Source organism: Poromitra crassiceps (assembly GCF_964638095.1).
Source record: "Poromitra crassiceps genome assembly, chromosome: 14".
Lineage (NCBI taxonomy): Eukaryota > Metazoa > Chordata > Actinopteri > Beryciformes > Melamphaidae > Poromitra > Poromitra crassiceps.
In genome coordinates, this window is record NC_139633.1 from 29,129,367 (window position 1) to 29,417,724 (window position 288,358).

The 288,358-nt window shown below is 44.3% G+C and overlaps 4 protein-coding genes, 1 long non-coding RNA gene and 1 pseudogene across 8 annotated transcripts in view; 4 read left to right on the forward strand and 2 right to left on the reverse strand.

The window, feature by feature from the left end:
* Positions 1-268: 268 nt before the first annotated feature.
* On the reverse strand, positions 269-13,377 carry LOC310789121 (E3 SUMO-protein ligase EGR2-like; annotated as a pseudogene). Its single transcript has 6 exons — positions 13,340-13,377; positions 6,932-7,117; positions 6,441-6,492; positions 6,089-6,332; positions 1,400-1,692; positions 269-509 (listed from the first exon to the last, which is right to left on the reverse strand). The product of its transcript is annotated as an E3 SUMO-protein ligase EGR2-like (transcript).
* A 10,844-nt stretch (positions 13,378-24,221) lies between these two features.
* Positions 24,222-48,045, forward strand: kif11 (kinesin family member 11). The gene is made up of 27 exons (XM_083650464.1): positions 24,222-24,354; positions 24,606-24,692; positions 25,543-25,654; positions 26,134-26,231; positions 26,673-26,751; positions 27,345-27,530; positions 27,629-27,753; positions 27,881-27,971; positions 28,648-28,793; positions 29,944-30,040; positions 32,390-32,485; positions 32,641-32,729; positions 33,459-33,546; positions 35,296-35,369; positions 35,877-35,991; positions 36,378-36,449; positions 36,848-36,983; positions 37,593-37,765; positions 39,111-39,236; positions 39,792-39,947; positions 40,890-41,029; positions 41,879-42,039; positions 42,438-42,556; positions 45,082-45,304; positions 45,776-45,936; positions 47,566-47,667; positions 47,943-48,045. Exons 2-27 carry the CDS (start codon positions 24,622-24,624, stop codon positions 47,997-47,999), a joined length of 3,093 nt encoding a protein of 1,030 aa, XP_083506590.1. The 5' UTR covers positions 24,222-24,354; positions 24,606-24,621; the 3' UTR covers positions 48,000-48,045.
* A 7,672-nt stretch (positions 48,046-55,717) lies between these two features.
* LOC310789303 lies at positions 55,718-59,279 on the reverse strand. 2 transcript variants are annotated; one of them, XR_014553327.1, is made up of 4 exons: positions 59,032-59,279; positions 58,504-58,594; positions 58,197-58,288; positions 55,718-58,046 (listed from the first exon to the last, which is right to left on the reverse strand). It is a non-coding gene; the product is annotated as an uncharacterized lncRNA (long non-coding RNA). The 2 variants fall into 2 exon arrangements; XR_014553328.1 differs by having other exon boundaries at positions 58,475-58,594.
* A 38,592-nt stretch (positions 59,280-97,871) lies between these two features.
* On the forward strand, positions 97,872-223,972 carry LOC310789122 (protein NLRC3-like; the record flags this gene model as incomplete). The annotated part of the gene is made up of 8 exons (XM_083650716.1): positions 97,872-97,909; positions 98,569-98,647; positions 102,489-102,717; positions 103,107-104,904; positions 104,999-105,172; positions 217,389-217,562; positions 223,577-223,750; positions 223,906-223,972. The coding sequence occupies 8 exons, from the start codon at positions 97,872-97,874 to the stop codon at positions 223,970-223,972; spliced, it is 2,733 nt and encodes a 910-aa protein (XP_083506842.1).
* On the forward strand, positions 196,113-203,864 carry LOC310789517 (uncharacterized protein; the record flags this gene model as incomplete). The annotated part of the gene is made up of 6 exons (XM_083651154.1): positions 196,113-196,204; positions 196,608-196,724; positions 197,257-197,373; positions 197,507-197,623; positions 200,592-200,708; positions 203,465-203,864. Exons 1-6 carry the CDS (start codon positions 196,137-196,139, stop codon positions 203,862-203,864), a joined length of 936 nt encoding a protein of 311 aa, XP_083507280.1. The 5' UTR covers positions 196,113-196,136.
* A 33,168-nt stretch (positions 223,973-257,140) lies between the features above and the next one.
* slc22a15 (solute carrier family 22 member 15) overlaps positions 257,141-288,358 on the forward strand; it is a 31,498-nt gene continuing 280 nt past the window's right edge. The window contains exons 1-13 of one of the 2 annotated variants that reach the window (XR_014553336.1): positions 257,141-257,265; positions 259,864-260,007; positions 261,455-261,587; positions 263,647-263,811; positions 270,783-270,912; positions 271,560-271,620; positions 273,727-273,893; positions 277,942-278,082; positions 279,305-279,390; positions 283,595-283,703; positions 285,681-285,753; positions 287,024-287,168; positions 288,347-288,358. The exon at positions 288,347-288,358 is cut by the window's right edge and continues 280 nt beyond it. Coding sequence is in view for 1 of the 2 variants with exons in the window: in XM_083651082.1 (XP_083507208.1) it covers positions 257,182-257,265; positions 259,864-260,007; positions 261,455-261,587; positions 263,647-263,811; positions 270,783-270,912; positions 271,560-271,620; positions 273,727-273,893; positions 277,942-278,082; positions 279,305-279,390; positions 283,595-283,703; positions 285,681-285,753; positions 287,010-287,168; positions 288,347-288,358 (1,464 nt within the window). In the remaining variant the exon portion in view is untranslated. Of the gene's footprint in view, positions 257,266-259,863; positions 260,008-261,454; positions 261,588-263,646; positions 263,812-270,782; positions 270,913-271,559; positions 271,621-273,726; positions 273,894-277,941; positions 278,083-279,304; positions 279,391-283,594; positions 283,704-285,680; positions 285,754-287,009; positions 287,169-288,346 lie in introns of both variants that reach the window. The other variant, XM_083651082.1, reaches the window with a different exon arrangement.

Below are 288,358 nucleotides of genomic sequence, written 5' to 3' on the forward strand. Positions count from 1 at the left end.
GGACGGAGATCGATCCATAGGGGGACAATTACAGATGACCACACAGTTTACGGGGGAACTCTGGTCCTGAATGCCTTTTAGATTGCTGGCTTCAAAATAGATTTCCGGAGATTTCTTTGCTTTTATCTTTACTACACTGGTTAGGAGGACTTCTCCTTGTGTCTGAGGTGGACCTTCACGCGTCTCCTCCTCTGCAACGCTGGTTAGGAGGACTCCTTCTCCTTCTGTCTGAGGTGGATTCCACGCACCTCCTCCTCTACAACGCCGGTTAGGAGGACTTCTTCTCCTTCTGTCTGAGGTGGATCTTCATGTGTCTCCTCCTCTCGTCGCTGCGGGCGAACCTGCGGCCGCACTGCTCGCAGCAGAAGGGCTTCTCGCCGGTGTGCGTGCGGATGTGGGTGGTGAGGTGGTCGCTGCGGCTGAAGCTCCTCAGGCAGATGCGGCACTGGAAGGGCTTGTGCCCCGTGTGGATGCGCAGGTGCCGGCTCAGCTCGTCCGACCGAGAGAACCTGCGGCAAAGTATTTGTACTTAAGTGCTGTAGTTGAGTATAGCGTTTTCAAATATATTATAGACAAATAACTTTTAATCTCTCTCCCCTCCCCCTCCCTCTTTCTCTCCCTAATATAATATTGTTCAATCCTGTTTATTAGCTAGACTTAGCTAGACATGTATTCTCTGTGAAGCCCTCTGAGACATGCTTGTGAATTAGGGCTATACAAATAAACTTGACTTGACGTTTTAACACGCATTTCTACTCCTTACATCTTCAAAACAGGCTTGTTACTTTTGATTTAATGCACGACAGACAAAAACGATGTAACGTTTGTCTCTCTCGTATCGCGCTCTCCCAGCTTTCACAGTACTACCGCTCTCTCTCTTCATGCACGGTTCTAGCTCGCTTGACCGCCTCTCTTTTCCTCTCTCTCTCTCTCTCTCTCTCTCTCTCTCTCTCTCTCTCTCTCTCTCTCTCTCTCTCTCTCTCTCTCTAGTGTAGTGTGTCACATCACATCAACAATGTAGCCTGAGGGAGAAGGAGTAGATGTCATTTTAAGGATTTTAAAGAGCTAATTGAACATTTTTGTGGAAAAACCATATCACACAAATTAGTAATTTAAGTAGAGTTGTATACATCTTAAAACATGTTTGGTAGAGATCTTTTAAGTTTAGTCTTCAAATTATATCAATATGATATGAGGTTCAGTTAGCTTGGCATAGAAACAGCTGGTAGAAATACTTTTTTTAAACTTTTATACTTTTGAGTACATTTCAGAGCCTGTAGCCTTATTTTGTTTTTACTTTTACCAGAGTAAATAAGTTGAATCAGTATTTATCTTTTTTCCACACAAATAACTAACTCCTGCTTAAGTAAAGAATGTGTGTGCTTTTCCCATCTCTGACCTGCGGTCGCAGCTCTCGGCCGGGCAGGGGTACGGCCTCTGGTGCACGGGCGTCTTGCTGGGTCGGTTGGGGTACTTGCGGGGCCTCAGGATGGGTCTGAGCGCCAGGTTCTGGTGGCCGGTGGCGAAAGCCGCGGCCATGGGGCCGTCGGCGGCCGGCGAAGGTGCGCCCAGCGTAAAGTTTCTGATGGTGTTGAGCGGCGTGAGCGGAGGCGGCACGCGGAGAGAGTCCAGCGGGTGCGGCAGAGATTTCCTCTCTGAGAAAGTAGCCACCTGGATGTCTCTCTGGCAGCTCTGCGGGTAGAAGCAGGGTAGTAACGAGTTACAACAAGTAACGCACATGAGGAAAAAGAAGCAGGGTATAACGAGTTACAACAAGTAACGCACATGAGGAAAAAGAAGCAGGGTATAACGAGTTACAACAAGTAACGCACATGAGGAAAAAGAAGCAGGGTATAACGAGTTACAACAAGTAACGCACATGAGGAAAAAGAAGCAGGGTAGTAACGAGTTACAACAAGTAACGCACATGAGGAAAAAGAAGCAGGGTAGTAACGAGTTACAACAAGTAACGCACATGAGGAAAAAGAAGCAGGGTAATAACGAGTTACAACAAGTAACGCACATGAGGAAAAAGAAGCAGGGTAGTAACGAGTTACAACAATTAACGCACATGAGGAAAAAGAAGCAGGGCAGTAACGAGTTACAGCAAGTAAAGCACATGAGGAAAAAGAAGCAGGGCAGTAACGAGTTACAACAAGTAACGCACATGAGGAAAAAGAAGCAGGGTAGTAACGAGTTACAACAAGTAACACACACGAGGAAAGCAGGGTAGTAACGAGTTACAACAAGTAACACACATGAGGAAAAAGAAGCAGGGTAGTAACGAGTTACAACAAGTAACACACACGAGGAAAGCAGGGTAGTAACGAGTTACAACAAGTAACGCACATGAGGAAAAAGAAGCAGGGTAGTAACGAGTTACAACAAGTAACACACATGAGGAAAAAGAAGCAGGGTAGTAACGAGTTACAACAAGTAACGCACATGAGGAAAAAGAAGCAGGGTAGTAACGAGTTACAACAAGTAACGCACATGAGGAAAAAGAAGCAGGGTAGTAACGAGTTACAACAAGTAACACACACGAGGAAAGCAGGGTAGTAACGAGTTACAACAAGTAACGCACATGAGGAAAAAGAAGCAGGGCAGTAACGAGTTACAGCAAGTAAAGCACACGAGGAAAAAGAAGCAGGGTAGTAACGAGTTGCAACAAGTAACACACATGAGGAAAAAGAAGCAGGGTATAACGAGTTACAACAAGTAACGCACATGAGGAAAAAGAAGCAGGGTAGTAACGAGTTGCAACAAGTAACACACATGAGGAAAAAGAAGCAGGGTATAACGAGTTGCAACAAGTAACACACACGAGGAAAAAGAAGCAGGGTATAACGAGTTGCAACAAGTAACGCACACGAGGAAAAAGAAGCAGGGTATAACGAGTTGCAACAAGTAACGCACATGAGGAAAAAGAAGCAGGGTATAACGAGTTGCAACAAGTAACGCACATGAGGAAAAAGAAGCAGGGTAGTAACGAGTTGCAACAAGTAACACACATGAGGAAAAAGAAGCAGGGTAGTAACGAGTTGCAACAAGTAACACACACGAGGAAAAAGAAGCAGGGTATAACGAGTTGCAACAAGTAACGCACACGAGGAAAAAGAAGCAGGGTATAACGAGTTGCAACAAGTAACGCACATGAGGAAAAAGAAGCAGGGTATAACGAGTTGCAACAAGTAACGCACATGAGGAAAAAGAAGCAGGGTAGTAACGAGTTGCAACAAGTAACACACATGAGGAAAAAGAAGCAGGGTATAACGAGTTGCAACAAGTAACGCACATGAGGAAAAAGAAGCAGGGTATAACGAGTTGCAACAAGTAACGCACATGAGGAAAAAGAAGCAGGGTAGTAACGAGTTGCAACAAGTAACACACATGAGGAAAAAGAAGCAGGGTATAACGAGTTACAACAAGTAACGCACATGAGGAAAAAGAAGCAGGGTATAACGAGTTGCAACAAGTAACACACATGAGGAAAAAGAAGCAGGGTATAACGAGTTACAACAAGTAACGCACACGAGGAAAAAGAAGCAGGGTATAACGAGTTGCAACAAGTAACACACATGAGGAAAAAGAAGCAGGGTATAACGAGTTGCAACAAGTAACGCACATGAGGAAAAAGAAGCAGGGTATAACGAGTTGCAACAAGTAACGCACATGAGGAAAAAGAAGCAGGGTATAACGAGTTGCAACAAGTAACGCACATGAGGAAAAAGAAGCAGGGTAGTCACGAGTTACAACAAGTAACACACATGAGGAAAAAGAAGCAGGGTATAACGAGTTACAACAAGTAACACACATGAGGAAAAAGAAGCAGGGTATAACGAGTTGCAACAAGTAACACACACGAGGAAAAAGAAGCAGGGTATAACGAGTTGCAACAAGTAACTCACATGAGGAAAAAGAAGCAGGGTATAACGAGTTGCAACAAGTAACGCACACGAGGAAAAAGAAGCAGGGTAACGAGTTGCAACAAGTAACGCACATGAGGAAAAAGAAGCAGGGTATAAGGAGTTGCAACAAGTAACGCACATGAGGAAAAAGAAGCAGGGTAGTAACGAGTTGCAACAAGTAACACACATGAGGAAAAAGAAGCAGGGTATAACGAGTTGCAACAAGTAACGCACATGAGGAAAAAGAAGCAGGGTAGTAACGAGTTGCAACAAGTAACGCACATGAGGAAAAAGAAGCAGGGTATAACGAGTTGCAACAAGTAACGCACATGAGGAAAAAGAAGCAGGGTATAACGAGTTACAACAAGTAACGCACGTGAGGAAAAAGAAGCAGGGTAGTAACGAGTTGCAACAAGTAACGCACATGAGGAAAAAGAAGCAGGGTTTAACGAGTTGCAACAAGTAACGCACATGAGGAAAAAGAAGCAGGGTATAACGAGTTACAACAAGTAACGCACGTGAGGAAAAAGAAGCAGGGTAGTAACGAGTTGCAACAAGTAACGCACATGAGGAAAAAGAAGCAGGGTATAACGAGTTGCAACAAGTAACGCACACGAGGAAAAAGAAGCAGGGTAACGAGTTGCAACAAGTAACGCACATGAGGAAAAAGAAGCAGGGTATAAGGAGTTGCAACAAGTAACGCACATGAGGAAAAAGAAGCAGGGTAGTAACGAGTTGCAACAAGTAACACACATGAGGAAAAAGAAGCAGGGTATAACGAGTTACAACAAGTAACACATACATTTGTTCTCTCTAGGACAGACATGGAGAAAGAGAAGGGTAGGTGAGGAAGAGAGGGGCAGAGAGGGAGAGAGAGACAGTGGGAGACTTGTATCTCACTTGTAGGCTATCCTTATCTTACATAATAGAGAGTGGGTAACTTGTATCTATCTCACTTGTAGGCTATCCTTATCTTACATAATAGAGAGTGGGTAACTTGTATCTATCTCACTTGTAGGCTATCCGTCATACCCACTGATGATGTCATATCCACTGATGATGAACAATCCATCAACTGAGCATACACACGCCACCGACTGATGATGTCATCATTCATGTCAATTAACCCTTTATTACAGCTTTAATTTAGCCCTATTTAGCCCTATCTATCTGTTGTATGCAAATATCTTATTGGCAAGTACATTTACCTCTAATCTTCGCAGTATTCTCATCATCATACTAAAGTTTGTCAGGTTGGCTCATAGATCCATGGGTTGGCTACATTCTCCAATAGATCAGAAGCATCAGCTGCTCTTTTCAAAAACACTCCAAATACTCCCCCTACATGATATCAACACTCCACCTTTGTCTATACATGTTTTACAGTATTCCCCTGTCTCTCTCCATGCACCATGTAGGGCAGGCAGGCCATACTTCCAGCAGATTGTAAACATACATACACATAAGACAAGACATTCAGACCACCTTCACCCCCACATACTGTCACACTACAAAGAACCTTTTTGTTGTTGTTGGAAGCTGCATCTGGGCCCTGGGCTGCAAGTTGAATATCACTGGTCTAGAGCAGAGGTTCTCAAATGTTTTTCAGCCAAGGACCCCTTACAAGATAGAAAATATACTGGGGACCCCCTCATTCTGATTTGTGATTTTGGGCTAAGCTTAATTGTTTCCACGGTAACGTGCTTGACTTTTAAATTGATAGGTTTGTTAGATTAGAATGTAATCCATGAACGATTTTAGATTTAAAGCATACAATATTTTCGTTGAACTATGAAGCTTTTGCAAAAAATATATTTTATTTTTTATTTTCCTGAAAACTTTTTGCGGACCCCCTGGCAAAGTGCCACGGACCCCTGGGGGTCCCCGGACCCCCATTTGAGAACCACTGGTCTAAAGAGTCTCAACCCTAGAAATGAGCACGGTGTGCGGAATTTCTAATTTGTTTGATATTAATCCTACCTGCTATACTTCATTCTTTTTGCACTGGCCTGCGCACACCCTAAGAATATTCAAATGGAAAGTCACTTGTACTTTGAATAATCTATCAACCAAGTACTTTTAAACTTTTACTTTCACAAATGGCAAATTTCACTTGTATACTTGAATATTTGTAAGGCTACTTTTACTTGAGTATAGATTTGGAGTACTCGAGTACCCACCACTGGGTAGAAGCCGCCATACTCGGGCATGATGGAGAGCAGAGCGCCTGGGTCGACGCTGGCTTTGGGCAGTGCTGAGCTGTAGGACGGGGGCGGGGCCGGGTTGTAGGCCTGCAGGTAGGCCGGGTCCTGGTGGTACATGTCCCCGCTGCAAGAGTAGGCCGGGCCCGCGTGAGGGCCCACGTACATGTGGCTGAGATCCGACTGGCCGTGCGCCATGGTGCCGCCCTCCACGTCTCTAGACCTGCAACCATTCGTCCATTAAGCCCATCGCACTCCAGTCAAACATTCTACAACAAACACATCAGACAAACACAGAGGTGTGTGGTGTGCCGGGGCTGTCTGTCCTGACTTCTTGTTTTGGAGATGTTTGGTCAGACTCCACATGTTCAATCCTTGTTTTCCTGTGTTAGCCCATGGCACACCAATCAAACATTCTACAACAAACACAGACAAACACAGATGCATGTTTTGGTGTACTGTCCATAGCCGTCTGTCCATGTTTGGAGATGTTTGGTCAGATTCCACATGTTCAATCCGGTTTGTCTGTGTTTGTTTAGCCCATGGCACACCAATCAAATATTATCCAACAAATGCCAATGCTTGCTTTAGTTGTCAACTATTAAATTAATCGCCAACCATTATGATAACCGATAAATTTTTAACAAACAATTGATGATTGAGGACATCATCTCGCTTTGGGAATCACTCACCGACATTTCTCGCCATTTTCTGACATTTTAGAGCAACCAGCTAATCGATTAAGATTCGAGAGAAAATAATCGACAGATTCAACGACAATGAAAATAATCGTTAGCGAGCCTACTGTACTTGCAGCTCTACCTCCTCCTGCGTAAATATCGGGCGATGCTGGCGGCGATCCCTGAGCGGAGACGTCCGCGCTGGCCCACGTTAATAACGTCCCTGGGACTCCACGGTCCTCCCGCGCCTCTGGAATCCACCGAGAAGCGGCCGGTAAACGCCGCGGGATGCGTGCGCCACTCTTCTCCTCCAACAGAAGCTCTCCTTCTGTCAAAAAAAAAAAAAAAAAAGTACAATATTTGCCTCTGGAGATATAGTGGAGTAGAAATATAAAGTAGCAGAAAATAGAAATACTCAAGTAGTACATAAAGTACGTCGGTATTGAAGGTAAACAAGGTGAACCCTACCCACACGCCCTTACTGGGTGGGGCGTGTGCATGAAATAAGGCCTGTGACTGTGGTTAACAACAGTTTATGAGACAGCGACGTTTCTGTTCAGCAGGATAATCTTCACAAACGTGGACCACTTTTATTACTTTTGAAGCCTAAATGCGTCACTTTCGTCAACCACAGGCCTTCTTATTTCATGCATTGAACCGAAATCCCCATACAAAAGTCCCATTGGCTGTTACACGTACGAGCTGGAAGTGCTACTTTAGACTCATTCCAGTAGTGCTCTACTGAGCTACATTAATACCGTGACATTATTCAACTTCATGCCCGGGCAGACACGTGTGTTCCACCTATACATGTGCATTCTCATGTTCAATAACTCGTGTGCATTCTCATGTTCAATAACTCGTGTGCATTCTCATGTTCAATAACTCCACACTCGGACTCAGGTAATGGGACTCTGACGTGGCCTCAGAATCGAACACTGGAGACTTGAGACTCGACATGGAGTTGAGATACACAGTAGTGACTTGAATACAACACTGACTTGAACACTGCAATAATCCTCCTAATCTGATCTGTTAATGTGTCCATTACAACTTCATTACAATGAGAGAGAGGGAGCTCCACTCCCCTCTCTCTCTCTCTCTCTCTCTCCCTCCCTCTCTCTCTCTCTCTCTCTCTCTCTCTCTCTCTCTCTCTCTCTCTCTCTCTCTCTCTCTCGCTCTCTCTCTCTCTCTCTCTCTCTCTCTGAGCCTATTGAACGCCCACAGTTACAAAAATGTTGGTGTGTATTGTCGTTGTGTGGCGAGCCGCCCACCCAGTGGCAGATGGGGGTTTGGTGCATCCACACACTGCACTACACGCACCACACACACACACACACACACACACACACACACACACACACACACACACACACACACACACACACACACACACACACAGTTGAGCACACAGCCATGCACACACTTCAGCTATCTATCTATCTATCTATCTACATCTATAGCTATCTATCTATCTATCTATCTATCTATCTATCTATCTATCAAAAACACACTCTCCCTCTCTCTCTCTCTCACACACACACACACACACACACACACACACACACACACACACACACACACACACACACACATTCTTGCTCTGAATCTCTAAGCAAACACACAAACACAAACATCCTCCCACACACACGTGCACTCTCTCTCTCTCTCTCACTCACACACACACACACACACACACACACACACACACACACACACACACACACACACACACACACACACACACACACACACACAAACCAACAAAATCTCTCACTGTGAATCTCTCAAACACGCACACGCACGCACACGCACACACACACACACACACACACACACACACACACACACACACAAAATCTCACTGTGAATCTCTCAAACACACACACACACACACACACACAGAGAGAGCTCCGTGGGGACGGTGCCCTGCTCGCACCCTTCGCCCACGCTCGTACGGCCCTCGGGTCTTCGGGGGGGGGTTGGGTTTTGTGTTGTGTCTCTGGGTGTCAGCCGGGGGTCCGGCGGGCGCGGCCGAGCCCACCACGCCGATTAATCATCTGTCAGCCGCCCGTTTTGTTCCTACCATCTTTGTCTCGGTGCTGAGGCTGCTGCAGCCCGGGCCGGGCCGGGCCTGCTAGCCTGCTGCCTGCACCCCCCCCCCCCCCCTTCCAGCTCCCACTCTGCACCCTGGTGTCACCACTCCCCCCCCCCCAAAAAAAAACACCACAACATCCCAGCTGCCTCCTTTTCGCTTGTTTGTTTGCTGTTTTTCTTTTCTGCAGCTCGAGTTTGAAGTTCTGCGCGCTCGTCTGTCGTTCGGGCGAGTTTCGTGACCCCTGGAGCCCGCGTAAAAAGGAAAATCGCTTTTGTGACATCAGACACAACACAGGGGCGTCGACGTGCTAGCCGTCCTGTTCTTCTTTAGATATTAAAAACCCAAAGTTATTCAGTAATGTAAGAAATATGAAAGAGTACACCCCCCCTCCCCAAATAAAAAGGTACTCAGTGAGCAGGTATGAAAAGGTAAAAGGCTTTTATAATAGTGGATTCGTAATCATAACTGCAGCCAACGCATGCATGTCAACCAAAAACTGGTCTATGCTCATCGCACTGTTATAGACGGTTTTCACTGAATTGTGTTGCTAGGCAACCGTTTGAAACCTAGCTTATTTCCTGTCAGCTATTGTATTAGCATCACACTGCAACAGGAAGTAAGCTAGCGGCAATTTAGAATGTTTATGTTGTCAAGTTAAAACCGTCGCAACCGTTTTATAAAAGCAGTAAGTTATGAGTTATGAATAAGTTATTTTGTAGGTGTTATGGTATTTTATGCTTTTGTACCTGAATTGGATTATGTACATGCATGTGTATCAGATTTACATTGTAACTGTTTCATTGTGTTTTTGATTGTCCTTCTATCATCTAGGGACCCAGGGACTGCAGATGAAATGTAGCTTCCTAGCTAAGTCTGGGACAGTTTGTGATGTCTCTGTCAAATCAAATAATCAAATCAAATCAAATCAAAATAAAAAACCCAGTGAGGGTAGGTGAAGCTAACACAATAGATCCACTGTACTGTATGGTTCCCGACAACTCTTGTGTGAAGTATAACAAGCTACCTTTTTGTGGTCTCTGCTAGCATTACGGGTGGTTACATATGGCCCGAACAAACTGAATAACGTCACATAATGCAACACTGTTCGGATCCCACCTGCAATTACCGCTCATCACCGTAGGTGTTGCCAAAGAGAACGAAATGGAAATCTTCAACAATGAAAACTAACATTAAATAAAGTTTGACTAAGCTAAATTGTCAGATATGGCCATCTGCTCACCGCCCAGGCACTTACAATTATGTACTTAACTAACTTAACTTAACTTAACCTCACTAACTATCCTGTGACACCCCAAAAACCTACCATCTGCTCCAGAAAAAAAGTTATATTTAATGTTTGTTTATTAACTGGCCCCTGGCCTCGTGTCATTTTGCAAAAGTGGCCCCCGGGCAAAGCAAGTTGAGTATCCCTGGTTTACGCCCTCCTTCCACCCTGACCACAGCACTCTTACTGCCACACTATCAATATGACAGGTTGATCTACACATATCTAGAAACATGATATGCAAAGGATTTTTGGGCTCAGAAATGATATTCTACGTATCCATGGATTCCAGAAATGTACAATGTCGACATTTTATTCTGGCGGCCAGGCTGTTAAAAACAACACATTGTAATAACAAGAATAGACACGCATCAACAAGACAATTAGGCTTCCTCTATTTTGACTTTTGTAGCTACACACTGATCTCATACTACATTTTTCTTATAATGTTGAAATTGTCCGTCGAGTGTTTCAACTCCCATTTTCTCTGTACTTTATTATCTTTTTGTTCTATTTGTCTTTGCTGTATCCTTGTACTATTTGCTGCTGCAGCTTATTTCAGCATATGTGTTTTTGTTTGATATAAGCGATATGGAGGAACTTATATGGAGAAGATGATCGGGGGGTTGGAAGTTTGGATGTTCAAATCCATTATGAAACAAGAGTACGAAAAGAAACAGAAAGGCATTACTTCATGTTCTAGATGTATATTCTGGAAAGGTAGCATTTTGCCAACCAGGTGATCCATCATCCTCTGAATAAATACCATTAATCATCTTCATTTTGTGCTATCATTCATATTGAAAGAGCAGGTGTTTTGGATGGGGACTATTCATCTAGTTTATCTATTTTATATATATATATATATATATATATATATATATATATATATATATATATATATATATATATATATATATATATATATATATATATATAATTCCAGATTCAAGAATCATAGTTTAGGCTGGATTTTCTCAAAATCCAGGAGCCAGCCAGTGTGTAAAAGTGTTATTATTTTGTCAACGAAAGCCTTCAACTACCTATTGTCCTTTAAAAGAGAATGATGCTTCATTCTGATATAGGATTTTATTTATTTATTTATTTAATTATTATTATTATTATTATTATTATTATTATTATTATTATTATTATTATTATTATTATTATTATTATTATTATTATTATATTATTATGATGCTGTCATTCATAATAAAACTGTAGGTTTTGTTCAAATTGTGAAAGGAAACAAACTCTTGTTGGTTTGGCCTTGCAGAGATGGCTGGGAGATTTGGTCTAAAAACAGATCCATATTTCATCCTATGGTTCCAGCATTCATGTAAATACAGGAGCTGTTTTTCCAGCCTCTCATTCTGGCAAAAACATGCTGATGGGGGTGTGTAAGTTTGTGGATGTGCGGTAGAAACCTCTGTCCCGGCCGTCAATATAGAACTGATTGCATATTCATGGGACATGTATTGACTGCTGAGTGTTGGATAATAGACACACATATCAATGATGGTCAAGTCACGATGAATGGTTTCAGCCAAATCTGTGCGACCCAGAATGTGTTGTCCGTTACTTACAGCTTGTCTTGGTAATTAGCTTTTGGAGACTTTCAAATGACTTTTGAGTTGTTTTTGACTAGAGTGGAACAAAGTCTTTTTATGTTTGGAGCTTAACATTTTTAACAAGATCCAATAAACTACAGCACACACTGGGGACATATTCAGACCCCAAAATGGTACAATAATGTATCTATTTATGATTGCAATTAAATAAGGTAATTCACTTTTGGAGACTCAAATCATTGCTTTTGAGTACAAAGACCAGAGTGGAAAGAAGTCTTTTTGTGTTTGGAGTAGTAGTTTTTAACAATATCCAATAAACTACTGCACACTAGGAACATATTCAGACCCCAGAATGGTAGGCTACAGAAATGTTATGATATATGTATTTAAGAATGGATAAAAAAAAATAAAGAATGTATGGCAGAACACCTCTATGTACCTTCTGTAGTTCATAATTATGGGCTAACTCACACAAAAATAAACAGAAAACATCCAATGGTGGGACTCCATAAATGAACAGAAACAAGGCAATGGTGATGAAACATGACAGAACTGCATGCAGTCAAGTTGCCTTCTTTCTTTATACTTTCCTACCATTCTATAATCAGCATTTTATCATTTAGAGCCACATTTGCTGTTCTAACCCTAACCCTTTTTCACAATTGCTGTGATTTGACAAATCCCAGTGTATTGATAACAATTGGACCGTTTGAAACATTGTCTTTGTATATATCACCACCAAAATTAACTATATAGTATTGTATAAATGACTGATTTGGTGAAGACTCGAATGTGAAGGCTAAACGAGGATACTAAAACCTTTGCAAATAACAGATACATTGGAATACATGATATTTTTCTATTATTTCCTTATATATGAGTCCAGTGAGTATTTATCTAACAATGTGGCAACACGAGGCTTGTGATGTTTTGAGGGTATATGTATATTCCCATTTTGCACAAACCCAAACTTTTCCACATATTTTACTCCACTTCACACACACAACCACATATTCGGTCTCATACAAAGTGATTTAGTCATAAACAGGAGGAGAAAGGATGACCTGCAGCCATTGAGCATAAGGTAAACAACAGATATGAACAAAAATCAAATTTAACTTCTGAAAAGTGTCAATTTATGAGGTTTTTCCCTTAGAATACTCTATCCTAATTTAACATCAGTTTGATACCATAGGCCTGCTTCATTAAATTAAAGTACTGTGAATTTACACCATAAAGATATACGGCCTAAAAAATGGCTTATTCTTTCCCCAAATAAGCTGAGTCATACCAACCAAACCATATCACCATATAACCATATCAAAGGAGACATTGTCTGCCACCAGAACATGACAAAAGCGTTCAAGTATTAGACTCACTTTCACCTGCAGTGAAGATCCTCCTCCTGTTTCAGGCTCCCAAGTCGATGCTTCAGCGGGCCTCCTCTCCCTCAAGAGCGACAGAGCGAGGGAGAGAGGGAGAGAGAGAGAGAGAGAGAGGGAGAGATGGAAAGATGGAGAGAGGTGGAGAGAAAGAGCGGAGAGGCTTCCTGAAGTGACCACCAGCCAAACGTTTGGCCGTCCGACCGAAACTTACCCGCTCTGGCCTTCTCGCTCGCCCCCGGAAAGGGTCATCGTCACCCGGGGTCCGAGTGGGCAGCCAGTGACAAAGAGAGAGAGAGAGAGAGAGAGAGAGAGAGAGAGAGAGAGAGAGAGAGAGAGAGAGAGAGAGAGAGTATATGCATGGGGGAAGACACAATACGATTGTTCCCACCTCACTTTGCTTCCACCCTTGCAGTTAAAATTGTTATGGTAATGAAGTGGACTTTTTTTGTGCCTCCCAGCAGATTGTAACAGAGAGACATTTCTTTGACTGGAAGTGGAGGTCTGGAGGTGTTTGGGTCACCCTGCCTCACCCCGGCTAGGGCGAGTAGACCCTTTTTCATATCGAGGCCCCCAATTTAGACCCTCATTCTGATGAGACGTTGTCTCTCAGACTCAAATCTGAGAATGTTTCTACTGTTAGATAGACTTAGTGCAGAATTCCATAGTCTCGCTTGGCAGAGCTGATCCTTCTATGGACCCATTTCACAGCAACCGTTTTTTGAGGTGGTAAAACAGGAAGTAAAGCAGCTGTAACTAATACCATTAATTATATGCTTCCATTCTGTTTAGGTGTTCCAGTGCCGGGTGCCCTCATCAATGCTAATGGTTACACCTGCGTTGCTTCCTGCTTTAACACCTCAAAGTGTTGCTATGAAATATGGGCCCATTGAGTCAGACCAAGAATTCCACGACTGTCCGTGTTTAGAGAGATAAGAGAGAAACTAGGATCAAAACCCTCACTCTTCCACATATGTGTTCCCTCAGCCCTATGTTCCCTCAGCCCTATGTTCCCTCATCCCTATGTGTTCCCTCATCCCTATGTGTTCCCTCAGCCCTATGTTCCCTCATCCCTATGTGTTCCCTCATCCCTATGTTCCCTCAGCCCTATGTTCCCTCAGCCCTATGTGTTCCCTCATCCCTATGTTCCCTCATCCCTATGTGTTCCCTCATCCCTATGTGTTCCCTCAGCCCTATGTTCCCTCATCCCTATGTGTTCCCTCATCCCTATGTTCCCTCAGCCCTATGTTCCCTCAGCCCTATGTGTTCCCTCAGCCCTATGTTCCCTCATCCCTATGTGTTCCCTCAGCCCTATGTTCCCTCATCCCTATGTGTTCCCTCATCCCTATGTTCCCTCATCCCTATGTTCCCTCATCCCTATGTGTTCCCTCATCCCTATGTGTTCCCTCAGCCCTATGTTCCCTCATCCCTATGTGTTCCCTCAGCCCTATGTTCCCTCATCCCTATGTGTTCCCTCAGCCCTATGTTCCCTCATCCCTATGTGTTCCCTCATCCCTATGTGTTCCCTCATCCCTATGTTCCCTCATCCCTATGTGTTCCCTCATCCCTATGTGTTCCCTCATCCCTATGTTCCCTCATCCCTATGTTCCCTCATCCCTATGTGTTCCCTCATCCCTATGTGTTCCCTCAGCCCTATGTGTTCCCTCATCCCTATGTGTTCCCTCATCCCTATGTGTTCCCTCATCCCTATGTGTTCCCTCAGCCCTATGTGTTCCCTCATCCCTATGTGTTCCCTCATCCCTATGTGTTCCCTCATCCCTATGTGTTCCCTCATCCCTATGTTCCCTCATCCCTATGTTCCCTCATCCCTATGTGTTCCCTCATCCCTATGTGTTCCCTCATCCCTATGTTCCCTCATCCCTATGTTCCCTCATCCCTATGTGTTCCCTCATCCCTATGTGTTCCCTCAGCCCTATGTGTTCCCTCATCCCTATGTGTTCCCTCAGCCCTATGTTCCCTCATCCCTATGTGTTCCCTCATCCCTATGTTCCCTCATCCCTATGTTCCCTCATCCCTATGTGTTCCCTCATCCCTATGTTCCCTCATCCCTATGTTCCCTCATCCCTATGTGTTCCCTCATCCCTATGTGTTCCCTCATCCCTATGTGTTCCCTCATCCCTATGTGTTCCCTCATCCCTATGTGTTCCCTCATCCCTATGTTCCCTCATCCCTATGTTCCCTCATCCCTATGTGTTCCCTCATCCCTATGTGTTCCCTCATCCCTATGTTCCCTCAGCCCTATGTTCCCTCATCCCTATGTGTTCCCTCATCCCTATGTTCCCTCAGCCCTATGTTCCCTCATCCCTATGTGTTCCCTCATCCCTATGTTCCCTCATCCCTATGTGTTCCCTCATCCCTATGTTCCCTCATCCCTATGTGTTCCCTCATCCCTATGTGTTCCCTCATCCCTATGTGTTCCCTCATCCCTATGTGTTCCCTCATCCCTATGTTCCCTCATCCCTATGTGTTCCCTCATCCCTATGTGTTCCCTCATCCCTATGTGTTCCCTCATCCCTATGTGTTCCCTCATCCCTATGTGTTCCCTCATCCCTATGTGTTCCCTCATCCCTATGTGTTCCCTCAGCCCTATGTGTTCCCTCATCCCATGTGTTCCCTCAGCCCTATGTGTTCCCTCAGCCCTATGTTCCCTCATCCCTATGTTCCCTCATCCCTATGTGTTCCCTCAGCCCTATGTTCCCTCATCCCTATGTTCCCTCATCCCTATGTGTTCCCTCAGCCCTATGTGTTCCCTCATCCCTATGTGTTCCCTCATCCCTATGTTCCCTCATCCCTATGTGTTCCCTCAGCCCTATGTGTTCCCTCAGCCCTATGTTCCCTCATCCCTACGTGTTCCCTCAGCCCTATGTGTTCCCTCAGCCCTATGTGTTCCCTCAGCCCTATGTTCCCTCATCCCTATGTTCCCTCATCCCTATGTTCCCTCATCCCTATGTGTTCCCTCATCCCTATGTTCCCTCATCCCTATGTGTTCCCTCATCCCTATGTGTTCCCTCAGTAATATGTGTTCCCTCATCCCTATGTGTTCCCTCAGCAATATGTGTTCCCTCATCCCTATGTGTTCCCTCAGCTCTATGTTCCCTCATCCCTATGTGTTCCCTCAGCCCTATGTGTTCCCTCAGCCCTATGTTCCCTCAGCCCTATGTTCCCTCAGCCCTATGTGTTCCCTCAGCCCTATGTTCCCTCATGCCATGTCAAAGGGCAGGCACTTTCGAAAAATACTTGGCAGGTGATTGAATGAACCATCTGCCGATCACGGGCTCGCTCTCGCTGGCGTCACACCAAAGCCCACCCGTAGCTGCCTCTGATTGGTGTGAACCCCTGGAGGTTCAGATTCAAACCTATAGATTGGAGCGTGGCAAGGATGGATGGATTTGTGGTGTGATCGTGATCTCATGATTTTGCGCGAATCCAGCTGCCTCCCTGTAAGGTTAGGCGAAGGCATGACCTGCCCTACTCTGCCTCTGATTGGGTTAGGTAGGACGTAGGGTAAGGCATGGGGAGTGATGGTTGGTTAGGTTTAGGCATGGGGAGTGATGGTTGGTTAGGTTTAGGCATGGGGAGTGATGATTGGTTAAGCTTAGTGTAAAATATCAGGGTAAGCCAATCAAGAGGCAGAGTATGTCTTCACCATCCTGGGAAAATAAATATCGTGTTAGGTAGGCTACTGATCAGAGGGAACATAGTGCTGAGGGAACATAGGACTGAGGGAATAGGTCTAAGGGAACATATAGGGTGCTACTAGCTGCTACTACGTTAGCTATGTGTGCTAATCAGATGTGTTAACAAGATGTGAACGAAAAAGCCCTGTATAACAGCTTAACGTTATGACATGACACGCCCAACACCACCTTGCCTCAAATAGGCAGATTGAGATAATCATTGAATGCTGCGTAGGGCATGTTCTGCCCACAAGTGCAGTGGGATCTATAATAACGCCTACACTACACTTAAAAGCCCTATCAAAACGATGAGAAAAAGAATGAAGATATGAAAATATAGCAAATAGAATAGAATACTGTAAATGTGTACAGTTTTATTTGTGTGCATCTTGTGTCTCTGTGTCCGTGTGTGTGTGTGTGTGTGTGTGTGTGTGTGTGTGTGTGTGTGTGAAAGGGATTGCCCGCAGCACATAAAGAGATGACCCCCCCCCCCCCCTCCCCCACCCCCCCGGGGGACTGAGTGGGTGGACGGTGCTCAGGAGATGGATGGCTGCTCTCCACTGGTCACTTCATAAACCTGACGTGTGTGTGTGTGTGTGTGTGTGTGTGTGTGTGTGTGTCTCACACACGCGCGCGCGCGCACACACACACACACCGGTATGTGCGTGTTTATGAATGCATAATTGTGTGTATGTGTATTTATGAGCATAATTAGGAGTGTATGTTTCCTTGTTCAAATGATTGTGTGTCGATGTGCATGTGTTTAAGTGTGCACATACAGTAGCATGTGTTTCTTTGTTATCAACTTTTTTTTTATTGTTTCGACATAACAAACACATAAACACAACAAAAACACAACAATTAACGCCTACCCCCCACCCCAGGCAGCAACCAATTCACATTACAATTGGCCTTAGTACTATTTCAGATCAGAAAGGAGAGAGATAAACAACTGATAAATTCAGGGGGGAAAAATAGTCTGTATCATTTTACGTGACAATACTATATACTACATTATAAAACGGCTATCTCAAATCAAGCAATCTGATTGGTTCACAGCCATTGTATAAATCCCGTAACCCACTCCAATAACCCATGGCCATGGGTTATGAGTTGCCATGGCAACTCTCTTACTAAAAGGCTTTGGTTACCCCAAATGACAATGTAGAAAAAACAAATGGCGGAGACAGCTGTCAGATCCTTGTGAATCGATCTTCGCTTATAACTTTACTAATACTTCGCAGAAAATTATGTTTTGTTCAAGAAGGCTAATGTCTTCTTTGCAAAAAAAAGGCTGTTAACCCCGCATTTAACCCCGCATTTAACCCCGTAACGTTAGTTGGTGTCTGGCTTTCCAGAAAGCTCTCAGCTTCTCAGCAAGCGCTGAGAATGCAGCGCTGTGCTCGAGCTGCGTGTCGGGCTTTCCAGAAAGCTCTCAGCTTCTCAGCAAGCGCCAGGATTGGCCAATGTCAACTTCAGTCTCCAGAACGATCCAATCAAATCACCCGCACGTTCTTGCGGTCCCGCCTTACAGTAGTGTTTCAACTGACTCTACCAGAATGCCATGGCAGTCGGACTTATAGTATTACTATTATTATTATATTATCATACTTGGAAACCATTTTATAAAAGCAATATAGCACTCGAGCTGCATGTGTTGTGGCATATATCCCGCTGCTCAGCAGTTATCCCACTATCAGCGGGATATATTTGCCACAACACACTGGCTCTCATGCTATATTGCTTAAGTATACTGTACATATTTGTATTATGTATAGTGGATGTGTTCAAAAGTGTGTTCGGCCTCGCCCTGGCTGCTCCTTGATGGTATATATATATCTGCTTTAGGACGTTATCTAATTTTGATGTGTCCATTTAAGTTTTTGAATCCAAGAAATTGCAATTTGGTTGCAATTTGCAATGGTTTTTTGGAAGTACCATCCAAATTGTTCCACATTGTTAACCAGCAAATGTAATGCTCTGAACATCCAAGATCCCTGTTCCAGACCTGATGGGCTGGGTTCGCAGATGGAATTCAAGAGTAAATATAACCTTCATTTAACTGAACATCTTTCTAAAAACTGTTGATGTTGATGTGTGCACCGTTTCTTACACCATTGTTTCACCAAATTGTTCATTGGTTCTGCGTCATCTGGATTATTGCCAGTGTTGGGCAAGTTACTTTAAAAATGTAATATACTACATATTACTAGTTACTTTCATTTTAAAGTAATAAGTTACTTCACACAGTATTACTTTCTGTGTAGAGTAACTCATTACTTGGTACACTACTTTTGCATTACTTTTACCAAAACAGCAGCAGCAGAATGACATTGCTGCCCCGGAAACCATCCTGAAAAATTATTTCAACCGCCTTGAAGTCAATGTAAACAATCAAAAATTCTAAATGTTATTCTTTTCCTTTGTTATTGTCATCTATAGTGGTTATTTGCATAAAAACAAATAAGTTTGATTAGGAAATGATTGTATCTTTTTTAAATATGTGCTTAGATTTAATCAAATGTAACTAAATTTGTAACTTGAGTTACTTGAGAAAGTAACTGGTATAATATTACTGAAATCCTATATGTAAGTTATATTACTGAGTTACTGCTAAAAGTAATATATTACATGTAATATGTTACTTTTGTAATGAGTTACCCCCAACACTGATTATTGCCCTGTGGTATGGTAATCTGCTTTTAAAGGTCTACTCTTTTAGTGTGGCTATAGCCTCCGCCCCCTCAGTCCATACAGTACTTCTACTCTGCACCCTCAACCTGGAACCCAACAGCCTGGTAAACCAGCAGGTCACGTACCAGGCTAGCCTACTGAAGCTGTCCAGCTTGATTCCCCTATAGGACAGGGGTTTTCAAAGTCTGAGACTGTGAGCCTCCCCTCACACGATGACACTTGGACAAAGCCCCCCCTCCCTCCATCACGATTATGTTATTTGATAGCCTGACATTGCTGTCGACATGACTCACCATGTCTGCAAATACAGAAAAAAGGTCTGAAAGCGCACGTGTTTCTGATTGGGAAAAACAAAATCTCCCCCCAAACTGCTGCATCTCTGAACCATCTCTTCACAACCAAATCACACACTTAAGCTATTTATTCCTATGAGACCTCAATTTGTTTTGAGCCCCCCTGGGAAAACCCTTGACAGGCCATTTTAAACTAGGGGGTTAAACTTGGTGCTCACTTTATGACTCGTCTTTACCTTGTCCCCAAGTGTTGCTGTTGGACCAGGTCTCTCTTGAGAATGAGACTGCAGTTAAAATAAGTTCTAAATAATTTCTAGCGCAGGACAAATTCCTCAATACTTCCTTGGAGATCTCACTGTAACCAAAAGCCAACTCACATAATGTCATTGTATTCTGACACTTGGCAGAGACTTTTTACATCTTAATTCTAAGCTATAGAGTGGATAAAAACCAAAAGCCAACTTGTATATACACAGACATCTTTTATTAGTAAGATTTTTGAGAAGCTGTCTGAGGACTCGATGGAGTTCTCGATCAAAGTCTCCCTGCCGGAGATCTACGAGGAGCTGTTCAGCACAGAGGGTATCGGCGCGAACTGTTCTGTCTTTCAGCATGGCGTGGTGATGAAGGGTCTGGAGGTGGCGACTGTCCGCAATAAGGATGAGGTCTATCAGATGCTGGAAAGAGTAGCAGCCAAGAGGAAGACCGCCTCCACACTCATGAACCCTTACTCCCAAGTACCTGACGCAGCAGCCATTCATTCAGTGACTTGGGAAATACACTTGGAAAACAAAAAAAACAAAATAATCTGATGTAGAGGCGACTCTTTGTTTGTTAGCTTCAATTTTCGATAACTCTGGGTTTTTTTTGTGTTGTGCAGTCGCTCCCATTCAGTGTTCTCCATCACTATACACACACACGAAGGAGATCACTGTGGATGGAGAGGAGCTAGTGAAGATTGGAAACTCAACCTGGTAATAGTCGCTTTAGATAGATACTAGATATCTCAGTGTTAAACAGCTCCTCATGTCATTCAACTTTACAGCGTTAGCAGTTGAGCATCGGCATGTCAGTCTTTGTTTGCGTTCTACAGACCGCTTGCTGGTGCTGAACGAGGTGGCGGAGAGCTGGGCAGAGCTCTGGCCACTGGATGCGTGTGTGGGCGGAGCCATGGTCGCTGTGGAGTCCAACCGCTGTGGAGTCTTCTGTGGGCGGAGCCATAACCACTGTGGAGTTATGTGGGTGGAGCATGCAGCTGCTGGTGGACAGCCTGGCTCGCTGCTGAGGGACAGAGTTCAGCAGCAGGAGGCGCTGTGTCAGCAGAGCAAGGACAGCATGCTGCAGCTGCAGGTGAATGAAAGAAAGAAGATATTTTGGTCCACAAACCACAACTGTCCTTCCAAAAGTTATTCAAATAGGTTGAGATCAGGCTACTCTCTGGATCAGACGTGGGCAACTGGCGGCCCGCGGGCCACATGCGGCCCACGAGCGCCTCCTGTGTGGCCCGCACTGGACGCAACACGCAAGATACCCACTGAATATAAGTGTCCAAATGTTCATATCATTCTGGCCAATACTCCACTTCTGTTATAACATTTCAGTCTGGAATATCTTTCAATAATCTTTATGGATAAAAGGCTGAAAGTAATCTCATGTGTAAGAAATGACTGTTCTACATTGAAGTAAAAATGTAAATAATTAACTTGTTGGTTTTGGATTTATTTAGCTTCAAGAGTGCATTTGTGTGACCCTCAACACAGGCTTTGAGAATCCCGGGTCTCTTACTGATACTTATGTTTAAATTAACCCACTCATATTCTGGTTTATTTCAAGAAAAACATTTTGGCTAGTGGAAATTCTAATTAGCTGGTAACTTTATAAAATCTAGCAGCCATATTGGCAGGTGGTCAAAAAAGTTAACTTCAAGCCTTGCAGGGAGAGCAAGTGGTGACAGAAGTGAGTGAGAAAAGTTTCAAATATTGGTGTTTAAGACTGAATAATGACAACTGTTAATTTAAAATGAGTTATTCCTCTAAACCAGACTTCAAATGCCCCAAAATTTTTAGCACCGGTGCCGTTTGGCCCCCAGCCCTCAGCAAAATCTGGCCCTCGACATTTTTTTGTGGTCCTCTCATCAAAGTTCCTGGGTTAAGGCATGACAATATTTGTTCGGCCCCCGGCAACAATCTGGGTTTCTCATGTGGCCCCCCATGAAAAATAATTGCCCACCCCAGCTCTGGATGGTTTACCAGGCTTGCTCAGAGTGCACTACAAGCAACTAAAGCAAAGTGAACGCATACAGTGACAGAAGATGTTGGTGACGTACCTTCTTCCATTCCTCCTCCATGGCAGCAATCCTGTGCATTCCTTGGAGGGGAAAAAAAAAAAAAGGCAGCAAAACCCACAATTTCTTTGATGCTGTAAGATGAGGAACCTCAGTTTGGACAAACACCTTCTCTAAAGCTTTGATTGAGAAAGTTAATTCACCGAGTTCCCTGATGCTGCTTTGTTCAGCTGCAAAACAGCCGCCTCCTGCATTGGATTTATTCTGTTTATACTTGAATTATGCATTCATCAGGCACGTAGAAGTTGCCTTGACTAATGTGGAATCAATTAGTTGATTAATCAATTAGTTATCGGACAACACTCAATAATTTTGTTATTTATTTCTCAAGTAAATAAGTCTTAAACTAACATTGTATTTTTTGTTAATGTCCAGAATGGAATAGGCCTAGCGTTATACCAATATGAATATAATGACATCAATGTAACACATCAGCTACAGCTAACGCCAACCACTGCGTCGAACATCCTACACGTGTGCATATTAACAGGTAACATAGTTCAACGGTAGCGTAAACCAAACCTAATACAACAAAGGTACTTACTTCTGTCACAAAGGTGAAGGTCAGGATAGTAGCTGGTAGCTGGAGACCAGGCTATCCATATGAATCGCACTAGCTGTCAGCACTCTTCATATGGCCTCCATTGGGGCTGGTTAGCAGGCTAGCAGAATAGTGCCCTCACAAACTGAGGCTTTAAATACAACAGCAGGGATGATTGGCTCTGATCAGTCTGGATTGTTGGCAGGTGTGCATGTGAGGTGAGAGGTCACCAGGAAGTGGAGAATTGTGGGAGCTGAAGTCCAGGAAGTCACTTTCTACACTACAGCAAGTCTCCCCTGTAGTAGAATTAACACATCCCTGCTCTTATCGTGACGGCCCACTGGCTGGCAGATGCAGACAAACAATGCTTTTCAAAATGTGCACATTCAATGGGATTAGCACGATGATCTGAGCTAACATCAAACTAATGATCAAATCTACTGTCTGTAACTGGGCATTACAATGGACACAACTGTGCAATTCTCTGTAGTCAAGGGTAATGAAACAGTTGAGCATTTAGTGATGCACAAGGAAAACATGAATAGGCTGCTTCATATTGAACTTGCTCCTGAAACCTGGCACCTCTTATCCTTCACAAGTGCATCACATTGGATTGAAGGACTTCTCAGTGAAATTGTTACACTTTGCAAAGTGGGCCGGATTGGACCCTTTAGGTGTGTGTGCGTGTGTGTGTGTGTGTGTGTGTGTGTGTGTGTGTGTGTGTGCGTGTGCGTGTGTGTGTGTGTGTGTGTGTGTGTGTGCGCGTGTGTACTTTTAACCGTAGATTTACTGTGATTGTGGTGCACATATGCGCTCACCACAATGAGAGGGGGATAATGTATCTGGATGAGAGTTTGTGTTATTGCGTTTGAATGATTTTTTAAAATTGATATTATAATGTTAAAGCACATTCAACATTTTTATTCGAAAATATAGGCTAGTTAAAAACACTGGAATGCTCTGTAATAAGATGTTAGGCCATCCTTGTGAGTTGCTTTGTATGATCATACATGGAAATATTGCTAGCTGCTACTTACAATTGTATTCTAAATTTGATACAGTAGGCCTACAACTAATACAGAAAGCAGTCAAAAAACAATGTCGCCACCTAGTGTAAGAATTAAGAATTATGGACTTTCCGCCATGTTGTAGCCTATGGTGCATTCAAGTACTCTTCGGATTATTATCGTACTAGGCCTACTATTATTTTAGTAGGCTACAAGTCATTCTTCAGACGTTTGTGTGTTCACGTGCTTTGCTTGCGATATCAGAATGATCGAAATCAGAAAACCAAATCATCTCGCCATCATATTATATGACGACAGGTCGGCAACTCTTGTACCAACATTTTTGGCTGATTTCCGAGTTGTTGTTCCGACTTGAGCGGCCGTTCACGTGAATTTTCCAGAATTTCCCCTGTCTATCTCGTTTTTTTACGACAACTTCGAGAGCACATGAACGCAGCATGCCCCATGTTGTTACTCCCGTGATGCTTCACGCCTCCAGTTTAAAAAGCCTTCAGAGTTTGTTAATCGCAGACAGAACACAGCTGTGCTTTGGAACGACGCTGCCACTGCTTACTACTGATCTGTGTGTGGTTTAACCATAGCAAAAATAACTCGCAAAAAAGAAGCGAAAGCAAGGTGAAGCGTTATTTTGGTAAGTAGCTAAAAGTTGTTAACCATTTCTCTCGGATCAGAGCCGTGTATTATAACGCTAGTAGTCTCGGATTAGCCGCGACACGCAAATGGTTGTAAGGGAGAATCCATTTGCGTGTCGCGGCTAGTCTCGGATTATGAAAGATGATGTGGCTAGCTAGAGTTAGCTAAGAGATGCTATCGATAGCACCTTACCGCAAGGCTCAAGCTCAACACTGTTCCGTCTACTTGCTTACTTGTTTAACGCTACAGGAAGGCAACTTCAACGATGGCGTCGAACATCGTTAGCGCTAAACGAGACGAGAAGGGCAGCAACATCCAGGTCTACGTGAGATGCAGGTAATTTAACGTTAACATGGATGGTGAGAGAAACACACTGAACATGGCATGTTTGTTTGTTGTTGACCTGCTGGGGCTAGGTTTCCTGTATGCCGCTGACTGTCCACAGCTCCACACACACTGTCTGCACCGATCATAGATCCCCATCTGAAATAACACTTGGTGGTGGATTAAGAAACGTAGTGAAGTCCTCTGGTTTCTAGGTACTCACTGGGAACAGGAAACAAAGCCATGGAAAACGGATCATGTTAATAGCTCTAGCTGAAAGGCAACAGACCACACACTTGACATGTAAAGAGCCTTTATGGCCACTAAGCCCCTTTAAATTGATTTTAGATGACCGTGGACTTTGTGTATACAGCTCAAGAGTTTAGTATTTTCTCACTGGAGGTTTTCACTCTGGAGCTAACTTTAGTTAACCTGACGCTGCCAGATGGATGTAAGTTCGTTCACAAATTTGTGGAACAATGCCGCCCCCATCTGGCGGAGTCAGGCTAAACTTTAGTAGTAGGCCTATCTGTTTTCCAGTGTATGACCTTTAACTTGCACCAACTCCTGTGATTGCATTAATGTAAACTTGGGCTTATGACCACTGCTACAGACAGTTATTGTTTGATATTTGCTGCAGATTTAAATTACATACTGGGACATTAACACCAGCCATAATGCTGCTGCTACACCTTTTGGCTATGTTAAATATTAATTTACTCTCATACCTAGTACAATTTTGAAATCTGTCGACTTTTCGGGTTGCACAAGATGCTGTGAGCTGTGGACAAATGAGTTGGCTTCCTGACATCAGAAAATCAAACCAATCAGATTGAGTCTGTCTCCTGCGTCTTGTTTCCAGACCCTTTAACAGCACCGAGCGCAAGAGCCCCGCCATCATGGACTGCGACTCAAGAAGAGGGGAGGTGTCGGTAAAGGAGAAAACGACACAGAAGACGTACCAATTTGATATGGTAAGAGGACGCAGATCTGTCGCAGTCCCGGTTTAAAGGATACTAAGTTAACCTAAAAATGAAAATTCAGTCATCTACTCACCCCCATGCCGATGGAAGGACGGATCAATTTTTTTTCGAGTCCAGAAAACATTTGTGGTGTTTTAACACCATTGCAGACTTCTCCTAAACCAGTGGTTCTCAAAGTGGGGCCCGGGGCACCCCAAGAGGTCCTTGAGGGCGTTCTAGGGGATCCCCAGCAAAAAGGGGTTAATTATTTTCACTATAATTCCATCCATAAGTAACGACAGAATGTAGGACTGTTTTGGTCATGGGTTTCATACACTTTCTCTAATGAAACCACTAAAAGCAGAAATCTTAGCAGATTAAGGTGGGGGCGGGGGGGGGGTGGGCTGTAAGGTGTTTTGGAGATAAAAATGGCAAGACGTTAAACGAGAACTTGTTTGCTGTCCACTTTTCCTTCTGCACCGTGTCTCCAGGTCTTTGGTCCAGCAGCCAAGCAGATCGAGGTCTATAGGAGTGTCGTCTGCCCGATCCTGGATGAAGTCATCCTTGGCTACAACTGTACCATTTTTGCGTAAGCGGTCCAATTGCTGTCGGGGTCATGGTTCTAGTACAGGATGCGGTGCTTAAACTGCTGTCCTTCAGTAGCTTCATCACAATATAAAAATCATTCATTCTTCTGAACAGTATGGCGCCACTTATTGATTGTATTTTAGATAGGAATCTAGCTTGGTTCTGTTATTTAAATCATATTTTCTGTAGAGGAAACACTAACTCTTTGTTCTATGTGAGGTCTTTTTTATTGATGAATCACCCAACTAACATGTTTTTTTTTTTGTTTCTTTTGCTTGTGGTTCTTATTCAGTAATCAGTACAGGAATATTTTTTCGGTTTGTTTTCTGTGTTCAACGGAGCAATTAAAGCTCATTTCTTCTGTTGAATTCATTGTTGGTCCTTCTGCGTACGGGCGTTGGCTGAATGTCTTATGTAAACTAAACTGTGCCTTCTTCTCCAGCTATGGGCAGACTGGTACAGGGAAGACCTTCACCATGGAGGGCGAGAGGAGTCCGGATGAACAGTTTACCTGGGAAGAGGTACCTTCATACACAATCCATTTAAAATAAGTGTATATATTTATGTATATGATGATGTGTGTTTATTTAATTTTAGTCTTAAATGTGACAGGTGTCTTATTTTAACATCAATTAACCACTTGAATCTTTGTGTACTTGCCTTAACCCATTGATACCTGATGCAGCATTTGCGTGTATATCCCCCAGTTGTGTGTATCCCTTTAAGACCGCGTCATACGCGGTTCGCGGTCTTAAAGGGATACACACACAAATGCTGCATCAGGGATCATTGGGTTAAACCAAAAATACAACAACAAGGAAACTGTTATTTCACATGTAATTTGGAGCTTTGTTCCAATTCCACTACTTTAACTACATCATTTTTAACTAAATAATTTCAATCTGACGTTTGCTTACCTGATCTGAATCATGACAGGCCAAAATGATTTTCAAATTGTTTCTAGCTATTGAGAGTAGCTTAATTTTTAAGTGAAAACGTTGAATTAACTTTGAGATGCCCAAAATGCTACACACGGTCCTTAACTCTCCCATTAATCTCTACTAGGATTTCCCGCCTTTCTTTGTTCTTGCTCACTGGTGCTTTTGTGTGTCAGGACCCTCTGGCCGGCATCATTCCCCGAACCCTCCACCAGATTTTTGAGAAGCTGTCTGAGAACTCCATGGAGTTCTCGATCAAGGTCTCCCTGCTGGAGATCTACAACGAGGAGCTGTTCGACCTGCTCAGCACAGGCGAGGGCATCGGCGCGCGGCTGCAGCTGTTCGACGACCCGCGCAACAAGGTGACCGCCAACAAAGTGACCGCCAACAAAGTGTTGGAGGAGCAGGGGGGAAACTGCTGTCCTTACTGTTGTCTAGTCCTAACTGTTGTGTCTTTCAGCGCGCCGTGGTGGTCAAGGGTCTGGAGGAGGTGACTGTCCACAACAAGGATGAGGTCTACCAGCTCCTGGAAAGAGGAGCAGCCAAGAGGAAGACTGCATCCACACTCATGAATGCTTATTCCAGGTACCTGATGCAGCAGCCATTCATTCATTCATTTGGGAAATACACTTGGAAAACGTAGACAAAATAATCTGATGTAGAGGCGACTCTTTTGGTTTGTTCATAGTTTCACTTTTTTTGTGTTGTGCAGTCGCTCCCATTCAGTGTTCTCCATCACTATACACATGAAAGAGATCACTGTGGATGGAGAGGAGCTAGTGAAGATTGGAAAGCTCAACCTGGTAATAATCCCTTTCGATAAGTTTTCCAAATGTCTCTTGAACAATTAGTGCAGTAGTATTTAAAGCAACTACGAGCAAGCTTTTTGATTGTTATTAAGCAGTCTAAATGTAATATTAATGCCTCACATCGTACCTGTAATAGTAAATGAGACCAATGCCGAGTGAATGATTGATGATTATAGTCTTGTGTGCGGGCCGGGCAGATCGGGACGAACAAAATGGTTTGCGGCAGCCACAATTTTTTTTTTTTTTTTTTTTTTTAAATTAAAAACATTACTTCCAAACAAACTGTTAGAATATCACAAGAGATGTTCGAGAGTAGAAAGCCCCTTGAAGTAGCGAGGAAGGCTGTTTTGGGTCTGTTGCTACGGCCGTAAACCGTTTCGCTTTGCCTAGTGACGGTTTACAGCTGCCGAAAACCGTTTAGTTTCACTTCCGCATCTATCTGTGATGGAGAGAGACCATGAGAGACTCAAAACAACAAGATAGCACTTGCTGTTTCACTCTGCTTTGGTCTCATCTGCTGTTACAGGTAAGATGTGAGGCATCACTATTACATTTGGACTGTTTCATAACAAGCAAAAATCTTGCTCCTAGTTGCATTAAGTAGATGCATTTTTGAAAATATGAACCTACAACAGTTTGTTGAACTGAAGCAATGTAAACCTCCCTCCAGGTGGATCTTGCTGGCAGTGAGAACATCGGGCGTTCGGGTGCGGTGGACAAGCGTGCTCGAGAGGCGGGAAACATCAACCAATCCCTGCTGACGCTGGGCAGAGTGATCACCGCCCTCGTGGAGAAGAGGCCGCACATCCCCTACAGGTAGACTTCACTCCTCTTCTGTGCGCTTTTATGGCAGTTGGCATCCTTGATGTTCCATTACTGCCTCCTGGATTCATCCATCCACTGTTTCCCTACATTCTGTCCTTCTGGTCCTCAACTCGGGTCTCAGAGAGACCGTGGATCACCACAGTAAGTTAAGGCTGGCTCACACTGCAGGAGTTTTTTTTTTTATGATTTATACCCCGATTTATTGGTCGGTCCCGATGTTGGCGCAGATTATCTGGTAATGTGAGCGGTTTGCAGATCCAATCTTAACCCTCCAGATCTGCTCACAGCCTCATCGCCTCAGTCCCGATCATATCAAACATGTTTGATATTTAGGACTGAAAATCGGCGCGAATAAAGTGCGTCATCCTGCTGCGTGCGACTCCCGCACACGCCGTGACCAGTCAACAACAATGCCCAACCATTTCTTTGCCCAGACTCGCTTTTGCCCCAAACGCACAGAAAGCCTTAATTGACACGCCTCATTTGATGCCCGTCAATTATTATTACCGGTAATTAAAATAGTCCTACCTGTCTATCAGGCAGCGCTTTGGTCGCTGCTGGAACCTCATTTGACGGTCCAAAATCGAAACCGGTTCGGAGTACGGGCGTCAACGCAGTTTGTTTCTGTCCATTGCTCCAGGATAATCTTAATTATATCCATTAGTGTGTGGTGCTCCAGTATTTTCAAATCTTGTAGTGTGTGCGTGTTTGAGACTATAGAGCAGAAGATCTGTGACGATTCTCCTTATGCGTCTGACGCAGCCAGATTTAAAAATCGGCTAGGAATTTCAAACTCCTGTAGTCTGAGCCAACTTTAGTCGTTACGGTTGTGGTGTTTTGACATTTCTGGGCTTCTCCTGTCCTGCTGTAATTGTATTAGTTTGTCAGTAGATGTCTGATGAATGAAACGACAAGGAAAGACCATTTAGAATTGTTCCTGCTTCACATTCAGTCCGCCTCTCTACAGAGATGACATGACCAGTTAATGTTGTTGATTAATTCACACAGCAAGGTCTGATTATCACTGACAGGCTTTTTATGTTGTGTCAGTTGAATAGAGCATGCAGATTAAACCAAAAATAGTAAATGTCCCAATCATTCATACGATTGTGTGAATATTTAATGTGTGTGTTGCCCACAGAGAGTCCAAGCTGACCAGAATTCTGCAAGACTCTCTGGGCGGACGCACCAAAACGTCCATCATCGCTACCGTGTCCCCATCCTCCAGCAACATGGAGGTACGCTCTGTTTCTGTGTGAAGATGTGCTGCACAATACCTCCTTTTTCACATCGATTCGTTCATTGTTACTATGAAAAGTGATTTAAAAAAACTGACATAATTACAAGTGTGGTGTTGGTGGCCGTGTCAACGGGAAGCGTTTTTTCAGCTGCCCCGCCTTTCTGCAATTCATTCTCTATGGTACGGACTAGGGATGTTCATCAATTATCGAAAATCGATAATTGATCGTTAACTCATTGAGTGCCAGCCACTTTTGGAGAACGGACGCTCCCAGTGCCAGAGTTTCAGAGCGTTTTCAGTGATTTCTCGAGGCCCACAGAATATTGTGTGATATTACTCTGTAAACACTGAACACACACAAAGAACGATGAGACTCTATTCTATCATCTGCAAAAAAAAGTTTATTGATCCCATTTTCCGTTCTTTAGTTATGAGCCGGAGAAGATAGCTTGATTCATCCAAAAACAGTAATTTTTTCCTAGAAGCTGAGATAATTGGCCTTTTGTGAAATTAAACATTCAAGCACATCACTGACTCTGAAGCTAATCTTTTCTAATGTAGTCACACCTCAAAAATAATTTCCTTCAATAAAACAGTTTAGGCCAGGGAATTTTGTTTGGCAGAATAATATTTTTAGCTGCAACCATATATATATGGTTATTTTAGCTGGCCCCTGCGTGCGTTGCTGGTTGCAGCTTCTTGCTGCTGGTGGGCATCGGATATTCTGGCTTGCGTTTGCCAACCCTGTCCTGCTGCCTGGGTCTGTCTGGGTGTTGTGTGGCTGTGTGCTGCTCTCCCCCCCCCCCCCCCCCCCCGCCCCGCCTCGCCTCGCCTCAACTGCACACTCCTCCCTGTATGGGAGGTGGCTCTCTGCTGAGTTTGCTCTGACTGCACTGTGAAGGGTGCGCGGCGACATCCAGCTTTTTCCGCGTGTGTTTGTCACCGGCTACTACTGTATGCTTCCAGTTGAGAATAATAACGATGATCATGCGAATGGGCTGTCGCAGCAGTGGAGGACCTCAATTGTGGGAGCAGATTGGCTGCTGCCTGTTGCAGGCACATCTAACGTTAAAACGCTTCATGCATATCGATGCATACGGATGCGATGTGATTTCCGTTTCCTCAATGACTTATTCTCTGTTTTTCTCTGCCTTTCTGTTAACCTGGAGAGCACTGTCGCCACCTAAGGGTTCTGTAAAATAGGTTATAGACCTCCAATAGCTATAATATTTGTACAGGAGAGGCAGAAGGCTTTGATCGACGCCCCACCGTCAAAAAACGCAATTGACGAACATGTCCGTCCTTGGCACTCTACGTTACTAATTGAAATGACGAACATGTCCGTCCATGGCATTCAATGAGTTAAGGAATTGATCCGATCATGTGGAATTTTGATTTATTATTATTTATTTCCCGGACTAGGTTTGGGTGGAATTCGTTCCTCCTCGCCCCACTCCATTGCACAGCCGACTAACGTGAAGTGGAGCTTCATATAGTCTCTAGTTTTCTGGCTGGGCACGGGCCTTTGTGCCAACAAAACTGTTTTAAACATGGGGAATTCACACCGGCATGCGCCGGGGACACAAACACCCAGCGGTCTGCGGACCTCAGTGAGGCTCAGGCCTGTTGATTTGACTCTTGTGCTGTCAGCCGATTGCCTTACATCATGTAACCTGACATGTAACATGTTTGTTTACCTGGCCACAGCGCTAGTGTCTGATATTCTTACTACACAGCGGCATCGCCATTATAGCTGGCCGAGAACGCGCAACGTTATTACCAGACCAGAGTAAAAAAAAATATATATATATTATTATTACGCGATCGATAATCGATAATTGCTCGTTAATTTTCCCGATTTTCGATTATGGAAATTGTTCAAAATGAACATCCCTAGTACGGACGCTCTACAAACATTCCTCTTCCCAGCACCGCGCCTGGGATTGGAAGTGCTCTCGACAGCTAGTGTTTTTTTGGGGGGCGGAGCGCTCTGGGTGCCTCAAGCAGAAAAAAGTGAAACTTATCGGGGGAGAGCGCTGCTCGTCAATGTCACTTTTCTCCACGGCAACAATAAGCACTCCTCCGCGTGCACTGTGTCTGTGCGCGTTCGAAGGGCTCCCAAAGCACCCCCGACCTGAAGAAAAAAGACAAATATGCTTCCTGCCGACACGGCCCCTCGCAGCAGTGCAACTTATCACTGCTGGGATCAGTTGATTTGCACAGTGATGACCCCATCATTTTACATGTAGGTAATCGTGACGGATGGACTTTTCATGATTTTAGAAAATGGGACAAATTATGCAAGTTCATTGTTTTGTCGTTTTCTATGGCTGTGCTCTGTGTGTAGGAGAGTCTGAGCACCCTGGATTATGCCAGCCGTGCAAAGAACATCATGAATAAGCCTGAAGTCAACCAGAAGATGACAAAGAGGACACTGATCAAGGTACCTGCCAGCCACAGCATCTAGGCTGCCGTTTTAAAATACAGCTTGCATGTGACGGCCTCATTCAAATTGAGCTTCATTCAAATTGAGCTTCATCATCTTATATAGCATCTTCAAATAAATGCTGACTGTAATTCTTTGTTTTTCCTCCCAAGGAATACACGGAGGAGATTGAGCGTTTGAAGCGCGACCTCGCCGCAGCTCGCGACAAGAACGGAGTTTACCTGTCCGCTGACAATTATGAGTAGGTCACATGACGGGAACACAGACACGGGAAGAGTTGGGGAAATAGAGTACCGCAGGAATGAGTCGGGAAGACGTTGATGTTCGCACTTCCGGTTCCTTGGATTTTGATAAAACGCCGAAAATAAGTTCTGAGGTTAACAAAAGTTTACGTAATGGCGAAACTTCGAGTTCAGCAAGAGAATCTTCACGAACGAGGACAATGTTTGACTTTTAAAGCGTTTTCTGAAACATTTTAATGCTGAACACAAAGTTTGCCGTTTCATTAACTTTTGTTAACCACAGACCTTGCAGACATTTCACTAGAATTCCCATACAAAATCCCATTGACTTTTAGAAGAAGGAACCAGGAAGTACAGGGACTGGGTCAGCCTACAAAAATGCATCATCCAGGGGTTCGTACAAACTCTTGAAAGTTTGGAAAATGTTTGATTTTAACAAGTTATGTTTTCAAGGTTCGGAATATGCTTGAATTTGTAGTGGACCGGATTGACTGACACGGGCTGAGAAATGAAAAGGGCCATTTCTCTGTTCATCTCTGCCCCACTCTTGTGTCATGGGCAACCATCTGCTCTCAGCGCTCTGAAAGTGCATTTTTACTGTTGCAAAGCTGTAGGAACACTGCGCATCCCTGCTGTACTCTATGCAGTATAGGATGAGATGTTGACCCATCATGTGGTGTTGCTTGAAGCTGTTGTGTAGAAACATCAGAGCTGTGTTTGTTTGTCAGGAGCATGTCTGGTCAGATCACCTCCCAGGAGGAGCAGATATCTGAATTAAATGAGAAGATTGCTGCCATGGAGGAGGAACTGAATAAGGTAGGTACCCGACCCACCGTTTCTGTCAAGCACCATTTCAGAAGACGCATTCATTTATTTAAAGTTCATTGAGACTGGAACCAAAACATGAGACTCAAAAATGAGTGATGTTTGGCGTTATCACATTTAGTTAATGACTATTTTCCATAGGTAAATGTTGTATAAAAGCCATAATAATCTTGGAAATGTTTTTTATTTATCTTTCCTGGGGGGTGGCTGTGGCTCAGGAGGTGGAGCAGGTCGTCCACTAATCGCTTTGGATAAAAGAGGTCCGTGTTCAATCCCCGGGCTCCTATAGTCCGCATTAGGGATGTTCATTTTGAAAAATTTCCATAATCGAAAATCGGGGAAAATTAACGATCAATTATCGATTATCGATCATATTAATATATATATATATTTTTTTTTACAAAATGAATGCCTATGGCAGAAAATCTGAAAGACGTGTTCTCCTCAATGAACTCTTTATTTCAATGTGTCTCCTCTCCAACACTCTGCTGTCCCCGGTGCATGCCGGTGTGAATTCCCCATGTTTAAAACAGTTTTGTTGGCACAAAGGCCCGTGCCCAGCCAGAAAACTAGAGACTATATGAAGCTCCACCTCATGTTAGTCGGCTGTGCAATGGAGTGGGGCGAGGAGGAACGAATTCCACCCAAACCTAGTCTTGTTTTTTTTTGTTTTTTTTAAATAACAAAATCGATAAGAATTCCACATGATCGATTCCATTCCTTAACGATCAATTATTGATTTTCGATAACTGATGAACATCCCTAGTCCGCATGTCAAAGTGTCCATGGGCGAGATGCTGAACCTCAAATTGCTCCCGATGGCTGCACAGCACTCTGCGTGGTATATACCACTTGTCTAGTCCAGAGGTTCTCAGATGTTTTTCAGCCAAGGACCCCTTACAAGATAGAAAATATACCGGGGACCCCCTCATTCTGATTTGTGATTTTGGGCTAAGCTTAATTGTTTCCACGGTAACGTGCTTGACTTTTAATTTGATAGGTTTGTTATTAGAATGTAATCCATGAACCATTTTAGATTTAAAGCATAAACTATTTTCGTTGAACTATGAAGATTTTGCAAAAAAAAATATATATATATATTTTTTTATTACATTACATTTACATTACGTCATTTAGCAGATGCTTTTGTTTTGTCCAAAGCGACTTACAATATCACAATTTGTCAACAGTCCAGAAAACCACTATGCAACACAATCAATGACAGCCAAGATATTTTGATAGACTAGCACCATGTAGGAAGTAGTTTGAGAAGGAATAAGTAACATGTAGCATTTTCTTTAAAAAAAAAAAAAAAACTTTTTTTTTTAACTTGAAAACTTTTTGCGGACCCCCTGGCAAAGTGCCATGGACCCCTGGGGGTCCGCGGACCCCCATTTGAGAACCACTGTTCTAGTCTACCGACCACTCAAAAGGGCTTTACAACATGTGCCTACATTCACCCATGGGAGCTACAGTGTGCAGCCTTTATTTGTTTATTTCACTGCAGTTTCTATTAGGTCCAGCACCAACTGGTTGGGATGTGCGTATCTTTTTTCACTGTTAACATTCACCCATGCACACACACGCATTCATACCCCCATCGGGAGCAATTTGGGGTTCAGGATCTTGCCCAAGGAGGACACTTCGACAACTGGAGGAGCTGGGGGACCAGAGCCACCGCCAGCCGGCGTATGTCGCGCCTCCGTGATCATCGCTCTCGCACTCCTTGTTTCTCCCCAGGTGAATGGGCTGTTTGTGGACAGTACGAGCAGACTGGAGCAGTATGCTGTGGACCTGGATGAGAAGCAGCAGCAGTGAGTCATTTTGTATGCAGTGGACAAACATAAGGCAACACAGTCTGACGGTTGCAAACACACCAGCTCCCAAAGTGCCGCCATCAATTAGATTCGATTAGACCACTCAGCGAGCCGGCGCTGAGCAGTCTAATCTTTTAACAAGGGCACCGAAAGGAAACGGTGCGCTTCAGCGTCTGGTGTGTTTCCACCGTAATGGATAAACGCCTCTTGGCACCTGGTGATGAAACCAGGGATGCAAAATAGTCACCTTTTTTGATCCCAAACGGGAATGATTGGGGGGGGGGGGGGATGTTGCTAACTTTGGTTGATGATGAACAGTGTTTACTGTGTTTTTCAAAGCGCTGTAATGGCGGTAATATGGTTTTAAAGATAATGAAAATTTGAAACGGTACGGTTAACTGATTATCGTTTTATCCCCACTGGGTGGTTTTGTCTGCCCTGGTATCTCACCTTCTTCACTCCCATTACTTTTCATCCCTGGAAACTAAATGAGACTTGTTTCAGGCTGGAGGTGACAAACGGAAACCTGCAGAAGACCAAAGAGAAGCTGAGTCAGGAGGAGTTCATCTCTTCTGAGCTGAGCTCCGCCCAGGAAACGCTGTACAACACCGCTGGCCAGGTGGGACACCACTCCACTACTGGGGATCCTGAGACTTATCCCTGCTTATTATCTGCTTATCTCCGATATGATTTGACATGTGATATGGGGGGGGGCTCCAGGATTCAATACAACCAGGATGTGATAAAGAAAAGTTCAGTGACAACAAAGTGACTGTGCAGAAATGGCTAACTGTGCGTGATGTGTATTTCTGAGACGCAAATAATTTGTCTAGTTAAGGCATCGGCTGCTAGAATGTAAACGGTAATTTAAAACGGTCGCTACAAAGTGACCATGTTGTTCATTTGGATGAAAAGGGATAGTGGCGATCAAGTGTCTAATTTAGTTACTTTACTTACTACAGCAGAATACATTTGGTAATATGACCTTTATTTTTATTTTTCTAGCTGCTGAGCACTGTGGACGTCAGCACCAGAGACGTCTCAGGTCTTCATGATAAACTGGACAGGAAGAAACAGGTGACCCCTGCTTTCTTTTAGCCTGAAATGTTGATGTATATATGCATGTATATAGATATGTGTGTGTGTGTGTGTGTGTGTGTGTGTATATGTATATATACACACAATATGTGTGTATATAGGTGTATATATATATATATATATATATATATATATATATATATATATATATATATATATATATATATATATATATATATATATATATATATGGTATAGGTGCACTAGTGCCTGGGAATAAGGAAAACGCAACTCGGTCCTCATGCCATTTGACGATCAAGTCTTAAAACACTTTTGACTCTACAGGACATTGTGATTTCATGTTTGAGTGACTTTGGACAAATGTCTCATCAGTACTGGGAGAAAGTGTTTGAAGTGTCATTTAATGTAACCTTTAGCTGGAGCAGCAGAACGTGCACGTCAAACAGAGTTTTGCTGAGCAAATGGACGGCGCGTTCAGCTGCATGCAGCGCTCCATCCAGCAGCATGGAGCTAAGCAGAACAGCATGCTCAGCCACTACTCTGAGGCCATCGGTAAGACTACAAACATGTCTGCTAACAAAGCAGCTGGAAGGCGCTCATGTCATTCAACTTTAGTGTTTAAAAACTGGACCACTTGTGCAGTGGGCAGAGTCTGTAGCTGAAAGTTTGAAATATTTACAGACCAAAGAGGAGGAGATAAAGAAATTGTGAGATGCGTTCACAAACTTTCTTTGAAGGGTTTCTTTCCAAAATTATATATTGGGAAAACATTGATTGGTAAAAGTCAAAATAAAAAGATGTGAATGAATTCAATTAATCGTGAGGTTTTTCTTAGTGATAAGTGTCAAATTTTCTACGGAAACTACTTTCATTTCAAACTGCTATAAAATCTTTTATTCATAACCCCAAATTTTGACCAATACAATTCGAATTTTAGAAGCTCTTTTATTTTAGATTTTCTAAATCAAATTTGCTTTCTAAACATTTGATGCTGATCAGAATAGCAGCCACTTTGAAAGCAGAAAATGTTGATGGGACTGCCTTTTGTAGAGCCTGATCTTCGATTCCAGGAATGGAAATTTATTTCTTGGCTCTTATCTATGATTTGATCTTCCATCTAATTTCTTTGTTTTGCGCCCTCTTACTCTTTGCATTCCACAGGGGGAATGCTCGAGGTGAACGAGGTGGCACTGAGCGGAGCTCTGTCCACTGTGGAGACATGTGTGGGCGGACTCAAGCAGAAAGTGGCTGACAGTGTGGCTCGCTGCAGGGACAAAGTCCAGCAGCAGGAGGCGCTGTGTCAACAGACCAAGGACAGCATGCTGCAGCTGCTGGTGAGGAGCCGGCCATATTCTGGCAGCTTTTACAGATGAGGAGGCATCTCGTGCACTTGATTCCTAGGAATCGAGTTCCTAGGCTGCCTCGCCTGCCCTGCAGCTCACATACACAGCTCGGCGAGCCTAGGAATCGAGCGCGAGATGCCTAGTATACTGTGTATATATAATATATACCCCCAATAACAAGCCCACATCACCAAATGGAAATATTAGTCTAACCCTAGATGTATCAGGTTTTGACTCTAAAGTAGATAGTCTGCTCGTAAAGCCCGGAATGCACTGAACGCATTAATGGGCGCTCCTATAGCACACTACAGGTACAAGACACCAAATACCAACAGCACAGAACAAGCAGTGTGCTGTGAAATATGTTTGGGGGAGCATGAGACAGGTGGGACCACTTGAAAGCGGCTGCACAGAGAAACAGGCAAAGAGAGAGGGAGAGAGACAGCTTTGGTCGCTGCTGGGTCCTCATTTGAAACGCGTTGGGAGTCGGGGGCGGCCGTCAAGGCAGTGAGTTTGACGCGCCTCATAACATTTCTCGTGTGTGTTCGACCGTTTAAAACAACCAGGTGTGCGTCTTCAAAATGTGAGCGTCGGATGCTTAAGTGCTTTCGGGGCTTAACGGTCTGGATTCCCAACATGTACAGTACACTAGAGTGAAATAAGACCTTTTTAAAAGTTTTTCTGAAAATGAATGGATGTCCATGAAAATACTTGTATTAGTATTTTATATTAGAATGCAACCAAGTTCCTCTGTATGCTTCAGCTCCCAGTGATGGAGATTTTTAAGTTCAAAATGATTTTTACCGGGAATTATTGAATTGACAAGATTGAGTGAAAAGAAACAAACCCTTGTGTCTTAATTGGACCAATGTCATGTCTTACCCCAAAACATGCAAATTGGTAATGTTTAGGGGTGCACCGATCGATCGGCAAGCAATCTGTATCGGCCGATTTTGACCTCAACTATGCGATCGGCTGATTGCAGATATTTATTTACAAAATAAAAAATATATTTTTTAAATAAAATAAAAAGCCCTATCACTAATCAGGCTTTCCAACGATATAAAATACAATGTCAATTGGTATTATTAAAGGGGAGAAATAATCGACCGAAATAACGTTTCCAAACTTTTTTTGAGGAGTTTATATATCGGTGATCGGTCGATGATCGGTTGGGCAGATATTTCCCATAGGTGATCGGTGGCAAAAAAACGTGATCGGTGCACCCCTAGTAATGTTCATAGGAAGCATCTTGAATTCGATGTCCAAATGAGTTCAAAACAGTCAAACACTGACTGGCAGCCTGATTTAATTGATAATATTCGTGTGTGTGTAGGAGGAGCACAATCGGGACATGGGGGAGATTGTGGTGTCCCAGACTCTGATGGGTCTGTCTGCTGTGAAGGAGCTGAGCCAAACTCTGAGGGCCTCAGTGGAGAAGCAGCAAGCGCTCGTCCACCAGGTTGGTCCCTTCACTTTGACTTGACTCTGTCTTCCCCCCCCCCACGGCCCATCAAAGTCAACTCTGCTCAGCGATGAGAAACTTTGACACCTGTGTCCTCTCAGGCCACATCCTTCTCCTGTACTTACACATTGTCGTGATGTGTGTGTGTGGGGGGGGACAAGTCATCTCCTATAAATCCACTCCGCTCCTTCTCAAGCGCTGTCTTGACAAAAAGGAGTTGAAGTTGTGTGTAGAAAAAATGTACTGTACCACGAAACACGATTTCAGACGGCAGCCCGTCTTTATTGTCACACGAACACACTACAACACATGCATGCGGCCACAACACACACTCATGCTGACTGTGGCCGGTGAAATATGTCCTCTGCATTTGGCTTGTCCTTTCCTCCAGGGGGCAGGCCAGAGCAGTGGTCGCTATTTCTATTTACCAATGAATTTTCACATACGACTGCATAATTGGTTCTTGTATTGCATGCAACTGTTTTCCCAAATGGATAGGTAGTGTTTTTGAAAATGATGAAACGCTACTTAAAAAGTGTCCCCGTCGCTCAGGTGGAGGCGATGAAGGAGATGGGAGTGTTTTTCGGTCGCCTGGTTCATGACCTGGGGGGTCTGAGGAAGGCCTCCATCCACGGACTGGGCGCATTGCAGGCCGAACATGACCTCCTGGCGGGAAAGATCCGACAGTTCGAGGAGATGCAACAGGCGGTAAGAAACTGCCGACATGTCGAGTTGGAAGCCCTAATTAATGTCTTGGTGCATCTGTGTTACTTCCTGCCTGCTGCTGTGAGAAAAAGGCCTATTTGCAATTTGTTGATATTTCAACTGTTGAATGGGTCTCCTGCATGGACTTGCGCAGCTGAGCTTCTGGTTTATAGCTCACCTGATCCAGAGGATTTGATCTCTTACAGCCCCTGAATCACATGCACGATAGGGGGGGGGGGGGGGGGGGGGGGGGCGCGGTGGCGCAGTCGCCTCACAGCAAGAATGTCCTGGGTTCGATTCCTGCCTGGGGCGCTCAGGGTGTGTCCCCATTTCCTAGTACCTACTGCCCAGGTGGGCTCCTCAAAAGGGCCTTTCTGTGTGGAGTTTACATGTTCTCCCTGTGCTCCCCCGGGGTTTCCTCCAGATAGGACCCCCCCCCCCCCCCCCCCACTAAAAAAATATGCCAAAAGAAATCGCATGCTGCCTAATAATGCCGAGAATATGTACTCGTTAACAGTGAGTCAGAATGCATTGGGTAACTTTGCAACGAGACAGAATTCTGTGCGTTATGGAACACATTTGTACCAGCGGTCAATAACAATGCCTAGTATGCAACAAAAAACTGAAGACAAACGCCAAGTAACTTGAAATTGATTATTAGAATTATTTGTTGTTTATTCTTTTCTTTTATGGTTTATTTTAGACCTATGGTTATGCATATGTATGTTTTGATTTTGTATTGCTAAGCATGGCTTGTGCGTATGTGTGTTTTTGGTGATTGACGTCATGTTTTTTGTTGTTAAAAAAAAAAAAAAAAAAACACTATCATATTTCACCCCACCTAAATATGGTACAGTCCCTTACTGTCTTACTGTTCAGGATATGAAGGAGATGATGCAGTGTCTGTCTGCATATCGTATGGTCCCTTACTGTCTTACTGTTCAGGATATGAAGGAGATGATGCAGTGTCTGCAGAACCAGATGGAGCTGCTGGCCTTGAAATCCCAGAAGGGGACAGCTGACCTGCACTCATCCACCAAGGCCCTGCAGAAACCTCTACAGGCCATTGAGCACGACATCATCACGTAAGTCCAACACGACCCAGTCCCTCCAGCAGAATTAATGCAAATTCAACCAATCTCTGCAAAACAGTGCTTCCTCCAGGAGGGGGGGACGTGTGTCGCACAACGACACCTGCTGGAGAATTGCACGGACTTACTTTTCTATAACAGTATGTGCTTTGCAGCATTTGTTTCTCTATAAGAGTAATTTATTTAATGTAATGTATTTGTTTGTAGCATCTGTAACTTTGTGCTGCTTTTCATGGCCAGGTCTGCTAAAAACAAAATGTTATTTCATTTATACTTTCGCAACGTTACTCTCCTAGAACATTTGCATATATCCACACTACCATTCAAAAGGTTTGACACCATATTTTTCTTATATATTGTTTTACCATTTAGAATGTAGTTAAGACATCAAAACTATAAAATTACACAAATGGAATTGTGCTGTGACAGCAAATTAAAGCTAGCTTATATTCTTTAAAGTAGCTGCCCTGACTTCATGCAGCAGTGTCCAGGATTTAGCAGGGGCCACCGCTGATATATATATATATTCCCTCTATTATAGAGGAAACCCTGCAATATTTGCCGGCGCTCGCAATTTTTCAAAATTCACTTTGTGCCTGTGACTTTGGTGCCTGGACAAGTGAAAGATAATTTGACTTTTCCGAAGGGGCAAATGCCTCAAAAAGTTAATGTCGAGCCATGCAATAAGATGACCGATAAAGAATGCTTGCCTGAAATAAAACCCTAATGGCTTGATTCAAAATGATTGGTTGACGCTGTATTATTGCACTCCCTTGTTCCTCTGTGCAGTTGAAAGTGTAAAAATAACTGATACCAACTGTTGTTCCCCTGTCCCGCCGCCAGGCGGTGCAGCAGCTTGGAGCAGCCAGGCGCTGCCCAGGCTGAGCAACTCTGCTCCTCCCCGGCCTCCCTGGCCTCCTCTCTCCGTCTGAATGCTGAGCAGAGTCAGGACATGCTCACCCAGATCACACAACACAGCTCCACCCTCCACAGCTCCCTCTCTGGTGACTAATCACTACTCCACTACTGTTACTACACTGCCAATATTAATTTCTATGTACCTTTTCAAAAAGGGTAATGTTTTTCAAGGGAGTAAATGGACAATAAAATAAACAAACGGTAAAAAACTATTTGAGGAAATGTATGTGCAGATTTTGTTAATTCCAAAGTCCAGTTGCTCTGCTGGTGGCAACTGTCAGATCATGTCGGAGAAGCCCTGGTTTATCCATTCTGCATTTCCTACATGGTTAATTGGATGTGAGCGGGCTCCTTCCTGTCTGTCACTGATCTGAAAAGATGAAACAAAAATCTTTTTTTAAATTGAATGTAGCAGTTTGTACATGAACGGTTTACATTAAAGCTGCAGTGTTGCTAACTTGCCTGTCTGTGTTTGACCCTCCAGGTCTGGTGGAGCGGGACCTGCAGTGGAGCTCCAGGGCCAGGGAGCAGGCGGAGACTCGAGCCCAGCACCAGCTCACCTTGCTGGGAGAGAACTCCGCCGAGGCTCATGCCCTGCAGCAGGTAACCGGCTGGACCGGAGGAAGCTTACCGACATCTATTCTGTCTGTCCTCATTCTGTTTTTGGTTTGGCAGAAGTAAATTCCAACGCAAGTACGGAAAAGTATTAGAAATTAATTTGATCGTTTCCCGTTCTTGAATGAAAAAATGTGTTTCAGGTCCGACACACAATTCTAGCTTTTTACTATGTTGTTGTAGCCACTTTGAGTCCACAGTAGAATAATGTTCAGATAGAGGGATGCTCTTATTACCCAGCCGCTTGCATTATTTCAATTATCCACCAAAATCAAATCTAGTCAAGAACATACTGTAGATTGTGTCTGGAAAAAATGTCATTCTAAAATGGAAAGCGTGTAGGCGCCCTTCCTCACATCTCAGATATCTGTCGCTCTGAGCAACAATCTTCATCTATATGACCTAGTTAGTAGGGGCAAATGTCTATCCGCATAAATCCTATTGGACACCAGATAAAATCTTCAAAGCAAATCAAGATATGGAATGAGTATGACATCCTCCCCCAGCCCTGATTTCCCCCCCCAATTGTACTTGGCCATTTTCCCCCTGCCATCCCCTGGGGTGTGTAGTGTATAATACAGTACATGCTTTGAATTCCTTTAGTTTTAGCTATGCAGTGTTCTAAGCAGACTGGATGGCATGCAGCAGATGATAGAGTGCTCATCCATAAGAGACTGGACTTGGACTTGTGACCAAAATGTTGAGACTTGACTTGGACTTGCCCCTCAAAGACGTGAGATTTGACTTGGACTTCAGCTCAAAGTAGAGCCCGATACTGGATTTTTGGGGCCGATACCGATATTGGGGATTAAAAAATTCCAATACCGATATATCGGCCGTTATTCTTAGATTTTATATAATACACATTATAAAACGGCTCTCTCAAATCAAGCAATCTGATTGGTTCACAGCCATTGTATAATTCCAGTAACCGAGTTCAATAACCCATGGCCATGGGTTATTGGTTGCCATGGCAACTCTCTTACTAAGAGAGTAATAATAAGGCTTACCTCAAATGACAACGTAGAAAAAAAAAATGGCGGAGACAGCTGTCAGATCCTTGTGAATCGATCTTCGCTTATAACTTTACTAATACTTCGCAGAAAATGATGTTTTGTACAAGAATAGATGCGGGCTAATGTCTTCTTTGCAAAAGAAAGGCTGTTAACCCCGCATTTAACCCCGTAACGTTAGTTGGTGTCGGGCTTTGCAGAAAGCATTCAGCTTCTCAGCAAGCGCTGAGAATGCAACGCTGCGCTGAGCTGCCTGTCGGGGTTTCCAGAAAGCTCTCAGCTACTCAGCAAGCGCCAGGATTGGCCAATGTCAACTTCAGTCTCCAGAACGATCCAATCAAATCACCCGCATGTTCTTGCGGTCCCGCCTTACAGTAGTGTTTCAACTGACTCTATCAGAATGACATGCCAGTCGGAGTCGGACTTATAGTATTATTATTATTATTATATTATCATACTTGGAAACCGTTTTATAAAAGCAATATAGCACTCGAGCTGCGTGTGTTGTGGAATATATCCCCCTGATCAGCTGTTATCCCACGAGGCTGCATATATTTGGCACAACACACTGGCTCTCATGCTATATTGCTTAATTATATTACACACATTTTTTGCAATAGTCCCTCAAATACAAAACACGACAAAGATTTGACTTGAGATATGTAATGTGGGCACCATATTTTACAGTGTAACAAACTTTATTGTCCAAAATGACTGAAACTGTCAACTTCACTGGGAATTTAATAATTATAAATTACCAGACATACAAAAACACAAATTGAACAAATATATATAACTTTTGAGAAAAATAATAAAATATACACATGCTGTCTATAACTTTCAAAAATACTAATATCTGCTATATGGCAAACATATCGGCCGATACCGATATATCTGCTATTGGCCGACTGATATATCGGTCAGGCTCTAGCTCAAAGACTTGAAACTTGACTTGGACTTGCAAAAAATGACTTGTGAGTATCTCTGCCGTGAACTCACATCTGGAGTTCAAGCTTTGCACAGTAACTTCAGTCGGTGGAAGTACTTCCCAGACAACTCATTCAGCCAATCAGCGTCACCAAATCCAGTCCTTCAGCCAATCGGCATCAGGTCTAAATCCAAATACACTCAGAAGAACGCCGAAAACGTATTTTCCGGCGAGAAACTCCGCTTTTGCATACTCCTGTTTAATTGTTAGTATTGAGTCTATTTCTGCAATAACTGCTCTTATGGCTTTGTAAACTCGACGAACATTGATGTTACCGCTTGAGCCGGGGAGCCATGGAGGCAGCTGTTACTGTTCCTGATTGGCCGGTTACGATGTCAACTACAAGGCAGTTCCCTGGTTGGCCCGGACACTTGTATTTTCTGAAAACACCCGCCCCGGGCTGGAGGCTAGACGGAACCGCAGAGAAACGGCAAATGGAATGTGGAATGTGAGTTCCGGTTTTAACCAGGCTTCTGTGTGTAACCTCACCTCGGTGTGTGTTGTCCGTGCAGAGGTTTGAGCAGTGCTGCAGTACCTCACTGCAGGCAGCAGGGGAGCAGCTGTCCGGGGGGGAGAAGGAGGTGACCCAGGCTCTGCTGGCCCTGCAGCAACAGAGCGCTCTGGACCGGGACATCCTGGACCAGCAGGGGGCAGCGCTGCACAGTCAGGTGGAGAGCAGCAGCCGCACTGTTCACTGCTTCCTGCAGGAAGAGCTGCAGGAGGACACCCCCACTGGTAAAGTAGCTTTTCCTTTTTCCTCCTAGCAATTTGTATCTTCATAGGTTTTTGTGTGTACTGCTTCTTATAATGCTACATCTAAAGATTATTTTTGATTTGATGTTTTCCAATTAATCGTTTATGTTGGCCCATAAAATTTCAAAATAAAGGCAATTGTCCATCACAAGTCAATTCCAAAGTGAATCTTCAAATTTCTTCCTTAGTCTGACCAGCAGCCAAAAAAAAGTATTCATTCATGAGAAAGGAAAATAAGTAAATGTTGCCATTTTGTGAAGCTACCCAGCAAATGTTTGGTATTATCATCTCTAAATTCACCGTTCGAACGTTCTCAGTTTTTTGTTTTTGAATAATGAGTGAACTAAAGTGAGTTGAAGTGTGATCTGAACTTGTGCTAACCTGTGCTGCTCCTCTCCACCAGGTGACCTTGTGCTGTCCCAGTCACTAACCTGTGCTGCTCCTCTCCATCAGGTGCGACTCCTCAGAGGAAGCAGTTTGTGTTCCCCACACGCCTCCAGACCCCGCGGGGCCGAGAACAGCTGCTAGAGGACCTCGGGAGGAGGCAGGACGAGCTGCAGCCTCTGCAGCAAGAGGAGGAAGAGGAGGACAAGAACCTGTCCCACCCTGAACCTGTAGGTTTACTGGCTTCATCACTAAGTTTACAAACCCCTCACTGGCCATTTCTGCTCCAACTTGCTCTCTGTGCTTCCCTTTTGCAGAAGCCTTCATCCTGCTTCCATTTAGACTCCGTTCTCAGTCTCTAAATCAGTGGTTGTCAAACCTTTTCACGCCAAGGACCCCTAAACTGACACCAATTAGACCACGGAACCCCATTTATTAGGAATTTGTCCTTGGGTCATTTTCTGGGTTTTAAAAAGCTCTCTCCATGTTACAAAGTGATTCTCTGTCTCCACCAGTTTGTTTCACTACGGAGGTCAGTGTGGGGAGAGCGTTATTTCTGCTGATGTGTGTCCTTGGCAAAATGTAACGGGGTGTAGACATGGGTCGGTTTGAAAAATTTGAAACGGGTTTGATATTCCCCAAAAAAACTTATCAAACCGGTATATCGAATTTTACATTTTTTTTTTTGTGTACCCCATAAATGACTGTAATGGTGCAGTTGGTGGCGATAATGCACCTCTAAGCTGGTATGCCAACCAGCACTAACACTGAATTAAAATAAGCACAACCATTTAACTAACAACACAGTTTTTATTTCTCATAACTAGTCAGCTGAACTTTTCTTCAAACATCAACATAATAAACAAAATAAGACTTTTGCATTCTAGTGCAACTTGAGAAGAGGCTAATACGAAAAATAGTGCAATCAGAATGGATTGGCACATTTTTTTTATTACGTTTTTTGTTTTTTTCGGTTCACACGTGATCAAACCGTTTGGGCTCGTACACCGAACCGGTCAAACCGGAAATCGACACATGCCTAACAGGGTGGAGGTTTTGTTAGTGACTATACTTTCCGCTGTTCCAGCAACTATCTTGCATTTAGGAATCCCCAGATGATTGGTAGGCGGGGAGACCTCCACTTGTCTCAGTTTGGAGAGAGTGCAGTGTTATAATTGTAAACATGCTGTCTGTCAGTTTGGAGGGAGTGCAGTGTTATAATTGTAAACATGCTGTCTGTCAATTTGGAGAGAGTGCAGTGTTATAATTGTAAACATGCTGTCTGTCAGTTTGGAGAGAGTGCAGTGTTATAATTGTAAACATGCTGTCTGTCAATTTGGAGAGAGTGCAGTGTTATAATTGTAAACATGCTGTCTGTCAGTTTGGAGAGAGTGCAGTGTTATAATTGTAAACATGATGTCTGTCAGTTTGGAGAGAGTGCAGTGTTATAATTGTAAACATGCTGTCTGTCAGTTTGGAGAGAGTGCAGTGTTATAATTGTAAACATGCTGTCTGTCAGTTTGGAGAGAGTGCAGTGTTATAATTGTAAACATGCTGTCTGTCAGTTTGGATGGAGTGCAGTGTTATAATTGTAAACATGCTGTCTGTCAGTTTGGAGAGAGTGCAGTGTTATAATTGTAAACATGCTGTCTGTCAGTTTGGAGAGAGTGCAGTGTTATAATTGTAAACATGCTGTCTGTCAGTTTGGAGAGAGTGCAGTGTTATAATTGTAAACATGCTGTCTGTCAGTTTGGAGAGAGTGCAGTGTTATAATTGTAAACATGCTGTCTGTCAGTTTGGATGGAGTGCAGTGTTATAATTGTAAACATGCTGTCTGTCGTCGTGTCCATCTTGTGCAGGACTCTCTGGAGGAGGAGCCTGCTGATGACACTCTGGCCACAGAACACGTGGAGAACGAGCCCCTCATGATCAACGAGAACAGCAGGGTGCCGTTCTTCAAGGTGAGACAAACGGCAGAAGGTTCAGTTGAAAGTGGGAACTCCAGATTGATGTATCGACTGTGGAAGATGAGTTTTTACAGCGAGTAAAGGGAGGTTGAGAAGGAAGTCCGCTTTTCGGCGGGGAAGCACTCGCTGTATTTCAATGGCATAAAATGCCTTCAAAATCAGTTTAGAAGTTTTTATGACTGAATTGAGGCTTTCAGCTGTACATGTTTCTTGTGTCATGTAATAGCCTATAATTGTTGTCTTTTCCCCCCCTCTTTTCTTTTCCTCAGAAAAAGACAAACAAGAACAAGTCTGCCAAACTGCCGCTCCGACCACAGAACTACTAGTTTTAATTTTGTATTCTTTTATTCTTATTTTTTTATTCTCCCTTTTATGTAATTTTTTCTTTTAAAATCATTTTTAGGCTGTGTAATGTTGTCTTAAGTGTTTAATACTGTTTTAGCATGTTATATTTTTCTGTTATATTTTTAAATAAAATTCAAGACTTTCATGTACTCGTGTTTGTGGATTTTATCGATTCTTGTAGTGAATTAAGATCTAAATGGTTATGGAAACCTCTTTTAACCAATGAAATTCCAACTCTGATGTCAGAGTTAAGCTTTTGGATATTAAATGGATAGATGGATACTTTATTGATCACCTGGGGGAAATTCGGGTGTCCACACAGCTCATACAGTCTGATAAAAACATATAAAAACACAGATTAAAATGACGAGACACATTAGGAGAGAGGAATAAAGAATAATAATAAATGTGGCAGTGAGGGATTTTCAAGGAAATGTTGAGGGTTAACAGCCTGCCCTGTGCTAGAAATGTAATAACGTATTGCCTTGGCAACAAAGTGGATAGCAAGTTTCCTCTGCGCAGCTCTTACGGTGATGACGGTGACCATTGATACAGAATGGAAATTAACAGCTCTTACGGTGATGACGGTGACCATTGATACAGAATGGAAATTAACAGCCAAATGTGAAGAAAATAGCCAAGAGTCTTGGAAGTCATCTGACAATCTTGATGAAGAGGAGCAATCTTGTACATTCACATGTGGCTACAGGTTTACACACCCTGGTGCATTGAAAGTCAGATGTTTGACCTAGTTTGTCTGTGACCCTGCAATATGCTTTCCTGCAATTGGTTTTAGCTTTTATCTTTGTGTGTGTGAGATTGATGTGCATGCCTTTTGTACCTTCCTGCAATATGCTGACATCTTTAGATGGAGACAGATGGCTGATGTGGGTCGTCTGCTATCCTTGAATGGTGTGTGCATGTATCCAAGACTTTCTGTATTAACTGTAACTGAAATGAAAATTATGTGAGTACATTAAACTGATTGTCTAAATAGGTGAATTCAAATGTTCTATATCATACCAGGGTAGGAAATTAGCAGGGGCTCATGGCAAAATGCCCCTAAAAAAATCTAGAATGGCCCTTGGAACTGGGGTGACGGGCTTTTAAATGAGTTTAATACTTTCTGTATTTTAACAATATTCTGTATTTGCAAAGCATGACTTGAAAATGGCCAACTAGGCATCTGTACAACCCCCGCCCCTCCTCCTACTAGCGTTATTTACCTCAGTGACAGGCAGCACAAGCTAGCTGGCCAGCTAGTTCACTCATGTTTTTACCAAGTACATGAATAACATGCCAGACAATCAAAAGTGTTGTTGAGATAGAAAATGGGGATCTTTAACTGATTGTTTATGAACTTTTAGAAATAAGATATATGCTTGGATGAGAGTAATTGATTGGTCTGTCATGCTACATAGGTGCAACTAAAATATTTCCCAACATTTGATAAAATTGCCCTGGAAATTATCCAAAAATGCCCCCGAAATATATTTCACAGGGGCAAAAATAGCTCTTGTTTAAAAAAGTTAATTTCCTAGCCTGAACCATACACAAAATACATAAGGTGGGTTTAGTGGCACTAGTAGGAATATCGCATCATGAAACTGAAGTTCTTAAATTGTGGAGTAATAATTATTCCATTGTTCCATGTTTCATAGTTTACAAGAGCTATCAGCTGTTATAGTTTTAATGTTTATGCAAACAAAAAGTGCATAGCTGCTGCAAGTTTTGTGGATTTCAATATAACATTCAGTTATAAATCATATCAACATATCAGTGCTTTTGCATAGTGTTAAAGGCTGCATTACAGTAAAGCAGTGCTTCCCAAACTGGGGTGCACTGCGTACCCTAGGCCAGTGATACTCAACTTGCCGCCCGAGGGGCCAGATGCGGTCTGCGATAGGGTGTAGAGTGGCTCCCCGACCATTTTCTAATAATTTCACCTTCGTTTTCATTTTGAAAACTAACATGAAACCAAGTTTGACTGAGCTCCACCCAGGCACTTATGTACTTAACTAACTTAACCTAACTAACTATTCTGTGTGCACAACATTGTCAGACTAAACTCCAGAAAGCCTGGCACCTCAAAAACCTACAATCCGCTACAGAAAAATGTATATTGTTTGTTTATTAACTGGCCCCTGGCCTATCATTTCACAAAAGTGGCCCCCGGGTAAAGCAAGTTGAGTATCCCTGCCTAGGCACTAGGGCAGTAGTTCCCAACCTTAGGGTCACGGCCCCAAGTGGAGTCGCCTGGGATTCAAATATGGTCACCTGAAATTTACCCCCCAGCCCTTCTTTGTTAACACCACATACAATTTAAAACTAGCGAAAATGATTAGGGTCACTCATAAACAGCAATGTTTAGCATGACTAGAGGAAGAAGAAGGAGAGGGGGTTGTAGCCATTTCAGTGGGTCGGTACCACTAGGGGTGCTAATGGTCCGGAATGGTCTTAATGCATGGTGAGTGTTTCAGATGCACTGACCATGGTCCGAACCACTTAGTGTGTGGTCGGTCAGGTGGTCAGTGTGGCCTGTCACGTGGTCCGTCAGTGTTCCTTCTTGTCTTAATGCATGGTCAGTCAGCGTACAGACGCACTGACCATGATTCGGACTACTTAGTGTGTGGTCGGCCAGTGGGGTCTGTCACATGGTCCGTCAGTGTTCCTTCTCGTCTTAATGCATGGTCAGTGTCTCTCAGATGCTCTGACCATGGTCCGGACCACTCTGTGTGGTCGGTCAGGTGGTCAGTGTGGTTCTGTATTGTTCGGTATTGTATTCCTGTGAGTTTGCTGTCTGTCAGTGAGGAAATGACGTGTCTGACAGGCAGTGTTGGGAAAGTTACTGAAAATTGGTAATTAGTTACAGTTACTAGTTACTTCTCTCAAAAGGTAATTTAATTACTTTAAAGTTACCAGTTACTTCAAAGTAATTAGTTACTAGGGAAAGTAACTTTTGCGTTACTTTTAAAAGTCTGCTTCGATTGTTATTAATGCACACATTATGTTAGTGTTGCTGTGCCACAGTGTGGCATTGAACATTCGCTTATTGGGGAGGCTTATAGCCTATCAAGGTCCTTAGCCTCTGGGGCTCTGGCTGCAGCTCTCTCCCCGGACGAGGTCTGAGGATCAGAAACTGGGTAATCCTCTGAAGTTGTCCGTTATTTTCATGTCCTAAAGTAACTAGTAACTAGCCCAGTTACTATTTTAGTAACTGTAACTGAGTTACTGAATTTGAAAAAGTAATTAGTTAGATTACTAGTTACTGAAAAAGGTAGTTAAGTTACAGTAACTAGTTACTTAGCAACTAGTTACTCCCAACACTGCTGACAGGATATAGAGAGCCAAAGTGGAACGTCACTTCCTGCTTCAGCACTGTACCAGAGATTTTCAGGAAAGATCACATGACATTTCACTTGGACCAAAACGTAAAAAAAATGCGGATTTAAAGAAAATATTTTTTCGATGTTTTTTTTTAAAGTTTTGGTCCGAGTGAAATGTTCTATGGTCTCTCCTGATCCTATAGCTGAACCGTTTGGTTTGACCAAGTAAAAGTATTTTTATAAGCATTTTATGCAATGTCTATGGAAAAATAAATTGCAGAAGAAAATCTCTGGTACAGTGCTGAAGCAGGAAGTGATGTTCAGTCTGCCACTTTGCCTCTTGATCGGTTCTCAGCGTCAGATGAGCAGGAATTTCTGAGCAGGAATTTCTTACTTCCGGTCAGGATCTTTCAAAATAAAAACAATCATTCAAACTCGATCAAACACAAATGGAAGTGATATCACACAAATTGAATATACATACCCATGGAAAAGGTTATATTCATTTAGATCTATCCTATATCCTTTGGTATTGTAGTACTAAGTACTTCTATATTATTATATTAAGCTTGCTCCCATCAGAGCGCCATTCAGAGGGTCAATTTCAAAGCTATGTAAAAAATAAATAAAAATAAAAATGTAATATTTATTTGAAATGGGCCCATTTTAATGGCCTTCTAACCATAGCTTCTAACTGATGGGAGCCAGCGGCTGGAAAATCCCTGCTCAGTTGACAGTGTACAGAAATGTCCAAAACAATAAAATTTACACACATCAGGCTTCAAGAGCCGTTTCCTATGACAGATGGAATATGCAGCTGCATGTATGAGGCTTGAGTGTCCGACTCTAGCCGACCAACTCTGTTTACATTTTATAAACTGCGACAGTTCACACAACTTTAACAAGACATGCATATATTATACATCAAACTCTTGAGCTACCTCTCACTCAGAATGTCAAAATATAAGCGATGTGATCTAGGCCTATAGTTTTTGAGATATTTACGTTTGTTTGGCACAACTCAATGAACTCATACTATTAACTGCCATGGGGTTCCGCATTTCTGGGTGGCAAGTGACGTCACGCTGATTCGTCCTATACTATGAATCGACCATATAATTGTCATTTGATTTTTTTTACACTTGCCAAAATTTTGCTATTAGTGTAGAAAGCATTTCAAGAAATAACACACCGTCTCCTTTGTAGGTCTATTTTCATTCAAACATTAAACTAGAGGTTCATGTTAGTGTTCTTATGTTCATTATGTTGGACATAGTTCAATTTCTACTTCAATTCTTATCGTAAAAAAAAACGAACTTTATCATGCTTTTACTTTGAAGGCAAAATCACTAAACCGGAAGTGCAATTCCTGCTGGAGAAAAACAATCCTGTTTATTTGACGCTGGTCCCTCTCTCTCTCTCTCTCTCTCTCTCTCTCTCTCTCTCTCTCTCTCTCTCTCTCTCTCTCTCTCTCTCTCTCTCTCTCTCTCTCTCTCTCTCTCTCTCTCTCTCTCTCTCTCTCTCTCTCTCTCTCTCTCTCTCTCTCTCTCTCTCTCTCTCTCTCTCTCTCTCTCTCTCTCTCTCTCTCTCCTCTCTCTCTCTCTCTCTCTCTCTCTCTCTCTCTCTCTCTCTCTCTCCGCCCTCCGAGTTAATCATCATTTCCAGTGTTCGGTGTGGCGCAGATTATTTTCTCCAGCTAAAGGTAGGCTAACAGTACTTTACTGACACTTTTACTCTAACTTGACTCTTTGAGACTGTTAACATTGTTAAAACTGTTAGCCTATTTGCTTATTTAGACTAAAAAGAGTAGGCTAACTATCAGCTGCCAAAGTTTTCTCTGTGTAAAAAAAGATTCAAAACTAGACTTGTTCACCCTGAAGTTATGAGGTCGCACGGCCCTCACCGTTATATCAAATGAACACACAGTCTGTCTTCTCACTCTCTCTCTGTCTGTCTCTCTCTAAAAGATACACAAGAACAAATGTTGGTTTTACAATAAATCCTACTCTTGAGAAAAAAAGAAACACATTTTTTCCCCCTTTGTGGATGTATCAGAAACTCACATCTGATTATAGCATTACAGTGAACACAATTAGAACAGCTCAGTTTGAAGTGGCTGTTGATGGGTTAGCCTCAATGCGTTGAGACTATCATCTCTTGCTATAGTAAAATGGAAGAACTTCTTGTCACATGTCGCTCTTCAGTCAGAAACCTTTTTGATATTGCAGACTGTGACGTCAGACAGATTTTAGATGCACACTCATAGTCCCTTCTCACGGGGGGCATTTTGTGTCGAAAAGGCAGGGTAAACACAGGTGCAAGCAAAACACTAATGAGGGTTTCAAACTTCCACGATTGGAATTTGGAAACCCTCAGTGTTTTGCTTGCACCTGTGTTTATTCTGCCTTTTTGACACAAAATGGCCCCCGTGAAAAGGGTCTATTCTCACTCGGTCATTGAATTATAGAGTATATTATATACTATATAATATTTAAGCAATATAGCATAAGAGCCAGTGTGTTGTGGCATATAGACGGGTTTCTTGTATACAAACACGAGTGGATGCGCGCGCATCCCTGGGGTAAAAGCTCTTTGTAGTAGATTTCGCACTTTGTAGTAGACTATTCACGTAGATCGCACTGTTTGCAAGACGACTGCTTAATAAAAATTCAATTTCAGAGTTGGAAATGTGTGTTTGCCTTTCTTTTGCAAAAAATATGTATGGTTTGCTGACATAATTTCGCTACTTTGGCCGTTTTGTTGTTGAGCCGGTCCCTTTAATTGACATGGGCGTTCACCTTCGTTAACCTACTGACCCACTGCCACACAGCTAGCTAACGTAAACAAACATCTGACAGGTAGCTAGTAGCTAGCTAGTCCATGCCAGGGTGAGTAAAGATGCCTATCGATTATATTGTAAGCCTATGTAGCTCTGACCGCGCCGATTACCTGAATAAATTAGTACTAAGCAATGGTGAGAAATTACCAGATCCATATTCTATTCCGGACAATGAATGGATTTTAGATATGTCCAAGTGGCCCGCCATTATATGGCCAGATATCTACACATATCTCATAGAGAAGCCAAGTGTTTACACAAAAGAAAATCTGCGTGCATACAAATCCTTGGATGCCTATAATTACGTACTTTGTGGAAATGTACAAGAGGTCAAGTATCATGATACGGGTTCAGGGTTTTGCATTTTGAGGGCAGGTGTCCTACCTAGCCAAAGACAAGGCTTAAAAACAAAACCATACGATGCCTGGGTTTACGTGCATAAGGACCTTGGCTACATATTAACAGCAAACTGCACATGCATGGCAGGGTAAGTATCAAACAACAGATAATCTGAGATCATGATTTCACACACTTTTTTGGCTAATAACCTACCCATCGCTCCAGTCTCGCCTCTTGTTGCAGTCATGCTGCAGCCATCATGTGCCAGGTGGAACTGTCAGGGCGCAGACGCACCGAGGAGGAGGTTGCTTGCACATCCAAAGCAAATCAGTGGAAGGACATGTCCAGAAAGAAAGTAGAGCCACAAACCCTGAAGAACATCAACTTCAGCCGACCAAAACGACATCAGACAGAGTTGCCCCAATTACGCCACGCACCAACACCACAAAATGTACCAGGTAAATAAGAGCGAAACACTGGCTGCAGGTTATTAAGCCACGGGTGATGCGTAAATGCGCTGGTACTTGGTGAACTATTACGCACACCCTCATTCAGGTGTGTAGTGCTTACCTGGAGAACTTGGGGAGCGCACCTATTGGGAACAACTCCCCCCCCCACCACCAATTTTACTATTGTAAAAACAAACAAAAAGTGTGGGAGCTCCCCTGTGCTCCCACAGCACTACACCCCTGTCTGTACCCAATAGGCGAATCAATAGCCTACCTAATAATTTCACTAATTTCTCACAGCACTAAATTGAATATCTAATTTAACATAAATGATTTTGATAAGACTGTTACTGTAAAACGACCCCCTTTTATGCTATTGCTTACATACTTTCCCTGCTACACACAGCAATTACAACTGAAGATCTCCAGGCTCTGCAAAAGATATGTCCAAACGCTGCTCTGTTTACATCCATCAACACAGCTGCAGACTCTGAGACAGATACAGCATCAGAAACAGAAGATGAACTCCCCGAGCCCCTGACAGCTATGCATGACCCATCTGCTAGGGACCTGTCGTCAACTGACCTTAGCGAGAAGTGCAAAGCCAGCTATGACAAAATGAGAAGGCAATGCACAGCTAACAGACTGGAACATCTACAGGACGTCACTAAAGAGCAGGCACAGTGCACAACATGGAACATCCATCGAGTGGGACGTATAACGGGCAGTAGCTTTCACAGGGTTATTAAATGCAAGGAGTCCTCAGTTGAAAGTGTTGTTAAACAGATAATGCAGTATGAATCCACAGATCTCACTGTTCCAGCTGTCATGTGGGGAAGGCAAATGGAAGATACTGCACGGCAATCTTACCAAACAGAAATGAGTAAGATACACAAGGACTTGACTGTAAAAAAAGTGGGTCTAAGAGTGAAAGCAGATGAGCCATACCTGGCTGCTTCTCCTGATGGAGTATTCTCCTGTGCCTGCTGTGGAACAGGGCTGTTGGAGATTAAATGTCCATACAAGTACAAGGAGGGACTAGAGGGGTCAGAGTCTGATGCATCATTTTGCCTTGACAAAAACTATGATCTGCGACCTACTCACCAATATTACACACAGATTCAATTACAAATGTATGCTTGTCAAATGGACAAATGTGATTTCATGGTGTGGACCAAGACAAGCACCATCATTTGCCGGCTATGGAGAGATGAGTCCTTTCTCCAAGAAAATATTCCCAAGGCTGAGGTCTTCTTCATGGACCACCTCCTTCCAGAACTTATCTGTCGCCGCAAAGACCCCGACCTGGCTGAAGAGATCAAATGTCTCTCCTGCAAAAGGCCTAGCTTTGGGAAAATGATCAAGTGCCCAGACTGCTGCCAACACTTCCACTATCCATGTGTGAACATTACCAGATACTCCAAAAAATGGAAATGTGGATGCAAATAGATCCCAATAATGCATGGAGACAAGTGCAGTTGCAGACACTGGAGAAAAATATCAAAATTAACAAGCAAGAAAAAGTCTTAAAAATTCACCTCCAAACAGAAATGTTATTTCTCTTCATTTTGTATTAATTATTCACATGTGTTATAGATGAGAACATTTTACAACTGCATTTCTCTTTTAGTACATGTTGCTTTCATTAGTTTGCATTTAAAGCAGTGGTTCTCAATGTGGGGTCCAGGGGATTCTGGGGGTCCCCACTAATATTTTCATTACAAGTTAACACGATTAGAGAATGTTGAACAATGACTGTGATCATAGTTTCACTGTTATATCTCTACATAAAATACAGAGATTGCTGGGATTCTGGAGAAAATCAGAACTAACAAAACTATTCCCAGATTTTGGTCCATTGCCCTAATGTGGACAAAATTATTTTTTGAATCACAGTTAAAACATTGTCAGTTGATGCATAAAGAACTCCCAGCTAAGGAGAAAATAAATCAAATGTTAGAAGATGATCACTCTGAATTGCTGTCATATGAAAGTGTGTTGCAATATCAAAAATATCTGTTATGTGTCCCATATAAATGTTCTTTTAACACAGTTAACGCCGGGCTACCACAGTCCGCCTAATGTTGGTGAGACCAGCACATATGGTTACAATGTCATCTAGCATATCGACTTGGCTGATGGGTATCACAGTGTTCAGTATCTGAAAGGTTTTAAGCTGACCTATCACTCGTTCCACATGTATGCGGACTCTTGATAACTGCCGTGAAGTGTCAACACAGGAACCAGGCAACTGAGCCTTCCCCTTAGTGAAACTTGGGATTCTCAATGTTGCTCCTACACTGGCCAATTCCTCTCTAACAAGGAAACCTCTATCTGCAAGGATCTCATCCCCATGCTCAAGTTTCCCCAAAAAGCCAGAATGTAAAGTTATTAGCTTGTCAGATGCACGACCTCCCCACCCATCAGACAAAAATGATATGGCTCCTGCTGGTGTTATTCCAATCAGATACTTGATTGTGTTTTGGTGCTTGTAATTTGACCAGGTTTCAGCCCTTGCCTTTAAATTGTATGTTCTCTCTATAAAAAACTCAGTACAGTCTATAATACAACGACACTTCTTAAATTGAGGTTTAAAAGACTTGGGCATGTTTGCTCTCACTGCATCCTTATCAGGCCACGCGATCAAAGGCTTCAATGTTGAGGACAACAAGGGAATCCACTCTCTTAATATTTTTGATACAGTTGAGAATGGAAGTCCAAATCTGTAGGCAAGGTCTCTGTTGCTGAGTCCAAGTCGGACTTTCATTAGAACCAAAAGGAGGTGGTTCTCCCAGCTTAACCCACCCTTAAGCACAAGTTTGCTTTTTTTTACAATATCCAACAGCCACCTGAAAGCCTGCACTGACTGTAACCCAGTAAAAAAAAGTATTTTAGAGTTCATGTCTTTTATAGAATAAAACCCAAATTTGGACTGCTTAAGCTGCTGCTTCAGTTGTTTATTCTCGTCCTGTGTGGCCTCCAGTTCTCTTTTCACAGCATCATAATCATCACGGAGCTGCTTGTACTGCAGGTTGAGCTGGTCCATCTCTTTTTTGGGCACCATCTCGCCTTCATCTGCAACGCAAAAAAGGAGAACAATTACTTAACTCTTGTGTCACATCACGAGCCAGCTCCAAACATACACAGACATGCATGCAACGCACACACACATAGAACATCTGTTTCTTTATCACACTAACACTAAAATAGTCTGAATGCACATACCTTCAGAGGATTCAATAGGACCCGCCTCAGTTTCACCTGTGGGGCTGGTAACAGGGGCCGTAGTGTCATCGCGCCTTCTCTTTCTTTCATATCTATGACAACAGTCGAGTATGGTCAAGTTAACGTGCTAAAAAATTATCAACATATTAATTGATAACAATGCAATAACATAAAGAAGGACACACACATATATCTTATATTCTCAGATACTAAACAAGCTACATTACCAAGATAGGTTAGATTATATTATATTACAAATGATGACTGAATGGCCATACCGTAACTTTCTACATGACATGACACAGACCTTGCCAGCTTTCCTGTGGTGTTTCGGCGGGTGCTGTGTGAAAACACTGATGGAACAAAATCTGGACTCTCATAATCCATTGACGGTGCTCCTGATAAGAGAGAGTAAGCTGTAAGTTAGCTGCTAATTGTTTAACCAACATCAGTTTGACATTTTACAAACCAGGAACTGCAGCCATAACGTTAATGAGCACCAACCGGACAAAATCAATCATTAATGTCTATTCAGAGTTAAAGAAAGCTGTATAATACATTTAATGCACAACAACTTTAGTTGGACAGTTAGTCAAAGTTATGCTATGACTGACTAACATTAGTTATCCCATTTCAGGACAGTGTTGTCAGCTTACTGACAGGCAGCTACTGCACAACACAGCCGACACAGCTGGCAAAACAGACAGTGAAAACACAGCCCTGAAAGGGCCTATCATGAGCTATCACTGGTATGAATCATACAATGACAGCGTTAGCTAAGTTAGCTACTCATTATTTGTTGTTGTTAGCAAACATAAACATAACGTTAGCCTACCAGATATGAAGTGAGCACCGCACAGACTCTCGTCGCCTTTAGGACCAGTGGGACCCCAATCTTCCCTTTTAATGGCCTGGAGCCATAATTTCCTTCTGTTTTTTGCAAATGGATGAGATCCCCGCGGTATATTGTACATCTTCCATCCGTCTTTTTGACGGTTGGTACAGTTTACAGCGCCACAGCTCCTTGTCATGTCTGTCTCGGTCTGTCTGCCTCTGTGTTTTGACTGTGTGGAGCGGCTTCCTTCCTGCTTTCTTCCTACCCCGATCGTGCGCGCGCATCTACGTGATGACGTTGCACATGAACCCGTCTATATATATCCCGCTGATCAGCTGTTATCCCACGAGGCCGCAGGCCTCGTGGGATAACTGCTGAGCAGCGGGATATATGCCACAACACACGCTGCTCGAGTGCTATATTGCTTTTATAAAACGGTTTCCAAGTATGATAATATAATAATAATAATAATAATACTATAAGTCCGACTGGCATGGGATTCTGATAGAGTCAGTTGAAACACTACTGTAAGGCGGGACCTCTAGCAAGAAGATAGACGTGTGGGGACGTCTGGAGACTGAAGTTGACACTGGCCAATCCTGGCGCTTGCTGAGAAGCTGAGAGCTTTCTGCAAAGCCCGACACCAACTAACGTTACTAGGGGTGCACCGATCACGTTTTTTGCCACCGATCACCGATTGCCGATCACCTATGAGAAATATCTGCCCAACCGATCATCGACCGATCACCGATTACCGATTACCGATCACCGATATATATATATACGCCCTGGGGTGTCCGTAAAAACACGAGGCAGGAGACAGATGGGAGTTCAACCGTTTAGTTGTCAGTTCTCTTCAGTACAGTACAGCAGTATAGGCTCTTTACAGCATTATGACAGGAATAGTAGGATTGTGTGTGGTCTGGAAAAAGGAGGCAATAAAATATACAAACAGGTCAGTAACCAAGCTTGCTGTTATATAGGCCAATTATAGTGATAATTAACAACTAATAATATATAAATGATAATTAGGTAAACTGTAAGTCAGTTACTCTTAAACACCAGTCTTGAACCATGACTAAAGCCAAAGAGCTCCCACTCATAGAACCGGGGTTATGCACAATAACGTCATACATTGGGATCCGCATCGAACGAACATCAAAACGACCCGCCCATCGAGGCCGAGTTACAGTGTTATAATTAGCAGCACTATGAGTGCGATCTACATAATGGTGACAGGGTTACATGACGGGAGAAACAACAGAATCACAAGCTACACACGAGCTAAACTCCATCTGAGTAGTGGCATTAATTAGCGCAACAGACAATCAAACCGCAAGTGCACGCACGCCTAAACAAACGTTATTGCAATGATTGCAGGTAGATCGATCTAAAACCAAAAGGGAATGCAATACAGGAATATTAACATAATAATGACTTACTGGTTGGTCATATACGCACACATGGAAGAAAGGGATTAGAACATGTTCATCAACTGTCCAAAGAAAGGAAGAAAGTCCGTCTGAACGGAGCACACATCCACATACTCAGCCGCACACTTTCGCTTCCTTCAAAGTGCCCGCGGGAACATCAATGCTTGCGTGGAAATTGTCTGTGTGTGCGCGTGCACTACCCCGACTACCACAGTACCACCGTGTCAATCTGGGACTTTAATACACACGGACTTAACAGCATGCAAATGCCTCGGTAGGCGGGAGGACTGGAGGTAACTTCTCTCTGCTGAGTCTGCTCTAATCACCAGCTGATTTGTGTGATTCAAAGACGCAAGGAGTGTGTTGACAGTCTGGTGCGGTGTGTGCATGGAGGTGAGTACACTGACGAAAGCAAAGCGTGTGCTTTGCAACACAATGATATAAACGTTAGAGCACAATATGAAAGTTAAACGATAGACATTGAAGACATGAAAATGGGCTGCCTCATGTTTCTCATGTGCAGCATGATCGGCTATGCGATCGGCAACATTAAAGGAATATCAGAAACAGCAGATCACATATTTGAGGTCCAAATCGGCCGATACAGATTGCGTGCCGATCGATCGGTGCACCCCTAAACGTTACGTCTTATTTAGAAATGCGGGGTTAACAGCCTTTTTTTTGCAAAGAAGACATTAGCCTGCGTCTATTCTTGTACAAAACATAATTTTCTGCGAAGTATTAGTAAAGTTATAAGCGAAGATCGATTCACAAGGATCTGACAGCTGTCTCCGCCATTTTGTTTTTTCTACATTGTCATTTGAGGTAACCAAAGCCTTTTAGTAAGAGAGTTGCGCCATCATGCGTCATGGCTCTTCAAATAATAATCAATGGCCATGGGTTATGAGAGTGGTATACGGTATTTATACCATGGCTGTGAACCAATCAGATTGCTTGATTTGAGAGAGCCGTTTTATAAAATGATATAACATCTAAATTACTCCTCCATGCATTACATGTGTGCTGCTCTGCAGTTTATTCACTGTAGATGATGTGGTTAATGTCTCCATCTAGTGGACAGACGGTAGTACTCCATCATCTGAACTGTGGTGAGTCTGCCTCAGACCTGGTTTCAGGTAGACCATTATGATGTCACTAGACTAGACTAGACTAGACATGAAGTTATGAGGCCACACCCTCATATCAAATGAACACACCCAGAACTGACAGAGGAGAATAAGCAGCGTCTGTCTTCTCACTCTCTAAAGAAATATATTGGGGGCAACTTTTGTTTTGCCCTCACCGTCTAAAAATTGGGGGCTTTAACAACATTTTGGGGGCACTTTAAAAATAGTAATTAGTGCATAAAGTTGCTAAAGTGTAGTGAGAACAACAGCACTGTTTGTGTGTGTTCTTCATCGTTGTCTTCTGGCAACCAGCTTGCAGGTGCTGAGTGTCTTACAGATGGAAATTAATTGTATTGAATGAAAATACAATTATCAAAATATTGGGGGCAATTTTTGCCTCATGATCATGTTTTTTAGGGGAATGAATCTGAGATTTATTGGGGGCATTTTTGCCCTGTGTGTGTGTGTGTGTGTGTGTGTGTGTGTGTGTGTGTGTGTGTGTGTGTGTGTGTGTGTGTGTGTGTGTGTGGCCCCTGGCTAAATTCCTACACTGGCAAACACATAGATATATACATAGCTGGGAGAGAGCAGAATAGACAGGGTATACTGTCTGGGGCTGGGCGATATGGTTGAAATCAGTATCACGAATAGTCACAGGGGTCAGTTTAGAAACATAATGTATATCACAATATGGGTCATATAAGCGCAATTAAAATGTAGTACTCCAATTATCATATCATATATTATAATTACCTGGCGATATGATGCCACTGAATAGACGACAAACGATAGTACTGGATTATCGCCCTACGGCACAAAGCTGTCAGCTGTCAGCGAAGCAGCCGGGCCAAATGAGCAACAACTGGAGACATTCTGACTACTCTAACCTTAACCAGAACTAACTAGCACAGAAGAAATCTAACTAATCTACTGCCTAGTCTGCCCTGTCCTGACCTAATCTAGTCTAATCTTAGCCTGAACACTATACGATCATGGCTAATCTGCAGCCTAACCTAAACCACTCTGACCTACCCGGCACCCTCCACCCCAGTCCCTACTCCCACAACAACAAAGATATGAGAAGTGGAGCTCAGGCCGAGAAATACCCCACAACCCCATGGCCACAAGAAAACCTTTCCACATGTGAACTCATACACCCAGGATTGCCTCACCTTAAAGGAGAGGAGGAACCTTGTGAAGGCTGATGCAGCTTAGAGGCCAAACATAGACCCCAACTGGTGACCCTCCTCCAGGACAGGCTGAGATGCAATCGATGCTCGGCTAAACATTTTACATTTACAAATATGAAATTGTCACAAAAGAGAGTTGAGAAGGTAAATGAAGATAGTACAGTGGATAACCACAATAATTTTGCACTTCTTTTTTTAGAGAAGCATGACATTTCTCACATAGTTATTGAATACCATAATGCTTATTTTCAGATGTGGAGGGAAGGGAAGTAAGATTTGACCTCAAATCCAAGATAGCCGCTCATCCCATGGGTCTAATGTTCAAATGTGCTCATAACAGTTGTGCACTTTTTGAGAAAAGCATGACATTTCTCACATAGTGAGTGAATATCCTACCATAAGGTTTATTTTCAGATGTGGAGGGAAGTCAGATTTGACCTCAAATCCAAGATGGCTGCCAATCCCCCGAGTCTAATGACAAGACAATTCAAGACAACTTGGAACACTGGAAAAATGAGCTCTGACCTGTAAAAAATGACCTGTAAAAAATGAATTGAACGCTTGTCGATGTCGGAATTACAGGTCGGAAATTCGGGCATCATTTCAGAGCTCCGGTTTGTCCGAGTTGACGTCATCAAAGTGTTTGTTGACCTAATTTGAGGTGCAATTATGCAATATGTGTTTATATTGTTTCTATTTCACTCTGATTATAGCAATATGTTGAATTCAACAGCTATTTTACCAATGAAATTAGCTAGTTGAAGTTATGTATGTTATATATGCTGTGTATGTTTTTGTAAATGTATCCTGTAATAAAAGCTTGTAGTAATGACTGAGTGCAGCTAACAGCATGTTGGTGTGTTTGTGTGAAGGTGTTGTTGGCTCCACTATGAGTCAGTGTGAGGAGAGAGAGGAGGGGCTCTCTCTGTCTGAGGAACATGACAGCCGGACCAAAGCTAAGAGGTAAGATGAGATAACTGTTCTCTATCTCACAGCTCAGCAGTGACATCATTACAGCACAGCAGTGACATCATTACAGCTCAGCAGTGACATCATTACAGCTCAGCAGTGACATCATTACAGCTCAGCAGTGACATCATTACAGCTCAGCACTGACATCATTACAGCTCAGCAGTGACATCATTACATCTCAGCAGTGACATCATTACAGCTCAGCAGTGACATCATTACAGCTCAGCAGTGACATCATTAACCCTTCATTATCCAGAGTCAAAGCTCTGTCTGTCTCTGTTGTGTTGAAGCCCAGTCCAGCAGGAGAGAGCAGACTCCCCTGTACCCAGCTGTGTGTCCATGAAGAGTGACTGGTCTATGGATTATCCTCCTGTGTTCAAAGATGGACAGCAGTCTACTGAGCAAAGGTAAGAATGGAAAGCAGATGAGTTTATTTTTAGTCTACTGAACAGAGGAAAGAAGTCATGATATTCTGTTGATTTAGTTTCTTCTTTAATTACAATTAATTATCCAGATTCCAGAAGGGTTTTGCTGAACATATTTTCTTTTGCAGCATTGCTCTGCCTCACATCCATAGTTACAGATATTCATACCAGAGCTGCTCAGTACAACCACAGCCTTCTGCTGTTGGTCACTGAGCAGCTACCAGAACAGTCTGGGGGTTGAGATCTTTGCTCAAGGTCTAATTGGTGGTAGTTTCACAGGGTGGAGAAAGAGTTACATATTCACTCTGACTTTCAAAGTTCTTACTGGGATTCAAACCGGCAACCTACTGGTCAAAACCCTGCTTCTCTAACATGTTTACTGCCACCACCCTGTTTGATCAATCCTTAGCAGGATCCAGCAGAAGAGAGCAGACTCCCCTGTACCCAGCTGTGTGTCCATGAAGAGTGACTGGTCTATGAGTCATCCTCCTGATCTCAAAGATGGACAGCAGTCTACTGAGCAAAGGTAAGCAGGGGTGCAAACTTCTCACCTTTCGGCGAAATTTGCAGTTCACTCCAGAACCCTATGTTACTTTACCCCTGGATAGATCCAGAAGATCTTTATGTGCCCAGTTGAGAACGGGTACCCTCCCTTTGGCTATTGAGTTTGGCAGGTTCAATTCTATTGCTGAGGAGGAGAGACTTTGTACTGTATGTGAATTAGGTGTTGTGGAAGATGAATTTCATTTTGTGTTTCATTGTACACTATATGAGGAACCAAGATTGTCTCTATTTCAGTTAATGCAAAATAAGAAACCGGAACTATTTTGGTCAGGAGATGATGCGAAGTTGGAATGGTTGTTCAGAGATGAAGTCTTCAGTTTGGCCAGGTTTATTGGGAGGGCTTGGAAACTCAGAATGGAGAAGCTGTTCATCTGAATATATAATTCTGTCTTGTTTATGTTTGAGCATTTTGTAGCTTGTTTGTTGATTTGTTTGTATTGTTGAACTTGAATGATTTGTGTCTTGTAAGCCCAGACGGGCTGGGCACCTTGAATATGGTGCATGACACAGAAATAAAAATCTATCTATCTATCTATCTATCTATCTATCTATCTATCTATCTATCTATCTATCTATCTATCTATCTATCTATCCAGAATAGGTAATTTGTGTGATTCATGTAGATCTGTTGAGTTTTTTAAATTGGCGCTGTCTGACGCTGACTTCTGAATTGTCAATAACAGATTCACACTGATCACGCTATGAGTGAGTGTGTGTGCCACAGCGTGCTGTCAATCTCTCCCCCCGCATCATGCACACACAGAAAGGCAGGGAAATAGCAAAATAAAATGTTTTCAATGGCTTCTGAGTCCTGCCTCAAGTGGCCATTTGAGGAATTACAGCTTAAACAAAGACTTCTGCATCTTCAGGAGAAAGGGGGTGGGCTTGCCCCTTGGTCAAACCCCGAGCTAGCCCCCTGGTGGTCACTGATCAGCTACCAGATCCGTCTGGGGGTTGAGATCTTTGCTCAAGGTCTAAGTGGTGGTAGTTCCACAGGGTGGAGAAATAATTATTCACTCTGACTTTGAAAGTTGGTACTTGGATTTAAACTGGCAACCTACTGGTCAAAACCCTGCTTCTCCAACGTGTTTACTGCCACCACCCTGTTTTATCAATCCTTAGCAGGATCCAGCAGGAGAGAGCAGACTCCCCTGTACCCAGCTGTGTGTCCATGAAGAGTGACTGGTCTATGAGTCATCCTATTAGTTTCAAAGATGGACAGCAGTCTACTGAGCAAAGGTAAGAACTGAAAACAGACAAGTTTATTATTTGATTCTACTGAACAGACATAGGCGAAATTTCCACTGGTTGAGAGGGACATGTCCCCCCACCTTTTAAAACCTAGATTTTGTTGTCCCCCCATCCTTAGCAGGATCCAGCAGGAGAGAGCAGACTCCCTTGTACCCAGCTGTGTGTCCATGAAGAGTGACTGGTCTATGGGTCTTCCTATGCATTTCAAAGATGGACAGCAGTCTACTGAGCAAAGGTAAGCAGGGGTAGCCTAGGTAAACCCAGCCCCCACGTGACCTGCTCTCTCAGTTCCCAGTCACTAGCGTCTAGCGAACGGGCCATTCAAATCGATTTCCGCGGCGATTGAAAGACTCGCGCAGACCCGCAGCCACCCCGCAGCCAATGAGTGACGGCGTGACTGCCAACATCAGTCCTGCCGTGATCGGCCAATCAAAGAGTGCGTCTTTGTCAATGACGTATAACAGCTGCAGCGGCTAGCCATTAGCTTTTGGTCTTTCCAAAGCATAGCTCCCGAGCTAGCTACTAGCTATGGCTATGAACAGCTACAGCTACGTATTGTTGTGTCGCCGTTAAATGCGCTAATGGAGGACCAGATACGCGAGGCTTCTAATCTGGGAATCAAGGCGTTGCAGATCGGTGGGGTGAATGATAAAGACAAGGACATGGACGCTGCAAGCTTGTGTATGCAAGTCCAGAGGCCTTGATGAAGAAAAAGTGGCGAAATATGCTGGCACCGGCTACACGAAAATTAACGTTATTAAATGCTGTAACGTTAACGGTAATTCTCATGTGTATGGTTTATTTAGCCTACTCAATCTCTTCTGAGATTATAACGTTAACCTGTTAGGACGCTGTGAGCTTGTGTATATAGCCTAAGTCCAGAGAACTTGATGAAAACAAAGTGACAAAATATCCTGGCATCGGGTACACGAAAATTAACGTTATTAAATGCTGTAACGTTAACTGTAATTCTCATGTGTATTGTTTATTTAGCCTACTCAATCTCTCAGCCCATGTTGATGCTGAACCAAATGACCAGTCCGGCTGCAATGGTTGATTTGTGAGGTTAATGGCAGCCAACAGAACTTCATATTGTTTCCATACTGTACTGCATGTTGTACTGTTCATAGACCAGAACAGCACATCCGGGTAATTTGCAAAACTTGAAGGCTGCGCCCCTTTTTAGGGGATAACACAAGCCACTCGCGTTGACTTCAATGTAAAATAGCAGTACCCAAAACATCTATAGAAAAATAACAGAATTCATTTCCTTTATAAATGACCCAAAGACACCATGACATGACAATATATTTCAACTCGGCCGGCCATAGAATGCGCAAGATACATGACACGAGGTACTTGCCTTATATGAACACTGTATCCAGTTTCCACCAGGTTACATGCATCGTCCACATTGACGGTGTCACGCCTATGCGCCTACCCTATCGCAGACCTTTTTTTTTTGTTAGTGAAACTATAACAACACAGCAACTCTTCGGCATATCTCTATCAAATTAAACCGTTTTAAATAGTTTGTTTGAAGTGGTTTCGGCTTCTTGTACCGTCGTTTACTATGGTGGGTTTCCCCTAAAAAGGGGCGCGGCCTTGGAGCTGGGCGCTTGAAGACGCGACGCAGTTCTGGTCTATACTCAAATTGTACTTTTTTGAATGGAACTGAATAAAAATGTTTTTGTTTGATACTCTATTCTGTTGTATTGTCATGTGAGAATGAAAACAGCTATATTAATAGTACTTCAAAACAGTGGTTCTCAAAATGTTTCCACATAAGGATCCTTAAACTGAATAATGTGATGCTAGACCTGTGCTTGTTTATTTAGCAAAAAAAGTGTAGTTAAAGTTATACATTCATAACTTGTTCTGCAGTCATCAATCAGACAATTCTCCAAAGCAAGTGTTAACTACATTCAGAGTGAGCCAGTTATAAAAATATAACATGTAACACATCACAGCAATACTGTAGCCTACAGTCCAGTGGTATGGTGGGCTAATTGTTTGAATTATATCGAAATATATTTGCATGGTGTAGCATGTAATGCAGTCTGTTAATATACTGTAGCTAGATACTCTGTGACACAGAAAGGCAGACAAGCTAGCAGCAGGGATCTTGTCACACTGATTCCAGATAAACCCGTCTGTCTAGCCAGCTATACAATATTACTGTACCATAATACCACAAGCTAAAGCAGCATATGCCAATGGAAGGCTGGGTAGCATTAGCTAACGTCATCCAGGCTACAGTAATAGGCTATTATAGTTATGAAACGCTGATTCAAACGTTACAATAATAAGACACAATACTGTAGCTAGAGAGAGTAATTTATTTCAGAGCACCAGATATCACCATATTTAATTTCAATAAATATAAAGCATTCATTGATTGAAGCAGAGTGCTGGTCGGTTAAGTTTATCTGTCATGTCAAGCGCGTTACGCTGTCACTTACCTAAATCACGTTAAATCGACGAGAGATATATATAGACCCAGGATTACATATATGTTTCACATAGGGTGGTGTTTTCATTTCGATGTTTTATTTGGTCCAATATTGAAATGTCCTACAATTGCAGGTTGTCTTACCATTACACAAAATTGAGATCTACCTTCATATCTATTTCGGCTCATTTGGTTGCTATTTAGTAGCGAAATGGAGTAGCAATGCATGCTGGGAGGAAGTGAACATTTTTGTTTTGTTTTTTAATAAAAGTAGGCTACTTGTGATATCTCACGTGGTCGATCATCATTGCAAATTTAGCCCAATTTGTACAAATTGCAGATGTGAACAGCTAGGTTTAATGACAAATATGGAATATCACCCAAGGAAATACCACGGTTTAATCCCAACAGATAAACCATACAGATTTGCTGTAATTGTGAACACATAAGGGAGCAAAGACATGGTTTTCAAGTATAACACAATGTACAACTTTTATTCAAAGACAGGATTGAAAAATATAGGTCACTTGTATTCACTTCAGTAATGTCAGGTCTCAGTCGCATTCACGCTAACCTCTTAACGTCTAGCTATAGCTAGGTTACATCTGGATTATGTATAATATACAGTATAATACTACGCTCACTAGGTCATGACATTCACATTAACGCCTCCAAAAATCTACTGTAGCTAGCTAGCGTTAAATAGGTTTATCTGTAACCACGCTGAAATGAGAGGGCATTAACGTTAATATTTCAATTAGGTCAAACACACCTTACCGTTATGACTGCGGCCGTTTTTGATTAACATTAGCGTTAAGTCCATGATCAAATCTAGCATTTCGGTATATTCAGTGTGTGTGTGTGAAAAGGATGTTAGCATGCTAGCATTATTAGCACAGAATGTATACAGTCCATGGTACAACGTTAGGCCTTCAAGTCCTGAGGCGAACAGCGCCGGAGGATGAAGTCTGCAGACTGGCATTCAGTGTCCAGCATAACAAGCACGCCTGTTTCCTCATCAGGTTGGCAGCAGCTGACCAGTTGCCCTTCTCCACAATACCTGCGGCTAGGGCTGGGTATCGAGTTTCGATACTTACTTGGCACCGAAATGGAAACATCGATACTAAGGGGTATCGAAGCCTCCCTTGTCAATCGATACCAATTTTCGATACCAAAACAAAACAGCGTCATTGAGCCTATAAGCATGCGACATGCTTGCACGCCGCGCTCTAATACGGCTGGTGATTGGCTGTCATGTAGAGGCATGCAGGAAACGTTACGCCCACTTTAGCCGGTGTGTTTGTTGTGACTGTGAGCCAGGCGTGCGGTGCGGATATAGTATACAAGAAGTTAGCCACTCAAGCTACTCCTATCCTGGAGTACCATATGGCGAAGATGATGAAAAGCAGGAAAAGAAACAGAAAGAACACGGACTGGTTTCCACAGATAAGAGAAATAATTGAGAGGTGGGTCAGCTTACCGCAAGTTAGCGGTTATCAGATCCCTCAGTCTGACAAATCCATGCATCTGGCTGTGAGTTGTAGCTAGCAGATCGTTTAATTAATTGCCGCCGTAACGTTATGCGCAAGCGGGCATTGTGTATTTTTAGCAACTCGTTAACAAACGCTGATGTCATGATAGTTTGTTGAATGTAAATGCGATTCATTTATATTGATTGGCTAGTCAGTGAATGCGTGAAGTGGAGCTGTCTCGTCAGATTTGACAAGAATGACGTTCTGTTGCAGCAGTGAGCATTAAACACTGATCTGCAACACTAGCGTTAATGTTTAATTAATTAGCATTAACGTTATGTGCAAACGTTATCGCCCATTATGTATTTTTAGCAACTCGTTAACAAACGCTGATGTCATGATAGTTTGTTGAATATAAATGGGATTCACTTTGTGCCATTGGCTATATTGATAGGCTAGTCAATGCTCAACTAGTCTTCCATGCATGAAGTGGATCCATCTCATCAGTTTGGACAAGAATAGAGTTCTGTTGCATCAGTGAGCATTAAACCCTGATTTGCAACTCTCTGTTTTGCACTGAAAACTATTCCACTGATTTATTTGTTTTACATTTCTTTCCTTTGTAGTACTTCCAATATTTTTTTTAGGGACGGCAATACGTTTAGAGAACTTAAAGTTATGTTAAATACAGTAGGTTTTATTTTTTTCTGCTGTAAAACTTAAGATGGGGGGAAAACTAAAGATTTGTAAAATAATTTCAATGTGTAATGCTGTTTTATTTTTGTTAAAATGGATTTTTCTAAAAATTGGTATCGAAAAAAGTATCGTTCAGGAACCGGTATCGAAATCCAAGTATCGAAACGGTATCGATATCGAAATTTTTTTAACGATACCCAGCCCTACCTGCGGCTGATGTGGGGCATGGCACCCTGGTCTGTTTGGAAGGGTATCGAATTAATACCTGAAAGAATAAACAGAGAGGACGTCAGTACTTACATTGCAAGTTGTGATAAAATAAACAGATCATGACAGGAGTCTATCCAGAGAGAGAAGGAGAGACAGCTGTTGAGGTTGAGGTCTGTTGATCAAAATAACACCTAGCGTTATCGAGCTAGATACTCTGACGCTGTAGCTAGATACTCTGACACAGAAAGGCAGACAAGCTAGCAGCAGGGATCTTGTCACACTGATTCCAGATAAACTCGTCTGTCTAGCCAGCTATACAATATTACTGTAGCCTACATAATAATACCACAAGCTAAATGCAGCTATGCCAATGTAAGGCTGGGTAGCATTAGCTAACGTCATCCAGGCTATAGTGACTAGACAGAGAGAGATGTAGTGTGTGTGTGTTGTTTTGCCAAGGCAGGCAGGCTAGCTAGCTAGCAACGTAGCCTTAGATTAAAACTAAAGTACCAGGAACAGCGTTACATTTATGATCTTTTAATGATGTTAGTAGACACATGTAACAGTATAGATCCCCGTTATGGGGTCTGTTGATCAGAAATCGCGTTTTAGTGGACGGGCAGTGAGCATCCAAACTGGGGTTCATAGCTGGTCTACGGCTAGCTAGCTAGCTAGCAACGTAGCCATTGATTAAAACAGCGATACATTTATGATATTTTAATGATGTTGGTAAACACACGTAACAGTATAGATCCCCGTTATATAACCTTTATTTAATCAGGTAAAATCACATTGAGATCAAGATCTCATTTTCAAGTGAGAGTTATGAGGTCTGTTGATCAAAAGATCACCAAACGCTATATCGAAATCGGGTCTGAGCGGACGGCAGCGACCATACAAAGGACAGCTTGTACAGCTGGGGCTTCTCATCACCTGGACACATTTAACGGCGACATTATCTGATAAACTGGCTGCGCATAACATTACTTATTTGCGGGAGTGCACGGGGGAAGTGTAGATTAATCGTGCTGCACTAATACATTATGTTACAAGTACATACCTCAGCTCAGTCAGACTCTGGCAAATCCGACATGATTTGCTATCCTGTTGGTGTAGTTTCACACCAACCCTCTCCAGGCGTAGAAATACCCCCTTCTCGAGTGGTTTGCAGCTGCCCAACTTGCCTTTAGAACGAAGGTTTCTCTTACACAACCTGCAAAAATCGTTCACATTGCTAGTAGCCATCGCGCTCCGGTTGTGGTTGCTAGCAGTAGCCTAGTGAGTTAGCTAGGTGGAGTTAGCTCGAGCGCTAACAACAAAGGTCGCAGAGTGATGACGCCATCTGTTGCACTGCGCATGTGCTCTGTGCACCAAGCTGATTGGATGACGGTTGGCTGGTGGAGTGGTCTATCGAGGGGGGGCCAACAACCGCAGGAAATCGTTTAACAATGGTGGGATTCCAGACCATAGTGACTGAGAACAGGTCTGAGAGCAGGTCACGTGGGGGATGGGTTTACCCAGGCTAAAGCAGGGGTGCAAACTTCTCACCTTTCTGTGAAATTCGCAGTTTTTAATCCAAAATAGGTAATTTGTGTGATTCGTGTAGATCTGTTGAGTTTTTGATATTGGCTCTGTCTGGCGCTGACTTCCGAGTTGTCAAAAATAGATTCACACTGATCACGCTATGACTTAGTGTGTGTGCCACAACGTGCTGGCAATCTCTCCCCCTGCATCATGCACACACAGAAAGGCAGGGAAATAGCAAAATAAAACGTTTTCACTGGCTTCTGTGTGCTTTATACTTGTGCAGAATCGTTTTATTTTGAAAATATCCGACTGGACGTCGTATTGTTATTATCGCTAACTAACACAGGAGTGCAGCCGGTCAGTGCGGTCTGCGTCTCTGCTTCGTGAGCTGGATTAGCTCGCTGGCATAACCAGACGGACCAGACTCCAAAACAGATGGAATTAAAATGTGTCAGACAATGGTTTTGTATGCAGGAGACAAGGCTACAGCTGCAGGATCAAATGGACAAAAAGACTGCAACACCACAAACATGACCAGAGCTCAGACAACAACTAACCATAAAGCACTATCCAGTGCCCTGTCACTCAACCGGGCCACGCCCTTAATTATGCATAACTTTAAACTTTTATTAAATGTAAATGGCTGAGTTATGCAAAAACGTACCCCCCTACAGTTGTTATGAAAAGGTGAAATTAGCTATATAGACCAAAACTGTGTTTCGTTCCAGGCTGTAAAGATGTTTAATTACTGTTGGGGCATTTTAACAGGAACGACGGGACTTCTGTGTCCTGCCTCAAGTGGCTATTCGAGGAATTACAGCTTAAACAAAAACTTCTGCATCTTCAGGGGAAAGGGGGTGGGCTTGCCCCTTGGTCAAACACCGAGCTAGCCCCCTGGTGGTCACTGATAGTTACCAGATCCGTCTGGGGGTTGAGATCTTTGCTCAAGGTCTAATGGCTCATTTCCACCACATATAACAGCACAGTACAACTCTACTCGACCTGGTCTTACTTGGCTCTACTTGATATAGACTCTGTTTCCATAGCAAGTTTACTCGCCTCCGCCCACACCTGGTCGTCATAGCGACCGCATATCTGTCCTCCGCCCATAGCCGAAGTAGGCTATAACATAACGCTAAAATTAAATCCATACACAGAACTTTTATACTGTTTATGAAAATTACTGGTGCCTCTAAATGACCTACAGTGTACATGGGCAAATGTGAGAATTGGCCAGGAGAATGGATATCACTTTATTGTTAGTCAAACTCACATGCATGCACTGTGCGAGGGACGGGGGTTGCGCTACAGGGAGAAGTGAAGCCTCTACCCCGGCGGCCTCTCACCAGGCAAGACCGTGGCTTCACTAAACCCCCGCCTGCGGCTTAGCGGAGCCGACGCTGCACACAAATACAAGGGCTTCCTGAGGAGCGGATTTTTTCTCTCTCAAAACAATTGAAAACCACCGCCATGTTAAAGCTGAGTAAGGAGATCGATTTTATTTCACCAGAGCCGAAGGCAGCAACACAAAAGACTGATGGAAATAACATAACAGAAGAGAAAGTAAGCCCCACTAAACTGGTATGCAGCATTGACAGTCAGTAGATAGAGTAAACACGATTCTGCCTGACCAATCAGTCGTCTACAGTGTTTTCACGTCACCGTATGGTACCGGGTCCACAGCGCTGGAACCTCAACAAAGCAGGGACCAAAACTAGCACGACTCAACCCCGACTCAACCCGGGCTGTCCACGTTTTTGATCGGTGGAATGAGACAAAAAAGCGAGACGAGGTGGTCGGGGCCGCGTTGATACCAGCGGTGGAAATGGGCCATAAGTGGTGCAGTGGCGAACCGTCAGGGCCTTCTAGGTATTCACTGAATACCCAAGAATTAAATTTTTTTTTTTTTTTTTAAAGAAAATAATTTCCCCCTAATAAATTATTTGTATTTTTTATTAGTTTTTATTAACTGAAATAACAGTAATATTGTCGCTAAATTGTTCAGATCTTGGACTCACTTTGTTTCAGCAAATATGGGGTTAAATATTTGGACCAGCCTCCACCGGCAAATGGTATTGATTGACAGCAACCCTTCGGGAAGACCGACTCTATTGATTGATTGATTGATTGATTGAGTTCTTTATTGATAATGAACAAACAGTATATACATATATACATACACAGGCCCACCATTATCAAAAGGATAAAAAAAACGCAATAAAGCTAACAGCTTATTTCCATTGCGGTCCTTGAGATGACTGTGATAAAATGTGCACTGTTGTGTGTATGCCTGGATGTGTGTAAGTGTATAACAGTATGAGTGCATCAAGCACTTGTCAGAGTCTGCGGGTAACGCGTGGGTGTGCCTGCCACGCAGGGGGGAGGATAATATGGGGAGATAGGGCACATTGAATAATCAATAAATATGAGCCTAAAATAAAATAAAAGACAATTAGTGCAATTAAGAATAAACCCAAACAAATCCTAATAAAATACGTACAATAAAAACTAATCAAGTAAAATAAATAAAATAAAATAAAAACTAATAAAATACAGGGTCGATTGAGATACCGGCTCGGTTACTGGCTGGCCGATAACAGGTTGCCCCCACCTCATACACCTTGGCTACCATTAAATCCAGCATACCTATAATGTATAATATATTATAATGTTACACATCACTACCATACAATGCTATATATATATACAAAATAATATAACATTACAATATACTATATATATATATATATATATATATATATATATATATATATATATTATTATACACTAACTCCAGGTTCTGTTTCTCCTGATCCAGTTCTTGACTTTAACTTTGAAGGAGGGATAGGGGCTGATTGTCTTAATCTCAGCTGGGAGACTGTTCCAGGCTACTGCCGCTGAGTATAGAAAAGAATTCTGGCCAATGCATCTTTTGCATTTTACTGGGACCAATGAGGTCATGACATGAGGATGACAATTTTGATGACAGGTGTCTTAACCAATCAGAATATCATTTAGTTGTGGCATTAGCCAATCACAATTAGTTGAGTTGTGGGTGGGATATGTGGAGGGATTCGCGAATCCAAGCCAACCAGGAGACGAGACAGACGACAAGGAGGGAGGAGTTTATGATGATGTGCTTGTGACATGCATGGGGTTGTGATGAGGAAATGGACGCGCAGTGGTACTGTTCAAAGGATTTAATCTGGAGCTGTCAAGCTATATTTTCGCCATTTTCCAGGCTAGCATGGACGGCTTGATTGTTGCTTTTTAAGACAATGGGTTTTGTCATCAAGTCAACGTCATTGGTAAGTTAAAACATTTTTTTTTATTGCTGGTGGCGCTGGGGGGTGGGGCAGCCGATGTCGGTGGGCAGGGGGAGTTTTGGACCTGTCCGCGGGTTTTAGAGTTCGTTGTGCTTGTAATTTCGGAGTCTTTCTGTGTATTGAGCTAATTGGTAACTGTGGTTGTGTTACTGGCAGACTGTAATGATACAGATACCTGGCTGTGGAAGTCAACTCATAATAGTAGGGGGGGGGGGGGTTACCGCATAGAAGGCCCGGTTCTGATAGGCACGGTTCGCCAGTGGTGGGAGTTGCACAGGGTGGAGAAAGAATTATTCACTCTGACTTAGAAAGTTGTTACTGGGGGACTTCCGGTTGGGCGGTGATGCAGGAAGCAGTGTAACTCAAGAGCTCCCCCAGATTGATAGCAAAAACCCATTTTAAATGCCGCAAGACAGGTCAAACTGAAATAAAACACTGATGGGGATAATAGTATCATAACTAGGAAACGGAAGAAAAAGGAGGAAAAACTAAAAAGTGCCCGAAAAACAGCCCAGAACAGCGGAGACGAGTGCGCGAGTGAAGCTAGCATTAGCACGCTAACGATAGGGCAGGCACAACATGAGGAAGATAACATGGCTAATTTCGAAATGATATTGCAAGAAATAAAAGACTCACCAGGAAACAGGGATGGCCATGAAGGAAATAAAGGAGGAGTTGGTCAAGACGAACGCACGGGTGGATGAAGCTGAAAAAAGAATAGTGGAAGCCGAGGAGAGAGTACAGACGGTGGAGCAGGCGATGGTGGAGATGGGTAAGCTGCAGCTTCACCTTGAAGTGAGGCTGATTGATCAAGAAGGCCGAGCACGGAGAGATAACATCAGGATTCAAAGAGGGGGCCGAAGAGAACTCTCCGTCTGTGATTTCCTTTGTGGAGAAGATGTTGAGAGAGAAGTTGGAGATTCAGCCGGCCACGGAGTTGAAAATAGAGAGTGCCTATCGCTCTTTGGGTACACGTCCGATAGGAGACGCTCCGCCGACATCATTTGTGGTTAAATTTGCGAGCTACCGAACCAAGGAGGAGGTGGTGAAGACGGCCTGGCAAATGCGGGGTTTTGTTTATCAGGGAAGGAGGGTAAACATAGACCACGACTATGCCCCAGAGGTGCTCAAGAAACGCAAAGAATACACGGAGGTGAAGAAGATGCTGAAGGAGAAAAGCATTAGATTCCAGACGCCCTTCCCGGCCAAGCTGAGAGTGTTTTTCGAGGACGGGACGCGCCTGTACTGTTCAGCGGAGGAGGCAATGAAGGAGATGGTCGAGATGGGATTGCCAGTCACGGCTTTCAAACCTCCGGAGAGTGCGGTGGAGAGGATCCAGAGATTGGTTTGGAAAGGAGGGCCCATGAGAGAGTCAGTGAGAGAGGATATGCGCGGGAGAGAGAGGGGGAGGCGGAGAGGCTACAGGAGGTGAAGGACAAGGAGAGCAGACAGCGGGAGAGGTGGTGTGATGCTTGTCTTGGAGTGCTTCGCAGGCGGGGGGTGAACGGGGAGAGAAGAGGGCTGGACTTGAAATGACTGGGCGAGTATAATAGGCTTGATGTGTCCTTCAGAACTTGGAAGGAGCGAGGGTTAACCCTGTATTGGGATTTATTTGTAAAATATTCTTTTAAAAGCTTTCAGGTTTTGAAGGACAAGCATGGTCTAGGAAATCAAGATCTGTTCAGATTTTTTCAGTTGAGAAGTTACACAGATAGACTATTTAGTAAAGAAGAGTTGAAGAGGTCGGGGATTGGGGAAGGGGTGCTGAAGGTCTTCCTCTCAGCGTATAACGCTGATCAGGGTTCTAAAAACATCAAAACTATATAGGGGTATTCAAGTGCTGAGGGGGGGAAATACATTGTATCTAAAAGAACCAGGTCGAAACCTGGCATAGGGCCGTTGTACCAATTTCGGTACCACGGTAAAAAAAACAGACTGATATTTCTTGAACATATTCTCCTTTATTAAAGTATGCAACTATTTTCAATGAACAAATGGCATGTAGCCTTCAACTTTAAAACAAAACAATGTGCTTCTGCTTACTTCTTCTTACATTCAACTCTGTATGGCAGTGAGTACAGACAGTGCAACACCAGTGGCATGTAGCCGTCAAGTATTTAATTTTATTATTATATTAAATATTATAATTTAATTAATTTCACAGAATTGCTGGAATCCTTTTTTTTCAACGGTGTATATTGGTATTTGATCGATGCATAGGAATTCTGCCAATGCCCTATCACACTTTCTTGCTTCATGCGAGTCATATTTCCTCTGCTTTTCAAAAACATCAGGAATTGTCTGCTGGGTGGTCTTTTGGGCTCCGCGACTTGTGCCTTCCTCTTCATCTTCATCTCTCGCATACTGTTAAATGGAAAGTAACGTCAGTGAGATTTACTAAAATAAAGAGATGATAAAGACAACTGCACATACACATGTAGAGTGCAAGCAATTTTATGTAGCTAGTTTTAATTCACGGACATGTTTCACCCGAAAGAAGCTTGTATTTATTTTGATGCCATGTTGAACTATGGCTAAGTCCGGCTATTAGCCGTGTCCCATAATGTTTCCATTACAAACATTGCATGCACACGTGTTACACTATGCTAGCTAACGCTGTACCAGGTATTAGCCGGGTCCCATAATGATTCCATTACAAAACACGTTACGTTAACGTTAGCGCAAACGTTTTTTGGTTACACAATGCATTGCCAGCTATCTCAAAAACGAATGTGACAGGATAAGGTCTGTTTGATATGTTGTTAAACGTGTTATTTTACACCGTTTGAAAGAAGTAACCCACCTTGAATTATTTGAACAGGTCTGGGTGCCTGTCTTTCAGCTGCTTGGCGAGATTGGATGTGCTACCCAGTTTGGTTTGGAACTCCCTTTCACACTTTTTGCAGATGGGACTTTGGGGACTGATATTTCCAAATGCGACTCTTTGCATTCTTCTTCTCAACAAGTTGAGTTGTTGGAATAGGACAGGAGCAGCCGCAACCGAATGCTGTCACATTCACAGCTGCTTTACATTAGGACAAAAAAGACGATACATGTCAACTCCTGAAAAATCGAATCAATAAATTCCTAGTCGGATCGAGAGAGGCACCAGACGGTGAAATGTCCGACGACGGCTCTTGTGGAACTCTCTGAACGAGCTAGCCACAATATTAGCCAGAGGTGCATTACCGCCACCTACCGGACTGGAAAGCGGAAAGACATTACATTGCCTGAATCCGTGCTAAAATGGTCTGGGCGACAGAGTGGAATGTAAGGGCCCTGCCGTGCATTCTGCACAACGGCCCCAAAAATGGGAAGGGGAGGGAAAATTCAATCTGGAACGGGAGGAATGGGAAATGATAACTGAAAGACAGTGGAAGACCACAAACTCTCTGTCATGGAGGGAATTCCAATGGAAAAACCTAGTTAGATACTTTTTAACGCCAATTCAATCAAGGGGAGGTCAGACAGGTTGTTGGAGGGGGTGTGGAGAAGAAAGAGCGGATCATTATCATATATTTTGGAGTTGCCCTGTGATAAGTATGTTTTGGGGGGAAATAAGAGAGAGTATGGAGAAAGTGCTAAAGATTGAGATTCAACACAGTTTTGAGGTTTTGTATTTGGGAAGGGTACCCGAGAGGATCAATGGTATTGAAGATATGTACATGTTTACACTGATGCTAGTTGCCAGCAAAAAGGCTATAACGAAGAGATGGTTGAATAAAAGCTCACCGGCTCTGTCAGACTGGCTGAATGTAATGCATAGCATATATGTAATGGAAAAGTTAACATTTGCTCTGAGACTCAAGACTGATGCTTTCGAAATGTACTGGGAGGGATGGGGTGATTTTGTCAAACCGTTGAGAACAGATTTTTCCTGAAAAAAGAGAATGAAGGGAGGTTGATGTATGCTACATGTGTCCATTTTGTATATTGTTTCTGGTTTGTTGGTTTTTGTATATGTTTTTGTTTTGTGTGTGTATGTCTTGTGTGTTGTAAAAAAAAAAAAAAAAAAGAGAAAGTTGTTACTGGGATTCAACCTGGCAACCTGCTGGTCAAAACCCTGCTTCTCTAACATGTTTACTGCCACCATCCTGTTTTATCAATCCTTAGCAGGATCCAGCAGGATAGAGCAGACTCCCCTGTATCCAGCTGTGTGTCCATGAAGAGTGACTGGTCTATGGGTCATCCTCCTGATATCAAAGATGGACAGCAGTCTACTGAGCAAAGGTAAGAACTGAAAACAGATGAGTTTATTATTTGATTCTATTGAACAGAGGAAAGAAGTCATGATACTCTGTTGATTTAGTTTCTTCTCTCAAAACATCACATCCAATAATCATAGCAGCATTTACAGTAGGAATGCACGATATTTAACGGACCGATACATTATCATCCAATATGGCCACTTTGCATGAGCTCGTGACGTCACAGCTGCACCTGGTGCCAGGCGCACCAGAGCCAAACATGGCTGCCAGCAGTGTGTCTGTTTTCCACAGTTTCAGATGATAACAACACTATTGCACTATTGAGGGGAAACATCTGAGCTGGCATTACGTTCAACCAAAAAGTATTGGAGGCAGTCGAGCAAATCCAAAAAACGTAAAGCAGGTGCAGGAACCAAAAAACAGTACAAAGTGAAACATGGAGCTCCAATTACCTTTTTATTTAGCCATCCAACATGTGACGTTTCGAGCTACTGCTCTTCCTCAGACATAACGTTAGGGTTGTACTACAACCCGGGTTTTACGAGTGAGAAGGAGAGCTCTCACTCTAGTGCCTTATTCGCTGCGTACGCAGCCCACTGGAAGACTGTTATTTTTGCTCCAAAAATGACCTTTTATTAGAACCGACCACCCACCAGTAGGTGGCGTGGTGCCCCCTGGGGCTGATGCGGCCACCCACCTCACCCACGTGACTACGTCACGCCCGCTTCAGCCCCGGGATAGCCACTCATTCTTCCAGCCCGCTGAGGATCGACGCAACCAACGACGCATCGATGCAGCAAGGCTGGGTAGTGAGAGCTCTCCATCTCACTCGTAAAACCCAGGTTGTAGTACAACCCTAACGTTTTACTTCGTTTCGAACTCTAGTGCCACATTCAACCGCCCTTGCTGCCGGGAGCACCCCTCAGAGCGACCCGAGAGGCATCGGTGAACCACGGCCGCATGGCATAACGTTCATGCCCGACCGTATGACATTTTTGAGCGGCAACGATACTACTGTACTTTCTTGCCACTGACAGCACCGCGTGCGCGAACCGCGAACCGGACACGCCGAGGCTGTAGTACCTAACAAACGTGTGATGAGAGGATCATGAGGCCGCAGCGCACATGTCCTCCACCGAAACACCATGCAACAACGCGGAGAATGTCACCACACCTCGCGTAGAATGCGCCTTGATACCCTCCGGGGGTATCTTACCCACGGCAGAGTATGCCAAAGCGATCGCCTCCACTATCCAGTGTGATAAGCGATCCTTGGAAAGGGGCCCACCCTGGGCCTTCTGCCCAAAGCAGACCAACAACTGGTTTGTAGTGCGTAATGAACGCGTCCTGGCCACATAGCCCAGAGCACCATACGGGGCATAGCATGTGCAAGCGCCTCTCCTCACCCGAACTGAACGGCGGGGGACAGAATGCTGACAAGTCTATGACCATAGACCTAAAGCTGGCATTAATTATTCTTAGGTTGGTAAGCCGGGTTAGGTCGCAACGTAACCCTGCGGCCATCATTCCCAAAAAACCATACAGGCCTGCTGCACCGAGAGGGCAATCAGGTCACCAACTCTTTCCTGACGACAAGGCCAGCAGCAGCGCGGTCTTTAAAGACAGAACCTTTAAATCGGCGGAGTCCAAGGGCTCAAACGGATGACCCGTTAGCCCGTCCAGCACCGTAACCAGGTCCCATTTGGGAAAGATGCACCGCGACGGCGGGCGCAGTCTACGCGCTCCCTTCATGAAGCGCAAGACCAAAGGGCACGCCCCCACGGGGCTCCCTTCAATTCCCATGTGGCAAGCAGAAATCACGGCTACGTACACCTTAAGCGACTGCGGGGACTGACCCGCGTCAAGCAGGCTCTAAAGGAAACAGAGAACTGGTCACACACTGCAGTTCACTGGATCCACGCCCTTACTTGTGCACCAACGCGAAAAGACCCGCCACTTGCACGTGTACTGAGAGTGGGTCGAAGCAACCCTAGCACTCTGAATAGTGCATACCACATTATCGGGCAAGCCCTGGGCTAGCAAATGGTCCAGTTCAGGAGCCAGACTGCTAGCTTCCACCTGCTCCACCTCCCCCTCCGCCTGGGATAGGATATCCGCCCGTACCGGCAACGCCCAGGGCGGACCTTGCGCCAGGAAGACCAGGTCCGCAAACAATGTCTGCCTGGGCCAAAACGGGGCCACTAGAATGAGCCGGAGGCGCTGTTCCTTCACCCTGTCCAACACCTGACGGATCAGGGGGATCGGGGGAAACGCATAGAGCCCCTCCCGTGGCCACGCGTGCGCTAGCGCGTCGTGTCCCAACGGGGGGCTGTCCTCCTGGATTGAGAACCACAGTGGGCAGTGCGCCGCGCGCCGCGATGCGAAGAGATCGACGCGGGCACGACCAAACCTGGCCCAAATCTGTTCCACCACCTGAGGGTGGAGGCACCACTCCGTATGACGGGGATTGCCTCGAGACAGCAGGTCGGCCCAGTAATTCAGCCGCCCCGGCAGATAAACCGCTGACACTGAAAGGAGACGGGAATACACCCACAGGTGAATCCCCGCCGCTAACTGGTTCAGCGCCTCCGACCGCACACCGCCCTGTTTGTTCAGGTGGGCGATTGCCGCCGTATTGTCCGAGCGAATCAGAACATGGTGTCCATGTATGATCCGCTGGAAGTGAAGCAGAGCCAGGCGAATCGCCTCCAGCTCTAGCACGTTTATGTGGCGAAGCTCCTGAGCCTCCCACCGGCCGTTCGCCGAAAAATGCCCGCACACCGCACCCCATCCCCAGAGGGAGGCGTCGGTGCGAATCACCAACCTGAGCGGGACAGGGCCCAACCGAGTGCCTCTCGAGAGGTAACGGGGGTCCGCCCATATGGCCAGCGCCTGCCGGGCCTGACCTGTCAGAGGAACCCTGTGATGACGGTCCCTGGCCGGGTCCAGGCGAAGCCTGAGGAACCAGATTTGGAACGAACGCATGTGTAGCCTTCCCAGTGGGAGCACATGCAGTGCTGAGGTCATCATGCCCAACATGACTGTGCACTGATGCACTGACACCGAGGGGCACAGGCCTATCGTCCTCGCTGTCCCCACCGTGCGAGCCTGTCGCTCTGGCGAAAGGCGGGCCCGCATGGCCCGGGAGTCTAGCTCGAGCCCCAGGAAGGTCGCCGCCTGCGCTGGGACGAGGCAACTCTTCTGCCAGTTCACCAAAAACCCTAAGGTTTGCAGGTGATCGGTCACCACCTTGGTATGTTCCGTGGCACAGACCCTCAAGTTGGCCACTATGAGAGCGTCGTCGAGATATAGGAAGACGCGAATCCCCCTCGCGTGGAAGGGGGCCAAGGCTGTCTCCACGCACACCGCGAAGGTTCGCGGGCTCAAAGACATGCCGAATGGCAAGACACAGAACTCGTAAGCCTTCCCTAGGAAGGAGAACCTCAGGTATTTCCTGTGTCTCTTGACCACGTGGACATGGAAGAACGCATCTTTCAGATCCACGGAAGTAAAGAAATCCCCCTGTCTCAACGCGTTGAACAGGCGGGGAAAAGAGAGCATTCGGAACGGGAACTTCCTCAGCGTCTTGTTGAGCGAATCGCCCCTTTGGCGAGGAACGAAATAACCTCCTTGTGGAGTATGTCCATGGACTCCCCTTCCACGGCCGAATCGGGGATCCCGTCGAACCTGGGCGGGGGCCTGGCAAACTGCAGGGCGTATCCCTTCTCGAGGATGCGCCGTAACCATGGGGACGGGGAACATAGACGCTCCCAGGCATTGAGCCTGTTGGACAAAGATGGTCTCTTGTGGCCAAAGTGGGCGGAACCCGCCCCCCTGGTCATGAGTATATTGTTGGGCACCGGGACCTGATCCGGTACCCTGGTGGGGGAAGAAAATGGGGGGGTGGCAGGACGTAAGAGGCTATGTCCCCCCGCCGCATGGTCAGCTCCGTAGAAACTGTGCATGCTGGGGGAGAATTTCTTATGCAAGCTCCGCCTACTGACGCGCCCCGTGGGTGTGTCGTATCGAAGTAACCCCCCCGCCGTGCGACTTTGCAGGCTGGGGGGACTGCGGAGGCAACGTTCGCTTTCGAGTCCCGCTGCACGTGGACTTGTCCGTCCGTGCGGTCCCCAGGAGAGCTCCCGACCAACAATGGGCCCACGGCGCCATTGATGGTGGGCTTGTCCCGGGAGCCTCTAGCCGAGGCCAGGCCGTAGCCATGGACCAAGGCGAGCCTCGATGACGGGTATGAGACCCTGGGAGAGCTCCCGACCGAACTCGGGCCTTGGGCACAGAGGACGGTGGGCTTGTCCCTGAAGCTACAAGCCGAAGGCTGGCTCTGAGCCCAAGCCTTGGCGAGCTGCCGTCCCCGCCGGGCGCATCGCACCGCCGAGTGGCGGACTGGGCAGGTCCCTGCTGAGTCCCGGACCGAAGTTGAGCGCTGAGCTCCAACGACGGTGGGCTCATAGCCCCCCCCCCCCTTCCCCAAGGGAGATGACTAAGAACGGGCCAGGTCCCCCGCCGCCCGCACACCCCCTCGTCCCCTTTGGGGGCGGGGGCCACGTATCCTGCCCTGCCGTGGGACCCAGGACGGGCCCACTGCGGCCGGGTGGGGTGCCGCCATTGAAAGCGCCCAAGGCTGCGGGGCTCGCACCCACGGGCGTGGAGTGGCTCGCTGCTGCTGCTGCTCACGTGCTGCCACCTGAGACCGGCGGTCCTCCTCTCGTGGCCGCCTAGGCAGGAGGGCTCTGACCGCGTCGGAGTCTCGCTGCTGCCTCTCCAACCGCTGGGCCAAATCCTCCACGGAAGGACCGAATAGGCCCTCTGGAGAGATCTTGACCCCCAGTAGGCTCCTCTGCTCCTGCTTAGGGAGCTGAGTGAGATTCAGCCACAGGTGACGGTGAGTCAGAACGGAGAAGGCCATGACCTTCCCGCTGTTCTGCACCAGGCAGTCAACCATACGCAAGGCGTAATCCGTGGCCATCCTGAGCTCTGTGAACAGCTCGGGGGCGGGGTCACCCTGCATCTCCCGCAGGAGCACTGCCTGGTAACCCTGCAGGATTGCCAGGTTGTTTGTGATGGCGGCGGACTGCCCCGCCGCCAAATACGACCTTTCGGCCAGTTTGGCCGTCAGCTGGCACGCCTTGGAGGGCAACGTGGGCTTCGCGGAGTTGGAGGCCATGTGTCTGGCCACCATCTCCTCGAGGGGGGGCATCGCGGCGAACGCGAGTTTCTCCTCTCCCTCTAGCGCCGACCACGGAACCATGCCAGCACAGAGTGGCTTGGCCTCCTGAGGCTTCTCCCATCCTGCCTGTACTGCGCGAACCACGTCTACACAGATGGGCATTCGGCGTTTCGGGCGGGGCGCCTGGCGTGTCTGAAAGTAGCACCCCATCAGCACTGATTCGGGGGGCGGGGGTGGTTCGGCCCAAGCGATGCCGAGCTTCGCTGCGGCCCTCGACATCACCCCCTGAAACTGTTTTTGGTAGGGCTCATCTTTGATGCTCATTTCTGAGCGGGCCTCTACCGCAGTGGCGACGGTGGTAGCACCGTCCCAATCCTCTCTGCCGGACATCTCCCCTTGGGGGGTGTCCTCCTGGGGGGGATCGACTAGGGGGTCGTAGGGGAAGAGTCCACCTGTTCCAACATAGGATGGATGGGCTCATCCCCCCAATTCAGACCCTGCTGCTCGGGCTGGTCCGGGGGACCCTGAGCAGCGCGTGCCTCCCCCCCTCGGGAGGTGCGCCGCTGAGCGGCAAGTCCTCCTCAACAAAGAGCATCGCTTTTGCCCGTAACTCGCCCAGGGTGAAGCCATTGCAGGTCTCGCAGAAGCCAGACTTCAGCAACGCATCAGTTGCGTGGTCATGCCCTAGGCAGTACACGCATTCATTGTGCCGGTCGTAATCGGCCAATGTAGCCTCACAGTTCACACAGCACCTGGCTGTCCCCCCTTTTCTCTTGGCCGCCGCCCAGTTCATTGCGCGAGTTCAGCGAAGCTAACTCGCAGCAAGCACCCGCAGACTGTACCAGGAATTAGCGGGGGTTATACCGTGTAAGCTAACTAGCAGTGGCCTGCAACGGTAAAGGTAGCTGGAGTGCTACGCAACGTTAGATGCTGGCTGCACAGGTGCAAGCTAGCTATCTAGCTAATCTGAAGAGTACGGCTTCTCTAGCTACTACTCTCACTTAAGGTTACTCCAGCCGGAGTGAACGTGCGCACTCTACACGGAGGTAGCTCGCGCCCAATGTACTAGCACACAGATACTAACTGCACGGGTGCACGCTAGCTATCTGCAACAATACTGGGTGCGTTACCCTGTCTGGGGACGCAGCCTGCTAATTAGCCTATTGTTCTGTGCTAAACAATACTAATGCTATCCGCACGTATGCAAGCTAGCTTTCACTTTTTGAGAGCGGACCTTGGTCCGCTCTCAAGCCCAACAATCGCTACCCCAGCCGGGGGAGACGAAGCAAGCTTTTTATACAGGTGTTAACTGTAATAAAGACAATCTTAGCTTTCAGATGACTTGTTTCCGACGCCGCTGGTGAAGAGAAACAGGATCGGGTCCCCGAAGCCTGAAGAATCTCGTCCACGCAAAACCTCTCGAGGTGGGCAAAGTGAGACGGAACGAGCCCTTTTTTCTTTAGCTTATGAGAGCGCCAATTTTCAGCTAACACAGAGCTTTCAGATAACACGTCCTCAGTTGTGGCTGGAAGAACGATGAGTAGCTATCCCGGGGCTGAAGCGGGCATGACATAGTCACGTGGGTGAGGTGGGTGGCTGCATCAGCCCCAGGGGGGCACCACGCCACCTACTGGTGGGTGGTCGGTTCTAATAAAAGGTCATTTTTGGAGCAAAAATAACAGTCTTCCAGTGGGCTGCGTACGCAGCGAATAAGGCACTAGAGTGAGAGCTCGAGTTCGAAACGAAGTAAAACAATTGTTACAAAGACGCCATGTTTAAATACACCTGTGACCCGGTCACGTGATAGTCACATGACTCCAGAAAAGATACATAAAAGTTACATAAAAGCCACAGATGCACAACACAAGTATATCTACAGGGTAAAAATACATGAGATCAGACCCTTAAAGTACATAAGGAAAACAAGATCAGGCCAAAAGGCCGTCATACCTTGGAAATGGTCTAGAGATGCACCTCTATATTTAAGGATGGATGACCCTAAGAAATATAACAAGGAGTCAAATCCACTAAACTCTCACTATAAGAAGGAGCAAGCAAGCAACATTTCATATTGAAGTGAGCAGCACAGGAGCCATGGGAAGGAGCACATTAGTCCCCATAACAGCAGAAGCAGTACAACAGGGTCAGAGTTTAACATGTATAAATCATAACAGCAGCAGCAGTACAACAGGGTCAGAGTTTAACATGTATAAATCATAACAGCAGCAGCAGTACAACAGCGTCAGAGTTGAACATGTATAAATCATAACAGCAGCAGCAGTAAAACAGGGTCAGAGTTTAACATGTATAAATCATAACAGCAGCAGTACAACAGGGTCAGAGTTTAACATGTATAAATCATAACAGCAGCAGCAGTACAACAGGGTCAGAGTTTAACATGTATAAATCATAACAGCAGCAGCAGTACAACAGGGTCAGAGATTAACATGTATAAATCATAACAGCAGCAGCAGTACAACTAGGGCTGGGTATCGTTCAAAATTTTTCGATATCGATACCGTTTCGATACTTTGATTTCGATACCGGTTCCTGAACGATACTTTTTTCGATACCAATTTTTAGAAAAATCCATTTTAACAAAAATAAAACTGCATTACACATTGACAATTATGATACAAATCTTTAGTTTTAAGTTTTAAGTTTTACAGCAGAAAAAAAAACCTACTGTATAATTTTACATAACTTTAAGTTGTCTAAACTTATTGCTGTCACTACAAAAAAATATTGGAGTACTACAAAGGAAATAAATGTAAAACAAATAAATCAGTGCAATAGTTTTCAGTGCCAAACGGAGAGTTGCAAATGAGTGTTTAACTGATGCAACAGAACGCTATTCTTGTCCAAACTGATGAGATGGATCCACTTCATGCATGGAAGACAATAGTTGAGCATTGACTAGCCCAGTGGTTCCCAAACTGGGGTACGCGTACCCCTAGGGGTACGTGGAGGTACTACAGGGGGTACGCCAAAATAAATCTGATCCCCCCTCTCCCCCCCTCCGGCAAAGTTAAACCCACACATATGACCCGTCACCCGCCACACACTATACACACACACACCGGCATTCTGATTAGACCCGCCCTACTCTGCCTCTGATTGGCTCTACCAACGAATGTAACGAGTATTAGCCAATGAGAGGCAGAGGAAAGGGGTGATGAGACGTCAAAGCAGACTACAGCTGTGCCGTGCAAAACGCTGAAAGTGAATGGAGACCTGTAGCCTAGCCATTAGTGATGCGCGGGTCAGGTTTTTTTAAGGCCCGCCCCAACCCAACCCGTCATTGGAGCCAGCCCGCCCCGTTAAAATGTCTGAAAATTCGAACCCAGCCCAACCCGGCAGCCCGCAACGGCCAATTTAATGTAATATGTCTCCGGACTCAGGAGGAGCACAGCGGAGCTTCCAAGGTGTGCAAAGTAGCTAATAACTCTGTCTCCCCCCTCTCTGTCTCTCTCTCTCACACACACACACACACACAGACACTCACATGCTGCCCTGCGCGACAACAGTTGAATGGATGAATTGCGCTGCTGCTTTCATGTCGGTCTTTCTTCAATTAATCCATGGTCTTCAGATAGCGCGACCGACTACGCTTCCCCAAAGTGCGGATGGCGTGACCGTGCAGTGTTTCAAATGGAGGTAGCAGGTAGAGGTAGGTAGGCACTATAGGCAGGCTACAGAAACAGTTCTTATTCTTCCCCATTTATTTTAATTACATCATGCGCTCTCAATTGGCCATGTTGCAGTAGTAGGCTAAATGTAGTAGTGCAGCAGGTGCGCACACGGCTTGCAGATACGGCCAGACTCGCTGTCTGATTTCTTTTAACTACCTCATGCGCACTCAATTGTTCACAGCCTACTCACGTTGCAGTAAAGTTGACAAATAGATCACAGTCGAGTCCACAACAGAAAATCTGCGGTGGCATTATATGGACACTTCAAATAATAATTACAGCGAATAATCCTTCCAAAATGTTTGTTTTGAGACCACATAGGCTACCTCATTGAAGCGTTTCTTTACTCCATGTAGGCTATAGAGAGTGCAGCAGGAGTCTGTCTGATTGTGTGTACCTACGTGTGAGAGAGAGTTAACGTCTTTAAGGTTAATTACTCTGCGTGTTTCATTGCTCTAAATTATTTAATAATGTTGCTTTGTCACGTTCTGAGCCTGCCCCGCCCGCACCCGCGATATTTTCATAATTTGCCAACCCAGCCCGCCGGCGGGGCGGCCCAGCCCGCGGGCCCGGCGGGTTCTGGGTGACCCGCGCATCACTACTAGCCATGGAGAATTGGCTCAAAAGGAACGCTAAAAGACCTCGTCCCATGTCCACGGGAGCAGCAGAAACTGCCTTTCAAAACAGCACAGCAGGTGAAGGCCGAGTCCCGGCGGTCCAAAGCAGATCCAGGGCCTCAAGTGGAGCGATGTTTAGCAGAGCAAACCGTAGTGTTAGCGGCAGCTTCGCAGCTACTAGTGTCAACACGGGTGCTTGCGCTGGTCAAAGTGATGGTGAATGCGAGCCCGAAGCCCAAGATGTCCCAGGAAAGTCCAGAGGAGACAGGGAAGTTAACGCTAAAAAGAAGCGCAAATATGACGAGAACTACATTACTATGGGCTTCACTTGTATTGGGAGTAAGGACGCCCCTAAACCCCAGTGTGTTGTATGTGCAAAAGTACTGTCCACAACTCTAAACCTGCAAGCTGGGTGCACTGCAGCATCCACAGGGAGTCAAGCACACCCCTCACATTAGTCTGTGGTGAAAAGTCTAATCATTTTTATTTTCTGTATTTTTTCCAGAGAAGTCATTTGTACTTAGCTGATGTGCATGTCACGTGTTATCAGGGATGCAAAGTAGTCACATTTAGGTGACAGTCACCTTTTTTGGTAACGCTTTAGAATACAGCCCGCAAATAAGCATGTAGTTATAGTATAACAACAAGGTTTAGGGCTGTAGTTATAGTCTAACTACGGGGTTTAAGGAGTGAATTATAAGATCTGTACTTATAGTCTAACTACGGGGTTTAAGGAGTGTAGTTATAGTATAACAACAGGGTTTAAGGAGTGTAGTTATGGTATAACAACGGGGTTTAAGGAGTGTAGTTATGGTATAACAACGGGGTTTAAGGAGTGTAGTTATAGTATAACAACGGGGTTTAAGGAGTGTAGTTAGAGTATAACAACGGGGTTTAAGGAGTGTAGTTAGAGTATAACAACGGGTTTAAGGAGTGTAGTTATAGTATAACAACGGGGTTTAAGGAGTATAGTTAGAGTATAACCTTGGGGTTTAAGGAGTGTAGTTATAGTCTAACTACGGGGTTTAAGGAGTGAAAAAATACTTTAACTAGAGGGTAACAAGATCTGTACTTATAGTCTAACTACGGGGTCGCGGGCTGTATTATGAAGCAGGGGACAAATGTTTGTACTTATAGGCTAATTACGGGGTACCACACTGTACTTACAGGGTAACTACGGGGTTTAAGGAGTGTAGTTAGAGTATAACAACGGGGTTTAAGGAGTGTAGTTAGAGTATAACAACAGGGTTTAAGGAGTCTAGTTAGAGTATAACAACAGGGTTTAAGGAGTGTAGTTAGAGTATAACAACGGGGTTTAAGGAGTGTAGTTATAGTCTAACAATGGGGTTTAAGGAGTGTAGTTAGAGTATAACAACGGGGTTTAAGGAGTGTAGTTAGAGTATAACAACGGGGTTTAAGGAGTGTAGTTATAGTATAACTACGGGGTTTAAGGAGTGTAGTTATGGTATAACAACAGGGTTTAAGGAGTGTAGTTAGAGTATAACAACGGGGTTTAAGGAGTGTAGTTAGAGTATAACAACGGGGTTTAAGGAGTGTAGTTATAGTCTAACTACGGGGTTTAAGGAGTGAAAAAATACTTTAACTAGAGGGTAACAAGATCTGTACTTATAGTCTAACTACGGGGTCGCGGGCTGTATTATGAAGCAGGGGACAAATGTTTGTACTTATAGGCTAATTACGGGGTACCACACTGTACTTACAGGGTAACTACAGGGTTTAAGGAGTGTAGTTAGAGTATAACAACGGGGTTTAAGGAGTGTAGTTAGAGTATAACAACGGGGTTTAAGGAGTCTAGTTAGAGTATAACAATTGGGTTTAAGGAGTGTAGTTAGAGTATAACAACAGGGTTTAAGGAGTGTAGTTAGAGTATAACAACAGGGTTTAAGGAGTGTAGTTAGAGTATAACAACGGGGTTTAAGGAGTGTAGTTATAGTCTAACAATGGGGTTTAAGGAGTGTAGTTAGAGTATAACAACGGGGTTTAAGGAGTGTAGTTAGAGTATAACAACGAGGTTTAAGGAGTGTAGTTATAGTATAACTACAGGGTTTAAGGAGTGTAGTTATGGTATAACAACAGGGTTTAAGGAGTGTAGTTAGAGTATAACAACGGGGTTTAAGGAGTGTAGTTAGAGTATAACAACGGGGTTTAAGGAGTGTAGTTAGAGTATAACAACGGGGTTTAAGGAGTGTAGTTAGAGTATAACAACAAGGTTTAAGGAGTGTAGTTATAGTATAACTACAGGGTTTAAGGAGTGTAGTTATGGTATAACAACAGGGTTTAAGGAGTGTAGTTAGAGTATAACAACGGGGTTTAAGGAGTGTAGTTAGAGTATAACAACGGGGTTTAAGGAGTGTAGTTATAGTCTAACTACGGGGTTTAAGGAGTGAAAAAATACTTTAACTAGAGGGTAACAAGATCTGTACTTCTAGTCTAACTACGGGGTCGCGGGCTGTATTATGAAGCAGGGGACAAATGTTTGTACTTATAGGCTAATTACGGGGTACCACACTGTACTTACAGGGTAACTATGGGGTTTAAGGAGTGTAGTTAGAGTATAACAACGGGGTTTAATGAGTGTAGTTAGAGTATAACAACGGGGTTTAAGGAGTGTAGTTAGAGTATAACAACGGGGTTTAAGGAGTGTAGTTAGAGTATAACAACGGGGTTTAAGGAGTGTAGTTAGAGTATAACTACGGGGTTTAAGGAGTGTAGTTATAGTCTAACTACGGGGTTTAAGGAGTGAAAAAATACTTTAACTAGAGGGTAACAAGATCTGTACTTATATTTAACTACGGGGTCGCGGGCTGTATTATGAAGCAGGGGACAAATGTTTGAACTTATTGTTAGACTATAACTACACTCCTTAAACCCCGTTGTTATACTCTAACTACACTCCTTAAACCCTGTTGTTATACTCTAACTACACTCCTTAAACCCAGTTGTTATACTCTAACTACACTCCTTAAACCCCGTTGTTATACTATAACTACACTCCTTAAACCCCGTTGTTATACTCTAACTACACTCCTTAAACCCTGTTGTTATACTTTAACTACACTCCTTAAACCCCGTTGTTATACTCTAACTACACTCCTTAAACCCCGTTGTTATACTATAACTACACTCCTTAAACCCCGTTGTTATACTATAACTACACTCCTTAAACCCCGTTGTTATACTCTAACTAGACTCCTTAAACCCGTTGTTATACTCTAACTACACTCATTAAACCCCGTTGTTATACTCTAACTACACTCCTTAAACCCCATAGTTACCCTGTAAGTACAGTGTGGTACCCCGTAATTAGCCTATAAGTACAAACATTTGTCCCCTGCTTCATAATACAGCCCGCGACCCCGTAGTTAGACTATAAGTACAGATCTTGTTACCCTCTAGTTAAAGTATTTTTTCACTCCTTAAACCCCGTAGTTATACTCTAACTACACTGCTTAAACCCCGTTGTTATACCATAACTACACTCCTTAAAGGAGAACTTACCTCCAAAACACTTTTTTTCAGCTTTTAACCAATATATATGACTTTGGGGGTGATGTGTGAAGAATTCTGGTCAGAATTTCCACATTTGACACCAAACTGTTGCCATTTTACCATTTGTATCATTTTTCAGCAGCATAACTGGCATAAGCGCCCTCTAAAGGTCGAACACTGCTTTTTTTTTTTTCTCAAATGAATGGGATATTAGGAACACACTGACGTCACAGTGTTCCCAAAGACTATGGGATTTCAAGATAATTACTCCCCTACCCCCCCTGTACCCTTTCGGCTCCTCAGAACTCCAAGCCTATTCTTATTGAAGTTTGCTCTTAAAATACTGAACCAAACGTCGTCAAAGTTGGCACATGTCTTAATTATAGTTAGTTTCCCGCTGAATGTGTCATTACTTTATTGATATCTTACCTGGATAAGCTCGAATGATGATGTTTATATTATCAGTCCGAGTTGCAAGCACTGTCTCCAGCCCAGGCAGACGAGAGAGAGTCGTACTGTAACATGGACGAGCCCCAAGCTCCGCGGGCGCGCGCAGCAGGCCAGCAGCAGCTGGGCTCTCTGTGCTCTGAGAGCAGAGAGCAGTCTGATATTACCGCAAACAAATATGGTCGCAGTTTAGCGCACATGTAAAATATAACGCTATACTACGACGTGACAACGTGACAAAGCTTCTCTAAACACATCGGCTACTATCATATTTCCCTGCATCCCTCCTACTGAGATTATATCGGTAATGATTTTGGACAGACTGAATGCGCGGAGGAGGAGGAGGAGAGATCTGCAGCTGTGCCCTGAGTAGCCCTGAGAGACACTCGCCTCGCTCCGACTACTGTGCCCGTCTGTGAAAAGCGTCCTGTCCAGTCGCACCTTCGCAAACAGATGCGGGATTCCCTCAATCCTGTACCCAATCTCAGACTGTATTCTCTAAATCGCACACCAGCTATTCCTGTCTGTGTTTGTTTGTTGCTCCGTGAGGTTAGAGCGCCCCATGCATGCAGCAGGCTGTTTCGCCAGCCGGGGTCTGGCAGGAGGGAGGAGGCGCAGGCAGCCTGCACTGCGCTGAGAGGAAAACTTTTGCACAACTTTTAACAAGAATCACGAAAAGCCCCCAAACTAAAATGAAAAAGGGACTATATGGCAACTTGGACGAGGGAATGACATAGAGAAATCTCGCATTGTGTTACCCCAGAACGGAGGGTTTGTCGTATTGTGCGGTGTGCTGCTGTAACGAGCCCACGTCACTTTGCTCTCGTAACGTAGTTTAACACACTGCCATAGAGATACATGCAGAAAAATAATTAAATTTCTAGTTCGCCACTGAATTACCAAATTGATATAACTTTCAACCATTTTGAGCAAAGCTCTTTCCAAACAGGCCACCAGCGTTGGCTAGTTGTTGATATTTATAAAGATATGGCCCCTCTCAAATAAATTATTTTTGAGGCAGTAGGCAAACTGTAACGGCGTCGATTTCCGAAAAAGAATCTTGACTTGAACAGCCAAAGAGTCCAGTATAGACAAGAGCATATGTAATTTCTTGTTTTTTTCCATAGGTATTTTCAAATCACTGTTCTAATACATATCTAGGGGGTAGGTCCTCCTTTAAACCCCGTTGTTATACTATAACTACACTCCTTAAACCCCGTAGTTAGACTATAAGTACAGATCTTATAATTCACTCCTTAAACCCCGTAGTTAGACTATAACTACAGCCCTAAACCCCGTTGTTATACTATAACTACATGCTTATTTGCGGGCTGTATTCTAAAGCGTTACCCCTTTTTTAAATCCCAAAATAGGGCTCTTACTGTAAGATTTGAGTTGTTTGTTCCTGCCCTAGTGTGTGTGTGTGTGTGTGTGTGTGTCTGTCACCTTTAAAAAAAAAAAAGCGAATTTGTTTGCATCCCTGTGTTATGAGAGGGCTTTTTACAAGGCTGAATGAAGAGAAAACCTTTTTCCATATTTTATAACTTTTCCGTAGAAGTCATTCATACTGTGCTTGAGGTAAAAATGGTCCTCTCATAACTGACATGCACAATGCATGTCAGTTATGAGAGGACCATTTTTTCCATATTTTATTTGAGACTTTTCCAGAGAAGTTTGTGCTTTAGGTATTATGCATGTCTGTTATGAGGATATTTTTTTCATATTTTATGTATAACTTTTCCAGAGAAGACATTCATATTGTGCTTGAGGAAATGTACATGTAATTTGTTAAGAGGACTTTTTATGAGGCTGAATAAACAGCAAAATTGTTAAAAACATTGTCATGTCTTCATATTTAACATGAGAGTTGCCCGTCTGTGGAGGTCTAGGGCAGTGGTTCTCAAATGGGGGGCAAATGGGGCAAATGGGGCACTTTGCCAGGGGGTCCGCGAAAAGTTTGCAAGTAATTTTTTTTATTTTTTATTAAAAAATAAAATGGTACATGTTACTTATTCCTTCTCAAACTACTTCCTACATGGTGCTAGTCTATCAAAATATCTTGGCTGTCATTGATTGTGTTGCATAGTGGTTTTCTGTACTGTTGACAAATTGTGATATTGTAAGTCGCTTTGGACAAAACAAAAGTGTCTGCTAAATGACGTAATATTAATGTAATAATTTTTTTTTTTTTTTTTTCAAAATCTTCATAGTTCAACGAAAATAGTTTATGCTTTAAATCTAAAATGGTTCATGGATTACATTCTAATAACAAACCTATCAAATTCAAAGTCAAGCACGTTACCGTGGAAACAATTCAGCTTAGCCCAAAATCACAAATCAGAATGAGGGGGTCCCCGGTATATTTTCTATCTTGTAAGGGGTCCTTGGCTGAAAAACATTTGAGAACCTCTGGTCTAGGGGGTACACGACAGGAGGTTGAATGCTCCAGGGGGTACATGACTTTAAAAAGTTTGGGAACCACTGGACTAGCCTATCAATAATGGCACAAAGTGAATCCTATTTATATTCAACAAACTATCATGACATCAGCGTTTGTTAACGAGTTGCTAAAAATACATAATGGGCGATAACTGCCCGCTTGCATATAACGTTAATGCTAATTAATTGAACATCTAACGCTAGCGTTGCAGATCAGTGTTTAATGCTCACTGCTGCAACAGAATGTCATTCTTGTCAAAACTGATGAGACAGCTCCACCTTATGCATGGAAGACAATAGTTGAGCATTGACTAGCCTATCAATATAGCCTTAATGGCACAAAGTGAATCGCATTTACATTCAACAAACTATCATGACATCAGCGTTTGTTAACGAGTTGCTAAAAATACACAATGCCCGCTTGCGCATAACGTTACCGCGCCAATTAATTAAACGATCTAATGCTAGATACAACTCACAGCCAGACTGTCAGACTGAGGGATCTGATAACCGCTAACATCATCAACAACAACTTGCGTAAGCTGACCCACCTCTCGATTATTTCTCTTGTCTGTGGAAACCAGTCCCAGTTCCACTTGTCTCCGCACCGCACGCTGCCTGCCTCACAACAAACCCACACCGGCTAAAGTGGGCGTAACTTTCCCCGCATGCTTCTACATGACAGCCAATCACCAGCCGTATTAGAGCGTGGTGTGCAAGCATGTCGCATGATTATAGGCTCAATGACGCTGTTTTGTTTTGGTATCGAAAATTGGTATCGATTGACAAGGGAGGCTTCGATACCCCTTAGTATCGATGTTTTCATTTCGGTGCCAAGTAAGTATCGAAACTCGATACCCAGCCCTAAGTACAACAGGGTCAGAGTTTAACATGTATAAATCATAACAGCAGCAGCAGTACAACAGGGTCAGAGTTTAACATGTATAAATCATAACAGCAGCAGCAGTACAACAGGGTCAGAGTTTAACATGTATAAATCAATAGAGCAGCAGCAGTACAACAGGGTCAGAGTTTAACATGTATAAATCAATAGAGCAGTTCAAAACACAATAGGATCGAATACAAATGAGTAGATTAGAGGAAGGGTTTAATGCTGAAATCCTCATTCAGGCCTCTAGGGGTGAGGGTATCCAGTGTGTAGATGCAGAATAGTTCTCTCCTCAGGAGTAAAGAGTCGAGGTCGCCTCCCCTCTGGGGGCAATGGACATTCTCAATACCAAAGTATCTGAGAGTGGAAACGTTATGACGAGCCTTAGTGAAGTGGACAGCTACAGGGCTGGATGGATCATGATTACGGATGGCAGACCTATGCTCAGTGATACGGCTTTTGAGGGTTCTTGTTGTTTTCCCCCACATAGGCGAGCCCACAGGGACATTGCAACATATAGACAACATTTTGTGTTTTACATGTTATAATTCCCTCGAAATGAAGCCTTTTACCCGAGTGTGGATGGTTGAAGGTCTTAGTTTTATAGGTGAAATGACATTGTTGGCAATTCCCACATCTGTAATTGCCTGAGAGGAATTGACTGAGAAAGTGAGAGGGGGAGCGGGAGAGGGAGCAGGTCTGATCTCACCAGCATATTACGAAGATTAGGTGTTTTTTTATAGACCGCACAAGGAGGGACATTAAAAGAACCCATAGCAGCAATTATGGAGCGTCCAGGGGGTGTGTCCACAAATGATTTATGAATTTTAGGAAGGGTGTAAAATACAGGTGAGATGGGATACTCAACTTTCATAAATGCGTGTTCAGGTTTCGTGATAAGTTTATTTTCAAGGAGCTGGTTGAGTAGACTGTGAACCTGTGTCTTAAAGACAGAAATGGGGTTGTGATCCAACTTTCTGTAAAACTTAAGAGTTGTTGAGTTGCTTTTAAATTTCCCTGTCATATGAGTCACGGTTGAGGACCACGATAGCACCCCCCTTATCTGCACTCTGAACCACCAATGTTTTATCATCCCTTATATAGCCTTAAGTTCATCCAGTTGTTCCTTAGATAGATTATTCCTCACTTTGTACTCCTTTCTTTTACTAAAGATAGTAGACGCATCCCTCTCAACCAGTCTACAATAAATGTCCAGAGATGGGTTTCTGTACTTCGGAGGTATAAAGTAGGATTTACCTCTAAACTTGGTAGAGGATTTCAAAGGAGTGGGACTGCTGTTCTGAATTACTAGGATATGACTTTTGTCATTGTGTTTTATCTGCAGACTAAGCGGTTCAGTTCAATAAAAGCCTTTATTTTTTGTATTGATTAATTGAGTGATACTTTACTAAAACAATCATATATATTATATCAGGAATGTTCTTTGTTTTGTGTTCACAGTAGTGATGTCAGTTAGATTTGGTTAGGTCAGAGCTATGGAATAGTCTTTTAAGTCATCCATCTTTGCTCAACACATCTGTCTTTTGTCACCCCAGGTGTGCAATAAATACAGGTTAAGAACTTATTTCTTTAAATACAAAGATGTGAAATAATTATCGGTTATTGTATCAGTTATCGGCCAGGAGAAGCAGATAATTATCGGTTATCGTATCAGCTGAAAAATATCCATATCGTGCATCCCTAATTTACAGTGGATATCACTGTGTGTGTGTGTGTGTGTGTGTGTGTGTGTGTGTGTGTGTGTGTGTGTGTGCGCGCGCGTGTGTGTGTGTGTGTGTGTGTGTGTGTGTGTGTGTGTGTGTGCATGCGTGTGTGTGCGTGTGCGTGCATATGTATGTGTGTGTGTGTGTCATTACATGACCTAATACTTAATGTGTTCTCCAGAGTCCACCAGGAGAGGTCAGAGGTTCCCAGTGGTCAGTCTGTCCAGGAGCTTCAAACAGACCTAGACTCCATATTTATGGTGTGTAAATGTACAACACATTTTACTGCAGCTACTGAAATACAAAACAAGTACTCTGGTCTTATAACAGTCTGTTGTTGTTGTTGTTGTTGTTGTTGTTGTTGTTTCTCCCCTAGTCTCTCCCCAGACTCAAATATTATGTTGAATCGCTGCGCTCCCCATACTACACAAATTAGTCTGTGCCACTTCACAGCCACTGCTGGGGTTTGAGGGCGGGTCTAGGCGGGTTGAAATTGAATGAGTGACAGGTCATAGGACCAATGAGAGAGCAGTTTGAAAAATGGGCTGCGCCTCCCATGCAGAGCCATCTAGATAGAAGAGTCCCGACATCTCCATTTACTCCAATGGACCAGTTTTGTTACTCTCAAGAGTTCCAGGAAGTAAGGTCCTGGATTAAGCAGCACTGTCGAGTTGCAGCAAAATAGACAGTTTAGCCACTTCTTAACACATTGAGTGCCAAGGACGTCTGTGGACGTCCTAAAAAAAAGTAACGAGGAGTGCCAAGGACGTCTGTGGACGTCCTAAAATCATAATTCATATTATTCCATAATTCTGCTGTTTAAGGTCGTACCCAGCCAGTGAGCATGAATCCCTTCAAGGGATCACACGGCGCCACCTTAAACATCTACACGGGAGCTGCACCACCCACCTCAGATCCTTTACTTTGTGCAGGAGAAAGCAGAGAAAGCCGTGATCAAAGCGAAACCGATGCATGCTGCAGCCAGAGCCATATAGATTGCTCTGTCTGCAGCTGGCTGCGATCCGCGCCCACAACTGAGCTCTTCTGCTTCTGTCTATCTGTCTGCATATAGTTTCTCCACACGATTCCCTGCCAGAAAGGCAGCACCCGAAGCCGAACGGCCAAACCTTTTCCTTCAGTCCCGTTTGGCATTTCCTTGTTGCGCTGGGATCCGGGCAAAAACGGAGGCTGAGAAAACAGACTGTGTGCGTGTGGGGAGGAGCCCGCAGCTCAGGGGGGGGGGGGGGGGGGGAGAGGGGGGTGGGGCACGCAGGCTGCACAGAACTACACCATGTCACTACATCAGAAAATAGTAGCTAGAGTCAGTGAATGTGCTTGAAATTAGAGTGCAAAAAGTATTCATAAAAGTGACTTTATCTTGAAAAGTAAAAAAAGACAGCAGAAAACCCTTGAAAGTGCTCTTCTTTCAGAGGCTGTCATTTCATAATGGAACTGTCTAGAAACAAAATTTCTTCTTTGGAAGAAGCAGGAGTGTCCAATGTTTCATTAGAGTCCAGCCCTGTCAATATAGCCCTAATAGAAAAAATTCTATAGCTGTTTTCAACTGAATGGAAGTGAATCTGGCACAGGCTCCAGACAATTTTACTGAAGCGCTGTGGCACTCAATGTGTTAACATGCAGTGGAATCCGTATTATAACCCGCTCCTAGCCGGTTGGCCTGCATGTTAAACAACAATTAGCCGGCCTACGCGCACTCCCGCGAGTCCGTATCTTATTCACCTCGCTCGCCGGTGTAAGATCCGGATTAGCGCAAAAGGAGCTCTTGTTTAACTGTGGCAGGTCATTATCCGCAGATCCGTCCACACACACAGCGTTGAGCAGTGAGAGAGAGGCAGCGGGGAAGGAAAGTGAAAGTGGAGCAGAAACGCGCTCTCCTGAGAAAACGAGGCAGCAGGATGACTGAAGCAAATGAAACAACTATCACAAAGAGCAGCCGAGATTCTGACACTTTTTGCGCGATGCGTGCCGCTCTATCTGCCTGTTTGTCTCTCTGCCAGTGCCCGCATGTCTGTTTAGTGTGCGTGTGTGTTTGGCATGTCATTTTTAACGCTGTTCATAATGAGCAGAGCGTGTTTAGGCTATCGTACGGCTCCATCCCCAAATTAATTTTCATCGTCCCTGACGCTACTGTGCGCCCACACTGCGGAGTGGATAGGAGCTGACTGACTCTGACTGATAGGCTATCAAACTTTTGTGGGGAGAAATACATTTAAAACTAGTCAGATATGACTTGAATGTCATAAAATAAATCACCCACAGTGATTGACTACAGTCCGACCACTATTTTGACTGCGCGGCTTTATGTAGCTTAACAAAGGCATTTTTGGCACATTGCCACCCCTCGTTGTCGAATGGACTCCATTAAAACGACATGTTTTTTGAAGTCTCCAGATTTGTCGCTAACGTGATGCAGCCAATTCTATTGTGTGAGGCAGCCATAGGGAGGCAGTGTTGTGTGACTGTGCATCCACACTGTGGAGAGGATAGGAGCTGACTGACTGATAGGCTATCAAACTTTTGTGGGGAGAAATAAATTTAAAACTAGTCAGATATGACTTGATTTGTTTTTGTTTGGTTACAAATTCGCTAAAGCTGTTTCCTATCACATTTCTTGTTTTCGATACATGCTACCGCCGCCCTGAAAATATCCTGCTCTGTCTAGCCTGACATGATCCAGATAACATGTTTAAAAGGCACTTTTGTGTTGTACTCTGAAAGGGTTTTAACCCCCTTGAATCAAATTGTACATTATCAGCTTTATTTTAGCATGCAAAAGTAGCGCGAGACCCATTCCTGGCTGTTCATTGGCTAATGAGTCTCACATTTTGGTCCTCCGCTGACGCCACTCTCTCTCTAGAGGACACTACTCCCGTGTCGTCTGATCGCAGATTGCAAAGTCGTTACTGAGTGGTGGAGACTGAATCCACCACTGGCCAATCACTGGCCAAGTGAACGGTTCACTTCCGTCCCCAGCTGGCTGAGGGGAGTCTCCCAGACCCAGAGAGAGATCTGCAGCATGCAGTAACATAGTGTATTCGCTAGGGGTGTCATGATATTTCGTTGCACGATATATCGCGATATCAAAACGTCACGATATGCGTATCGTCAAAAAAAAATGATATCGTAAAAAAATATATATATATATTATGAATAATAATAGAACAAATTTAGCAGAATCAACACGCATGAGTGAGAGGGTAGACTACTACTGGCATGGCAAAACAGCTCAAGGGGTACATAAGATTACATAAGTTTAGGGACCATTGAGCATGAGTTATTTAAGAAATAGATTGTATACTTTATTTTTCTTTCACCATGCAACAAACATTTAGTTTGTGACAGTGTGACACATTCTATTGCAAGAGAAGCATTATCTTCCATGTTGTTTTATAGTTATTATAATAACAATTTCCAAAAACAGCCTTTGTTTTGTATTTTGTGTATTTCAAATGAAATTACTATTTTTCCAGTATTTTCCCCGGGCTCCTTTGAAAAGAGGTTTCGATTTCAACGGGACTCACATGGTTAAATAAATGATAAATAAATACATAAAAATTATTAACTTTTGTTAAAAAGAATATTGTTAAAATATCGTATTGTATCGTTATCGTAAACCCAATATCGTGTATCGTATCGTATCGTGAAATTAGTGTATCGTGACACCCCTAGTATCCGCGTATTGGCTGATCACCAATAAATATGTTTTGATAAGTTAAATAAGCAGTGACAAGCAAACCTTCTGTCTGGAAAGTTTTCAAACAATAATAATAACCATAATAATAACATTAATAAAACATAATTATCAAATAAAGAAAGCAAAAAGGGATGTAATGAGTACATCGGTCTGGCGTTGAGACTATTTCTCCCCAAACCTTGTTCCATCAGGAGGTATTTTGCCTACTTCCTGGTCCTAATTGTAGATAGGAATTTGTTCTTAACTAACTTCTTACCTGGTAAAATAAAGATTGTTGGTTGATGAGGTCTTCAAGCTGCACTCTTTAGACCAGTGGATCTGATGTTATTACAGTATTATTATTATTATTTTTCATAATGTTTAATTCAAATGTTATTCTGTTGCAGCTGCTTGAGGAGAACATTGTCACTTTTGTGAAGAAGGAGCTGAAGAGAGTCCAGCGGGTTCTGCGTCCAGATTACCCAGAATGCTTAGAGAGCCAGAGGGAGGAGGAGGAGGCGGTGGACAGTGAGGAGGAAGAGCAGAGGAGGAGGAGCACAGAGGGTTTTCTAGACATCACACTGCTCTTCCTGAGGAGAATGAAGCAGGAGGAGCTGGCTGACTCTCTGCACAGCAGTAAGAGGCTTTACAGCTTTAACATGATGGAGGGAGGAAGTGGTGGGAAAATGGGAGATATATGATTAGTTAAATATAGACATTTCTCATGAAAGATCGATTCAATTCCAGATTGTAAAATAATATTCACAATCTTCATGAATCATCAGCTAAAATCATTGATTTATTCATGTGGGTGCATAATGCTGAACACAGTATTATTTAAGATCAAATGCCACCACAGATGCATTTCACATTGGGTAGCACACACAGTCAGGACCTGTTTATCCACCAGTGATGAGCAGAATAGATGCCATGGGGTCAGGAAAAGTATGCATTCACATATTAATATTTACGCTTCTCATATTTACAGCAAAACATCCACTGATTGATGTAATTTGTCCTTTCAGAAACTCTTGCTGCAGTGTGCCAACGTAATCACAAATCCAGTCTGAAGGAGAAGTTCCAGTGTCTGTTTGAGGGGATTGCTAAAGCAGGAAACCCAACACTTCTGAATCAGACCTACACAGAGCATTACCTCACAGAGGGAGGGAGTGGAGATGTCAATGATGAACATGAGGTCAGACAGATTGAAGCAGCATCCAGGAAACTAGTGAGACCGGAAACAATCATCAAAAGTGAAGACATCTTTAAACCCTTACCTGGAAGAGATGAACCAACCAGAACATTGATGACAAAGGGAGTGGCTGGCATTGGGAAAACAGTCTTAACACAGAAGTTCACTCTGGACTGGGCTGAAGACAAAGCCAACCAGGATATACAGTTCACATTTCCATTCACTTTCCGAGAGCTGAATCTGCTGGAAGGGAAAAAGTACAGTTTGGTGGAACTTCTTCATCACTTCTTTCCTGAGACCAAAGGAATCTTCAGATTTGACAAGTTCCAAGTTGTGTTCATCTTTGACGGTCTGGATGAGTGTCGACTTCCTCTGGACTTCCAGAACAATGGGATTGTGACTGATGTTACAGAGTCGACCTCAGTGGACGTGCTGCTGACAAACCTCATCAAGGGGAAACTGCTTCCCACTGCTCACCTCTGGATGACGACACGACCTGCAGCAGCCAATCAGATCCCTCCTGAGTGCATTGACATGGTCACAGAGGTGAGAGGCTTCACTGACTCACAGAAGGATGAGTACTTCAGGAAGAGATTCATAGATGAGGAGCAGGCCAGCAGAATCATCTCCCACATCAAGACTTCACGAACCCTCCACATCATGTGCCACATACCAGTGTTTTGTTGGATCACTGCTACAGTTCTGGAGCTTGTGTTGAAAACCAGAGAGAGAAGAGACATGCCCAAGACCCTGACTGAGATGTACATCCACTTCCTGCTGGTTCAGTCCAAACAGGCGGATGTCAAGTATCATGGACGAGCTGACAAAGATCCAATCTGGAATAGAGAGAACAAGAAGATGATTCTCTCTCTGGGAAAACTGGCTTTTGACGAGCTAGAGAGAGGCAACCTAATCTTCTATGAAGCCGACCTGAGAAAGTGTGACATTGATATCAGAGCAGCCTCAGTGTACTCAGGAGTGTTCACACAGATCTTTAAAGAGGAGCGTGGGCTGAACGAGGACACTGTGTTCTGCTTTGTCCATCTGAGCATTCAGGAGTTTCTGGCTGCAGTTTATGTCTTTCTGTCCTTCATCAAAACTGGTGTCAATCTACTGTCAGAAACTCAATCAACATCCTGCTGGTCAACACTATCAAGAGGCAACTCTAAACTAACGCGTCTCTACCAGAGTGCTGTGGACAAGGCCTTACAGAGTCCAAATGGACACCTGGACTTGTTCCTCCGCTTCCTCCTGGGTCTTTCACTAGAGACCAATCAGACTCTCCTAAGAGGCCTGCTGACACAGACAGGAAGTAGTTTGGAGACCAATCAGAATACGGTCCAGTACATCCAGGAGAAGATCAAGGTGAATCCCTCTTCAGAGAAAAGCATCAATCTGTTCCACTGTCTGAATGAGCTGAATGACCGTTCTCTAGTGGAGGAGATCCAACAGCACCTGAGTTCAGGAAGTCTCTCCACAACCAGACTCTCCCCTGCTCAGTGGTCAGCTCTGGTCTTCATCTTACTGTCATCAGAAGAAGAGCTCGATGTGTTTGACCTGAAGAAATACTCTGCTTCAGAGGAGGCTCTTCTGGGGCTGCTACCACTGGTCAAAGCCTCCAATAAATCTCTGTAGGTGCATGCATAATTTGATGTCTTCAATATGAAATGCAATATACAGAAAAACTATTTTCTAATTTCTTGTTCATGGATAATTCTTCCCCAGGTTGAGTGGCTGTAAGCTGTCAAAGAGAAGCTGTGAAGCTCTGGCCTCAGTTCTCAGCTCCCAGTCCTCTAGTCTGAGAGAGCTGGACCTGAGTGACAACGACTTGCAAGATACAGGAGTGAATCTGCTCTCTGCTGGACTGGAGAGTCCACACTGTAGACTGGAGAGTCTCAGGTCAGTATCCCTTAAGCCCATGGTACACCAAACAAACATTCTCCAACAAACACGGACAAACACAGATGTTTGTTTGGTGCCCCATTGCTGGCTGTCGTGGTTTGGAATTGTTTGGAGATGTTTGGTCAGATTCAACATGTTCAATCCTTTATAGAGGTCTTCACAGGTCTACTCGGGTATTACACATAATGATAGAATAGATAGTGATAGAATCGGACCCGACCCGGACCCTAATTGATCATAATAAATGTGGACCCGGACGGGTCTCGGGTCGGGTCCAAGGTCCTAGGATCCGAGTAGCCCCGTGAAGACTTCTATAATTGATCGAACATGTTGATCAGCGCTGATCATGAGAGAAACGTATGAAAACACACAGCGCGCGCCGCACGTGAGGCTTTGTTGTCACAAACTGCAAGTAAATCCATAGCGAGAAGAACTAGCAAGAGGGTTCCCTCTGCAATGCAAATTACCTCCTCATTTGCCTGAGGTGCATTTGTGCGCATGCGCACGCATACTTCGCACATACTTCGCACATACTTACTAATTTACTTTGAAAATGACGGTTTCCCGTAACTTGTGAGTGATTTATATTCAGTGTTGGGCAAGTTACTCTGGAAAAGTAATTACTGATTACTCCTTAAAAAAGTAATAAAAGTTACTTTACTTGTTACTTTTTCAAAAGGTAATTAGTTACGTTACTATAGTTACTCTCTTCTCTTTTTTTTTTTACCCCAAACACCTTACACTTAACTCATTGGCTGCCAGCCACTTCTGGAAAACGGATGCTCCCAGTGCCAGCCCTTTCAGAGCGTTTTCAGTGATTTCTCAAGACCCACAGAATATTGTGTGATATTACTATGTAAACACCGAACACGCCCAAAGAACGATGAGACTCTCTTGTATCATCAGCAAAAAAAAGTTTATTGATATCATTTTCCGTTCTTTAGTTATCAGCAGTAGAAGATAGGTTGGTTTCACCAAAAACAGACGTTTCAAACTAGAAGCTGAGATAATGAGCCTTTTGTGAAATGAAGCATTTCAAGCACATCACTGACTCTGAAGCTAATATTTTCTGATGTAGTGACACCTCAAAAATTATTTCCTTCAATAAAACAGCAAAAACAAAGGAATTTTGATGGCAAAATAATATTTTTTAGCTGCAACCAGCAGCGCTGGCCCCTGCGTGCGCAGACCCTACACCTTCTTGCTGGTCTTGATTTACTGCTGGTGGGCATCAGGTATTTCAGCTTGTGTTTGCCAATCTGTCCATCGAGCCTGCTGTCTGGGTCGGTGTTGTATGGTGCCCTGCGTGCCCCACCCCCCTCAACTGCAAACTCCTCAGTGGGAGTGTCTCTGGTGGCTCTCTGCTCTGAATTTTCTGCTGCACGTTTCAAAGTGCGCTGGCTGCACCCAGCTCTATTTTCACAGCGCTCCGCCGTTTTTGTACGCCGGCTCCCAGCGCTTCCAGCTGAGAATGATTTGGCTTTTCAGAAAGACGCTGGTGTCGGGTGCTCCTTTTCTGGCAACTAATCATGTGGAGGGGCTATCGCAGCGGAGACGGAGGGGCTCAATTGTGGGAGCAGATTGGCTCCTGTTCACAGCTAACGTTACAGCATGCATCGGTTTCCGTTTCCCCATGCCTTCTTCTACTCTTTTTTCTCATCTTTCTCTAATCCGGAGAGCACTGACGCCACCTAATGGGTCCGTAAAATAGCTTATACACCTTCAAAATCCCCCATACTTTTACAGGAGATGCATCAGGCTTTGATCCACGTCCCACCGTCAAAAAACGCAATTGACGTCTTTAGACGTCATTGGCACTCTACGTTACTATTTGAATTGACGTCTTTAGACGTCATTGGCTCTCAATGAGTTAAGTGTACACTTACCCAAAGTGGATCTGTTAACTCATTGAGTGCCAGCCACTTTTGGAGAACGGACGCTTCCAGTGCCAGAGTTTCTGCGCGTTTTCAGTGATTTCTCGAGGCCCACAGAATATTGTGTGATATTACTATGTAAACACCGAACACGCAAAAAGAACAAGGAGACTCTATTGTATCATCAGCAAAAAAAAGTTTATTGATACCATTTTCCGTTCTTTAGTTATCAGCCGGAGAAGATAGGTCAAAAACAGCAAAAACATGCATTTCTATCTAGAAGCTGAGATATTCAGCCTTTTGTGAAATGCAGCATTTCAAGCACATTCACTGACTCTAGCTAATATTTTCTGATGTAGTGACCTGGTGTAGTTCTGTGGAGCCTGCGTGCCCCACCCCCCTCTCCCCCACTCAGCTGCAAACTCCTCCCCACATGCACCCAGTCTATTTTCGGAGCCTCCGTTTTTGCGCCGGGCGGCTCCCGGGCGACTCACAGCGCGACAAGGAAATGCCAAACGGGACTGCAGGTAAAGGTTTGGCCCTTCGGCGTCGGGTGCTGCCTTTCTGGTGGGTAATCGTGTGGAGAAACTATATGCAGACAGACAGACAGAGGCAGAGGAGCTCAGTTGTGTGCGCGGATTGATTGCTGTTGGCAGGCACCGTCAAGCAGCAGCCAGAGCAATCTACATGGCTCTGGGCTGCAGCATGAGCGGTTTCTCTTTGATCACGGCTTTTTCAGGCTGTATTCCTGACATTTCTGTAATCTGGAGAGCACTGTCGCCACCTAAGGGTTCTGTAAATTAGGTTAGACACATTCAATAGCTCTCATATTGTAAGAGGCGATGTAAGAGGCTTAGATCGACATCCCCCCGTCAAAAAACGCAATTGACGACTTTAGTCGTCAATGGCACTCTACGTCACTAAATGAATTGACGACTAAAGTCATCATTGGCACTCAATGAGTTAATTAGTGAACTGTTACACCCATAGTTCCTGTTGTTAGCTGTCCAGATGTCAGATGTAGTGGAAACAAAAGCCACTTTCACACATGCCTGGAATTCAGCAGTTATCTAGAGGGCATTCGGATGGCAGTATATGTGCGAACACGTTTTGGGGGGGTATGCGCGCTCCCGCGATCCTCCTCCTAGTCGCAGGGAAGTGTAGCTCCTGCCCTACACACAGGGGCGGATTGTCCCCCCCCCCCTCCAGACCTCCGTGAAGTAGTCAGCTCAGTGAGTGCATGAGGACAGACAGAAATGATCCGATTTCCTTTCTGCATAGCTTCGCACAGCACACACATTTAATGAGCATTTTTGGACGCAAGGGTCGTCCCGCTTCCCAGTATTGGACATCGCTAGGTAGGGTATCTGGATCTGGTTGCGTTCATGCCTTTGATTTAACGTTTACACAGCGTTTGTGAAGATTCAAGGGGAGAACCGCAAATTCCAAGTAGCGTCAAGTCAGGCAGTATAAAACAAAAACTTCCGTGTATAACCTTCGCAATAATGGCAATTAAATAAAGTAAATGCACGTGTAATCAATTTTAACCCGTAGTGAGTCGACCATTCTGATTTTGTGTTACTAAGTAATACAAAATTTATTTTATTTTGAAGGTAAAAACGTCTAGCTTCCTGTATTCTGTATAATTCTAGTAGGTTTGATGCATTTTAGGACTGAACATAGCAAAGACCTGTATTCTTTGTAGTGCTTGCAACTCGAGGAAATCGATGCATCTGGGCGTGAGTTGTAGGGTTGTTTAATTAATTACTACCCTTATGCGCAAACGATTATATGCTGTGAACGTTAGGCAGTTATCGCCCATTATGTATTTTTAGTTTTCACAACTCCCCATTGTGTGGTCATGCCCAAATTCCCCCACCCCCGCCCCCTCTCTACTTTACAAACTCTGCGGAGGTGCTACTCATGTGTGAAAGCAACATGCCTCATGTCTGAAAGGGTACACTTCACGTATCATCCGGCGCAGGCTCAGTGGGGAGCAACCCTCACCTGATCCGGAGTTCATGTGTGAAAGTAGCTAAAGTCTACCTCACCCAGCATCGCCTTCAACTTAGCCTCCATCCCCGCATATTCTCTCTCGAAGTAGCCAGCAAACGTCTTCCTCTGTGCCAGCTTGACATTGTTCTTCGTGGGTATTTTCTCTATGAGTGCGGGCGAGTCAACAGTGGAAATAGGTAGCATCTCGTCCATGATATACCCAGCATGAGTTGATGAGCTGAGATGTCTTATGCTGTTTTGGTTTAGTCCCCATCCCCCCAATCCCCCTCCCTATGCCCCCCTCACTATTGTTTTTGTCTGTGAGTTGTTGTTACTTCATTTTAGATCAAAATCCAATAAATATATTGTAAAAAAAAAAGGGATATACCCAGCGATGAGCTTCTTAAGTCCTTCTCCACTTACGGCTGGTTTTCCTCGGCTGAAATCCAGTTTTTGTTGTTTTGCTGGAGGAGTATCACTGCCACTGGCAGTAGAGGCTGCCAGTGGATTTTTCAGGGATTTTCTCAAACAGTTTCACAGTGCTGTGCTGCCCTTTAACACATTGAGTGCCACAGCGCTTCAGTAAAATTGTCTGCAGCCTGTGCCAGATTCACTTCCATTCAGTTGAAAACAGCTATAGAATTTTTTCTATTAGGGCTATATTGATAGGGCTGGACTTTAATGAAACATTGAACACTCCTGCTTCTTCCAAAGAAGAAATTTTGTTGAAGACAGTTCCATTATGAAATGACAGCCTTTGAAAAAAGTGCACTTTCAAGGGTTTTCTGTCGTTTTTTTTTACTTTCCAAGATATAGTCCCTTTTATGAATACCTTTTGCACTCTAATTTCCAGCACATTCACTGACTCTGGCTGGTGTTTTCTGATGTGGTGGCGTGTGGTGTGGTTTTTGTGCAGCCTGCGTGCATTACAATCTTTATTGGTAAGGATCATTGAATGGATTATGCATTACGTCACGGTCAGGCAGTGTCTGCAGTGTCTGGCAGGAGCAACCAGGGGAGAACACATTAACGTTAGGTAAGAAAGATGCACAAAGTTTCATTTATACAACTTGTAATAGCAATTAGCAAGCACCTTTGGCTTGGCACCGCAAGTCTCTGCCTCTGTATTTCTTGGTTCTGTACGGGTCCGGTGTGCTTGGTTCTGTCCGGGTCCGGTTCTCAGGTTTCTAATAATAGACGGGTCCAATCTGGGTCTGGGCACAAATCTCCCGGGGCCATTAAGGTCTGGGTCATTTTGGACCCAGACCTCTAATCCTTTAGCCCAGTTATACTCAACTTGTGGCCCGGGGGCCGCATGCAGAGTGGCCCCCTGACCATTTTCTAATTCACAATGAAAACTAATGTTAAATAAAGTTTGACTGAGCTCCAGCTAAATTGTCAGATATTGCAGCCTGCTTGCCACCCAGGCACTTGCTATATGTAGCCTACTTAATTTATATGATATAAATGTAACCAAACAGGTCGGCGTTGTGCACACAGGATAAGTAGGTTCATTTTCTTTTGGAGAGAGAAATTTATTGATTTGTTTGGGAAGTGCGTTTACTCTGAACAAATTTGAGAACTGAACTGAATTGAAGAAACTGAATTTCTACCTTTTACTGTACAGTACCTCCAATACACTGGATATTGGGTTTGCATTCTCACTCTGATTATTGCTTGTTAACATTCTGCTTGGTGGTTCAAAAAGTGGCCCCCAGGCAAAGCAAGTTGAGTATCCCTGCTTTAGCCCATAGCACACCAATCAAACATTCCCCAACAACTGCCAGCATTGTTGTTGTGCTTTAACCTGATCAACATATGGCTATTTACATCCTGCCTTACATACAGATTACTATCATTTACATCCTGCTTTACATACAGATTACTATAGTATCAGCAGACAAACACCTGTTGGTGATTTTCTCTGTCCATGTATTTTTTAAACCAGGTGTGATACCAACATTTAGCCCTTCATAGCTCCTGTGAATGACTTTCCATGAGGGCATTTCATTCTTTCCTCTGTGCTGCCTCAGTTGTTGAAACCTTTACTTTACATTACTTTATTGATATTTAGCAGACGCCTTTATCCAAAGCGACTTACAGCATGATCCTATACAGCACACAATAAAACATGAATAGACAAAATAGAAAAACAATTAAAAGTGTGGGAGATTAAAAGTGTGAACAATTAAAGGAGCATACATTTCAGAAACAGATAATTAAATTAAAAACACATGGAAAGCAGGCAGAGAGGAGGGAGGGAATTCAGGAAGGGTCTATGTGAAGTCTGAAGAGATGAGTTTTAAGTTTTCTGCGGAAAATGGGTAGTGATGCGGCAGTCCTGATGTCAGAGGGAAGTTCATTCCACCATCTTGGGGCCAGGTACGAGAAGAGTCTCGACCGAGAGCGGCTTCTGAGCCCACATAGCAGGGGAGGGGCGAGACTTCCTGCACTAGTGGAGGGACGGAGCGGGCGGTGAGAGGTTTGGAAAGTGACCATAGACTGTAAGTATGAGGGGGCTGTTTGGTGAACGGCCTTGAAAGCCAGTGCCAGAGTTTTGAATTTGATGCGTGCCAGGATGGGAAGCCAGTGAAGCTCTCGGAAAAGGGGGGTGACATGGGAAAATCTAGATAAATTGTAGACCAGACGGGCTGCTGTGTTCTGAATGAGCTGAAGAGGAAGTATTTCTGAAACAGGGAGGCCTGCCAAAAGGACATTGCAATAGTCGATGCGCGACAAGACCAATGACTGTACCAGAATTTGTCTAGCTTCTCTGGTGAGAAATGGGCGGATCTTGTGAATGTTGAAGAGGGAGAACCTGCAGGAGCGTGCTGTTGTGGCAATGTAGGCAGAGAAGGTTAGTTGGTGGTCGAGGATCACTCCCAGGTTCTTAGCTTTTTGACATGGAGTTACGATGTGGTTGTCAATGGAAATGGAGAGGTCAGTCAGGGGGGATTCTTTGCCAGGGAGGAAAATAATCTTGGTTTTTTCAGGGTTGAGTTTGAGGTGGTGAGCAGCCATCCAGACACCAACGTCTCTCAGGCAGGCAGAGATCCGTGACCCGATTGAAGTGTCAGAGGGGGAGGGGGGGAGAGGAAAGGTAAAGCTGTGTGTCATCGGCATAGGAGTGATAGGAAAAACCGTGAGATGCAATGACGTGACTAAGTGAACCCATGTAGAGGAGGAACAGGAAAGGACCTAGAACAGAACCCTGAGGGACACCAGTGGAAAGGGTGCAAGGAATAGAAAGGGAACCTCTCCAAGAAACCCGGTAGGAGCGGTCGGAAAGATAGGAGGAGAACCAGGAGAGTGCAGAGCCAGTGACACCCAAGTCAGAAAGGGTGGAAAGAAGGATTTGGTGGTTAACAGTGTCGAAAGCAGCAGATAGGTCCAGGAGTATGAGAACAGAGGAGAGGGATGAGGCCTTGGCGGAGTGAAGTGCCTCAGTGACAGCGAGAACAGCAGTCTCGGTTGAGTGAGCGGGTTTGAAACCAGATTGGAGAGGGTCAGACAGATTGTGCTGGGAGAGATAGGTGGAAAGTTGACTGGAGACGGCACGTTCGATGGTTTTGGAGAGGAAAGAGAGGAGAGAGACAGGACGGTAGTTATAGATGGCAGTAGGGTCGAGGGATGGTTTTTTTGAGTAATGGTTTCACAATGGCAGTCTTTAGGATGGTTGGAAATAGACCAGAGGAAAGAGAGGAGTTAATGGACTGTAGGAGGGCGGAAGGGATCGGGTCCAGGGGGCAGGAGGTGGCGCGGTTGGATGTTACCAAACCTGAAAAAGCAGAAAGGACTTCTAATATTCTGTCAGACAGTGAGGAGGGAACTCTCAAACTGCAGCACATAACCACAGAGCTGACTAGCCAACTGTATGAGGCAGTAACCGTTTTGCTAGAGTTTGACGGCATTATCACAACTAATTTCACAGTAGGTTACTAATAAAATTTGACATGGCTTGATTTTTGTGTGTGTGTTTGTGTGTGTGTGTGTGTGTGGGGGGGGGGGGGGGGTGCACAGTTTGTCAGGCTGTCTGCTCACAGAGGAAGGCTGTGCTTCTCTGGCCTCAGCTCTGAGCTCCAACCCATCCCATCTGAGAGAGCTGGACCTGAGCTACAATCATCCAGGAGGCCCAGGAGTGGAGCTACTCTCTGCTGGACTGGAGGATCCACACTGGAGACTGGACTCTCTCAGGTATATACAGTATTTAAAAAGCATCACCCTCCCCTATTTCCTCCAGTGACCCCTTCCACAAATAACAAACGGTCCCTATTACATACACTGTAGTGATGCGCGGGTCAGGTTTTTTTAAGGTCCGCCCCAACCCAACCCGTCATTGGAGCCAGCCCGCACCGCCCGCCCCGTTAAAATATCTGAAAATTCGAACCCAGCCCAACCCGGCAGCCCGCAACGGCCAATTTAATGTAATATGTCTCCGGACTCAGGAGGAGCACAGCGGAGCTTCCAAGGTGTGCAAAGTAGCTAATAACTCTGTCTCCCCCCTCTCTGTCTCTCTCTCTCACACACACACACACACAGACACTCACATGCTGCCCTGCGCGACAACAGTTGAATGGATGAATTGCGCTGCTGCTTTCATGTCGGTCTTTCTTCAATTAATCCATGGTCTTCAGATAGCGCGACCGACTACGCTTCCCCAAAGTGCGGATGGCGTGACCGCGCAGTGTTTCAAATGGAGGTAGCAGGTAGAGGTAGGTAGGCACTATAGGCAGGCTACAGAAACAGTTCTTATTCTTCCCCATTTATTTTAATTACATCATGCGCTCTCAATTGGCCATGTTGCAGTAGTAGGCTAAACGTATACGTGCAGCAGGTGCGCACACGGCTTGCAGATACGGCCAGACTCGCTGTCTGATTTCTTTTAATTACCTCATGCGCACTCAATTGTTCACAGCCTACTCACGTTGCAGTAAAGTTGACAAATAGATCACAGTCGAGTCCACAACAGAAAATCTGCGGTGGCATTATATGGACACTTCAAATAATAATGACAGCGAATAATCCTTCCAAAATGTTTGTTTTGAGACCACATAGGCTACCTCATTGAAGCGTTTCTTTACTCCATGTAGGCTATAGAGAGTGCAGCAGGAGTCTGTCTGATTGTGTGTACCTACGTGTGAGAGAGAGTTAACGTCTTTAAGGTTAATTACTCTGTGTGTTTCATTGCTCTAAATTATTTAATAATGTTGCTTTGTCACGTTCTGAGCCTGCCCCGCCCGCACCCGCGATATTTTCATAATTTGCCAACCCAGCCCGCCTGCGGGGCGGCCCAGCCCGCGGGACCCGGCGGGTTCTGGGTGACCCGCGCATCACTAATACACTGTATATGGAAAACCCTTCATAGGGAAGGTTTTGTTTCAATCATCAAATAGAATACTCTGGTCTGACTTTGTTTCCCCCACAGTGTGGACCATGGTGGAGTCCAGAGGTTGACACCAGTTCCGAGGAGGTGTAAGTGTGTATCTCCTTAATAAATGCACGGCCGTCTGTCTGTATGTTCTCTGTTTATCACACATCTCGAGAGCCGTTCGTCCGATCAACTTCAAACTTGGCGAGTGCGTTTCTGAGACACTGAGAAAATGCAGTGTTGAATAGTGCAAATTAGACATGTGACATGTTCAATATTAACTCATTGAGTGCCAGCCACTTTTGGAGAACGGACGCTCCCAGTGCCAGAGTTTCAGAGCGTTTTCAGTGATTTCTCGAGGCCCACAGAATATTGTGTGATATTACTATGTAAACACTGAACACGCACCAAGAACGAGGAGACTCTCTTCTATCATCTGCAAAAAAAAGTTTATTGATCCCATTTTCCGTTCTTTAGTTATGAGCCGGAGAAGATAGCTTGATTTAACCAAAAACAGCAATTTTTTTCTAGAAGCTGAGATAATGAGCCTTTTGTGAAATTAAACATTTCAAGCACATCACTGACTCTGAAGCTAATATTTTCTAATGTAGTCACACCTCAAAAATAATTTCCTTCAATAAAACAGTGAAGGCCAGGGAATTTTGTTTGGCAGAATAATATTTTTTAGCTGCAACCAGCAGCGCTGGCCCCTGCGTGCGCTGCTGGTTGCAGCTTCTTGCTGGTCTTGATTTGCTGCTGGTGGGCATCGGATATTCTGGCTTGCGTTTGCCAATCCTGTCCTGCTGTCTGGGTCTGTCTGGGTGTTGTGTGCTGCTCTGCGTGCCCCCCCCCCCCCCCCCCCCCGCCTCAACTGCACACTCCTCCTCCGTATGGAAGTGTCTCTGGTGGCTCTCTGCTGAGTTTGCTGTGCACAGTGAAGGGTGCGCGACATCCAGCTTTTTTACAGCGTTCCGCGTGTGTTTGTCACCCGCAACCATGCTTCCAGTTGAGAATAATAACAACTCCACGGCTGATCATGCGGATGTGCTGTCGCAACGGACATGGAGCGGCTCAATTGTGGCAGCAGATTGGCTGCTGCAGGCACAGCTACAGTAACGTTATGCTTCATGCATATCGATGCATACGGATGCGATGCGATTTCCGTTTCCCCAACGACTTCTTCTTTGTTTTTTCCTTGCCTTTCTGTTATCTGGAGAGCACTGTCGCCACCTAAGGGTTCTGTAAAATAGGTTAGACACATTCAATAGCTCCCATATTGTAAGAGGCGATGTAAGAGGCTTAGATCGACATCCCCCAGTCAAAAAACGCAATTGACGACTTTAGTCGTCTTTGGCACTCTACGCCACTATTTGAATTGACGACTAAAGTCGTCATTGGCACTCAATGAGTTAATACTTTTAGACAAGATTTTTACTATAAGCACTGCCCCACTGGGATGCACTGGCGAGCAACCAGCGAGCCGGAAGCTGTGTGGCGCTGGCGGAGCTTAATAATATATGTGAAATGTGTGGACCTATAGGAGGTAAATCTGTGCATGGATTTTATTTTCTCCAGCAGATATCTTAAGGCTGCAACACACCACCAAAACTTCAAAGGACTAGCGGCAAAGAATGCCGACTGTTGTATCACCTCACGTCTCCTGTGTCGTGGCCAAAAATGTGCACTTGAACACACTGCAAAGACTACAGCCAACAGTCAACTAGTATACCACGTACGTTCTGTGACTGCATGAGACCATAGTCAAGTCAAGTTTATTTGTATAGCCCTAATTCACAAGCATGTCTCAGAGGACTTCACAGAAAATATGTCTAGCTAATTCTAGCTGACACAACAGTAGCAATTACAGTAGTAATGATAACACATTGAACAATCATATGATAGAGAAATATAGAAAATATAGAAATATAGAATAGAAAGGGTGCCATGCTTTAGGGTAGAATGGGTGCTATGCTTTAGAATAGTGGGGGAGGAGAGATCAGGAGAGGGAGGAGGTGGGGAGGGAATGGGAAATGTGGGGGAGGAGAGAGCAGGGAAGGGGAGGAGGTGGGGATGGAGCAGGGGAAGGGGGATAGAGGTGAGAGCAGGAGAGGGGAGGAGGGAGGCAGAGTGGGGGGATGTGGGGGAGGAGAGAGCAGGGAAAGGGAGAAGGTGGGGAGGGAATGTGAAATGTGGGGGAGGAGAGAGCAGGCAAGGAGAGGTGGGGAAGGAGCAGGGGAAGGGGAAAAGAAAGAGAAGGGGTGCCATGCTTTAGAGCTAATTCTAGCTGACACAACAGTAGCAATTGCAGTAGTAATAATAACACATTGAACAATCATGTGATAGAGAGATATAGAAAATATAGAAATATAGAATAGAAAGGGTGCCATGCTTTAGGGTAGAATGGGTGCCTATGCTTTAGAATAGTGGGGGAGGAGAGATCAGGAGAGGGAGGAGGTGGTGCAGGGGAGAGAGAGCAGGGGGAATGTGAGAGAGAGCAGGAAAGTGATGAGGTGGGGAGGGAATGGGAAATATGGGGGAGGAGAGAGCAGGGAAGGGGAGGAGGTGGGGGAGGAGCAGGTGAAGCGGGAAAGAGAGAGCAGGAGAGGGGAGGAGGGGGGGAGAGCGGGGGAGGAGAGTGCAGGGAAAGGGAGAAGGTGGGGAGGGAATGGGAAATGTGGGGGAGGAGAGAGCAGGGAAGGAGAGGTGGGGAAGGAGCAGGGGAAGGGGGAAAGAGAAAGAGAATGGGTGCCATGCTATAGAATATAATGGGTGCCATGCTTTAGAATAGTGGGGGAGGAGAGTTCAGGAAGGGGAGGTTGTGGGGAGGGAGAGCAGGGGGAGTATGAGAGAGTATGTGGAGAGAACAGGGAAAGGAAGGGGCTGCCATGCTTTAGAGTAGAATGAGTGCCATGCTTAATGGCCCATTTCCACCGCTGCTATCAGCGCGGCCCCACCCAGCTCGTCTCGCTTTTTTGTCTCATTATTATTAGTATTTACTGTATCTACTGTCAATGCTGGATACCAGTTTAGTGGGGCTTACCTTCTCTTCTGTTATTTCCATCAGTCTTTTGTGTTGCTGCCTTCGGCTCTGGTGAAATAAAATCGATCTCCTTGCTCAGCTTTAACATGATGGTGGTTTTCAATTGTTTTGAGAGAGAAAAAGTCTGCTCCTCGGGAAGCCCTTTGTAGTTGTGTGCTACGTCGGCTCCACTAGGCCGGAGGCGGGGGTTTAGTGAAGTCGCGGTCTTGCCTGGTGAGTTGCCGCCGGGGTAGTGGGCTGGTGTCCCTTCTCCCCATAGCGTGCTCCCGTCCCCCGTGCAGCGCATGCATGTGAGTTTGAGTAACAACAACGTGATATCCATTCTCCTAGCCGATTGTCACATTTGTCCATGTCATTAGGTAGGTCATTTAGAGGCACCAGTATTTCATAACCAGTTTATTCACCAGCTATTAGATTTTCTATCTAAGCTACTGGGTGGACTGATGCCATATTATTAAATTAGGTCTAAGTCTAAGTTTATACTGATATTGCTGGCTTGAGACAGCCCGCTCAGCAATTCAGGATTATATATACTCAACAGCTAATAGTCAGGGAGCCATGGGGTTGAACCTCGCTTCGTCGGATAGTTTTCTTCTCTGCTGATTCTTGTAGTTTGGGGGTACCTATTCAAAATACAGGAGGGTGCCCGGTGAGTACCCTTGAGGATTTTCAGATATTAACCCCTTAACACCTTAAGTGCCATAGCCGAAATAATTCGTCTTACATAATCCAACGCTTAAGTGCCAGAGCCGAGTTTACTCGTCTTACATAAACATTTTTTTTTTTTTGACGGTGGTACATCAATCAACAACTTTTACATCTTCGAGATCACTATTGGAGCAAGATAATGTGTATAATCTATTTTACCGACCCACTAAGTGTTGACAGTGCTCCCCCAGACGACCGAAATCAAAGAAAAAACTGCCGCGGGACCAAGCCGTTCAAGGAAATGCCGTGGCGATTTTACAGTAATCCTTCCAAGACTTGTCTTGCCTGAGAGCGGCCGCGCACCGGCAGCAGCACACAGAGAGCGGAGAGCGATTTGCAAAATAGATCATAGGTGAAACACACTTTGAAACACCTCAGAAAGGCCAGAATCAACATCTGCCCATCGCCCACGCATTCCCCGGCCCATCTTGACTCGCACAAGGAGCGTCTGCACGCAGGCAAGCAGGCAGGCAGGCACACAGGCAGGCAGCAGCAAAAGCGCTTCTGACACGCCCGCTGTACAGCCAGGAGGAAGGAGGAGAAGACACACGGAGGGAGGAGTTTGAATGAGAGGGGTGTTTCCTGTTGTTATGGAGGAAATTACTGTTCAAAACTATTGTTTAGAATGTCTGACGGTCTTACTGATGCCAAAAATGAATGGTTAAAGTGACTGTTTCACAAAAAGCCATTTATCTCTGAATAAATTTCCAGACGCTGAAACCATGCTGTACTCAACGGCTAATATCTACATAACTACTAACTCTGCAAACTAACTCTTTTAGACAGAGAAAGCACACATTCTATTAGTTATTTTTAGATGATTGGTGTTCATGAATTCGTAACAGAAAAGAATCCTCGGCTGTTTCTAAAATGAGCCAGAATCGTCAAAAACACCCCTGGCACAACTTACCTACAGGAATGAAAACATGGCTGGCATTCAATGTGTTAAGAATTCGCAGAAAAATAAGGATTTATGAGATTTCACGCAAAATACTCAAATCAAATGCATCACATTTGTTTTCTCCCATGTCTATTCATAGAGGAGGTCATGTACAATGTATTTCATTCCAAATTACATATTATTAACCCTTTTAGGCCGTGCCAGCAAATCAAACTTTTTCTGACAATATGGGTCGTGCTGGATGAGAACATCCATTGAGCCTTTGCTCATCTCAAGTAGAGATTCAGAGTAAATGATACACATTGGGAGGTGTGAAGTGAAGGGCACATTTTGCTGATGGTCTTCACGGTAGTTAAGCCTATTTGGATCTTGAGCATCCTACTCTGAAACATGCACAGAACATTGTGCATGGCAAACCATGCACTTCACACAGTTGCACTTATTGGAGTTAGAAGGGGTTTCATCTCCAAAATGTGTCTGGGACAAGTTTGCAATCTTCCGGTAGAGTTGTTGGGCTCAGTGACCTGTTGCATGTGTCTTTTTTTGCATCCAAATTCCTCAGTATTCAATGCTAGTGGCAGATTTACATTGAGATTTCACCACAAGATTGCATGAAAGTGGGCCCTTCTTAACATTCTCAATGAATGATTCATTCGATGGCGGTAGAGCAGCTAAGTTTGGAACAGGCTGAGATGAAGGCAGTGACTTGAAGGACTTGATGAAGGAACAGTGCAACCACATTGTCAATGGCCAATAGTTTGTATAGTTTTGAGGACTTTGATGACGGAGCCTTTTCCATAGTAAGACGCTACAGTGTCGCATCCCAATATGGCATGGGCTGGTAAAAGGTTCTTCACAACTTGTGAATGCTTGGCCAGTGTTGACTGGATGTCCACTATTGCCCTTTCCTTGTGGGGCGATTCCATGATGTGTGGTGTACATCCAGTTCTTCCTGATGGTAATGGTGAAGGAGCAGGATGAACACATCTGTGTCATCAGAAACCACTGAGAGTTGATGTGCTTCTCCAGCACACCGGACCTTTTGGACAATGATGGTGTCAGCTTCTTCCTGCTGATTTTGTAGATCATATCGGCTCCTTCTTTCTTCCAACCTGATCTCAATGGGGCATGGCTCCTCCCCTGTCACATGGCTCCTCCCCTGTCACCACCAACTTGTAGATGGAAAAGCCGATCTTGGGTCAGTTCCTCACATAAGAGCTGGTGTTTCTAGCTGAGCCATGTCTCTGTGACATCTCAGGTGATGGACTTGATACTGTAATCATAGCACCTGTCTAAGATGAGGTAGACGTCACTGTCTGATAGATATAAAGTCAGCCGTGTCATAACATTTTTTATTAAATCAGCTATGGTGCCATCAGCTGGCCAGTGGATGGTCCAAAGAAGGGCTTTTCCATCATTGACAGTGACATCTGCAACACTGGCATTCCTCCTGGAGATTTTGACTTGGAGTGACTTCTTCAGTGTAGACTTGCCTGGATTTACAAATTCACATTCCGTCCTCGGTAAACATGGCAGTTGGGACTGGTGCCAGCTCATAGGCGAGGACATCCTTCATGTCAACTTCATGGTCACTAGACAACAGTGTGATTACCCTTGAATCGATGGCATTTACGTCATAAATTGTGGAGATGCCAACTTGGATTGATTTGGTTGTTGTCATTGTCTTCACTTTGTTTGAGATGGTGAGACTTTGTTTGAGATGGTGTTGTAAGATCCCTCTGGCCAGGTCTTATCAACATCTTCTAACATTGCCTCCTCAATCTTTATAGCACTGTCTACAATAGACAGTTGGTAGGGTGATCTTGATGTTCATGATGCTTTCCCCTGGATGTTCATTGGGATCCAATGGATGGAGGCAGGTTTCCAGTTTCTGACAAAGTCCTTGACTTTGGCATGTGCTTAACCCATGGCTTTAGCCTCCACCTTGTGATGGAGATGAACCTATCTGTCTTATCCTCTTCTATCTCCTTCATGTCTGACACAATCTTGCAGCATATGTGGTGGCTCAGGGCCCAGATCTTCAGTGCCTATGGCTTCACGGCAATCCAATGATCCCTCCATCACTGTGGCCGTACCTCATGAAAGTGGACTCTATGAACTGGTTGCTCCACAGGCTATTCCATATTCCACTAATGTGTCGCATCACATGCTGCTCCTGGAGAAAATTGCTTTGTGGAGGAAGCTTCTCCATGGAATGAAGATAGTAGAGGCCATACCTGACATGGTTAACATGACCAGCTGCAAAGTAGTAGGTAAGCATCTTCTGGGATGTGGTCAGATGGAGAAGCCTGTCACCCTCACGTTCACCCAGATGTATGACATCATCAGCATCATTGGTTTCACCAAGACCTAAACCCAAAGTCTGGCTGTTCTGGTCTGACTCGTAATCTGATCTAAGGCTCTCATCAGGTCATCTGCTTTCTGGAAATTTCTTACCGGAACTCCAGAGAGCCCACTATCAGCCATCAGTGAACATATAGCCCCAACAAAACTCATCAATGTGTGCATACCCCCAAGTAGGGATGTAACGATACCCGGTTTAATGATAACCGTGATAAAATTCCTTACAATAACCGTACCGTTTAAAATTTTCATTATCATTAAAACCGTGGTACCGTGATTACCGTGGTACCGTGATTACAGTGCTTTGAAAAACATGGTAAATACTGTCCATCATCAACCAAAGTTGGCAACAGTCTCCCAGATGCAAACGTGCAGCCTTTGAGAAATGATTTCAGTGAGTGTATCAATCCATTTTGGATCTGAGTTTTCAATATAAAATGTTGTAAAATGATTTCAGTGAGTCTCTCAGTACTTTTTGAACATTTTCAGCATTTTCTTTATGAATACAGTGATAATACAATAATCGTGATAATTTTAGTCACGATAATCATGATGTGAAATTTTCATACCGTTACATCTCTACCCCCAAGACGTTTTAAGCAGCACAGCCGCATCTATAAGTGATGTGTGTCTGTTTGAGGCGAGATGTGTGTGAGGCGAGATGCAGTGTCCCAGCCATCTTGACTGGGGTGGCCCAAGTGGGGCACAGACTCAAGCAAGGGTAGCACTGATTGTGGCATTTAGGAAGGATGTAGAAAGTTTTCCCTCACCAAAATTTAGCCTAACTTCACTCTAGCTTAAAAATAAGCCCGCTACAGCCTCTGAAAGACAGTATTGTTGGCCACAGATGCCAGCATCCTCAGGATTTTGGGGTGGCCAATTAGATTTCAGGGGTGGCCAGTGCCACCCCTGGCCACTCCCTAGAAACTCCCCTGCCGATATGTGCACACAGGATTTGAACAGTGCACCTAGACCCCTCCCCCCGGCTGTACAAGGAATTGAGAGTGGAGACAGAAAGTGTCGCAGCTCAAAGCCAGTGAAACATGCACACACGCGCGCAGTCTCGCACATACACACACACACACACACACACACACACACACACACAGTGGCAGAGAGAGGGGGGTGGGGGGAGAAGGGTCTGACTTGCGCAAACATGCACCGCTTCAACACCTGAGAGTGATTTATCAGACTAAAAGTCCTCTGCTCATTTCATGTTTCTATTGGGGGTGGGGGGGCACATGGCGCGGGAATCAAATAGGCTACATTATACATGACATCCTTGCTCCTTTATGAATAAACATTGGAGAAAGCAAATTTGATGCATTTGATTTTGCATGAAATCTCATAAATCCCGATTTTTATGGGATTTTGGCACTTAATGGGTTAATATCTAAAAATGCTCAAGGGTGCTCACTGGGCACCCTCCTGTATTTTGAATAGGTACCCCCAAGGTACAAGAATCAGCAGAGAAAAAAACTTTATCAGACGAAACAAGGTTCATCAAAAAAACAGCCTTTGGCTCCCGGACTATAATAAATGTTTCCTGAAAATGACACCATCAAACACAACCATATGATTGGGAAAATAAATGGGTTTTGAGTCTAGTTTTGAAGATTTCAATAGAGCCAGCTTCCCTAACTGACCATAGGACTGTGCATATACAAACCAGATACATGAAACAAACCAGTGTTTGCCTACTATTCTCACACCACTCTCACTCACCACTTAAACAGTTTCATAGCTACTTTAATGGAGAATATCTGATAAAAAATAGTTGCAAATGGCACTGCTGTTGTCAGGCCTTGCCTGGGCTTTTGCTTGTGAAAGAAGAAAGGAAGAAGTAGATGCGTAAATATAAGGAGAAACTGCACTAAATGTGTGATATCATACGCACAATATAGATTGACAGCTAGTTTGCAGGAGGAATGACAACGTTTTCGTGTGAGACGTGAGGAGTGATGACTGACAGCTAGTCTGCAGGAGGAATGACAACGTTTTTGTGTGAGACGTGAGGAGTGATGACTGACAGCTAGTTTGAGTGATAAGTGAGGCAGGAGGAAAGACAACGTTTTCGTGTGAGATGTGAGGAATGAGGACTGATGATTGACGAGTGATGCCGTATTGTGCGATGACTGACGCGTGAGGAGTGAAACAGTAGGACGGCACGGTGGCTCAGTGGTTAACACTGTTGCCTCAGCAAGAAGGTCCCGGGTTCGAACCCCGGTCCGTCCCAGGTCCTTTCTGTGTGGAGTTTGCATGTTCTCCCCGTGTCCGTGTGGGTTTTCTCCGGGTGCTCCGGTTTCCTCCCACCATCAAGAAAGACATGTATGTTAGTAATACTCCTGTCAGTGCCCCTGACCAAGGTACTGGCAAAAGAACTGGAGTTGGTCCCCGGGCGCTGCACAGTGGCTGCCCACTGCTCCTAGTTCTAGGAAGGTTCCTAGTAGAGGATGGGTCAAATGCAGAGGATGAATTTCCCCAAGGGGATAAATAAAGGATAACTTGACTTAACTTTAATGCAGGAAGAATGACAGCATTTTCGTGTGAGGACTGAAGGTGTTTCAGAGCACACTCGATATAGTTTACTAGGAGACATGACAACTGACAACGCTTAGACTGAGGAACGATAGCCTATACTCTGACGGAGGAAGATGCCCTAAAATGGTTGCCGTACTGATGATATTACTCAGGCCCACCTACTTAGCCATCACCACTGAGTGACATCATAGTTGTCATAGCCAGCTTTTCTGCTATATCGCTGGACATCCACGCTATGTGCGCGCAAGACCTCCAGGCCTACCCACCAACTTAGCCATCACAACTGTCTGATGACATCAGTGATGACATCACTGAGGCCCACCCACTTAGCCATCACAACTGTCTGATGACATCACTGAGGCCCACCCACTTAGCCATCACAACTGTCTGATGACATCACATCAGATCTCTAGGTCCACCCACCCACTTAGCCATCACAACTGTCTGATGACAAGGGGCGGCTGTAGCTCAGGAGGTAGAGCGGGTTGTCCACTAATCGCCTTGGATGAAAGAGGTCGGTGGTTCGATTCCCGCCTCCTCCAGTCTGCATGTCGAACTGTCCTTGGGCAAGATACTGAACCCCAAATTGCTCCTGATGGTGTGCCAGCACCCTGTGTGGCAGCCTGCCACCATCAGTAGTAGTGTAGGGTTAGCACCCCCTGAAAAGAAAAATAATAATATTTTTTAGAACTTCCTCAAAAGGATCACTTCCGCTTTTTTGAAAAGGGGAAGTGATTTCTATTTGGGTAAAAATCAATTTCTCAGTACTTCTGCAAAGTGTACTTCTCCATTTTTTTTTGTCTTGTGCTTAAAGTCATTTTGCGCAAAAAATGCTATATTCCACTTGTTCTCCAAAAGGGTACTTCTGTTTTTAAATCACTTTTCTTTTTGAAAAAGTGATTATTTCAAAAAAGCCCTCCAAAGGCTACTTCCCCATTTTACCCCATAACACAGCTCACGACAAATACCACCGTTTTTTTTTTGATCTCGGGGGAAATACATTTGAGCAATCATTATGCAAACCCAGCTGGATCATTTTACATAGTGGGCAATATCTCTTTTGCTCGCTGTTGTTATGGACGCGGCTTGTGAAACATCAGCATTTTCTATCTCGGCCAAATACATTTGGCCCATTTTAGAGCTACTAAACTAGCCTACAGATTCTTCTATCTCAGGCCCCTCACCAAGACAGATTCCACTGCCTGTTGATGTTTTCTCTGACTCAACCGGCCCCCAGGCTTCCCCTTTCCACCCCCTCCCCCACGTGACGTTGTCTATTACCACGGCCGGTGTTCTGTCGATTTCACAATCTCTGACTCACCCAGGCTTCCCCTGCCAGCCCCTCCCACCCCATCCCCCACATGACATTGTCTATTACCACGGCCGGTGGTCTGTCGATTTCGCAATCACTTCTGTTTTAAATAAACTTGTTTGTTTTTTGACCGTCAGGTGGGGGGCGTACCCGACAACACGTAACGCCCCTTGAAAGCTACGAATAGCGGCGAGATCAGGTGGGCGTTCCCGGCAGCACGTAACGCCCCTTGAAAGCTACGAATAGCGGCGAGATCAGGTGGGCGTTCCCGGCAGCACGTAACACCCCTTGAAAGCTACGAATAGCGGAGAGATCAGGTGGGCGTTCCCGGCAACACGTAACGCCCCCTTGAAAGCTATGAATAGCTGCTTGCTCACGTATTTCTCTGACTCACCCATAGAGGCCCCACAGTTTTTTCCTCCCATACCCGCTTATATGTATGTACAATACAATGTACAATGTATCCACCATTCAAATATTCCATAATTGCATGTTGTACATGCAAATATTCCATAATTGCATGTTGAGCAGGCTATCTTAGCTAGTATAGCCTACTAATGTATAGCAAAGCATTCTGGGTATTCCCAAGGCTATTCTGTAGATTCCATCCGGGCAACACACACACACACACACACCCACCCACCCACCCACCCACCCACTCACACACACATATTCACAGCCAGCCACAAACACACGCACCCACAAATTCACAGGTAAACATGACACACTGAAACATTCCAGTCAACTTCATCATTCATGTGTGATATTATGTATTTTCCCATGTTTTTCCCACTCCGGATCCAATTGTGACATCACCATGATGATTTTTGATAGGCTATAAGCCTATTAAGCTTTGAACTAAATATGATCAATACAGATTGAGGTTTCAATTTCAGGTTTGAATTGAAAACGATTGAATACAGACTATGGTGTATGACTATGCCGTTTGCCCTGTCTCCCTTATCGTCGTAATGCATTATGGGTAGTCAGATACTACCGGTACTTTGGCTAATGTATCAGCTAACGCTACTTACTTTGCATTACAGTAAAACGCCACTGAATGACCAAATTGATGCATTGATAAAAGTTAGTTTGTTGTTTATGCGTATGCAATAACGGATGCGTTATTATATTTACTGGAATACATACACACGCCAGCCTATGTGTCCTATCAGAGTTTGTTACGTTATTGTACAGCATTTGGTTCAAACACAGCTGCATCACTATACGTGTGAGCGTAAGTATTAATGTTTTGCAACTTGTTTGTGTTGTACAGCATTTGGTTCAAACATATGGCGACATTGAATCAGTGTTAGCTTAGCGCTAGCTAGCTAGCATACACTACGATCTGTAGAATTGGCCTGGTTTTGGTCGATATGACCAAAAATTGATATAACGTTACAGTAGCATGGACCCCTCTCGTTTTTTATTACAGTTGAAGATTTCACAAATCTCAACCACTCTCAATCTTGGTACAACCCAGACCCCGGATATCCGTGACCTACGGATATTATTTCAAAATATGGATTGAATATGAATCTTGGAACATGAACAAACATCTTAGTTTTATTTTTCGTATTTTTATATGATTATTTTAATAGTTACTAACTATATTATTATATAACTAACTAGTCCTCCTCACAGAATTGGTTAATTTACTGTGAGACTTTATGTTTTGTAGACAAGCACCAAGTATATATAATAATGGTATATAATAATAATAATCTTTGTAATACAATTGTTATACAATTAAAACGTATAGCACACTTACAATATGTTTGTTGTATGTATTACAACTTAATTCAACTTGGTCTCCCCCCACATCTCCTCTTCTCTCCTCTCCACACCTCACCCCCTCCTATCTCCTCCCCCTCCCCCTCTTCTCCTTTCCTCCCCTCTCCTCTCCTCTCCTCCCCTCTCGTCTCCTCTCATCTCCTCCCCTCTTCCCTCTCTTCTCCTCTCCTTACAAGCCTATAGATGAGGGATTTCAGACAATGTGTCCATTGTTACAATATGTTTGTTGTATGTATTACAACTTAATTCAACTTTTCTTACTACACATTCCAAACATTAACACACATCAAACACAACAACTCTTTTCTTACTACACATTCCAAACATTAACACACATCAAACACAACAACTCTTTCTTACTACACTTTCCAAACATTAACACACATCAAACACAACAACTCTTTCTTACTACACTTTCCAAACATTAACACACATCAAACACAACAACTCTTTCTTACTACACTTTCCAAACATTAACACACATCAAACACAACAACTCTTTCTTACTACACTTTCCAAATGTTAACACACATCAAACACAACAACTCTTTCTTACTACACTTTCCAAATGTTAACTGCATACATAATGTTATGTCTCGAAAGACAAGAGCTATGTAGCCTACTTTAAATCAGATCACTCCGGTGTACAAACATACATTGGTTGTCTAATAAAGTTTTACAAATCAATTAATTTGGTTGTCAACCATCGTTAAACGAAACTTAGTAGTTGTAAACTAAGTAGTTGTATCGATAAAGACTCCAATCGTTAAGCAGTCTCGAAAGTGGGGTCAATATCAATCTACAATCTAGATTGATTTGATTCACTAATTTGGCGTTCTCTCATGCAAAATATCCAACATCCAATATCCAGAAGTAGTGATTACTACACAGAAGTAACTTTAGTTCCACCATTTGTTCTTTGCTTCAAACATAATTTGGATCAGTTGTAACTTTGACCATTTCTAACAATTTCTAGACAGTGAATTTACACAAGCACTTGAGTGAAATTCATAGTACCTATAGGGACTGTGATTGAATGAACGCAGATTGTCAGATTTGTTTACCAAACCCTTATCCTGGTGCCTGCAAGGGTCGTCTGTACCACTAATGTCAGCCACTATGTGTTACAATATTGGGCTGGTATCATAGACCTGGCCCAAAAGTACATACATCACATATATGTGTGTTGCACATATCCATATATGCCTCTACCGTATGGGTTAGTCATAATAGTCAAACATGGTTTTTCATGTTCTGACTTGGTGAAATGTGTGTTGCATATATACATGTTAGTTTACACATAATAGCCAAACATGGTTTTTCATGTTCTGATGTGCTGAAATGTTTTACACGTCACGTAAAACAGTTTTTAAAACAGTTAATTAGCCTACGCAATGTGTTATTTCAGGTTATTGTAAGTTATTGCATAGTTGCAATCTTTCATACTTACATACTTACAAGTGGGTTGTTTTTTAATGGCATGTGATTTGCGGTACTAATTACCCAATATGTAAGGTGATTGTCAATTGTAGGGATGCACGATATATCGGCAATCATATCGGTATCGGCCGATGTTGGTCATTTTTTAACATATCGGTCATATCGGTATCGGTCAGATGTTGCAATGTTAATATCGGTTATCATTATCAGCCAAATTCTTCACATTGATATGAAATAATGCAGTAAATCTATGATTTACGGGCTTTTCCAAAGGCTTTGCAAATAAAGAAATGCATAACTTTTTCAAATTCAGTGTTAACATGTGTTTTTCAGTATGTACAAAATGTGAAGATCATAAAAATGTGGTTTTATACAGATCATATCGACATCGGTAAATATCGGTTATCGGCCAAAACAGCAATGTTAATATCGGTTATCGGCATCGGCCAAAATTTTCATATCGGTGCATCCCTAGTCAATTGTCAATTGTAAATTGTCAATTGTGTAAGGTGATTGTGATGTCAGGTGATTGTAAGTGTGTCATACATACCTACAAGCCACCATATCAGTTGGCTGTGCCAATGATTTTCTGTACCTCTTGATGCGTCAGCATTGTCTTTGTCAGGCTTAGAAGCAATGTCTAAACAGTAAACAGTTTATGACAAGTGGTGGCAGCATGCTATGCTACTACACAAGACGTGTTATGGTACATAAATAATATGTAGCGTGTAATAATCTGAAGAACTCTGTCAGAGTTCTACTCTGTCATTATTTTTACATTTGACTTTGAGAACTATGATGAACTGTTAGTCTCTGTACTGATGTACAAAAGTAACAAGATTGAGGTTGTGAAATCTTCAACTGTAATAAAAAAAAACTGGATATAATATAACTGAATCAGTTAGGCCAAACTATTATCAGTCAGGTCGGTAATGACCGGGGGAAATTATATGATTATTGTCCATTGTGTGTATGATACAACTTTGTTTATCATTCTGCCCCTCACACTATACAGTCTGTATTTAACTCAACACACTGTACCTGCCCCTTGACCTCGGAGGGGCTCTTCTGTCAACGGGCCTGAGGCAAGGTGTGGTGATCACAAGCATTGGCATAAATATTGTGACAATGAAATTGGTAAATTGGTTAAGCAAAGCAAGTAATGCTTATGTAATGTAGTTTGTAAGACGTATTTTACAAGATATTTTCTGAGATTTGGTTATATTAACTTATTATTTATATTATTATTCTATTATTATTATTATTCTAATTATTATCTACTATTATTCTAATTATTATATTATTATATTATTATATTATTATATTATTATTATTATTAGGGGTTATTATGTATATTAACTATACATATTAAAGTATAGATGATTGTTTTGCCCACCTTATCAAAACAAATGTACAGCATATTAAAGTATAGATGATTGTTTTGCCCACCTTATATGGTTGCCTTATCAAAACAAATGTATAGCATGTTAAAGTTTTAAATAAAGTCAAGTCAAGTCAAATCCAACAGGTCTTAATGTCAATTAATTTAGCTTTAACGTGTTTTTTGAAACACACACACACACCCACACATTGACCCCTCTCATATATACGTAACTGCCTATAACTGTACATATATTCCTTTCACACACACTTTTCAAAATAGACACTCTTTCATATTGTGATTCATAGTGATTCTTGTTTGTTTTATGTGATCCCGGTTTTTAAGCAAACCGGATCCAGTTTCCTTGTATGTGTACATCCTGTACAAGGCACATCCTGTACAAGGTACATCCTGTACAAGGCACATCCTGTACAAGGTACATACTACATTGGACTCAATGATTCACAGATGTATCAAACAAATGTATGTTTTACTGATACAAATGACCAAATTACCACAAATTCAACATGTAATGCCATTTTCTCAATAATTTTGGTCAAAACATTTGGTGTGACCCAGATCAGTCCTTGTAACGAGGACCTTCACTGGTGTATAGCCAGACTTGGCACATTTGGTGTGACCCAGATCAGACATTGTAATGAGGACCTTGTTATCACTGGTGTATACCCAGACTTGGCACATTGGATGTGGCCCAAGATCAGTCCTTGTAATGACTTGATCAAAAATATTACAGACAATATATATATATATATATATATATATATATATATATATATATATATATATATAGTAAATATAATTGTATAATATATTCAAAGTATTGTTAATTGTTAATTATTATTATTCAAAAACCTGAAAATACTGTAAATACTGTAAATAAACTAAAACTAAAACTTGGAACTTGTACTGTGTGTTAATTTAATGTGTTTTGAAAACACACAACCACATATAAAATCTCAAGTGAGATTTTGAGAAAGAAAAAAGAAAAAAGAAAAAAAGTTTAAAGTATATAAACCCTTCCCAGCTATGTGATTATGTTTAACACCTAGAGGCGAAACATGATACTGAATTGGCTATCCAAATAGCACGTGGTAAACTAAGTACTTATCAAAGCAACTTATCAAACTCTTCATAACACCCTGACTACTGTAATAGTAGTAATACTGACAGGCTACAATTAGTTCAATTAGTTCAATTAGTTTAACTAAAACCAAGAAGAGAGGTCACATAACTTTACAACACATAAATTTCACTGTTTTACTGATTTTCACTGATTTACCTTTGTTTATTCTTCATGTGTAAAACGCTTTGAGCTGCATTTTATGTATGAAAGGTGCTATACAAATACAAGTTTATTATTATTATTATAAACAAGCTATTTTGTGCTGGTCTCTATCAAACTTTAACTTTAAAAGTACACTTTGCGTGGAAAACAACTCTTCTCGAGCAGTTTGTGTAATTGTAATTGCATTTGCCAACACTGTCCCACAATCAAACCTCTGAAAACCCCTGTCTCACCCTAAACACTAAACCCTAAACCCTAACCATGTTTGGTGGAGACCATTGACATATATATTAATGGACCAAAAGGAGCTCATTGACTTTGACACAGCAAAATGAAGCTCACTTCCGGATATTGTTTCATTTCGTTTGATGGGTTGAATGAATTAAATTGAATGAAATGCGGCCCCCCAGCGGGTACCGGGGGAGTTTCCGAATTTGCATTATCGCCGTAATGCATTATGGGTAGTCAGATACTACCGGTACTTTGCCTAATGTAGCGGCTAACGCTACTTACTTTGCATTACAGCATTGCATTACATTGATTTAACTTGATTTTTGATCTAACCCAGCGCTGGGTAGTTGTTTATAACGTGACTATATTTATAACGCTATAACGTACTCTGTTTTCTGGGGCTGAATCCAATGGTCTGAATACAGAGTTAAATCTGAATACGTTAAATGGTCCACCATGTTATGGACGTTAGATGTATGGTATCTATATAGTGACGTGTGTCTACTAACATAAGATAACATATGATAATTTGCTCGAGTATTACTTGCTACCTGATGCCTTGCGGTGTTCTTACTGTTCTTACTGTTCTTATTATCCGATGTTTGTCGTCAATTTTACTCGAAATGGGGGAGGGCCCGTTGACAGAAGAGGCCCGTTGGCTGATGGGGAGGAGTTTGACTGTGAATAAGTAGCCGTGCCCCTATACGATTTCTGCACGTTACTAAGCATGGCATGCATGGAAGGACACGGATGTAACTATGAAAAACGCCACATACATAGCTTCTACGTTAGGAAGCAGAATAACGTCAAAACGTGGGGACATTCGTGCGGAAAACCCTGTACCATCGAGAAATCGATACAGCAGCTGAGAGTCGGCGCCAATCCCTCTGGGTTGTATCCTCTGATTACCAGAGAGGATGGAAGCATGCTAGCACCACATGCTCCTTGTGGTGTAGTCAATGTTGACGAAACGCTCACCATCAAGCTGATTAAGTTCGATGACATACCAAAGCATTCTGACAAGCTGCTGTACCCCGACAAGCCGCTGGATCGCTACGGCACATTCTTTGTGAATGTAACGTGGAAAGACAAGGGGCGCCACATGCTAAACAGCAAGGTGTTGAGGAAGATGTCCCAGCGGGAAAAGCTGACTCTGCAAGTGTATGCGCTAAAGGGAGAAAAGCTTCAAGAGGCATTGAATCGGGATGGCCGGTTCACCGACCAGGTGAACCATACCGGGTGTTATCTGAGGGAGGAGCGAGGAGACTGTTCAATATCCCTTTGGGAGTTGGGATGTTTTGTCGACTTTTCCCAGGACCGGCACTACCAATTCTATTACGAGGAGGAAAATATAAAAATAAAAGAGAAAAAAAGTTACCCCTGACGCAGACTCTGTGGCAACAGCGAACGATGAGCAAGGAGGAGAAGCTCAACGTAACTGTACGATTATGCCCATGGTGTATTTGAAGACGTAGGTTTGCACCTGTGGTGGCAATATTTTTATATGCAATATATTTTTATTGTATACGGTCCCTGTTCAAATAAACAATAAAGATAATAAAAAGAAATAACTCTTTTTCTGCGTTGTTTTGCCGTCGATACCCCAAACCTCTGGAAATCCCTGACCCTGATCCTGACTCTAACCCTAACCCGTGACCAGTTCCCATGGGTAAATGGAGGCTGTGTACGTACAATGGTGAACAATGAGAGTCTGCAACTTATATATTAGAGGAGCAATATTTAGATATTTAGAGGAATATTTAATTTTAAATTAACATTAGGATTATATTGTGTAATAATGTTATTCATTATTTCATTACAACAGACATTTGTACAACATTAATATTATTAAGAAAAAAAAACAGATTATGATGAGAATCAATTTTATTTTTTATTGGCACAATATACAAGTTACATACAAGGAATTTGTATTTATATTTCCCTCAGTTCATACAGAAAAGCTTCCGAAGCATCCTGCACTCTTGAAGGGGTAGCATGCTGGTGCAGGTTTTTATAATGTTCAGAAAAGTAAAACTGAGCAGTCCATCTGGCTGGTCCAGAGTCAGGGGCGAGTTCGGAGGAGAAGGAAGGTCTTCCGGTGAGTTAGGTGGGGTGGGGAAGAACATTGGTGACGACGACGGGGAACATCCGTACATCAGACGGTTCAACTCTTCAAGGTCTACCTGTGAGGAAGGAGGTGAGGTAGGTGGGGTAATGAAGAACAAGGGTGATGACGACGCGGAACATCCGTACATCAGACGGTTCAACTCTTCTTCCTCCGATTCAGAGTGGCTGTGAGTTGTAATGAAGGACAATGGTGACGGCGACGGGGTCTCCATGATGATATCTGTCTTTTTTATTGTGTAAAATGGTATGAGTCTCTTTTGAATCCGTCTCTTTTATCCTTATGTTGTGATGAGGAGGAGGAGTTAGGTCTAGGGGAGGGCGTGGTGTAGGGATATGGGAGGAGATCATCAAAAATGGCGCTGACCGGAATTTGTTAGAGAACAAATGTGAACAAATGTGAACAAAAAGTAAGATGGAGGGCGTGGCTTTTTAAAAATTGGGTCCTGTTAAACGTTCGGCTAAATCGCCCCTCCCGATCTTCCGTAAAATGTGTGCGGTTATGTCCATGGCGTATTTCTCGCCGTAGGTTTGTTGTATTTGATCTATTGTGGCCAGGATGGCTGCCTTCTTCAAACATCTTCTAGGGATGGTTTGAATTATGTCGATATCATCAGGTAACGTTGCGATAGCAGCTGTCTCATCACAGTCCTCAGGATTCCTTTCTGTATTGCCATCTACAGCTACAGCTGCAGTAGCAGGGCAGGGAGGCCTACGAAAACACTGAATGAGTGTCGTTTGAGTCGTTTGCTTTCGCTTCATTGTGTACCTATCAAATACGGCATCTCCTCCCCTGAGCAACTGTTTTGGTTGGCAGCAAGCAACGTCACAGTTACGTCACGCTCGTCATGTTCGAGTCGGCTCGACGGAAGCCGCTAGGGTTCAAAAGTCCGCACTTTGTAACACCGAGCGCACAGGGTGAATTTTTCTTTTCTCTTTTTTCTTTCTCAAAATCTCACTTGAGATTTTATATGTGGTTGTGTGTTTTCAAAACACATTAAATTAACACACAGTACAAGTTCCAAGTTTTAGTTTTAGTTTAGTTTATTTACAGTATTTACAGTATTTTCAGGTTTTTTGAATAATAATAATTAACAATTAACAATACTTTGAATATATTATACAATTATATTTACTATATATATATATATATATATATATATATATTGTCTGTAATATTTTTGATCAAGTCATTACAAGGACTGATCTTGGGCCACATCCAATGTGCCAAGTCTGGGTATACACCAGTGATAACAAGGTCCTCATTACAATGTCTGATCTGGGTCACACCAAATGTGCCAAGTCTGGCTATACACCAGTGAAGGTCCTCGTTACAAGGACTGATCTGGGTCACACCAAATGTTTTGACCAAAATTATTGAGAAAATGGCATTACATGTTGAATTTGTGGTAATTTGGTCATTTGTATCAGTAAAACATACATTTGTTTGATACATCTGTGGATCATTGAGTCCAATGTAGTATGTACCTTGTACAGGATGTGCCTTGTACAGGATGTACCTTGTACAGGATGTACACATACAAGGAAACTGGATCCGGTTTGCTTAAAAAACCGGGATCACATAAAACAAACAAGAATCACTATGAATCACAATATGAAAGAGTGTCTATTTTGAAAAGTGTGTGTGAAAGGAATATATGTACAGTTATAGGCAGTTACGTATATATGAGAGGGGTCAATGTGTGGGTGTGTGTGTGTGTGTGTTTCAAAAAACACGTTAAAGCTAAATTAATTGACATTAAGACCTGTTGGATTTGACTTGACTTGACTTTATTTAAAACTTTAACATGCTATACATTTGTTTTGATAAGGCAACCATATAAGGTGGGCAAAACAATCATCTATACTTTAATATGCTGTACATTTGTTTTGATAAGGTGGGCAAAACAATCATCTATACTTTAATATGTATAGTTAATATACATAATAACCCCTAATAATAATAATAATATAATAATATAATAATATAATAATTAGAATAATAGTAGATAATAATTAGAATAATAATAATAATAGAATAATAATATAAATAATAAGTTAATATAACCAAATCTCAGAAAATATCTTGTAAAATACGTCTTACAAACTACATTACATAAGCATTACTTGCTTTGCTTAACCAATTTACCAATTTCATTGTCACAATATTTATGCCAATGCTTGTGATCACCACACCTTGCCTCAGGCCCGTTGACAGAAGAGCCCCTCCGAGGTCAAGGGGCAGGTACAGTGTGTTGAGTTAAATACAGACTGTATAGTGTGAGGGGCAGAATGATAAACAAAGTTGTATCATACACACAATGGACAATAATCATATAATTTCCCCCGGTCATTACCGACCTGACTGATAATAGTTTGGCCTAACTGATTCAGTTATATTATATCCAGTTTTTTTTTATTACAGTTGAAGATTTCACAACCTCAATCTTGTTACTTTTGTACATCAGTACAGAGACTAACAGTTCATCATAGTTCTCAAAGTCAAATGTAAAAATAATGACAGAGTAGAACTCTGACAGAGTTCTTCAGATTATTACACGCTACATATTATTTATGTACCATAACACGTCTTGTGTAGTAGCATAGCATGCTGCCACCACTTGTCATAAACTGTTTACTGTTTAGACATTGCTTCTAAGCCTGACAAAGACAATGCTGACGCATCAAGAGGTACAGAAAATCATTGGCACAGCCAACTGATATGGTGGCTTGTAGGTATGTATGACACACTTACAATCACCTGACATCACAATCACCTTACACAATTGACAATTTACAATTGACAATTGACAATCACCTTACACATTGGGTAATTAGTACCGCAAATCACATGCCATTAAAAAACAACCCACTTGTAAGTATGTAAGTATGAAAGATTGCAACTATGCAATAACTTACAATAACCTGAAATAACACATTGCGTAGGCTAATTAACTGTTTTAAAAACTGTTTTACGTGACGTGTAAAACATTTCAGCACATCAGAACATGAAAAACCATGTTTGGCTATTATGTGTAAACTAACATGTATATATGCAACACACATTTCACCAAGTCAGAACATGAAAAACCATGTTTGACTATTATGACTAACCCATACGGTAGAGGCATATATGGATATGTGCAACACACATATATGTGATGTATGTACTTTTGGGCCAGGTCTATGATACCAGCCCAATATTGTAACACATAGTGGCTGACATTAGTGGTACAGACGACCCTTGCAGGCACCAGGATAAGGGTTTGGTAAACAAATCTGACAATCTGCGTTCATTCAATCACAGTCCCTATAGGTACTATGAATTTCACTCAAGTGCTTGTGTAAATTCACTGTCTAGAAATTGTTAGAAATGGTCAAAGTTACAACTGATCCAAATTATGTTTGAAGCAAAGAACAAATGGTGGAACTAAAGTTACTTCTGTGTAGTAATCACTACTTCTGGATATTGGATGTTGGATATTTTGCATGAGAGAACGCCAAATTAGTGAATCAAATCAATCTAGATTGTAGATTGATATTGACCCCACTTTCGAGACTGCTTAACGATTAGAGTCTTTATCGATACAACTACTTAGTTTACAACTACTAAGTTTCGTTTAACGATGGTTGACAACCAAATTAATTGATTTGTAAAACTTTATTAGACAACCAATGTATGTTTGTACACCGGAGTGATCTGATTTAAAGTAGGCTACATAGCTCTTGTCTTTCGAGACATAACATTATGTATGCAGTTAACATTTGGAAAGTGTAGTAAGAAAGAGTTGTTGTGTTTGATGTGTGTTAACATTTGGAAAGTGTAGTAAGAAAGAGTTGTTGTGTTTGATGTGTGTTAATGTTTGGAAAGTGTAGTAAGAAAGAGTTGTTGTGTTTGATGTGTGTTAATGTTTGGAAAGTGTAGTAAGAAAGAGTTGTTGTGTTTGATGTGTGTTAATGTTTGGAAAGTGTAGTAAGAAAGAGTTGTTGTGTTTGATGTGTGTTAATGTTTGGAATGTGTAGTAAGAAAAGAGTTGTTGTGTTTGATGTGTGTTAATGTTTGGAATGTGTAGTAAGAAAAGTTGAATTAAGTTGTAATACATACAACAAACATATTGTAACAATGGACACATTGTCTGAAATCCCTCATCTATAGGCTTGTAAGGAGAGGAGAAGAGAGGGAAGAGGGGAGGAGATGAGAGGAGACGAGAGGGGAGGAGAGGAGAGGAGAGGGGAGGAAAGGAGAAGAGGGGGAGGGGGAGGAGATAGGAGGGGGTGAGGTGTGGAGAGGAGAGAAGAGGAGATGTGGGGGGAGACCAAGTTGAATTAAGTTGTAATACATACAACAAACATATTGTAAGTGTGCTATACGTTTTAATTGTATAACAATTGTATTACAAAGATTATTATTATTATATACCATTATTATATATACTTGGTGCTTGTCTACAAAACATAAAGTCTCACAGTAAATTAACCAATTCTGTGAGGAGGACTAGTTAGTTATATAATAATATAGTTAGTAACTATTAAAATAATCATATAAAAATACGAAAAATAAAACTAAGATGTTTGTTCATGTTCCAAGATTCATATTCAATCCATATTTTGAAATAATATCCGTAGGTCACGGATATCCGGGGTCTGGGTTGTACCAAGATTGAGAGTGGTTGAGATTTGTGAAATCTTCAACTGTAATAAAAAACGAGAGGGGTCCATGCTACTGTAACGTTATATCAATTTTTGGTCATATCGACCAAAACCAGGCCAATTCTACAGATCGTAGTGTATGCTAGCTAGCTAGCGCTAAGCTAACACTGATTCAATGTCGCCATATGTTTGAACCAAATGCTGTACAACACAAACAAGTTGTAAACCATTAATACTTACGCTCACACGTATAGTGATGCAGCTGTGTTTGAACCAAATGCTGTACAATAACGTAACAAACTCTGATAGGACACATAGGCTGGCGTGTGTATGTATTCCAGTAAATATAATAACGCATCCGTTATTGCATACGCATAAACAACAAACTAACTTTTATCAATGCATCAATTTGGTCATTCAGTGGCGTTTTACTGTAATGCAAAGTAAGTAGCGTTAGCTGATACATTAGCCAAAGTACCGGTAGTATCTGACTACCCATAATGCATTACGGCGATAAGGGAGACAGGGCAAACGGCATAGTCATACACCATAGTCTGTATTCAATCGTTTTCAATTCAAACCTGAAATTGAAACCTCAATCTGTATTGATCATATTTAATTCAAAGCTTAATAGGCTTATAGCCTATCAAAAAAAAACATAATGGTGATGTCACAATTGGATCCGGAGTGGGAAAAACATGGGAAAATACATAATATCACACATGAATGATGAAGTTGACTGGAATGTTTCAGTGTGTCATGTTTACCTGTGAATTTGTGGGTGCGTGTGTTTGTGGCTGGCTGTGAATATGTGTGTGAGTGGGTGGTGTGTGTGTGTGTGTGTGTGTGTGTGTGTGTGTGTGTGTGTGTGTGTGTGTGTTGCCCGGATGGAATCTACAGAATAGCCTTGGGAATACCCAGAATGCTTTGCTATACATTAGTAGGCTATACTAGCTAAGATAGCCTGCTCAACATGCAATTATGGAATATTTGCATGCACAATATGCAATTATGGAATATTTGAATGGTGGATACATTGTACATTGTATTGTACATACATATAAGCGGGGCATGGGAGGAAAAAACTGTGGGGCCTCTATGGGTGAGTCAGAGAAATACGTGAGCAAGCAGCTATTCATAGCTTTCAAGGGGCGTTACGTGTTGCTGGGAACGCCCACTTGATCTCGCCGCTATTCGTAGCTTTCAAGGGGTGTTACGTGCTGCCGGGAACGCCCACCTGATCTCGCCGCTATTCGTAGCTTTCAAGGGGCGTTACGTGCTGCCGGGAACGCCCCCCACCTGACGGTCAAAAAACAAACAAGTTTATTTAAAACAGAAGTGATTGCGAAATCGACAGAACACCGGCCGTGGTAATAGACAATGTCATGTGGGGGATGGGTAGGATGGGCTGGCAGGGGAAGCCTGGGTGAGTCAGAGATTGTGAAATCGACAGAACACCGGCCGTGGTAATAGACAACGTCACGTGGGGGAGGGGGTGGAAAGGGGAACCTGGGGGCCGGTTGAGTCAGAGAAAACATCAACAGACAGTGAGCAAGCAGAGATATCTGTCGTTGGTGTTGGGGGTGAGATGGGATGGGAGGGACAATTAGTTATAGACATATTAGTTTAGTAGCTCCTAAAATGGGCCAAAATGCATTTTGGCCGAGATCAAAAAATTGTTGTTAGTTGGGATCAAAAATGCTGCTGCTGCGCTCTGCCTTCACTGCCTCTCTCAAAAAACTAACAGCTATGGCTTTGTGATTGTACTCAGCTGATCGCCCTCGTCCTTATAAAGGGAGGTGCTTCCTGTCGTGGAGTTGCGTCATAGAGGCGTTCAGCACGCAGCACGCCTCTTCGTGACAAGAGACGTGCTGCGTGCTGCACGTCTCTTGTCACGAAGAGACGTGGTGCGTGCTGCGGAAGTCGTTGGTGTTTCACAAGCCGCGTCCATAACAACAGCGAGCAAAAGAGAGGTGTTTTGTAGACAGTATAAATGATCCAGCTGGGTTTGCATAATGATTGCTCAAATGTATTTCCTCCGAGATCAAAAAAAAACGGTGGTATTTGTCGTGAGCTGTGTTATGGGGTAAAATGGGGAAGTAGCCTTTGGAGGGCTTTTTTGAAATAATCACTTTTTCAAAAAGAAAAGTGATTTAAAAACAGAAGTACCCTTTGGAGAACTAGTGGAATAAAGCATTTTTTGCGCAAAATGACTTTAAGCACAAGACAAAAAAAATGGAGAAGTACACTTTGCAGAAGTACTGAGAAATTGATTTTTACCCAAATAGAAATCACTTCCCCATTTCAAAAAAGCGGAAGTGATCCTTTTGAGGAAGTTCTAAAAAATATTATTATTTTTCTTTTCAGGGGGTGCTAACCCTACACTACTACTACCATCGGTGTGTGAATGGGTGAATGTACCTACTGACTGTAAAGCGCTTTGGATAAAAAGTGCTATATAAATGCAGGCCATTTACCATGACATCACTGAAGCCCACCCACTTAGCCATCACAACTGTCTGATGACATCACTGAAGCCCACCCACTTAGCCATCACAACTGTCTGATGACATCACTCCTCTTCTCCCTTCTTGATTTTGGCTGGGTTTAATCCATCAACCCAATTAAAAAAAATGGTACAACGCCCACCTGCCGGACGTCAGTTGGATGTCCACACTCCCAATTTTATTGTAAATATTTCATGTGTTGCTGGGTTCTGCCCTGGTCTGCTGATTAGCCACAGTGTTCACCAGTGTATTTTGTTGACAAATAACATTATTTTGGGCACAAAGTCCTAAAAAATTTGCTTTTGGTAAAAACGGGTGATGACGTCAGACGAGTGACGTATATTCAGATAATACATTACAATATGGTACAGCAAATAGCTGGCGTTAGCCCCTCTGGCATTAGCTAGCTGTTAGCCCATTGGCTACGTTTGCTAACTAAAGCCCCTTTTACACAGCCTGTGAAAGCCGTGATCGTTGTGGGATTATTACACCTCGCCTCCTGTGTAAAAGTGATAAATGTGGAGTGGTGGATCATTTTGTTCAACCTTTTGTTTAGTGACCAGAGGTAGTATCATTTTATTCCACCTTTTGTTCTGTGACCAGAGGTAGTATCAGCGCTGAATCAACGTCTGTCTAAAAGGGTAAGACAGGAATCTGCTCATTTATTTTTTTAAAGTGACAGGAGGACTGAGGGAAAACCACCTCCAGATGGAAGTTCTGCTATCAGAAATAAGTTAACCAAAGCAATAAACATATCTGCAGTGTGTCTCGCCTGTTGTGCGTTTCCTTATGAAGAACAACTAACATTATAGTATTCACACTGTGCTCTTAGTAGCCTATATCCCAACTGTGTGGTGAATATTCACTCCAGCAGCTGTACGCCTCACGTCACCCACCGTGCCTGAGATGAGTTCTGCTCTTCTGAAAGTGACATAACCAGACAGTCAAACTTTTAAAAGTAGAAACCAAGTGGTCTATATTGACATCGATACCGACAACGTTATTAAAAGCAGACTGCAGCTGTTTGACACACGAGCGTCCAGTCAACACGCTTTCAGAACAGACTTAATAGCCTCTGTGCACAACTGAAAGGACGAACTTCCGGTTTTAGTCAAACCGGCGAGCCAGTTTCCGCTTTAGCCCGGTCGCTGTGTGTATCAAACTTATCTCTGACTATCTGGTTTTTCTACACTATTTCTGGAACTGATTACTGAATTTTTATGACGGACTTGGCTGAATCGATATTTGATTTGACCGCCGCCTGGACACGGACTTGAATTTTTACGGATTAAGGACTTGTATGAAGCTTAAGATGCTATTACATTAGCTAAAGCTAACGTTAACGTTAGTTTAAAGCTAACAGTGTTGGAACCATAGGTTAGAACGAACATCTTCTCTACCACCGAATTGCTTCAAAAATGACAATTTTTAGAGATGTCTCCAAGATCTGCCTAAAATAAACGTAAACGATGTCCATCGTATCGTTAATGCCTGTTCCCCCGCTCCCATAAGCAAGCGAGAGAAGGGATTCAAGTTATACATATCGAGTTATCTCCACAACTAAGAGGGTAAGTAGTGTTTAGATTCAAGCTGCCTTGCTGATGCTTTGCTTTTGTTAAGTTTGTTAACTTCATCCTAATACCTCATACCAACATGTCATACCTACTCAGAATTTTAACCCCTCAAATGCCAGTGTAGAGTAAAAAGTACAGTAGAAAACACAAAAAGTGAATTATTTTCCTTCCCATAAAGGCAAACTGGATTTCTCTTGGGGGGATTAGAGGCGGCAGGAGAGGGCGACCCGCTGAGAGCTCCGTAACTTCATAGACAAATAGGCTTTTTTTTTTTGTGTAAACGCGTTTTGTTTTTAATTTCATTTTTGTTGTTTTTGCACTCATATGCCCTGTTATATTTGTACTATGTTGTAAACGGAGTTCACAGCACAAGAATTTCACACGTGATACTTGTACTACGGAGTGACAATAAAAATCTTGAATCTTGAATCTTGAATCATAGCCTGGGATATGTTCAAGATTGGCAGGATCCATTTTAGAATGATGTCACAATACCTATGATGACTATGTGCACGAAGGTTTGTGTTTTTTGGGAAGCAGTGGAAGCTCATCCTACTGTTATAGCGACTTGAAGCTGAGCAAAGTGGCACACAGCAGTGCTCATTAGAGCCACCCATACCTCTTTGTAACTTGTGCACATCTCGTACATTATATTTCTTATTCCTCACAGCACTCATCTTGTCTTGTTATTGTCATTCGGAGTTCTCAGTGTTTTGCTAGCTTCTAGCTAAGGGTTCGTTAGCTAACGTTAGTTAATTTAACCAGCTTAAACGTCATACAAGTCCGCAATCATTAAATTTGTGTCCGTGTCCAGGCAGCGGTCAAATCAAATATCCATTCAGCCAAGTCCGTAATCCAAATTCAGTAATCAGTTGCAGAAATAGTGTCGAAAAACCAGATACGGTAGTTAGAGATAAGTTTGATACACACAGCGACTAGCACAGCGACCGGGCCGGTAAGGAGAGGAAGCCGATAAAGCGGAAACTGGCTCGCCGGGTTGGCAAGAAAACCGGAAGTTCGTCTAATCGCTTGTGCAACTAGCCTATTAGGCTACTTAACAACATGGGAATATGCTTTACAAAAAACTGGAACCAAAGGGAGGAAAGCCTGGTGTTACCTGTATGCATTGCTGCCTCTGTGATCCATAAAGTCGATCAGATGAATATTGAAAGTTGCTCATTAAATAGACTCTAAACTTAACGACCTGATCTGTTAGAGGACCTATCGCTGTTCTTCTCCCAATATGCCCGCAGCTTGCAAAAGTTTTTTTTCTTTTTTCTTTCTTCTTGTTTGTGTGCGTCTGATAAATCCCTCTGTAAGTCATAGGTGAGGATATTCACTCTGATCACCCACAATATGTTCATTCCCCTCAGCAGCAGGTATATAATATAGGCTAGTTCACATCTCCATGGCAACGATAGAACGTCATGCTGAAATGCTAGTCACGTTGTCTAAAAGCACTGCAGGGCAGAAATATGGCCGTGCTGCTTGGTTCTGTGTCAAAGGGCAGAGGAAGCCTAATGGTGGATCCTCTTTACACATATTATATTCCAGGCTCTCTGTGTAAAAGAGGCAAAAACACACCGCACGCGTCTCCTGCACGTAAGCTGCGCGCCGCGACCATTTGCGACCTTGTGCGCAGCCAGTTTTCATTAGGACACCATGTTAACAGATCTGTCAGTCCACACCGAATTGCACGCAGCGTGCAGCGCGCCGCTCAGCTCAGCTCAGCGGCCGCTCAGGGCCGTTCAGGCCAGCCTGGATTTCTATTTTCCTGCGCGGCCGTCTGCGCCCGTGAGCGACTCTGTCAAGCTGAACAGATCAGATAAGGGCAGACAGGAACTCCGAAACCGGACATTCGTCAAATAAAACCAATTTCAAAGTAAAATAATGTTTATTTACGTTGTTGATTGCCCCTTTGGAAGTGTGAAAAGAGAGAGAGAGCCGTTGGAGAGGGGGAGCGGCTTCTAGGGGCTCGTTGCCTGCGGAGCAACAAGTAGAGAGCTAGGACTCGCCTTCTCTCTACAACAGCACGCACTGGGAAAACGGGAGGAGAACAGACAAATATGATGCAATTGCATTTTATAACGAAGGTAGCCATTAACTGTTATCCCAAACATATTACTTTAAATATTTATGTCGTCATTTACTACCCATGATAACGAAGACAGGAGATCTGGGGCAAAATATATAGCGGACGAGCAGAGCGCGCAAAGTGAGCTGCGCTCTCTGTGTGGACACTTTTAAGCGACTTCTGCGCGGAGGTGCGCTGCGCTGCGCATGCGCGCAAGTTCCGCGTCCGGTATGTCCCCAGCGTTAAGTTCACCAGGCTCAAAATGGTGCGATAATAACTTTTAACTGGTTTGAGTCACGCTCTTTCCATAAAGCCCATCAGCTTTCATATCTCTTGGCCAGTTTGTTGACAATAAGCAATGTTTTGTTTTGGCTTCTCAAATAACGTTTTTCACTGAGATATGACCGGAACAAACTATTAGGCTTTGGTCCTTATCAATGTAAGCTCTTTGTACAGCGTGTGCACATGTACGTTTTCATAGAACATCAACGTGAAACAGGGAGGAGAAACTGACAGGAGGGGAGCTTTAAAACCCCCATCAGTAACTTTTTCACCTTAACTCATTAAGTGCCATAGACGACCTAACTCGTCTTACATAATCCAGCGCTTAAGTGCCAAGGACGGACTAACTCGTCTTACATAAAGATTTTTTTTTTTTGACGGTGGGACATCAATCAACCCCTTTTACATCTTCGAGATAACTATTTGGAGCAAGAGCATGTGTGTAATCTATTTTACCGACCACTAAGTGGCGACAGAGACCGAGAGAAGTCACAGCCACGGGACCCAAAAGCCACAAAAGCAGCCGCCTCCCGCGGAAATGGCTTGGCGATTTTACAGTCAGAAGCCCGGACACACACACACAGAACGGACAGAGATCCCTTCCCCCCAGAGCCGCGCAGCAACGCGCGAACACACACACACACACACACACACACACACACACACACACACACACACACACACACACCGCGGGACCAAGCCATTCAAGGAAATGGCGACGCGATTTTACAGTAATCCATTTCAGACTCGTCTTGCCCGACAGGCAGACAGGCAGGCAGGCAGCAGCAACGCGCTTCTGACACGCCCGCTGTTAGAGCCAGGAGGAAGGAGGAGAAGACACACGGAGGGAGGAGTTTGAATGAGAGGGGTGTTTCCTGTTGTTATGGAGGAAATTACTGTTCAAAACTATTGTTTAGAATGTCTGACGGTCTTACTGATGCCAAAAATGAATGGTTAAAGTGACTGTTTCACAAAAAGCCATTTATCTCTGAATAAATTTCCAGACGCTGAAACCATGCTGTACTCAACGGCTAATATCTACATAACTACTAACTCTGCAAACTAACTCTTTTAGACAGAGAAAGCACACATTCTATTAGTTATTTTTAGATGATTGATGTTCATGAATTCTTAACAGAAAAGAATCCTCGGCTGTTCTAAAATGAGCCAGAATCGTCAAAAACACCCCTGGCACAACTTACCTACAGGAATGAAAACATGGCTGGCATTCAATGTGTTAATATAACAGCTTTTTAGTCATTGAAGATGGTCCAGTGTATTCTAAGAGGGAGAATGTCGCCTCTATTGGTCACACAGCGCCCTCCAAAGGCCTCTCTTGGCACTAAGCATTTTGTAAAAAAAAAAAGAGAGAATCCCACCGCGCTTCAGCTGTCGAGACAGGCAGGTCCGGTGCATCACAGGAGGGACACAAAATCACAAAAGGAGGAAGTCTGGAGCAACTCGGGCCATAGAATGCCTTTTATTTAAGGTGCAGAGTAAACAGTAGGGGTGTCACGATATTTCGTCGCACGATATATCGCGATATCGAAACGTCACGATATGCGTATCGTCAGAAAAAAATGATATCGTAAAAAAAAAAAAAAAATTGCTCCTGAATAATAATAGAACAAATTTAGCAGAATCAACACGCATGAGTGAGGGGGCAATTTACTACTGGCATGGCAAAACAGCTCAAGGGGTACATAAGATTACATAAATCGTTAGGTTTTCTTCTATATCAGACACAGGTTTTTGTTCCTACCTGACATGTTTCGACGGCAAAACTTCCGTATAGAAGAAATAGAGCCTACAATTAGCCAATGGCTAAGTCCTGCCTATTAGTCAATTACAGCCTCAGCAGAGCATCTACAATCAGCAATTATACAGTGTAAAGTAAGCAGGCCAAAATAGAGGCCTAAAATAAGATTTAAAATGTACAGTGCATTATGGGGGGGGGGGGGGGGTATGGGCTGATTTATGTGCCACCTCAAATTGAATTTTGAATTTGAATTGCTCTATTTGAATTCGAATTTTTTCATTTTGAAATTGAATTGCTGTTTTTTATTTTGAAATTTTTATTTTTTAACACGTTCACTGCCGTGGATGAGATATCTCGTCAAGCAGAAACCAGCGGTTGACTGCCGTGGACGAGATATCTCGTCAAAAAAATAATAATAATAATTTGACGGTGGGACGTGGATCAAACCCTTTTACATCTCCTATAAAAATATGGGAGGTATTGAATGTGTATAATCTATTTTACCGACCCACTAAGTGGCGACAGTGCTCTCCAGACGAGAGAAAGCCAAGAAAAAACAGCCGCGTGAGGAAGCCATTCTCATGAAAATGGATTGGCGAAAACGCTTTCGCTTTCGCGCTGGGAGCTGGCGGTGGGGGATTGCAAATTTGCATAATAGATTATGGGTGCAACACACTTTGAAACACCAGCAGAAAGCCCAGAATCGCACGCAGCTTCATCAAAGCTCACAACCGAAAACCCAGAAACGAACGAGCCCGATTTTACAGTCTAATCCAGACTCGCCCGACGAGCGGCCGCGCCAGCAGCAGCAGCACAGACAAACAGGCAGCAGAAACTCGCCTGTGACAAACACTGCAAAGCCACCAGAGACACACCTACGGAGGGAGGAGTTTGAAGGAGAGGGGGGTGCGGGTGCTATGGAGGAAATTACTGTTCAGAACGATATTGTTTAGATGTCTGATGTCTCACTGATGCCAAAAATAAATGGTTAAAGTGACTGTTCTGCCTGTTCTATCGAATCACGCACGCACGCACACACACACACACACACACACACACACACACACACACACACACAAACACAATACAGTATACACACTTGCCCAAGGGCACCCATAATCACAGGCACGTGAGGTGGTTCTAAAAATCCATTTATCTCAAAACTCTCTGAAAATCTCTGAAACCATGCTGTATTCAACTGCTAATGCCTACATAACTACTAACTCTACAAACTAACTCTTTTAGACAGAGAAAGCACACATTCTATTAGTTCTTTTGAGATATTTTGTGTTCACAAAATCCTAGCAGAAAATAATCCTCGGCTCTTGAAAGATGAGCCAGAATCCTCAAAAAAACCCTTGGCAGAAGCTACCTACAGTAAAAAAAAAACTGTTGGCAGTGAATGTGTTAATGTGAGTTGAAAAACTGAATCTGAATAGCATAATTTTAAACTGAATTTATTTGCTTTGAAATTATTCAGTTTCCACATTCCTATTTCAAAATTCAATTCAAAATTTTCAGAATCTTGTGTTCAAAAATTTCAACATGTGTGTGCACCATCCGGGTCCTCAAGGAGGAAGAGGAGGGAGGAGGAATAGCAATCGAGGGGAGGAGGCGTAGCGCCTGCCTGTAACAGAGATCTCCGTGTCTTATCAGCGGAGACCGTTTTGAGTCCTTACCCTCATCGTCGTAACACAGCCAGTTCTCCATCTTTTGAAGCATGATGTTAGATTACAACGAGCTAGTTGTGTGGCTTAGCCTTCCAAAATGTTGCCGTTATTTTTTTAGAATGTAATACATAGAATTGGGAACGTTACATTCAATTTAATTCAGACTGTCTTTCTGGCTCAATCGCCGCTATTTTTCCCCTGGAGCGAGGGAGGGTGAGAGGAGGGAGGGTGTTTTACAGTAGTGGCTGAGAGAGCGTAGTGGCACAGTGCTCCAAGCAGGTCGCGAGGCACGTTCCCAATTCTATGTATTACATTCTAAAAAATTAACGGCAACATTTTGGAAGGCTAAGCCACACAACTAGGTCGTTGTAATCTAACATCATGCTTCAAAAGATGGAGAACTGGCTGTGTTACAACGATGAGGGTAAGGACTCAAAACGGTCTCCGCTGATAAGACACGGAGATCTCTGTTACAGGCAGGCGCTACGCCTCCTCCGCTCGATTGCTCTTCCTCCTTCCTCCTCTTCCTCCTTGAGGACCCGGATGGTGCACACACATGTTGAAATTTTTGAACACAAGATTCTGAAAATTTTGAATTGAATTTTGAAATAGGAATGTGGAAACTGAATAATTTCAAAGCAAATAAATTCCGTTTAAAATTATGCTATTCAGATTCAGTTTTTCAACTCACATTAAAAAATAAAAATTTCAAAATAAAAAACAGCAATTCAATTTCAAAATGAAAAAATTCGAATTCAAATAGAGCAATTCAAATTCAAATAGAGCAATTCAATTTCAAAATGAAAAAATTCGAATTCAAATAGAGCAATTCAATTTCAAAATGAAAAATTTCGAATTCAAAAAGAGCAATTCAAATTCAAAATTCAAAATTCAAAATTTCGAATTCAAGTTGAGCAATTCGAATTCAATTTGAGGTGGCACATAAATCAGCCCATAGGGGGGGGTAGACTATAAAAACAAAGTACAAGAGTTTTATAATAACAGAAAGCCCACAAAGGCCTAATATAAGATGTACAGTGTATTATAGGGGGGGCGGGAATTAGGCTATAAAAACAAAGTACAACAATAAAGGAATAAAACAACAACAAGCATTTTGTGCCTGCGTCCCGTAGACGGCATGAGCGGCATACCGCGCATGCGCTGTACAGCGGAAGCGCTGTGTTCAGTAAAACAAGGAAGTAACTCGGTGCGGATTTGATAGGAAAATGACGTTTCCCGTAACTATGGATTATTATTTCATCACGTGGTGAGTACCCAATGTCACATGTACATAGAGCTTTCTGGTGCTGTGTTTTGTTGACTTTGAATGGCGATACTGATACAGATACTAGTTTCCCCAATAGTAAAACTTGGAAAAGTCGCTGAATGGGGCTTTACAGTCAAGCTCAACCCAAAAATGACTTTTCCTTTATTTTAGTTCAAATACCTGGGTATGCAGTTCACCTATTTAATAATGTATGCCAAAACAAAACACAAAAATCTAATTTCTTTAGTTTTTCACACTTTTTCACATCAAAAGTTCATTTTTCAAGATTTCATTCATAACAGTAATCTAAAGTTTGCTGACGTCACATAGTACTATCAAATTTCTACCCCATTTCATCCAATCATATCACGACATGGCAGCTGTCAATCAAATCTTCATTTCAGGATAATTTTCTCTTGTAAATGAAGGAGAAAATGGCTCCTAGTGCCTGTCATCTGGCAGAATTCCTATCCCATAAACTAACTACTAACTTGGCCAATTGTATGTTGATATACACAATAAAGAAAACGGTTATGCCTAAGAATCAGTGGGCATTTCAGCCTGCCTATTTTTGAGGCCTATGCGGAAATTGCATTCTTTCCAAATGGCCAGTGGGGGTCGCAGCTTGTGTAGCACACTCCCGGGAACATCCATTCAACTATATGGGAAATGAGACAACTTCTCTCTCGGTCTATGTATTAAATAAACACTTTCCAAATTAGTGTATGGTCTGAAAAAACAATTTCAAGTCTTTTTCATGCTCTAACGCGCTCCGTTTTCCCAAATGATAGCCCCATTTCGAGGAAAATTGACGACAAACATCGGATAAAAAGAACAGTAATACTTCCGACCGGTAGAGGCAGCAATGTCCTGCAAGGCATCAGGTAGCAAGTATAGTTGAGCAAATTATCAGAAAATAGCGTTACTTTATGATATTTTAATAATGTTAGTAGACACACGTAACTATATAGATACCATACATCTAACGTCCATAACATGGCGGACCATTTAACATTATTTATACCATTAGATAAAGCCTTAAGCCTTCTCTGTATTCAGACCATTGGATTCAGCACAGAAAACGGAGTACGTTATGGTTAACGTTAAGGTTTTAAATAGTCACGTTATAAACAACTAACCAACGCTGGGGGTCCGTATGGAAACAGTGTTACTCGAAATCGTTAAAAGTTAAATCAATTTGGTCATTCAGTGCCGTTTTACTGCAATGTAAAGTAAGTAGCGTTAGCGGCTACATTAGCCACAGTAGCTGACTACCCATAATGCATTACGGCGATAAGGTAGACAGAGCAAATTCGGAAATTCCCCCGGCAGCCGCTAGGGGCAGCCGCCCCTTCTCCTCGTACTTCCGTGTAGCATTAATCCATTCAACCAATCAAACGAAATCAAACAATATCCGGAAGTGAGCTTCATTTTGCTGTGTCAAAGTCAATGAGCTATGTTGGTCCATTATATATAGGTCAATGCTAAGAATGCAAAGAAATGTAACTGGCTCGTTAAAACTGGCATTCCAGGAATATTGTAGTTACCGCAATAGCGTGTGCCTGAGAGCCTGGTTGTCAGGGTCACACCTCGGAGATTCCAGGCCGATGGGCTGCACTCTTCGATCCGGCAGCTGGCTGCCTGCGGCTCGCCAAGCTCCACTCAGCCACTAAACCTCATGTCACCAGGCTCTTCCTGAGGAGAGCGCCACAACACGCTGAATCCCACTCGATTTGTGGGTGCAACACGCCAGGATTGGCCAAAGCCCAATCCAGTCCCCATAATTGTCAAATAAAATCATCGACATGCTACTATGACCCGCCTCTCAACCTGTCATCTCAGACAAGTTATGTTTTCAGTATGAAACAGACTCCGACCCACGCGCCACTTGGGCTCCGAACGGGTTCGGGTTTAAGCACCACAGACACACTGTCAAGCCCTATAGGAATATTATAGGGATATTAACACCCTCAGGTTACAGACACACTGTCAACCCCTATAGGAATATTATAGGGATATTAACACCCTCACGTCACAGACACACTGTCAACCCCTATAGGAATAGTATAGGGATATTAACACCGTCACGTCACAGACACACTGTCAACCCCTATAGGAATATTATAGGGATATTAACACCCTGAGGTCTAAGGGTATTTTTTTGGCACTGAATGTCACCAAAGTTACATCGGGCGATGTCACTTTCATAACTAAATCAAATCGTGACTGACAGACACCGCACGCCCGCCCATCCATCTAGGCAATTTTATTATAGGATAATATATTTAAATTTTCCAATTTTGAGCAAGTGAAGACAGTGTGCGGGTGTCCATTATTTTTCTAAGTGATTCTACTCCACCTACGCACCTGCCACAAGACTTCTCAGGTGTGCAAGAGACTTTGGTTGATCATTATAGGATATATAACATACTTGATTAATCAAGTATGCTGGTATTCTGCTGTGTGTGTGTGTGTGTGTGTGTGTGTGTGTGTGTGTGTGTGTGTGTGTGTGTGTGTGTGTGTGTGTGTGTGTGTAAGGTATCGGTAGGGTGGCACTATGCCGAATTGCATGAAATCCGGCACTGAAATCCATGAGGTCCCCCTCAGCGCACTCCCCGAGTGTGAAGTCGATCCGCCGAATGGTTCTCGAGATAAACAAATGTTTGTGTTGCCAGTAGGTGGCGCTATGCCAATTGCACGGAATTCAGCACTGCACTCTTATCAGAGCCCCCTAAGCCACACATGGGCAAAATACGGGCCGCATGCGGGTGTGGCCCACGATGGAATTGCATTTTTTTTTCTTTTTTCTTTTTTTTTCTTTTTTTTTTACAGTGTACCTGAACGCGACATGCAAGATACCCCCTAAATAAGTGTACAAATGTTCACGTCATTCTGGGCAATACTCCACTTCTGTGATAACATTTCAGTCTGGAATATGGAATAAGCTATCTTTCAATCATCTTTATGACTAAAAGGCTAAAGGTAATCTCATGTGTCATTTCTTGCGGCCCTGGCCGGATTCAAAGAAAAACAAAACGACCCCCAAAAACTCAATAAAAGGCAGAATTATGTTAATAAATCTCATCTGCTACAGCCATTGGATTTGTATCGATATTATATCCGGAGATTAACAAGAAATTACCAATCACAACGGGAGAGAGGGTTAAAAATAGGGAGACTAAGCTCATTCTCCAAGTTTGAAGTTGATCGGACTAATGTTTTTTGAGATAAAGCGCTTTCTGTGTTTGTCAGTAGGTGGTGCTATGCCGAATAGCATGACACTTGGCGTAAGGTGTGTGGGGGGGTGAGGTGTGTGTGTGGGGGGGTGAGGTGTCTGTGTGTGTGTGGGGGAGGGGGGTGAGGTGTCTGTGTGTGTGGGGGGGGGTGAGGTGTGTGTGTGTGGGGGGGGTGTGGGGGGGTGAGGTGTCTGTGTGTGTGTGGGGGGTGAGGTGTGTGTGTGGGGGGGTGAGGTGTCTGTGTGTGTGGGGGGTGAGGTGTCTGTGTGAGGGGTGAGGTGTCTCTGTGTGTGGGGGGTGAGGTGTGTGGGGGGGGGGGGTGAGGTGTGTGTGTGGGGGGGTGAGGTGTGTGTGTGTGGGGGGGGTGAGGTGTCTGTGTGTGGGGGGTGGGGTGAGGTGTGTGTGTGTGTGTGGGGGGGTGAGGTGTGTGTGTGGGGGGGGTGAGGTGTCTGTGTGTGGGGGGTGAGGTGTCTGTGTGTGTGGGGGGTGAGGTGTGTGTATGGGGGGGGGGGGGTGAGGTGTGTGTGGGGGGGGGGGGTGTGTGGGGGGGTGAGGTGTGTGTGGGGGGGGTGAGGTGTGTGTGGGGGGGGTGAGGTGTGTGTGTGGGGGGGTGAGTGTGTGTGGGGGGGTGAGGTGTGTGTGGGGGGGTGAGGTGAGGTGTGTGTGTGGGGGGGGTGAGGTGTGTGTTGGGGGGGTGAGGTGTGTGTGTGTGGGGGGGGTGAGGTGTGTGTGGGGGGGTGAGGTGAGGTGTGTGTGTGTGTGGGGGGGGGGGTGAGCGTGCGTGTGGTGTGTGAGCGTGCGTGTGTGGTGTGAGCGTGCGTGTGTGGTGTGTGCGCGTGCGTTTGTGGTGTGTGTGCGTGTGTGTGTGTGTGTGTTTGTTCTACTCTGGTATCAACATGAGAAAAGGCAGATTGAAGTAGAGTTTGGACTTGAACATGTTTGACTATTCAAGACATTAGTCAATGATATCAATGCTGTTAAAAGCAGTGTTATGCTTTGACAGAGACATGAGAATAGCCTCCTTTGTTTCAGCAAAATAAAGTATCAAACAGTCAACTGCTGACATGGAAAGTCCCTCACAGCAGCTTGTGACATCTCTTCATTCAGTCCTGCTGTGAATGAAGATGATGGCTGATAGAATGTGTCACCATGAAAGTGTGAAGAAATTAAAGGTCAAAATGTTCATAAATCAACAAAGAATAAACAGCTCTATTAGAATCAAAAGAGTTTCTGTATTGAGTCTTGTTCTCTCATCAGATGCCTGTGAACTCACACTGGACCCAAACACAGCACACAGAGAGCTCCTCCTGTCTGAAGACAACAGAAAGGTGAGGAGGGTGAGAGAGAAGCAGCCATATCCTGATCACCCAGAGAGATTTGACACCGTGCTGCCTCAGCTGCTGTGTAGAGATGGTCTGACTGGTCGCTGTTACTGGGAGGTGGAGAGGAAAGGAGGGGTTTATATAGGAGTGACTTACAGAGGAATCAGCAGGAGAGGAGGGGGTGATGACTGCAGGCTTGGAGGGAATGAAAAGTCCTGGAGGCTGGACTGCTATGATAACAGTTACTCTGCCTGGCACAATGACAGACACACAGACATACCTCCCCCCTCCTCTGTCTCTAACAGAGTCGCAGTGTATCTTGACTGGCCTGCTGGATCTCTGTCCTTCTACAACGTTTCCTCTGACAAACTGATTCATCTCCACACGTTCAACTGCACCTTCACTGAACCTCTGTACCCTGGGTTTATGTTCTGGTCTGTTGGTGGCTCAGTGTCTCTGTGAGGAGAGGAGTGAGAGAGAAACGTAAGGTTACTTGACGTAACCCCGGTTCTATGAATCTCGAGTGAGGTGTCTCACCTATGGGGGAACGCCCTCGCGTGACCGACTTATGGAAGCTCCAATTGCACCACGTCTGCCAACCGGCAGACCAATCACCTTACAGGTGATACGGGACGGGCCGGCCCTCTATATTAGGCCGCGGAAGTCGCCCGGAACTTCATTCCATAAGGCTCTCTTCCACGTACCACAACTTTCGCAAGAAGGGCAGAGTTGTGACACCTCACTCGAGATTCATAGAACCGGGGTTACGTCAAGTAACCTTACGTTCTATTTCATCTCTCATTCGGTGTCTCACCTATGGGAGATATGGCCCACTCCCGGATTGCATGCTCCGAAGCCCACCTGACCATAACCTGTGACAGGTTGAATCCCCGATCCCAACCTGTGGACTTCAGCACACAATTAGCCAGACCCCACACTCAGGACCGAATGAGCCACCGAAGGCTCAGTGACGTCCAGGCGGTAGAACCGCATGAAAGTATGTGGGGATGCCCAGCTGGCGGCAGCACATATGTCCCTCACAGCGACACCTTGAAAAAGGGCCCATGAGGTGGCCATGCCTCTGGTGGAATGGGCCCGCAGGCCCTCAGGAGGTCTCAGTCCACGGCTCTCGTAAGCCAGGACGATGGCCTCCACCACCCAGTGTGATAGACGCTGGCACGTCAGGGGCCCCCCCTTACGCGGGGGCCCCCAGGACACGAAAAGCTGGTTGCTTTTCCTGTATTCCCTAGACCTGTCCACATAGAAGCGCAACACTCTGACTGGACAAAGCAGGTTAAGCCGAGCCTCCTCCTCCCCTGTGAAAGGTGGAGGATGGAAAGCCTGTAGCTCCAGCGTGGCACAGCTATACGCCGAGTCTCTAACCTTAGGCACGAAGGCCGGGTTAGGGCGCAGCACTACCTTCCCCCAGTCCGGGGTGAAGCGTAAGCAAGACTCATGCACGGATAGCGCGTGCAACTCACTTATCCGCTTCGTTGAAGTTAACGCCAGCAGAAGGATAGTCTTAAGAGAGAGGAGCCTTAACCCCACACTCTCCAAAGGTTCAAAGGGCCGGCTAGAGAGTGCCTCCAATATGGTAGGCAAATCCCAAGAAGGAACCAAACGCTTACGCACTGGTTGTAAGTAGCGTGCTCCCTTCATAAACTTCTTGACAAGTTTATGCTGTCCAATCGGCATATCTCCTATGCCTAAGTGACAGGCAGAGATAGCGGCCAGATAGACTTTTATGGTGGAGAAAGCTCTGCCCCCATCCTTTAAGTCCTGCAAGAAGCACAGCAGCTCCCGGACAGAACACTGGAACGGAGTAACCGATTTGTCCTCACACCATTTCTCAAATACGCGCCACTTGTTGCCATACAAGGACCGCGTAGAAGGCGCTCTAGCGCTCTGGATAGTTTCGATCACCGCTTGAGGGAGACCCAACTGTTCCAAATTCATCCTTTCACGGGCCAAGCCCATAGAGCCAGCCGCTCGATGTGGGGATGAAACACCTGCCCGTCTGCTTGGGACACTAAGTCCCTGCGTAACGGCAGAGGCCATGGCTGCCCTCGGAGGAGACGTATCAACTCCGGTATCCAGGGTCTGCTCGGCCAATATGGGGTTATCAGTATCAGTGATAGCCGCTGCTCTCTCACCCGGAGCAACACCGGGGAGATGAGACTGATCGGGGGAAAAGCATACAGCAACACGTCTGGCCACTGCTGGGCCAGCGCGTCTATCCCCAGTGACGCACCCCCGCCTCTCATGGAAAAGAACAGCGGACATTGTGCGTTTTCTTTCGATGCGAAGAGATCTACGGATGCCTGACCGAATCTCTCCCATATCTGGTGGCATACCTGGGGGTTGAGTCTCCACTCTCCGTAGAGGAGATTTCCCCTGGAGAGCAGATCCGCCCCGGTGTTCTGGACACCCGGGAGGTGAATCGCTCGCAGTGATAACAGGTGCTCGCTGCTCCACATGATCAGGCTCTGGGCCAGCGTGTGCAACTTCAGGGAGCGAGTGCCCCCTTGCCTGTTTATGTATGCCACCGTTGTCGTGTTGTCTGACCTGACTAACACATGACACTTCCCCAAGAAGGGGAGGAACCGTTTCAGGGCTAGGAAGACCGCTGACAGTTCCAAGAAATTTATGTGAGCTAGACGGAGTTCGGGGGGCCATGTCCCATTGACGGCCCTGCCCTCGAACACTCCCCCCCACCCTGTGAGTGAGGCGTCTGTCGTCACAGTCTTTCTCAACACAATCGTCCCCATGGGGACACCGGCGGTAAACACCTCCGGGTCTCGCCATGGACGAAGGGCCGTGAGGCACTCCGGGGAAACCTCCACTAGTCGCCTCAGGTGATGACGCACGTTTAGGCGTAGTGAGGACACCCACCTCTGGAGAGCTCTCATTTTCAGTAAACCCTGAGGCACTACTGAAATGACTGATGCCATGAGCCCCGTCATGCGGAGGCAGACCCGTAATGAAACTGGGCTCCTCCGGTGAAACAGAGCCAGGTGCTGGCGAAAAGTTTCCACTCGTGCTTGTGACAGGAAAGCTCGAAACAAAACCGTGTTTAGCTCAAGTCCTAAATACACAATATTTTGAGTGGGAGACAACACGCTCTTTGCGTGATTGACACTGAACCCCAAGCTGTTTAGCCTGTTCATAAGTGTCTGAGTGTCTCTCTCCGATTCCTCTTTGCTTGGTGCGCATAGCAGGAAATCGTCTAGATAGGCCAGCACCCTGATGCCCTTGGCTCGCATCGGGTTCAAGGCTGCCTCCACACATTTGCTGAACACTCTGGGAGCTAGTGATAGCCCAAATGGTAGAGTCTGAAATTCGTAGGCTATGCCTCTGAAGGCGAACCTCAGAAATTTCCTGTGACCCGGGCAGATGCTTATGTGGAAATAAGCGTCCTGCAAATCGACTGACGTGAACCAGTCGCCCCGTTGAATCGAGCGGAACAGCACGTTGTGCGTGAGCATCCTGAACTTGTACTTTCGGAGGTGCAAGTTGAGGATACGCAAATCCAGGATAGGACGTAGCGAGCCTCCTTTCTTTGGGATGAGAAAATAACGGGAGTAAAACCCTGTATTTCTCTCCCCCTCCGGTACAATTCGCACTGCGCCCTTGTCTAGGAGAGACGAGATTTCGTCCTCTAGAGCCTGGGCCGCCTCCCCTGTCACCTCCGAGGCTTGCACTCCATTGAAGGAGGGTGGTTTCATCGCAAACTGGAGCCTGTAACCCTTTGTGACAGTGGTCAGAACCCAGGGATGAACCGCGCACGCGCGCCACGCCTCTGCCATGACAGCAAGAGGACCGGGCGGGCTGAAGCCCAGAGACGGAACGACTGTGCCATCTGGCGGCCACAGGTCGCTCCCCACTTTTTCTTTTTGACAGTTTTTGTTCCACTGCGCCCTCGGCCTTATTGGGGGGCCTGGATGCGTCAGTGGTTTCAGTTTTATTTCTGTGAAACTGTGAAAAGTGCTTTGTGACACTGTACCCAACTGAATGGGAAGCACGGGGGGAACATGTGCTTTTGCGGAACGGCAGCTTGACCTCGTCGGGCCCTCGAACAGTTCGCCTTGGGACGACTGTAGGCTTGAAACGTCCCTTCTGCGCCTCTTGGAAGGCGGGGAAAGCCAGTCTGTCCCGGGGAGGCTCAGAGCAGGTAACTCCTCTAGTGCTGACCTCTGAGAATCTACCTCCCCTTCCACCACCACCGTTAGGCCGGCCTCTTCTTGCTCACGTCCCGCGGACGGGCAGGACGGCTCGGACCAGAGCTGTTGGTGGCAGCGGCCACGGCAGCGAAGGACTTCTTAGGCCACCTCTTTTGCTGGCCCCCACGCTGTTGAGGCTGTGGGGTGCTCGCCGTCTGGGGTTTAGGTCCCTTTGGATAGCCGCCGCGTCCCTTCTCGGCCACTGCCGCAAATCCCTCGCGGGCAGGGGGTCGCGGGAAGGGGACCGCTTTGCGGGGGAGACACAGGTTCAGTGCCTCTCCCTGCTGCTTCCTCATGTCACTCGTTTGTTGCATCGCCGTGACAGCTTCGCCAAACAAACCCCTAGCCTTGGTCGGGTCGTAGGGTGAGTTCATTATGGCCTGTTTGTCCATGTCTGGCAGGCTAGTGAGATTAAGCCAGAGGGCTCTCTCTCCTGCCACTGCCAGGCCCATGACACGGCCGCAGCCCTGCACCGCTCCCCTGGATGCACGGAGGATGAGGTCGGTGACGACACACATCTCCTTCCAGATAGCAATGTCAGGAGTACCCTTATCCAGCATGAGCCCCATGTCTTGGAAGAGCTCAGCTTGGTAGGCTGCTAGCAGGGTGACAACATTGACATTACTCACTGATTGTCCTGCTGATCTGTACACTTTCTGGTACATGGACGCTGTGAAGCGGTCCGCTTTGCCTGGGAGGGCTGGGCTAGCCTTGGCCAAGGTAGCCCGAGAGGGGTTGAGGTGGTGAGCCACAGCCCTCTCTACTGGTGGGGGTTCTGACAGCCCCAAAGCCTCCGCATTCGCCATCTCCAGGTTTGAGTAACCCTTGACAGGCACTCTGTGACGCAGGGGTTGATCCCAAAAACGTCCAACTTCTTTAACGCACGCGGGGACAGCAGGGAGAAGTTGTTTCGTGGCAGCGGAGCGAGAGGGTAGGACTTTACCATCATAAAGATCTTTCTCCTGGCTCTCGCTCGCCTGCGTGCTAGGCCAGGCGATCTCCAGTCTAGTGGCTGCTCTCTTGCATACCTCATGTATGTCAACATCGTGCAGAGAGGCAGCCTGCTGAATGTCCCCGCTAGCTGCACTGCCCGCCCGTGAGAGCGGGTCAAGTGCACCAAGGGGGGGGAAGCTATCATCATCAGACTCATTGCTGAGCTGATCAATGAGCCCCTCTTCCTCCTCCTGTTCGCCTTCCGACTCGAGGAGGTAGTCATACTGAGATGTCTCCATCTCCCAATCTAGAGGCCTTATGGTCCCCTCCCCCAGCGGCTGTGCTGCAGTGTCAGAAAGACGTGGAGCGGGTTTTGAGGCCGCTGCAATCTTTAGACGCCGCTGCAAGTTTCTGGGGGGCATGGTAATGCAGTCACTGCAGCTACTGGGGTCCATGACAGACTCCTGTGCGTGCTTAATGCCCATGCAAGCGACGCAAACGGGATGTGTATCCCTCTTGCCCAGCGTGTTGCCACACGCGGTAGGGCAGGCACGGGGCCCCGTGTCTATGCCCACCTCTGTACGCTGTTTCTTGGCTCTGCTGCCCGAGGCCTCGGGGAGTGAGCTGGTTGACATGGTCGCCCTTTTTATTTTATTTAGCTACGCCCGCAGCTAGCAGTTAGCTCTTGAGTCTTGACACGTCTGAGGCGGCAAGTCACGCTAATATAGACGGGTCCCCTGGCTGGTGAGGCACAGTGGATAACCCGACTAGCAGGCAAGCTAAATTAATTTCCCCCTGTTAGCAGCGGCTAGACAGAGGAAAGTTTAGTAAACAACGTTTGGACGAACTGGCACGCTTGCGCTAATGACAGCCGACCAACGTTAATTTAAACTACTAGGTTTATCAACACTTTTTGCAGATAACCGTTCGCTCAATATTCACCCTGGTAGCAGCGGCTAGGCAGGGGAACAACAGCTTTTTAGACGGTCTAACACGCTTTCGCTAATGTCAGCCGACTAACATTAAATACCGAGACCGTATTACAGCACGCTTGCGCTAATACTGCCTATCCGACTCGTTAAGCTGTTTGTAAAAGTCCGCTTTAACTTTCGATGGTTAAGCTAGACACACAGAGACGAACGGGCTTGTCGGCAAAGACTCACCCGGACGTAGATTGACAGTGAAAATACGGCAGCTTATTCCAACAGAATAACACGTCCTTCGACTACCGAGCTGGCTCGTCTGTGGACAGTTGAGTGAAACTCTGATAAGGATACGCTGGTATACTGTAGGAGCAGTGGTCTTCACGGGGAAGAGAGCTTGAATGAAGTTCCGGGCGACTTCCGCGGCCTAATATAGAGGGCCGGCCCGTCCCGTATCACCTGTAAGGTGATTGGTCTGCCGGTTGGCAGACGTGGTGCAATTGGAGCTTCCATAAGTCGGTCACGCGAGGGCGTTCCCCCATAGGTGAGACACCGAATGAGAGATGAAATAGAACACACTGTGACCAAACACAGCTGCTGACATGATGCTTCACTCTGTACAGGATCACACACACACACACACACACACACACACACACACACACACACACTGGTTTAGATGCAACAAGCTTTCCCTTAACATCAGTAAAACAAACTACATTGTGTTCCGTTCTAATAAAAAAAATTATATTAAGCATATCTGCCCAAAAATAAACGGGCAGAATATTGTAAGGTTCGGCTCTACAAAATTCCTGGGGGTCCTCATCGATGAATTCCTCAACTTTAAATGTCACATTGAAGACCTAACAAAAAAATTGTCTAAATATACTGCCTTGTTTTTTAAGTTGAGACATTTCCTACCACTATCCGCACTTCTCACATTATACAAAACCTTGTTTGAGCCACATTTACAATACTGCAACATTATACTGTATGGTGTAACACATTTCCAACTTACTTACAAAAAATAGAAATACAAAAAAAAAAAAAAAAACGTGCCTTATCATGGTCTGAGTTTAATTCTCCCACGAGAATGCTTTTCCACCGCCACAATCTTCTGAGGCTTGCTGAATACAATTACCTCCAGAATGCTTGTGTCATGTACCAAACTGTCCATAAACTAAACCTAAACCATAAACTAAATTTTCTGATTGTATTTTGCATATGAACGCTGCTTGTTTTGTTCTATTTATTTCTCTGGACTTATGCATAAATTTGTTATTGTGCAATGATCATAACGACTAATCTTCCTAACCATGACTCTGGGATTGTCTATTGTGTATGTCTGTTTGTATGTTGTTGTATCCTAAGGATATCTGGCCAATATCCTGTCTGTTATATGTGGGCACCCGGGCCCCCTATCATAAGCTTTAAATAGCTTCCTTGGGGTGACCCTTTCACGCATCCAATTACTGTAAATAGCCTATATGTATGCAGCATGTACTGTATTCCATGTTATGATGTGTGAAATAAACTAAACAAAAAAAAACTAAACTAAACACACACACAGAGTTATTGTTCCCCTGAGAGTCTGTTGTTGATGATTGACAGGTTAAAATCTCTTTCTTTTGGACCTTTGTTATGTTTGTATTTTATTCATGTCACCAAACTAAACATCTCTCATGTTTCCAACAATTTAAGGTTAAATTCACATTGTTTGATCGTGTTGGTTTCAAACATTTGATTCTATACTTTTTATATAAGTTTTACTTTGTAATAACTTTGACTTAACATGTGATTACAATGTTCCTCAAATCAAATCATATCTTGTTGATATGAGGTCATGAAGAGATGAGTGTGTAGTGTGCATATAAGTATCAACATCTGCCATTAAACAAATCTGACCCATTCTGCTTATTTCACTATTATTTAATACGAAACTTGTGTGTGTGCGTGTGTCTGTGTGTGTGCGCGTGAGCGTGCGTGCGTCTGCGCGTGTATGTGTGGGCAGCTGTGGCTGAAATCATCCTGATTAATTTGCTGATTGTTGTGTTAAAAACTGTTAGTTTGATGATTTGAGGAGTCAAATGATTTCAGTTAACTTCCAACATGTTGCAACAGCACAGCAGACCCTCTACACCTCATCTCTAACTGTTTCATATCAAGGAGCCTAACTTCTTGTGTGGTTGTTGATTGGTCAGATTTACAAGTGACCCACGTGGTCACCACACAAACCGCATTCTGATAAGCTGTTGACGCCCCCCACCCCCGCAATATGCCCAAAGTGGTTTGGTCCATCCACTCCGTTTTCTTCCACACTTGCAGATTTTAAACTGCAGTGCGCGACTCTCTATGGAGGTTTGTTTGTGTGTGTGTGTGTGTGTGTGTGTGTGCGTGCGTGCGTGCGAGAGAGAGAGAGAGAGAGAGAGAGAGCTCTAGGGAGGGAGAAGTGAAGCTGTGGGGTCATGTGACAATAACAATGGGCGTGGTAAACTATACACAGTTGGAATCAAAGTTTCCTGCATGTTGGTTTTGTATAATGATCTAGTCAGTTGTTTCTCTGGACACATTGATGACGTGTGTCTGTATTGTAGAGATAACAGAGAAACTGTCATCAAAACAGTCATTCTTCTACATCTATTTGTGTTAACTTCTTTAAAATTAAATGTATTTAACAATTCATCAGTTTGCTTGGGACCACCTGGAACCCCCTCAAGGACTCCTGGTGGTCCCCCTGGACCCCACATTGAGAACCACTGCTCTGGATTAAATTAAATTAAAAGACAAATCTTAATTAGGGAAACTAAAGTAACAAAACATGACTACACAGTAAATGAGTAAATGTGCAGTTATGTGATGTCTTTCTGTCAGCATCACAGTCTCTCATCTTCTTCAACAGCTCTCTGGCTCCCTCTGCTGCTGACAACTGAACAAACTTTAGTGCCTATTTCATATTTTATGTGCTCATATTCTGTTTTATTTCCCTGCTGAGTCTGAGCTGCAAAGATCTAATTTGAACCAATTAATCTATAATTGATGATTTAGTTTGAAGACTTCACACTCAACACAAAGCAAGTCAGCAGACGAGGAATATGAAGAGTGTTGCTGTTAAAGAGCCACGATCAGCAAAACTTCCCTGCATGATTCAAAGTTATAAAAACAATACAAAGTGCTGAGTGTTCAGTTTATAATTTAGTGCAAAAAGGCTGCACAGTAGCAATGAAGTGCTACTACTGCATCAACTAATCAAGCTGCTTTCTGCCTTCCCTCAGTCATATCATGTCATGTCAAATATCATCTCAAGAAGTAACACATGGGTGTACACCACATGCTTAGTGAGAAAGACAGTGGTGTTTGGCAATAATATATAAATTAATAATTATGTTTTATTTCTATAGCACTTTTGCAGGTAGAGATATGAAGTGTTTGACAGGGAATAAAACAAGTCAAAGCTAACAGGAATTAATTTAAAACAGATTACAGAAGGATCAAATTGCAAAATGCAAGAGAGCAACAGGTAGAAACAAATTGTTTATCAAATCTAAAATGAGTTGTGTGCATGGTTTGGCTCAAATTCATTTCAACCAGTGAAGTCAAGCTTCTGTCCATTCGTCAGTCATAGAGTCTTGATTCTCATTGATTTCTTTCAAGACAGCATGTATGAACCTTTTTCAAGATTTTTTTTTAATCAGTTTGTGGATTGAATCCAGCAGCTTAACTGACTGAATAGAAAGTGAATTGACCTTTGACCCTGTGCCATGCTTCCAGGTTCAGCTCACTCTGACATCACTGTCTCCTGATTTCCCCTAGATTAAGATGAAGCTCTGCCTCTTTTTTAAACCAGGGGCTTTATTGACTCAATAATAAGAGCTCTGTTTACACTCCTATGTTACAATGTTACAATTTACAGTGTTACAATGTTACAATTTACAGTGTTACAATGTTACAATTTACAGTGTTAGTGTTACAGTGTTACAATTTACAGTGTTACAGTGTTACAAGGTTACAAATTCACTTAGCAGACACTTTTTTTTTACACATACACGGCGTGTAGTCAGAAGACAACAACATGAGGAAGTGCCATCATGAGGCCAAGCTTGAGTCTGAATGGACCCAGGTGTCACCAGGCAGCACAGAGTGCAGAGGATTTATTCATCATGCATGTCCCTCATTCATCATCATTCATGCTATTAACATTCATGTATCTATCATCCCTTTTTCATCCTTTCATGCTCATCAAGTGTGAAGGTGTTGGTGAAAGAGCTGCAGGGTTTTGAGTCTCTTCTTAAAGATACAGAGAGAGAGACTCAGCAGATCAGATGGAGTTTGATAAGTCGTTCCACCACCGGGGAACTACAGAGGAGAAGAGTCTAGCTAGTGACTTAGGGCCCTTTTGTGGTGGAAGTGCCAGAAGCCTTTCATTGGCAGAGCGAGCGGGAGGGGGTGTAGACCTGAATGAGGGAGTTCAGGTAGGCAGGAGGGGGTGTAGACCTGAATGAGGGAGTTCAGGTAGGCAGGAGGGGGTGTAGACCTGAATGAGGGAGTTCAGGTAGGCAGGAGGGGTGTAGACCTGAATGAGGGAGTTCAGGTAGGCAGGAGGGGGTGTAGACCTGAATGAGGGAGTTCAGGTAGGCAGGAGGGGGTGTAGACCTGAATGAGGGAGTTCAGGTAGGCAGGAGGGGGTGTAGACCTGAATGAGGGAGTTCAGGTAGGCAGGAGGGGGTGTAGACCTGAATGAGGGAGTTCAGGTAGGCAGGAGGGCGTGTAGACCTGACTGAGGGAGTTCAGGTAGGCAGGAGGGGTGTAGACCTGAATGAGGGAGTTCAGGTAGGCAGGAGGGGGTGTAGACCTGAATGAGGGAGTTCAGGTAGGCAGGAGGGGGTGTAGACCTGAATGAGGGAGTTCAGGTAGGCAGGCGCTGTTTTTGTTGCAGTTTTATAAGCGAGTCTCAATTCTTTGAATTGGATGTGGGCAGCCACAAGGAGGCAGTGGAGGGACATGAGCAGCGGTGTGACATGTGTTCTTTTGGGCTGGTTGAAGATCAGACGTGCTGCCGCGGTCTGGATCATCTGCAGAGGTTTGAAGGTGCATGCAGGGAGGCCTGCCAGTATTGCAGTAGTCAATGCGTGACAACACAAGAGCCTGAACGAGGAGTTGTGCTGCATGCTCAGGCAGGTAGGTGCTCAGACAGGTAGGTGCTCAGACAGGTAGGCTCTAATTTTTCTGATGTTTTCAGGGTAAATCCACACGACCGAGTGATTGAGGCCACGTGGACCTTGAGGGATAGTTGCTCATCAGTCATGACACCCAGGTTTCGAGCAGACTTTGTGGGCACGAGTTGGGTTGATTCCAGCTTGTTATTGATCTGCTGTTGTATAGAGGGACTGGCTGGCATGACAAGGAGCTCAGTCTTAGAGAGGTTAAGCTGAAGGTGGTGTTCTTTCATCCAGGCAGAGATATCTGCAAGGCATGATGAGATCCACGCTGAGACCGTGGGCTCATGCAGGCAGGAATGATAGGGAGAGCTGGGTGTCTTCAGCATAACAGTGATATGAGAAGAGGTGCTGCTCAACCAGCAGAGGGCAGATCCTGAGATACCAAGCTCAGTGAGTGTGGAGAGGAGGATTTGGTGGCTGTGTGACAGATCTACAGTGTTTGGAATAACGCCATTTAAAAGAACGGCGTTAGGTAACGCCGTTATTTTTCTCTAACTCATTACTGTTTCCGTCGTTACAACGCCGTTATCGTTACTGAACGCTAAATGCGGTGCGTTACTATGAAATGATTGAGTAAACTACCCATAGCCTACACTAGTGTTGTCAAGTGAGGAGACCGGGTGGGTTAACATAACGAGATAAACGATTATGATTGGCTAAGGCAGAGTCATGTGTTTCATGGTAGCCAATCGGAGCCAGTGTTACACACGATCCAGGAGTCAGGACACGGGTGACACACACACACACAGACACACCAAACAGATTCGAGGAAGCAGCAGAAATGGCGAGTCCGGAGTAGAGAGCTGCGCTGGCCTGAAATTTCGGCCCGAGCCCTCCCCGGCCCGTGACATGCAGACCCGTGCCCGGTCCGGCCCGGAGGAGTTATAAAATTAATTGGCCCGAGCCCGTTGCGAGGCCTGAAGCCAATATTACGATATAATGACACATCTCTCTCCCTCTCTGTTCCGCGTGCTGTGTCGCCGTGCGGCCGTCCTGCGCAGCCTCTCTCTGTCTGTCTCTCTATTTGACTCTCTCTCTCTCTCTCTCTCTCTCTGTGTTCGGGAGCTGTCAGCTCGCTGTACATGGACGGACACGGCACAAACGGCTTGTTTCTCTCTCTATCTCTCTTCGGGAGCTGTCTACAGCTACTAACGTCACGTGAGGGTCTCTGTGTGGCTGGGGGAGTGTCTATGCACTCCTCTTTGTCTGACTGTGCTCCGCTGTGTAAAATCAAGCGAGTACGCTAATACAACATTATTTACGGTTATTGAATTATTGAAACGGCCCGACCCCAGCCCGGCCCGGACCTATTAATTAAAAATAAATAAAAAACAAGCCCGGCCTCGGCCTGTTTTGGTCGGCCCGAGGGGCCCGTGAGGGTACCCTCGGGTTTGCAGCAATCCGATGAAAATTTGGCATTTTCAAGGTGGAGATGACGCAAATAGCTTTCCCTGGTAACTAGTTACTTTTATTATAGAGTAATTCAGTTACTAACTCAGTTACTTTTTGGAACAAGTAGTGAGTAACTATAACTAATTACTTTTTTAAAGTAACGTTCCCAACACTGCAGATCTAGCAGCAATAGAGCCGAGGACTGACCAGCAGCTAGCCAAACGCAGTGACTCCATTACCATGTAAAGAGATCTGAGTTGGTAGAAGCTCATCTTCTGCACGATGGCTTCTTCATATAACTCAACTTCTACACGCTGTTTAATCATAAATATCCAGATAGCTTCTTTTTACAATACCAATTGAAGACAGTGGATTACTTCATCTGTTAGAACAATTGGAATATGAGTTTACACACAACAAACCTACTGAGTGCCTAGTAAACCTTAAGAGACATTTGCAAGTAGATAACACAACTCATTTCTCACCATTAAACTTAAACATTGCTGTTCATTTGAACTCTGCTCTTAAAGCAGCTACGAGCAACTTTTTCGATTGTTATTAAACAGTATAAATTTAATATCAATGCATCACATCTTACCTCTAACAAAGAGCGTGGAAGGAAAGAGACGGCACTCCGGCCATTTTTGGAAACAGAATGCGCCTCGCAGTGGTCAGCTGCGGTAGCGCGGCCCCAGCCTCTCTAAACAGTAACTCAACGGGAGTTGAACCTCGGGTCCTTTTCATTAGGTATTTATCTTGAAAAAACTAAACAAAGAAAACGAAAAAATTTGCTTAGTTTGCACAATATGGTTGTTGTTTTACATCCCTGCACTACACCACTTCAATCAAGATTTGCAGTACGCCCGGAAAAAATGTGAATCCCCAAAGTTTAGAGTGTTCTCCCGTTGAGTTACTGTTTAGAGAGGCTGATTATAGGGGCCAGCTGACCACTGCGAGCCTGTGCGAGGTTCTTTTGGCGCTGTCACGCTTCCAAAAAAAAAAAATGGCGGAGGCTGCTGGGCGCTGATGTTGCAATGGGGCAATATGGAGCTGTCATTTCTTTCCATAAAAGTTCTTTGCCTCTAATAGTCGACAAGACCAACGCAGAGTAGTCTCGCTTGAACCCCGAGTGAATCGGCCAGTGTTAGTCTGTCTGTAGCCAGGGCAGATCAGGAAGTGAAATGAAACGGTTTGCAGCAGCCACTTCGGCCATAACCACAAAATAACTTCCAAAAAACCTGTTAGAATATAACGAGAGATGTTCCCGAGAGTATGCGTGGCGTTCACTTTGTTTATGTTATGTTGCTAGGCAGCGCAAACGGCGTAGGCAGGCAGCTGCGTTTCACTTCCTGGTTTCACTTCCGCGTTTCACTTCCGGGTTACCCGGTCCGGTCTCTCTAGAGAGCCCCCTGTTGACGCGAGTTTAGACAGACATAGACTTAATAATCACCTAAGGGAGCAATCTCAGATACACACGGCTTTGGTCTCAGCTACTATTATAGGTAAGATGTGATGCATCAATATTGTAATTATAATGTTTAATAACAATCGAAAAAGTTGCTCGTAGCTGCTTTAATGTTTTCACTCTGTAACCATGGTAACCATTGGTAATGCTTGGTAATCCTTGGCTATCAACGGTAAGCCATGGTAATTGTTGATTGGTAAACAATGGTAACCCTTGGTAACGTCTGGTGAACCATGGTAACCTTTGGTAACACTTGTCCATTTGTATCTCTTGCTCCTTCCTTCCTGTCCCCCCCCACTTCCTGTCCCGCTAACCCAATAAAAAAACACCAAACCGTTGCAAAACTCTGCTTCCTGTGGTCGCGGCCGTCTTTGTTTTGGGTTTTGTCTGACTCTCTGCCCGCCTGACTGACCTACTGATTGGCTGACTGGCTCGCTGTGTGGTTGGTTGGTTGGTTATCTGGCTGGTTGATTGGTATCCCAGAGACCGGAGATGTTTCTCCTGTCCGCCTGCCGTCCAACACCTGCCAGTGTTGTTGTTTCACTCATGAATGTCTTTGTTACATTTTTACTTTTTATCCACCTTATTTTTGAAGTCCGGCTGTCAAATGATTATGGCTGCAAGGTCCAGTCTATAACGTGACTGATGCAGCTGGGTAATGTAGCCTACTTGGCCGAGAGTCTGCCTGCGGGCGGCGCTCGTGCTCGGTGCATTTCCTCATCAAACTGTGACAAAAAGTTGCTTGTCACAAAGAAATAACTCGTTTGACGACTTATTTGAGGGAATGTAACAATGTTATCTATCGAGATGTTTGGCCAAGCTGGACGTGATTGGCTCCCTTCGCCTGCAGCTTATCGTTTACAGACGCAGACGGGCTCCGTGTCAGCAACGTAACGTGGGAGGGGCCTGGGAGGGTTACACCAGAAGAAGCTCCCATATTTCAAGGTGGATAGTTTGCCTGGTTGGTTAATTACCTCCTAATGGTTTTACTATCATTTTGTGGAAGACATTTCAAAGTACATACAGCAGGGGTGGGCAACATTTCTTTCCTGAGGGCCATACTGACTTACATCAAGTAAGCGAAGGGCCGCACATGGAGATTATATATACCTGCCAACAGTCCTGATTTTCGCGGGAGCCTCCCTATTTTGGGGCCACATTTTGCCCCAGGGCCGTCATTTCTTACACATGAGATTACTTTTAGCCTTTTAGTCATAAAGATTATTGAAAGATATTCCATATTCCATGCTGAAATGTTATAACAAAGAGTATTGGCCAGAATGACATGAACATTGACAATTATTCAGCGGGTATCTTGCATGTTGCGTTCAGGTGCACTGTACTTTAGTTTTTTAGTTTGCAATTCCATCACGGGCCACCCAGGGGGCGCCCGTGTGGGCCGTATTTTGCCCATGCATGTGTGACATACAGTAATGAACAGTGATGATAGAGCTAGATACAGTAGGACATTTAGATACTCACAGGGTACAGCTAACTCGCTAGCAATACTATCACTCTCTCTGTAGTGTCATAACCCGGCTCTGTGGGTTATGGCAAAAGAAGGGAACAGGACGCAAAGTGCCAAAAATATAAAGTATTTATTATAATAATGTAAATCAATGAATATAGAAGGTAAGTATGAAGTGTGTTGATCTGTAGCATCAGTAGTGTCAGTGTGGATGAGGATATTAGTGTAGTGTAGGGTGTTTGTCAAGTTTGAAAGTAAATCAAAGAACAAAACCAATGTGGCAGGAGGGAGAGAGACAGACTGAGAACCAGGAGCTTCTAGAGTCTATGGAGCACCGGGCCCAGGTGCCCCAGATCTGGTAATCAGCTGCTCCTCCATGATCAGCCAATTAGCTCTCCAGTCATCTCCTCTGGCAAAGACAGACAATATGAGAAACCAGCACACAGACAGACAGATAGACAGACAGACAGACAGACAGACAGACAGACAGACAGACAGACAGACAGGGCTGTCACACAGTAGCACTAGCATTACATAGTTATCAGCATTTTACAGTCTGTTGACAGTAGAGACACAACTACATAAGAGGCATCATGGCTAACATCATGACCGACTTTGTTTGAATGACTGGAGTCGTATTCCATTAAACAACCACACTTCAACCATGCATGTGAAGGTGGCTAACCTGACCCGCAGCTGTTAAGCAATAGGAAAGAAGTGTAGACCTCGGCCTTTTCCCCGTGCAATGGGCAGGACCACCATTAGAAACATTATGAGATATAACAAGAAAATGTACAATATACAATATAAATAGAATTAAAAAAAATATATAGAGAGAGAGGAAACACCCTAATAATACCTCCTCAGTCCTCATTGAGGCCTTTGGGATGTTCTGTATGCAGGGTGTGTATCCAAAAGGCTTCTCTTTGTAATTGGACCCTGTCCCCCCTCTTTTCAAAGGTCCAACAGATTCGATGCCCTGGAACCTAAGAGAACAAACATCATGTCCCACTGAGTTAAAGTGCCTCGCTACTGAGGACTTTTCATCTTTGTTTCTAATGCTACTTTTGTGTTCAGAGATGCAGACTTTCAGCTCTCTTATGGGTTTTACCCACATAACAGAGACCACATAACAGACCACATAACAGACACCACATAACCACATGATCACCGACAGCAGGTGAGATACCAAGGCTGTCTGTCCTCATGGCTCCACCTGACCTGTGGAGTGGCACAGGGGACTACGCTAGGTCCAGTCATCTTCCTGGCCGTGATTGACAGTGCTTTGCGCTCCCATGTAGCCAGGTGGAAGTATGTGGATGATATGACCATCGCAGAACAGCGCCACTTCACTCAGCCCTCCTCCCTGCAATCTGTCATGGATGAGCTGTCCTCCTGGGTTTCAAACCAGGATATGCAGCTAAAAACCCTAGTAAATGTAAAGTTGTCCATGTAAATTTTTCCCGCCATCCGCTCCCCCCAGTTCCCCTGGTTCTGAATGACTACCATCTAGAAGTGGTGCCATCAGTTAAGGTCCTTGGCCTATGGATCCAAGAGAACTTAAAATGGGACCAGCAGGTCAACCAAATGCTTTCCACTGCCAACCGTAAGATGCATGTCTTGCGTAGACTTAAACGCTTCGGTGTAGGCAGAGCTGATCGAGTGACCATTTTCAAAACATACATCCGACCCACCATAGAATATAGTACTCCAGTGTGGCACTCCTCCCTATCAGCTTTCCAATCCATGCAGTTGGAGAAAATCCAAAAAAGAGCCTGTCGCATTATTCTGGGCCGGGAGTACAAACACTACCAGCCCTCCCTCAGTATCCTCGGCATCTGCCGATTCTCGGAGAGAAGAGAAGACCTGTGTCGGAGTTATGCTCACCATGTCCAAAACTTCCACCTGAGAGAACTCCTCCCCCCCTCCAATGGCTCTGTCTCTGGCCACAGCACAAGACAGGCCAGTAAGCTCCAATCTATGCGAACAAGAACTGAGCACTATAGGAACTCCACCATCCCCTATCTGAGCAGACTTATAAATGAAAAGCAACAATTTTATATTTTAACCCCTCTTTTTAATGATGTTTTGTCTTTGTGTGGTTTAACATTTATAATGTAAAGGACATGAAATTCATAGTGTGAACTCGATGCAATATGTTCTTGAATAAACTACTACTACTACTAACAGAGACCACATGTACGGCAACCATTTTAGGGCATCCTCGTCAGTCAGAGTATAGGCTATCGTTCCTCAGTCTAAAGCGTTGTCAGTTGTCATGTCTCCTATAGTAAACCGTCGAGTGTGCTCTGAAACACCTTCAGTCCTCACACGAAAATGCTGTCATTCCTCCTGCCTCACTAAAAACGTTGTCGATCGTCCTGCAGACTAGCTGTCAAGCATCACTCAAACTAGGTGTCACACAAAAACGTTGTCGATCGTCCTGCAGACTAGTTGTCAAGCATCACTCAAACTAGGTGTCACACAAAAACGTTGTCGATCGTCCTGCAGACTAGCTGTCAAGCATCACTCAAACTAGGTGTCACACAAAAACGTTGTCGATCGTCCTGCAGACTAGTTGTCAAGCATCACTCAAACTAGGTGTCACACAAAAACGTTGTCGATCGTCCTGCAGACTAGTTGTCAAGCATCACTCAAACTAGGTGTCACACAAAAACGTTGTCGATCGTCCTGCAGACTAGTTGTCAAGCATCACTCAAACTAGGTGTCACACAAAAACGTTGTCGATCGTCCTGCAGACTAGTTGTCAAGCATCACTCAAACTAGGTGTCACACAAAAACGTTGTCGATCGTCCTGCAGACTAGTTGTCAAGCATCACTCAAACTAGGTGTCAGGCATCACATGAAAACGCTGTCATTCGTTGTTTTTGGTTGTTCTTCCGTGTGGGGAAAGAATGCCTGTGAAGTTAGCAACAATTTTTTACAACTTCACTTCCGGTTGAATGCGTTTGCCTTTCAAAATAAAAGCACGCGTTTTTTTAATATTTACAATAGATTAAAGTAGTAATCTATGAGACCCAATAGAATTAACATAGTAACACTAAGAGGAACATCTAGTTTAATTGACAATAGACTATATATATATTTAGATATATATATTTATATTTCTTGAAATTCTTTCAACACAAAGACCGGAAGGCTAAATTTGGACACATGTAAATTAAACATAAAAAGTTAAATGGCTTTAAGGTAGATTCCTAGGATACTTCTTTATTGAATGGGAAAGCTTATTTAATTATTTAATGGTAAACTGTTGTTCCATCAGGCATAAGATATCCAAACAATGTAGGGTGTGTGCAGAAAACATTTGACTTCTCCAATAGCCTTGGTTATGGCCTCTTGGAAGACATCCAAAGAATAGCAAGTAGAGGTGATACACATTAAGCAAAATGGAAGGTTTTGGTCTTGTGAAGTTATTTGCAAAATTTCACTTTAGTTCACGCAGTGCAGCCTGTGAGCGAAGCTTTTCTGCTCTAAAGCTCATTAAAACTCATTTGCGGACAACCATGGTAGATAGCAGGCTAACCCATTTAGGTGTGCTAAGCATTGAGTCAAGAAGAGCGAAGGCGCTGAACATGGATGATTTTCTAAAAGTGTTTGCAAGCGAGCACAAGAACAGGAGAATTAAGCTGTTTAAATGTATGCTGTGTTGGAAGAGGCAGCTAGTATCGTTTGTAGCAAACCAGAATACATACAGTATCAAGATATGTACGTTTAATAGTGCTGGAAGTGTTGCTCATCAAAACAGTATTCTGATATGGCAAATTGTGACAAAGATATTGTGATTGCAGTGTGAATGGCCTCAGTGGGTTTTTGGGTCCAGAAGTAAGTAATAGCCTACCAATTTAATCATTGGGGCCAGGAAATATTTGAGCCCAAGCAATATTGGGATCCATTAACACGTTCACTGCCAACAACGAGTTGAGTCGTCAAACAGAATCCAACCGTTCACTGCCAACGACGAGTTGAGTCGTCAAAAAATATATATATATTTTTTTGACGGTGCTACGTGGATCAATGCCCCCCGCGTCTCCTATGGAGATATTGGAAGTATTGAATGTGTATAATCTATTTTACCGACCAGCTAGGTGGCGACGGTGCTCTCCCGACAGAGAGAAAGTCAACCAAAAGCAGCCGCCTCCCGCGGCTGCTTCCTCCATTCTCAAGGAAATGGCTTGCCGATTTTACAGTCATCAGTCACCAGACTCGCCGCTCTCGGGCCGCGCCAGCAGCAGCACACGGGGGATTGCAAATTTGCATAATATATTATGGGTGAAACACACTTTGAAACGCCCGCAGAAAGGCCAGAATCGCACGCATTCCGAAAACCCAGAAACGAACGAGCCTCATTCTCATACTGTAGGCGGGGACGCTTTCGCGCTGCTGCGGTGGGGGGTTCCAGAAATGGACTGGGTGGGCAGCATAAAGCCTAGAGTCGCACGGGGCTTCATCGGGGCTCTCAAACCCAAGAGACGAGTGAGCCCTATCCACACTCGCTGCCAGGGAGGGAGGCTGCTCAAACTCGCTGCCAGGGAGGGAGGCTGCTCAAACTCGCTGCCAGGGAGGGAGGCTGCTCAAACTCGCAGCAGCAGCAGCAGCAGCAGAGCACTCGCTTGTGACAAACGCAGGCTGAAAGCCACTAGACACGCCCACGGAGGGAGGAGTTGAAGGAGAGGGCGTTCGGAACTATATTGTTTGGATGTCTGATCTCTCACTGATGCCAAAAATAAATGGTTAAAGTGACTGTTCTGCCTGTTTGATTGAATTTCACAAAACTGCGATTATCTCAGCTTTCACTCTCAGACAGCTGAAACCATGCTGTACTCAACGGCTAATATCTACATAACTACTAACTCTACAAACTAACTCTTTTAGACAGAGAAAGCACACATTCTATTAGTACTTTTGTGAACTTTGTGTTCACAAAGTCCAAGCAGAAAAGAATCCTCGGCTCTTGTAAAATGAGCCAGAATCCTCAAAAAACGGCCTGGCAGAAGCTACCTACAGCAAAAAAAAAACGGCTGGCAGTCAATGTGTTAATATTTCATCATGAGCTATAGAGAAAATTTGCCTTGATTCTCTAGCCCATTTATTTTTCAAAACGTGCTCAGGGAACCATTTACTTTTAGTTAGCCTACAGTATGTGACACAGTTGGTGCTTCTAGGTCAGCACTCTATGTACAGCATACTATGTACATGTATACTCTAAAGTTTTGCACTTGTAAAGTAAATAGTTTTTATTTATGTTTTATTGGCACTTATATACTTTATACTGTGGCTATTTGAGGCAAGTAAGCTAGTGTGAGTTCAGCACTTGAAGTTTTGCACAGATGAGGCAAGTAAGCTAGTGTGATTTCAGCACATTTGAAGCTTTGCACTTGTAAAGTAAATCTTTTTGTTTAATATTTATTTTGTATTCTGTTGGCACTCAATACACTTTACTTTTATACTGTGAGTATTTTTCAATGTCCATTGTTTTCTTTTGGCCTACTTTTGGAGGTGCAATTTCTTTAAAAATAAAACATGGAAGCTTTATATTACATTTGTATGGTGCTACTCTTTGTGATTGATGGGTCTATTTCTATTAAATGATGCTTTAAACACAGGAACGTAAGACACTGTAATGTTACTAATTAAAGTAGATATATGTAGTCTAGTTGGGACGAACATGGTAAATTAACGCTATTCTGATGTGTGCTGTGTGCGTGCACAGTGCGAGCGAGTGCGTGTGTTTTTTTGGCTAAAAGTCCAAAAAACGTCAAATTTTCTTCGGCACCGCCCTTGCGGGCGGCGCCGTGGCCACCCCTTCGTAAGTCTGTGCCCCACTTGTGCCACCCTGGTAAAAAAAGTCTGGACACGCCACTGTGTTGTTCCTCCCCAAATTTACAGAATAGCTTCAGCCATCAGCTTCATCTTGCTTCTTCGGTCGCTATTCTGTCTCCTGAAGATTTGTTTGCCGACGGGGAGAAAGCCCCACGTGATAGCCACCCGTCAATCTCTCTCTCTCTCTCTCTGTCTCTCTCTGCTCAACGCTGTAACACCATTTTATTTTGAAATTCAGTTGACTTTGCCATTTCCCACGGATATTGTCGCGTTTTTCTTTCCTGGCTTGACAGAAAAAGTCTGCCTTCACGCGCCTAGTCGGCTTGAAAATAGAACTCACGTAAAAATCGGCGCAGCTCAGGCGAGGCGTGGGTACACGGAAGGTTCACGTTGAGGCGCCCTACCTCATTGAAAGGACGCCTATTTAAAAGCGTGGGTAAAGGCAAGGCTTGGGTGCTGTGTGTGAATGTAGGGTAACACATTACCCCGCTCGCCGGGCGCTTCTGGCTCATACTGAGCGCATTAGCGCCCGGCGAATGCAACCCATTTCACATATTAGATTTAGCCATTTTCACGTCTGGGTCTAAAATGCCCTGCTCCTACCTGAGTCTTCACGTGAAGTGAAGACGCTATCCGATGTCCAACATCCTCTTCTTTTAATAACACCTAGTTGTTGCATCCAAAATGTTGCATAAAATCCACTTTTCTGTCGCTCAAAAACCGAAAACCATATATCTGGAGCAACCCGGAACAACGACTCACTGTTTACTCAACAATGCCCCCCACACTTCCGAAATGGTATTGCACCTCCCATTTCTGCATTTGTGCAGAAACGGAGGTGCAATACCATTGCGGAAGTGTGGGGGGCATTAGTGAGTAAACAGTGAGTTGTTGTTCCGAGTTGCTTCAGATCAGAGAAGAAGAAGGAGCGGTGCTCCAAATCCATGGTTTTCGGTTTTTGAGCGACAGAAAAGTGGATTTTATGCAACATTTTGGATGCAACAACTAGGTGTTATTAAAAGAAGAGGATGTTGGACATCGGATAGCGTCTTCACTTCACGTGAAGACTCAGGTAGGAGCAGGGCATTTTAGACCCAGACGTGAAAATGGCTAAATCTAATATGTGAAATGGGTTGCATTCGCCGGGCGCTAATGCGCTCAGTATGAGCCAGAAGCGTCCGGCGAGCGGGGTAAGGTAACACACAGAGCGCACAGGGTGAATTTTATGAATGGAAATTGAAAACGATACGTATCATAGCGCATTTCCCAGTGCGCATACGCAAATCTGAGTCATTTCGCAGTGTGTATACTGCGTATACCTGCGTAGCACGTAGACAACACCCCTGCATGCATGCACACGCACGCACGCACGCACGCACGCACACACACACACACACACACACACACACACACACACACACACACACACACACACACACACACACACACACACACTTTGCATTCTTATTATAATAATAATAATAATAATAATAATAATAATAATAAATTGCCTTGCACTTTTCATTTTGGGTAAAATCTCAAAGTGCTACAGTAGTAAAAAGAATAAAAATTACTAAAAGAATAAAAATTAAAAGGGAAAATAAGATAATAAAAAAAATTAAAAGATTAAAAGAACATTAAAAGTTACAGTTTTAAGGAAAAGCTTTGCTAAAAAGGTGAGTCTTGAGTCCAGTTTTAAAAGCGTTAATAGATTGTGGGGCTCTCAGATGGTCAGGGAGAGCATTCCACAAACGTGGGGCGGTGGAGCAGAAAGCCCGGTCGCCCATGGTGCGCAGGTTTGTCTTGGGTTGCTCCAGGAGGTTGGAGTTGGATGAGCGGAGTGATCGGGTAGAGGGTTTGAGGGTGAGAAGTTCTTTGAGGTATGGGGGGGCATTGCCGTGGATGCACTGGTGAGTCAGAAGGGAAATCTTGTATTCGGTTCTGGAGGTGATGGGGAGCCAGTGGAGAGAACGGAGGACAGGGGTGATGTGGTCAAACTTTCGCACTCTCATCAGGATCCTAGCAGCACTGTTTTGTATATATTGGAGCCTTTGCAGGCTTTTGCTAGGGATCCCGATGAGAAGTGCATTACAGTAATCCAGCCTGGAGGAGACAAAGGCATGGACCAGTTTTTCAGCATCAGGCATGGTGAGAGTTGGGCGGAGTTTGGCGATGTTCCTGAGGTGAAAAAATGATGTCTTGCAGAGGTGTTTTATGTGTGTCTCGAGTTGAAGTTGAGGGTCCATTTTTACGCCCAGGTTGGTGACTGTGGTTGAAAGGGAGAGGTTGTGGCCGGAGAAGGAGATGCTGGTTATGGGGCATGTTTTGATCTGGTGGGGGGTGCCTATGAGCATGGCTACAGTTTTGGAGCTGTTTAACACATTGAGTGCCACAGCGCTTCAGTAAAATTGTCTGGAGCCTGTGCCAGGTTCACTTCCATTCAGTTGAAAACAGCTATAGAATTTTTTCTATTAGGGCTATATTGACAAGACTGGACTCAAATGAAACATTGGACACTCCTGCTTCTCTCAAAGAAGAAATTTTGTTTCTAGACAGTTCCATTATGAAATGACAGCCTCTGCAGGAAGAGCACTTTCAAGGGTTTTCTGCTGTTTTTTTTTACTTTCCGAGATAAACACACTTTTATGTAAACAAAGGTCACAGAATGAATTCTGCTTCAAGTGTGATAAAATGCTATACCTAAATGAAAGGTTGGAATGTCTACTTTACCTTGGGGGAAAAAGTATGTAAAAAGAATGTTTCATTGATTTTTTACAAATATTTGAACACAGCTTAGTCCAACTTCAAGACGCTGCTTTTTATGGCATCAAGGTGTATGTTGCAGGCCATCTCTCCATAAAGAAACATGATATCAACTTCTTTTTTTTTTGATGATGAAAGTACACTTCCTAAGCTTTCATTTGGTGTGTAACAATCAAATATTCCACCACAACATTTCATGCAGTGTATTCTTTTCTTCAAAAAAACCTTCAAAGTAGTTTCCAAATAAAACACATTTTTATGCATAGTATTTTCATAATAGCCCACAGAATGAATTCTGCTTGATAAAATGCTATACCTAAATGAAAGGTTGGAATGTCTACTTTACCTTGGGGGAAAAAGTATGTAAAAAGAATGTTTCATTTATTTTTTACAAATATTTGAACACAGCTTAGTCCAACTTCAAGACGCTGCTTTTTATGGCATCAAGGTGTATGTTGCAGGCCATCTCTCCATAAAGAAACATGATATCAACTTTTTTTTTTTTGATGATGAAAGTACACTTCCTAAGCTTTCATTTGGTGTGTAACAATCAAATATTCCACCACAACATTTCATGCAGTGTATTCTTTTCTTCAAAAAAAACCTTCAAAGTAGTTTCCAAATAAAACACATTTTTATGCATAGTATTTTCATAATAGCCCACAGAATAAATTCTGCTTAGAGTTGAACAAAATGCAATACCTCAAACGAAAGGTTGGAAACTCAACTCAAGTCAATAACAACAAGTATGTGAAAAGAATCTTCCATTTATTTTCTACAAATATTTGATTCCAGCTTTTTTTTTTTTTTTTTTTCAAAAGAACCAACACATTTTATGAAAAAAAGGCATACACATGACTGATGCTATTACTGTGTTACAACTGCTACTATTCTTGTTACAGTAATGACACTGCTATTGGACGGCTTGACAACAGTCAGACAGCAGGCAGTTTGTGTTTGGAGGTAACGTTACTGTAGTCTTGAAGGACTGAATCCCGCTACAGCTTTCTCTCCAGTGTCTCTACTTTTCAACTGTCAAAGCAAATAAACATACTAAAGCTTGATGGACTGCCCACACACTCGTTGACACTAACTAAACTAAACTAAACACTGCATCACTGGCTGAAGTGGGGGTGGGGGGGGGGGGTCGGGGAAAGTATCACTGTGAGTGATACTCAAAGTAGCACGGGTAGAGGCAGAGAGCTACGTGGTCACAGCCAGGGCAAACGTACTTGGTCTCTTTTCGGAGTCCCTTGGCTGCGCAGTGCGCACATTTTCGATAGATTGTTTTGGTGGCTGGGTCTGCCACTGGCAGTGGCACATGCCCCGCGAAGTCCACATCCAGCCTCGCTGAAGCGGACCTTTTGCGTGGGTGGGCTGGTGCTCTTCCTGGAAGAGGAGGTTGGGGAGGGGCTGGAGGAGGAGGGGGATCTGCGGTCCAGGACTTGAGCACAGACAGGATGAAGTCTTTTAGGGTTCTGCAGCTGGTCGTTGGGTTGCGTGCCCTGTACACAATGAAAGCATTGCTCATTGCGATCTGCATCAGGTACATGACGAACTTAGAGCTCCATTTTGCAGTCTTCCTGATGAAGGGGTAATAGGAGATCTTCTGGTCCAGGCGATCCACACCACTCATGTACTGGTTGTACTCCACCACGCATGCTGGCTTCCTCTGGGGGACTCTCTCACTGTTTCCTTTCTGTCTCACCGCCACAGTTGTCATCTCATCCTGGTGGAACGTCGAAATCATCCGGACGATGCGTTTGTCTCGCCATGCCAGGACCATCACTGTGTCATTGTGACGAGCGCGTTGTTCACCTACTGCCAGGTCAGACGTGGTTACCTCGCGGATGGACGGCGGTTCTCCCCTGTTCACACGGAGTGTGCCAGCTGAGTGGATCTGGAGGCCGAGGAGAAGACGACACATTGACTCGCTGTTATAGAAGTTGTCCATCCACAAGCGATAGCCAAAACCCTCAAGGCCGGCAATGAGGAAGCGCACAGTGTCCTGCAGGGTACTGTGAGTTCCACAGTATGGCTTCATGGCGTAGCAGTAACCATTGGCTGAATCACACAGTATGTAGCTCTTGATTCCATACTTGGTGGGTTTGGCAGGATTGTAAACACGGAAACGTAGTCGTCCTCGAAAGTGCAGCATCCCTTCATCCACCGAGATGTTTTGTGACGGCTGGTACAGCTCCTTGAATTTGGAGAGGAGCAGATCAAGGACAAGACGGACCTTGTGGAGCCGGTCGCTGCCATCGACCTCCCGATTGTCGCTGAAGTGGAGAAACCGCCAAATGAGCTGGAACCTGTTGCGTGGCATTGTGCTCCCGAAGTATGGTGTTTCAAGCGCCAGATCAACAGACCAATACTCGGCCCAACTCGGCTTCTTGACGATGCCAGTAAGGAAAAGCAATCCCAGAAACCGCTTCAGCTCCACCAGGGTCAGCGGTTGCCAGGCGTTTACCCTGGAGTATGGCAGACGCAGCTCCTCTATGACAGCAATACACTGTTCAGCGTACTTGTTGGTCTGATCAACAATCAGCAACATGAGCTCGTCACAAAGGAACAGTTCCACAAAGTCGACAGGCTTGTCGGACTGCAGTGATGCTGCCGCACTGGGACCTGGCACTGCGGTGAATGGCAGCGTTTTGGGGCTCCAGTCAGCCATATCCCGCCAGCTCGGAGGATCCAGGGAGGGACGAGACTTGCCCGCTGAAAACAATGAAATAAAAGGTTTTTCTTCAGACAATTGTGATATGTAAACAAGCTGTCTTTTTGACAAAATCCAATAATCTTCTCACCTCTTTTGCTTGAAGATGCCGGCAGATGCTGCTCTTCTTCCTCCTCCTCCTCCTCCTCCTCCTCCTCCTCCTCCTCCTCCTCCTCCTCCTCCTCCTCCTCTTCTGTATAGTAAAAGTGAGTTTATAAAAATATATTGACATTTCTTGAAGGAAAAAAAGTTTGTTTTCAATATCAGATGAATAATTGTAATTCTAAAATGGCCTTCATCTCACCATCACTGGAGCTCAAGCGCGCACGACGTGTGACGCTGGGGGGACGTGTGACGTCGTCGTCTTCTTCCTCCGAGCTGTGCTCCAACTCTGAAATTGAATATTTTACATGGTATTATTAGTATGCTAACTAATTGCAGGATCGTTATTCTTACCAAGCTTTGTGTTGACGAAAATAAATTGATGAATAATAAAAGGTGTGTGGGTGTGTTTATTTTATTTTTTACATTTTTACCTCCTCTATTTTACTCCTGCTTCTTTTTATTATTAGACATTACATTACATTACGGCATTTGGCAGACGCTTTTATTCAAATCGACTTACAATATCAGAACTTACAATATCACATTTTTGTCAACAATCGAGAAGTCATCTATGCATACAATCGTCTGGCATTTACAGCTTTAGTAGTAATAGTTTCCTGTAAAGGATCAATAAAGTAGGCTATCTATAGCCTATATGTAGGTTCTAACCTCTGGAAGCCGCCTCGTCCAACAATGTTCGCCTCTTAGGTCCAGGGCCAGGGGGCTGCCATTCCTCATCTCTGGCGTCATCAGGAGATGATGAAGCCGTCTCCTCGGGCTCATCCGTGTCTGTTTCAGGGAGATCTCTCTCCCGAACAGCACGGCTGAGAGCCTGTTGCAGTGTGAGCTGCCCAGGCCCTGGGAGCGGCCCACCACGTTTACGCCTGGCCTTGGGCATGACAGCTAAACTAACTAACGCTAGTCTAACTGTACACTAACGCTAATCTAAGACTAACGCTAGTCTAACGCTAGTCTAACACTAGCGCTAATCTAACAAAGCAGACACACAAGACAGACAGACAGACAGAGACACACAGACAATTTTTTTTTTTTTTTTTTTTTTTTTTACACAGATTCTATCTACCCTGACCTAACTAACGCTAAATGCTAACTGCTAAATCTAACACAGGCACACTCGCTAGCACACTCAGACACACCCGACACAACCCACCCACGCACGCACTCACCTCACACCAAGCACTCGAATCCACTCACTACACAATCTCACAAACTAATCTAAAATCGCTATGCTACTAAATTCTACTAAATGCTACTAAATGCTATAAATCTATTCTCTTCTTCCGCTACTGATACTGCTAATGCTACTGCTACTGACCAACCTACTCTACAAAGAGGCTCTGAGCGTCGCAAGGTTTTAACGTGGCTGCACTGCGCAGCTGCAATGTGATTTTTAAGGTGGCGCCGTGTGATCCCTTGAAGGGATTCATGCTCACTGGCTGGGTACGACCTTAAACAGAAGAATTATGGAATAATATGAATTATGATTTTAGGACGTCCACAGACGTCCTTGGCACTGAACGTTACTTTTTTTTAGGACGTCCACAGACGTCCTTGGCACTCAATGTGTTAATTGTAGAAATTTGTCCGTCATCCATGCCTTTGTCTCCTCCAGGCAGGCTGTCAGAGTGGATGATGGAGATGGAGGTGAGGCTGCAGAGGGGGGTTGGTTGATCCTGAGATATAATTGCGTGTCATCAGCATAGCAGTGGAATGATAACCCGTGCCGGCTAATGACTTGGCCAAGGGGAAGCATGTATAGGATGAATAGGTCGGGACCGAGTACGGATCCTTGGGGGACACCAGAGATGACAGGTTGGGACAGGGATTTCTTACCTCCCAAGGATACGTACTCGGTTCTATCGGAGAGGTAGGATTGGAACCAGTTTAAGGCAGAGGAAGAGAGTCCGATGAGTTGTAGTTGACTGAGGAGGATATTATGGTCTACTGTGTCAAAGGCTGCAAGTAGGATGAGTATGGAGGGGGAGCCGGCATCAGCTGCCATCAATAAGTCATTGGTGACCCTGACCAGAGCTGTCTCCGTGCTGTGTGCAGTGCGAAAGCCAGACTGAAATTTCTCAGCAAGACTGTTGATGTTGAGGTGGTTATGGATTGCTCCGTCTCCGTCTCCGTATAGGATTGCTCCGTCTCACATGGACAATCTGTTCACCAAAACTTTATGGAAGTCCGTTCATAAGTTTGATGGATATCTTGCTGACAATTTTCAGCCAAATTCCCCCTTTTTTTAAAGAGATATTCGCACACCCAATTCCCTCTGGTGCAGCAGGTTGGAAAGTATCAGTTGAGTCTTGAAGGAAGAAGATCCCGCACACTGCTCTTGCTCAGTATCACTTTTTTTATTAAACACACAACGTTTCCTCCACTGGACCTTTGTCAAGTGTTTGACAGCATTTCTGCCACAATGATGTTAAAAAGACCATAATGCTCCACCCTTTACACCTCCTCCATCCATGTGTTCACAGGTGTAGCACAATCAGTCTCTTGTGGGAGTGTCTCTCAATCATTGACAGGAAGCATTTGTCACCTTGAAGAGACCCAAGACAAATTGAAATAAGTTCAACATCACAACAAATACACATCATTATGCCGACAGTAATTGACATATACTATATTTACATATTTACAAAATGGGCACAACAGATGAATGAAGACATCGGCCTAGTTGCAGCTTTCATAAATCATTCAAAAGTGTGCCACATTTATCTTGAATGCTGCAACCAACCAAGATATGTTACACCTGAAAACTCCTTAGAGCAGGACATGCCATGGGATCTCATTCTCATCATTCAGTCCTTTAGGGGATAACGTTTGCAAGTTATAGATCCAGAACGATTCTCTTCTGTTCAGAATATCATCAATGTGACCACCTCTCTCAGGCAGAGTCACTTTCTCAATGCCTTGGAATCTGAATGATGTGATGTCATGTTTAAAGTCATTGAAATGTACTGCTATGGGGTCATCTCTATCATTCCTCCTTATGGAGCTCTTGTGTTCACTAATTCTTTGTTTTAATTGACATGATGTTTTACCCACATAGGCTAGCCCACACGGACATGTGATCAAATAAACAACATGGCAAGTGGAACATGTGATGACATCATTGATAGGATACTTTTTCCCAGTATGAGGATGAGAGAAGTAGTAACTTTTAACCATATTATTACATTGAGCACAAGCTGTGCATTTATAACACCCATTTGGAAGAGGTTTGAACAAGGTCTGTGTGCTATTTTTTATTGATTGTAAATTAGCATGCAAGGCTATCTCTCAGATTGCGTCCTCTTCCATAGACTATTAATGGTGGTTCTTTAAAATCCATGGGTAATGCTGGATCTGATGCTAGTATGTGCCAATGTTTTTTTTTTACAATATAGCTCAGTTTCTGACAGTTGGGAGTATAGGTTGTGCTAAACATGATTGAGTATTTGTTTTTAATTGGATTTTTTTTGTAACAGTTCATTTCTTGGTTTCTGTAAAGCCGTTTGATAGGCTTCCTCCACACACTCACCTGGATACCCCCGTAGCAAAAACCTTTGTTTCATTTCTGCTGATTTTTCAATGAAATCCTCTGTAGTATGGCATATTCGTCGAAGTCTGAAGAACAGACCTTTTGGTAGACCTCGTTTTAGGCGTGTGGGATGATAGCTGTTTGCCAGCAGTAAGGTGTTGTGATCGGTGTCTTTTCTGTATAGAGTAATCATGGTCAAGTGCTGGATCATTCTGGGTGATTTCTTCAGCTGAATCAGGTTCTGGGCACGCTTCCTGTTTTTACCAACTTTTGCTGAGGCCAGTGTCTTCAGTTCTCCCTGTGGTTGGCTGCTGCAGGGGAAGTCTCACTTCTGAAAATAATTTAGTCAAATGTAGAAGAATGACTGTTGTGATCATAGTTTCTCTGTGATCTCTCTAGCTACAGTCATGGAACTCTGGACAAATTCATATCAGAAATATTCAGATTTTGGTTTGAGAATCACTGGCCTATAGGGGACCTCTCTCTCTCTCTCTCTCTCTCTCTCTCTCTCTCTCTCTCTCTCTCTCTCTCTCTCTCTCTTTCTATCTCTCTCTCTCTAAATAATGACATATAGGCCTACATTAAGTAGGCCTATAAATAACCAAACCTGAACATGTGTCCTTACTTTTGTGGTAATTCAATAGCCGACACAATTTGATTTTGATTTGAGGCAAGTTATAATTCAAAACCAGAGAGATCATCATCCTACAATGTGTTGCATGTAAAACCTGCATCAGTGCAGATGGATTCATCAACAGTGAAGACCCTAACCTGGTCTTTTATATCTGTGCTTCTGTGGTGATATAATGGTGATATGATCATCTAGAGTTTTTTCCAGGGTGTTTTCCTGTGAAATATGTGGTAGTTTATATCAGACGCCTAGCTAAACTGGAGATTTACACATTGCGAGCGGCTCGCTGTGCCCAGTGTGAACAACCTGATCCACTAACATGGGTGCTGGATGCACACGCAAGCGCGCACACACACGCGCATGCACGCGCACGCACGCACGCACACGCACACACACACACACACACACACACACACACACACACACACACACACACACACACACACACACACACACACACACACACACACACACACACACACACACACACACACCCCTTCCCCTGCAGTTATCTACCCGGTATTTGTGAAACAAAATCACTGAAGTGAAATTTCTCTCACAAAACTATATTGTTATGTATCCCTGCAAATTGTATACTCAAATCCTGGAGCTTTCCTAGTGGGTATACATACTGCGAACCTGCGTATCACGTCGTAGACTACGCCCCCATTCACACAGTACGCCGAAGCAACACTCAACCGAAGCTGTTCCTACGCTGAACCCACAAGTTTCATTTTGGCGTCCTTGTTAACAGGTGAAGCCGTTCACACCGCCCGCGCGCTAGCCACGCTGATGCCTTGACGAAGCCACGCTCACGCCACACCGAAGCGATCACTCAGGATTGACGGCGAATTTCCAAGCGTGACGCAGCCATGAAGCCGTGATGCATGAAGTCAATGGGAGTTGTGGGCGGGTTCAAGGCGCGAGAGTAGCTGAGAGGAAGAGAGAAGTCGTCTTGTGTGAACGAGGGCACACAGGACGCCGAAAGTAAGCAGAACTGAAGCTTGAAGCAGCACAAGCTGAACGTACGCCTTGTTGTTCACACAAGACGCCTTCTCTTTTGCTCTCAGCTCCACTCAGCGCCTACTCTCGCGCCTTGAACCCGCCCACAACTCCCATTTGACTTCATGCCTCACGGCTTCACGGCTTCAGCGTCACGCTTGGAAATTCGGCCTCCGGCCTGAGTGATCGATTCGGCGTGGCGTAAGCGTGGCTTCGGCACGGTGTCAGCGTGGCACGCGTGTGGGTGGTGTGAACGGCTCCGCCTGTTAACACATTGAGTGCCAAGGACGTCTCTGGACGTCCTAAAAAAATGTAACGAGGAGTGCCAAGGACGTCTGTGGACGTCCTAAAATCATAATTCATATTATTCCATAATTCTGCTGTTTAAGGTCGTACCTAGCCAGTGAGCATGAATCCCTTCAAGGGATCACACGGCGCCACCTTAAACATCGACACGGGAGCTGCGCCACCCACCTCAGATCCTTTACTTTGTGCAGGAGACAGCAGGGAAAGACGTGATCAAAGTGGAAACCGATGCATGCTTCAGCCAGAGCCGTATAGATTGCTCTGTCTGCAGCGGACAGTGGGCTCGGCTGCATCCGCGCTCACAACTGAGCTCTTCTGCTTCTATCTATCTCCACACGATTCCCTGCCAGAAAGCCAGCATCCGAAGCCGAACGGCCAAGCCTTTTCGTTCAGTCGCGTTTGGCATTTCCTCGTTGCGCGCTGGGATCCGTCCGGGGCAAAAACGGAGTCTGTGAGAAAACAAACTCTGTGCGTGTGGGGAGGAGCCCGCAGCTCAGAGGTGGAGAGGGGGGGGGGGGGGGGGGGGGAGGGGGGGGGCACGCAGGCTGCACAGAAACCACACCACGCCACCACATCAGAAAACACCAGCCAGAGTCAGTGAATGTGCTCGAAATTAGAGTGCAAAAGGTATTCATAAAAGTGACTATATCTTGGAAAGTAAAAAAAAAACGACAGAAAACCCTTGAAAGTGCACTTTTTTCAGAGGCTGTCATTTCATAATGGAACTGTCTAGAAACAAAATTTCTTCCTTGGAAGAAGCAGGAGTGTTCAATGTTTCATTAAAGTCCAGCCCTGTCAATATAGCCCTAATAGAAAAAATTCTATAGCTGTTTTCAACTGAATGGAAGTGAATCTGGCACAGGCTGCAGACAATTTTACTGAAGCGCTGTGGCACTCAATGTGTTAACAAGGATGCCAAAATGAAACTTGTGGGTTCAGCGTAGGTAGAGCTTCGGTTGAGCGTTGCTTCGGCGTCCTGTGTGAACGAGGGCTTAGGGTAAAGCACCTGCTGTTTACTTAGCGTTACACACAGAGACAGTAAAGTGATGTAATTCTCTGTGACACAGGCAATCAGAGGAAAACTTAAATTGGGGACAACCTCCACCAGGGGACAATGACAGTATGTTAACAAAAGACCTTAAACAAATCTCTTACAAATATAGATTTCAGAGCTTTTCTTTTGGTAGAGAACTCAATAGATCTAAAGTAAAGTTGAGTTTCCTTTATCAAGACAGGATTCCTGTGAGTTTGCTGTCTCTGTCAGTGAGGAAATTATGTGTCTGACAGGATATAAGCTCCTCCAAATTTAGGTTTTACAAGAAATCCTACTCTTGATAAAAATAAAAATACATTTTGTATAGCATTACAGAACAAGATGTGCGCGCACGCACACGCCTACACAAACACACACACACACACACACACACACACACACACACACACACACACACACACACACACACACACACACACACACACACACACACACACACACACACACACTTTTCAGCCAATTTCCCCCAAAATATACTGTGTGGATACAACATTTCAAAGGAAACTAGTTGATTGTGGTTTAAGCTCAGTCTGAAGAGGCTGTTGATGAATTTCTGTGAGTTTGCTGTCAGTGTATGACGTGTCTGACAGTGACAGGATAAGCCCCTCCCCCCCCCCCTCTCTCTCTCTCTCACGCTCTCTCTCAGTTCATCATTTCCTTCTTCGGTGTGGCGCAGATTATTTTCTCCAGCTAAAGGTATTGTAACAGAAGGTATTGTAACGGCACTTTACTGACAGATTTACTCTACTGACTCTTTAATTAGACTGTTATTAGCTTTTTTAGACTAAGAAGAGGAACTCAGCTGTTAAGGTTTTGTCTGTGGGAAAACACCAGATTCAAAACAACTCAACGCTCCTTTACATGTTAGTTTTAGTAGTGTTAATGTTCAAATCGTCTAAAAGTAGAAGTAGTTAGTAACAGTGTTGGGGGTAACTCATTACAAAAGTAAATTAATATGTTACTTTATTACAAAAGTAATATATGTAATATATTACTTTTAGCAGTAATATAACTTATTACCAATAGGATTTCAGTAATATTATACCAGTTACTTTGTCAAGTAACAAGTTACAAATTCAACAATCATCAATATTGTGGAAACTATATTTTAATGTTTTATATTTACTTACTGTACTTAACTAGGTTTCACTGACTTCCTGTTTTCAACTAGTTTAGGCCAAAGAAATGAGGAAGCCAGTAAGTTATTATAACCAACACCATGAAGCAATATGTTCAAATACAATAAATGACAAAATAAAGTGCAAAGTAAAACAATGTAATCACAGGACAGTAACATCTCTTGCTATAGTAAAAAAGAAGATTTAGCTTCTTGTCACATGTTGCTCTTCAGTCAGTCAGAAACCTTTTTGATATTGCAGACTGTGACATCAGACAGATTTTAGATGTAGACTCTCATTCTCACTCTATCATTGAATTTTAAAGCAATATAAATTACTCCTCCATGCATTACATTTGTGAGTGCTGCTCTGCTGTTTACTTCACTGTAGATGGTTAATGTTTCCATCTAGTGGACAGCCGGTAGTACTCCACTCCATCACCTGAACTGTGGTTACTCTGCCTCAGACCTGAGCCCTGTACTACGAAACTAGTTTAACAGATCCGCGATAAGTCCCTTTGATCTGGTTTGACTGAACAGGATCAAAGCTATCTAGTTAACTGATACTACGACGCTGGTTTTTTACTAGGTAAGTGGACCTGGGATCTGCCTGTGCACGCGCACGTTTTTCGCTCGTGCACAGGCGCGCGTCCACGCGAAAGAGGTGCGCTAGCCAATCACATTATGAACAGCTGAGTTGATCCACGCCCACACCCATTTCCACACCCATTTCCTCATTCAGCGCAGCCACAGTGTGATCAGAGATTTTTGCGGATATTTAATGTATCCGCGATTTAATGTCAGAATGAAAATCCGCGTTGGATAGTCTGCTGAAGGGCTGTCTAAAGCAGCAGCTTGTATTCACATCAGTCATTTGATTTACTTTGATCAGCGATTTCTGTCTGATACAGCTGCATTGATACAGGCAGCAGCAACAAATGTAAAAGTGTAATCTCAGTCTATATTCCACAATCTGTAAACCTATTTAGACCATAGATTTAGAAACGCATGCTCAATGAATAATGATCTCTATCACTCATGTGTGTGGTTGCACTGATCGAATAATTCATATATAAAATAGCCTAGTATAAAGCCTAATAGCCTACTATAAAAGAGAAAACTGCTGAACTGAATTGAGACGATGCAGCCATAGTTATCATTGATAAAAACTAGCCTATTTTTGCTCATATATTGGCATACAGCCTACAGGACACAGTTCCAGCTGAAAGATGCAAGAATAGCCTGCATATTTAGTATTGGGGCTATCCCATATTTAAACTAATATCTATATTATATGTATAGGCTTTTCTGGCATGTAGGAGAATATCACCCTCACTCCATTTGAGGGTCCGTTCATGATATGCGCCGCGGTGATTAATAGTGATCATATTTCTCCACGCATCGTTGAGCTGTTAAGACATAAAGTGGTAAGTAGGCTTAATTTAATTATGTAGCCTACAGAGCCACAAATGTTTTTCTTGTTATATTCTCAGTTGACTGCAATCTATTTTTCATATGGCGATCTTATATGAACGGTGAGTGACTCCAGAGAGCCGATTATATGGGTCTGTCATGGATTTTGATCTTATCCTCTGAAGCTAACCTGATCGCGACCAGGTTAGCTTTGCAGCGTCAGTTGCCATGGTGATTGAAAGTTAACTTGCTTTGTAGTACGGCTAAACCAGGTTTAAACTCAAACTTACTCGGATAAGGCATTAAACTAGCTTCGTAGTACAGGCTACCGGTTTCTTGATGTCAGAGTAGACTAGACTTGTTTACCCTGAAGTTATGAGGCCACACCCTCATATCAAATGAACACAGAACTAACAGAGGAGAATAAGCTGCGTCTGTCTTCTCTCTCTCTCTCTCTCTCTCTCTCTCTCCTTCTCTCTCTCTCTCTCTCTCTCTCTCTCTCTCTCTCTCTCTCTCTCTCTCTCTCTCTCTCTCTCTCTCTCTCTGAAGGCAGAACATCTCTGACTTGATCTGGATGGTGTGAATTTACCAGGAATACATCTTCCAAGGTAATGGTGACTACATTTGTCTTTGTTTGATTGTTTGTTGTCTGGCAACGTGTGAATGAACTTCTGTCTTTATATACCTGGTCTGTTGGCAACAGTTCTCTCTTGAAAAAGGATGTTTTCTGTATCTCAATAAGATAGAACTTCCTCGTTAAATAGAGGGAAACACAGTGTGAGCAATTACAAATATATATATTCGGGGCAACTTTTGCCCACACGGTTTAAAATGTGGGGGCATTAACAACATTTTCGGGGCACTTTAAAAAATAGTAAATAATTAGTGCATAAAGTTGCTAAAGTGTAGTGTGAACAACAGCGCTGTTTGTGTGAGTTCTTCATCGTTGTCTTCTGGCACCCAGCTTGCAGGTGTTGAGTGTGTAATACAGATGGAAATTAAATGTATTGAATGAAAATACAAAATATCAAAATATTTGGGGCAATTTTTGCCCCTGGATCATGGTTTTTAGGTGAATTGATCTGAGATTTCTTGGGGGCATTTTTTCCCTTGCCCCTGGCTATGTGTTTGCCAGTGTAGGAAACACTGGCAAACACATATTAGATAAATACATAGCTGACATTATGTTATCACTGTATTGTCAACTTCTGCAAGATGAGCTGCTGCTATTTGCAGATGGCATTTATAGTGTCATAATATCCAACATTTGTTCTCTTAGTGGCCAGAACATTGTTTTATTTGTGACTTTTAGTGGAAGCCTGATAAACTCTAGTTATGTTGTAATCTCAGTTCTCTGCATTGGTGAAATATGCAGGACGTGTCAGAACTAGTCTGTAAGCTCAGATACATGTTGTGTTTCTGTTGATACACTGTGAACAAAACACTATACAACACAGCAGAACTACATCACCTCATCTGTCATCAGAGGGTACCTGCTCTGACCTGGTTTCTGGAATAGCATCGGTATCGATATCGCCGTTCAAAGTACAAAAAAACCCACAGCACCAGAAAGCTCTATGTACATGTTGTGACATCGGGTACTCACCACGTGATGAAATAATAATCCATAGTTGCGTGAAACGCCATTTTCGTAGCAAATCTGCACCAAGTTACTTCCTTGTTTTCCTGAAGACAACACTTCCGCTGTACAGCGCATGTGTGCATGCTGCCTCCGGGACGCAGGCACACAACTGCTTAGTCCCAGGAGAGGCCTTTGGAGGGCGGTGTGTGACCAATAGAGGTGACATTCTCCCTGTTACAAGTCACTCTACCATCTTCAATGACTAAAAAGCTGTTATATTAAGGTGGAAAAGTGACTGATTGGGGCTTTAATAGTGAAGTTATGAGGACATGGCCGCACCCTCATATCAAATGTTTACATATGTTTATAGACTTTAATAGTGAAGTTATGAGGACATGGCCGCACCCTCATATCAAATGTTTACAGATGTTTATAGACTTTAATAGTGAAGTTATGAGGACATGGCCGCACCCTCATATCAAATGTTTACATATGTTTATAGACTTTAATAGTGAAGTTATGAGGACATGGCCGCACCCTCATATCAAATGTTTACATATGTTTATAGACTTTAATAGTGAAGTTATGAGGACATGGCCGCACCCTCATATCAAATGTTTACATATGTTTATAGACTTTAATAGTGAAGTTATGAGGACATGGCCGCACCCTCATATCAAATGTTTACAGATGTTTATAGACTTTAATAGTGAAGTTATGAGGACATGGCCGCACCCTCATATCAAATGTTTACATATGTTTATAGACTTTAATAGTGAAGTTATGAGGACATGGCTGCACCCTCATATCAAATGTTTACAGATGTTTATAGACTTTAATAGTGAAGTTATGAGGACATGGCCGCACCCTCATATCAAATGTTTACATATGTTTATAGACTTTAATAGTGAAGTTATGAGGACATGGCCGCACCCTCATATCAAATGTTTACATATGTTTATAGACTTTAATAGTGAAGTTATGAGGACATGGCCGCACCCTCATATCAAATGTTTACAGATGTTTATAGACTTTAATAGTGAAGTTATGAGGACATGGCCGCACCCTCATATCAAATGTTTACATATGTTTATAGACTTTAATAGTGAAGTTATGAGGACATGGCCGCACCCTCATATCAAATGTTTACATATGTTTATAGACTTTAATAGTGAAGTTATGAGGACATGGCCGCACCCTCATATCAAATGTTTACATATGTTTATAGACTTTAATAGTGAAGTTATGAGGACATGGCCGCACCCTCATATCAAATGTTTACATATGTTTATAGACTTTAATAGTGAAGTTATGAGGACATGGCCGCACCCTCATATCAAATGTTTACAGATGTTTATAGACTTTAATAGTGAAGTTATGAGGACATGGCCGCACCCTCATATCAAATGTTTACATATGTTTATAGACTTTAATAGTGAAGTTATGAGGACATGGCCGCACCCTCATATCAAATGTTTACAGATGTTTATAGACTTTAATAGTGAAGTTATGAGGACATGGCTGCACCCTCATATCAAATGTTTACAGATGTTTATAGACTTTAATAGTGAAGTTATGAGGACATGGCCGCACCCTCATATCAAATGTTTACAGATGTTTATAGACTTTAATAGTGAAGTTATGAGGACATGGCCGCACCCTCATATCAAATGTTTACAGATGTTTATAGACTTTAATAGTGAAGTTATGAGGACATGGCTGCACCCTCATATCAAATGTTTACAGATGTTTATAGACTTTAATAGTGAAGTTATGAGGACATGGCCGCACCCTCATATCAAATGTTTACAGATGTTTATAGACTTTAATAGTGAAGTTATGAGGACATGGCTGCACCCTCATATCAAATGTTTACAGATGTTTATAGACTTTAATAGTGAAGTTATGAGGACATGACTGCACCCTCATATCAAATGTTTACAGATGTTTATAGACTTTAATAGTGAAGTTATGAGGACATGACTGCACCCTCATATCAAATGTTTACAGATGTTTATAGACTTTAATAGTGAAGTTATGAGGACATGACTGCACCCTCATATCAAATGTTTACAGATGTTTATAGACTTTAATAGTTAAGTTATGAGGACATGACTGCACCCTCATATCAAATGTTTACAGATGTTTATAGACTTTAATAGTGAAGTTATGAGGACATGACTGCACCCTCATATCAAATGTTTACAGATGTTTATAGACTTTAATAGTGAAGTTATGAGGACATGGCCGCACCCTCATATCAAAAGTTTACAGATGTTTATAGACTTTAATAGTGAAGTTATGAGGACATGGCCGCACCCTCATATCAAATGTTTACAGACACCAAGAACTGACAATGGAGAATAAGGGGCGTCTTCTCTGTGTCAAGTCAAGTCAAGTCAAGTTTATTTGTATAGCCCTAATTCACAAGCATGTCTCAGCCTAACCTAAACCACTCTGACCTACTGCTATCCCTCAGCCATAGGGAGAGCCCCGGCACCCTCCACCCGAGTCCCCACTCCCACTCCCACAAAGATATGATGGTGGAGCCCAGGCAGAGAAATACCCCACAACCCCAGAAAACCTTTCCACCTCTGAACTTATAGCCCCAGGATTGCCTCACCTTAAAGGAGAGGAGGAACCTTGTGAAGGCCGATGCAGCTTAGAGGCCAAACATAAACCCCAACTGGTGACCCTCCTCCAGGACAGGCTGAGATGTAATCAATGCTCGGCTAAACATTTTACTGTTGCAAATATGGAGATGAAATTGCCACAAAATAGTTGAGAAGGTAAAAAAAGATAGTACAGTAGATAACCACAATCATTTTGCACTGTTTTTTTAGAGAAGCATGACATTTCTCACATAGTTATTGAATACAATAATGCTTATTTTCAGATGTGGAGGGAAGGGAAGTCAGATTTGACCTCAAATCCAAGATGGCCGCTGATCCCATGGGTCTTATGTTCAAATGTGCTCATAACAGTTGTGCACTTTTTGAGAAAAGCATGACATTTCTCACATAGTTAGTGAATATCCTACCATAAGGTTTATTTTCAGATGTGGAGGGAAGTCAGATTTGACCTCAAATCCAAGATGGCTGCCAATCCCCCGAGTCTAATACCGCATTCAAGACAACTTGGAACACTGGAAGAATGAGTTCTGACCTGTAAAAAATGATTTGAACGCTTGTCAAGGTTGGAATTACACGTCGGAAATTCGGGTATCATTTCAGAGCTCCGGTTTGTCTGAGTTGACGTCATCAAAGTGTTTGTTGACCTAATTTGAGGTGCAATTATGCAATATGTGTTTATATTGTTTATATTTCACTCTGATTATAGCAATATGTTGAATTCAACAGCTATTTTACCAATGAAATTAGCTAGTTGAAGTTAGCTGTGTATGTTTTTGTAAATGTATCCTGTAATAAAAGCTTGTAGTAATGACTGAGTCCAGCTAATGTTGGTGTGTTTGTGTGAAGGTGATGTTGGCTCCACTATGAGTCAGTGTGAGGAGAGAGAGGAGGGGCTCTCTCTGTCTGAGGAACATGACAGCCGGACCAAAGCTAAGAGGTAAGATGAGATAATTGTTCTCTATCTCACAGCTCAGCAGTGACATCATTACAGCACAGCATTGACATCATTATAGCTCAGCAGTGACATCATTACAGCTCAGCAGTGACATCATTACAGCTCAGCAGTGACATTACAGTTCAGCAGTGACATCATTACAGCTCAGCAGCAGTGACATAATTACAGTTCAGCAGTGACATCATTACAGCTCAGCAGCAGTGACATCATTACAGCACAGCAGTGACATCATTACAGCTCAGCAGCAGTGACATCATTACAGCTCAGCAGTGACATCATTACAGCTCAGCAGTGACATTACAGTTCAGCAGTGACATCATTACAGCTCAGCAGCAGTGACATCATTACAGCTCAGCAGTGACATTACAGCTCAGCAGTGACATCAATACAGTTCAGCAGTGACATCATTACAGCTCAGCAGTGACATCATTACAGCTCAGCAGCAGTGACATCATTACACCTCAGCAGTGACATCATTACAGCTCAGCAGCATTGACATCATTACAGCTCAGCAGTGACATCATTACAGCTCAGCAGTGACATCATTACAGCTCAACAGTGACATTGCAGCTCATCAGTGACATCATTACAGCTCAGCAGTGACATAATTACAGCTCAGCAGTGACATCATTACAGCTCAGCAGTGACATTACAGCTCATCAGTGACATCATTAACCCTCCATTATCTAGACTCAAATCTCTGTCTATTGTGTTGAAGACCAGTCCAGCAGGAGAGAGCAGACTCCCCTGTACCCAGCTGTGTGTCCATGAAGAGTGATTGGTCTATAGATCATTCTCTTGAGTTACTTGAGTTAGTTAGTGCTGGGATTCAAACCGGCAACCTACTGGTCAAAACCCTGCTTCTCTAACATGTTTACTGCCACCACCCTGTTTTATCAATACTTAGCAGGATCCAGCAGGAGAGAGCAGACTTCCCTGTACCCAGCTGTGTGTCCATGAAGAGTGACTGGTCTATGGATTATCCTATGAGTTTCAAAGATGGACAGCAGTCTACTGAGCAAAGGTAAGAACAGAAAACAGATGAGTTTATTAGTTGATTCTAATAGAACAGAGGAAATAAGTCACTCTGTTATTCTTTTATTACAATTAACTATCCAGATTCCAGAAGGGTTTTGTTTAACATATTTTCTTTTGCAGCATTGCTCTGCCTCACATCCATAAGTTACAGATATTCATACCAGAGCTGCTCAGTACAACCACAGCCTTCTGCTGTTGGTCACTGAGCAGCTACCAGAACAGTCTGGGGGTTGAGGTCTAATTGGTGGTAGTTGCACAGGGTGGAGAAAGAGTTACATATTCACCCTGACTTTCAAAGTTGGTAGTGGGATTCAAACCAGCAACCTACTGTTCAAAACCCTGCTTTTCTAACATGTTTACTGCCACCACCCTGTTTTATCAATCCTTAGCAGGATCCAGCAGAAGAGAGCAGACTCCCCTGTACCCAGCTGTGTGTCCATGAAGAGTGACTGGTCTATTGGTCTTCCTATGCATTTCAAAGATGGGCAGCAGTCTACTGAGCAAAGGTAAGACCACACACACACACACACACACACACACACACTTTTTAAACAGAAAAAAAATCATGCTCAATATGCTATTAAGCATGATCTGCAGTTTGGCCAGCCATCATATTCTGGCTGTGAATGTGAATTGAGTTGCTGATTGTAAGCCCCTGATGGTATGGTATAGGCTACTCCAAAAGATTGCCACAGACGAGTGTACACCTTCTATCATCTTTGGTTCATATGCTAATGTGTGAGGAGAGAGAGGAGGGGCTCTCTCTGTCTGAGGAACATGACAGCCGGACCAAAGGTAAGAGGTAAGATGAGATAACTGTCCATGACTGTTCTCTATCTCACAGCTCAGCAGTGACATCATTACAGCTCAGCAGTGACATCATCACAGCTCAGCAGTGACATCATTACAGCTCAGCAGTGACATCATTACAGCTCAGCAGTGACATTACAGCTCAGCAGTGACATCATTACAGCTCAGCAGTGACATCATTAACCCTTCATTATCCAGAGTTAAAGCTCTGTCTCTGTTGTGTTGAAGCCCAGTCCAGCGGGAGAGAGCAGACTCCCCTGTACCCAGCTGTGTGTCCATGAAGAGTGAGTGGTCTATGCATCCTCCTCTTGAGTTCAAAGTTGGACAGCAGCCTACTGAGCAAAGGTAAGAACTGAAAACAGATGCGTTTATTATTTGATTCTACTGAACAGACATAGGCGAAATTTCCACTAGGGTTGCGAGGGACATGTCCGCCCACCTTTTAATACCTAGATTTTTGTCGTCCCCCCATCCTTAGCAGGATCCAGCAGGAGAGAGCAGACTCCGCTGTACCCAGCTGTGTGTCCATGAAGAGTGACTGGTCTATGGCTCTTCCTATGAATTTCAAAGATGGACAGCAGCCTACTGAGCAAAGGTAAGCAGGGGTGCAAACTTGTCACCTTTTGGCGGAAATAGCAGTTTTGAATCCAAAATAGGTCATTTGTGTAATTTGTGTAGATCTGTTGAGTTTTTTTTTTAATTGGGGTGGATGTGTGGGGGGGTGGGGGGGATGTGCCAGGCGCTGTCTGGCGCTGACTTCCGAGCTGTCCAAAACAGATTCACACTGATCACGCTATGACTGAGTGTGTGCCACAGCGTGCTGTCAATCTCTCCCCCCGCATCATGCACACACAGAAAGGCAGGGAAATAGCAAAATAAAATGTTTTCAATGGCTTCTGTGTGCTTTATACTTGTGCAGAATCGTTTTATTTTGAAAATATCCGACTGGACGCCGTATTGTTATTATCGCTAACTAACACAGGAGTGAAGCTGGTCAGTGCGGTCTGCGTCTCTGCTTCGTGAGCTGGATTAGCTCGCTGGCATAACCAGACGGACCAGACTCCAAAACAGATGGAGTTAAAATGTGTCAGACAATGGTTTTGTACAGGGACGTGCAGAGAACATTAGAGGGGCAGGGGCTCAAATTCATAAAAGGGCACTACAGCATTTGGAAATTTGAGGCAATTTGAAGGCCAATTTAGGGGTATAACTCATTTTAAATATTCAGATTTTAACCAGATTTAGAGGAATATCTCATTTTAGGATGAGACTTTGACAAACATACATACCTGATTCACGTTGACTGACTGATATATCTGTCAGACTGTGTGCGCCTGTGCTGCTGCTGTCCGTCTGCATGGTTGCTCTGGCTGAGTGGAGTGCGCACTGCTGGAGTGGGTGGGGACGGGCCACTGCGTTTTTGGGTTGGTGCCTTCAGGGGCGGTTTAGAAAAACACTGCTCCATGCAGAGGCCTATTACAAATGGTGCATTCAAGGCCAAGAGAGCTCGGAAAAGGCATTTCTCTTTGAATGCTGCCTTCAGTGATGGCATGGAAAGGGCAATTTCCATACAAAGCACCATTAGAAATGCATTCATGGTCAGGAAAGGGCACTTTTTATTTTATTTTTTCATGTGTCTGAGCTGTTTGTTTTGTTCATGTGTTGTTGGAATGAAAATGAAAAATGTATTATAAAAAGAAAAGAAAAAAAAAAAGCACTTTTTACAGACTGAAAAAAAGGCAGGGGCTCAAGCCCCCTTTCATGTCTATGTGTGCACGTGCCTGGTTTTGTATGCAGGAGACAAGGCTACAGCTGCAGGGTCAAATGGACAAAAAGACTGCAACACCACAAACACGACCAGAGCTCAGACAACAACGAACCATAAAGCACTATCCAGTGGCAGTATGGCCGCCTGTCACTCAACCGGGCCACGCCCTTAATTATGCATAACTTTTAACCTTTATTAACTCATTGGCTGCCAGCCATTTCTGGAAAACGGACGCTCCCAGTGCCAGCCCTTTTAGAGCGTTTTCAGTGATTTCTCAAGACCCACAGAATATTGTGTGATATTACTATGTAAACACCGAACACGCCCAAAGAACGATGAGACTCTCTTGTATCATCAGCAAAAAAAAGTGTATTTATATCATTTTCCGTTCTTTAGTTATCAGCAGTAGAAGATAGGTTGGTTTCACCAAAAACAGATGTTTCAAACTAGAACCTGAGATAATGAGCCTTTTGTGAAATGAAGCATTTCAAGCACATCACTGACTCTGAAGCTAATATTTTCTGATGTAGTGACACCTCAAATATCTGAAGAGTAATTTCCTTCAATAAAACAGCAAAAACAAAGGAATTTTGATGGCAAAATAATATTTTTTAGCTGCAACCAGCGCTGGCCCCTGCGTCCGCAGACCCTACACCTTCTTGCTGGTCTTGATTTACTGCTGGTGGGCATCAGGTATTCCAGCTTGTGTTTGCCAATCTGTCCATCGAGCCTGCTGTCTGGGTCGGTGTTGTATGGTGCCCTGCATGCCCCACCCCCCTCAACTGCAAACTCCTCCTCCGTGGGAGTGTCTCTGGTGGCTCTCTGCTGCACGTTTGCTCTGAACTTTCTGCTGCACGTTTCAAAGTGCACTGCACCCAGCGTATATTTTCACAGCGCTCCGCCGTTTTTGTGCACCGGCTCCCAGCGCTCCCAGCTGAGAATAATTTAACTTTTCAGAAAGACGCTGGTGTCGGGTGCTCCTTTTCTGGCAACTAATCATATGGAGAAACTATCGCAACAGAGACAGAAAGGCTCAATTGTGGGAGCAGATTGGCTGCTGTTCACAGGCACAGCTAACGTTAGCTCCAGCATGCATCGGTTTCCGTTTCCCCACGGCTTCTTCTCTGTTTTTTCCTCACCTTTCTCTAATCTGGAGAGCACTGTCGCCACCTAATGGGTCCGTAAAATAGCTTATACACCTTCAAAATCCCCCATATTTTTACAGGAGATGCATCAGGCTTTAATCCACGTCCCACCGTCAAAAAACGCAATTGACGTCTTTAGACGTCAATGGCACTCTACGTTACTATTTGAATTGACGTCTTTAGACGTCAATGGCACTCAATGTTATGCAAAAATTTACCCCCCTACAGTTGTTATGAAAAGGTGAAATTAGCTATATAGACCAAAACCGTGTTTCGTTCCAGGCTGTAAAGATGTTTAATTACTGTTGGGGCATTTCAACAGGAAAGACGGGACTTCTGAGTCCTGCCTCAAGTGGCTATTCGAGGAATTACAGCTTAAACAAAAACTTCTGCATCTTCAGAAAGGGGGTGGGCTTGCCCCTTGGTCAAACACCGAGCTAGCCCCCTGGTGGTCACTGATAGTTACCAGATCCGTCTGGGGGTTGAGATCTTTGCTCAAGGTCTAAGTGGTGGTAGTTGCACAAGGTGGAGAAAGAATTATTCACTCTGACTTTGAAAGTTGTTACTGGGATTCAACCTGGCAACCTGCTGGTCAAAACCCTGCTTCTCTAACATGTTTACTGCCACCATCCTGTTTTATCAATCCTTAGCAGGATCCAGCAGGAGAGAGCAGACTCCCCTGTACCCAGCTGTGTGTCCATGAAGAGTGACTGGTCTATGGGTCATCCTCCTGATATCAAAGATGAACAGCAGTCTACTGAGCAAAGGTAAGAACTGAAAACAGATGAGTTTATTATTTGATTCTACTGAACAGAGGAAAGAAGTCATGATACTCTGTTGATTTAGTTTCTTCTCTCAAAACATCACATCCAATAATCATAGCAGCATTTACAGTAGGAATGCACGATATTTAACGGACCGATACATTATCATCCAATATGGCCATTTTGCATGAGCTCATGACATCACAGCTGCACCTAAAAATTGTTACAAAGACGCCATGTTTAAATACACCCGTGACCCGGTCACGTGATAGTCACATGACTCCAGAAAAGATACATAAAAGTTACATAAAAACCACAGATGCACAACAACAGACACACAGTAGACAAATATGTTTACATAACCATCAAGTATATATACAGGGTAAAAATACACATAAATCAGACCCATAAAGTACATAAGGAAAACAAGATCAGCCCAAAAGGCCATCATACCTTGGAAATGGTCTAGAGATGCACCTCTATATTTAAGGATGGATGACCCTAAGAAATATAACAAGGAGTCAAATCCACTAAACTCTCACTACAAGGAGCAATCAAGCAACATTTCATATTGAAGTGAGCAGCACAGGAGCCATGGGAAGGAGCACATTAGTCCTCATAACAGCAGCAGCAGTACAAGAGGATCAGAGTTGAACATGTATAAATCATAACAGCAGCAGCAGTACAACAGGGTCAGAGTTGAACATGTATAAATCATAACAGCAGCAGCAGTAAAACAGGGTCAGAGTTGAACATGTATAAATCATAACAGCAGCAGCAGTACAACAGGGTCAGAGTTGAACATGTATAAATCATAACAGCAGCAGCAGTACAACAGGGTCAGAGTTTAACATGTATAAATCATAACAGCAGCAGCAGTACAACAGGGTCAGAGTTGAACATGTATACATCATAACAGCAGCAGCAGTACAACAGGGTCAGAGTTTAACATGTATAAATCATAACAGCAGCAGCAGTACAACAGGGTCAGAGTTTAACATAAATCAATAGAGCAGTTCAAAACACAATAGGATCGAATACAAATGAGTAGATTAGAGGAAGGGTTTAATGCTGAAATCCTCATTCAGGCCTCTAGGGGTGAGGGTATCCAGTGTGTATATGCAGAATAGTTCTCTCCTCAGGAGTAAAGAGTCAAGGTCATCTCCCATTCCGGAGGCAATGGACATTCTCAATACCAAAGTATCTGAGAGTGGAAACGTTATGACGAGCCTGTCAGGCTTCAAGCAGGAAAAAACCCAAAAGCAGATGGACAACCAGGTAAGTGTCAAAAATCAACAAAGGTTTTATTAACACATTGACTGCCAGCCGTTTTTTTCTTGCTGTAGGTAGCTTCTGCCAAGCCGTTTTTTGAGGATTGTGGCTCATTTTACAAGCGCCGAGGATTATTTTCTGCTTGGAGTTTGTGAACATACAATATCTCAAAAGTACTAATAGAATGTGTACTTTCTCTGTCTAAAAGAGTTAGTTTGTAGAGTTAGTAGTTATGTAAGCATTAGCAGTTGAATACAGCATGGTTTTAGCATCAGAAAAAATATTCAGAGATAAACGGCTTTTTGTGAAATTCGATAGAGCTGTCACTTTAACCATTCATTTTTGGCTCTCTCTCTCTCTCTCTCTCCCTCCCCCTCTCGCTCTCTATCTCTCTCTCTCTCTCTCTCCCTTCCCCTCGCTCTCCCTCCCTCTCTCTCTCTCTCTCTCTCTCTCTCCCTCCCTCTCGCTCTCCCTCCCTCTCTCTCTCTCTCCCTCCCTCTCGGGAGGGAGACGCACTAGGTTTAATCCTAGTGAGAGGGGGAGAGGGAGAGAGAGAGAGAGAGAGAGAGAGGGAGGGAGGGAGAGAGAGAGAGCGAGAGAGAGAGAGAGAGAGAGAGGGAGAGAGCGAGAGGCAGAGTTGCTTCAACTCCTCCCTCTTCTTGGCTGCAGCGGCCGTCACAGTCTCAGTGCTTTTGCTGCTGTCCTGTGCCTGTCGATCTGCACGGCTGCTGTTTGAGGAAGTCGGCATGGACTCGCTCGCTTCTTGGGAGTTTTGGTTGAGAGAAGCTTTTGCGATTCTGGTCATATTTTTGCTGCGTGTTTCAAAGTGTGTTCCACCTGTAATGTATTATGTAAATTTGCAATCCCGCATCGCCAGCAATCAGCGCGAAAACGAGAGCGTTTTCCCCCAACCATTTTCATGAGAATGTAATACTGTAAAATCGCCTCGCCATTTCCTTGAATGGCTTGCTCCCTTTTTCTTTGATTTCGCTCGTCTGGGGGAGCACTGTCAACACTTAGTGGGTCGGTAAAATAGATTATACACATTCAATACCTCCAATAATTGTATAGGAGACGTAAAAGGGATTGATCAACGCCCCACCGTCAAAAAAAAAAAACGATTTTTTTGACGTATCCATACGTCGCTGGCAGTCAACGGTTGGATTCTGCTTGACGTATCAGTACGTCGTTGGCAGTTAACGTGTTAATGGATCAAGGTGGGGCACTCCGTGTGCACAGTGGGGGAAAACAGGCAGGCAGGCAGAGGATCCTGGGAACACATGGGAAAAATGGATCAGGCAGGCAGGCAAAACAGGCAGGCAAAAGGATTCTCAGCAAAGTGCGAATGAGGGTTAGAAGTTTCGTAGCGATGCTCAACTGGCTGGGTACAAACCATGAATGGCAATGTTCCAGCAAGGACTGATAGGCCGAGGCAGTACTTGTAGGCCAGTGCTGATTGGTGGTGATTGAACACTGATGCTGGCCAGGTGTGTGGAGGCTGTGGAGCCTCCCACAGGTGGCGTCACAGGCAGAGTCATAGGTGGAGTTGTGACAGTGACCCTCCGAGGGTCGCCTCCGGGCGACCCACCAGGCTTGTCAGGGTGCGCCCTATGGAAATCCCGGATAAACCTCCGGGTCCAGGATGTGGCGGTGAGGGACCCAACATCTCTCCTCTGGGCCATACCCCTCCCAGTCCATGAGGTATTGAATACCCCGACCACGGCGGCGAGAGTCCATGAGACGATTGACCGTGTAGGCAGGATGGTCATCAATCATCCGAGGTGGCAGGGGTGGAGGAGCTGGAAGAATGAGGGGGCTGGTAGAGACAGGTTTGACACGAGACACATGGAAAGAGGGATGCACCCGGAGTGTACGGGGCAGCTTTAAACGGACCACTGAGGGGTTAATGACTTTGACAATAGGAAACGGGACAATAAATCTGGGTGATAGTTTCTTTCAGTCCGTCTCCAAGGGTAGGTCCTTTGTAGACAGCCATACCTTGTCACCCACCGTGTAGTCTGGTGCAGGGGTGCGGTGGCGATCGGCCGATCGCTGGTAACGCCCCGAGGCCCTGAGCAGCGCCTCACGCGCTTGCGCCAGGTCCTACGGCACCGACGGACATGAGCCTGGACTGACGGAACCAGGATCCTCCTGAGAGGGAAAAAGGGGCGGCTGATAGCCGTAAATGCATTGAAAAGGGAACATACCAATAGCAGACAATGGCAAGGTGTTGTGGGCTTATTCAACCCAAGGAATCTGGGAGGACCAAGACGAGGGGTTGGTGGATACCAGACAACGGAGGGCAGTCTCCAAGTCCTGGTTCGCCCTTTCTGACTGGCCGTTGGATTGAGGATGGAACCCTGATAACAAGCTGACGGTGGCACCGATGGCGGAGCAGAAGGCTTTCCAGACAGCCGAGGTAAACTGTGGCCCCCGGTCGGACACCAAATCACGGGGCAGACCATGGATCCGGAAGACCTCCCTGACCAGCAGATCCGCAGTCTCCCGGGCGGTGGGCGGCTTGGACAGGGGTAGAAAATGCACAAATTTACTGAAACGGTCAACAACAGTAAGTATTACTGTATTACCATCAGAGACAGGCAGGCCAGAGACGAAGGCCAAGGACAGATGGGACCAGGGACGGTGAGGAACCGGCAGGGGACGCAGCAGACCGGTACTGGGCTGGGTGGAGGATTTGTTCTGGGCACACACAGGACAGGCAGACACAAAAGATCTGGTATCCTCCTTCCAGGACGGCCACCAGAACCGTCTCTGGAGGAAGGCTTACGTCCTGGTTATCCCCGGATGACATGTGAGGCGGGAAGAGTGAGCCCACTCCAACACACGGGACACCATGGTGTCCAGTACGAACAGGCGACCTGGGGGGCCGTTACCTGGGTCAGGCTGCATTTGTTGGGCGTCCCTGACCTCTCTTTCTATGGTCCAGGTGATGGCAGCAGCAACCACACAAGATGCAGGAATGATGGTGTCGGGCGGGGCCTTGGGCTCAGACTCAGTTGTGTGCAGACGAGACAGCGTGTCAGCCTTGACATTCTTGGAGCCTGGCCTGTAGGTCAAGGTAAAGTTGAATCGACCCAAAAAAAGTGCCCACCTGGCTTGACGTGTGCTGAGTCGCTTCGCCGACTGGATGTACTCCAAGTTCACACCAAAAAAGGAAGTTCGGACCCCTCCAGCCAGTGTCTCCATTCCTCTAGGGCCAACTTCACCGCCAAGAGCTCACGGTTTCCCACATCGTAATTCCTCTCGGCTGGGGAGAGACGGAGAGACAAAAAGGCGCATGGATGCAGCTTACCATCCTTTGAGTTCTGCTGAGAGAGGACCACCCCCACCCCAATCTCAGAGGCGTCCACTTCGACCACAAATTGCTTGGTCGGGTCCGGCTGAATAAGAATGGGCTCCGTGGTGAAGCGGAACTTCAGGTCCCTGAAGGCTGCCTCCGCTGCAGGCGTCCACTGGAACCAGCTAGAGGTGGAAGTCAAAGCAGTTAGTGGGGCGGCAATGCCACTGTAATTATGGATAAACCTCCTGTAGAAGTTGGCAAATCCCAGGAACCTCTGAAGTGGCTTCAGGCCGGTAGGGTTCCAGGACCGCGCTCACCTTGGCGTTGTCCATCTCCATTTGGCCGCCGGCCACTATGTAGTCCAGAAAGGTGACAGACGGGACATGAAACTCACATTTTTCCGCCTTCACAAAGAGGCGGTTCTCCAGGAGGCGTTGAAGTACTTGGCGGACGTGCAGGACATGCTCTGAGGGGTTCCTGGAAAATATCAGGATGTCGTCCAAGTAGACAAACACTAAGCGATATAGCATGTCCCGTAGGACATCATTTACCAGGGTCTGGAAGACGGCGGGGGCGTTGGTCAGGCCGAAGTACTCAAAATGCCCCAGGTGGGTGTTGAAAGCCGTCTTCCACTCATCTCCTTTTCGAATCTGGACCAGGTGGTAAGCGTTGCGGAGGTCCAGTTTAGTGAAGATGTTTGTTCCCTGGAGAGAGTCAAAAGCAGAGTGCATGAGTGGCAGAGCATATTTATTTTTTACCGTAATGTTATTTAGCCCCTTGTAGTCGATGCATGGCCGGAGGGATTTATCCTTCTTTTCCACAAAGAAGAATCCTGCCCCCAGTGGCGAAGACGACGGCCGGATGAGACCTGCGGCCAGGGACTCTTTAATATACCTCTCCATTGATTCCCTCTCAGGCCGAGAGATGTTTTAGAGGCGGCTGCTGGGAAGAGGTGCTCTAGGTAACAACTCAATAGGGCAACTCATAGGGCCGATGGGGAGGCAGAGAGAGAGCTTGCTCCTTACTGAATGCTGCTTGGAGGTCATGGTACTCAGGTGGCACCCGGGACAGGTCCAGCGTCTCTGGAGGGGACACCTGACAAGGGACTGAGGCAGAGCAGACTGGAGACACATGGTATGGCAAAAAGCACTCCAACTTGAAATCTGGGCCGATGCCCAATCAATGTGAGGGCCATGCTTGACAAGCCATTGGTGACCAAGTATTATGGGAATATAGGGTGAGTCCATGATAAAAAACGTAACTCCTCTTGATGGTTTCCTGACAGCAGGAGGCGTACTGGCTCAGTCTTGGAGGTCACCCGGGCTAGAAGGCGTCCGTCCAGGGCATTGGCCTCCAGGGGCTGATCCAGGGTCTCAGTAGCAAGACCTAGCTGTTTCACAACATGGGAAACCAAAAAGCTTTCATCAGCACCAGAGTCTAGTAAAGCCAAAAATGCAGTGGACTGACCTTTAAATGTGAGGGTGGCATGCAATTGCGTGCGTGGACGAGGAGTGAGAGGGCAGACAGTGGGACTCCTCTCCTTATCTGACGAGCCTGCTAGTTTGATGGACGGTGAGGGCAAGAGGCGAGGAAGTGGCCGGGCTGGCCACAATACAGACAGCTGTTGCTAAACAGGCAACGTTGACGCTCCTCCGAGTCGAGGCGGAAACGGCCGAGTTGCATCGGCTCCGAAGCAGGAGAGGTGTCACGCCTCAGAAGCTCTCGAGCAGCTTCGGCTTCACTCGGGCGAGCTCGGCTCGGCATGCTTGGCAACAGGGTCACACGAGGATTGTTGTTACCGGGGAAGCGTGTTTTCTCCCTCTGTCGTTCCCACAAACGGTTATCAATACGGGTGGCCAGAGTTATTTTTATTTTTTTTCTCAGATTTGTTTATTAGTTTTTCAACAACATACAGGTGTTCAAAAGGTCATTTGTCACGCTTTGATATTGTGTCAAATAGTATGCAGACAGAAACATAAAAACCAACACCAACACAAACAAACAACACAAAACGTACATATTGGTCACCAAGAAGAAAAGAAAAAAAAAATCTATACTAAATTTACATGATATAGAATGATACATTCCAAACCCACCATCTGTGCATGAAAGACTGTTACTCTGGAATGGCAGTAAACTCCAACTTTTTAACGTGTGTAAAAAAGGGGCCCCAGGTTTGATCAAATTTGGCAAGTGAGCCATTTACAGAGCACCTGATTTTTTCAACTTTAACAAAATAAAGAATGTCCCTGATCCATGCGGAATGAGAGGGGGGTGCAGTTGACTTCCACCTAAGCAAAATCAGACGTCTAGCTAATAAAGTTATAAAAGCAACAAAGTCTGCTTTATATTTTGGAAGCGGCAGAGTGTGAGGCAGAACCCCAAACAATGCTGTAATAGCTGCTGTAAAATTGGGTCCCAGTCTGAAATTGATTTAAAAATGTCCAGCCAATAACTGTACAGGGAAGGGCAAGTCCAAAACATGTGAATATATGTAGCAGGAGCCCGGCGACATCGGTCACATGTAGGGTCAACATCATTATAAATCCTAGAAAGTCTGACCTTAGCGAAGTGAACACGGTGAAGGATTTTGCATTGGGTCAGACCGAATCTAGCACAAATAGATGAGGAGTGAACCCGATGCAGAATGTCCTCCCACAGTTCCTCGGAAATCTCCTCACCCAGATCCTCCTCCCACAGGGTCTTTATATTATGTAGTAAGGCTGGGCGCAATGAATGAATATGTTGATACAGACAAGAAATCAAACCCTTTACAAAAGAAAATGGAGTTAAGAAAGAGTCAATAGGTGAGGGCTCGTGGCCAGAGTTATTAATGCCTCCAAATGGTCTGGCTCCGGATATGCGATTAGCTCGTCTTTTATGGGCTCAGACAGCCCGTTCAAAAAACCTTCCTGAAGTGCCTCGCTGTTCCACCCACACTCCGCTGCCAAAGTATGGAACTCGACGAGTAGTCGGCCATGCTGCGGGAACCTTGGCGGAGGGACAGCAATCTCCGTCTTTCCACTGCACGGGGTGGTCAAAAACTTCACGGAAAGCCGCAATGAACGCACGGTAGGATGAGGAAGTGGAGGTCCGTGTCTCCCACACTGCTGCAGCCCAGGCCACCGCACTGCCCCGGAGAAGAGCCATTATGTAGACAATCTTGGCTCTGTCTGTGGAGGACAGAGGCTGCTGGTCAAAAACAATTTGGCACTGCATTATAAATGCATGGCAAAGCCCGAAGTCCCCCCCATACTTATCGGGGGGAAGAACCCATGGTTCCTTAGCTGGAGTGGGGGACATGGACAGCGGCGGAGCTGGAGCGGCTGGACTTGGGCTCGCAGAGGTCCCGAGCTGGGATTGGATCCCGGTCACCTTGGTGGTGAGATCACGGAGGGCGTCGGTCACTCCCTGCAGCACCTGGCTGTGTTGATCGAGGACAGCTCCCTGGTTGTTGACAGCCTGGCAGATCGAGGCCAGGTCGGCCGTGGAAACGTCTGCTGGGTTCATCATTATGGCTGGAACATTCTGTCAGGCTTCAAGCAGGAAAAAACCCAAAAGCAGACGGACAACCAGGTAAGTGTCAAAAATCAACAAAGGTTTCATTAATGGATCAAGGTGGGGCACTCTGTGTGCTCAGTGGGGGAGAACAGGCAGGCAGGCAGAGGATCCTGGGAACACAGGGGAAAAATGGATCAGGCAGGCAGGCAAAACGGGGAGGCAAAAGGATTCTCAGCAAAGTGCGAATGAGGGTTAGAAGCTTCGTAGCGATGCTCAACTGGCTGGGTACAAACCGTGAATGGCAATGTTCCAGCAAGGACTGACAGGCCGAGGCAGTACTTGTAGGCCAGTGCTGATTGGTGGTGATTGAACACTGATGCTGGCCAGGTGTGTGGAGGCTGTGGAGCCTCCCACAGGTGGCGTCACAGGCAGAGTCATAGGTGGAGTTGTGACAGTGCCTTAGTGAAGTGGACAGCTACAGGGCTGGATGGATCATGATTATGGATGGCAGACCTATGCTCAGTGATATGGCTTTTGAGCGTTCTTGTTGTTTTCCCCACATAGGCGAGCCCACAGGGATATTGCAACATATAGACAACATTTTGTGTTTTACATGTTATAATTCCCTCGAAATGAAGCCTGTTACCCGAGTGTGGATGGTTGAAGGTCTTAGTTTTATAGGTGAAATGACATTGTTGGCAATTCCCACATCTGTAATTGCCCGAGAGGACTTGAATGAGAAAGCGAGAGGGGGGGGGGGGGGGGGGGGGGGGTTGGGAGAGCACATAGATTAGGTGTTTTTTTATAGACAGCACAAGGAGGGACATTAAAATTAGCTTATAATGCCGGGTCTGTGTCTAATATGTACCAGTGTTTTTTAATGATCTTCTCAATGTCGCGTCCAACAGGTGAGTATTGGATGCAACAGGTAATTCTGGGATCAAGTGGTTTAGTTATTGTCCTTTCCAGGTATTCAGCTTGTGAGGTATTGGCAAACCGTGCAGCCGCTTCTGTGATCCACTCCTCCCTGTAGCCCCTTCTTCGGAAGCGCTTCTTGAGATCTGTTAATTGTAAGTGAAAGTCTTCATCAGAACTGCAGATACGTCTAATCCGATTTAATTGAGAGATGGGGAGGCTCTTTTTAAGAGGTGTCGGATGATATGAGTCCCCATGTAAAAGTGAGTTTCTGTCTGTACTTTTTCTATAGAGGTTAGTTTTCAGGGAAATGCCCTCCCTGATCATTAACTCATTGAGTGCCAGCCACTTTTGGAGAACGGACGCTCCCAGTGCCAGAGTTTCAGAGCATTTTCAGTGATGTCTCGAGGCCCACAGAATATTGTGTGATATTACTATGTAAACACCGAACACGCACAAAGAACGATGAGACTCTCTTCTATCATCTGCAAAAAAAAGTTTATTGATCCCATTTTCCGTTCTTTAGTTATGAGCCGGAGAAGATAGGCTGTTTTGAGCAAAAAGACACTTTTCAAATTAGAAGCTGAGTTATTCCGCCTTTTGTGAAATGCAGCATTTCAAGGACATTCACTGAGTCTGAAGATAATATTTTCTGATGTAGTGACTGGTGTAGTTGTGTGGTGCCTGCGTGCCCCACCCCCCTCTCCCCCCCTCAGCTGCAAACTCCTCCCCACACTAACACACAGCCTAACACGCACCCACTCTATTTTCGGAGTGCTCAGTTTTTTTGCGCCGGCTCCCAGCGCGACACGGAAATGCCAAACCGGACTGCAGGGAAAGGTTTGGCCCTTCGGCGTCGGGTGCTGCCTTTCTGGCGGCTAATCGTGTGAAGAAACTATGCAGACAGACAGACAGAGGCAGAGGGGCTCAGTTGTGTGCGCGGATTGACTGCTGTTAGCAGCCAACATCAGCTGCAGTCAGAGCCATCTATATGGCTCTGGCTGCAGCATGAGATGTTTCTCTTTGATCACGGGGGTTTTTCCTGCTGTTTTCCGGACCTTCCTCTAATCTGGAGAGCACTGTCGCCACCTAATGGGTCGGTAAAATAGGTTATACACATTTAACATGCCCCAAAATTTAGGCTTTGATCCACGTCCCACCGTCAAAAAACGCAATTGACGACTTTAGTCGTCATTGGCACTCAACGTTACTAAAGCAATTGACGACTAAAGTCGTCATTGGCACTCAATGAGTTAAAGAAAGTTCATTTTATGGGCATCAACAGAAATAGAAAACTTAAGATGTTGGTTCTGAAGATTCATAAACTCATGGAATTGCATTAATTGAGTCTTGGATCCTGTCCATATGAAAAAAATGTCGTCCAAATACCTCTTCCAGTTGGAGAAGTGATGAAGAAAATTATTAGTCTGTAAGTTAAAAATAGTATCCGCCTCGAACAGTCCCACGTACACGGAGGCAAAGCTCGGTGACATGTTGGACCCCATGGCCACTCCTGACACCTGAAGGAAGAAATCAGCACCATATAAAAAATAATTAGATGTGAGCACACACTCAATGAGATCCAAGATGCACTGGGTGCTAGGGGTGTCCTCGGTTCTTTTATCCAAGAAAAATGTTGCAGCTTGAAGGCCTCCTTCAAAAGAAACGTTTGTGTATAGTGATTCAATGTCCATTGTTACCAAATATTGTTCAGTATCAGTTAATTCAATAGATTGAATGATTTTGATAAAATCCATTGAATCCCTTGTGTATGACGGGAGGGCTGTCACTAAGGGCTGAAGAGAAAGGCCGAGATTTTTTCAGTGACAGAACCCATAGCAGCAATTATGGGGCGTCCAGGGGGTGTGTCCACAAATAATTTATGAATTTTAGGAAGGGTGTAAAATACAGGTGTGATGGGATACTCAACTTTCATAAATGCGTGTTCAGGTTTTGTGATAAGTTTATTTTCAAGGAGCTGGTTGAGTAGACTGTGAACCTGTGTCTTAAAGACAGAAATGGGGTTGTGATCCAACTTTCTGTAAAACTTAAGATTTGTTGAGTTGCTTTTGGATTTCCCTGTCATATTGAGGACCACGATAGCACCCCCCTTATCCACAATCTGAACCACCAATGTTTTATCATCCCTTATACAGCCTTAAATTCATCCACTTAGATAGATTATTCCTCACTTTGTACTCCTTTCTTTTACTAAAGATAGTAGACGCATCCCTCTCAACCAGTCTACAATAAATGTCCAGAGATGGGTTTCTGTACTTCGGAGGTATAAAGTAGGATTTACCTCTAAACTTGGTAGAGGGTGCTGTTAGGAGTATCATGTGGCTCTGTGTTCGTGGTGGGTTGAAGCGGGACATCCTGTGTACTGCTGCTGCTGCCGCTGCTGAGGACAGGTACAGTATAGAGTTAGTAACCTCATGTGTATGAGCAGTCTAAGAGTGGCCATTACGTTACGTTAAACCAAACCTTACGATGATGCATTTGATTAGTGTTCATGTTAGCTGCTGTGGCTAGCGAACACTAGCTCAACTGACGTGGCCTGCTCTCAGGCACTCAGGCTGATCAAACATCCCCGTATTCAAAGCACTTCATACTCCCAGAGCTGCCCAAACCATATAGAATCCTCTTTACCCGAAATGAAACGTCCAGCGATTGTGTGTTTAACTCCAAAAAACAATCCACTAACATTATTAAGCTAACCGGGAGTCCCACTATAAACCAAATAGGGACTTTTGAGTTGAGCTATATGCAGAGCTGGACAGAGCTATCATCTGTTTGGAGACCAATAATAAGGAAAACCAACACACACATTACATTAAAAAAATCTGTCAACATCACATAGTGTCTTTTCTTTCATCTTTAATCTTTAATCTTTCCATCATTTAATGTATCCGCGATTTAATGTCAGAATGAAAATCCGCGTTGGATAGTCTGCTGAAGGGCTGTCTAAAGCAGCAGCTTGTATTCACATCAGTCATTTGATTTACTTTGATCAGCGATTTCTGTCTGATACAGCTGCATACATTGATACAGCAGCAACAAATGTAAATGTGTAATCTCAGTCTATACATTTCCACAATCTGTAAGCCTATTTAGACCATAGATTTAGAAACGCATGCTCAATGAATAATGATCTCTATCACTCATGTGTGTGGTTGCACTGATCGAATAATTCATATATAAAATAGCCTAGTATAAAGCCTAATAGCCTACTATAAAAGAGAAAACTGCTGAACTGAATTGAGACGATGCGGGCATAGTTATCATTGATAAAAACTAGCCTATTTTTGCTCATATATTGGCATACAGCCTACAGGACACAGTTCCAGCTGAAAGATGCAAGAATAGCCTGCATATTTAGTATTGGGGCTATCCATATTTATCCCATATCTATATTATATGTATAGGCTTTTCTGGCATGTAGGAGAATATCACCCTCACTCCATTTGAGGGTCCATTCATGATATGCGCCGCGGTGATTAATAGTGATCATATTTCTCCACGCATCGTTGAGCTGTTAAGACATAAAGTGGTAAGTAGGCTTAATTTAATTATGTAGCCTACAGAGCCACAAATGTTTTTCTTGTTATATTCTCAGTTGACTGCAATCTATTTTTCATATGGCGATCTTATATGAACGGTGAGTGACTCCAGAGAGCCGATTATATGGGTCTGTCATGGATTTTGATCTTATCCTCTGAAGCTAACCTGGTCGCGACCAGGTTAGCTTTGCAGCGTCAGTTGCCATGGTGATTGAAAGTTAACTTGCTTTGTAGTACGGCTAAACCAGGTTTAAACTCAAACTTACTCGGATAAGGCATTAAACTAGCTTCGTAGTACAGGCTACAGGTGTGCATAAAATACAGGTTAAGAACTTATTTCTTCAAATACAAAGATGTGAAATAATTATCGGTTATTGTATCCGTTATCAGCCAGGAGAAGCAGATATTTATCGGTTATTGTATCGGCTGAAAAAAATTGATATTGTGCATTCCTAATTTACAGTGGATTTCACTCCGTGTGTGTGTGTGTGTGCGTGTGCGTGCGTGCATCTGTGTGTGTGTGTGTGTGTGTGTGCGTGTGCGTGCGTGCGTGCGTGCATCTGTGTGTGTGTGTGTGTGTGTGTGCGTGCGACGCGTGCGTGCGTGCGTGCGTGCATCTGTGTGTGTGTGTGTGTGTGTGTATGTGTGTGTGTGTGACATTACATGACCTAATACTTCATGTGTTCTCCAGAGTCCACCAGGAGAGCTCAGAGGTTCCCAGTGGTCAGTCTGCCCAGGAGCTTCAAACAGACCTAGACTCCATATTTATGGTGTGTAAATGTACAACACATTTTACTGCAGCTACTGAAATACAAAACAAGTACGCCAGTCTTAACAGTCTGTTGTTGTTGTTGTTGTTTCTCCCCTAGTCTCTCCCCAGACTCAAATAGTACGTTGAATCGCTGCGCTCTGCATACTACACAAATGAGTATGTGCCACTTCACAGCCACTGCTGGGGTTTGAGGGCGGGTCTAGGCGGGTTGAAATTGAATGAGTGACAGGTCATAAGACCAATGAGAGAGCGGTTCAAAAAATGGGCTGCGCCTCCCGTGTCGTCTGATCGCAGATCACAAAGTCGTTACTGAGTGGTGGAGACTGAATCCACCACTGGCCAATCACTGGCCAAGTGAACGGTTCACTTCCATCCCCAGCTGGCTGAGGGGAGTGTCCCAGACCCAGAGAGATATCTGCAGCATGCAGTAACATAGTGTATCCGCGTATTGGCTGATCACCAATAAATATGTTTTGATAAGGTTAATAAGCAGTGACAAGCAAACCTTCTGTCTGGAAAGTTTTCAAACAATAATAATAACCGTAATAATAACATTAATATAAAATAATTATCAAATAAAGAAAGCAAAAAGGGATGTAATGAGTACATGGGTCTGGCGTTGAGACTATTTCTCCCCAAACCCTGTGTGACCTCCTGAATCAGGAGGTATTTTGCCTACTTCCTGGTCATTATTGTAGATAAGAATTTGTTCTTAACTAACTTCTTGCCTGGTAAAATAACGATTGTTGGTTGATGAGGTCTTCAAGCTGCACTCTTTAGACCAGTGGATCTGATGTTATTACAGTATTACTATTTTTCAGATGTTTAATTCAAATATTATTCTGTTGCAGCTGCTTGAGGACAACATTGCCACCTTTGTGAAGAAGGAGCTGAAGAGATTTCAGAGGGTTCTGAGTCCAGATTACCCAGAATGCTTAGAGAGTCCTTTGGAGGAGGAGGAGGCGGTGGACAGTGAGGAGGAAGAGCAGAGGAGGAGCAGCACAGAGGCTTTTCTAAACATCACACTGCTCTTCCTGAGGAGAATGAAGCAGGAGGAGCTGGCTGACTCTCTGCACAGCAGTAAGAGGCTTTAACAGCTTTAACATGATGGAGAGGGGAAGTGGTGGGGAAATGGGAGATATATGATATAGATAAATATAGAGATTTCTCATGAAAGATCGATTCAATTCCAGATTGCAAAGTAATATGCACAATCCTCATGAATCATCAGCTAAAATCATTGATTTATTCATGTGGGTGTATAATGCTGCACACAGTATTATTTAAGAACAAATGCCACCACAGATGCATTTCACATTGGGTAGTACACACAGTCATGACCTGTTTGTCCACCAGTGATGAGCAGAATAGATGCCATGGGGTCAGGAAAAGTATGCATTCACGGATTAATATTAACACTTCTCATATTTACAGCAACATCCACTGATTGATGTAATTTGTCCTTTAAGAAACTCTTGCTGCAGTGTGCCAACGTAATCACAAATCCAGTCTGAAGGAAAAGTTTCAGTGTCTGTTTGAGGGGATTGCTAAAGCAGGAAACCCAACACTTCTGAATCAGACGTACACAGAGCATTACCTCACAGAGGGAGGGAGTGGAGAGGTCAATGAGGAACATGAGGTGAGACAGATTGAAGCAGCATCCAGGAAACCAGTGAGACCAGAAACAAGAATCAAAAGTGAAGACATCTTTAAACCCTTACCTGGAAGAGATGAACCAACCAGAACATTGATGACAAAGGGAGTGGCTGGCATTGGGAAAACAGTCTTAACACAGAAGTTCACTCTGGACTGGGCTGAAGACAAAGCCAACCAGGATATGCAATTCATATTTCCATTCACTTTCCGAGAGCTGAATCTGCTGAAAGGGAAAAAGTACAGTTTGGTGAAACTTATTCATCACTTCTTTCCTGAGACCAAAGGAATCTTCAGATTTGACAAGTTCCAAGTTGTGTTCATCTTTGACGGTGTGGATGAGTGTCGACTTCCTCTGGACTTCCAGAACAACAGGATTGTGACTGATGTTACAGAGTCAACCTCAGTGGACGTGCTGCTGACAAACCTCATCAAGGGGAAACTGCTTCCCACTGCTCGCCTCTGGATGACCACACGACCGGCAGCAAGCAAGCAGATCCCTCCTGAGTGCATTAACATGGTAACAGAGGTGAGAGGCTTCACTGACTCACAGAAGGATGAGTACTTCAGGAAGAGATTCATAGATAAGGAGCAGGCCAGCAGAATCATCTGCCACATCAAGACTTCACGAACCCTCCACATCATGTGCCACATACCAGTGTTTTGTTGGATCACTGCTACAGTTCTGGAGCTTGTGTTGAAAACCAGAGTGAGAAGAGACATGCCCAAGACCCTGACTGAGATGTACATCCACTTCCTGCTGGTTCAGTCCAAACAGGCGGATATCAAGTATCATGGGAGTGCTGAAACAGATCCAATCTGGAATACAGAGAGCAGGGAGATGATTCTCTCTCTGGGAAAACTGGCTTTTGAGGAGCTAGAGAGAGGCAACCTAATCTTCTATGAAGCCGACCTGAGAAAGTGTGACATTGATATCAGAGCAGCCTCAGTGTACTCAGGAGTGTTCACACAGATCTTTAAAGAGGAGCGTGGGCTGAACGAGGACACTGTGTTCTGCTTTGTCCATCTGAGCATTCAGGAGTTTCTGGCTGCAGTTTATGTCTTTCTGTCCTTCATCAACACTGGTGTCAATCTACTGTCAGAAAGTCAATCAACATCCTGGTGGTCTACACTATCAAGAGACAAATCTAAACTAACACGCCTCTACCAGAGCGCTGTGGACAAGGCCTTACAGAGTCCAAATGGACACCTGGACTTGTTCCTCCGCTTCCTCCTGGGTCTTTCACTAGAGACCAATCAGACTCTCCTAAGAGGCCTGCTGACACAGACAGGAAGTAGTTTGGAGACGAATCAGAAAACGGTCCAGTACATCAAGAAGAAGATCAAGAAGAATCCCTCTCCAGAGAAAAGCATCAATCTGTTCCACTGTCTGAATGAGCTGAATGACCGTTCTCTAGTGGAGGAAATCCAACAGCACCTGAGTTCAGGAAGTCTCTCCACAGCCAGACTCTCCCCTGCTCAGTGGTCAGCTCTGGTCTTCATCTTACTATCATCAGAAGAAGAGCTCGATGTGTTTGACCTGAAGAAATACTCTGCTTCAGAGGAGGCTCTTCTGGGGCTGCTGCCGCTGGTCAAAGCCTCCAATAAATCTCTGTAGGTGCATGCATAACTTGATGTCTTCAATATGAAATGCAATATACAGAAAAAACTATTTTCAAATTTCTTGTTCATGGCTAATTCTTTCCCAGGTTGAGTGGCTGTAAGCTGTCAAAGAGAAGCTGTGAAGCTCTGGCCTCAGTTCTCAGCTCCCAGTCCTCTAGTCTGCGAGAGCTGGACCTGAGTAACAACGACTTGCAAGATCCAGGTGTGAAGCTGCTCTCTGCTGGACTGGAGAGTCCACACTGTAGATTGGAGAGTCTCAGGTCAGTATCCCTTAAGATTTGTGCGCATGCGCACACATACTTCGCACATACTTACTAATTTACTTTGAAAATTTGGTTTGGTTTGGTTTATTGTAAATAAACCAAATTTTATTATAAAATGACCGTTTCCCATAACTTGTGAGTGATTTATATTCAGTGTTGAGCAAGTTACTCTGGAAAAGTCATTAGTTACTGATTACTGATTACTCCTTAAAAAGGTAATAAAAGTGACTTTACTTATTACTTTTTCAAAAGGTAATTAGTTACGTTACTAGTTACTCTCTTCTCTTTTTTTTTTACCCCAAACACCTTACACTTAAGTGTACACTTACTACCCAAAGTGGATCTGTTAATCCAGTGAACTGTTACACCCATAGCTCCTGTTGTTAGCTGTCCAGATGTTAGCTGTAGTGGAAACAAAGCCTATCTCACCCAGCATCGGCTTCAACTTAGCCTCCATCCCCGCATATTCTCTCTCGAGTTAGCCAGCAAACGTCTTCCTCTGTGCCAGCTTGACATTGTTCTTCGTGGGTATTTTCTCTATGAGTGCGGGTGAGTCAACAGTGGAAATAGGTAGCATCTCGTCCATGATATACCCAGCATGAGTTGGTGAGCAGAGATGTCTTATGTTGTTTTGGTTTAATCCCCAATCCCCCCAATCCCCCTCCTATGCCCCCCTCACTATTGTTTTTGTCTGTGAGTTGTTACTTTCTTTTAAATCAAAATCCAATAAATATATTGTAAAAAAAAGAGAGATATACCCAGCGATGAGCTTCTAAGTCCTTCTCCACTTACGGCTGGTTTTCCTCGGCTGAAATCCAGTTTTTGTTGTTTTGCTGGAGGATCACTGCCACTGGCAGTAGAGGCTGCACCGTCGGGCATTTTTTCAACCAGTTTCACAGTGCTGTGCTGCCCTTTAAAATGTTTCATCAAGTTAGACGTAGTATTTTTCGCGGTTGAAAACATTTTGCTGCTCGCACATAGTTTACAACGGACAGTAATGTTTTTTGCATCTTGCATCAAGACAAACTCAAAATAATGGCATGAATACCTCCAACTTTTGAGCGAGTATTTCTCTTCTCCTTCAGCCAGTTTGTTTTGAAGTAGCCGGCGTCCCGTGTTGTGCACAACCATGCTCTGACGTATATGTGCGCGTCTGCGTAACAGGTCTACCTGAGATCGTGAGGATTACTTTTTCTTTTCTTCTCTTTTTACATAGAAAACACTGCATTCTGGCAGGTAATGACCTAACGCAGTAACGCAGCCTTTCTTGGATTAGTAACTGTAATATAATTACTGTCTTGGAAATTGTAATGCCTTATATTACTTCGTTACTGAAAAAGTAAGTAATTACAGTCACATGCCCAACACTGTTTATATTTCATCGCATAGTGAGTACACAAGTCACAACATGCACATGTGAGTGTTTCTGGCGCTTTTAGAATGTGTATTTTGGGTGACTGAACGGCGATACCATAGACTGCCATTGTAGTGCTATCTGACTAATGTTTGCAGTGAGGATTGAGGAGTGAAACGTGCTTTCTAATGCACGTGCAGTGAAGTGAAGATGTTGGCGTATCCCTTTAAAACGTTAGCCATGGCTTTTCAATCAGCAAGAAGTATAACAGAAAACATGGATTTATTTTTATTAGCATTACAATTTTTATTGGTAAGGATCATTGAATGGATTATGCATTACGTCACGGTCAGCCAGTGTCTGCAGTGTCTGGCAGGAGCAACTGGGAGAACACATTAACGTTAGGTAAGAAAGATGCACAAAGTTTTATTTATACAAAAAAAAACTACTAATGCTACATGTTACTTATTCCTTCTCAAACTACTTCCTACATGGTGTTAGTCTATCAAAAATATCTTAGCTGTCATTGATTGTGTTGCATAGTGGTTTTCTGTACTGTTGACAAATTGTGATATTGCAAGTCGCTTTGGACAAAAGCGTCTGCTAAATGACGTAATGTAATGTAATGTAATGTTGTAATAGCAATTAGCAAGCACCTTTGGCTTGGCACCGCTAGTCTCTGCCTCTGTATTTCTTGGTTCTGTATGGGTCCGGTTCTCAGGTTTCTAATAATAGACGCGTCCAATCTGGGTCCGGGCACAAATCTCCCAGGGCCATTACGGTCTGGGTCTGTCATTTTGGACCCATGAAGACTTCTAATCCTTTAGCCCAGTTATACTCAACTTGTGGCCCGGGGGCCAGATGCGGCCCCCTATAGGGTGCAGAGTGGCCCCCTGACCATTTTCTAATTAACAATGAAAACTAATGTTAAATAAAGATTGACTGAGCTCCAGCTAAATTGTCAGGTATTGCAGCCTGCTTGCCACCCAGGCACTTACTATATGTAGCCTACCTAATTTATATGATATACATTTAACCAAACAGGTCGACTTTGTGCACATAGGATAAGTAGGTAAATTTTCTTTTGGAGAGAGATCCTTTATTGATTTGTTTGGGAAGAGGGTTTACTCTGAACACATTTGAGAACTGAACTGAATTGAAGAAACTGAATTTCTACCTTTTACTGTACAGTACCTCCAATACACTGGATATTGGGTTTGCATTGTCACTCTGATTATTGCTTGTTAACATTCTGCTTGGTGGTTCAAAAAGTGGCCCCCAGGCAAAGCAAGTTGAGTATCCCTGTTTTAGCCCATAGCACACCAATCAAACATTCCCCAACAACTCCCAGCATTGTTGTTGTGCTTTAACCTGATCAACAGATGACCATTTACCTCCTGCTTTACATACAGATTACTATCATTTTTCTCCTGCTTTACATACAGATTACTATCATTTACATCCTGCTTTACATACAGATTACTATCATTTACATCCTGCTTTACATACAGATTACTATCAGCAGACAAACACCTGTTGGTGATTTTCTCTGTCCATGTATTTTTAAACCAGGTGTGATACCCTTCATAGCCCCTCTGAATGACTTTCCATGAGAGCATTTCATTCTTTCCTCTCTGTGCTGCCTCAGTTGTTGAAACCTTTATTTTACTTTACTTTATTGGTATTTAGCAGACGCCTTTATCCAAAGCGATTTACAGCATGATCATATACAGCACACAATAAAACATGAATAGACAAAAAACACTAGTGAAAATAGGAGAAGCCAATATAAAAGGGGAGATTAAAAGTGTGAACAATTAAAGGAGCATACATTTCAGAAACAGAGAATTAAATTAAAAACACATGGAAAGCAGGCAGAGAGGAGGGAGGGAATTCAGGAATGGTCTATGTAAAGTCTGAAGAGTTGAGAGTTTTAAGTTTTCTGCGGAAAATGGGTAGTGATGCGGCAGTCCTGATGTCAGAGGGAAGTTCATTCCACTATTTTGGGGCCAGGTACGAGAAGAGTCTCGACCGAGAGCGGCTTCTGAGCCCACGTAGCAGGGGAGAGACGTCCTGCACTAGTGGAGGGGCGGAGCGGGGCGGTGAGAGGTTTGGAAAGTGACCATAGACTGTAAGTACGAGGGGGCTGTTTGGTGAACGGCCTTGAAAGCCAGTGCCAGAGTTTTGAATTTGATGCGTGCCAGGATGGGAAGCTCTCGGAAAAGGGGGGTGACATGGGGAAATCTAGGTAAATTGTAGACCAGACGGGCTGCTGTGTTCTGAATGAGCTGAAGAGGAAGTATTTCTGAAACAGGGAGGCCTGCCAAAAGGACATTGCAATAGTCGATGCGCGACAAGACCAATGACTGTACCAGAATTTGTGTAGCTTCTCTGGTGAGAAATGGGCCGATCTTGCGAATGTTGAAGAGGGAGAACCTGCAGGAGCGTGCTGTTGCGGCAATGTAGGCAGAGAAGGTGAGTTGGTGGTCGAGGATCACTCCCAGGTTCTTAGCTGTTTGAGATGGAGTTACGATGTGGTTGTCAATGGAAATGGAGAGGTCAGTCAGGGCGGATTCTTTGCCAGGGAGGAAAATGATCTCGGTTTTTTCAGGGTTGAGTTTGAGGTGGTGAGCAGCCATCCAGACACCAACGTCTTTCAGGCAGGCAGAGATCCGTGACCCGATTGAAGTGTCAGAGGGGGGGAAGGAAAGGTAAAGCTGTGTGTCGTTGGCAAAGGAGTGATAGGAAAAACCGTGAGATGAAATGATGTGACTAAGTGAACCCATGTAGAGGAGGAACAGGAAAGGACCTAGAACAGAACCCTGAGGGACACCAGTGGAAAGGGTGCAATAAGGGTTTTAATAAAAACGTCAAAGACTGGTTGAAGCTCCACCAGGTTTGTACACACTCTTAGGAGTGTGTACAATAAGTACACACTCCTAACTAAACTGAACATAATTTGAACTGTCTTAACTGTGATATTTGAATTGTTACTGTATTGAAATTTGACCTGGATTTTACTTTTAGTAGCCTATCTGATCTTTGCTATGTGTCTTTTTACTGTATTTTGCTGTATTTTTGTGTATTATTATTTTTTATTTTACAGGAATGTTTGGTTACATCTAGGGACTGGCATTGCAAACTAGCCCTGGGCTATACATGCTTTGGTACAACACATCATAGGTTTATTGACATTTTATTTTGTGAACACTATGGCCCCTATTCTCCCACAGGCCTTCGGCGCTAAAAAGGGCCTTAAACGCAAAAAAAACGTGCCTTGCGCCTGCCTCGGGAAGATATCAACAGGGCTTTAGGCTGCCAAATGCGCTTTAGGCGGAATGGGCGTGGCGCACTCCCTGAATGGGCGAGAATGGGCGTTTCGGCCTTAAATACCGGCCTAATGATATCTTCCGACCTGGCGTTAATTTAGCGCTTTGCACTTTTGAAAACCAGGCCTATTCAGTGCGCTGGTTGCGTGGAGCGCTCCTCTGGCTCTCCTCTGTCACCCTTCTCTGTGTCACTCGCTCTCTCTCCTCAGTCTGACAGGCACAATACGACTCTCTCTCTCTGACTCCCTCGCTCAGACAGACACAACACACGTCCCATAGAAAAAATAAGTTGTAAGTTCACTGCCTGGCTTGTGAAATCTCCCACCATGCACTGGGCTAATCCATTTCGCTACTAAATAGCAACCAAATGAGCCGAAATAGATATAAAGGTAGATCTAAATAATGTGTAATGGTAACACAACCTGCAATTGTAGAACATTTCAATATTGGACCAAATAAAACATCGAAATGAAAACACCACCCTATGTGAAACACATATGTCATCCTGGGCCTATATATATCCCTCGTCGATTTAACGTGATTTAGATAAGTGACAGCGTAACGCGCTTCTACTGTCATGTGCTATACTGTGATGTCTGCTCCAATAACTTGGCCCTACTTCACATTTAGTTTTACAATAAAAACACATTTCTGCAATGACTTTACATAATGTAGGCTATATTTATGTGCATCATCCTACCTGCAGCAGGGGAGAGAAAATGATATCTTTCTGGACAATCTTTCACCAATCTAATTAATCTCATCATATAGGGATAGGCTATATTTTTCTAGCTGATGCGTTGAGAACATTCTTTTCACATTGATTTTGCTATAGTGTAGCGTATTTACATGCTTGCAGTATTTAAACTGCAGTTAGATTGGTTTGAGAAGCATAATAATATGGAATAATAGCCTATATATGGTGACAGACAGACGGGATGAAGGGAGGGGTTGGGGGAGCAGAGCGCTTGGCTTTGTCTGGTTTTACTGGATTTCTCCTGGAATTGGAGCTTAAAAGGCAAGCGTGTGACTCTTTACTGCACTTCACCAATGAGCAGATGGTGCATAATTTTATGCTTAAAAGGCGTGGTTATAATGCTTGAGGCCGCGTGTAGCGCCGGCACCAAGATATCGAGTGCGCTGGTCCACACCCACTAATCTGGGCTGCGCCAGGCCATAAACGCAGTTTCTACGCCGATGCAACGATAGAGCCCTATATGTATGTGTACCTGTCCCTATTCAAATAAACAAATAAATGAAAATGAAATGTGTGTGTGTGTGTGTGTGTGTGTGTGTGTGTGTCTGTCTGTGTGTGTGTGTGTGCACAGTTTGTCAGGCTGTCTGCTCACAGAGGAAGGCTGTGCTTCTCTGGCCTCAGCTCTGAGCTCCAACCCCTCCCATCTGAGAGAGCTGGACCTGAGCTACAATCATTCAGGAGGCCCAGGAGTGGAGAGGCTCTCTGCTGGACTGGAGGATCCACACTGGAGACTGGACTCTCTCAGGTATATATTTAAAAAGCATCACCCTCCCCTATTTCCTCCAGTGACCCCTTCCACAAATAACGAACGGTCCCTATTGTATGGAAAACCCTTCATAGGGAAGGTTTTGTTTCAGTCATCAAATAGAATACTCTGGTCTGACTTTGTTCCCCCCACAGTGTGGACCATGGTGGAGTCCAGAGGTTGAAACCAGTTCCGAGGAGGTGTAAGTGTGTATCTCCTTAATAAATGCACGCCCCTCTGTCTGTATGTTCTCTGTTTATCACACATCTCGAGAGCCGTTCATCCGATCAACTTCAAACTTGGCGAGTGTGTTTCTGAGACACTGTGGGAGGAGGTGGGGAGGGAGCGCAGGCGGAGTATGAGAGAGAGTATGTGGAGAGAACAGGGAAAGGAGGGGATGCCATGCTTTACAGTAGAATGAGTGCCATGCTTAATGGCCCATTTCCACGGCTGGTATCAGCGCGGCCCCGCCCAGCTCGTCTCGCTTTTTTGTCTCATTCCGATCAAAAACGTGGACAGCCCGGGTTGAGTCGGGGTTGAGTCGTGCTAGTTTTGGTCCCTGCTTTGTTGAGGTTCCAGCGCTGTGGACCCGGTACCATACAGTGACGTGAAAACACTGCAGATGACTGATTGGTCAGGCAGAATCGTATTGACTGTATCTACTGTCAATGCTGGAGACCAGTTTAGTGGGGCTTACCTTCTCTTCTGTTATTTCCATCAGTCTTTTGTGTTGCTGCCTTCGGCTCTGGTGAAATAAAATCGATCTCCTTGCTCAGCTTTAACATGACGGTGGTTTTTAATTGTTTTGAGAGAGAAAAAGTCTGCTCCTCGGGAAGCCCTTTGTAGTTGTGTGCTACGTCGGCTCCACTAGGCTGGAGGCGGGGGTTTACTGAAGCCGCGGTCTTGCCTGGTGAGTTGCCGCCGGGTTAGTGGGCTGGCTTCCCTTCTCCCCGTAGCTCCCGTCCCCCACGCAGCGCATTCATGTGAGTTTGAGTAACAACAAAGTGATATCCATTCTCCTAGCCGATTGTCACATTTGCCCATGTCATTAGGTAGGTCATTTAGAGACACCAGTATTTCATAACCAGTTTAAAAGTTCCGTGTATGGATTTAATTTTAACGTTATACGTTATAGGCTACTTCGGCTATGGGCAGAGGACAGATATGCGGTCGCTATGATGACCAGGTGTGGGCGGAGGCGAGTAAACTTGCTATGGAAACAGAGTCTATATCAAGTAGAGACGAGTAAGACCAGGTCGAGTAGAGCTGTACTGTGCTGTTATATGTGGTGGAAATGAGCCATTAGAGTCTGAGAGAGGAGAGAGCAGGAAAAGGGGGGAGCAAATCAGACAATCTGACTACTCTATCTAGCATTAACCGGAACTAACTAGAACACAGGGAATCTAGCTAATCTACAGCCTAGTCTGCCCTGTCCTATTCTACTCTAGTCTGATTTTAGCCTGAACACTATAACAGGTCTACAGCCTAAATTAGGCTGTAGCTAATCTATCGCCTAACCCAGTGATCCTCACTATTTTCTCCATGAGAGCCAGACTAGCCGGTCAAGTCAAGAGGAGAGCCACTTTTACCGCAAAACCACACAGTAAGCGTTTGATTTAGTTTTTAGTTTATTCAATGATAAAACCAATGATAAAAATTTTAGAACCAATGATAAAAATGTTAGAAACAATTATAAAAATCATAAAAACATTCAGACCGACTCTATAATTTATATATATATATATATATATATATATAGCAGCGAGCCGTCAATGATTCAAGATTCAAGATTCAAGATTTTTATTGTCACTCCATGGTACAAGTATCACGTGTGAAATTCTTGTGCTGCGGACTCCGTTTACAACATAGTACAAATGTAGGGCATATGAGTGCAAAAACAACAAGAGACACAACAAGCAATAAGGCTATCACAAAAGTGATAAGACAAGTCAGAGACAGTGGCATATTCACTGCACATAGGTGCACATGTCCTGTGCATACTTTAGCCGTGCTTAAACATTTTAAATTCGGCGTATTTGACATATAGGTGCAAATAGCATATTCCTTATTAAACATACAATTAAACTCGGCGTTTTAAATTCGGCGTATTTGACATACGGGTGCAAATAGCATATTCCTTATTAAACATACAGTTAAACATTTGACATACGTAATGGTAGCAGCTACAGTACGGTACAGTACGGCTACTACACTATTTGTGTATGTTAACACATTGAGTGCCACAGCGCTTCAGTAAAATTGTCTGGAGCCTGTGCCAGATTCACTTCCATTCAGTTGAAAACAGCTATAGAATTTTTTCTATTAGGGCTATATTGACAGGGCTGGACTTTAATGAAACATTGAACACTCCTGCTTCTTCCAAAGAAGAAATTTTGTTACTAGACAGTTCCATTATGAAATGACAGCCTCTGAAAAAAGTGCACTTTCAAGGGTTTTCTGCCGGTTTTTTTTACTTTTCAAGATATAGTCCCTTTTATGAATACCTTTTGCACTCTAATTTCGAGCACATTCACTGACTCTGGCTGGTGTTTTCTGATGTGGTGGCGTGGTGTGGTTTCTGTGCAGCCTGCCCCCCCCCCCTCCTGTAGTCTACAATGATCTCCTTGGTCTTGGAGACGTTCAGAGAGAGGTGGTTGTCCTGGCACCATTGTTCCAGGGCCCCCACCTCCTCTCTGTAGGCCGTCTCGTCGCCCCCCGAGATCAGCCCCACGACCGCTGTGTCGTCTGCGAACTTCACGATGGTGTTCGAAGTTTGAGTCGCCACGCAGTCGTGGGTGTAGAGGTCGTACCAGAAGGGGCTGGAGACGCACCCCTGGGGCGCTCCTATGCTGATGGTCAGTGGTGAGGAGGTGAGGTTGCCCACCCTCACCACCTGGCGGCGGTCTGTCAGGAAATCCGGGATCCAGTCGCACATTGCGTCCCAGATCCTTGAGCTTGCGTACCAGCCTGGAGGGTACTATGGTGTTGAATGCTGAGCTGTAGTCCACGAACAGCATTCTTACATAGGTGTCCTTCCCCTCCAGGTGGGACAGGGCGGTGTGGAGCCGAACAATGAAAGAGTCTAGAGCCGCCATCGTCTCGCGAGCCGCGCATCGACGATCTACGGCAGGGATACTCAACTTGCTTTGCCCGGGGGCCACTTTCGTGAAATAATAGAAGGCCAGGGGCCAGTTAATAAACAATCAATATACATTTTTCTGTAGCGGATTGTAGGTTTTTGGGGTGTCAGCCGGAGTTTAGTCTGACAATGTTGTGCACACTGGATAGTTAGTTAGGTTAAAGGCCGGCTTTTCCGTGGGGGAAAAGCCGGCCTTTAACCTAACTAACTAGGGGGCGTGAGATATTAAATCTCACGCCCCTAAGGTTTTCGAATCCGTTGACATTTTTGAAATTGGAGGTTTACTCACAGAGATATCAACCGAAATCCGAAATACTACATTTCCCACAATGCACTGGGCTCGCGTGGCCTTCGTTTTCATGCCCACCCCTCAGGCATTTGGCTGATATCAAACTCCAGTAGGTGGCGGTAATGCACATATATGTTTGCCAACCGCCATAAAACTCAAAGAAGAAGAAGAAGAAGGCTTCGACAATAAAACATACAGAGAAGAAGAAATAAATCGAAAATAAAATTGCCTCCAAATTGCACCAAATTTAAACGGTAGTATATGTCGGGAGATGTCTTCATAAAAAAAAATTCATGCATTTTAAGGCATTTTCGTAGGAGTTACGCGCATCTGATGTTGTAACTATTTTCTGTAAAAATGTGTAAAAACGGGTACATTGCTCAGCGTTGATTTCGTTACTTCAACCCACCTACTACTAGATGTAAAATTTGACGAGCTTTCCAATGCCGCCAGTCCCGTGTCTGTCCGTGCTTCCGTTCCCGAGATCGGTCTCTTTGCAAGGAACTATGGGAAGCTAATATTAGCTACAGCAGGCTAGGCGGTTGAAAAAGATGGCTGCCTTTTAATTTTTGTTGAAGACCTCTGAAGGGGCGTGGAGGACCTCTAGAGGCGGGACCATGGCTCACAACAGTTGTAGTTCATAGGTGCACGACTTCCGCAAGGCGGACTTGGGCCAGATGACGCGAAACGCGTCGGCTGGCCCAAAAAATATGTGAGAGATGCTTGATATCTCTGGGAGTGAAGCTCCAATTTCAAAAATTTCAACGGATTCGAAAACCTTAGGGGCGTGAGATTTAATATATATTCATATCCCCCACGGTAAAGCCGTCCTTTAAGTACATACATAAGTGCCTGGGTAGCGAGCAGACGGCGGTATTTGACAATTTAGCAGCTAAATCATAGATTATTGGAAGATATTCCATATTCCAGACTGAAATGCTATAAGTATTGGGCAGGAGTATTGGCAAGAATGACATGAACATTTGGACACTTATTCAGCGGGTATCTTGCATGCATGCATCAGGTGCACTGTAAATAAAATAAAATAAATGAAATTCCATCGCGGGCCACACAGGGGGCGCCCGCGGGCCGCCAGTTGAGTATCACAGCGGGCCCCCCCCCCCCCTCACCCCCAGTGCACGCAAGGAAACCTTTCCACCACATGGATTACCTCAGTGACTTGTTGGCTGAGGAGGAACCTTGTGAGGGCCGATGTACTGTAGGGGCCCAACTATGGACCCCCTCTGGGGACCCCCCTCCGGGACAGGCCGAGAAGATGCTGGCCGGGCTAACCATTTACAGAGTTTCACATTATAGAAATAAAATTTACAAAAGAACAGAACATTGAAAAAATGTAAATAGCAGTCCAACAAAAGGAATACGAAAATGTAGTCTTTAAATGATCCTAAGATCAGGGAAGAAAGTTGAAAGTGTAAAAAGGTAGAGTCCAAAAATAAATAGAAAATGGAGTCTTTAAGTGTTAGTAAGTTTTGGGAATACTAGCTAATTAGCGAGGTGAAAAGGGGGGAAATGATCAGGAGTTCCACGAGGGTGATCTGAGGGATCCATGAGTCCACATTCGTGACATCGACCAAGAGGAGAGGAGGGGAGGATAGGGGTCGGTGGTGATGATGAGGCCGGGGAAGGGGGGGAGGCCGTCAGGCAGGCAAAGGAGTAGTGGGTAGATGGGCCAGAGTGACGACAGGTGGCCAGGATGATGAGGATAGGCTAGGGGTCGGTGGTGATGATGAGGCCGGGGGAGGGCATCAGGCAGGCGAACGAGTAGTGGGTAGATGGGCCAGAGTGACGACAGGTGGCCAGGACGATGAGGATCGGATCGAGGGCTGCGGTGGCGGTCGACGGGCGGGCAGGGGTGCAAGTCAGGCCAGTGAAGGACACCTGAGGAGGAGAGAGAGAAGAGGGGAGAGCCAGTACGAAGGAATCTGCGCAGAGGTGGAACTAAGTTTGGCAGCTAATAATTTCCTGTCTATACTGTACTGCTGGGACAACTGATACTATACTACAAAATACTTCAAAATCAAGTCTAGATTTATACTGATACTGCTGGCTTGAGACAGCCTGCTCAGCAGTTCAGGACTAAGTTTATTCAGCGGATATTAGATATTCTGTCCATACTACTAGAATGACTAATACTATACTGCTAATTCAGGTCTAGGTAGTCTAGGTCTAAGTTTAGACTGATACTGCTGGCTTGTGATAGCCTGCTCAGCAGTTCAGGACTAAGTTTATTCACCAGCTATTAGATTTTCTATCTAAGCTACTTGGTCGACTGATGCCATATTATTAAATTAGGTCTAAGTCTAAGTTTATACTGACATTGCTGGCTTGAGACAGCCCGCTCAGCAATTCAGGATTATATATACTCAACAGCTAATAAATGTTTCCAGCGAATGACACCATCAAACACAACCATCAAACACAACCATATGATTGGGAAAATAAATGGGTTTTGAGTCTAGTTTTGAAGATTTCAAAAGAGCCAGCTTCCCTAACTGACCATAGGACTGTGCATACACAAACCAGATACATGAAACAAAGCAGTGTTTGCCTACTATTCTCACACCACTCTCACTCACCACTTAAACAGTTTCATAGCTACTTTAATGGAGAATGTCAGATAAAAAATAGTTGCAAATGGCACTGCTGTTGTCAGGCCTTGCCTGGTCTTTTGCTTGTGAAAGAAGAAAGGAAGAAGTAGATGCGTAAATATAAGGAGAAACTGAACTAAATGTGTCATATCATACAGGCTCAAAGGGCTTTCCTGAAGCCCATGCTGTTGTGAAAATTTCGAGTGACATCACTGATGATATTACTCAGGCCCACCTACTTAGCCATCACCACTGAGTGACATCATAGTTGTCATAGCCAGCTTTTGTCCTATATCACTGGACATCCACGCTATGTGCACGCAAGACCTCCAGGCCCACCCACCAACTTAGCCATCACAACTGTCTGATGACATCACTGAAGCCCACCCACTTAGCCATCACAACTGTCTGATGACATCACTCCTCTGCTCCCTTCTTGATTTTGGCTGGGTTTAATCCATCAACCCAATGAAAAAAAATGGCACAACGCCCGCCTGCCGGACGTCAGTTGGACGTCCACACTGACACTCCCAATTTTATTGACGATATGTCATGTGTTGCTGGGTTATGCCCTGGTCTGCTGATTAGCCACAGTGTTCACCAGTGTATTTTGATGACAAATAACTTTATTTTGGGCACAAAGTCCTAAAAAATGAGCTTTTGGTAAAAACGGGTGATGACATCAGATGAGTGACGTATATTCAGATAATACATTACAGTGTGTTACAGCAAATAGCTGGCGTTAGCCTCTGGCATTAGCTAGCTGTTAGCCCATTGGCTACGTTTGCTAACTAAAGCACCTTTTACACAGCCTGTGAAAGGCGGGATCGTTGTGGGATTATTACGTCTCGCCCCCTGTGTAAAAGTGATAAATGTGGAGTGGAGGATCATTTTGTTCCACCTTTTGTTCTGTGACCAGAGGTAGTATCATTTTGTTCCACCTTTTGTTCCGTGACCAGAGGTAGTATCATTTTGTTCCACCTTTTGTTCTGTGACCAGAGGTAGTATCAGCGCCGAATCAACATCTGTCTAAAAGGCTAAGCTCCAGGAAGACAGGAATCTGCTAATTTATTTTTAAAAAGTGACAGGAGGACTGAGGGAAAACCACCTCAAGATGGAAGTTCTACTATCAGAAATAAGTTAAACAAAGCAATAAGCATATCTGCAGTCTGTCTCGCCTGTTGTGCGTTTCCTTATGAAAAACAACTAACATTATAGTATTCACACTGTGCTCTTAGTAGCCTATATCCCAACTGTGTGGTGAATATTCACTCGAGCAGCTGTACGCCTCGCGTCACCCACCGTGCCTGAGACGAGTTCTGCTCTTCTGAAAGTGACATAACCAGACAGTCAAACTTTTAAAAGTAGAAACCAAGTGGTCTATATTGACATCGATACCGACAACGTTATTAAAAGCAGACTGCAGCTGTTTGACAGGCGGGCGTCCAGTCAACACGCTTTCAGAACAGACGTAATTAGGCTACTTCACAGCATGTGAATATGCTTTACAAAAAACTGGAACCAAAGGTAGGAGCCTTGTGTTACCTGTATGCATTGCTGCCTCTGTGCTCCATAAAGTCGATCAGATGATTATTGAAAGTTGCTCGTTAAATAGACTCCTCGGACATAATAAATTTAACGACCTGATCTGTTAGAGGACCTATCACTGTTATTCTCCCAATATGCCCGCAGCTTGCAAACGTTTTTTTTTCTTTTTTCTATCTTCTTGTTTGTGTGCATCTGATAAATCCCTCTGTAAGTCATAGGTGAGGATATTCACTCTGATCACCCACAATATGTTTATTCCCCTCAGCAGCAGGTATATAATATAGGCTAGTTAGTTCACATCTCCATGGCAACGATAGAACATCATGCTGAAACGCTAGTCACGTTGTCTAAAAGCACTGCGGGGCAGAAATATGGCCGGGCTGCTTGGTTCTGTGTCAAAGGGCAGAGGAAGTCTAATGGTGGATCCTCTTTACACATATTATATTCCAGGCTCTCTGTGTAAAAGAGGCTTAAGTTCACCAGGCTCAAAATGGTGCGATAATAACTTTTAACCGGTTTGAGTCACGCTCTTTCCATAAAGCCCATCAGCTTTCATATCTGTTGGCCGGTTTGTTGACAATAAGCAATGTTTTGGCTTCTCAAATAATGTTTTTCACTGAGATATGACTGGAAACAGTATGGCCGCTCACTTCCATTGTATTGCAGACAAAGAGTATACTGAAGACAAGATAGACAAGACACTGTTCTGCTTCTTTTACAACAGCGCCTCCAGTCATATGTTGCAGTGGAACAAACTAGGCTTTGGTTCTTATCAATGTAAGCTCTTTGGCACAAATGGTGATGTGTGTTGTTACAGCGCATGCACATGTACATTTTCATAGAACATAAACGTGAAACAGCGAGGAGAAACTGACAGGAGGGGAGCTTTAAAACCCCCATCAGTAACTTTTTCACCTTAATATAACAGCTTTTTAGTCATTGAAGATGGTCCAGTGTATTCTAAGAGGGAGAATGTCACCTCTATTGGTCACACAGCGCCCTCCAAAGGTGCCTGCGTTCCCGTAGACAGCATGAGCGGCATACCGCGCTTGCGCTGTACAGCGGAAGTGCTCTGTTCAGTAAAACAAGGAAGTAACTCGGTGCGGATTTGATACGAAAATGACGTTTCACGTAACTATGGATTATTCTTGCATCACGTGGTGAGTACCCAATGTCACATGTACATAGAGCTTTCTGGTGCTGTGTTTTGTTGACTTTGAATGGCGATATCGATACCGATACTATTGCACGTATAGAGGGCGCAGTTTCCCCAATAGTAAAACTTGGAAAAGTTGGTGAATGGGGCTTTAAAGTCGAGCTGAACCCAGAAAAATCACAATAATAAAAATCACAATAATACTAATCACATTATTTAGTTTTTCACACTTTTTCACATCAAAAGTTCATTTTTCAAGATTTCATTCATAACAGTAATCTAAAATTTGCTGACGTCACATAGTACTATCAAATTTCTACCCCATTTCATCCAATCATATCACGACATGGCAGCTGTCAATCAAATCTTCATTTCAGGATAATTTTCTCTTCTAAATGAAGGAGAAAATGGCGCCTAGTGCCTGTCATCTGGCAGAATTCCTATCCAATAAACTAACTACTAACCTGGCCAATTGTATGTTGATATACACAATAAAGAAAACGGTTATGCCTAAGAATGCAAAGAAATGTAACTGGCTTGTTAAAACTCGCATTGCTATTGTATTTACCGCAATAGCGTTAATGGCGCGTGCCTGAGAGCCTGTTGTCAGGGGTCGCACCTCGGAGATTCCAGGCCAACGGGCTGCACTCTTCGATCCGGCAGCTGGCTGCCTGTGGCTCGCCAAGCTCCACTCAGCCACTAAACCTCATGTCACCAGGCTCTTCCTGAGGAGAGCACCACAACACGCTGAATCCCACTCGATTTGTGGGTGCAACACGCCAGGATTGGCCAAGGCCCAATCCAGTCCCCATAATTGTCAAATAAAATCATCGACATGCTACTATGACCCGCCTCTCAACCTGTCATCTCAGACAAGTTATGTTTTCAGTCTGAAAAGGACTCCGACCCACGCGCCACTTGGGCTCCGAACGGGTTCGGGTTCAAGCACCACAGACACACTGTCAACCCCTATAGGAATATTATAGGGATATTAACACCCTCAGGTCACAGACACACTGTCAACCCCTGAATAGTATAGGGATATTAACACCCTGAGGTCTAAGGGTATTTTTTTGGCACTGAACGTCACCAAAGTGACATCGGGCGATGTCACTTTCGTGACACAAAACTAAATCAAATCGTGACTGACAGACACCACACGCCCGCCCATCCATCTAGGCAATTTTATTATAGGATATATAACATACTTGATTATCAGGCCACTATGCGGCCTTCAAATCTAGTTTGCTGGTATTATACTGTGTGTGTGTGTGTGTGTGTGTGTGTGTGTGTGTGTGTGTGTGTGTGTGTGTGTGTGTAAGGTATCGGTAGGTTGCACTATGCCGAATTGCATGAAATCCGGCACTGAAATCCGTGAGGTCCCCCTCAACGCATTCCCCGAGTGTGAAGTCGATCCGCCGAATGGTTCTCGAGATAAACAAAATTTGTGTTGCCAGTAGGTGGCGCTATGCCAATTGCACGAAATTCAGCGCTGCACTCTATCAGGTCCCCCTAAGCCACACATGGACAAAATACGGGCCGCATGCGGTGTGTGGCTCACGATGAATTTGCATTTTTTTTCTTTTTCTTTTTTCCTTCTTTTTTTACAGTGCACCTGAACGCAACATGCAAGATACCCGCTGAATAACTGTCCAAATGTTCATGTCATTCTGGCCAATACTCCACTTCTGTTATAACATTTCAATCTGGAATATGGAATAGGGCTAGGCTATCTTTTGGCCACTACATTTGGCCACAGCCATTGGATTTGTATCACTATTATATCCAAAGATTAACAAGAAATTACCAATCTCAATGGGAGAGAGGGTTAAAAGTAGGAAGACTCCCGTGAAAATCAGGAGTGGTGGCAGGTATAATCTCCAATATGCGGCCCTTCGCTTACTTGATGTAAGTCAGTACGGCCCTCCGGAAAAACATGTTGCCCACACCTGCCCTAAGCGCATTCCCCAAGTTTGAAGTTGATCGGACTAACGGTTATCGAGATAAAGCGCTTTCTGTGTTTGCCAGTAGGTGGTGCTATGCTGAATAGCATGACATTTGGCGTAAGGTGTGTGTGTGTGGGGGTGAGGTGTGTGTGTGTGTGGGGGGGGGGTGAGGTGTCTGTGTGTGTGTGTGTGTGTGTGTGTGTGTGGGGGGGGGGTGGGGGTGAGGTGTGTGTGGGGGGGGTGAGGTGTCTGTGTGTGTGGGGGGTGAGGTGTGTGTGTGGGGGTGAGGTGTGTGTGGGGGTGAGGTGTGTGTGTGTGTGGGGGGGTGAGGTGTGTGTGGGGGGTGAGGTGTGTGTGGGGGGTGAGGTGTCTGTGTGTGTGGGGGGGGTGAGGTGTGTGTGTGTGTGTGTGTGTGTGTGTGTGTGTGTGTGTGTGTGTGTGTGTGTGTGTGTGTGTGGGCGTGAGGTGCCTGTGTGTGTGGGAGGGGCGGTGAGGTGTTTGTGGGGGGGGTGAGGTGTCTGTGTGTGTGGGGGGGTGAGGTGTCGAGATAAAGGTTATCGAGATAAAGAGATAGAGAGGTTATCGAGATAAAGCGCTTTCTGTGTTTGCCAGTAGGTGGTGCTATGCCGAATAGCATGACACTTGGCATAAGGTGTGTGTGTGGGGGGGTGAGGTGTGTGTGTGTGTGTGTGGGGGGGGGTGAGGTGTCTGTGTGTGTGGGGGGTAAGGTGTGTGTGTGGGGGTGAGGTGTGTGTGTGTGTGGGGGTGAGGTGTGTGTGTGTGTGTGTGTGTGTGTGTGTTGGCGTGAGGTGCCTGTGTGTGTGGGGTGAGGTGTGTGTGGGGGGGGTGAGGTGTCTGTGTGTGGGGGTGAGGTGTCTGTGGGGGTGGGGGGTGAGGTGTGTGTGGGGGTGAGGTGTCTGTGGGGGTGGGGGGGAGTGAGGTGTCTGTGTGTGTGGGGGGGTGAGGTGTGTGTGTGTGGGGGGGGTGAGGTGTGTATGTGGGGGTGAGGTGTTTGTGTGTGTGGGGGGTGAGGTGTGTGTGTGTGTGTGGGGGGTGAGGTGTGTGTGTGGGGGGGGGGGTGAGGTGTGTATGTGGGGGTGAGGTGTTTGTGTGTGTGGGGGGTGAGGTGTCTGTGTGTGTGGGGGGTGAGGTGTGGGGGGGGTGAGGTGTGTATGTGGGGGTGAGGTGTTTGTGTGTGGGGGGGGGGTGAGGTGTGTGTGGGGGGTGAGGTGTCTGTGGGGGTGGGGGGGAGTGAGGTGTCTGTGTGTGTGTGGGGGGGATGAGGTGTGTGTGTGGGGGGTGAGGTGTCTGTGTGTGTGTGGGGGGGATGAGGTGTGTGTGTGGGGGGTGAGGTGTCTGTGTGTGTGGGGGGGTGAGGTGTGTGTGTGTGTGTGTGTGTGTGTGTGTGGGCGTGAGGTGCCTGTGTGTGTGTGGGGGGGGTGAGGTGCGTGTGTTTGTGTGTGTGTGTGTGTGGGGGGGGGGTGAGGTGTCTGTGTGTGGGGGGGGGGGGTGAGGTGTGTGTGGGGGTGAGGTGTGTGTGTATGTGTGTGTGTGGGCGTGAGGTGCCTGTGTGTGTGGGGGGTGACGTGTCTGTGTGTGTGTGTGTGTGGGGGGGGGGGGGGGGGGGGGGTGAGGTGTCTGTGTGCGTGTCGGGAGGTGAGGTGTCTGTTCGTCTGGTGTGTGCGTGTTGTGTGTGTGTGTGTGCGTGCGTATGGTGTGTGGTGTGTGCATGTGTAACCGAGTTGAATCAGCGTGGATTCCCGATTCCCGAGTGGTAGCGAAGTTAAACTCACTCCCCAGTATAAAAGCATGTTAATCAGCCCCAAGGGAGCTAGCTTGGTGTGTGCGTGAGCGTGTGTGTGTGGTGTGTGCGTGTGTGTGTGTGTGTGTGCGTGCGTGCGTGCGTGCGTGTGTGTGTGTGTGTGTGTGCGTGCGTGCGTGCGTGCGTGTGTGTGTGTGTGTGTGTGTGTGTGTGTGTTCTACTCTGGTATGAACATGAGAAAAGGCAGATTGAAGTAGAGTTTGGACTTGAACATGTTTGACTATATTCAAGACATTAGTCAATGATATCAATGCTGTTAAAAGCAGTGTTCTGCTTTGACAGAGACATGAGAATAGCCTCCTTTGTTTCAGCAAAATAAAGTATTAAACAGTCAACTGCTCACATGGAAAGTCCCTCACAGCAGCTTGTGACATGTCTTCATTCAGTCCTGCTGTGAATGAAGATGATGGCTGATAGAATGTGTCACCATGAAAGCAGGCGCGTAGCCACGGGTGTGCCAGGGTGTGCAAATGCCACCCAGACAGGCCGCTGGCACACCCAAAAAAAATGGGGTAAAAAAAGTTTTTTGTTTGTCTGCAAAACACATGTCAACGCTGTCATGCACTGTGTCCAACTGTCCGCTGACCTATGTGCCCCGGAGCATCATGGGAAACTAGTTAAGCTGTCGTCCACATAAAGTAAACAAACACACGCACAGCAGCAGCAGCGCCAAATCAAGAAGACATGAAACAAAGCTCGCTTTTAAGCTTTTTCGGCAAAGGCAAGAAACGTCGCATTGACGACGAGGAAGAAGATGACTCGTTGTCACCCTCCCCCTCAACAAGTGCGGATTGTAGTGCACCCGTTCCCGCACCTGTATTCGTGGTGTACAGTGGAGAAGAGACAGACGATGATGAAGAAGATGATGCAGCCGAAACAATGACGTTAACAGCGGGGAACGCAGCCAACAACACACCGGAGTTTGTGCAGAGCCAGAGGACACTGACGCTACAGATCTCTCTGAGAGAGAGAGCCTCCAAAGATATATACTGTATCCTCACTGTTTTTGTAGAAGAGAAATGAGACCCTCCCTGCACTGCAGCAGCAGACTTTTTTTAGATACCAAAGTAGTTTTACATGTTGCCAAAAAATACAATTTAATTGACTGCTTCTATCTGCTAATAATGAGTGCGAAAAGGAGCAAACATTGATGGTTATGGTCATGGTCCTATCTTAAAGGCACTATGTAGTGATTTTTTTGTCCACTAGATGTCGCCATTTTTCCTCTAAATCTGGCTTGAAAAGGCCCCAAAAAAAATTGGTCTGCCCCCTGGCACACCCTCTCTTTCTGTGGCACACCCAATGTGCCAAGTCTGGCTACGCCACTGCATGAAAGTGTGAAGAAATTAAAGGTCAAAGTGTTCATAAATCAACAAAGAATAAACAGCTCTATTAGAATCAAAAGAGTTTCTGTATTGAGTCTTGTTCTCTCATCAGATGCCTGTGAACTCACACTGGACCCAAACACAGCACACAGACACCTCCTCCTGTCTGAAGACAACAGAAAGGTGAAGAGTGTGATAGAGGAGCAGCCATATCCTGATCACCCAGAGAGATTTGACTCCTATCATCAGCTGCTGTGTAGAGATGGTCTGACTGGTCGCTGTTACTGGGAGGTGGAGAGGGAAGGAGGGGTTGAGATAGGAGTGACTTACAGAGGAATCAACAGGAGAGGAGGGGGTTATGACTGTAGGCTTGGACAGAATGAAAAGTCCTGGAGGCTGAGGTGCTCTGATAACAGTTACAGAGCCTGTTCTGCCCGGCACAATGCCAGAGACACAGTCATACGTCTCCCCTCCTCTGTCTCTAACAGAGTCGCAGTGTATCTTGACTGGCCTGCTGGCTCTCTGTCTTTCTACACAGTTTCCTCTGACAAACTGATTCATCTCCACACATTCAACTGCACCTTCACTGAACCTCTGTACCCTGGGTTTATGTTAGACTGGTCTGATGATGCCTCAGTGTCTCTGTGTCAGATAGAGGAGTGAGAAAGAAGCACACTGTGACCAAACACAGCTGCTGACATGATGCTTCACTCTGTACAGGATCACACACACACACACACACACACACACACACACACACACACACACACACACACACACACACACACACACACACACACACACACACAGAGTCATTGTTCCCCTGAGAGTCTGTTGTTGATGATTGACAGGTTAAAATCTCTTTCTTTTGGACCTTTGTTATATTTGTATTTTATTCATGTCACCAAACTAAACATCTCTCATGTTTCCAACAATTTAAACTTAAATTCACATTGTTTGATCGTGTTGGTTTCAAACATTTGATTCTATACTTTTTATATAAGTTTTACTTTTTAATAACTTTGACTTAACATGTGATTACAATGTTCCTCAAATCAAATCATATCTTGTTGATATGAGCTCATGAAGAGATGAGTGTGTAGTGTGCATATAAGTGTCAACATCTGCCATTAAACAAATCTGACCCATTCTGCTTATTTCACTATTATTTAATACCAAACTGTGTGTGTGTGTGAGTGTGTGTGTGTGTGTGTGTGTGTGTGTGTGTGTGTGTGTGTGTGTGTAGGTGTGTGTGTGTGTGTGTGTGTGTGTGTGTGTATGTGCATGTGCGCGCGCGCGTGTGTGTGTGTGTGCGTGCATCTGCGCGCGCTCGTCTGTGTATGTGTGTGCGCAGCTGTGGCTGAAATCATCCTGATTCATTTGCTGATTGTTGTGTTAAAAACTGTTAGTTTGATGATTTGAGGAGTCAAATGATTTCAGTTGACTTCCAACATGTTGCCACAGCACAGCAGACCCTCTACACCTCATCTCAAACTGTTTCATATCAAGATTAGAGACACATTTACAAGGTTTTGCAATTTGTCCATTTTTCTGTCTACCACTTGATATTCACGTGTGTGGTTGTTGATTGGTCAGATTTACAAGTGACCCACGTGGCCACCACACAAACCGCATTCTGATAGGCTGTTGACACCGCCCACCCCCGCAATATGCGCCAAAGTGGTGTGGTCCATCCACTCTGTTTTCTTCCACACTCGGCAGATTTAAATTTATTTATTTATTTGTTTATTTGGACGGGACAGTGCAAAATTAATGAACACAGAAACCATAGAACAGATAATAAAACCTGGAACATAGTAAAAGTGTAAAAATTGCCGGATTTAGCACAAGGCTCATTTCCATCCGTTGTCCCCATAAAACATAAAACACAAGAAACATAAAACGTAAAACGTAGAACATAATAAAACATACATAGAACATAGGTAGCAGCAGTACACTCTAAAACTACGTAAAACATAAGTAGCAGCAATACACTCTAAAATACATGGCAGCAATTACTCTTATAAAAATAAAAATACATAATAATAATACACACAAAAAAAAGAGAAGAAAAACATACTACCTGTGGACACATGACTGGTTTGTTTTCAGCCATTTTTTAAGTCTGCCTTTGAAAGCGACAAGGGTGGGGCTGTCCCTTATGGAGACGGGGAGACTGTTCCATATTTGGCTGCCTTTTATCGACAGGACATTCTGACCAAACGTGGTCATTCTACGATGGACCTTGCAGTCACCTCTGGTGTCTGACCTGGTGCCGAGTCCAGTGATTCTATTTTTATGGATGAATTCCTGTAAAGGAGGGGGAGCTAGTCCATGTAGGCATTTGAAGAAAAAACAGGCACTCTAAGACCTTGAGATTTTCAAAGCTCAAGAAGAGATGTTGTTCCAGAATGTTACAGTGGTGGTATGACAAAGGTTTTCTAGCAAATGCCTTGATGGCTCTGTGATAAAGCTGTTCAATAGGTTTTATGACAGTGGCACCTGCAAACGACCAGTTTGTGAAGCAGTTTTCAATGTGAGAGAAAATCATGCAGTGAAGATATGTTTTAGCTGCATCAACTGTTAAGAAAGGCCGGATTTGTCTAAAATTAACTAAATTAAAATTAATTGTGCTTTTCATTTTTTTGATGTGTTTCTTGAAGGAAAGGTTCGAGTCCAAAATCACTCCGAGGTACTTGAAATGGGAGACCAATTCCAATTCCTCCCCCCCCAGAAACACATTGGACCTTGTGATGCCAACTGGTCGTTTGCTGAACATCATGCATATAGTTTTTTTTGTATTTAGCAGCAGGCACGTGTTTTGCAGCCAGTGTTGGACATTTTCTAATACATTTGTGAGTTTACAGGAAATCAGGTCGGTTGTTTTTCCCTGTACAAAAATGACCGCGTCGTCAGCGTACATCTGTACATTGAAGTCAGGGCATATGTCCGGCAGGTCATTGATGTACAGGGAAAATAATAATGGCCCAAGGATCGATCCTTGTGGCACACCAACTGGGTTGTCAAGAAAAGGGTACTTGACACCATCAACCATGACACACTGTTTTCTGTTTGTTAAGTAGGACTTAAACCATTTTATAGTATCAGCAGAGAAATTGAAGTGAGATAATTTAGCCAGGAGTACTTGATGGTTGACAGTGTCAAATGCCTTCCTGAGATCCAGGAACACAGCACCAACATATGGGTTTTTGTCAAGCATATGCTTAACCTTCTCAATGAAAAGACAGTTAGCTGACTCGGTGGAGTGATGCGCACGGAAGCCAAATTGTAGTGGGTGGAGTGGGGTGTGACCTTCGTCAAGATGTTTAATCATAAGTTTCGACACCCACTTTTCAGCAACCTTAGATATGGTGGGTAGGATGCTGATTGGCCTGTAGTTGGCCACTTGTACCCTACTACCTGATTTAAAAATTGGGGTCACAATGGCCACCTTCCAGGATGATGGTACCTCCTTTAGTCTAATTGATTGGTTCACCAATATGGTGATAGGTTTTATTAGAGCGATAGAGTGCGTTTTTAAGAAGTCTGTGTCTAGGCCATGGGTGTCCCTGGCCTTAGAGCGTTTCAGTGCCACAAGGATTTTTCTTACCTCTTCCTCTGTTATTTCCTCCAGCTCAAAGAGGGGTCCAGCATCCACAGTTGGGCTGGGTGAAACACCAGAGGGGGCAAAGAGTTTTGTTATTTCAAATACACTGTTCAAAAAATACTCGTTAAAAGTACAGGCCAGTACAGTGGGGTCTTTAATCAGGACGTTATTGACTTTTAATTCCAGGATATCGTTGACCTGTTTGCTCTGTTTACCTAGTAATTTATTTAAGATCTCCTTTTGGGGACTGCCCCCTAGTCCGACACCTCACGAGACCGAATTTGGGTTAGGGTCTGGGGGAGGTTAGGTTTAGGCGTGGGGGTGGGAGAGGTTAGGTTTTGGGTTAGGGTCTGGGGGAGGTTAGGTTTAGGCGTGGGGGTGGGAGAGGTTAGGTTTTGGGTTAGTGAAAAACGGGGAATATAATGCCTCTTTTTCGGACTCGTGATGTGTCGGACTCGTGAGGTATCGGACTCGTGCCATGGCACCCTCCTTTTACCGTTTCCTTTTGCACCTTCGATTAAACTGATAAAGAAGTTGGCTTTGGCCTTTCTTAAGGTCCAAGTCACCTTATTGCGTACATGGGTGAATTTCTGCCTATCCGTCGACAGCCCAGATTTCAGGCTTTGTTTAAGGAGTGAGTCCCTAAGTCGTAGTAATGAACTGTGACTTTTGTTCCACCAGGGGAGATAATGCTCCTGCCTGGCCTTTTGGCGCCCCTTCCTGGAGAAAGAGGATATTGTTTCATTGATTTTTTCTGTGAACTGATTACAGTTTAACTCTAGATTATCAGAGGAAAGGGTTTCATCTAGGGTGACCAGATGTCCCGCATTGTGCGGGACTGCACAGCATTTTCAAGATTTTTCAAGCGTCCCGCAAATTGAGACGTTGTCCCGCATTTTGATCGTCTGGCTCCAGTTTTCAAATGCGCGTTTCTAAAGTCTGGTTTATGAAGGCTGTATGTGGTCTGTGGAGAAAGCAGGGAGGGAAAGCTGTCATGACGGGGCGGGCTATGTCTGATGTCACATGTCAATCAAACTGGAGCGGGTACACGAGGTCCTAGGATCAAATCAAATGCAGGCAACCGGTTAGGGTACGCCCACACACCACCACAACAAAAGAACAGCGAGTCGATTTGACGCTGCGCGCGGAATATGAAAGATGGAAAGAGAAAGGGAAGAAACTGCGACTACAGCCAAGAAAAGGAGATGCAGCTACAATAAGGACTGGACCACTATTTATCCATGGGTGAAACCTGTTCAAGGCGATTGTCAGAGAGTGTTTTGCGACGTTTGCCGGAGTGATTTTTCAGTTGGTCACGGAGGTGAATACGATGTCAAACGACACAAACAATGCGAGACTCACAAAAAACGTGTTGCTCAAAAGGAGGCTTCCCAGTCAATGGATACGTTCCTACTGAAACCCAAACAGGATTCCAACACAGATAAGGTAACAGCAGCTGAAATAACTACCGTTTACCACACTGTGCAACACTGCCAGTCATACAGGTCAGAAGACTGTGGCAGTAAGCTAACAGCTGTCATTTTTCCAGACTCTGACATTGCAAAAAAAATGTCATGTGGACGTACAAAATCAGCGTCCATAGTTACAGATGTGCTTGCACCTGCCTCTGTGGAGAGTTGTTTGAGAGAATTAAAAACACCATTGGTACAACTTCCAAGTGACAAAAAAGCCCACACACCATTTTTTTCTGTGGCTTCAGATGCTTCTAATCACGGCACTACGAAACTCTTCCCACTGTCTCTGAGATATTGGACACCAGAGTTGGGTTTGAAAAGCAAGATCCTTGACTTTTATGAGGATAGCGATGAGTCATCTGCCACCATTCACCGCCAGATTACAAGCAAGTTAGAAGAAAATGGCCTGCAACTGGACATGATTTCATCGTACACTGCTGATAATGCAAGTGTAAACTATGGAAAAAATAATTCTGTTTTCCAGAAGCTAAAGGCAGACAACAATGGCATCATTAAGGCAAATTGCATGGCACACATTATACACAACTGTGCAAAACATGCTGGAGACAGGTTGAACATTGACATTGAGTCTGTAGTGAACAAAATATTTAGTCACTTTTCAGTGTCTGCAAAACGTACAGAAGAATTGAAAGCAGTGTTTGCCTTTGTGGAAGAAGATTATCAGGCTGTACGGAGACATGTACCCACAAGATGGTTGAGTCTGTGGCCTGCTGTCAAGAGGCTACATGAAAGCTGGACAGCTATCAAGAGCTACTTCTTGTCACTGGGAGAGGACCAGTGCCCAAAGGTTCTATGGCAGCTGTTTAAAAATGATCAGCATGGTGATGGGCAACCCCTTGAGCTACAGGTCTACTTGGCCTTCCTCAATAATGTGCTGAAGATCTTCCATGAGGATGTGCTACGGTTGGAGGGAGATGATGGGACCGTCTGTGAGCTATATGACATCATGTTCAGTCTCAAAACAAAGCTCCAACAGTGACAGGTGGATTCCTTCTTTGGAATGGAGACCAGTGCTATCCTCCAACAGTTTCCAGACCAAAAGGCAGCAACAATCAAACATGATCTTTCCACCTTCTACAAGGCTGCACTCAACTACCTTGAAAAGTGGTATGATTTCACAGACAACAACTACCATAAGAATGTTAGAAGCTTGGCACTGAAGAACAGGTTCACATTCTCCCAGCTCAATGATGCAGTGGAGGTCCTACAGATAAGGGGGAAACTGGACATGGATGGACTGTATGATGAGTACTGTGTGACTCTGCCACGCCAGCAGGAAATTGTGGAAAAAAGAGCTCCTGTTGCTGAGAAATGGTCAATCTTGCTTAAAGGCACAAAGACACCAAACCTGACTGCTGTTGCATCCTTTCTCTTCAGCATCCCCATCACTAATGCTTCTGTAGAGAGAATGTTTTCCCTCATGACTGCAGCGTGGACCGATCAGAGGAACCGTTGTTCTGTGGAGCTGATCAAGAGTGAAATTCAAGTCAAGACCAACTTTGAGTACAGTTGTAAGGAATTCTACACCTATGCAATCAAGCAGAAGGCCTTATTGGAAGCTGCACGCTCAAGCAAAAAGTATAAAGTCAAGAAGAACATCTAAGGTAAGATAAACGCATCGTTTAAAAAATATCACATATCATATTGTGGTCACTGGGCCAGTGTGGTGCTAGATAATACAGTGGTGCAATTCTTGTGTTTGACTGCTAGGTGCTTTCCATGCTGCTGGAAGTGCAATGCCTGTGTGGGCCTACCTGCTGCAGTTGTTGCTGTGATGGACAACATTTAAAAGACTTGTGATGGACAACACTTAACACGTTGAGTGCCAATGACGAGATATCTCGGCTTACAGAATCCAACCGTTGAGTGCCAAAGACGAGATATCTCGGCTTAAATTTTTTTTTTTTTTTTTTGACGGTGGGACATCGATCAACCCCTTTTACGTCTCCTATACCAATATTGGAGGAAGAGAATGTGTATAATCTATTTTACCGACCAGCTAAGTGGCGACAGTGCTCTCCCGACAGAGAGAAAGCCAACCAAAAACAGCCGTGGGAGCAAGCCATTCTCAAGGAAATGGCTTGGCGATTTTACAGTCATCAGTCACCAGACTCGCCAGAGAGCGGCCGCCGCAGCTCTCGGTGAGCAGCACACCGAGAGCGGAGAGCGGTGCTGGCGTGGGGGATTGCAAATTTGCATAATAGATTATGGGTGAAACACACTTTGAAACACCCGCAGAAAGGCCAGAATCGCACGCATTCCGAAAACCCAGAAACGAACGAGCCTCATTCTCATACTGTAGGCGAAAACGCTTTCACGCTGCTGCACACCGGCGCACAATGGTGGGGGGTTCCAAAAATAGACTGGGTGGGCAGCATAAAGCCTAGAATCGCACAAAGCTTCATCAAAGCTCTCAACCGAAAATCCAAGAAACGATTGAGTCCCATCCACAGTCCACACTCGCCACACTCGCCGACGAGGGGCCGCCAGAGAGGGAGGCTGCTCACTGCTCAGACAGGCAGGAGAAACTGGCTTGTGACAAACGCCACCAGACACGCCCACGGAGGGAGGAGTTTAAAGGAGAGGGTGTTCAGAACTATATTGTTCAGATGTCTGATCTCTCACTGATGCCAAAAATAAATGGTTAAAGTGACTGTTCTGCCTGTTTGATTGAATTTCACAAAACTGCGATTATCTCAGCTTCCTGTCTCAGACGCTCAAACCATGCTGTACTCAACGGCTAATATCTACATAACTACTAACTCTACAAACTAACTCTTTTAGACAGAGAAAGCACACATTCTATTAGTACTTTTGTGAACTTCGTGTTCACAAAGTCCAAGCAGAAAATTATCCTCGGCTCTTGTAAAATGAGCCAGAATCCTCAAAAAACGGCTTGGCAGAAGCTACCTACAGTAAAAAAAAAATGGCTGGCAGTGAATGTGTTAAACATTTTCAGCCAGGTGCTTGTGCATAGCCTGTGTTGCTCTGATGGAGAAAACTGAAAAGATTGATTATTTTATTTATTAAGTTTTTGTCCCCTCCTGACCAGTTTTGATTTGTATTTCTGGTTTTATTTGATCTATTATTTTATTTTTTGCCTAATTTTAAGAGAATTTGCAGTTGGATTTGGTTTAGGAGGATGCATGCCTGCTGCTTTGGTTAAGTTTAGTTTTCTTTATTAAGAAATAAAATTTGCACTAGTGCACTGTCACTTGACTTGCTGGTGTACATTTAGACTTGAGACTACTAGAAATGTGCCTCAAGACATGAGACTGTCACTGACTTGGGGCTGCACCAAGTTGACTTGGCCACACTACTGTGAAACCTCCAGACCTCATTGTGAGCTCCTCATTGGATTTAATTCATGTTTTCACAATCAAATCCTACCCTCTGTACTACCACTAGATGGCATTGTCCATTCAGGAAATACTGATTTTCAATTCTGTTGTAGTAGTTAGTCTATCTATGCGATTCTGAGCTGTGCTGTGCTCTTATTGTAGCCAATGTTTTGTTCACATGTTTAGCCTGACACATGTAGCCTACATATTCTACTTGAATATGGTTCAGTATTGTTGTACTAGAAAAGTTGGAATAACTTTAATGTTATGGTGTTTGGAGGCACATAATGCCATTTGTTGTTGCTGTCTGTTGTTTGAGAAAGTACAGGCAGGACAAACCCTTTTGAAAGCACTTTAAGTACTACTTGAAAGAACAGTTCTAAGCCTTGACTGTTCTGTTTTATTGTAGGCTACACAGTTTAGTCAGGTCAGGTGTGTAGAAGCACTGTGAAACTTAAGCTTCATGCTTACTGTGTTTATGGAACGTAAAGTTGCATTTAAATAAAATACATTTGTTAAGTTGTTATTTGCATAGTCTATATTATGTGCTACTGAATCAACCTGAGGGCAAAGTATAGAGATGTTATGAGCTAAGGGCAGAATAGAAATGTTTATTTTTTTTAAGTTAGAGACATTTATATCAACATTTTAGACTACATTGATGCATTGGTAACGCGTCCCACATTGTCCCACACAAACATACTCTTTGTCCCACATTTGGCTAGTTGGGATCTGGTCACCCTAGTTTCATCCCAGTTTATATTTTTAAGAGCATCTCCAAAGCTTTGTTGCATGTTCTTTGGGATGAAGTTAAAGAAAGAGCAGTTTTTATTTGGGGCATTTAGGGACCGTTTTTTGTTTAGTTTCCGAGCGAAGAGAATAAAATTATAAGACCATTTAGCAAGTTGTAGGTTTTGGCAATTCTATCAGCTTTGTTTGCGAATAAAAGGTCTATCCTGGTTTGGGAGGTGTTAGTTACTCTGGTCGGTTGTTCAATTAATTGTATTAGATTATGGGCATCCATGGTTTGTTTAAGGTTTTTTCTATTTTGTTTATCATCCCAATTTACGTTAAAATCCCCTAAAAAATGGTCTCTTTGTTAGGATCACAGGATCTCAACAGGAGCTTTAACTGGTCATAGAAATCCACTTTAGCGGTTGGCTGTCTATAGAGGCAAATCAGAGAGAAAGACATTTCATTCGATAGGGTGATGTCTACACCAACACAATCAAAGTTTATCTGTTGACCATATAATCTCTTTGCAGGCAAGGGTGCTCTTAATGTAGAGTAATACACCCCCACCTTTACCCTTAATCCTGTCCTTCCTGAAGACATTGTATCCTGGCATGGATACAAGGGATTCTGGAGAGGACTGTTTCAACCAGGATTCTGATATACAGTAGCCTACCTAGACAATCAATGTTGGAGTTATGTAGGAGATGCTCCAGTTGTTCACGTTTGTTGCCAAGACTGCGAATGTTTAAATGTCCACACAAAAGTCCCTTTGGCTTGCGCCGTGGATCCCAGACAATTTTGGCTTGGTTAAGAGTACGAAACAGTTTTGAGCAGCGGTACTTATTTAAAGCTGGATTTCTGGGTTTTACCTCTGGTACACCAGGCCGTGGGGGCCCAGCCCGCGCCCGTCTAGTGGTGGCCGGACAGCCAGTCGTAGGCCGCGGGGGCCCAGCGCGCCCGTGTTGTTGTGGTGGCCGGGTGGTCAGACGTAGGCCGCGGGGGCCCAGCCCTCGCCCGTGTTGTGGTGGCCGGGTGGTCAGACGTAGGCCCCAGTAGGACCGGGGCATGGATGAATGTCCCCCGATAGCAGCAGGCACACAGAGATGATAAGTCCATTGTTCATATTTCCCTTTCCTATGAGCGGCCACCAAGCACCAAGGGAAGTGAAAGCCGCGGCCTGTCCGAAACCAAGGTGTTTGCCGGTGTGGTTGTTGTCCACTGGCTCGTCTGTGATGTAGAAATTAGGCATGTTTTCCATCGATTCGCCCACCACCCTCCTTCTAGTAGGCACTTTGATGTTTTTCAGCATCAATAGAATTAGTAGGATGGCGCAGAATTGCCAAGTACAGCGGGCTGGTGACATGGCTACGAACGCAGCCGCCATCTTGTTCTTCTGAGCCTGCTTAAACTGCAGCGCGTGACTCTCTGGAGGTGTGTGTGTGTGTGTGTGTGTGTGTGTGTGTGTCATGTGTGTGTGTATGTGTGTGTGTGTGTGTGTGTGTGTGCGTGCGTGCGTGCATGCAGAGCGCTCTCTAGGGAGGGAGAAGTGAAGCTGTGGGGTCATGTGACAATAACAATGGGCGTGGTAAACTATACACAGTTGGAATCAAAGTTTCCTGCATGTTGGTTTTGTATAATGATCTAGTCAGTTGTTTCTCTGGACACATTGATGTACATGTGTCTGTATTGTAGAGATAAATGAGAAACTGTGATCAAAACAGTCATTCTTCTACATCTATTTGTGTTCACTTCTTTAAAATTAAATTTATTTAACAATTCATCAGTTTGCTTGGGAAAGGACCCCTGGTGGTCCCCCTGGACCCCACATTGAGAACCACTGCTCTGGATTAAATTAAATTAAAAGAAAAACCTTAATTAGGGAAACTAAAGTAACAAAACATGACTACACAGTAAATGAGTAATTGTGCAGTTACGTGATGTCTGTCTGTCAGCATCACAGTCTCTCATCTTCTTCAACAGCTCTCTGGCTCCCTCTGCTGCTGACAACTGAACAAACTTTATTGCTTATTTCATATTTGATGTGCTCATATTCTGTTTTATTTCTCTGCTGAGTCCGAGCTGCAAAGATCTAATTTTAATCAATAAATCTATAATTGATGATTTAGTTTGAAGACTTCACACTCAACACAAAGCAAGTCAGCAGACGAGGAATATGAAGAGTGTTGCTGTTAAAGAGCCACGATCAGCAAAACTTCCCTGCATGATTCAAAGTTATAAAAACAATACAAAGTGCTGAGTGTTCAGTTTATAATTTAGTGCAAAAATGCTGCACAGTAGCAATGAAGTGCTACTACTGCATCAACTAATCAAGCTGCTTTCTGCCTTCCCTCAGTCATATCATGTCATGTCAAATATCATCTCAAGAAGTAACACATGGGCGTACACCACATGCTTAGTGAGAAAGACAGTGGTGTTTGGCAATAATATAAATAAATTAATAATTAAGTTTTATTTCTATAGCACTTTTCACATAGAGTTATAAAGTGTTTGACAGGGAATAAAACAAGTAAAAGCTAACAGGAATGTTTGACATTAATTGAAAACGGATTACAGAAGGATCAAATTGCAAGATGCAAGAGAGCAACAGGTAGAAACAAATTGTTTATCAAATATCAAATGAGTTGTGTGCATGATTTGGCTCGAATTCATTTCAACCAGTGAAGTGAAGCTTCTGTCCATTGGTCAGTCATAGAGTCTTGATTCTCATTGATTTCTTTCAAGACAGCATGTATGAACCTTTTTCAAGATTTTTTTCTCAGTTTGTGGATTGAATCCAGCAGCTTAACTGACTGAATAGAAAGTGAATTGACCCTTGACCCTGTGCCATGCGTCCAGGTTCAGCTCACCCTGACATCACTGTCTCCTGATTTCCCTCTAGATTAAGATGAAGCTCTTCCTCTTTTTGTAAACCAGGGCCTTTAGTGACTCAATAATAAGAGCTCTGTTTACACTCCTATGTTACAATGTTACAATTTACAGTGTTACAATGTTACAATTTACAGTGTTACAGTGTTACATTACAGTGTTACAATTTACAGTGTTACAGTGTTACAAGGTTACAAATTCACTTAGCAGACACTTTTATCCAGAGATACGTACATCTGATCTTTATACACCACAAGCAATGATCTAGTCAGAAGACAACTACATGAGGAAGTGCCATCATGAGGCCAAGCTTGAGTCTGAATGGACCCAGGTGTCACCAGGCAGCACAGAGTGCAGAGGATTTATTCATCATTCATGTCCCTCATTCATCATCATTCATGCTATTAACATTCATGTATCTATCATCCCTTTTTCATCCTTTCATCATTCATGCTCATCAAGTGTGAAGGTGTTGGTGAAAGAGCTGCAGGGTCTGGAGTCTCTTCTTAAAGATAGAGAGAGAGACTCAGCAGATCAGATGGAGTTTGATAAGTCATTCCACCACCAGGAAACTACAGAGGAGAAGAGTCTAGCTAGTGCAGTGGTGACCAATTTGGGGCCCGCGGGCCAAACTTGGCCCGCTCTTTTTTTTTTGGCCCGCCACGGATTTGGGGGTGATTTTTTATTTTTTTGCAGGCCAGGCCACCGGGCAGTTGCCCGACGTGCCCGATTATGCAGTCCGCGCCTGAATGGAGATGTCGGGACTCTTCTATCTACGATTAACGTTAATTTTGTGCAGCTGGTATTCTCTCTCCCCGACTCTATCACACGGGTGTGAGGCATTGCTATCTGAGGATTGATTGCTCCTGATTGGTTGGCTGAATCACCTGGTTGGGGGGTGAGCTCTGATATTTGATCCCTCCCCAGTCACTGGCTTTACACCAGCTCAGCAATATGGACAGATCATCATCACGGCAGTGGCACACTGACAAAAGAAAGTTTAGGACGGAGTGGCAAGACAAGTATTTTTTTACCGAAGTAAAGTCAACAGCGGTTTGTTTCATTTGCAGACAGAGAGTGGCTGTTTTGAAAGAGTACAATATACGTCGCCACTACGAAACTGATTTTCAAAGTACCTTGAGGATTTTTCAAGTTGTGAATTAAGTCAAATTTCTCTCTTGATTACAAAGGTGGAAAATACAACTGTTTTTAACTGGGTGTTTACTGATTAAATGTTTAAGGTCCCCACAAATGCAGATGTTTTTTTAAATATATATAACCAATTGCAAATTATTACAATTACCAAAAAGTAGATTATTATATTGAAATGTTATTTTAGATTTAGAATGTTAATTTTCTATCAAACACAATACATTTTAAAGGTCCCATTCCATCCAAAAGCTGTTTTTACTTGTAAATGCATATATACTGCTGTCAGCCCTCCCTGTAATGAGTGGTCACAAGCTCAGAACTGCCACAGTTGGATTTGTCCCTATCCAGCTTCCCCCTGCAGTCTCCTCCAAGCCACACCCCCAAATGCTTCGTTTGCCCAGAGGGGGATTGGGATGTCACGAGCTTCCTCACGCATACTGCGCGGGTCTCTCTCACACAAGCTACCTGCACCATTTTGTCTATAGCCACAAAATTAACACTTCTAGCTGGAGCGACGCCAACTGTACGTGATCCAGCAACTGCGGAGGTGCATTCGGTAAGTCTAGGCATTTTGAGATGTCCTCTTTAGCGTAGCAACGTTAAGTTAGCGATAGCGTTAGTTGTGGACACAACCTAGCGTGCTGGTCCACAGACGCTAATCTGATTGGGAGCCTGGGGCGGGCTCTCCCTCAGCGGCCAATGGGAACTGTTAGTTCTGAATATATTATAGAAACAGACCATTCTTGGGACGCAACGAGATGAGGAAGTGACAACTCCGTCACAACAAACGGGGTTGCTATATTTTCGACAAATTAATCCAGAATCATGTTTTATGGACCAGAGATGGACCAGAGACACACGTTTTTAAGAGGTTACAGCTGCACAAATTGGGACCTTTAATGTAATTCCACAACGTTTATTTTTGGCCCTCGGCCCTCCACCCAGATTGAGTTTTGGCCCTTCATGGGAAATAATTTGGGCACCCCTGAGCTAGTGACTTAGGGCCCTTTAGTGGCGGACATGCCAGGAGCCTTTCATTGGCAGAGTGTAGTGAGAGGTTGTATAGAGGGACTGGCTGGCATGACAAGGAGCTCAGTCTTAGAGAGGTTAAGCTGAAGGTGGTGTTCTTTCATCCAGGCAGAGATATCTGCAAGGCATGATGAGATCCACGCTGAGACACGTGGGCTCATGCAGGCAGGAATGATAGGGAGAGCTGGGTGTTTTCAGCAGAAAAGTGATATGAGAAGAGGTAGGACCTCAACCAGCAGAGGGCAGATCCTGAGATACCAAGCTCAGAGGAGGATTAGGTGGCTAACTGTGTCTGACAGATCTAGCAGCAATAGAGCCGAGGACTGACCAGCAGCTCTAGCCAAACGCAGTGACTCCATTACTTACCATGTAAAGAGATCTGAGTTGGTAGAAGCTCATCTTCTGCACGATGGCTTCTTCATATAACTCAACTTCTACACGCTGTTTAATCATAAATATCCAGATAGCTTCTTTTTACAATACCAATTGAAGACAGTGGATTACTTCATCTGTTAGAACAATTGGAATATGAGTTTACATACAACAAACCTAATGAGTGCCTAGTAAACCTTAAGAGACATTTGCAAGTAGATAACACAACTCATGTCTCACCATTAAACTTAAACATTGCTGTTCATTTGAACTAGCGGCTGTATATCCTAAACCTAAACTTCCTTTTACCTCTGCTCTTAATGTTGTCACTCTGTAACCATGGTAACCCTTGGTAATGCTTAGTAATCCTTGGCTATCAACGGTAAGCCATGGTAATTGTTGGTAAACTATTGGTAATCAATGGTAACATTTGGTGAACCATGGTAAACTTTGGTAACACTTGTCCCTCTGTGTCTCTTGCTACTTCCTTCCTGCCCCCCCCCCCACTTCCTGTCCCGCTAACCCAATCAAAAAACACCAAACCGTTGCAAAATGCTGCTTCCTGTGGTGGCGGCTGTCTTTGTTTTGGGTTTTGTCTGACTCTCTGCCCGCCTGACTGACCTACTGATTGGCTGACTGGCTCCCTGTGTGGTTGGTTGGTTGGTTATCTGGCTGGTTGATTGGTATCCCAGAGGGCGGCGATGTCTCTCCTGTCCGCCTGCCGTCCAACACCTGCCAGTGTTGTTGTTGTTTCACTCATGAATGTCTTTTCTTTTACATTTGTACTTTTTATCCACCTTATTTTTGAAGCCCGGCTGTCAAATGATTATGGGTGCAAGGTCCAGTCTAGAACGTGACTGATGCAGCTGGGTAATGTAGCCTACTTGGCCAAGAGTCTGCCTGCGGGCGACGCTCGTGCTCGGCGCATTTCCTCATCAAACTCTGTGAAAACAAAGTTGCTTGTCACGAAGAAATAACACTCGTTTGACGACTTATTTGAGGGAATGTAATAATAAATGGTTACAACCCCTGCTGAGAAGAAGCCCCCCGCCCCCCCCCCACACACCTCTCGAAGATGCTGGATTGATGACATGGAGGAGTGGTCTGGCATGAGAGTGGAGGAGCTGATCAGGGCGGTGAGCAACAGGCAGGAGTTGAGGAGATGTGTTTGTGATGTGCTCGACTCACCAGCGGGCAGTAGCCCCATGGAGATGAAGTCAAGTCAAAAAGGAATAAGACATGGATTAAACAAACAAGAAGAAACAGTGGATTCAAATGTGCGTTGTGCAGCGAGGAGCTCTGTTCCTCTGCCTCCTGAAGAACCATTCAAATCTTCCATATTAAAACTGTCCAGTCTCCATGCTTGGATGTGCAAATCAGGCTACAGGGAAATGATTGGATTGTCAGATTGATTGTCATTGTCTTTGTGCTGTCCTCTGTCTATGTACAGTATTCTCCATGAAGCCAACATGTACTGTATACTGTATATGTTTTGACATGAACATTTTCACATAATAATAGAGATGACGAGAAAAGTTACCTTTGTTTGGAACTTCAACACAGAGACATGATGACTATATAATAGCTGAACTGAAATGCTGCAGATTTGACTTGTTTCTCTTCTGATACCTTTGAACCATGATGCAGATCTAGTGTCACTCACATGTGTCTGTCTGAAATATTACGGTGATTCTTGAGAAAAGGACAAAACAACCCACCCACAGAAATAAGTCTTGTTTTTGTTAAATGTTAATAAATTCATGATAGAACAAGAATTTGCAATATCTGTGATCACATATACACATTTTGAAAAAGCAGGATGACAGAGGCAGCCCACTCTACTCTGTCTCTGCCACCCGGTGCATTTTGAAATCGCCCCTCCCCCCACTCCACTGCCCACTCTTAGCCAATAGAGGGTATGCATGTGATGTCACAGAGGCAGAAGTCACTGTGGGGTCACACCCACTGAGTCACAGCAAGACTGAGCTTGAATGCAGTAATCAGCCTAGATAACTGACACCTGCTGCTCAGGGAGGAACTTGACACTCATTTTGACACTCATTCCTGATTGAGGGGGCGTGTTCCAGTGGGTGGGCATACCCTCTATTGGCATGAACACAAACACACACCCCTCTCTCTCTCTCTCTCTCTCTCTCTCTCTCTTTCTCTCTCTCTCTCTCACACACACACACACACACACACGTAAAATATTAAAGTCGATAAAGATCTATTAGGTTTAGTAGCTCTAGGAAACCGAAGGTCTTCATTGTGGAGCAATAAGTATTTACATTTATTTCCAAGAGAGAGGAGAGGGTCGCAGCCAGTGTTGGGGGTAACTCATTACAAAAGTAAACACATTACACATATATGTATATAATATATGTACACATGTGTACATATATTACTTTTAGCAGTAACTCAGTAATATAAATTAGCAATATAATTTCAATAATAATATAGTATAATTGCCCAAGTAATTATAAGTATAATTTTTCTGGTGGCACTCTGTCATGGTTCAAATTATATCTAATGAACCGTGAGCAGTGTGTCATCATCAATAATGAAAAATCCTCATTTCTAAAGTGTGAAACAGGAATTCCTCAGGGATCGGTGCTGGGGCCGATACTCTTTAGTCTATACATTAACGACCTCCCTGACTCTTGTCCGGGCGCTGGTCTCCAGATGTACGGGGATGATACCGTGATCTATGCGTATGCAAAAACAGCCGCAACAGTTACTGAGCAACTGTCAAAGTATCTGGAGACAATCGCCTGTTGGCTTGAAAATTCCTGTTTGACACTTAATGTCAAGAAAACAGTGTCAATCTGCTTTTCGTCCGGAAGATGCCCCACATCAACTGACCTAGAATTAAAAATGAACAGCCAACAAATTGATCAAGTTCATGAGGTCAAATATCTTGGTCTAATGTTAGACCCCCACCTGAAATTTGACAAACATGTTAAAAAAGTCAGTAGAACTGTAAAGGCAAATCTGTATACATTTAGACTGATCCGAGATTGCCTAACTTTTGAGGCAGCTAAAATATTTCTGCACTCAATAGTTCTCTCACATTTTAGTTATTGTGTAACCTCATGGGCGCAGGCTAGTCCTACCTGTGATCAAACCCCTAGAGAGGCTGTACAACCGGTCACTGAAAATACTATGTAGGAGGCCGTTAAGATCGCACCACTGTCACATCCTGAGAGAGATGAAGATGCTAAGTTTTGACAACTACATTGCATTTGCCGACGCAAACCTTATCTGCAAGTGCCTGAATGGCCAGGCCCCTCAAGTTCTCTGTGACATGGTGCGACCGTTACAGGCCTCTGGAAGGTCTACTGCCACTTCAGGGAACTGTAAAGTGCCATTCCGGAAAACCTCATTTGGCCAGACATCCTTCTCGGTAAAAGGGGCAAAAATATGGAATGCACTACCATCAGATCTTAAAATGTGTGTGTGTGTGTGTGTGTGTGTGTGTGTGTGTGTGTGTGTGTGTGTGTGTGTGTGTGTGTACCATCAGATCTTAAAATGTCTACAGATTGCAAACATTTCAAAACTAAATTGAAGGGTTTCTTAAAGGATGGTCAATCATGTACTCATCTGTAAGGTGGGGAGATGTGTGTGTAGTATAGTTAATGATGAGCTAATTGACGTGTGTGTGTGTGTGTGTGTGTGTGTGTGTGTGTGTGTGCGTGTGCGTGTGCGTGTGCGTGTGCGTGTGTGCGTGCGTGCGTGCATGAAGGAAGTGTGGACGCTTGTGGGGTGAGTGGTGTGTGTGCGTGTGTATCTTTGTATACTTATTGTTTATACCCATGTGTAATTTACCGTGTATTGGATCTTTGTTTTTAACTTTTTTTCCTTTTTATAGGCCCGTCTAGGGACAAGCATTGGAAACTAGCAAAAGCTATAAATGCTATGATGTGCTGCATTGGATGACTGTATTGCAATTGTCTATGTTTAACACATTTGTCCCTATCAAATCATAATATAATAATATTATACCAGTTAGCTACTTTGTCAAGTAACACAAGTTACAAATTGATTTACATTACTTTTTTCTTTCTTTCTTTTTTATCAAAGCACATATTTAAATAAAGATACAATAATTTCCTACTCAAATTGTGTTTTTTTTAATGCAAATAACCACTATAGATGACAATAACAAAGGAAAAGAATAACATTTAGAATTTTGGTTTGTTTACACTGACTTCAAGACAGTTGACATTATTTTTCGGCATGGTTCCGGGCCAGCGATGTCATTCTGCTGCTGCTGCTGCTGTTTTGGTGAAAGTAATGCAAAAGTTGTGTAATAAGTAACAAGTTACTCTACACAGACAGTAATATTGTAAAGTAGGCTAACTTACTACTTTCAAATGAAAGTAACTAGTAATATTTAGTATATTACATTTTGAAAGTAACTTGCCCAACACTGACAGACAGTAATATTGTAAAGTAACGAATTACTTTCAAATGAAAGTAACTAGTAATATGTAGTACTAGGCTATATTACATTTTGAAAGTAACTTGCCCAACACTGGTCGCAACAGTTCTTAAATGTGACTCCCCTGTCACAAATCGCACGTCCTTGTGCTGCCAAAGATGATATAAGGAGAAGATAGGGATACACCTAAAACGACTGTCTCCGAGCGTAACTGCCACTGGCAAAAATGATGGCTTGTATCTTTGTTTGTCAATGTATGAGATACAACTGGAAAATCAATTGAATAGTAGTTTTTATCTGATACAAACAGCCATTGACATCAATATTTCATGTGTGCCATTTGCTTTTCTCTTTGAACTAATTTAGTTCGCCGTGAGGCAGAAATTTGAACTGGTTTCCAATATTTCCGACGGCATTTGAAGGCAGCTTAAACAAACGCGGAAGTAAGCGACGCCTCAAATCTCTCTCCCTTTCGTGTGTTTAGGTCTCTGGTGATGCTAAAGCAGAGAGACTCGTCGTCTGTCTGTCTTTACCTGGAATGGATATAGAGGAGGCTTATCAAGTTGTTGGCGAGTTTGGAGCGTATCAGAAGCGGGCAGTAGCTGGACTCGTGTTGCTACAGGTCAGACACATTCAAACAGGTTTTATTCGGGAGCAGCAAGGAGCTAGATCTGTCTGAGTTCCAGTGACATGACGACAAACAGATCGTTAATACCAGCAGCAATACGTGGCTGTAAACCTCTGCAGGGGGTTGGGTTAGCTTAGCTTAGCTTGTTTGGACTTTAGACCCAAGCAGCAGTCTCTTTTCACCCAACCACAGCTCACAGTGTGGCTTAACGCTGAGCAGCACTGACATTTTAACTAGTCTTCTCTAGACTCTTGGGGACCCGCACTTCAAGCTCCGTAAAAACAACAACGTTTTGTTTATCTCAAATGTACACACATGACATGATAGAACACAGCTGAAGATATTTTAGGAACCGGCAATAACTACCCTTCTTTTATTTATTGGTGGTGATGATGATGATGATGATGATATTATTATCATCCCCAATGGCCAAGGGCCAGCGTGCTCTCATATACCCGGGTTGAAGTAGTAGTAGCGTTAGTTAGTAGTCAAGTCACACTACCTCCCCCGCAGTCTTGGACATGGCTGTAGGAGGGAATCGAACCCGGGTATTGTTTTCTGTCTCACTTGATCATAAGTTGAACATGCTAACCAGTCGGCCATGGAGACAGGCCCGCAATAACTACTCTTCACTTGGGCGTGCAGCTGGTGTACCAAACAACACTGACTTCAATAACGTTGCATTGTAACTTTATGAATGGTTCTCTTCTGACGTCCAGCAAAATACACAGACAGGGACGAACACTATCAACCACTTCTAAAAGTTGAGGTTTATTGAAAGTAAAGAGCTGCCTCTTGGACCTCCATAAATATGCCGAATATAGCACAACACCCTGTACCAGTCGCAAATAAAAACGGTATGTTTGCACGTTTAGTCAGTGATAATAAAGCTATGTCTTAAACGTCCAGATTTTTGAATGGAGTTTGGCATACTGCGCTGCACGATCTAAGGCTAAGATGGCATCCTGCGAGTTTTTAAACAGCGTCCGGAAGTCATATTTGCACATTATGACGCTGATTGCCTGGACTTTCTGACATCTCTTATTGGTATGGTGACTGCATGCAATAGCCTACCATTAGGCTACTTACCATAAGCTGCACTAACACAATGTAAACACAGCAGCAGCTTTAACTAGTCAACATAGTAAAAACACATTCATTGGGTTTGATTTATTGTGTCTATATTTGATTTTAATCTGTATACCATGGATTGACAATGGTCAGGGACTCTGTTTAGTGTCACCATGTGGTCCAGACTATTAAATGGGTATTAAGTATTCGTACTAACAATCAAGATACAATACAAGACACAACCCAGCAAACATAGTCAAGACCGCAATGTCACCGAACTGTATAATTTAAATTTCAGTTGGTCGCAGACCCAGAAAGGTAGGAGGTGGCCGGTGTTGTGCCAAAAACTGATTGCCTGCCAAAAAGTGATTACTGTCAAATAGCCCATCCATAAACCACGTTTATTATAGTCTAGTTTCCAAATAGGCCTAAACAAGGATATCACGTTTTGGCAGGGAGTTGAGTTGAGTAAACTTTATTATCCCCGAGGGGCAATTAGTTGCACAGCCAGCCGTACACGTAAAAAAAAGTCACTTTTTGGCACAACACCAGCTGCATGTTGTACAACAGTTTCCTGAAGACTGTCTCTTACAAAACAAGAAATATATTGCTGTGAAAACACGACATGTAGGTGTCTTTTGTGTTTTTGTTGAATAAAATGTGTTTTTTCATTATTATTTTTTCTGATTCCCCCCATTTTCTCCCCATTTGTACTTGGCCAATTTCCCCCCTGCTGCCCCGGTCGCTGCTCTACACTCTGCCGATCTGGGGAGAGCCGTAGACTAGCACCATGCTTCCTCTGACACATGTGCAGTTGCAGCCGCTTCTTTTCACCTGACAGTGGGGAGCTTTACATACATCCATGATCTCGACCCGCTCGCAAATACGCGAATGTTTTGTTTTTTTCCCAGCTAGGCATTGCCTTTCTCCTGCACTGCCTCTGATTGGACAGTACACATATCCTTTGTAGCAAGGCGGGTTCTGACTGGATAAGATGATTAGGCTAAGCCAATCAGTGACAGAGTGGGGCATAGTTGTGGGGCGTTGGCTTCGGACGACCGGTGTGCAGAGCCGTGGGGTGTCCAGAGTAGATTTTCAAAGTAAAAGCTTATATGCAGAGTGAGTCGTGTTATTGTACAGTAACTTAATGACATTTTTCACGACATAACTCTTATTTTTGAAGGAGCGGCGGGCAAATTTCAAAATATACATAGAGGAAACCCTGGAATTTATTTATTTGGCATATTTCCAAGTCCAACCGGCCAATTGAGCCAACAACCCTTTAATTTTAAAATACCGGCTAATAGCCGGCAATTACCGGCTAACGGAATCCCTGGTTGCTGCTTGGTTTGTCCAGATGAGAACGATGACCTTTGAACTCTGGGGGCACCAAATAACGATGCCGAGTGACCGAGTCCCCTAACAAGAGAACTGTGGTTAATTCCACCCACTACAGTGTGTGTGTGTGTGTGTGTTTCTCATGTGTATTAATGTGTGTCTGTGTGTGTGTGTGCGTTACAGGTGTACATGGCCTGTCAGTCCATGCTGATCGTGCTAGTTGGAGCAGTGCCTCAGTACCAGGAGCAGGACGGAGGGTTGTCCAGCCAGCAGGAGGTGCTGCAGAGCACCAGCTTCACCCACGACCAGGACTCCATCGTCACGGAGGTGAGACCCAGCACCTGGACTTCCCAGCACCTGCAGACTCTTAGCAGACTTTGCGGGAGCATTCCTGGGAAGGCTCCAAATCCACTCTTCATCCAGTCCACACGGGGCCCCAGGCAGACTTTCTGCAGACTTCCAGAGAGTCGGCTTCGGGTGCAGACGTCACCACGCGTCACTGATTTAATTACCCACAATTCATTCATTGCAAGATGGACGTGACATTGTTGTTTTTCTAATAGAGTACCGCAGGGATGACATCTTTTTGTAGGCCAACCCAGAAGTTAGCATCGCCTGGTTCCCTCGTTTGGAAGTTAATTTTTGTATGGGGATTTTGGTTACATGGATTTTTGTATGGGGATTTTGTTACATGGATTTTGTATGGGGATTTTGGTTAGCTGAATTGTTGTATGGGGATTTCGGTTAGATGGATTTTTGTATGGGGATTTTGGTTACATGGATTTTTGTATGGGGATTTTGGTTAGCTGAATTTTTGTTTGGGGATTTTGGTTAGATGGATTTTTGTATGGGGTTTTTGGTTAGATGGATTTTTGTATGGGGTTTTTGGTTAGATGGATTTTTGTATGGGGTTTTTGGTTAGATGGATTTTTGTATGGGGTTTTTGGTTAGATGGATTTTTGTATGGGGTTTTTGGTTAGATGCCTGAAATAAGGTCTGTGGTTAACAAACGTTTATGAAACTGCAATCTTTGTGTTCAGCAAGATCATCTTCACAAATGAACACCACTTTTCAGATTTTTGTAAATTGCATTTATGCTTCAAACATCATAAATGTGGTGTTTATTTGTGAAGATTATCTTGCTGAACACAAAGGTCTCATAGATTTCATACATTTAACCACAGATCTCATTTCAGGCATCTCGCCTAAATCCCCATACAAAAATTCATCTAACCAAAACCCCCATACAAAAATCCATCTAACCAAAACCCCCATACAAAAATCCATCTAACCAAAACCCCCATACAAAAACCCCATTGACTTCCAGGCGAGGGAACCAGGCGATGCTAACTTATTATGAATGTGTAAAGCAATGACTTTATTAAAACATGACTTGACTTATGTAGGCCAGCATCCAACCACATCATGACACAGTAAGCAAAGTGCATTTTAGTATCGTAATCTTTAAGTGATGATAGCCTATAAAAGCTGTGTAGTGTAATGCCAAATAGCTAGGCTATGAAAAATGGCAGAAAAACAAACAAAAAGAAAGTGTGCATGGTTGTAGTTGTCGCGTTGCCACAGCAACGAGTGAAACAGACTTGAGGTCTGTCTATCAGCCTAGCAGTCTCTTGACCTCGCAGACTTGACGTGATGACATTGAACACTAGGGTCGGGCATCGAGAACTCGTTCGTTGCAAAATTCTGACAGGTCCTCACAGGTCAAAATTGACACAGGTGTGTGTATGTGTGTGTGTGCGTGTGTGTTCCTCAGTGGTTCCTCATCAAACAGCAGGCCTATAAGGTGCACCTGGCGGGCTCTCTGTTCTTCGTGGGGGTTCTGGTGGGCAACGTGGTGTTCGGCCCGCTGTCCGACAAGATCGGCAGGAGACCCGTCTTCCTGACAGGTGAGGAGGGTGCTGGTTGTTGTGGTTTATTTTCTTATTTTTATTATGGAAAATTCACGTTTTCTTTTCAATAGCTTCCATGTAATGTGATGCAGTCACTCTAGCACTGAAATCCAATACAAAGACGTGTGTGTCTCCTATTTGTTCAGTGTAGTAAATCATTTCTGGTATAGATTCAGAGTCACCGCATCACATTACATGGAAATTATATGATGGGTCGTTGAAAAGTTTTGAAATTTTATTCATGAAAATGTGTGTGAAACGGAACGCTTCACGATGACCTGTGTGGGCGGGGCTAGAGAACCGCTGACGGCGAATGAAGGAGAGGATAGTGACTGGAAATGAGTAACGTAACATGTAGGAAATGACATGTGGGGGCTCGTGCTGAGGGCAAAGTGGCTTCATCAGAAGAGGAAATGGCAACATTTCAGCACAGACCCCTGGTGGCTGCTCCACCTAGGGAGAGCCGTAGACTAGCACCATGCTTCCTCCGACAATATTCACAGCCCATTGCTAAAATGGTATGTGTGCGCCCCAACTATTTCCCTGTTGTTACACTACTCTGTGAAGAGATCATCCTCCATGCATGTCCAAACTTGTGCGCAAAGCAGCTAGCTAGCAAACATGCCATAAAGCAACTAGCTAGCAAACGCCATGAATGGCTCAAAAACGTCCAGTTTCTGTCGTTCCAGAATCCACATTCAGGTTTAGGGGAGCCTGGTTGTGACCAAAGGCAGAAAGAGGCCCAGCCCAAACACCGGCTGTTTGTATGGATTTACTTGTATGTCCGCAGATCCACCTTAGCCACAATGTTGTCTTTGTGGTGCAAAGAACGTGCACGAGTGGGGGGGGGGGGTTCACTATATAGTAGACCAGCGTTTCTCAACTGGTGGGTCGCGGGGCCGTTTTTATTGGGTCGTGGACATTGGCCCATTTTTTTTTTTTTTTTTTTTTTTTTTTTTCATATTTCATTTGAGTTAAATTCAGATTATTGAAACTGGATTAGCCTGACCAGTTTTACTTGTTTAACAAGCTGAAGCATATGCTCTGCCTGTAATTCAAGCGAAGTCTGCCTTTTCATTTCATATTTAATTTTAGTTCAATTCAGATGATTGAAACTGGATTAGCATGGCCCCAGTTTAATTAAAAGTTATGACCAGTTTAACTAAAAAGCATATAGCCTGCCTGTGATTCAAGAAAAGTCTGCCTTTTTATTTCATATTAGTTAAATTCAGACTATTGAAACTGGATTAGCATGACCAGGTTAACTTGTTTTATTATTATTATTATTATTAACTTGTTTAAAAACATATAGGCATGTAATTCAAGATAAGTCTGCCTTTTATTTCATATTTCATACAGTTCAAATAAGACTTTCTGAGCATGACCAGTTTGACTTGCCTGTAATTCAAGTCTGCCTTATTTCAATTGGTTTTTAGCCCTAGTTGCACTTCTGTTGCACTTTTTTGTTCATTTGAGGTTTATAACAGTGCATGAAGGCATTGTGTATTAAATTAATGCGCTATTTTTTGTGCAATAAATTTGAGTGGTTTAAAAAAAAATCAGAAATTTGGGTCGCGACTTCATGACAAGGAAAATAGTGGGTCCTGAGGCTACACCAGTTGAGAACCACTGTAGTAGACCCTTCTCACAGGGGACATTTTGTGTCGAAAAAGGCAGGGAAAACACAGGTGCAAGCAAAACACTAATGAGGGTTTCAAACTTCCATGATTGGAATGTGGAAACCCTCATTAGTGTTTTGCTTGCACCTGTGTTTATTCTGCCTTTTCGACACAAAATGGCCCCCGTGAAAAGGGTCTATTGGCATGACAAAACAGCTCAAGAGGTACATAAGACAAAAAAGGTTGGGAACCACTGCTTAACACTCTCTCTCTCTCCCCCCCCTCTCTCCCCCTTCTCTTTCTCTTTCTCTCTCTCTTGCCCCCCCCTCTCTCTCTCCACCTCTCTCTCTCCCCCTTCCTCTCAATCTCTCCCCCTTCCTCCCTTTCTCTCCCCCTTCCTCTCTCTCTCTCTCTCCCCCTTCCTCTCTCTCTCTCAGCTCTGTTTTTCGAGGTGTTGTTTGGTTATGTCACAGCCTTTGCTCCCAGTTACGAGGTGTTCGCCGTGTCTCGGCTGCTGGTGGGGATGATGAACGGAGGCATGGGTCTGGTCTGCTTCGTCCTCACTCAGGAGTACGTGGGCAAGTCCTACTGGGCCATGACCGGTATGACACACACCGCCTCAGGGAGGGAGGGAGTGTCGCCCCCTGGTGGTGGGGATGAGACCTATCCAAATGAACTTATTCATGTTCATAGTTCACAATTTTGAACTACAGATCCTTTCCAAAAAATTAGAATATCATGGAAATAACATGGATAACCGTGGACTTCAGCAGGAAGTCAGGAAGTAACACAGGTGCGAGCATGAACACGAATGACTGTTTCCAACTTCCAATCCATTTATGCGTTCCAGTGCTGGGGCCCTCATGAATGTTTTGCTTGCACCTGTGTTATTTCCTGCCTTTTAGACACAAAATGGCTGCTGTGAAAAAGGCGGAGTATGGTAATTGCCGATGGCATGGAAGGTTCCAGAGACTTCCGCCTTGTTACTGTGTTGTGGCATGGATGATGTGGAAAATCCAGTCACCTGACACAGCCTGGTACTTCAAATGTAGCTACTGCCATCTTGTGGCACTTGTACGTTACTACATTATATCACAGGCACCAGGACAACTTTGATGAACATGAAGCTGACGTGTGATTTCTAACCCCACATAGGATAAGCAATAACCACGCCCTGTGGCGCTGGGATTGGCCAGGAGCATTGAAGCTTGGGACTAAAGCACCTGGGGTTTTTCATCTTTTAAAATAAAGATGTTTAAAAAACTATTGCTTGTTACATTTTCAGTGCTGTACCTTTTCTCTGGGTAAGAATTGAGCTTGAAATTAACGATATGATACATTATATTATATGAGCTATGAACGTGAACACAACACCGTTTATATTATTGCATGTTTTTGTAGATTGTGTACATTGTACAATTATTATACTTATTATTATTATTATGCTAAGGAAGGTAGGTGACCATAATTAATTTCAATGTCCGCTCTCTATGTCCGCTCTCGAAATCGTTGTCCGTTCTCAAGAGCTATAGAGAGCCGCAGTAACGAGTCCGGAAATCATCGATGCTAACAGCCCTGGTTCAACACAGTTTTCGCCTATGGGAGTTTTGAATGGGTTTTTGGCGCGATGCTTCTAATAATCTCTCTGGGCAACGCTGGCTTAATCAAACGCGAACCAGTGTTTAGTAACATCATCTTCACACACGAGGACCACTTTTACGAGTTTTGAAGCTTTTACTTGCCGTTAAAAGGACGGCTAGCTAGCAAACGGCTAAATGAGACTACACTTTTGAGTCGATGGGGATATATACGTCAATAACGTCACCACTTCAAAGGGCGAACACGGAAATTCTCTTTCCCTCACCTGGTTCAGCCCGTTCATCCCGGGGTAATCAGTGCACACATCAACAACAGTCCAGGTTGAGTGCTGACGTGACGTGGAGCCTATGCGACAGTGTGTAGTTCTGGATTAGCTTAGCTGGAGCATTTTACCTCTAGGGCTCGCATTTACGCTTCAAAACTCATGAAAGTGGTCCTCATGTGTGAAGATTATCCCGCTGAACCTTGGTTCGCGTTTGATTAAACTTGCGTTGCCCAGATACCTTATTTGAAGCATCACGCCAAAAACCCATTCAAAAATCCCATAGACAGAAACAGTGTTGAACCAGGAAGTTCGGGACTTCCGCATTCAGCCTACAAAAATACGTCATCCCTGCGGCTCTCTATTCAGTTGGTTCATGAAATCGCTGGGCTGCGTGCCCTCCAGTGTTGCTCCTGGCCAATCCCGGCGCCACAGGGCGTGGTTATTGCTTATCCTATGTGGGGTTAGAAATCACGCGAAGCTGACACCTTCACTTTGTTTAGTGTGTAAGAACCAATCAGATGTCTTCGGAAGAGAAAGTGGTTCGCACTCCTAGAAGAAATACATTTTCCAAGACTGTTTAGTGTTTCCCATAGGATTTAGTGAGACTGGTGGGTGGACCACCCCGGACCCTGTACTGAAGTCCGCCAGAAGAAAATGTTGTACATGTCAAAGTTAAAGGTCCCTCTTTGTGTAAAAGAAGATGTCCTTGCTTTTTTGATAATGAAGGACTTGGGCGAGCTATAAACGTCATGGAAATCTCAACACCCAGATGAAACCACATCAGCAATGTAACGAGGAAAAATGCCTTCAAACGAGCCGTTTTGACTTCCGTGATTTTGTGACATCACAAAGTGACACTCATTTAAGTTGCCCACTTACGCCTGGGACACACCACAAACGTCTCCATCGCAGCACGTCACGGAAGCGTGGCGATAGCTGTGTACTACACGTCTATGAAGCATGACGATAGCTGTGTAGTACACTGCTATGAAGCATGATGATAGCTGTGTACTACACGTCTATGAAGCATGACGATAGCTGTGTACTACACGTCTATGAAGCATGACGATAGCTGTGTACTACACGTCTATGAAGCATGATGATAGCTGTGTACTACACGGCTATGAAGCATGATGATAGCTGTGTACTACACGTCTATGAAGCGTGATGATAGCTGTGTACTACACGTCTATGAAGCATGACGATAGCTGTGTACTACACGCTATGAAGCATGACGATAGCTGTGTACTACACGTCTATGAAGCGTGATGATAGCTGTGTACTACACGTCTATGAAGCGTGATGATAGCTGTGTACTACACGTCTATGAAGCATGACGATAGCTGTGTACTACACGCTATGAAGCATGATGATAGCTGTGTACTACACGCTATGAAGCGTGATGATAGCTGTGTACTACACGTCTATGAAGCGTGATGATAGCTGTGTACTACACGCTATGAAGCGTGATGATAGCTGTGTACTACACGTCTATGAAGCGTGACGATAGCTGTGTACTACACGTCTATGAAGCATGAAGATAGCTGTGTACTACACGTCTATGAAGCATGATGATAGCTGTGTACTACACGTCTATGAAGCATGATGATAGCTGTGTACTACACGCTATGAAGCGTGATGATAGCTGTGTACTACACGTCTATGAAGCATGAAGATAGCTGTGTACTACAGGGCTATGAAGCGTGATGATAGCTGTGTACTACACGTCTATGAAGCATGAGGATAGCTGTGTACTACACGGCTATGAAGCATGATGATAGCTGTGTACTACACGTCTATGAAGCGTGACGATAGCTGTGTACTACACGGCTATGAAGCGTGACGATAGCTGTGTACTACACGTCTATGAAGCGTGACGATAGCTGTGTACTACACGTCTATGAAGCATGAAGATAGCTGTGTACTACACGTCTATGAAGCATGATGATAGCTGTGTACTACACGTCTATGAAGCGTGATGATAGCTGTGTACTACACGTCTATGAAGCATGATAGCTGTGTACTACACGTCTATGAAGCGTGATGATAGCTGTGTACTACACGTCTATGAAGCGTGATGATAGCTGTGTACTACACGTCTATGAAGCATGATGATAGCTGTGTACTACACGTCTATGAAGCGTGACGATAGCTGTGTACTACACGTCTATGAAGCGTGACGATAGCTGTGTACTACACGTCTATGAAGCGTGACGATAGCTGTGTACTACACGGCTATGAAGCGTGACGATAGCTGTGTACTACACGGCTATGAAGCGTGATGATAGCTGTGTACTACACGTCTATGAAGCATGATGATAGCTGTGTACTACACGTCTATGAAGCATGATGATAGCTGTGTACTACACGTCTATGAAGCATGACGATAGCTGTGTACTACACGTCTATGAAGCATGATGATAGCTGTGTACTACACGTCTATGAAGCATGATGATAGCTGTGTACTACACGTCTATGAAGCATGACGATAGCTGTGTACTACACGTCTATGAAGCATGACGATAGCTGTGTACTACACGTCTATGAAGCATGATGATAGCTGTGTACTACACGTCTATGAAGCATGATGATAGCTGTGTACTACACGTCTATGAAGCATGACGATAGCTGTGTACTACACGTCTATGAAGCGTGACGATAGCTGTGTACTACACGTCTATGAAGCGTGACGATAGCTGTGTACTACACGTCTATGAAGCATGATGATAGCTGTGTACTACACGGCTATGAAGCGTGATGATAGCTGTGTACTACACGTCTATGAAGCATGATGATAGCTGTGTACTACACGTCTATGAAGCGTGACGATAGCTGTGTACTACACGTCTATGAAGCGTGATGATAGCTGTGTACTACACGGCTATGAAGCGTGATGATAGCTGTGTACTACACGGCTATGAAGCGTGATGATAGCTGTGTACTACACGTCTATGAAGCGTGAAGATAGCTGTGTACTACACGGCTATGAAGCGTGATGATAGCTGTGTACTACACGTCTATGAAGCGTGAAGATAGCTGTGTACTACACGGCTATGAAGTGTGATGATAGCTGTGTACTACACGTCTATGAAGCGTGAAGATAGCTGTGTACTACACGGCTATGAAGCGTGATGATAGCTGTGTACTACACGTCTATGAAGCGTGAAGATAGCTGTGTACTACACGGCTATGAAGCGTGATGATAGCTGTGTACTACACGTCTATGAAGCGTGATGATAGCTGTGTACTACACGGCTATGAAGCGTGATGATAGCTGTGTACTACACGGCTATGAAGCGTGATGATAGCTGTGTACTACACGTCTATGAAGCATGATGATAGCTGTGTACTACACGGCTATGAAGCGTGATGATAGCTGTGTACTACACGGCTATGAAGCGTGATGATAGCTGTGTACTACACGGCTATGAAGCGTGATGATAGCTGTGTACTACACGTCTATGAAGCGTGATGATAGCTGTGTACTACACGTCTATGAAGCGTGAAGATAGCTGTGTACTACACGGCTATGAAGCATGAAGATAGCTGTGTACTACACGTCTATGAAGCGTGACGATAGCTGTGTACTACACGTCTATGAAGCGTGAAGATAGCTGTGTACTACACGTCTATGAAGCGTGATGATAGCTGTGTACTACACGTCTATGAAGCGTGATGATAGCTGTGTACTACACGGTTATGAAGCATGATGATAGCTGTGTACTACACGCTATGAAGCATGATGATAGCTGTGTACTACACGGCTATGAAGCGTGATGATAGCTGTGTACTACACGGCTATGAAGCATGATGATAGCTGTGTACTACACGTCTATGAAGCGTGACGATAGCTGTGTACTACACGTCTATGAAGCATGATGATAGCTGTGTACTACATGTCTATGAAGCATGATGATAGCTGTGTACTACACGCTATGAAGCATGATGATAGCTGTGTACTACACGGCTATGAAGCGTGACGATAGCTGTGTACTACACGTCTATGAAGCATGATGATAGCTGTGTACTACACGTCTATGAAGCGTGAAGATAGCTGTGTACTACACGCTATGAAGCGTGATGATAGCTGTGTACTACACGCTATGAAGCGTGACGATAGCTGTGTACTACACGTCTATGAAGCATGAGGATAGCTGTGTACTACACGGCTATGAAGCATGATGATAGCTGTGTACTACACGGCTATGAAGCATGATGATAGCTGTGTACTACACGTCTATGAAGCGTGACGATAGCTGTGTACTACACGTCTATGAAGCATGAAGATAGCTGTGTACTACACGTCTATGAAGCATGACGATAGCTGTGTACTACACGCTATGAAGCATGATGATATCTGTGTCGTACACGGCTATGAAGCATGATGATAGCTGTGTACTACACGGCTATGAAGCATGACGATAGCTGTGTACTACACGTCTATGAAGCATGATGATAGCTGTGTACTACACGCTATGAAGCATGATGATATCTGTGTAGTACACGGCTATGAAGCATGATGATAGCTGTGTACTACACGGCTATGAAGCATGACGATAGCTGTGTACTACACGCTATGAAGCATGATGATATCTGTGTAGTACACGGCTATGAAGCATGATGATAGCTGTGTACTACACGGCTATGAAGCATGACGATAGCTGTGTACTACACGTCTATGAAGCATGATGATAGCTGTGTACTACACGCTATGAAGCATGATGATATCTGTGTAGTACACGGCTATGAAGCATGATGATAGCTGTGTACTACACGTCTATGAAGCGTGATGATAGCTGTGTACTACACGGCTATGAAGCATGACGATAGCTGTGTACTACACGTCTATGAAGCATGATGATAGCTGTGTACTACACGGCTATGAAGCATGATGATAGCTGTGTACTACACGTCTATGAAGCATGACGATAGCTGTGTACTACACGGCTATGAAGCGTGATGATAGCTGTGTACTACACGTCTATGAAGCGTGAAGATAGCTGTGTACTACACGTCTATGAAGCATGACGATAGCTGTGTACTACACGTCTATGAAGCGTGACGATAGCTGTGTACTACACGTCTATGAAGCATGATAGCTGTGTACTACACGTCTATGAAGCATGATAGCTGTGTACTACACGTCTATGAAGCATGATGATAGCTGTGTACTACACGTCTATGAAGCGTGATGATAGCTGTGTACTACACGTCTATGAAGCATGATAGCTGTGTACTACACGTCTATGAAGCGTGACGATAGCATAGCTATACCAGGCTGTGATACCATACCTTATAACACTCTAACACGGCATGATAAAAAGTAACATGAACTTCTGCTCCACTCCAAAAAGTTCATGTTGCTTTTCTATCATGCTGTGTTAGAGAGTGTTATAAGGTATGGTATCACATACCTTATACATGTTTTATGCCATTAAAAATAGCATGAATAGGACCTTTTAAATATATCAATTCTGGTGCACTTTGAGAGCAAAATTAACAAATTAGACTATGGTGAGAGAAATTATGCCACCATTCATGTTAGAAGAGAAAATAAAATATTGCTTTGAAAATTTAGAAAAATCATGGCGAGCTTTATTCTGATTCTGTTGACGATCGCGTGTGTGTGTGTGTGTGTGTGTGTGTGTGTGTGTGTGCGTGTGCGTGCGTGCGTGCGTGCGTGCGTGTGTGTGCGCACGCGTCTTCCAGGGACATTGACCAACATGACGTTTGCAGTGGGCATCGCTCTGTTCGCAGCGCTGGGTTACTACATCCGGCCATGGAGGAACCTCGCCACGGCCGCCAACTCGCCCGGCGTCTTCTTCTTCCTGCTGTGTGTGTGAGTAGCAACCCATAGAGTAGCATCCTCTTCCTGCTGCTGTGTGTGTGTGAGTAGCAACCCATAGAGTAGCACCCTCTTCCTCCTGCTGTGTGTGTGTGAGTAGCAACCCATAGAGTAGCATCCTCTTCCTCCTGCTGTGTGTGTGAGTAGCAACCCATAGAGTAGCATCCTCTTCTTCCTGCTGTGTGTGTGAGTAGCAACCCATAGAGTAGCATCCTCTTCCTCCTGCTGTGTGTGTGTGAGTAGCACCCTCTTCCTCCTGCTGTGTGTGTGAGTAGCAACCCATAGAGTAGCATCCTCTTTCTCCTGCTGTGTGTGTGTGAGTAGCAACCCATAGAGTAGCGCAGGAATGAGACCTGAAGTAGCACGTTTTAGGACTTCTGAAGCGTAAAATGCGATTTTCAGAAAACTTAAAAGTGGTCCTCGTTTGTGAAGATGATCTTGCTGAACACAAACTTCTCTGTTTCATAAACGTTTGTTAACCACAGACTTTATTTCATGCATTTAACAGAAATCCCCGTACAAAAATTCCATGACCTTTTCCTCGTAGGAACCAGCAGCACAGGAACTTCTGAGTAAGCCTGCAGGAATACGTCATCCCTGTGGTACTCAATTCATTACTCCTCTCCTCTCCTCTCCTCTAGGACTCTTCCAGAATCTCCTCGTTGGTTGTATTCTCAGGGTCAGACGGAGCGCGCTGAGGAGGTGAACATGTTAATATATTCTACTTTGGGCTGGTATAATATCTGAAGGTAATATTTGTTCTTATTGTCCCCAGGGTTCCTACACAGGTCTGGCAAGTCTGGAAAAGTATAAAAAATGAATGTGATGATTTCCAGGTCTTGAGTAGTTTGTGAATTTGAAAAATGTCTGGAAAAGTCTAGAAAAATGTTCAGGTTCAGGGTTCGATACACATAATTCTAGCTTTTATGTTGTTGTAGACCAACTTTGAGTGCAGTTTTTTGATGTGAAGAAGAATGTTCAGATCGAGGGATGCTCTTATTACCCAACCGCTGTCAGCAGCATTATGCCAAATACCCACCAAAATCATATCCATGGGATAGGAGGAGAAGGGGGACCTATATTAGATACATTTTAATTATAGGGGCATCACGGTACGTGAAACGACACGACGAATACGTCAAATCCAGAAGCACCTAAACGCTGTTTGAACGCCATTGAATTGAATTAAACGCCACAGAAGAAGTGGCTAAACGTTACATAACACTGACAAAGCTGTTAACTTGTAAACAAGCAACTTACACCACGTGGGATGACAAGCAAGATGCGGTGAGGAAGAGGGGATGACTCCTTGTCATGTTCCAATAATCCATTAGATGACCGAACGTAATCATTATGGTAAACAAAACTCGCATCCAATAACGTTAAGGCGCTGACAGGGTTCTTTCCGTACTTACTGGGAAAGACAGTGGGGGTATTATATCTTTCAACAGTAACTACAACTTCTTACTACATAAATAAACAAACGGAAACAAGTATAAAACAAATGATTGGTCTTTACTGAATGATCTCAGTCATTACAGCATTGTAGTAGTAAGTTAGTAACAGGCTTGCTGTCAATCTTAACGTTGTTCTTCTGCCGTTTTGTTCTTCTTCTACTGAACATGTAGGTATTTTGACGTTGACTAAAGAAATACTGCCGCCTAGTGGCCGCTTTTAGATAGGATTCCAAATTAGTGCTTAAATCAAACATCAATAGCAAATGCTACATAAAGCAAATACAACAGGGGGAGGGGTTGGTGCACTCTGTTTACAAACTTGTGTACAATAAAGATTTAAAGCAGCTACGAGCAAGATTTTCGATTGTTATTAAACAGTATAATTACAATATTGATGCATCACATCTTACCTATAATAGTAGCTGAAACCAAAGCCGTGTGAATCGGAGATTACTCTCTTGATGATTATTAAGTCTGTGTCTGTCTAAACTCGCGTCACCAGGGGGCTCTCTCTCTCTCTCTGCCTACCGGCGGACCGGATAAACCCGGAAGTGAAACCCGGAAGTGAAACGCAGCTGCCTGCCTTCCCCCGTTCGCGCTGCCTAGCAACATACCATAAACAAGGAGAACGCCATGCATACTCTCGCGAACATCTCTCGTTATATTCTAACAGGTTTTTTGGAAGTTATTTTGTGGTTATGGTGGCTGCTGCAAACCGTTTCATTTCACTTCCTGATCTGCCCTGGCTACAGACAGGCTAACACTGGCCGATTCACTCGGGGTTCAAGCGAGACTACTCTGCGTTGGTCTCGTTTACTATTAGAGGTAAGATGTGATGCATTGATATTAAATTTAGACTGTTTAATAACAATCGAAAATCGCTGCTCTAGAGTAAAACCTTTTTGTGTGGATTGCCTAGATCCTATTAAATAGTGGACATTTATTAATTCCCACTTATTAGACACTATTTCTGATGGTAAAATTAGCATAAAAAGCAGAATTTTGGGATTTGTTGCTTTTTTTCCTGTTGTACCGTATTCGTACCGAACCGTGACCCCAAAACCGAGGTACGTACCCAACCGTGACTTTTGTGTACCGTGACACCCCTATTTAATTATACTTTTTTTCATGATATATATATATGTGTGTGTGTGTGTGTGTGTGTGTGTGTGTGTGTGTGTGTGTGTGTGTGTGTGTGTTTTGTTAAAGTATTGAATGTTGATGTGTCTGATAATCCCATGTGGGATGGGTCAAGCAATTGTCCTGACACGAAAATAAAATATTCATTCATTCATTCATTCATCCATTCAATTGGTAGTAAAGCCTGTATGTGTTGTGTGTGTGTGTGGAGGTTCTGCGCTACATTGCTCTGAGGAACGGGAAAGCCGTCACCAACCTGACGCTGCGCCGCGTCACCACCGGTAAGCCCGGTCAACGTGACAACAGGAGCACGGGCGTCCTGCAGCTGTTCACACATCCCGTGCTGCGCTGGAGGACCATGGTGCTCATGTACGTCTGGTGAGTACAGCCAAAGATACTTATGTTGCCTTCATGTACGTCTGGTGAGTACAGCCAAAGATACTTATGTTGCCTTCATGTACGTCTGGTGAGTACAGCCAAAGATACTTATGTTGCCTTCATGTACGTCTGGTGAGTACAGCCAAAGATACTTATGTTGCCTTCATGTACGTCTGGTGAGTACAGCCAAAGATACTTATGTTGCCTTCATGTACGTCTGGTGAGTACAGCCAAAGGTACTTATGTTGCCTTCATGTACGTCTGGTGAGTACAGCCAAAGATACTTATGTTGCCTTCATGTACGTCTGGTGAGTACAGCCAAAGATACTTATGTTGCCTTCATGTATGTCTGGTGAGTACAGCCAAAGATACTTATGTTGCCTTCATGTATGTCTGGTGAGTACAGCCAAAGATACTTATGTTGCCTTCATGTATGTCTGGTGAGTACAGCCAAAGATACTTATGTTGCCTTCATGTACGTCTGGTGAGTACAGCCAAAGATACTTATGTTGCCTTCATGTACGTCTGGTGAGTACAGCCAAAGATACTTATGTTGCCTTCATGTACGTCTGGTGAGTACAGCCAAAGATACTTATGTTGCCTTCATGTACGCCTGGTGAGTACAGCCAAAGATACTTATGTTGCCTTCATGTACGTCTGGTGAGTACAGCCAAAGATACTTATGTTGCCTTCATGTACGTCTGGTGAGTACAGCCAAAGATACTTATGTTGCCTTCATGTACGTCTGGTGAGTACAGCCAAAGATACTTATGTTGCCTTCATGTACGTCTGGTGAGTACAGCCAAAGATACTTATGTTGCCTTCATGTACGCCTGGTGAGTACAGCCAAAGATACTTATGTTGCCTTCATGTACGCCTGGTGAGTACAGCCAAAGATACTTATGTTGCCTTCATGTACGTCTGGTGAGTACAGCCAAAGATACTTATGTTGCCTTCATGTACGTCTGGTGAGTACAGCCAAAGATACTTATGTTGCCTTCATGTACGTCTGGTGAGTACAGCCAAAGATACTTATGTTGCCTTCATGTACGCCTGGTGAGTACAGCCAAAGATACTTATGTTGCCTTCATGTACGCCTGGTGAGTACAGCCAAAGATACTTATGTTGCCTTCATGTACGCCTGGTGAGTACAGCCAAAGATACTTATGTTGCCTTCATGTACGTCTGGTGAGTACAGCCAAAGATACTTATGTTGCCTTCATGTACGTCTGGTGAGTACAGCCAAAGATACTTATGTTGCCTTCATGTACGCCTGGTGAGTACAGCCAAAGATACTTATGTTGCCTTCATGTACGTCTGGTGAGTACAGCCAAAGATACTTATGTTGCCTTCATGTACGTCTGGTGAGTACAGCCAAAGATACTTATGTTGCCTTCATGTACGTCTGGTGAGTACAGCCAAAGATACTTATGTTGCCTTCATGTACGTCTGGTGAGTACAGCCAAAGATACTTATGTTGCCTTCATGTACGCCTGGTGAGTACAGCCAAAGATACTTATGTTGCCTTCATGTACGCCTGGTGAGTACAGCCAAAGATACTTATGTTGCCTTCATGTACGTCTGGTGAGTACAGCCAAAGATACTTATGTTGCCTTCATGTACGTCTGGTGAGTACAGCCAAAGATACTTATGTTGCCTTCATGTACGTCTGGTGAGTACAGCCAAAGATACTTATGTTGCCTTCATGTACGTCTGGTGAGTACAGCCAAAGATACTTATGTTGCCTTCATGTACGTCTGGTGAGTACAGCCAAAGATACTTATGTTGCCTTCATGTACGTCTGGTGAGTACAGCCAAAGATACTTATGTTGCCTTCATGTACGTCTGGTGAGTACAGCCAAAGATACTTATGTTGCCTTCATGTACGTCTGGTGAGTACAGCCAAATATACTTATGTTGCCTTCATGTATGTCTGGTGAGTACAGCCAAAGATACTTATGTTGCCTTCATGTATGTCTGGTGAGTACAGCCAAAGATACTTATGTTGCCTTCATGTACGTCTGGTGAGTACAGCCAAAGATACTTATGTTGCCTTCATGTACGTCTGGTGAGTACAGCCAAAGATACTTATGTTGCCTTCATGTACGTCTGGTGAGTACAGCCAAAGATACTTATGTTGCCTTCATGTACGTCTGGTGAGTACAGCCAAAGATACTTATGTTGCCTTCATGTACGTCTGGTGAGTACAGCCAAAGATACTTATGTTGCCTTCATGTACGTCTGGTGAGTACAGCCAAAGATACTTATGTTGCCTTCATGTACGTCTGGTGAGTACAGCCAAAGATACTTATGTTGCCTTCATGTACGTCTGGTGAGTACAGCCAAAGATACTTATGTTGCCTTCATGTACGTCTGGTGAGTACAGCCAAAGATACTTATGTTGCCTTCATGTACGTCTGGTGAGTACAGCCAAAGATACTTATGTTGCCTTCATGTACGTCTGGTGAGTACAGCCAAAGATACTTATGTTGCCTTCATGTACGTCTGGTGAGTACAGCCAAAGATACTTATGTTGCCTTCATGTACGTCTGGTGAGTACAGCCAAAGATACTTATGTTGCCTTCAAGTGGAAGTCGTGAACTCGTGTTGACGAGTTGGGAAGTCGTGTATACGACAGGCTTGGTTTTCAAGTGGTCACACCGGGAGTTACCGAGGCTAACAATTTAGCTAACACTAGCTAGCAAACGGCTAACTATGTTAATGCAGGAAATGCAAAAGCATAATGAGAGGAAAAAAGATGAGACCGTTGGGAATATAAGACTATATTATAAAATTACTATGAAAAACTCTACGGCTAAAATGATTAGTAAAGTATTAACTTTCCATCCACCTCCATTTTCTGAAAGCATCACAAGACACAGCACAAGTCGTGCAAATGTCCTGAATACCACACTCATTATATGCATCGTCAACAGTATGAGAGACTCTTCCAGTCTCCTAAATGGGCGTGGTCAGCTCTCTCCCCTGTCAGACACTGTTTACCCACCACCTGCCCCTGACCTAGCAAGCCAACTTGAGCTAGAGATCGTGAGCTTCCAAAACTGAACAAATACCACACACATAAAGCCAAAACTGCCTTCTTAGCTCAATCTAGTTGTAACTAAGATATCTGCTGAAAAAAAATTAATTTTCCATCCACAGATTTAGTAGTAGCCTACATCTGTGAACTTCAATGTAGCTTTAGCTAATCGCAACGTGCTAACGTTGCTGGCTCATTTGCCAAATCTCGCGAGAGTGTTTTTCTGAGACAGAGACAGGTCTCAAACAAAATTAATTTCTTCTGATCTGTCTGTCTGGAAAATGCCATGTTAGTGTCAGAAGATGTGTGGCTTGTGGAAAATGGGTGACTACGGAGCCATTTCCAAAGAAAGTTACATTTAAAATGCAATTTCCACGCCCTGGAAAAAATTATGGAAAATAATATTTTTGGAAAAGTTTTGGAAATGTAGCTAAAGTTGCATCAAACATAATTACTGATTAATCCAAGGATGAAAATAGTCACATAGATTGGCACGTAACCATCACAGCATATCACAGTGGTGTGAGTTAGTTTCAGTCTGGCTCAGTCTGTTTACATGCACAGTTGCTGTCTGCTAACGTAGCCAGTTAGCGAACTTATTTTGCCAGGCAAGTGCAGCTCCCAAACAACAGAAGGCTTTTTAAGACAAAGTACCAAGTATCGCTGGCAGAGGCACTGACCCAAAATGTGCTGCTGTGCTGTCAAACCTTCCATATTTGGAATATGGGGAGAGGCCGCGCTTACTAGTGAAGGGGGGGGGGGGACCAGACTGCAACCGCTATTGCAGCAGCGCAGTTCTTATCAGTGAGTTCATGACGGTAATGTGAAGTGCAGCAGAGACATCCACCGACGACGCGCTCGTCGTTATAACGAGAAACACGCTTCACCTAGTACACATTTTCTAAAAACTAAAATTCTGCTTTTCTAGCTTTCTCAGCATTTTTCACTGTTATTATCTACCATTTGGATTGTCATGGTTGTGTGTGTGTGTGTGCGTGTGTGTTGCAGGTATGCGTGCAGCCTGGTGTATTACGGGCTCACTCTGGGGGCCAGTGAGACGTCTGGGAGCCGCTATATGAACGTGGCGATGTACGGCCTGGTAGAGCTGCCTGCCTACCCACTCTGCATCTACTTCATCGACAAGCACTGGTGAGACACACACACACAAGCTGAAGCTTAAATAATACCCCTTTCACACCAGGTCCAACCAGGGTTATTCCCAGGTCGATTTGAGGTATGAAAGGGTTAACCCGGGTTGCCTGACCCGGGTTGGCGGTTGGACCAGCGTCAGTTGGACCAGCGTCAGTTGGACCAGGGTTCATTTCAGTGAGAATGGCTCCACCCGGGTTGCCATTTGTTATGCTAATAGCCTTAGCTATTAGCTAAAGGCCACAACAGACTCGTCCGTCCGCCTCGAATTGGAGCCGTCTCGCCGTCTGCCGGCGCCAGCGAGCCCTACATGCTCGGACGCCACTACGCCCTCCCTCCTCCCACCCTCCCTCCTCCTGTGGAAGCTCCGTGGGAAAATGGCGGCGATTGAGTGCCAGGCAGGCTGAATGAAATTGAATGTAACGTTCCCAATTCTATATATTCAATTCTAAAAAACGACCCTCAACATTTGGGAAGGCTAAGCCACACAACCAGTTCGTTATAATCTAACGTCATGTTTCGAAGCCGACTTTACGACGATGAGGACGGTAAGGACTCAATCACATCAGGTCTCCGCTGACTACCTCGGAGATCTCTGTTACAGGCCCAAGGCAACGGCCAATCACAACTCTCGTGCAGCTGACGTCACGCACGTATCGTCGCCGCTGAGTTACATTTTGGAGCAGCCCCCGTCAGCCGACGGCGCCCCCTCCCCGCATGACGGCGTCCACCCGCCGTCATGCGGGGAGGGCGGGGCGAGGCTCTGACGGACGAGTCTGTTGTGGCCTTAAGGCTAGCTAGGTTGTGACCCGGGTCCTATCTGAATAGTCATGTCAGGGTTGAACATGGGTCAAGTAGCCCTGGTCCAACCCTGACCGTTGGTGTATGAGAGTGGTATAAGCAGGGACAATTTATTATAGACACACTGCAACTTCCAGTCACTTCCTGTATCTGTTTCGCCGCTGCCACATGCCCTTAGGAGACTTGGGTGCCGATGAAGTTTCATATCCTGGAGAGACAGCCAATCACAAGCTGCCATTTAGGAGACAGGAAGAATACTATTTCATACTATTGGCAGAGCCTGGAATGCACTGTCTCTATAATCCATCGTCTCTGGCATATAACCCTGCCAGTGATAGAGGCTCCCTTACTAAAAGTGGAACACAGATGGCGCTGTGAGGTGTTTAAAGCAAAACGGTCTATCAATGAGCTTTTGTTGCAGGGCCGGGAGAAGAAAGAGCATGGCCAGCTTCCTGTGTCTGGCTGGCTCCGCCTGTCTCTGCACCACATTCGTCCCCGAAAACACAGGTGAGACCGCCCACTGATGACTCGTCATCCAGCATGTTCTGATGGGTTTATCTGCTCATATTCACATATTTCTTCATGTGTTCTTTAACCAGAATTCCAGTTTGTTACAACCTGGACCTTATTTCCAGCTGTACGTCACCCTGAGAAGTTTGGTTTGATTAGCATCAGGAGAAACGATCATCAGTTTTGATTGCCAGCTAAAAACAAGGAATACGGGGCATATGAAATGCTTGTATTTACGTCCTGTAAATAGCTTATTTTCTGACACTCGGCGGCTCATATCCTTATTATATCATAGAGACAACGAGGAAATGAATGATGCATTACCTTGGCACAGTTTGTTCATCCTGAGGGTTATACCTGACGGGAAAGCGACTGCTTTTAAATCACTCTTTCTTTTGTCTCTCTCCCCCTCCCGAACGTAACGCATCTGTCTTGTCTGTGTCTTTTCACTGCAACTGTGATACGACTGCGCAGACTCGGGCTCCAAATGACATCACACAAGCAAGATGGCAGCTCGCGGAAACCAGCTATTTTGGCTTCACTTTTGCATAGCGGTAGGAAGTGATTCAGAGTCAGACCAATGAAAACCAACTGGAGGTGTGATCGCACCATAGATATTATATTACTATAGATGGGTCACCGCAGGCTCCGCCAATTCTAACAACTGGTAGCAGCAAACGGTCACGTGGTCACCTCTCCCCAAGTCTCGTTACTCCCCTCCACCCCCACTTGTTTTCTTCTACAAGCAGGCTTTAAGCGGGGTTAGTGCTGCTGACCTAGCAGGCTAACTTGAAATAGAGATTGTGAGTTCCCCATACTCCACACAAACCACACATATAAACACAAAGCTGCCCGTTGTTAGCTCAATACAGTTGAAACTAAGATATTCCATGAAACAAATATTTTTTCTAGCCACAGATTTAGCGACTACATCAACGAACTTCAGCTTTAGCTTTAGCTAATCGCTCCCTGGCCGCTAACACGAGTTCCTGTTGCCAAATCTCGCGAGAGTGTGTTGCTGAGATAGAGACAGATCTTGAACGAGTTTAATTTTCTCCTGATCTTTCTGTCTGAAAAATGCCATTTTAGTGTCAGAATATTGTGAAGATATGTGGCTTCGGAGAACGGGCCGAATATTTACTTTCATGAATATGGGGGCGAAGGGATCTGTCATAATCTGAGATCACGTTGACTTTCCCCATTGACTCAAATAGACTCAGACCTGCCGAAAATCTCTTAGTGGGCGTGTCCGTGGAAAGCCATGGGCAAGATCTGCGTGCCAAAATGACAGGAAGTGAGTTGAAGTTGGTTTGTGCTTGCTTGAAATCCCATCGTCTTTGATCACACTCTTAGCCATTGTTGCCAAAAGATGTGGACCTCCAACATGGCCGCCAGAGGACACATTAAAGGAGAACTTACCTCCAAAACACTTTTTTTCAGCTTTTAACCAATATATATGACTTTGGGGGTGATGTGTGAAGAATTCTGGTCAGAATTTCCACATTTGACACCAAACTGTTGCCATTTTACCATTTGTATCATTTTTCAGCAGCATATCTGGCATAAGCGCCCTCTAAAGGTGGAAAACTGCTTTTTTTTGTGCCCTCAAATGAATGGGATATTTGGTACAACCTGACGTCACGGTGGGTTTAGCGCGTGCATCTGGTGCATCTCCAAAGCCTATACAACTAGGCAAGATGGAAAAACCTTACTTAGTATCAGGCTCCAGAGGGCTCTAACTGAAGTAAAAAAAAAATCTGTTTGCTCTTAACTCATTCACTGCCAATATCTGACTGGCATTTTTGGCACAGGCCAAGTATTTCCATAATGTTTGGTCATCTTTCAAGACCCACAGTAAATTCTGTACTAGGACTACAGTGATGTCCAATACCTCGAAATGAAGATCTAAGTCTCTACTTTCACCCCCAAAAAGAAAGTTAGCTTTTAGCATGTTCTGTACTCTACTTATAACCCTTTTTATACACCCCATGTTCACCAAAAAAGCCTGTCTGGGAAGAGAAAAGGGAGAAAAAAGCATTTTTGTAAAAGGGCACAATCTCAGGCATAACTCACTCTCAATTCTTTTATTTTGAACTGTATTGACATCAGACATGTAAATATTATTCGTTAGGACACAAATGACAAAAAAAAAAAAATATATATATATATATATATACACACATGAAGTGCTTTTTTTTTACATTCAACAATACAGTTTACTCGGTGTGAGTGTGCAGACAGACAGACAGACAGACAGACACACCGACAGACAGACAGACAGACAGACAGACAGACAGACAGACACACACACACACACACACACACGATCCCCCTTTTAGATTTCTAACCCAACATAGGATAAGCAATAACCACGCCCTGTGGCGCTGGGATTGGCCAGGAGCAACATTGGAGGGCACGCAGCCCAGCGATTTCATGAACCAACTGAAGAGCTCTTGAGAAGGACAGCGGGCTGCTGTGAGTGCCTTCTGCCCGCTGCTGCCTAGCTGTTCCTGTGTTTATTTTTGATTTGTTCTGGTACACCCGTTCTCATCCATGCCTCCCTGTCATATCAACTCTGCTATTTGATCGTTCCCGTTTTCCCCTCGGCTATTCAACACGTCCTCACCGCCCTCGCAAACTGATCGATCATTTCCTCATTCCTCCGATGATCAAACACATCTCTTGATTACTTTCTCCCGTTTTCTCCTGGCTGGCACAGAGGAAGGCGACTCCAGCTCGTGCAGCGCGCCGAGGGCGTTTCAATGGCGTTTCTCCTGTCTGCACAAGGAAGCGTTACCCGTTCTCTGCTTTTCCTCTTGCTCAATTTCAAAACAACAGCTGCGGTATGTGTTTGATCGCGTGCTGTCGGCTACCCTTTGAAGGCAGGGACCTGTGTCTGTGTCACAGGCTGGGCAAGTGTTTGCTGCAGGCGCTGCACCAATAAAAACAAAAACACGTCAAACACGTCCTTGGCGGGGAAGGCCATTGCTGATAACACGTCAAAGACGTCATTGGCGGTGAATGAGTTAAAATACTGAACCAAACGTCGTCAAAGTTGGCACATGTCTTAATTATAGTTAGTTTCCCGCTGAATGTGTCATTACTTTATTGATATCTTACCTGGATAAGCTCGAATGATGATGTTTATATTATCAGTCCGAGTTGCAAGCACTGTCTCCAGCCCAGGCAGGCGAGAGTCGTACTGTTACATGGACGAGCCCCAAGCTCCGCGGGCGCGCGCAGCAGGCCAGCAGCAGCTGGGCTCTCTGTGCTCTGAGAGCAGCAGAGAGAGCAGTCTGATATTTCCGCAAACAAATATGGTCGCAGTTTAGCGCACATGTAAAATATAACGCTATACTACGACGTGACAACGTGACAAAGCTTCTCTAAACACATCGGCTACTATCATATTTTCCTGCATCCCTCCTACTGAGATTATATCGGTAATGATTTTGGACAGACTGAATGCGCGGAGGAGGAGAGATCTGCACTGCAGCTGTGCCCTCTGAGAGACACTCGCCTCGCTCCGACTACTGTGCCCGTCTGTGAAAAGCGTCCTGTCCAGTCGCACCTTCGCAAACAGATGCGGGATTCCCTCAATCCTGTACCCAATCTCAGACTGTATTCTCTAAATCGCACACCAGCTATTTCTGTCTACGTGGAGAAATCTCGCATTGTGTTACCCCAGAGCGAGAGGTTTGTCCTCACTGTGTGCTGTGTGCTGCGAGCAGCGAGGCTCTTAACGTAAGTTTAGACAAGCCACATGCAAGCCACGCACACACACATGGGACAAAATGGGACAAAAATAATTAAATTTCTAGTTCGCCACTGAATGGCCAAATTGATATAACTATCAACCATTTCAGGATTTTCTGTTTCCATACAGGCCACCAGCGTTGGCTAGTTGATGATATTTATAAAGATATCGCCCCTCTCAAATAAATTATTTTTGAGGCAGTAGGCAAATTGTAATGGCGTCGATTTCCGAAAAAAAATCTTGACTTAACACAGCCAAAGAGTCTAGTATAGACAAGAGTATATGTAATTTCTTGGTTTTTTCAATAGGTATTTTCAAATCACTGTTCTAATACATATCTAGGGGGTAAGTCCTCCTTTAAGTCATCTGGAACTTTATATATTAAGAGAAATGCCGGCTAAATCCTGGGACTAATTTGTGTGTGCTCTGCTGTTCTGCCTGCAGGAGCCTTGCTCAGCGTTACATCATTAGCACTGCTGGGGAAGCTGCTGGTCAGCGCGGCGTTCAACATCGCCTATGTCTACACCTCCGAACTCTACCCCACTGTTATCAGGTACACTGACCAGTCTACACCTCCGAACTCTACCCCACTGTTATCAGGTACACAGACCAGTCTACACCTCCAAACCCTACCCCACTGTTATCAGGTACACAGACCAGTCTACACCTCCAAACCCTACCCCACTGTTATCAGGTACACTGACCAGTCTACACCTCCAAACTCTACCCGACTGTTATCAGGTACACTGACCAGTCTACACCTCCGAACTCTACCCCACTGTTATCAGGTACACTGACCAGTCTACACCTCCGAACTCTACCCCACTGTTATCAGGTACACTGACCAGTCTACACCTCCGAACTCTACCCCACTGTTATCAGGTACACTGACCAGTCTACACCTCCAAACTCTACCCGACTGTTATCAGGTACACTGACCAGTCTACACCTCCGAACTCTACCCCACTGTTATCAGGTACACTGACCAGTCTACACCTCCGAACTCTACCCCACTGTTATCAGGTACACTGACCAGTCTACACCTCCAAACTCTACCCGACTGTTATCAGGTACACTGACCAGTCTACACCTCCAAACTCTACCCCACTGTTATCAGGTACACTGACCAGTCTACACCTCCGAACTCTACCCCACTGTTATCAGGTACACTGACCAGTCTACACCTCCGAACTCTACCCCACTGTTATCAGGTACACTGACCAGTCTACACCTCCAAACTCTACCCGACTGTTATCAGGTACACTGACCAGTCTACACCTCCAAACTCTACCCCACTGTTATCAGGTACACTGACCAGCCTATACCTCCGAACTGTTATCAGGTACACTGACCAGTCTACACCTCCAAACTCTACCCCACTGTTATCAGGTACACTGACCAGTCTACACCTCCAAACTCTACCCGACTGTTATCAGGTACACTGACCAGTCTACACCTCCAAACTCTACCCCACTGTTATCAGGTACACTGACCAGCCTATACCTCCGAACTGTTATCAGGTACACTGAGCACAGTCTAGTTAGGGCCACAGACCCCCATTTGATTTGATTTTGTCTTTCAGACCCAAATCTGATTGATGATTTTGTCCCTGACTATTGCTGCGTTCGAGACAAAATTGGAGGTCGGAATTTCACAGTTGAAATTTCCGATTTCCGACTTCCAAATGTTCCAGATGCACGACGCTGTGTTGTGTGACGTCAGATAACTGATTCTCCGTGAGGTCGGGGTCGATGGATTTGCCCCGAGTGGGAACTCCGACTTTAGTGGCGTGTAGTTTCTCTAAGGAGGTGGAAATATCTGGAGTTCTGAGGTGTCTGGAATGCACACATGTTGTAGGTAGCGAGACAACAGCGAAACTATGATCAAAACAGTCATTCTTTTACATTCTCTAATTGTGTTCACTTCTTGTAAGTGAAGTAATGCTGACATTTATAATTCATCAATTTGCTGGGGACCACCTGGAACCCAGTCATGGATGGTGGTCCCTGGACCTGTTCAGTCCTTCAGACACATCACACCCTGTGGTCCCTGGACCTGTTCAGTCCTTCAGACACATCACACCCTGTGGTCCCTGGACCTGTTCAGTCCTTCACACACATCACACCCTGTGGTCCCTGGACCTGTTCAGTCCTTTACACACATCACACTCTGTGGTCCCTGGACCTGTTCAGTCCTTCAGACACATCACACCCTCTGGTCCCTGGACCTGTTCAGTCCTTCAGACACATCACACTCTCTGGCCCCTGGACCTGTTCAGTCCTTCAGACACATCACACCCTCTGGTCCCTGGACTTGTTCAGTCCTTCACACACATCACACTCTGTGGTCCCTGGATCTGTTCAGTCCTTCAGACACATCACACCCTCTTGGACCTGACCTGTAGTCAAGACATGAGCTGCTGCACTTGCTTTCAGATGTTTGAGAGTTTTCTGTGTGCTCTCCAAAGCTAACTTCATGCGTGTGTGTGTGTGTGTGTGTGTGTGTGTGTGTGTGTGTGTGTGTGTTTCAGGAACGCTGGGTTGGGAATGTGTTCCATGGCATGCAGAATTGGAGGAATCCTCGCCCCCTTCGTTCCCTCCATGGTAAGTGTGTGTGTGTGTGTGTGTGTGTGTGTGTGGGGCTTGGTAAGTGTGTGTATGATGTGTGTGTCTTGGTAAGTGTGTGTGCGTATGATGTGTGTGTGTGTGTGTGTGTGTGTGTGTGTGTGTGTGTGTGTGTGTGTGTGTGGGGGGCTTGGTAAGTGTGTGTCTTGGTAAGTGTGTGTGTGTATGATGTGTGTGTGCAGTGTTTCCCCTAGAAATCCTTTCAGGCCTGGGGGGAGCCACCGAAACAAAACCTAAACTGGCGCGGCGTGTGGGATGCTTCAGTCAGATGGCGCAGCAGGCGGGCGCTCTGCAATGAATTTATATTTGCGTTAAATTTTTTGTTCACTCTGTGGTATATTCAAGACTTAGAATAAAGTGATGACAAGGAGGATGACTTCATAATCAAGTGCATTTATTGTTGAATAAATAAGCTGTGTAACTTATTGCAAAACATTACAGGGATTTAAACTCATTGAGAATGATGTTGAGTGACAGATACCAGGCAGACACAAAACACTGGAATCATTCACTTAAGTGGCGACTGCTGTCGTCATGAATCACTGCTGCCATTGACCTTCCTTGGCTTGGAGTCACATTTGACCATGGCATCATGGACCATGATGGTGTAACATGGTGTAACAAACTGTTCTGTATCTGTTATGGTGGACTCTTATTTTGAAGTCCGGAAAAGGAAGTGGAGTGTGGTTCACTCTCTCGTTTTCTCTGCCCCTGAACAAGTAAACGGATGGCAGCCTGTCCCAAGAAGAAGCGGTCTCAGAGTCATTATTTCATTCCTAAATATGATCTATAAAGATCAAAAAACACGTGGAAATATCCAGTAAGCCTGCTTGTTGTACAACACTGGTTTGTCTACTTGAAGTGCTAACCAGTTTGTTAGTCTGCAGTAACACTTTCTCCTTCTCTCACACACGCGTCAACACGGATCACAAGCAGCAGACACGGCTATTAGATAACGTTAAACAAGACGTTTTAACGTTTCCTCACTTCAAAACTCAAAGCACGTGTCTAATCTTGTTTACAGTTCTGTAGTAACGTTAACCAGCTTAGTTCACCCTCCTCGTTCTAAAAATAATAATTATATAATAATAATTTCCTCACAGCTTTTGCTTAATTGAATTTGCTGATCACCCCTGCACAGTTTACTCAGTGTTGACTGTGTGTGTGTGTGTGTGTGCGTGTGTGTGTGTGTGTGTGTGTGTGTGTGTGTGTGTGTGTGTGTGTGTGTGTTGCAGCGTGCGCTCCACAGCTCCATGCCCTTCACTGTGTTCTGTCTGTCGGGGGTGACTGCCGGCTGCCTGGGCCTCCTGCTGCCTGAGACCCTCAACAGACCTGTAGCCGAGACCCTGGAGGAGCTGAGCAACCCGGCCCCAGGCCGGGTGCTGGAGAGCAAGGTGACAACACTCTGACGCAGGGTCTGTGTTTCATTAGGCCACTGGTTCCCAGCCTCGGGTTCCAATGGAGTCACATATATATATATATATCGTCGCTGTCGTTCCAGGACCTCGAATCTCCAAAACAGCAACTTTTCAGGAAGTTAAAAAAAACCTGTTTGCTCTTAAAATACTGAACCAAACGTCGTCAAAGTTGGCACATGTCTTAATTATAGTTAGTTTCCCGCTGAATGTGTCATTACTTTATTAATATCTTACCTGGATAAGCTCAAATGATGTTGTTTATTATTATCAGTCCGACTTGGAAGCACGCTCTCCCGGCCAGTCAGGCGGGAGAGAGTCGTATGCTCATGCACGAGCCCCCAAGCTCCGGGCCGCGGGGGCGCGCGCAGCAGCAGCAGCATTGCCCCTCGCCTCTCATGGCCGAGGAGGGGGCTTTGGGATGGGGATGAGAACAGTCTGACATAACGTAGCGTTAACGTTACTTTATTCTCGTCAGAAAACACTCCGATTTGCATGTTAAAACAAGTTTGCAGCCTAGGAATAACTGGAAAACATTTGATTGATCTATTAACGTCAGAGGAAGCCAGGATTAGTCAAAACGATATGAGAAATACACAGCACGTCTGCCGTGTGACTTTTCCGGGTTTACTGTCCTGCGTGGGGGGGTACAGACGGAGGTAGCCGACGAATTTCGAGGTTTGACTGACAGATTGAGGGCGAATGGCGTTACGAGATTTACTCACAAGCTCGTTTTAATGCTTTTCCATTGGTTGCATTTAGTAAAAACCACACAGAGACGTAAAGGGTGACCAATGGCACTGATTTATGACAAAAAGTGAAAAAGGGACATTCGAGGTCCTGGCACAACAGCGACGATATATATATACAGTATATGGCAGAATTCTGAGATTGAAGTCAGAGAATTGATGTCACTCAACCAATTGTGATGTCATCAGTGAGTGACGTCATCAGTGGCGGCTTTTCGCGTCTGGGCTCCCTCGATTTTTGTGCCGTCGATGCGGTCGGGTCACAAGCAAAAAGAGACGTTTGGGGCAACAATTCTCTCATTGACTTCCCCTCTGCACGTTGCCTTCGGGGGGAAATCCATCATCCACCATCATGACAATGTTCAAATTGTTCTTTGACATTGTCTTATTCGTCGTTTTGTCCCCCAGGCTCACTTGTAC

Excerpts from the sequence above, each read along its gene's own strand:
- kif11 (XM_083650464.1), top strand. The coding sequence starts at position 24,622 with ATGGCGTCGAACATCGTTAGCGCTAAACGAGACGAGAAGGGCAGCAAC. Across the intron at positions 30,041-32,389 it reads CATCCTCCAGCAACATGGAG|GAGAGTCTGAGCACCCTGGA; the intron begins GTACGCTCTGTT and ends CTCTGTGTGTAG. Across the intron at positions 42,557-45,081 it reads AGGCTCATGCCCTGCAGCAG|AGGTTTGAGCAGTGCTGCAG; the intron begins GTAACCGGCTGG and ends TTGTCCGTGCAG.